Below are 267,500 nucleotides of genomic sequence, written 5' to 3'. Positions count from 1 at the left end.
TTTACTCTGGGACTTGGAAGAGAAAATCAATGTGGCCAATAGGATTGTGAAGGGTGTTTGAGAGGGTGCTTCAGTTCGGCTAGTGCCTATCTGAACTCGGCTAGCCCGAACCAAACGAGTGTGCTCTCATACTCTCTTAAAAATGAGAAATAACGGCAATAGTAATGTTTTTCCATTTTGAGATGCCATAGCCAGTATACATTTCCTCAAAATAGTCTGTTATGAACTTGAGTGAAGACCCAAAAGCGGTTTTAACAGAAAACAGAGTTCTTTAATGAAAATACAGGAATGGCATAAATCCTCTTCCAACGTTGTCAGCGGAACAAAAGAACGTTAGTATAGTGCAGGATGCTTCTGCCAGGCAGACTCCGACAGGACAGGACAAGGTGGAAGCAAACGAGACGACAGCTTGCTTCTGGCATCAAAAAACACAAACAAGAATCAGACACTGAAAGTAGCAGGAACAGAGAGAGAAATAGAGACCTAATCAGAGGGGGAAGAGAGAACAGGTGGGGAAAGAGAGAATGAGCTAGTTAGGGGAAATGTAGAACAGCTGAGGAATGAGAGACAGAGAAGGTAACCTAAAAAGACCAGCAGAGAGAGAGAATGAAGAGAAAGGACAGGAACAGACATAACAAGACATGACAGTACCCCCCCCCACTCACCGAGCGCCTCCTGGCGCACTCGAGGAGGAAACCTGGCGGCAACGGAGGAAATCATCGATCAGCGAACGGTCCAGCACGTCCCGAGAGGGAACCCAACTCCTCTCCTCAGGACCGTACCCCTCCCAATCCACTAGGTACTGATGACCACGGCCCCGAGGGCGCATGTCCAAAATCTTACGAACCCTGTAGATGGGTGCGCCCTCGACAAGGATGGGGGGAGGGACGAGCGGGGGCGCGAAGAACGGGCTTAACACAGGAGACATGGAAGACCGGGTGAACGCGACGAAGATAGCGCGGGAGAAGAAGTCGCACTGCGACAGGATTAATGACCTGGGAAATACGGAACGGACCAATGAACCGCGGGGCCAACTTGCGAGAAGCTGTCTTAAGGGGAAGGTTCTGAGTGGAGAGCCATACTCTCTGACCGCAACAATATCTAGGACTCTTGGTCCTACGCTTATTAGCGGCCCTCACAGTCTGCGCCCTATTACGGCAAAGTGCCGACCTGACCCCCTTCCAGGTGCGCTCGCAACGCTGGACAAAAGCCTGAGCGGAGGGGACGCAGGACTCGGCGAGCTGAGATGAGAACAGCGGAGGCTGGTACCCGAGGCTACACTGAAAAGGGGATAGACCGGTAGCAGACGAGGGAAGCGAGTTGTGGGCGTACTCTGCCCAGGGGAGCTGTTCTGACCAAGACGCAGGGTTACGAAAAGAAAGACTGCGTAAAATGCGACCAACAGTCTGATTGGCCCGTTCGGCTTGACCGTTAGACTGGGGATGAAAGCCGGACGAGAGACTGACGGAAGCCCCAATCAAACGGCAAAACTCCCTCCAAAATTGAGACGTGAACTGCGGACCTCTGTCGGAAACGACGTCAGACGGAAGGCCATGAATTCGGAAAACATTCTCGATAATGATCTGAGCCGTCTCCTTAGCAGAAGGGAGCTTATCGAGAGGAATGAAATGAGCCGCCTTAGAGAATCTATCGACAACCGTAAGAATAACTGTCTTCCCCGCTGATGAAGGCAGTCCGGTGATAAAATCTAAAGCGATGTGAGACCACGGTCGAGAGGGAATGGGAAGCGGTCTGAGACGGCCGGCAGGAGGAGAGTTCCCAGATTTAGTCTGCGCGCAGACCGAACAAGCGGCGACAAATCGACGCGCGTCACGTTCCCGAGTGGGCCACCAGAAACGCTGGCGAATGGAAGCGAGCGTACCCCGAACGCCGGGGTGGCCGGCTAACTTGGCAGAGTGGGCCCACTGAAGAACGGCCGGACGAGTAGGAACGGGAACGAACAGAAGGTTCCTAGGACAAGCTCGCGGCGACGGAGTGTGAGCGAGTGCTTGCTTTACCTGCCTCTCAATTCCCCAGACAGTCAACCCGACAACACGCCCCTCAGGGAGAATCCCATCGGGGTCGGTGGAGACCTCAGAAGAACTGAAGAGACGAGATAAAGCATCAGGCTTGGTGTTTTTGAGCCCGGACGATAAGAAATAACAAACTCGAAACGAGCGAAAAACAGAGCCCAACGAGCCTGACGCGCATTAAGTCGTTTGGCTGAACGGATGTACTCAAGGTTCCTATGGTCAGTCCAAACGACAAAAGGAACGGTCGCCCCCTCCAACCACTGTCGCCATTCGCCTAGGGCTAAGCGGATGGCGAGCAGTTCGCGATTACCAACATCATAGTTACGTTCTGACGGCGATAAGCGATGAGAGAAAAACGCGCAAGGATGGACCTTGCCGTCAGAGAGAGAGCGTTGAGAAAGAATGGCTCCCACGCCCACCTCTGACGCGTCAACCTCAACAACAAACTGTCTAGAGATGTCAGGTGTAACAAGAATAGGTGCGGATGTAAAACGATTCTTAAGAAGATCAAAAGCTCCCTGGGCGGAAACGGACCACTTAAAGCACGTCTTAACAGAAGTAAGGGCTGTGAGAGGAGCTGCCACCTGACCGAAATTACGGATGAAACGACGGTAGAAATTAGCGAAGCCCAGAAAGCGCTGCAGCTCGACGCGTGACTTAGGAACGGGCCAATCAATGACAGCCTGGACCTTAGCGGGATCCATCTTAATGCCCTCAGCGGAAATAACGGAACCGAGAAAAGGGACAGAGGCGGCATGAAAAGTGCACTTCTCAGCCTTCACATAAAGACAGTTCTCCAAAAGGCGCTGGAGGACGCGTCGCACGTGCTGAACATGAATCGAGAGAGATGGTGAAAAAATCAGGATATCATCCATGTAAACGAAAACAAAAATGTTCAGCATGTCTCTCAGGACGTCGTTAACTAGTGCCTGAAAGACAGCTGGAGCGTTAACGAGGCCGAAAGGAAGAACCCGGTATTCAAAGTGCCCTAACGGAGTGTTAAGCGCCGTCTTCCACTCGTCCCCCTCCCTGATGCGCACGAGATGGTAGGCGTTACGAAGGTCCAATTTGGTGAAAAACCTGGCTCCCTGCAGGATCTCGAAGGCTGAAGACATAAGAGGAAGCGGATAACGATTCTTAACTGTTATGTCATTCAGCCCTCGATAATCCACGCATGGGCGCAGGGACCCGTCCTTCTTCTGAACAAAAAGAACCCCGCGCCGGCGGGGGAGGAGGAGGAGACTATGGTACCGGCGTCGAGCGAAACCGACAAATAATCCTCGAGAGCCTTACGTTCGGGAGCCGACAGAGAGTATAATCTACCCCGGGGGAGTAGTTCCCGGAAGGAGATCAATACTACAGTCATACGACCGGTGTGGAGGGAGAGAAGTGGCCTTGGAACGACTGAACACCGTGCGCAGATCGTGATACTCCTCCGGCACCCCTGTCAAATCGCCAGGCTCCTCCTGTGAAGAAGAGACAGAGGAAACAGGAGGGATAGCAGACATTAAACAGGTTACATGACAAGAAACATTCCAGGATAGGATAGTATTACTAGACCAATTAATAGAAGGGTTATGGCGCACTAGCCAGGGATGACCCAAAACAACAGGTGTAAAAGGTGAACGAAAAATTAAAAAAGAAATGGTTTCGCTATGATTACCAGAGACAGTGAGGGTTAAAGGCAGCGTCTCACGCTGAATCTTGGGGAGAGAACTACCATCTAAAGCGAACAAGGCCCTGGGCTCCCCTAACTGTCTGAGAGGAATGTCATGTTCCCGAGCCCAGGTCTCGTCCATAAAACAGCCCTCCGCCCCAGAGTCTATCAAGGCACTGCAGGAAGCAGATGAACCGGGCCAGCGGAGATGGACCGGAAAGGTAGTGCGTGATCCAGAAGGAGAGGCCTGAGTAGTTGCGCTCACCAGTAGCCCTCCTCTTACTGATGAGCTCTGGCTTTTACTGGACATGAGGTGACAAAATGACCAGCGGAGCCGCAGTAGAGACAGAGGCGATTGGTGATTCTCCGTTCCCTCTCCTTGGCCGAGATGCGAATACCCCCCAGCTGCATAGGCTCAGCATCCGAGCCGGCGGAGGTGGGTGGCAGTGATGCGGCAGGTGGCAGTGATGTGGAGAGGGGAGCAACGGAGAACGTGAGCTCCTTTCCACGAGCTCGGCGACGAAGATCAAACCGTCGCTCTATGCGAATAGCGAGAGCTATTAAGGAGTCCAGACTGGAAGGAACCTCCCGGGAGAGGATCTCATCCTTAACCTCGACGTGGAGACCCTCCAGAAAACGAGCGAGCAAAGCCGGCTCGTTCCAGTCACTAGAGGCAGCGAGAGTGCGAAACTCAATAGAATAATCCGTTATGGATCTATTCCCCTGACATAGGGAAGACAGGGCCCTGGAAGCCTCCTCGCCAAAAACAGAACGGTCAAAAACCCGTATCATCTCCTCCTTAAAGTCCTGATACTGGTTAATACACTCAGCCCTCGCCTCCCAGACTGCCGTGCCCCACTCACGCGCCCGTCCGGTAAGGAGAGAAATGACGTAGGCGATGCGGGCTGCGCTCCTGGAGTAAGTGTTGGGCTGGAGAGAGAACACCACATCACACTGAGTGAGGAATGAGCGGCACTCAGTGGGCTCCCCAGAGTAACACGGCGGGTTGTTGATCCTGGGCTCCGGAGACTCGGAAACCCTGGAAGTGGGCGGTGGATCGAGGTGGAGTTGGTGAACCCGTCTTGTGAGGTCGGAGACTTGGACGGCCAGGGTCTCAACGGCATGTTGAGCAGCAGACAATTCCTCCTCGTGTCTGCCTAGCATCGCTCCCTGGATCTCGACGGCGGAGTGAAAAGGGTCCGGAGCCGCTGGGTCCATTCTTGGTCTGATTCTTCTGTTATGAACTTGAGTGAAGACCCAAAAGCGGTTTTAACAGAAAACAGAGTTCTTTAATGAAAATACAGGAATGGCATAAATCCTCTTCCAACGTTGTCAGCGGAACAAAAGAACGTTAGTATAGTGCAGGATGCTTCTGCCAGGCAGACTCCGACAGGACAGGACAAGGTGGAAGCAAACGAGACGACAGCTTGCTTCTGGCATCAAAAAACACAAACAAGAATCAGACACTGAAAGTAGCAGGAACAGAGAGAGAAATAGAGACCTAATCAGAGGGGGAAGAGAGAACAGGTGGGGAAAGAGAGAATGAGCTAGTTAGGGTAAATGTAGAACAGCTGAGGAATGAGAGACAGAGAAGGTAACCTAAAAAGACCAGCAGAGAGAGAGAATGAAGAGAAAGGACAGGAACAGACATAACAAGACATGACATAGTCTGAATTATTAGAGAAATATGTCATTCATTTAGACGTTTTTGCCAAAGAGGTCTTAGTTGCACAATTTTACATCTAACTAAGATGTTTGGTGCAGTATTTTTCAATGGAAAAATTTGCATGAAAACGAGTAATTTCTCTTTGAATGACAACAAAGACTTTATGAAAGAATATCTACTGTTAAACAATCACAGATGAAGGTGTTTAGATTCCGGCTCCGAACTTCGGCTTGCCTCCAGAAAAACTGTTCTGTGCCTGAACTGCCAAAAAAACCCTCACCGGAATCCAAAACGTCACCAAATGTCGCCATAATATATGCGTGTGTGTGTGTGTGTGTGTGTGTGTGTGTGTGTGTGTGTGTGTGTGTGTGTGTGTGTGTGTGTGTGTGTGTGTGTGTGTGTGTGTGTGTGTGTGTGTGTGTGTGTGTGTGTGTGTGTGTGTGTGTGTGTGTGTGTGTGTGTGCGCAGTCGATGCATTTGTTTATATTGACTGAGCCTTCAGGACCTTCAGTTGATATTTGAAGAGAGAGATAGCGAGAGAGAAACAGAGAGATTGAATCTACCCTGTGTTAGTCTAGTTTGGCCCTCGGGGTTAATAACAAAGGCTGATAGTATAGCTGAAATGCCACAAAGCTAACACATGAAATGTATTGGTAAATGCTCTTTCCAATGCACTGCCTTCAAACGCTTCATGGTCATTTGTAGATAAATGACAAAACAGAAAGGAGCAAATTCTCCATGTTAGCCTCAAATGAGAACAACCATTATTTTGATGTCACTTTTCACTCACAAATGTATTGCTTGCAATGCTACTTTTACAATCTGTTTCCCTAATCTATAAACACGTTCTGCAATATGAAGCGTTTGAAGTCAGTATATTGGAATGAGCATTTTCTTATTAATTTCATGAATTAGCATTTCAGCTATACTATCAGCATTTGTTTTTAACCCAAAGGGACAAACTAGATGTCTCTGAACATAATGTTTCCTGTGAGAGAATACAGTGGTATGTTTAAACCTCTCTGGGGTAGGGGGCAGTATTTTGACATCCGGATGAAAAGCGTACCCAAAGTAAACTGCCTGTAAACTGCTTGTATTCTGAAAACGAGGGAGTAAGATGGACCCTGGGAAGTGGACCCTGGGAAGTCCCAGAGCTGTTTTCTGCGCGCGACCAAGAGCGGCTGCCTTTCTTGTTTTTCTTTTATATAGACGAAGCTATTGTCCGGTTGAAATATTATTGATTATTATGACTAAAAACAACCTTAAGATTGATTATAAACATCGCTTGACATGTTTCTACGAACTTTACTGATACTTTTTGGATTTTTCGGCTGCATGTTGTGACTGCCTTTGAGCCAATGGATTACTGAACAAAACGTGCCAACAAAACAGAGGTTTTTGGATATGAAGAGGGACTTTACTAACATTTATTGTGTAACTGGGAGTCTTGCGAGTGCAACGATATGAAGATCATCAAAGGTAAGTGATTCATTTTATTGCTATTTCTGACTTTTGTTACTCCTCTACTTGGCTGGTAACTGTTTGTAATGTTTTGTGTGCTGGGCGCTGTCCTCAGATAATCGCATGGTATGCTTTCGCCGTAAAGCCTTTTTGAAATCTGACACAACGGTTGGATTAACAAGAAGTTAATCTTTAAGCCGATGTATCACACTTGTATGTTTTATTAATTTGTATTATGAGTATTTCTGTTTTTTAATTTTGCGCTCTGCAATTCCACCGGATGTTGAGGTTTTAAGTGAAGTGAAGTGGCCTATGGGTCACTGAACGTCATACTGCAGTGATCAACTGTAGACCTCGGTGGCTTTGTTCAGGCACTGAGCTCTTCACTCTTCCCTTACCACCCAGTGTAATGTTCAGTGACTGACCACTGCCTCCTCTCCTTCCTCTCCCCAGATCTGCTGCCTGCTGACCTGGAGCGGGTGGTGAATTGTGAGGCTGTGAAGCTGGGTGAGAGCCCTGGCAGCAGCAGCTCTGTGATGCTGACTCCTGTATCTGAGGTGTCCTCCATGGAGCTGGCCACCCTGTCCCCCAGGCCCCAGGGAGAGGTGTCCCCCTCCTCCCAGGCCTCAGAGAGCGGAGCCTCAGATACCAGTGGCCCAGAGGCCCCTGGAACAGCCCTGGAGTCAGGCAGCCAGCCGGACACCTCCAGAACAGAGGGGGGTGAGGAGGTCAAGGACCCCAAGAGGATCAAGCCACACCTCCACTGTCCCGTGTGCAAGGTCACTGTCAACTCTACATCCCAGCTGGAGGCACACAACAGTGGTACGAACACTACAGTCTCTGGCGGAGCACACCCTGCAACCCCCTCGGATAGCATAGGAACACGTCATATGCCATGATTAATTTATTTTTATTACAGGCCAATAGCTTTAAAACTGAGAAGAAAAAAAGTCTACAAAAAATGTGTAGAATAGCAGGAAATTAGCTATAAAATTTTCTCTCTCTGCCCCAATGGCAAATATATACAGTGGGGAGTACAAGTATTTGATATACTGCCGATTTTGCAGGTTTTTCTACTACTTTTCCTAATGTTTTATCATAGATACACTTCAACTGTGAGAGACTAAAACAAAAATCCAGAAAATCACATTGTATGATTTTAAAGTAATTAATTTGCATTTTATTGCATGACATAAGTATTTGATCACCTACCAACCAGTAAGAATTCCGGCTCTCACAGACCTGTTAGTTTTTCTTTAAGAAGCCCTCCTGTTCTCCACTCATTACCTGTGTTAACTGCACCTGTTTGAACTCGTAACCTGTATAAAAGACACCTGTCCACACACTCAATCAAACAGACTCCAACCTCTCCACAATGGCCAAAACCAGAGGTGTGTGTAAGGACATCAGGGATAAAATTGTAGACCTGCACAAGGCTGGGATGGGCTGCAGGACAATAGGCAAGCAGCTTGGTGAGAAGGAAACAACTGTTGGCGCAATTATAAGAAAATGGAAGAATTTCAAGATGACGATCAATCACCCTCGGTCTGGGGCTCCATGCAAGATCTCACCTCTTGGGGCATCAATGATCATGGGGAAGGTGAGGGATCAGCCCAGAACTAGACGGCAGGACCTGGTCAATGACCTGAAGAGAGCTGGGACCACAGTCCCAAAGAAAACCATTAGTAACACACTACGCCGTCATGGATTAAAATCCTGCAGCACACGCAAGGTCCCCCTGCTCAAGCCAGCGCATGTCCATTCCTGTCTGAAGTTTGCCAATGACCATCTGGATGATCCAGAAGAGGAATGGAAGAAGGTCATGTGGTCTGATGGGACAAAGATATAGCCTTTTGGTCTAAACTCCACTCGCCGTGTTTGGAGGAAGAAGAAAGATGAGTACAACCCCAAGAACACCATCCCAACCGTGAAGCATGGAGGTGGAAACATCATTCTTTGGGGATGCTTTTCTGCAAAGGGGAAAGGACGACTGCACCGTATTGAGGGAAGGATGGATGGGGCCATGTATCGCGAGATCTTGGCCAACAACCTCCTTCCCTCAGTAAGAGCATTGAAGATGGGTCGTGGCTGGGTCTTCCTGCATGACAACGACCCGAAACACACAGCCAGGGCAACTAAGGAGTGGCTCCGTAAGATGCATCTCAAGGTCCTGGAGTGGCCTAGCCAGTCTCCAGACCTGAACCCAATAGAACATTTTGGAGGAAGCTGAAAGTACGTATTGCCCAGCGACGGCCCCGAAACCTGAAGGATCTGGAGAAGGTCTGTATGGAGGAGTGGGCCAAAATCCCTGCTGCAGTGTGTGCAAACCTGGTCAAGAACTACAGGAAACGTATGATCTCTGTAATTGCAAACAAAGGTTTATGTACCAAATATTAAGTTCTGCTTTTCTGATGTATCAAATACTTATGTCATGCAAAAAATGCAAAATAATTACTTAAAAATCATACTATGTGATTTTCTGGATTTTTGTTTTAGATTGCTTCTCTCGCAGTTGAAGTGTACCTATGATAAAAATGACAGACATCTACATGCTTTGTAAGTAGGAAAACCTGCAAAATCGACAGTGTATCAAATACTTGATCTCCCCACTGTATATACTGTACCTGCTCCAGAGTGTGTCTGACATTCTCTTCCTCCCAATCCACTCCTCCAGGTACGAAGCACAAGCAGATGCTGGAGGGCCAGAGCATCCAGCCGCGGCGCCGGGGGAAGATGGCGGGGGCTGGGGGGCGCTCGGCCTGCAAGAGCAAGCGCCTGGGCACCAAGGGGAGCGTGGGGGTGCCCAGCAAGAACTTCCACTGCGAGGTGTGTGAGATCTATGTCAACTCGGAGACCCAGCTCAGCCAGGTGAGGAGGCTAGGGGTCGAGGGGATGGTGGCAGGGGAGGGCTGGGGGTTGCACAGGGTGTGGAGGGTTCAGCAATGGGGAGAGAAGTGAAACAGCTGGGGTATAATTTCGTATGTTGACTGGAGGTGATTGGACTGGACAAGATCTGGTTTCATGTTCTCTCACAGAGGCCATTGAGCCACTAGTCTATGTGGAGATCTGACACACTGGGTCTCTTTCCACCTCCACTAAACGTGTCCTAACAGTGTTCTGAATTGATGGAGCTCAAAATGACCCGAAATAAACTGGAAAGAGTAGAAGATATTGTGAATGTAACCATGGGGTATGGGAGATAGACAGGGATGACCGTCTGGGCTACTCAGGACTCCTGGCGCTGTTTGCGTGACATGAAAGGTGAGAAGAGGAAAGAGAGGGGGGTTGTGGGTAATATTGCACATCCTGAGAGGTGCTTGATAGAGAGTGCTAACCGAATAAGACTCTCATCCAAATGTCTCTGGTCCTGCAGTGTTTTTGGCTCTGTGTGGGGTTATTAGTTATTTTCATGTATCCTTTATTTAACCAGAGAAGGTCACATTGAGATTTAAATCTCTTTTTCAAGTGTATCCTGTCACATGATGAATACGTTTTTATTTGACATGAGCAGACAGATAGATGAGGTCACTCTACAATAGACTTTGAAGGGACAGACTATAGAACTACCTCTTCAAACAAACTTAACACTTGATTTCTTGGTTGGACTAATTATTTTCAGGGTCTTTTTCCACATTTTGTTACATTACAGCCTTATTTTAAAATGTATTCAATTGTTTTTTAGCAAATGTATAAAAAAAACAAATAAACTCAAATATTAAATTTACGTAAGTATTCAGACCTTTTACTCAGTACTTTGTTGAAGCACCTTTAGCAGTGATTACAGCCTTGAGTCTTCTTGTGTATGACGCTACAAGCTTGGAACATCTATATTTGGGGAGTTTCTCCCATTCTTCTCTGAAGATCCTCTCAAGCTCTGTCTGGTTGGGTGGGGAGCGTTGCATTTTCTGGTCTCTCCAGAGATGTTCGATCGGGTTCAAGTCCGGGCTCTCGCTGGGCCCCTCAAGGACATTCAGAGACTTGTTCCGAAGTCCTTTAGGTGCCTTTTGGCAAACTACAAGCGGGCTGTCATATGCATTTTACTGAGGAGTGGCCACTCTACCATCAAGGCCTGATTGGTGGAGTGCTGCAGAGATGGTTATCCTTCTAGAAGGTTCTTCCATCTACACAGAGGAACTCTGGAGCTCTGCCATCGAGTTCTTGGTCACCTCCCTTACCGAGGCCCTTCTCCTCCGATTTTCAATAAATTAGCAAACATTTCTAAAAACCTGTTTTTGCTTTGTCATTATGGGGTGTTGTGTGTAGATTGATCAGGGGAAAAAATATTTGATCCATTTTAGAATAAGGCTGTAATGTAACAAAATGTGGAAAAGGGGAAGGGGTCTGAATACTTTCCGACTGGACTGTACCCATGACATCACTACCTCAGCCCTCCCGTTTTTAAAGGTAGCACAGGACTCGTGATGTAATAACAAATGTATTAAATGCTCGTTGCACATGTTACAGTAGAAGGTTTACAACTCCTGGGGTGATGCTAGCAGTGGAAATGTGCGTTTGAATTCACCTGGCACAGCGGCAGCGACTGCATTTTTATTACAATAAAGCCATTTTGGAAAAAGCATCGTATGATCATTTTACAGTTTTATGCTGTGATTGTTTTCCCACACTAAGCAGATGTATATCAGATGGTATGGTGATTCACTCAGAACGGTCTATTTGAGCCTGTAAGAGCTGTTTGCGGTATGTTATTGCAGGATATTGACGTGTTTATGGTGTGGTAATCTCGCCTCATGGACCTCTTGAACCTCTTTTCTAGGCTGTTTCGGGTAATTGTTTCCCTGGTGATGTTTATTAAGTTGTACATGTAATCGTATGATGGGATGGTTCTGGAAGGTTTTGCAGCTCTCTCAGACCAGCTGGTCATGGAAAAGATACAGTATATATGTGGGCATGTGTAGCAACCTTGCCTACAACAAGCCTTAGTAGTGTATTCCAATGGCACTGTTAAAACCTCCTCTGATGAACTAGGATTAGCCAGTTGATAGTGGAATAGCGGAGAGAGAAATAGACATGCATACTGTAGATAGAGGGAAGTAGTGGTTCTCTTTGTGGTTTTTGTGTCCTCTAAATATTGTACACTGAGTGTACAAAACCTTAAGAATGCCTGCTCTTTCCATGACAGACTGACCAGGTGAAAGCTATGATCCCTTATTGATGTCACTTGTTAAATCCACATCCAATCGTTGTAGATGAAGGGGAGGAGACATGTTAAAAATAAAAGATTTTTAAGCCTTGAGACAATTGAGTATAGACTGTGTGTGTGCCATTCAGAGGGCGAATGGGCAAGACAAAAGATTGAAGTGCTTTTGAACGGGGTATGGTAGTAGGTGCCAGGCACACCGGTTTGAGTGTGTCAAGAACTTCAATGTTGCTGGGTTTTTCACGCTCAACAATTTCCTGTGTGTAACAAGAATGGTCCACCACCCAAAGGACATCCAGCCAACTTGACATAACTGTGGGAAGCATTGGAGTCAAAATGGGCTAACATCCCTGTGGAACGCTTTATACACATTCTAAAGTCCATGCCCTGACAAATAGAGTCTGTTCTGAGGGCAAGGGGGAGGGGGGGCTTAATATTAGGATGGTGTTCCTAATGTTTTGTTCACTCGGTGTAGATCAGGCATGGTCTATTAGATAAATCCAACCATATAAACTAGATTAGCAGACTAATGTTTCTCCTCTGATCTCCTCAGCACATGAACAGCAGGAGACACAAGGACCGTCTGGCAGGAAAGCCCCCCAAACCCAAGTTCAGCCCCCACAACAAGAGCCAGCCCACCTCCAGCTTATCGGTGAGACACGGGACACACACAGATACACACACACACACACACACACACACACGCTCCATTGCATGTGGTTGGAGGTTAATTAAAGTTTGAGACCCATAAATTTGGAAAATCGTCTTAGAAAATAATGGCCAATATTGTTCAATCTCTGAATAAAATGTATATTTATCTCCTGAATTGACTGAACTTTAATGAAATTGTCCCCAACCCTGCACACACACACGCACCTCATTGCTCCTTCCTATGTGGTTGTCTCTCCAGTGAAGCAGCATGCCTGCCTGTGTGCCCATGCTGTCAGAGAGGTTAAGGACATTGCTTTGTGGTAGTGAATGGGTCCCATGTTCCTGAGTCATCCAAGGCTGAAATACCCCCAGCACTGCCCTTACTGACAAAGCCTGCAGCCTGAATCAGCACTCTGTATTAATCACTTTTGTACTCCTGCTATGTGCGCCCCTCCCCTCGGACTTCTCCTTCTCCCCATCTCCTCCGCTCCACCCCACCTCCACATCGCTATTTCTCCCTCCTCTGCATCTCCTCCACCGCCCCCTCTTCCCATCCTCCCCCGCCCCCCTGCAGAATGTGAGATGGGCTGGGTATGCAGGCGGGGCCGTGTCTGCCATGAAGAAAATGTTCAGCCAGTACAACCTCACCTCTCTCTCTACTCAGGTGAGTGGCAGGGCCCAGGGCAGGCAGGGACAGGGGAGAAGGGGGCTGTCAGGGCTACAGTTGGCATAACCACTGGAACTGGCTAGGTGCGGAGGATTGAACAGCACCAGAAACGAATGCTCTAATGTAAACTTTGTAAAGGGTTTGGAGTTTAAGCATGTCTGTGTGTCGGTGGTTCTGTCTTTTGTCTTGACCGTGTGAGAGTGTTCATAAGGCAAGTCCCCAAGAGGGTAGTTGTGGTGAGGGAAAGGATATTAGTATGGAGAAATGTACGAGCATGTTAATCCAAGGTAACGATGTGTGCTAAAAGAGCAATGTTCCCTGTTTGCTGAGCAAATGTGTGCTCAACTTTGAGTGAATGTGTGCGCTTCAAGAAATGACATGCGCTCTCCGTCTCTGCTCCCCTCTCTACTTTCCTTCCCTCCTTCGCTCTCTCCTCCTCTCCTTCAGACCAAACTGGCCTTCCAGAAGCAGCTGACCAAGAGCCTGACCACTGGCTTCCTGCCTAGCCCCCTCACCCAGCCCACCTTGTGCACCATGGCAACCAATCCTCTGGCTCTGCGCCACCCGGTGGGCACCACCTTCTTTCAGACGCCCTTCCTGAGCCCCACCTTGTTCCGGCCCGCCCCGGGGCCCCTGAGGGCCACGCACCCCTCCATCATCTTCTCCCCTTATTAATGACACAGTACAGCCCCCCTGTCCCTCTGTCCCCCTCTACCAACCCTCTTGCCCCGCCTCCATTACTGTGACTCACATGACGAGGGCCATGCCACGCACAAACTATGCAGACCACAGGAGCCAGGATGGAGAGAACAGAGAGAACGAGGCTAACAACTGCTCCTGCCGGGGAGGACACACCCCCAAGACCCCGCCTCTCCACCACGCCCCATCTGTCTGCTCCTTCTCCTGTGGTTGGTGGCCTGAGGAACAGGACACATCTCCAGGGACATACTGGTGCAGTCAGGAGGCCTCTCTCTTTACACAGCCATTTCATTGGTCGATTTGGTTTGGATTCTTAATATTATTGTGTAATTTATTAGAGAACAAAAATAGATGTATCTGTTTAGTGTGGTTGCCACAAATAAGGTCCCTTTACGTCATTGTTTCTATTATTGGTTGGCTTGCTTTTTGTTGTTGTGAGTGGATATTGGGGATGCTAGCAGGTGAGCCCAATGCTCTCTGAGCTTGCGACTGTCTTCAGCCATATGTGGACCTGCAGCTCTGCAGACTTACGGACCCAAGTCTATGAGTGGGATCTGTCAGAACTATATGAACTCATATTTTTCCACCAACACCCTTCCACCAAGCCCCTATCTCCCAAACCCTGTTACTGGGCTCTTGTCATTGGAACCCAGAGCTCTAAATTGATGTGCAGAATAGATGCTGAAGCCCTTTCTCTCTCTCTCTCTCTCTCTCTCTCTCTCTCTCTCTCTCTCTCTCTCTCTCTCTCTCTCTCTTTTTTTTTTTCTCTTTCTCTCACTCTCTTTGAGTCACAGCCCAACATGGCCTTTCATAATTCATTTTTTACCCTGCATTCTCAGAATTAAGCACTCATTAAGGTCCTGAAAAGGTCAGCTTGTCAACTTGATTTTGTCTCAAGTTGCAGATCTGCCTCATTAAAGATCTTTGCTCCGTAGCAGTGCTGGTGCATTGGTTCTGACTATCTCTATTTCTCCCGTTGCGGAACGGGCAGCACAAAATCATTTTTAAAAGCCTGGCTGTCTTATATTGTAATCTGCCATGGTTCCCTGTATCCCAGTGATTTTATAGTGCTTGATCCCCCAATTGTACTCCCTGAGCCATAGTCCTTAATTTTCTCTTGAGCTATCTCAGCAGGAGCTGATGGGTAGCAGTGAATGACAATTTCCCCTTGCTAAAAAAAAAACACTAAGGGGTGGATATGACTTGATGGGTTTACAATCCTCAATTAAAGGTTTCCACTGTGCAGAGAGAGATGTGTGGATGATGGGGGTGTGAGAACACATTTCCCAGATCACTGATTGGATCATCAGGAATGGAGGGAAAGAAACAAAGCACAGTGCCATGGCAACCACATTAAAAGCACCTTAAACAGATTTACTTATGAAAGCAATGAAAATATGTTCTAGTTTTTTTGTTGTTATTCCTGGTGTGATTTTTCATGAACTCATGCCAGTTTGATTGAGCATTTTTCAAGCACACAAACAATCAACTTGTAACGATTCAATTGTATTGTTGTCATTATCCATGAGACAGGTCTGAATCTAAATCTCAGATCTAGTTACATTTTTAAAGCAATACGTTCAATCAATGTGTCTATGTTTCGAACGGTTATACAGTAGGAGAATATAGGATGTGGGGAGGTGGCTTTGTCTGATTCTGAACAATGTATCTGTGCCTCTACAGAGATGCTCTACAGCCTACCGGACTGTATTTGAAAGGCAAATTCCAAGTGGCCAGTGCTAAGAGTCATTTGAACTGATGGGTTGTTGTGATGCGATTTCCCTTGATGGTCAATCTCATGCTCATGTTGTGACTGTGGGTTGAGCTAAGCTATAAATAGCAGCTCTCATACTGTGGGGTGGATGTTTCAGCCCTCTCTCTGTGTTGACATTGCTGGGCTTTCACCTTACAGAGGAGCAGGACACAGCTATTATATGGATTACACAGAACAGCCAGTGTTATTGATGTCTCAAGCGCAGTAGAACACACAATCATATTCCCATGCCCATCTCTCCTAAACAAGTAGACCCACCTTGAAACGAACACTCAATAGCTCCCACCAGACCAGACCCAATACTTGGGGCTCCTGATTTATCCCAACACCAACTCTCTTTGCTGGTTTATTACCAAACCCAACACTTACACCCAACCAGTCTACTTTAGCAACAGCAAAATGGGGGAAATCCTATGCAGTTGTTGTTCCCTTCAGTTCAGTCAGTGCAATAGTATTTCCATGTGTGTGACGCAGCAGCGCCACCTGCAGTGAAGACCATGTTATTGCCCTTCTAGATCAAACCCAGCACTGTCTCTCCTCCATCTTTTCGAATCTCTTTGATTCTGTACATGTTTCTGAGGCCTTTGTCTTTGGGAATATGAAACCAAGCCGTCAGGGCTCTTTGCCATACCAATGTGATTCTCTCCAGTCACAGTAAGTTACTCAGTGAACCAGCCAGCCTATTGATCTCCAGTGTTCTGTCTGTCTGTCTGTCTGTCTGTCTGTCTGTCTGTCTGTCTTTACATGGGAACTCTATGGTATTCAGACATTTAAGGACATTTTTAATAAATAAATGCATATAGAGAAGGCAAATTATCTATGTAGAAAATATAGAGTAAATATAGACATTTTATCAAAGTTGCTATTGTTATCTTTATCTTGATGAAACGCTATCTTAGCTGAGGGTAGACTGTTGATGTAGGCTACAGCAGACACACGCTGTACATGGAGAGGAGAAATACTTTGCTTGTTTTTTCTGTTTGTTTTATTTACATGGTTTTACTGTGCTTGTTTTTTAACCTACAAAAGAGACAAATGTTGAATCAAAAGTTGGTTGAGTGATTTTTCTTTTTCTTGTTCAAATTTGAACTGAATTACGGAATTGAATTATTGACGTCACACAATAGATGTGGAACAAAAAATGCCTTTCAGTTGTAATTATCCAGTATATCCCAAGAGTGTCAACCGCTGGACAGTTTCTGGCTTTCTCAGGGCTTACAGTTTCAGCTACATTAATACCATACAATCATCCACACAATCAGAGCCTCTCAAACGTCATCGCCCTAGAGACGGGTCATACACTGTACTTGTGGGTGACGTGAAATAATAGCCATACAGAACAGGATTAAAGAAGTTTTGATGTGAGATGTCCACACACGGAATATGACGGTCATATAGGAGGACATTGTGGTGTGTCCTTGTCTCTCTTTTTCACTCCTCCGTCCCTGTGCACAGCCAGGGGAACCATGGATAGACCAGCCCAGATACAGAGCTCAGTCCTGGGTATAATAAGGGATCTGACACCATGGATAAAACAAAGCACTAGGATCACATTCTCTTCAATTGCAGTGTGGTGAAATGTCAATTATCTATCAGTCTACCAGTGACCTATTTAAAAGAACATATGCTGTATGTAATGGCAGGCTATGAAACTGCAAGGCAGCCATGTTGACTGAGGCTATTGCCAGTGAGGTGGGAGGAGCTGGCGTTTCTCAAAACTTGAGTTTCCTTGGTATAGGATCTGCATATCACTGATGTCAAAGCACAGCTTTCATTTCCCCCTATTTTAGAAATTAGTTTTCACAGCAGGCATTCTACACTGCAAAGATAATTGCATGAAGGTGAATGGAGGAAGGTGTCTGCCCCCATCCGAGTCCTGCCTGATTAGCTCTGTTTATACCTGGTTCCAACCTGCTGCCTTTGTCCTGATCTTGTTCACATTCTGATTGTGCCCACATTTTTAGACCAGTGTAGACAATTAAAAGACGCATTGTGATCCGATCTTATAAGTGTAAACAGACAAGATCAGGATGAAGGTTACATGTTAACAGCAGGTATAAACAGGGCTATTGACAGAGAAAGGAGTGGCAAGCTGAGGATCAACAGTCTGAATGATATTCGGGATTATCTGCATAGTATTCACACCCAGGTGGTTTCAGTGGGCAGAACATCATAACATCATACTCTGGAGCGGCTCGAGATAATGGAGAGAGATTAGGTTCTGAACAATATCATGGAACGGTACTGGATTCTGGACCACCACCACAGCTCAGCTCAGCTCAGCTCTGTTCTTCACAGCTTTTCTCTGTCCTTTGTGTACAGAGCGGGTCCTGTGTCATGTGCTCTTGTTGTCTGAACAGAAGCCAGAGTCAGTCTCTTGCGATAATGACGCCAATCATCAAACCCGCGTCTGTCCGGAAACTCTTCTGGACTGTAATGAACTGTAACAAGCATACCATAATGATGTGAATTTTGCTCAATCCGTTATTCATTTGTTAGCTTCCCACCCACGTCCTTTTTGGAAGTGGAGCCCGTTCTTATAATGTAGTTGGACAGCATTGTTGTTCTCACTACCACTGTAGGTCCTTATGCTAGCTCTCCCCGTGTGGAAACGTTAGGTAAGCAGAAACACAACTCTCCCAATGCCAAAACCAGGGAAGTTTAAGTCAAGTGATCACATCCATGTCTGAAGCCAGTCTCAGGATGACGGAAGAAGCATGGAACCTTGCAAGACCTCTCCACAAACCCCTACATATCCACAACACTGATATATTGATCTCTACCTGAATGCTGTGAAGTGACACCCGTTTCTTTTGCTGTGGCGGTCAGTCTGTCAGTCCCTGGTTCCTCCCTCTCTGTATCAACCCTACAAGGACACGGAGTCAGTTCAGTGTGTACGTCAAGTTGTACAGTGCATATCAATACCTGTGACTGCTTGGCTGCGGTTAGACAGGCAGCCCAATTCTGATATTCTTTTTCACAAATTGGTCTTTTAACCAATTAGATCAGCTCTGAAAAAGATCTGATGTAAAAAGATCTGATTGAAGAACTGAATTGGCCTGCCTGTGTAAATGCAGCCCTTTTGTTCCATTTAAAGCCTATGGTACATTACAAAACATGTACTATGATGTAGAAGATATTCTATGAGAGGACATGACCAGTATTTATTGTAGCACCTTTGTCACTGTGTTCACAGTACATTTGATTACAATGATCTTCATGATGTACAATAGGAATTGTAAGGTGGAGTAGAGAGTAAGATCATTTGACATGCTATTGAGTCTGCTTTAAATGTTTGTTTTTTTCCGTCTGTATAGATAATGCCAGGTTGGATATGACAGAGAAATAAATGGGGGAGAGAGAAATAGACAGAGGGAGAAGTTGGATAGTGAAATAAATTGATTAGATCTTTCACTTCCTCAGCCTCACTTTGTATTTTATTGACCTTTAAGTGTCCGGCGATTGACTGGAACCAGACGACTTGTCAACATGTCCCGCTTTCTAATGTCAAAGGTGTTAGATCCTCTCTACACACACACACACACGCACGCACGCACGCACGCACGCGCACACACACACACACACACACACACACGCGCACACACACACACACACACACACACACACACACACACACACACCACAGCATATTACTTTGCAGCATGATCAACTCATATTTTAAACATGATTCAAAATGACATGTCGTGTGTTTACATTCATTAAGTATTGTCCTATAGCAGATTATGTAAGCTCGCCCTCTGTGTATTCAGGTGGAATGAGCTGCACCAACTGCTTTGGGGCCCGGTTAATGTTGATCTGTCACAGAGCATCAAAATCATTATTTCATCAACATCTGACCTTTCCCTTTCCACCAAATCATGGGCATAAATTCATACCTCTCTTGTGAAGAGGAGGAGGAAATCATCTCTTCTGTGACAGTTTTAGCTTTGCAGCAGGCCACGGCAGCTGCAGCTTTCTGGAGGGATTTCATATCAAAAAAGATCTGGCCTTATAACAGGGAACCTGTTTGGAATCTGGGTTGTGTTTGGTCCAGAGGCTCGGGTCAAAAAACCATGCCAAATCACAAGTCCATTGTTCAACCTGTGTGCTGTCCTCTCTCTATCCAAACCCTTAAATCTCACACTACCTCTTGAAGACATAGTGTCGGGAGGGAAATGCTGCGATTAGAAGGTCACTATAGCAACTGCCAGGGTTGAGATAAATAATCTCCACTGTAAAAAGAAAGGGGGAGAAATCCCATTGGTCCTCTGTATGTCCCTGGGGGAAACTAGCTCGATGCTCAGTTGCAGCACTGAGGAAGGATCTGTTTTTTTTTTTTTGCTATGACAGTAAAACAGTATTGGAGTAGAGGTAAAAGGACATTACCTCTGTATTTTTTGTCTTAGTGTCATCCTTGGGGAAATGGATTTGGCGGTAGTCTAGTTGAAGAGGTGCGTTCATAAATCACAACGGGGACAAGTCACAAATCTACTGCTCCTCTCGCCCCCCTCCGCAGTATTCACAGTGTGTATTTCAAGCCGTGTGGTAAATGTCACATTTTAACAGGAGATCAATATAGAGAGTGAGATGTTTTATGGTTCATTGCCCTCTGTTAAACGTAGATAAGAAAACGTATGAGAGTGTGGCGGGTTATATAGGGTCCTGGAGGCTGTTTTGTGTTAAAGTTATTTTACCTTATGTACTGTGTAAGAAGAAAAATGTGGGTTGTAAATACTATGCTAGTTTATAATGATCCATACATGTGATTCAATAAATGCACAAGTTCTTAGTAAACATCATCAGCACACTGGCTCGTCATTAAAAACAACCTGCTTGTGCTCTGAAGGTGAGTATAGTATCTATTCAGAGACGTTCCACTTGAGGTTTTCTCATTAGCTTACATTAACCTTTCCAGTCAGCTGGCCTATGTGGAACTGTTGAAAGCTTCATTTGCTCTACATAAACATGTCTGACCTTGTCTCAGTTTATGTAGGGCAGAATTCTCATCACCACAGGGACTTATCCCTACTACAACACTGTTTCAATGTAAAAAGGACAACTTAAAATATGTTTTTTTTTGTGCCTGAACTATTTAGATGTATAGTTCCAACGGTATAGAATAGATCTTTCAGCAACCTATTCCTCAGAGCCAATGCCATTCATTACTGGGGAGAGGAATCTTACCTAACCTGACTGTTGTCAAAGTCAAGTTAAATATAGATTACAAAGCATCTCGCCTGAAGTATCTTACATCAAAGGCAGAGATGAAGCCTTTATTAAGGATTTGTACAGATGTACTCACAGCAAAATCACCACTAAAGAACAAAAGGCCAATTGCACACAAGGTCCAACCGAAATTTGACTTCCGCTTTTAACCCAACCCCTCCGAGGGACACACATACAGGTTTGTTGGAGAGGTGTTGGGGGCTGCCACACTGAGCAACCAGGGGGCTGTTGTTGTGTGGGGTTAAGGGCTTTGCTTATGGGCACAACAGAAGGAATCTAGGATTTGATACCAGAAACACACCAGTTGCCAGCTCACTTCCCGCACGATTTTTCCCTGTTGGACCCAGGATTTGAACTGGCAACCCTTCAGTTGCTGGCTCAAATCTCAAACCAATAGGCTACCTACCAACAGTGTGAAAAGAAGTTGAATCGTTGGTCATCCAAGCTGCTTTAAAATGTTGCCCTTTGAAAATGCATGAGTTATTTTGTGACACTACTCAGACTTCTCTCTCCTTCTCCACATTTCTGACATGTAGGCAGAGTTTGGATGGATTTGAGCAAAGTTCAGAGATCTCTGTAGATCTTTATCCTAGCTCACAGGGATGATCTGTGGCGATGGCAGCGCAATGTAGGAATATTTGAATAAAGACATTCAAATGTTTGTATTATGTTTAATTACTTCATAAATCATGCAAATAAAAGATATACACAACAGCCTCAACTTAGATGCAGAGTGAATCTTTTAATTTGTTTATACGGCATGCAAAAGATTATCCAGTCTCCAGAACATTTTAAAAGATAAATACTGTGCTCTATATTGCATCAGTATAAATGCCCCAATAAAAATGAAAATAATATGCACTTCTATTTTACAGACATAAAGATGCAAATTCACAACGTCAAAAACATAAAACAAATATAAAGATCTGTGAATAGTCACAAAGCAAAAAACTACATCCAAACTAGGCCACGGCATCTTTCTTGCTCAGCGACACACACATGAAATGTTGCACAATAACTATGGACCCTGATACGGAATTAAAGGGCTTCGGTCAGACAAACAATTTGAAAATGAAATACATTTGCATTTCGTCTGACCAACATAGTGTTTAACAGCTCAGTAACAAAGATCAAGGACGCCCCATGGTTTTCAAGGAGAGTAAGGAGTTTCTGATAAAGTACAGATAATTCAGCTTTGCTTAGGCTGTGGTCAAGAGCTCCATAGATATAAGAGTCAGGGCAAGCCTCTTTCTCTCAGTCACCACATCAGGGCCTGTCCAGCAGGCAGGAAGCTCATCAAACACCCTGCTCACCAAGGGAGATCACATAAGACTGCTAGTCTGTCACAACAATTTAAATCTTTAGACAATAATGTAATTTTAAAACTCAAAGCGATCTCAAAAGGAAGTAACATGTTTTCTGACATCTCTAAAAGAATAGAGGAATGTTTTTTTAATTCACCAAAATATGGATTTGTTTCATGTACTGTAACTTAAAATAAAATGCAGATCATCCATGCTAAAATAGTTGCCATATTTCATCTGAGTAGATGGCATGCCAGTAGTGTAACAAATCTCCTGATTAACTAACAGTAATATAATCCCTTATGTATCCTCCATGATACAAACAACCCTCTTGATTATCCATTTGTGTTACTTTTGATGTCATTTACTTGTCATCAAAGATCAGTCTAAATGGTCAAATATGAGTCTAAATATCAGTCCAAATCTCCAAGAAACCATTGGTTTCTGATTCAGTCGGTGTGCATTCATTCAGACCTAAAATTGCCTGTATTTGTAATAGGCTAATAATCGGCCTACTGTGTTTCTCCTCTCCTACTCTTTCACTCCCTGTCTCCTGAAATCTTTCTCATTCTTCATCAACCCTCGCTGCCTCCCGCGACCAACCCCCTTCTCCCTCAGCTATCGACAGAGCCACTCCCCTTGTTCTTATTGCGGCTGAGGGGGAAGGATGATTTGCTCTGGGGCTGGGTCATCTTGCTGGCCAGGTGGACAAAAGGCTCGATGAGGGTCCTCCGGTCTGCCACAGACACCTCCCACAGACGCACCTTTTCTGTCTTGGCCCAGTGCTGGGCCACCTCAAAGTCCACGTTCCTCTGCTCTTGCATGTCCAGCTTGTTGCCCAGCACAACTATGGTCACCTGTGGAAAGATCATCTCATCCATTTAGCACAGCCTCACATCACCTGGATATCAGCAAGTGAAGTGTGGTGGGTAGATAAGAACTTTAGGACATCTTTAAAAAAAATCAATGGTACTTTATTATTTTCCCCAAAGCCTACCACTGATGGCCTGCAGTCAGAGTTGATAGTACGGCCGTTCATCAGCAGGGTCTGTTTTGTCCTGAAGTCTGCGGTGTTATTTAACTAGCCTACACGACACTGTGTTTTACAACTACCATTGAAATCAATGAAAGTCCTTACCTCTTTCTTATCACGGAAGCGGTCAATGTCTTTCTTGAGGGCCTCCATGCGTTTGAAGGACTCCTTACTGTCGATGCTGTAGACCAGAACAAAACCGTCTGCAAAGGAGAAGTAGTGGCGAGGGAACTCCAGACCATCACGAAGACCCCGGGTGTCGTAGAAGCGCACTTGCTCTCGAGTGCCACGGTCCGTTTCTATGGAGCCAATATAGATATCCTCCAGGGTCTCCATGGGCTCTGAGCCTAGGGGGGGAAAAGAGGGGAGCACTTTGAGATATCAATGGGACCAGATGATCGGTGTAGTCAAAACATCAATATTGTCCTCGATCTACCTAGGTCCTACAAATAAATTGTTTACCCGCAATATGATTGGCATACAGCAGTTGCTCCAGGACAGCAGTCTTGCCAACGGCAGCCAGACCACACACCACCACTTTACAACTCTTGCCCATGATGATGATCAGTCTCTTGGCAACTCTGTAATTGAATAACAAGTCAGGTGACAGTCTTCTCTCTGCAGCTAGCATGAAAAAAAGAGACAGGCACACAGACACACACAAAACATGATATTATCATGACCGTAGCAAAAGTTTGCTAGCTAGCTACATGCTAACGTTTAGCATCTATTTTAGTTAGCTAAACGATTCTATTTAACTGATAATGGCCGTTGTTATGTTTTTCCAGATAACAACTCAATTCAACATTTGATTTCCTTGCAAACTTTTGACCTTTAAAATGTAACTACACCGCTCCCGTAAATTCCATACGCCACTATCCAAAAATACTTCCTGTTTACAATGCTTACGTAACGTTTCCCTCACTACTTAAAGTAACTGCGACCTCTAGCGTCCGATGGGTGAAATACTTGTTTGAGTCACAACCGCAGAGAGTGTAAGACATGAACATGTTTTATTTTAATAGAGCGAGATAGGTTGAATGTTACTCTATTTTTACTGACAAAAATAGTCTGTCCGACCATTACATTGTTTTACCCTGGCTGGGTGTCTGTTTCTGCTCTCTTGCCAATGCCAACTCCTGGTGGGCCAAAAACTATGGGGGAATAAAGGTGAGACTGTACGGCCGATCTGCCAACTTCTGTCTGTAGCTTCCGAAGAGTTTGGGCAACACACTGATATGATGAAGGTGAGTCTCTCACGAACTCATACGTGTCGGTTGTTTTGATTTAGGACGTACGCCTCACGGTAGCCTGGTGCCAGTTAATTCAAACATTTTATGGCAGAATGTACGGAAGTCGTATAGTGCCTAAAAAAGTTTCCTGATCTTTCTTATATCTTAAGGACAAACACTTCAAAACAAACTTCATTTTTGCCTATGTTTTTCCATGTATACATCTGTAATCCATTATGTTTATATTGACTAATAGCAGAAAGGCCAAATTCAATGTTATCAAAAAACATTTTTAGATAGATTTTTGATACCTAAATTGGTCCTAAAATTCCAAATCAAATATCTAAATTATCCTTGGTATGACCATCTTGAAACAACTCCATATGTTAGCTTAGTAGAAGCTGGTAGAACAAAAAGGTTTTGTTCAGGACTAACTTTCAGTGATCGATCGTCTTGTCTGGCTGTCAATCAACCCCCCCCCCCCTTCTCAGTCCCAGCAAAATGGCGACGGTTGATGACTGCGATGTGACCATGGATCCTGAAATGGAAATACTAAGCGACGAAGAATTGGAGAGGTATTTTGCGGAAAATGTACAACAAATGTTACACATTAGATATACGATTGTTCTCGTGCCATTGTCATAATCTTGGTCTGGCTAGTGTTGGTTTGCTTTTGCTTTGTGTCACACGGGAAGTAGGCCTTGCTAACCGGTTAGCTAACTAACGTTAGCCATTTTTCTCTTTTTCAAAAACCCATACCAACAAAGATAAAAGTGGACTTTATCTGTTGTGTTAGTGTTACCTAACCAACAAAGTTAGTCACAGTTTGCATCAACGTGTGTTATGGCTAGCTAACGTTAGCTTGCTATTGTACTAGCTAGTTGGCTAACGTTAGTAGCTAGCTATGACGGTCGTAAAGCCTATGGTTAATGTTTTTGTTCTATAATTTTTACCAAATGTATTTCGCTAACTAGTTACTTAGCTAGCTGACGTAGATAACTGTTGTTAGTACTGCCATATTGCCATGTACCCACGCACGAGCCAGAAAAGTCCCCCAAATCTTGCCCCACTCTGCCCACTCGTCCTCGCTGAGTGACGTCATTCCAGAACATTCTCAGGTCTTGATGACCTCAACGAGACAGCTATAAGTTAGGCTTTGCATGAGGTAACATACTATTGACTGACATGGTCTTCTTGGTATGCCTGAAGTGTGATCATTTTTTTACTGTAATGTTTTCCGAGGTTGTCAACTAGGCCTAGTCAGATCCATATATAAATGACGTTGGGCCGAGCTAATATATTTCCACCCCTAGTAATTGTCATAACTTTTACCTTAGCAAAAGTGGGGGCCACAAGTTCAACAACCAACCAATTTGTTATGATCAGGATAGTGGTAACAGTCCTGTTTCCTCAATAACATGAAACATTACAAGGGCAAGGCATTGTCTCGGGAAATTGCCTTTTTTTTCAGTTTCGCTTCATTGTCTGCTTTCTTGCTCCGATTGTGATCTGAACTGAAGCATGACGAGATTCCAAGAAAAAGCTATGGCAGTTGCCCTCTCCCTGGCTTGTCTTGCCATGTGGTTCCTGGTGATCTGCCTCTGTATTTCCCACTGAGATCAGATAGCTGCTCTGTTTGTGAGCTGTACCCAGAAAATACCCACGTGGCCACTACCTCTCAGGTCCTATATTTCCATTGGATGAGACCCCTCACTGCCTGCTGGTATGGCTCTTTCTATGTTTAGATGATTTTGCGCAGCACCTTCCCCGTCCTCTCCCACCCCCACACCAAGGTTAACTCGTCCAGCCTACATGTTTGGAAACAGCAATAGCTGTGTTCAGGAAGCAATCTGATAGTCTATCATAGACTTAGATTAGCCCTGGTCTACAACCAGAGTGAATTATGATTTTAAAGAAGACCTTTCATCCTAGTATTGTCCCTTGTCTGTTGTTTTGCTAGTCAGCGGTTACGTATAATATGCAGTATCATGTGATATCCTACCTCCTTGCAGTCTGCGACACGGGCTAGGATGAAGTCATTGATTACTCGCAAATGCACCTCGAGGTGTTCCTCTAAGTCCCTTTTCACATTTACTTGGTCTATTTTGTGAATCTGTGGATGATACAGTACGACCTGTTAGGGATGGGCATTTGACCTTTTTTGACCGAGCACTCACGGTATATTTTTTTCCCCCGAGTACGCTAATCCTAACCGCACAATTTGCCTCATTGTTGTGATTATTATTCAGTCAAAATAGTGACATTTATGATTTATTTCTTGAATCTGTAATATCAACTGGTTATATTATATCGTGGAACTCCATCTTTATAAAGGTAGTATCCTCAGCGGTGTGGCGCTTGCGTGTAGAAGCCTATGGCTGTGCAATGGCATAGCCTTGTTTTGATCATTTAGAAGACAAGACACTTTCCTGAGCCCTAATCACAGTCAAGACACCTATTTTTATAGTAAAAAAACATGATGTAATAGAACAGAATAAAATGGAACAGAATAATGCAAAGTGGAACCGTTATTCTCAGTGATAATTTGAAACGGGGCTCAATTTGGCATGTTGAGAAACAGTAATTCAGGGTTAGAAACCAAAATATGTCTACTTTTTAGTTTATTATGCCTGTTCCTTGGAATTTTCTAAATGGATGAACAATTCTACATTGAACCCTGCATGTGGATGGATTATGGCCAGGGCATCTGTTTGCTGAGTAGGCCTAGGCTTAATGATTATGATTTAAAAAAATATGCTCTTTGTCTTAATCAAATTAATGTTTTTGCATATTTTCAGTGTGGAACCTGTCTATGTTTAAGGGGGGCTGTAATAGCCTAACCACTTCTGATTGCAAAGTAGGGTCATTACTAATGTTCGTCCCTAAAGGGACATTAGGGAGCAGAACTGTGATGCTTGGTTTCTTTTTTGTTGTGTCTCGCAAATGCACATGTACAAATGGAACACCAGAGTCAAAGCAAATTTAATGTTATCTTCAAGATGAAATTGACCGAATAGTTTAACAGTATTTGAAAAAAATGTGATCTCTGGTTAAAAATTGAGTTTTGACATCGGTTTGAGTACTCAATTAGTCATGCACATCCCGTCATTATGCAGTTTTACTCAGAACTCTCTCTTGGGTAATGTCAATAAATAGCCTCGTTCTCAAATACTTTCTGTCTTTTTTTATTTCTGTGTCATTCAGGGAAGCGGAGAGCTTCAAGGAGCAAGGTAATGCATACTACATCAAGAAGGATTACTCTGAAGCATTCAACTACTACACCAAGGCCATAGGTAAGAATTCCATCAGTGATATCAACTGCAAAGGATATCCTCTTTATAGAGGGGGAACATCTTTGTTTTCTGTGGGTGAGAGGATCACCTATTCTTGTTAATGACGGTGAGTGACTTCTTCTTTTTACTGTGTTCTCGACAGACATGTGTCCTAAAAATGCCAGTTACTATGGAAACCGTGCGGCCACACTGATGATGCTGAGCCGGCACAGAGAGGCGCTGGAGGACTCCCAGCAGGCAGTGCGGCTCGACGATACTTTCATGAAGGTAGGGTCCGCCACCAGGCGTAGCAAGCCTTGAATACCCAGCTACCTCCTAGGCAGACAAGTTAGTCAGACCTTCCTGTTTGTCTCATCTCATAATACGTAAATATGTCTGGCAGTTGGATGAGTACAACGGTAAGGTAATGGCAAGATGAGTTGTGGGTTGGTCTCCTCCCTGTCTGTGGCAGTGTTTCTGCCTGTTAACTGTGAGTCAACTTTCCCACAGGGTCATCTACGGGAGGGGAAGTGCCACTTGTCCCTGGGCAACGCCATGGCAGCCAGCCGCTGTTTCCACAGGGTTCTAGAACTGGAGCCTGACAACAGCCAGGCACAGCAGGAGGTGGGTCAGACAGACAGTCTGTTTGGCAGACTAGGTCCTAACAGCAATGCATTGTAAAGAGCTAATTGCTCTTCAGTAATTGAAATCCTTTGTTAACTGTGACAGATATTCCATGAGTTTTGTTTTCCTCGATCTAAGCATCAGGCAGTGTAGCGGCTTCCTTACATAAAAGCATATGTTTGAATCTACTTTCAGGTAAAGAATGCAGATTCTGTCCTGGAGTATGAAAAGATGGCTGAACTAGGATTTGAAAAGCATGACTTCAGGATGGTAGGCTGTTGGCTGCATGTTGTCTTTTTATCAAGCAAATTGTTATTCTTATTTGAGGGAATGGGCAGATTGGTGCTAGATTTGATTTTGACAATGTTTCTCTCTCTGGACTGTGCAGGTTGTGTTCTGCATGGACCGTGCCTTGGAGTCGGCCACAGCCTGCCATCGGTTCAAGGTGCTGAAAGCAGAGTGTCTGGCCATGCTGGGGCGTTACCCAGAGGCCCAGTCAGTAGCCAGGTAAACAAGACATTGTTGGAGCCTGGAAAACCATAACATAAAGGCAATTTCCCTTGCTGATGCACACCATTGGAAATGTATCTTGCCATGTAAGACTTGATTCTTTGTCTTCCTCTCTCAGTGATATCCTGCGGATGGACGCTACTAATGGCGATGCCCTGTACGTCCGTGGTCTCTGTCTGTACTATGAGGACTGTATTGACAAGGCCGTCCAGTTCTTTGTCCAGGCCCTGCGCATGGCCCCTGACCATGAGAAGGCTCGCCTGGCCTGCAGAGTGAGTCCTCCATCCACCTTCCACCAGGACTCTAGCCCTGCAATTAGGCTCAACTAACCTGCCTAATAATTATGTTAATGTGGACAAATTGCCTCCAACCTTTTGTAAGAGTTAGCCACAGAACACTATAGCCAGTTCTGTCTCCACTATTAGCTTGCTGGCGACACACCTTAAGTTTGCAGAGGTTGCTAAGTGCTCTCTCTTTTCCATCCAGAATGCCAAAGCACTCAAAGCCAAGAAGGAGGATGGGAACAAGGCCTTCAAGGACGGGAACTATGATGCGGCCTACGAGCTGTACTCTGAGGCCCTGACCATAGACCCCAACAACATCAAAACCAATGCTAAGCTCTTCTGTAACAGGGGCACCGTGGGATCTAAGGTGAGGCTCAAACACACAGCACCAGGAGGAGAACCCCTCATCTGCCATACCATGTTATCTCGTCTTGTGCAGCCGTGGCATTTCTACCATTTGGGTCCCCAGTTTGATTCGGCCTGTTATTATTATCATCTTAGTCTTCATTGGAAGGCTCTCCGTTTGCTTGCAAATGAGGTATTGCTGTTTTCAATTACACAGTTGTTGTTTTGCCTTTTCAGCCAGGCAGCTGATATTTGATACCTGTAGGTCCCTATAAAATCTGTGCATTTTTTGTTGTCTGAACCTGTTTCAGGTTTTTGCTCTCCAAATCACACTTTTGATATAACATCCACGTTTTAATTTATTTTTGTCCACAAGCACAGCAGGAGACCACTTTTGAGGTCTGTGAAAAATGTAAGAAATGTGGGTTTTTAGGTGTACTTACCCTTTTAATTCAACTGTGCACAAGCTTGGGACCTTTTTTGGTTCTGATGTTTCTGTAGTGCTCATGTCATTTCAGAGTTTGTAAAACAAATGGCCACTGGATTGATAATCCATGATCTCATTCTGCCAGGTAGGCAGGCATAGGCTACTTTGTGTTTAATATATCATTGTATGTTTTTGGGAAAGCCTTTCCATCTCGCAGAAGACAGTTGTCATGACATTAGCATCATCACTAACGGCTACACAGAGTGGTAGACAAGCATGCACACCCACGGGCATTCCTGAGCCGTCGCCTCTTCAGAAAGTTCAAGGAAAATGTGAATCACTGATGCATGTCTTGTAATCTTGGACAAATGAATGCAGTTTCTAATAAGTTCAAAACATTTAGTTGATTTCCTACTAAGTAAAATATATTTTTTAATGTTGAATTTCTTTTATGTCTGGATCCTGTGATTTCCATCCCAATTCCCTGCAAAACAGATTTTAAAGGGCCATATACCAGTTTAACTCTGCTCAAAATGTCTCCTGGCAGCATGTAGCTGTTAGATTGTAAATCCTCCAGGAAGTCACTCATATGGACCAATGTAGCGCTACTGTACTGGCTGCGGAGGTGGCCTTCTGCATGGGCACCCACATACTCTCTCGCTCACACGTGCGCTCACACTCACCCGTGCACAGATGCGTGCCACAAACTCTCACACACCTCTCATACAGCGAGGCCCCTCTTACCGTGTGTATTTTTAGCTGTGCTCCGCACTTTGCTTCATTTTCTCTATCTAGAACTAGGCCAGCATTTCTTCTCTTTTTCTTCTTCTGTCGCACGCTTCCTTGCACATTCCCCAGTCCCCTTACTCTTTTTCTTTTTTATTTCCCCCATTTCAAAGCTGAAGAAAATAGACCAGGCCATTGAAGACTGCACAAAGGCAGTTAAACTGGATGAGACCTACATCAAGGCCTATTTACGGAGAGCACAGTGGTACGTCAATCAACCTTAGTTTCCTAGCAATATGTCCGTGGTAGTGGTTCGAGAGCATGCAAGAATATGGATATTCATCGGTTATGGTTATGATCTTTCAAGCTTGTTTCTATACATCTGTGTTCAGTTACATGGACAAGGAGGAGTACGATGAGGCTGTGAGGGATTATGAGAAGGTCTACCAGACAGAGAAAACAAAAGGTATGTCTGTGTCTCATTGGTATGACTCAACCACCCTTCTCTCCATCCCAGCCTACCACGCTACACCTCTATCTGGGTTCTGTTGCTTCACACTCCTGTTCCCCCTCCCTGTTATGACGTAATGTCTCAGGTGTCGGTCTCTGAGGGGTGGAATTACTGTATAGCTCCTCCTGCTGTTATGGTGCCCTAACTGCTCTTTGCTATTAATACTATCTTTGTTTTCTCACTCTTAACTCCTTTCCTTAGAACACAAGCACCTCCTGAAGAATGCACAGTTGGAGCTGAAGAAGAGCAAGCGGAAAGATTACTACAAGGTGCTGGGAGTGGACAAGAACGCCACAGAGGACGAGATCAAGAAGGCTTACCGTAAACGGGCCCTCATGCACCATCCAGGTAGCTAAGAGAGGCCATTTCTCAGTTCAACTATCCAGTCTATTTTACTGACATAAAAAAAGCAGTGTCAGAAGACGTATTTCAATGCAAAGGGGAAAACAAAACATTTAACTTAGCTGCTCTTGTACCTCCTCATTTCCCCCTGACTGACGGCCCTGGTTTCTCTCTCTCAGACCGTCACAGCTCGGCCAGTGCTGAGGTTCAGAAGGAAGAGGAGAAGAAGTTTAAGGAGGTGGGCGAGGCGTTCACTGTGCTGTCTGACCCTAAGAAGAAATCCCGCTACGACAGTGGTCACGATATGGAGGACGACACAGGCAACATGGGAGGTGAGGGCTGGAGATCAGCAGGGGAACCCATTTCAAGGGAGGATGAGCGGGGTAGGGGGTGAAACTGCCATGTCTGTTTGCGAAAAATAACAAATGGTCTCTCATACCCTCGGGACATTTCACACACAATAGAATAGCAGAATATCTACTGGCATTATTTTTTTTACTATGATGCTGGCTGCTCCTCTGCTCTGTTTCATCAACAAAACAATAAAGGTGCTGGGGCGAAAAGTGCCCCCCCCCCTTTACGTATTTCAGCTTTAACAGGGACTAAATGACTGTTACTTGACTTGATTTAAACACCAACTGGGTTCAGCCATTTGTATTTCAGAGCTGTAAATGGGTGTTTACCACGTTAATTTTTACACGGTTCCACAATGAATTTGTGGTGAGATTGTACTGGCTGCTTCCCTCAGCTGTGATGTTGATCCTCGTAATGTGTTTCTGTCCCCAGCAGATTTTGACGCCAACAACATTTTCAAGGCATTCTTTGGTGGCGGAGGCGGCCAGGGCTATAGTTTCGAAGCTAATCAATGTATGTATACAAACAGCTGTAGGAAACACTGTTTAAAAAATATATATAATTTTAAAAAATTAATCGATTCACAATTCACCATATTTCAGATTCTGTTGAATAATTTACACTTTTGTTTTGTAGCATCCGGACCAGGAAATTTCTTCTTCCAGTTTGGTTAATTGGAGGATCCTAGTACTTATACAGTAGCTCAATCATGGACTCTATTCAAATGGATTCACCCCCCCCCCAACTCCACCCTCATTTTTAATTTGTCTGGCTGTTCCTCAGTTGGACTCAGTCATATCACATCATGCAACAAACGAATGATGCAAGCATCCATTGAAGACTAATACTATTTTGATATTTGGTTTCATTTGGTCAAACAATAAAAACATTGAAATTCAATTTGTATAAAAACAATGTTGGCCCAAAAAAGTATGACTCATAATGAAACTTTTAAACGGGACTGTGCAGATATCTGTGGCCTTCTGAAGGCTCGGGCCAAGGTGTGACTTCAAGATGGGGAAATCTGAGACAAACCTCCTTAAACCGCCTACACTTGACCTACTGTCCAAGCAGTATTCAAAGCATGCATATCTTGCCCAGTATTTAATGGTGCAAAATACCATGGGCAACTAAACAACTTGCATGTTGTGTGGCAGCCTACTTTATACCCAACAACCAAAAGATGACTTGGCAGCTGTGGATGATTGCTTAATGAAAGTGGTCTCCATTTCATCATGTTATATGAACAGTTAATTATTTTCCATAACAGCCTGGGGTAAATAGAGTTAAATCCATAAACTACTGCTTAAGTACAGTCAGAAGATGGCTGTGCTGGTGTACTATGCCAGGCCTGTTGCCATGTTGTGGTCAGCTTCCTCACCACAGGTTTTATGTTTGATGTTGCCATTCACCGGTTGCTACATTGTACATTTTACTGGAATGTAAAGTGTTTATTTGTGTTGATAGTTTGACTGTTTTCTTATTTTTTTTTAATGTATATTTATTGTAAATTGGCTGTCTCTGAGCCACTACCAGGAGATGAGGATGCTCCTCTATTGTGGAAAAGACTGAAAAGGGGCACCAACGAACAACATCCTTTTGGCACAAACTCAGGAAATGAATTTGGTTGTACTTGCCATTTTATAAGATACTGTGTAGACGTCTATATATTTAACTGGCTGTGTATGCTGAATGTGAGCAAACGCTCAGTCAACACCATCTCACTTACAGCACACTATGTATACAGTCTATGATTGGGGTTATCTAGAACGTGTCTAGGCAAACTGTCAAATGAGTTAACATCTTATTTTGCCCATGCTGTTTAAAAGTATACCCTAGTATAATGTAGGTTGCCTATGGGCTATGCCCCAAGCAGTATTAAACTATTCAGGCCCGGGTTCCTCTGCCCTGTGCAAATTATGCAGCTAATATAAAAGAGCTTATACAATTGCTATGACAGAGGTTCAGTAGAGGTTCTTTTTTAAATTTGATTTAAGATCTCTTGGTGCACTTTTAAGAGGAAGGCATCCCCATCCTGGACTTGCTCTCAAAGAAGCCCTCAACAGTCTTGACTATGGAGTCTTTATCCAACAGCCATGTAAATAAAGTAGGCCTCTTGTTTCCCCCTTCAAATGTGCCGTTTGTCAATGTTTGTATTTGGTATTTATTTGATTTCCTTTGGCCTTATTCTTTTCAGGGTGTACCCCAAGCTCAAAAAACTAAATATTTTAGGATCCAAGACAGACTAATTGTTTGGTGTTTTGGGGAGATGGCTGGTGGTGAATGAGTAAAAAAAATGAATATATTTAACTGTTCGGAGGTAATTTCTTTAATCTTATTAACATTCACCACCTTTCATCTGTTTCTAGTCCAGACAGGGCCGCTCTAAATTACCGGACAGTTTCCACTAAATACCACAGCCACAAAGTCAAAATTGTTTATCGTAAAAATTCATAAACACCTGTTTAAAAAAAAAAACGTTTTTATATAAATGAGCGGGGGGGTTTATGCCTTTGTGGCTGTGGTAACTAGGGACGATATAGAACGACTCCTCTCGAGACTTGTTAGGCTGTTTGCTGGGATACCACTGAATTGTCTGACAATGAAGGAGACCAAGGACCCAAAAGCACATTTTGTACTTACATGGCCGTGGGGGACCAGTTGTACCACAAAGGAGAGTATGTCAAAGCCATTGAAAGCTACTCTACGGTATGGCTTTAACTCTTGTGTTTTGGTAACTAGCAGCTACAGTACAGTAGCTAGTAAAGTTAGCTAGCTAACGTTAGTGGGAGAGGATTGGCAGGGAGGGACATAAGGATAGGGCAGCCGTGCTTCCAGCCCCTTGGAAACTTTGCAATATTTTTTTTTTTTTTTGTGTTATTTCTTACATTATTAGCCCTAATTTTTTTGTTTGTTATTACGTACAGCCAGGAAGAACTTTTGGATATCAGAGCGGCGGTAACTCACCAGCATTAAAACCAGGTCTATGACTCACCTGAATCGGATCCTTTGCCCCTCCAGGGCAATTGAACTGATTGTTTTGGTCACGCGGACTGGGATATTTTCCGGGGAGCCACTGACAATAACATCGAATACATGGACACGGTGACTGAGTTTATCATTGAAGTGTATAGGAGATTTTGTACCTACTGTGACTAACCTACCCTAACCAGAAACCGTGGATAGATGGCAGCATTTGCACGAACCACCGCATTTAACCATGGCAAGGTGACTGGGAATATGGCCGGATACAAACGGTGGAGTTATCCCCTCCGTAAGGTAATCAAACAGGCAAAATTCCAGTATACAGATAAAGGCTCAGACACTAGACGTATGTGGCATGGTCTACAGACAATCACGGATTACAAAGGGAAAACCAGCCACATCACGGACACGGACGTCTTGCTTCCAGACAAGTTAAACACCTTCACCCGCTTTGTGGATAACACAGTGCCTCCGATGCGGCCCGCTACCAAGGACTGTGCTCTCCGTGGCCGACGTAAGACATTTAAGCGTGTTAACCTTCGCAGGCTGCCGGCCCAGACAGCATCCCTAGCAAAAAGTCCTCAGAGCATGTGCAGACCAACTGCCTGGAGTGTTTGAATATGTTCGGAATCTCTCCCTATCCCAGTCTGCTATCCCCACATGGTTCAAGATGGCCACCATTGTTCCTGTACCCAAGAAAGCAAAGGTAACTAAACTAAATGACTATCGCCCCGTAGCACTCACTTCTGCCATCATGAACTGCTTTGAGAGACGTAGAAGTGATATGATCCTTGACTACTTACCTGACACCCTAGACCCACTTCAATTTGCTTACTGCCCCAATAGATCCACAGACGATACAATCACCTTCGCACTGCACTCTGCTCTATTCCATCTGGACAAGAGGAATACCTATGTAAGAATGTGGTTCATTGACTGTAACTCAGCATTCAACACCATAGTACCCTTCAAGCTCATGAATCTCGAGGCCCTGGGTCTGAACCCTGCCCTGTGCAACTGGGTCCTGGACTTCCTGACGGGCCGCCCCCCCCCAGGTGGTGAAGGTAGGAAACAACACCTCCACTTCGCTGATCCTCAACACTGGGGCCCCACAAGGGTGCGTGCTCAGCCCCCTCCTGTACTCCCTGTTCACCCATGACTGCGTGGCCACGCCTGCCTCTAATCATCATGTTTGCAGACGACACAACAGTAGTAGGTCAGTAGACAGCCCATAGGGAGGAGGTTAGGGCCCTGGGAATGTGGTGCCTGGAAAATAACCTCTAACTCAACATCAACAAAACGAAGGAGCTGATCGTGAACTAAAGGAAACAGCAGAAGGAACACCCCCCCCCCCTATCCACATCGACGGGACCGCAGTGGAGAAGGTGGAACGTTCCCCGGTGTACACATCACTGACACACTGAAATGGTCCACCCACACAGACAGTGTGGTGAAGAAGGCGTAACAGCGCCTCTTCAACCTGAGGAGGCTGAAGAAATTTGGCTTGGCACCTAATTCCCTCACAAACTTTTACAGATGCACAATTGAGAGCATCCTGTCAGGCTGTATCACCACCGGGGACGTCAACTCTCCTGCCCGCAACCGCAGGACTCTCCAGAGGGTGGTGCGGTCTGCGCAACACATCACCGGTGGGCAAACTACCTTCCCTCCAGGACCCAATGTCACAGGAAAGCCGAAAAGATAATCAAGGACAACAACCATCTGAGCCACTGCCTGTTCACCCCGCTATCATCCAGAAAGCGAGGTCAGTACAGGTGCATCAAAGCTGGGACCGAGAGACTGAAAAACAGCTTCTATCTCAAGGCCATCAGACTGTTAAATAGCCATCACTAGCCCATTTGAGGCTGCTTCCCTATATACATAGACTTCAAATCATTGGCCACTTTAATAATGGAACACGAGTCACTTTAATAATATTGACATAGTTTGCATTACTCATCTCATATGTAAACTCAGCAAAAAAAAGAAACGTCCCTATTTCAGGACCCCGTTTTTCAAAGTAATTCGTAAAAATCCAAATAACTTCACAGATTTTCATTGTAAATGGTTTATGCTTGTTCAATGAACCATAAACAATTAATGAACATGCACCTGAGGAACGGTCATTAAGACACTAACAGCTTACAGACGGTAGGCAATTAAGGTCACAGTTATGAACACTTAGGACATTAAAGAGGCCTTTCTATTGACTCTGAAAAACACCAAAAGAAAGATTCCCAGGGTCCCTGCTCATCTGTGTGATGCTGCAAGGAGGCATGAGGACTACAGATGTGGCCAGGGCAATAAATTGCAATGTCCGTACTGTGAGACGCCTAAGACAGAGCTACAGGAAGACAGGACGGACAGCTGATCGTCCTCGGAGTGGCAGACCACGTGTAACAACACCTGCACAGGATCGGTACATCTAAACATCACACCTGCGGGACAGGTACAGGATGGCAGCAACAACTGCCCGAGTTACACCAGAAATGCACAATCCCTCCATCAGTGCTCAGACTGTCCGCAATAGGCTGAGAGAGGCTGGACTGGTGGCTTGTAGGCAGGTTCTCATCAAACATCACCTTCAACAACGTCGCCTATGGACACAAACCCACCGTCGCTGTAACAGACAGGATAGGCAAAAAGTGCTCTTCACTGATGAGTTGCGGTTTTGTCTCACCAGGGGTGATGGTCGGATTTGCATTTATCGTCGAAGGAATGAGCGTTACACCGAGGCCTGTACACTGGAGCGGCATCAATTTGGAGGTGGAGGGCCCATCATGTTCTGGGGCAGTGTGTCACAGCATCATCGGACTGAGCTTGTTGTCATTGCAGACAATCTCAAACCAGGTAGATCAGTTGAGAACAAGTTCTCATTTACAACTGCGACCTGGCCAAGATAAAGCAAAGCAGTGCGACACAAACACATAGTTACACATGGGATAAACAAACGTACAGTCAATAACACAATTGAAAAATCTATATACAGTGTGTGCAAATGTAGTAAAATTAGGGAGGTAAGGCAATAAATAGGCCATAGTGGCGAAATAATTACAATTTAGCAATTAAACACTGGAGCGATAGATGTGCAGAAGATGAATGTGCTGGGGTACAAAGGAGCAAAAAAATGAATAACAATATGGGGATGAGGTAGTTGGATGGGCTATGTACAGGTGTAATGATCAGTAAGCTGCTCTGACAACTGACGCTGAGGGAGATATAAAGACTCCAGATTCAGTGATTTTGGGGGGGGGGGGGGTGACCAGTGAAATATACCTGCTGGAGCTTGTGCTACGGGTGGGTGCTGCTATGGAGACCAGTGAACTGAGATAAGGTGGGGCTTTACCTAGCAAATAATTATAGATGACCTGGAGCCAGTGGGTTTGGCGACGAATATGAAGCAAGGGCCAGCCAATGAGAGCATTCAGGTCGCAGTGGTGGGTAGAATATGGGGCTTTGGTGACAAAACGGATGGCACTGTGATAGACTGCATCCAATTTGCTGAGGAGAGTGTTGGAGGCTATTTTGTAAATGACATCGCCGAAGTCAAGGATCGGTAGGATAGTCAGTTTTACGAGGGTATGTTTGGCAGCATGAAGGATGCTTTGTTGCGAAACAGGAAGCCAATTCTAGATTTAATTTTGGATTGGAGATGCTTAATGTGAGTCTGGAAGGAGAGTTTACAGTCTAACCAGGCACGTAGGTATTTGTTCTAAGTCAGAACCGTCCAGAGTAGAGGTTGACTGATTATGATTTTTCAACGCCGATACCGATTATTGGAGGACAAAACAATGCCGAAACCGATTAATCCAACGATTTTTTACATTTATTTATTTGTAATAATGACAATTACAACAATACTGAATGAACACTTATTTTAACTTAACATAATACATCAATAAAAATCAATTTAGCCTCAAATAAATAATGAAACATGTTCAATTTTGTTTAAATAATGCAAAAACAAAGTGTTGGAGAAGTAAAAGTGCAATATGTGCCATGTAAAAAAGCTAACGTTTGAGTTCCTTGCTAAGAACACCAGAACATATGAAAGTTGGTGGTTCCTTTTAAGATGAGACTTCAATATTCCAAGGTAAGAGGTATTAGGTTGTAGTTAATATAGTATTTATAGGACTATTTCTTTCTATACCATTTGTATTTAATATACCTTTGACTATTGTTCTTATAGGCACTATAGTATTGCCAGTGTAACAGTATAGTTTCCGTCCCTCTCCTCGCCCCTACCTGGGCTCAAACCAGAAACACATCGACAACAGCCACGCTCGAAGCAGCGTTACCCATCGCTCCACAAAAGCCGCGGCCCTTGCAGAGCAAGGGGAATAACTACTCCAAGTCTCAGAGAGAGTGACGTTTGAAACGCTATTAGCGCGCACCCCGCTAACAAGCTAGCCATTTCACATGGTTACACCAGCCATTAGGCTGATAGGCTTGAAGTCATAAACAGCTCTGTGCTTGCAAAGAGCTGCTGGCAAAACGCACTAAAGTGCAGTTTGAATGAATGAGCTTCCTACCACCGCTCAGTCAGACTGCTCTATCAAATTATAGACTTAATTATAACATAACACACAGAAATACGAGCCTTTGGTCATTAATATGGTCGAATCCGGAAACTATCATTTCGAAAACAAAACATTTATTATTTCAGTGAAATACGGAACCGTTCAGTATTTATCTAACGGGTGGCATCCCTAAGTCTAAATATTCTTGTTACATTGCACAACCTTCGATGTTATGTCATAATTATACATTTCTGGCAAATTAGTTCACAATGAGCCAGGCTGCCCAAACTGTTGCATATACCCTAACTCTGCGTGCAATGAACGCAAGAGACGTGACACAATTTCACCTGGTTAATATTGCCTGCTAACCTAGATTTCTTTTAGCTAAATATGCAAAATATAAACTTCTGTGTATTGATTTTAAGAAAGGCATTGGTGTTTATGGTTAGGTACAGTCGTCCAACGATTGGGCTTTTTTCGCAAATGCACTTTTGTTAAATCATCCCCCTGCGTTGCATTGATTATATGCAACGCAGGACACGCTAGATAAACTAGTAATATCATCAACCATGTGTAGTTATAACTAGTGATTATGATTAATTTTAGTTTTTTGTAAGATAAGTTTAATGCTAGCTACCAACTTACCTCGGCTTCAACTGCATTCGCGTAACAGGCAGTCTCCTTGTGGAATGCAACGAGAGGCAGGTGGTTATAGCGTTGGACTAGTTAACCTTAAGGTTGCAAGATTGGATCCCCCGAGCTGACAAGGTGAAAATCTGTCGTTCTGCCCCTGAACGAGGCAGTTAACCCACCGCTCCTAGGCCGTCATTGAAAATAAGAATGTGTTCTTAACTGACTTGCCTAGTTAAATAAAGGTATAAAAAAAAAAATTAAATCGGCGCCCAAAAATTCCTATTGTTATGAAAACTTGAAATCGGTCCTAATTAAGCGGCAATTCCGATTACTCGGTGGACCTCTAGTCCAGAGTAGTGATGCTAGACAGATGGGCGTTTGCGGGCAGCGATCGGTTGAAGAGCACGCATTTCGTTTTACTTGCATTTAAGAGCAGTTGGAGGCCACAGAAGGAATGTGGTATGGCATGTGGATGGAGTGTGGATCAGATAATCACCAGCAGCAAGAGCGACATCACTGATGTATACTGAGAAAAGAGTCGGCCTGAGAATTGAACCCTGTGGCACCCCCATAGAGACTGCCAGAGGTCTGGACAACAGGCCTTCCGATTTGACACACTGAACTCTATCTGAGAAGTAGTTGGTGAACCAGGCGAGGCAGTCATTTGAGAAACCAAGGCTTTTGAGTCTGCGGTGATTGACAGAGTCGATAGCCTTGGCCAGGTCAATGAAGACGGCTGCACAGTATTGTCTTTTATCGGTGGCGGTTATGATATCGTTTAGGACCTTGAGCGTGGCTGAGGTGCCCCCATGACCAGCTCAGAAACCAGATTGCATAGCGGTGAAGGTACGGTGGGATTCAAAATGGTTGGTGATCTGTTTGTTAACTTGGCTTTCGAAAACCTTAGAAAGGCAGGGTAGGATAGATATAGGTTTGTAACAGTTTGGGTCTAGAGTGTCTCCCCCTTTGAAGAGGGGGATGACTGCGGCAGCTTTCCAATCTTTAGGGATCTCAGACGATACAAAAGAGGTTGAAAATGCTAGTAGTAATAGGTGTTGCAACAATTGCAGCGGATCGTTTTAGAAAGAGAGGGTCCAGATTGTCTAGCCCAGCTGATTTGTAGGGGTCCAGATTTTGCAGCTCTTTCAGAACATCAGCTACAGTGGAGAGAACAAGTATTTGACACACTGCCGATTTTGCAGGTTTTCCTACTTACAAAGAATGTAAAGGTCTGTAATTTTTATCATAGGTACACTTCAACTGTGAGAGACGGAATCTAAAACAAAAATCCAGAAAATCACATTGTATGATTTTTAAGTAATTAATTAGCATTTTATTGCATGACGTAAGTATTTGATCACTTACCAACCAGTAAGAATTCCAGCTCTCACAGACCTGTTAGTTTTTCTTTAAGAATCCCTCCTGTTCTCCACTCATTACCTGTATTAACTGCATCTGTTTGAACTCGTTACCTGTATAAAAGACACCTGTTCACACACTCAATCAAACAGACTCCAACCTCTCCACAATGGCCAAGACCAGAGAGCTGTGTAAGGACATCAGGGATAAAATTGTAGACCTGCACAAGGCTGGGGTGGGCTACAGGACAATAGGCAAGCAGCTTGGTGAGAAGGAAACAACTGTTGGCGCAATTATAAGAAAATGGAAGAAGTTCAAGATGACAGTCAATCACCCTCAGTCTGGGGCTCCATGCAAGATCTCACCTCGTGGGGCATCAATGATCATGAGGAAGGTGAGGGATCAGTCCAGAACTGCATGGCAGGACCTGGTCAATGACCTGAAGAGAGCTGGGACCACAGTCTCAAAGAAAACCATTAGTAACACACTACGCCGTCCTCGATTAAAATCCTGCAGCGCACGCAAGGTCCCCCTGCTCAAGCCAGCGCATGTCCAGGCCCGTCTGAAGTTTGCCAATAACCATCTGGATGATCCAGAAGAGGAATGGGAGAAGGTCATGTGGTCTGATGGGACAAAAATAGAGCTTTTTGGTCTGAACTCCACTTGCCGTGTTTGGAGGAAGAAGAAGGATGAGTACAACCCCAAGAACACCATCCCAACCGTGAAGCATGGAGGTGGAAACATCATTCTTTGGGGATGCTTTTCTGCAAAGGGGACAGGACAACTGCACCGTATTGAGGGGAGGATGGATGGGGCCATGTATTGCAAGATCTTGGCCAACAACCTCCTTCCCTCAGTAAGAGCATTGAAGCTGGGTCGTGGCTGGGTCTTCCAAGCATGACAACGACCCGAAACACACAGCCAGGGCAACTAAGGAGTGGCTCCGTAAAAAGCATCTCAAGGTTCTTGAGTGGCCTAGCCAGTCTCCAGACCTGAACCCAATAGAAAATCTTTGTAGGTAGCTGAAAGTCCGTATTGCCCAGCGACAGCCCCGAAATCTGAAGGATCTGGAGAAGGTCTGTATGGAGGAGTGGGCCAAAATCCCTGCTGCAGTATGTGCAAACCTGGTCAAGAACTACAGGAAACGTATGATCTCTGTAATTGCAAACAGAGGTTTCTGTACCAAATATTAAGTTCTGCTATTCTGATGTATCAAATACCTATGTCATGCAATAAAATGCTAATTAATTACTTAAAAATCATACAATATGATCTTCTGGATTTTTGTTTTAGATTCCGTCTCTCACAGTTGAAGTGTACCTATGATAAAATGGCAGACCTCTACATGCTTTGTAAGTAGGAAACACTGCCGATTTTGCAGGTTATCAAATACTTGTTCTCCCCACTGTATATGGATTTGGGTGAAGGAGAAGCGGAGGGGGCTTTTCGATGCTAATGCAGTATGCCATGGGATGTTTTTGTGCTGGTCAAGGGCATTCAAGTCTGGAGTGAACCAAGGGCTATATCTGTTCTAGTTCTACATGTTTTGCATGGGGCTTGCTTATTTAAGATGGTGAGGAAAGCACTTTTAAAGAATAACCAGGCATCCTCTATTGACGGAATGAGGTCAATATCCTTCCAGGATACCCGGGCCAGGTCGATTAGAAAGGCCTGCTTGCTGAAGTGTTTTAGGGAGAGTTTGACAGTGATGAGGGGCGGACCCATTACGGACCCATTACGGACGCAGGCAATGAGGCAGTGATCGCTGAGTTCCTGGTTGAAGACAGCAGAGGTGTATTTAGAGGGCAGGTTGGTCAGGATGATATCTATGAGGGTGCCTGTGTAATGGAAGTGAAACGGCTAGCTTAGTTAGCGGTGCATGCTAAATAGCGTTTCAATCGGTGACATCACTTGCTCTGAGACCTTGAAGTAGTAGTTCCCCTTGCTCTTCAAGGGCCGCGGCTTTTGTGGAGCGATGGGTAACGATGCTTCGTGGGTGACTGTTGTTGATGTGTGCAAAGGGTCCCTGGTTCACGCCCGGGTAGGGACGAGGGACGGTCTAAAGTTATTCTGTTACACCCGTATTTACGGATTTAGAGTTGTACCTTGTAGGTTCTTTGATAATTTGTGTGAGATTCAGGGTATCTAGTTTAGATTGTAGGACGGCCGGGGTGTTAAGCATATCCCAGTTTGGGACACTTAACAGTACAAACTCTGAAGATAAATGGGGGGCAATTAATTCACATATGGTGTTTAGGGCACAGCTGGGGGCTGAGGGGGGGTCTATAGCGGCAACAGTGGGAGACTTATTTCTGGAAAGGTGTATTTTTAAAAGTATAAGCTCAAACTGTTTGGGCACAGACCTGGATAGCATTACAGAACTCTGCAGGCTAATTCCACCCCCTTTGGCAGTTCTATCTTGGCGGAAAATGTTGTCATTGGGGATGGAAGTTTCAGAAATGTTGGTGGCCTTCCTAAGCCAGGATTCAGACACGGCTAGGACATCAGGGTTGGCGGAGTGTGCTAAAGCAGTGAATAAAACAAACTTAGGGAGGAGGCTTCTGATGTTAACATGCATGAAACCAAGGCTTTTACGGTTACAGAAGTCAACAAATAAGAGCGCCTGTGGAATAGGAGTGGAACTGGGGGCTACAGGGCCTGGGTCAGACCCTAGGTCAGACCCTACATCACCAGACGAACAGAGGAGGAGTAGGATATGGGTACGACTAAAGGCTATAAGGACTTGTCGTCTAGTGCATTGGGAACAGAATAGATTCAGTGCATAATAGATTCAGGGCACAATGTACAGACAATGGTATGGTAGGATGTGAGTACAGTGGAGATAAACCTAGGCGTTGAGTGACGATGAGAGAGGTTTCGTCTCTGGAGGCACCAGTTAAGCCAGGTGAGGTCTCCGCATTTGTGTGGGGTGGGACAAAAGAACGAATGAATTTTGAGTGGGACTGAGGGCTATAGAGTGAAATAAAATAGTAAGAACTAGCCAAGACAGCACTAGACAAGGCATATTGACATAGAGAGAGGCATAAAGCAATCACAGGTGTTGATCTGGAGACCTAAGACAACAATGGGTAAATGGCGATGAATGGGCAGAGCGGGTCAGCTAGGTACATACAGGACCTGAGTTCGAGGCTGGGGCCGATAGGTAAAGAAAATGAGGTACCGTGTTATTGAAACAGTCCAGGGGAAATCGGCTGTGTAGCCGCGTGATCATAGGATCAAAAGAGCAGTAATAGGTCAGGGTCCCGTTGGGTAGTCACTACTACGCTAGGCGAGCAGGGGACACAGTGTTCAGAAAAGCTAGTGGGCCGGGGCTAGTAGATGGTTCTTCGGCGACATCGTAACAGAATAGCCTGTTGAGACCACATCGGGCGATCACATTTACATTTAAGTCATTTAGCAGACGCTCTTATCCAGAGCGACTTACAAATTGGTGAATTCACCTTCTGACATCCAGTGGAACAGATCACATCGGCAGTCCAGTTGTGATGGATCGGCGGGGCTCCGTGTCGACAATAAAGGGGTCCAGGCCAATTTGCCAATTGGCAAAGGAGGTATTGTAGTCCTAGAATTAGCTGGTATATGGGCCTAGCTCGAGGCCAGCTCAAGGCTCGCTGGTGCTAGCTTTGGGACAGAGGCGTTAGCTAACAGTAGCCACTCGTTTGCAGCTAGCTAGCTGTGATGATCCGGTGTAATGATCCAGAGCGGCAGGAATCTGGTGATGTGATAGAGAGAAGTAGTCCGATATGCTCTGGGTTGATATCGCGCTGTGCAGACTGGCAGGTGTTGTCTGAGCTAAGGCTGGCTGGTGACCGAGAAAAAGGTGAAGACCGCTAGCCGTGGCTAACAAAGACTAGTAGCTAGTGAACTGGGACTTCCATCAGGAGCTAGCCAGCTTTCAGGAATAAAAATAGCAGATCCTTATCACATTGGGTGAGGCATAACAATGCAACCAGCCATACTGCTCATTCTGTGCGTGATTTCCTGCTATACAGGAATGTCAGTGTTCTCCCACGGCCAGCAAAGAACCCGGATCTCAATCCCATTGAGCACGTCTGGGACCTGTTGGATCGGAGGGTGAGGGCTAGGGCCATTCCCCTCAGAAATGTCCGGAAACTTGCAGATGCCTTGGTGGAAGAGTGGGGTAACATCTCACAGCAAGAACTGGCAAATCTGGTGCAGTCCTTGAGGAGGAGATGCACTGCAGTACTTAATGCAGCTGGTGGCCACATCAGATACAGACTTACTTTTGATTTTGACCCCCCGCTTTGTTCAGGGACACATTATTCAATTTCTGTTAGTCACATGTCTGTGGAACTTGTTCAGTTTATGTCTCTGTTGTTGAATCTTGTTATGTTCATACAAATATTTACACATGTTAAGTTTGCTGAAAATAAATGCAGTTGACAGTGAGAGGACGTTTCTTTTTTTGCTGAGTTTATATACTGTATTCTATTCTACTGTATCTTTGTCTATGCCGCTCTGACATTTTATTTTCTTAATTCCATTCCTTTATTTTAGATTTATGTGTATTGTGTGTGTGTTGTAAAAATGTTAGATATTACTGCACTGTTGGAGCTAAACACAAGCATTTCGCTACACCTGCAATAACAGCTGCTAAACAGTGTATGTGACCAATAAAATTTTATTTCAAAATGTTTTTCCAATTCGTAACATATTGTAATGACCTGACTAGATCATAAAGGAACAATTGTCCAGACAGAGGCTTGAGTTTGCGAATTGACGGTTTATTAAACCAACTTTACACAGGCTACTGTTTGGGCCGTAGCACACGCCAAAAAGATAACAGATAACCCATAAGCCAATCGTGACCTTCTCTTGGGCAGCCCAGACGTAAGAGAGAGAGAATAAAGGCTGAACCTGGTCTTAACTTCCAATGCTCACCCCCCTGCCCAACCCCCCTCCACGCCACTCCGCCAACCACCAGGATGCCCGGCATCAGAACATTCCAGGCATTCCCGTGATTGGCAGATAGCAGGTTGACTGATATGTCGGACCCCGCGAACACCGGGTACTGGTCAGTACAACACAACCACATCCTAGCCTAAGACATAACACACAGCTGTCTGTGCGGGTCGCTACACAGCCCCCCACCACAAAGTCCCTCGTCCCCGAGGGAACAAACAAAGTCTCTGAAGCGACCCGGAGGTCTCCTTTGCCTGCGTGGCCGTGATGGTCGCAGAGTGCCCCCTGGGAACCAGGGGATGAAGGCAGGGATATGGGGGACAAGGAAGCGGGAACGGGTAATACAGTCCGTGGCTCTGGGGAACCACGCGGTGACACAGGGGGGAGACAGGGGGAGTGGGCTGTCTGGAGCCTTGTCTGCGGCACCTGAGGGTGGGTGCCTGGAGAATGTCATTGCCAGAGAGGGGAATTGTGGGGGTTCCTGGGGTTTGGGGAAAAGAGGCCCCTCTGTATGGGGCTAACCTGTCCCGGTGCAGTGCCACCTTTCTCCCCCTGGGAGGAAGCTGCACCCGGTACACAACCTCCCCTACCCTCTCCAGGACACTGCAGGGTCCCACCCAGTGACTGTCCAACTTGGGGCATCTGCCTTTTTTTCTTAGGGGGCTGTAGACCCAGACCAGCTCCCCAGCCACAAAGTGCCTTCCCCGGGTGTGCACGTCATAGTTCCTTTTCTGCCTCACACCTGCATTCACCAGCTGCTCTCTGGCGAAGGTGTGGGCTGTCTCCAGGCGGTCCTGGAGTCTCCGGGCATACTCCGGCCCCGGAGGAACATGAGGGCTATCCAGGGGCCGACCAAACGCCATCTCCGCAGGGGTGCGGATCTCTCTCCCCAGCATGAGGAGGGCAGGCGTGCAGGAGGTGGAGTCTTGGACAGCGGAGCGGCATGCCATGAGGACCATAGGCAGGTGCTTGTCCCAGTCACGCTGGTGTTTGGAAGAGACGATGGCCAGCTGCTGTCCAAGCGTTTTGTTGAAGCGCTCCACAAGGCCATCACTTTGAGGATGGAGAGGAGTAGTGCGGGTCTTGTGCATACCCAGCCTCTCACACATGGTGGCGAACACACGGGACTCAAAGTTTCTGCCTTGGTCGCTGTGGATGGACTCTGCAGCTCCAAACCTGCTGAACATCCCCGCTGTCAGGGCGTCGACGATGGTCTCTGCCTCCTGGTCAGGCAGAGCATAGGCCTCGGGCCATTTTGTGAAATAGTCCATGGCCGTGAGCACCCAGCGGTTTCCACTGTCTGTGGTGGGGAACGGCCCAACTACATCCACTCCCACCCTCTCCATGGGAGCCCCCACTGGGAACTGTTGGAGCTGAGCATGAGAGCGGCCTGGGGGCCCTTTCTCGCTGTGCAGTTGTCACAGCGGCGACAAAAGTCCTCCACATCCCTCTTGTGCTGCCCCCAGTAGAAGCCCTGACGGAGACGGCGCAGTGTTTTTGTGACCCCAAAGTGTCCAGTCCCCACCCCCATGAGTACTCTGGAGCACAGCCTCCCGCAATGCTTTTGGGACCACCACCTGCCACCTCTCCTCTCCCGTAGCTGACTCCTTCCATGCCCGCTGTAGCACGCCATCAGCCAGCCGCAGTCTCTCAAACTTCGACCACAACCCTTTGGTCGCGAGTGAGAGCGCTGTCACCTCTTCCCATGGTGGCCTCACCTGCGCCTCTACCCACTGTAGCACTGGCTGTAGGTCTGTGTCCCGTCCCTGCTGCTGCCGCCATTCAGCCACGTCGACAGTCTGCAGCTCGCAGCAGACAGGCCCGCTCGCCCGACACACTGTGGCACAGACACCCTCCTCTGCCCGCAGCTCTCTCTCCCGTCCCTCTCTCCGTTCACAGTGGCGGCAGCCGTCTGCAGTACAGGGCCGACGGGACATGGCGTCGGCGTTGGAGTGGCGTGCCCCTGCCCTGTGCACCACCGTGAAGTCATACGGCTGAAGCTCCTCCAACCAGCGTGCCACCTGCCCCTCTGGCTCTCTGAAAGACATGAGCCACTGGAGAGCAGAGTGGTCAGTCCTTACAGTAAAGGGCAGACCACCCAGGTAGTACTTGAAGTGTTTGACGGAAGCCACAACAGCCAAGAGCTCCCGCCGGGTGACACAGTAGCGGCGCTCATGTTTGTCAAATGTTTTGCTGAAGTACGCCACCACTCTCTCCCCTCTGGCCCCACCTGGGCCAGCACCCCACCCATGCCCACATTGCTCGCGTCTGTGTCCAGGATAAAGGGCAAGGTGAGGTCAGGGGGCGAGCACGGGGCCTCGATCAGTGCACGTTTGAGGGTGTTGAACGCCTCCTCACACTCCACTGTCCAAGTGAAAGCCTTGTCCTTCGGCAGCAGGCGGTTCAGTGGAGCAGCAACGCTTGAGAAGCCCCGTACAAACCTCCTGTAGTACGAGGCCAGGCCCAGGAAGCTCTTCAGCTGACGCTGGTCGGTGGGGGTGGGCCAGTCTCTGACAGCCCCTACCTTGTCCTCCATGGTGCTGATCCCCTCCTTCCCCACTTGGTGGCCCAAGAAGGACACCTCTCTCCTCATGAAGTGGCACTTCTCGGGGTGGAGCTTCAGACCTGCGGCAGCCACCCTCTCCAGCACACGCCGTAGCGCCTCCAGGGCTGACTGGAAGGAGCTGCCATGGGCCAGGATGTCATCGAGGTATACCAGACACTGCTGTCGGGGATGCCATCCAGCACCCTGTCCATCAAACGCTCAAAAGTAGCTGGAGCGTTGCACAGGCCAAAGCACAGGACCTTGAACTGCCAGTGTCCTCTGTTAGTGGAGAACGCAGTTTTGGCTCTGGCCTCTGGGGAGAGGGGCACCTGCCAGTAGCCACTTCGGAGGTCTAGTGAGGAGAACCAGGAGGACCCCTAACCAGGTCCAGCGACTCATCGATACGTGGTATGGGGTATGAGTCCTTCCTGGTTACCTCATTCAGCCGCCTGTAGTCCGCACAGAACCTCAGCTTGCCCCCTTCTTCGGAACCATGACGACTGGCGCCGCCCAGGGGCTGTCTGAGGGCTCAATGAAGTCTGCCCGCTGCATCTCCAACACAGCCTTGTCTGCCGCCTCCTGGCGTGCCAGCGGGATACGGCGGGGACGCATCTTGATGGGTCGAGCATCACCTGTGTCGATCTCATGCTGCACCAGATGAGTCTGACCCACCTCTCCCTCACTCAACGCAAAACTGTCTCTGAATTCAAACAGCAACTGCCACAACCGTTCCTGCTGCTCGGGGTCAAGACCAACACAGTTCCTCCCCCATATCTCCCTCACTGCAGACAGTGTCCTCTCCTCTCCCATCTGGGGTAGCTGGGCTGGGGGTTGCGGCCCGGGCTCACAGAGGGCTGTGTCATGGAGGTAGCTGGGGGAATGTAACACACCGCCGTAGGTGACAGGGGGACTGGGGAAAAGTCACACACAGCTGTGGGGGAGGGGGCGCAGCCATGAGTCTCTGCTGCTTTAACTGTTGGAGTAAAGGGTTTGTTGGGTTGAGTGAATGTGACATTAGGGGGGCCATGGTGACTTCCGTCCCTCCCTGGAAGCTCAGTGTGCCCCTATTTAGGTCTAACTGGCAGCCTGTGCTCCTAAGAAAGTCCAACCCCAGGATACAAGGGTCCTGCACAGCCGCCACCCACACAGGATGACGCACAGTCCTGCCCCCTACTGTCAGAGTCATTATTCCCTTCCCTTTCATGGGTGCCAGCTCACCTGTGACTGTGCGGAGCTGCACAGTTGTAGGCTCACACTGAGTCCAACCTGGCACAATATCTGGCCTCACCAGGGTTACTGTGGACCCAGTGTCCACCAGGGCGGAGCAGGGCACCCCCTCCACAGTGACAGGGACATGACAAAAGTCCCCAACACAGGTCCGGCCCACCACAACAACAGGCTCCATCCGCTTGCCCTCGTCTGCTTCTGGGGGAAGTGGAGCCTTGCTTCCCCGTCTGTGCAGGTGGGCTCCTCCTGAAGATGATGGTGGTTGGGATAGAAAGCCAGGGGTCCGCACTACCCGGTCTATGCGGACCCCGAGCCGTTTCCCTGAGCTCTGGGGGACATGGGGCAATCTCGGCGCAGATGGCCTGGCTGGCCACAACCCCAGCAGACCCTGGGACCAGGGCTTGTGTTTCGTGCCGCCTGTAGCGACACAGCCCGAATGAGTTTTGTCATTTCGGCCACCCAAGCAGGCTTTTCCGGCTCCGGGCTGCTCTGCCCCCAGCTCGCACAGAGGGTGTGTCTCCCTGCACCCCCACCAAAGCCCCAGCTGAAGCCCCAGCCCACACCAGCTCCCTCTCCAAAGCCATCTCCAAGGCTGTCTGCAATGACTCAGGATGAGCCAGCTGGGTCTGTATGCGCAGCTCCGTAGGAGAGAGCGCCCGTATGAACTGGTCCCGTGCTAGCTCGCTCTGCACGGAGGGGGCATGTGAGCATATGCCCGCCGAGAGAGGCTCTCAATGTCATTAGCTAGCACCCGTAGAGGCTCTCCAGGCTGCCTGCGTCTATTACTCAGTTCGGAGCGCAGTAGCCCGGGCTGTACACACTGTCCATAGCGCCTCCTCAGTGCTCCCACTAAAGCACCATAATCATGCCTGTCCTCGGGGCTAATCAATATCAAACAGGCCAGAGCTTCATCCGTGAGGCATAAAGCCAACTGCAGTGCCCTTTCTTCATCCGACCACCCCTAAAATGAGCTAACAGTTCAAACTGAGCATGAAAAGCTTCCCAATCCGCCTTACCGGAATACTTCGGGGTCTTAACAGATACGGACGCAGCCGGGAACTGGGCGCCGCCATGTTTGTTTACATCCTGAGCCCCAGATTCCTCGTCACGCCGCGTCGACGTCGCCACTTCGGTGCGCCCACCAGAATCCGCGCGAAATACAGTCGACGAAGCACTCATGCCTGCTTCAGCCGCCATCGCTCTAACGTCCTCCCTCAAGCGGCCTCTGCGCTCCGACGCCCTGGCGATCTCCTCAGACAGAACCCCGACGTCCATTCACACGCACCTCCTTGGCCATAATCGTCCCCTACCTCCACCTTCACTTTCGGATTCCCTCGACGCATTTTCAACCCCCCGTTCTCACCTACGGTAGCTAGCCACATAAGTCAGCTAGCTAGCTGGCTAACTTGTATCAACGTTTTTACTTCTGACACCAATGTAATGACCTGACTAGATCATAAAGGAACAATTGTCCAGACAGAGGCTTGAGTTTGCGAATTGACGGTTTATTAAACCAACTTTACACAGGCTACTGTTTGGGCCGTAGCACACGCCAAAAAGATAACAGATAACCCATAAGCCAATCGTGACCTTCTCTTGGGCAGCCCAGACGTAAGAGAGAGAGAATAAAGGCTGAACCTGGTCTTAACTTCCAATGCTCACCCCCCTGCCCAACCCCCCTCCACGCCACTCCGCCAACCACCAGGATGCCCGGCATCAGAACATTCCAGGCATTCCCGTGATTGGCAGATAGCAGGTTGACTGATATGTCGGACCCCGCGAACACCGGGTACTGGTCAGTACAACACAACCACATCCTAGCCTAAGACATAACACACAGCTGTCTGTGCGGGTCGCTACAATATTGTAGTGACCCGCACAGACAGCCGTGTGTTATGTGTTAGGCTAGTAGGTGGTTGTGTTGTACTTACCAGTACCCAGTGCTTGCGGGTCCGACAAGCCAATCAACCTGCTATCTGCCAATCACGGGAATGCCTGGAATGTTCTGATGCCGGGCATCCAGGTGGTTGGCAGAGTGGCGTGCGTGGGGGGGGAGCATTGGAAGCTAAGACCAGGTTTAGCCTTTGTTCTCCCTCTTATGTCTGGCCCTCACAAGAGAAGGTCACGGTTGGCTTGTGGGTTAATCTTTCATTTATTTGGCGTGGGCTACGACCAAACAGTAGCCTGTGTAAAGTTGGGTTAATAAACCATCAATTCTTAAACTCATTCCTCTGCCTGGACAATTGTTCCTTTATGATCTAGTCAGGTCATTACAATATCATACCAATTCGAAGATGGACATCCACAAAATAATACATACCATACGAAAACATAACATATCATACTAAATGAAGTGTCTTGGATTGACACCCCTCCCCCTCCATCGGTTCCTGAATGGACACCCCACCCCTGCTGTGCTAGCTGTAGAAGACAGTGTCCTTCGCCCCCAGCATGCGGGAGCGACATCATGTGCAAACACACAGTGTCGCCTCATGTACCAGAGAAAACCATGCCCGACAGGCTTGGCAAAACACACGGCCTAGCCCCCATCCCACTAGCACATCTAGCTTGCTAGTTAGATAGCACACGGTCTCACCCAAGCCTCCCACCTGCTGCGTAATGGACAAGCTGGAAAAAATAACAGACAGTGTACTTCGCTCCCACCTGCCCTCACCGTCGTTAACAGAACTGCGAGAAAACAGAGACGAAGGACACAGTCTACTGGTGTATGGCCAGCTAGCTACCGTTGCCGCCCCTTCTTCTGTGGGGTTTATCGCCAGCTGGCATCCAATGGTACTGTGCATTAATGCACCTTCCGCCTTTCCTATCTTAAAAGTTGACATATATAATAACAAAGAGGGGTTCCTGCATATGCAGGAACGCCCTGAATTGCAGGCCGCAATTATCTTGGTCCCGACAGAGATCATTGCGTCAAGGTTGACATGTTCAGGGTGGGACCCGGCATTCAAATAGACGATTCTGAGATTAAACTATTTTTGTTGACACTCAGATTATTTGAAAATGTTCTGTTTGTCTACCTGTTGTATTAAAAGCACACATTTGTGGCATTATTTACACACTCTCAGAATGAGCTGCTTCAACTTCAGTGGCCTTCCTCTACTGGTCGGGCGTGTGAGTTCAAGTGTGACAAGTTTTTGTGTGGTCTCGTTGAAATAGAGTAGCCGGACAATCACGTGGCAGTTATCTTTCCAAAGAAATGTACTTAAATATGATTAGACTGTAATTCACAGGAGAATGTCACAAGGAGTTCACATTTGCTTAGCATTAACACAATGTCCTCATGATGGGGATATCATGGAGATATCTTGTTTTTGGTTAGCAAATGTGAACTGATAGGCCATCAGTACGGAATAGGGTAGACTAGAATGGTATAGAACAGAATATCATTGACTAGAATAGATTAGAGAAGGATTAGCCAGTGTGTTCATCATTTGTCTTTCATTTAACAATTAATACTGGATATCTTAAATAGTCTGGCTTTCATTTAAAAAAGGATCTTCCCTGGAGGCACATTAACTTGTGGTGAGTTGCACATACTACTTGTGCAGTAGGCACTCAATTCTCTTACAATACATGTCTATTATTCATTAGTGAGAAACACATGTATAGACTGACATCTCGTGAACTGTTGAGGAACTGCAGTGTGGCCGATAGACTGAAATGTCGACTGAATAAGGTTGAACCGGATGCTGTTTCATTTGTGTTGAAATTTGAATCATTAACGGTTTTTGATCATTTTAATCAATACAAATAATGGTTTCACTATTAGTGTGTTGTGTGTGTGCGTTCTGGACAGGTCTCCGCGCCTCTCGAACGCTCTGGAATAACGAGAACGTTCATTTGCATACGCCTCGCAGCCTGCGTCATTGCACAGGATTGCTGCGCTCTCTTGAGCAATGTCGTCGGAGTGTTCGAGAAATGGCTAGAAATCATGAGTGCTATTTTTTAGGCACTGGGGGTGGTATATATTCTGGTGAAGTACATTCAGATTCAAACATCGACTCAACGAGAATACTAAAGGGAAAAGAAAGCAAGAAAAGAGAAGAGACACGTTCAACAGACCTCTACATTCATAAACTGTAAGTAAAGGGGAATTAATACAGGACCCTATTTTCATAATGGCTGTGACAGTTATAAACTTGATAGAATAAACAATGACGCTGTGGTGGTTGCGTGGACATAGCTGATTTAGCTATAACATTATGCCAGAATATTTGGTTAACTAATAAAGAAATAATATTATAAAAATATAATATTATAATAACATTCATTGGACAGACTATGCCTACATTTCTTTTGTAGCATATTATTATTTTATTATAATTAGTTATTTGTTCATTTTAAGAAAATCTGCTCTAATTCTGTTAAGATAACACAATATTATTCAGGAGTGTTCATAGAAAAAATGTAGACCTGTTGTGAAAATAGTTTCTCTGTAATGGATTAGCAGAAATGATTGTGTCTAACACTAATATATAACACAAACATTGACAACAGTGTTGTTTTCAGACCTGGGTTCAAATGCTTATTATTGTTTTTCAAGGACTTTAAAATACCAGTACATTTTGAAATATAAGTAGTTGAATATTGGAATGAGTTTGGAAATACATTTGGAAAGTATTACCATGTATTTGAAAATACTCAAATACACAGACAAGTGTATTTTAAAATAAAAATATTTCATGCATTTGAACCCAAGATTGTTTGTTCCTAGGTGCACTTGAAATGTATTTGGAGACAAGTATTTGAAAATAGTTTAAAATAGTATTTAAATAAAATGATTTGATAATACTTTAAATAGAAGTGGCCACATTATTTGAAAATACTCAAATACACAGAAAATAAGAATTAGAAATACTTAAATACGCATGTATTTGAACCCAGGTCTGGTTGTTATTCAAGTATATTTAGGCTAACATCTCTGTTGGTGGAGATTGACATTACTTGCACCTAGGCTTTCGTAGAATAATATCAATTTCTAAAATATTATTTCATTCGTTTGTAGGCAACTAACTCCAAACCATCAAGATGTCATCAGCTAAAGGCCCGTCTATCGGCATTGACCTGGGCACCACCTACTCCTGTGTGGGGGTGTTCCAGCATGGTAAAGTGGAGATCATCGCCAACGACCAGGGCAACAGGACCACACCCAGCTATGTGGCCTTCACAGACACCGAGAGACTTATCGGAGACGCAGCAAAGAACCAGGTGGCCATGAACCCCAACAACACCGTTTTCGACGCCAAACGCCTGATTGGCCGGAAGTTCAACGATCAGGTCGTGCAAGCCGACATGAAGCACTGGCCCTTCAAGGTGGTCAGCGACGGAGGAAAGCCTAAAGTTCAGGTCGATTACAAAGGTGAGAACAAATCCTTCAACCCAGAGGAGATCTCCTCCATGGTCCTGGTGAAGATGAGGGAGATCGCTGAGGCTTACCTGGGCCAGAAGGTGTCCAATGCAGTCATCACAGTCCCTGCCTACTTCAACGATTCACAGAGACAGGCCACTAAGGACGCTGGAGTGATCGCTGGGCTGAATGTGCTGAGGATCATCAACGAGCCCACGGCGGCAGCCATCGCCTACGGCATGGACAAAGGCATGTCCAGGGAACGCAACGTCCTGATTTTTGACCTGGGTGGGGGCACCTTTGACGTCTCCATCCTGACCATCGAGGATGGGATCTTTGAGGTGAAGGCCACGGCTGGAGACACTCACCTGGGAGGGGAGGACTTTGACAACCGCCTGGTCAGTCACTTTGTGGAGGAGTTCAAGAGGAAACACAAGAAGGACATCAGCCAGAACAAGCGGGCTCTGAGGAGGCTGAGGACAGCCTGCGAGAGGGCCAAGAGAACACTGTCCTCCAGCTCCCAGGCCAGCATTGAGATTGACTCCCTTTTTGAGGGCATCGACTTCTACACCTCCATCACCAGGGCTCGTTTTGAGGAGATGTGTTCCGACCTCTTCAGGGGAACCCTGGAGCCTGTGGAGAAAGCCCTCGGGGATGCCAAGATGGACAAGGCCCAAATCCACGACGTCGTCCTGGTCGGAGGCTCCACCCGGATCCCCAAGGTCCAGAAGCTCCTGCAGGACTTTTTCAACGGCCGAGAGCTAAACAAGAGCATCAACCCAGACGAGGCGGTGGCCTACGGCGCTGCCATCCAGGCGGCCATCTTGTCTGGCGACAAGTCTGAGAACGTCCAGGACCTGCTGCTGCTGGATGTGGCTCCCCTGTCCCTGGGCATCGAAACCGCCGGAGGGGTCATGACCGCCCTGATCAAACGCAACACCACCATCCCATCCAAACAGACCCAGACCTTCACCACTTACTCCGACAACCAGCCCGGGGTCATGATCCAGGTCTACGAGGGAGAGAGAGCCATGACAAAGGACAACAACCTCCTGGGGAAGTTTGAGCTTTCTGGGATCCCCCCTGCCCCACGAGGAGTCCCTCAGATCGAGGTGACCTTTGACATCGACGCCAACGGCATTCTGAACGTATCAGCGGTGGACAAGAGCACGGGCAAAGAGAACAAGATCACCATCACCAACGACAAGGGCCGGCTCAGCAAAGAGGATATTGAGAGGATGGTGCAGGACGCTGACAAATACAAAGCTGAGGATGACGCACAGAGGGAGAAGGTAGCTGCCAAGAACTCCCTGGAGTCGTACGCCTTCAATATGAAGAGCAGCGTGGAGGACGACAACATGAAAGGCAAGATCAGCCAGGAGGACAAAAAGAAAGTGGTGGACAGGTGCGACCAGACCATTTCCTGGTTGGAGAACAACCAGCTGGGCGACAAAGAGGAGTATGAGCATCAGCTAAAGGAGCTGGAGAAAGTATGCCAGCCTATCATTACCAAGCTGTACCAGCAGGGAGGGATGCCCACAGGTTGCTGTGGAGATCAGGCACGGACCAGCTCTGGTGACAGCTCCCAAGGCCCAACCATTGAAGAGATTGACTAAAGTGAGGGATTTTTATAAAGGACTTTTCAAAATGCATTAGTATCACTGCATACAATTTACTATTCAGGAAATACTTTGTACTTGTAAAAACACACTGTACATCTGTTGATTCATACCATATTGCATTGCTGGACATTGCAGATAAAATGTATATAAATATGTTTCTAGGTCTGTTGGCTGTTTTCTTGATTTCCTTCTCATCATAACACATTGATTATTCACATTTTTTACACAATACCATGAAATATTGTAAACAAAACTTTGATAGACGGCTAAACCACCAGAGAGAACAAGTGAAGACACCCTAATGGCCACAATGTTTAGCTTATCAACTCTTTATTCTGCCATAACATCTGATACAATCACTATGGTCCTTCTTGGGAAAAGAGGCACAAATACATTTCTGGCACATATTAAAAAAACAATTACAGGTCACATTTTTCCTTACTTTGTGCTTATTGGTGTCAAGCTCAAAGAACCAAATACTGTATATTTAACTGATTTTGAAGTATTTAAAGTGGAACTGACAGCATTTGAACTACTTTGTTTCATATCTGCAACAGACAATCATAATATCAGTAAAACATATCAAATTCCCAGTTTATGCTTCAAAACCAACTTTGTAAGAGGTTTTAAAAAAAGAGGTTCTATTTGACTCAAAATTCCATGTTGTACAGTAAGGGAATGTCAATACAATGAAACTGTAAGGTGTTCATCCATACAATTATTATTTAATTCAATGAAAAACATGTTTTAAGTTCAAATGTTACAACAACCTATAGCTAAGTTGTTGTTATTTGGTGATAAATACTTTTTGATTAGGGTCGCAGCATATTATGGACATCTGCAAGCGTAGCAGCAAAGGCTGGACAAATGATTTATCTATTTTGTTTTAAAACGTTAAGATGCTATATACAGTATATGAACATAAGTGGATATTATAGAGGGCCAATATTATAAAGGGCCATATTCTTTCGAATAAAACAATGGCCAGTTGTTTTGTAAAAGAAATAGCCTTTGTCTGGCGAATTCGTTGGGTACATTGACTTCAATAATTCAAAACCTAGGAGCCTCGTGGTTCTCACCACATTCCATAGACTTACACAATAATTATGACTACACCTGGAGGACATCCTCCAACCTATCAGAGCTCTTGCAGTATGAACTAACAAGTTTTCCATCCAAAGGATCTGATAATTAATTTAGTACTGAAAGCATAAGCTACAGCTAGCTAGCACTGCAGTGAGTAGTTGACTCAAAGAGAGAAAGGCAATAGTTGAAGCAGCATAGAGAGAGAGAGCTAGCTATATTTCATTAGATTTTTTTTTCTTCTTAGTCTACCTTTCACTTAGCTATTGCAGCTAATTTATTATACCCAAAGAACCTGACTCAAACAGAGAGAAATGCTATTTATGTTAGCTAGCTGGCTAAGTCTATTCAACACTGCAACTCTTCCAAGTCAATGTAAGCTTTTGGTTTTATAAATGTATGGACACCGGGGCCCGCCGGTTTAACTGCTAAACTACTTGCTGTACACTGTAATGCGTGATTGTACACTTGGGATTGGATTGTGGGTTTACTAATGTGTTGGTTCTATTTTGGTTTGTTTTACTATAACCTTGATATGGTGACGATGTAGGTTGTGTAGCGGTTAGTGGTTATGTATGGTGTGACGGTTTGGTAAGGAGAGGTTTTTGTGCCTGGTCACAGATAGCTGTTGTGTTGTGTACTGAAGTCCACAAGTGAAGGGAAAAGCTGAGAGGAGGAAAGCTTGTAGATGCGAGAATGAATTTTACAACAAGTAAAGTGATAATGCTCTATGTGGCTGCTATGAAATTTAACTGTGTGTGTGTGATCAGGGGTGTATTCATTCTGCCGATTCTGTTGCAAAATGTTTCTTAAACAGTACGAAATGGGGCGGGACCAACCTGAATTTATTTGTCCAATAGAAACTTTCGAAACGTTTTGCAACTGTTTGGACTAAAGGTTACACCCCAGATCAGCTAGATGCAGGCAAGAGTGTGCAAGGTGGGATTGAATGTGTCTCTGCCTGTCACCTTGATCACTCCAATTTGTCTCTCGACCTGTGCACCTACGGTATAAACTTTCATTTCTAGGCTATAGGTTGTAGCAATCTCTTGATTGGTTTAGGGAAAATTTGAGTATCATGGAGTAGCCTAAACCTATTGATGTGACATTGAGCTGGGTGAATGGGAATATGAATGACAGTCATCCAATATGCTGTAATCGAAATAAGGCCATGGTAATAAAACAAAATCCTCCATAATCTTGAACGACACCAACCGGCACTGCTGTGTATATAGTGTGAAGTGTGTCCTCATCTAGTAGGTATGTGGTATTGTGGTATGGTAAGGCAACTTAATTTGCGAGAAGTCATAGTATTTTACTGTCAGCCATTGTTGCCATTAATCCTCAATCAGACCACCAGAGAGCATCTTTGAGCACATCTACACTCAAGTATCCAGGGCTGAATACTTATGTAAATTTTGTATTTATTTTTTATTTATCTGTTATTTTACCAGGTAAGTTGACTGAGATCCCATTCTCATTTGCAGCAACGGCCTTGGGAATAGTTACAGGGGAGAGGAGGGAGATTAATGAGCCAATTGTCAACTGGGGATTATTAGGTGACCGTGATGGTTTGAAGGTCAAATTGGGAATTTAGCCAGGACACCGGGGTTAACACCCCTACTCTTACGATAAGTGCCATGGGATCTTTAATGACCTCAGAGAGTCAGGACACCCGTTTATTGTCCCATCCGAAAGACGGCACTCTCCACAGGGCAATGTCCCCAATCACTGCCCTGGGGCATTGAGATATATTTTTTTAGACCAGAGGAAAGAGTGCCTCCTACTGGCCCTCCAACACTTCTTCCAGCAGCATCTGGTCTCCCATCTAGGGACTGACCAGGACCAACCCTGCTTTGCTTCAGAAGCAAGTCAGCAGTGGTATGCAGGGTGGTAAACTGCTGGCGAAATAAGGTATTTCTGTTTTTATTTTTAATAAATATGAGACCATTTAAAAAAAAATGTTTTTGCTTTGTCATTATGAGGTATTGTGTGTTGACTGATGATGAAAACAATTATTTCATCCATTTTTAGAATAAGGCTGTAACGTAACAAATTGTGGAAAAAGTCAAGGGGTCTGAATACTTTACCAATGCAATGCATATTAGCAAATACTTTAGCTACCATTTGTGTTTTTGTCATTAAAATTCACAGGAGAATGTCACAAGGAGTTCACATTTGCTTAGCATTAACACGATATCCTCATGATGGGGATGTCATGGAGATATCTTGTTTTTGGTTAGCAAATGTGAACTGATAGGCCATCAGTACGGAATAGGGTAGACTAGAATGGTATAGAACAGAATATCATTGACTAGAATAGATTAGAGAAGGATTAGCCAGTGTGTTCATCATTTGTCTTTCATTTAACAATTAATACTGGATATCTTAAATAGTCTGGCTTTCATTTAAAAAAGGATCTTCCCTGGAGGCACATTAACTTGTGGTGAGTTGCACATACTACTTGTGCAGTAGGCACTCAATTCTCTTACAATACATGTCTATTATTCATTAGTGAGAAACACATGTATAGACTGACATCTCGTGAACTGTTGAGGAACTGCAGTGTGGCCGATAGACTGAAATGTCGACTGAATAAGGTTGAACCGGATGCTGTTTCATTTGTGTTGAAATTTGAATCATTAACGGTTTTTGATCATTTTAATCAATACAAATAATGGTTTCACTATTAGTGTGCTGTGTGTGTGCGTTCTGGACAGGTTTCCGCGCCTCTCGAACGCTCTGGAATAACGAGAACGTTCATTTGCATACGCCTCGCAGCCTGCGTCATTGCACAGGATTGCTGCGCTCTCTTGAGCAATGTCGTCGGAGAGTTCGAGAAATGGCTAGAAATCATGAGTGCTATTTTTTAGGCACTGGGGGTGGTATATATTCTGGTGAAGTACATTCAGATTCAAACATCGACTCAACGAGAATACTAAAGGGAAAAGAAAGCAAGAAAAGAGAAGAGACACGTTCAACAGACCTCTACATTCATAAACTGTAAGTAAAGGGGAATTAATACAGGACCCTATTTTCATAATGGCTGTGACAGTTATAAACTTGATAGAATAAACAATGACGCTGTGGTGGTTGCGTGGACATAGCTGATTTAGCTATAACATTATGCCAGAATATTTGGTTAACTAATAAAGAAATAATATTATAATCATATAATATTATAATAACATTCATTGGACAGACTATGCCTACATTTTTTTTGTAGCATATTATTATTTTATTAGAATTAGTTATTTGTTCATTTTAAGAAAATCTGCTCTAATTCTGTTAAGATAACACAATATTATTCAGGAGTGTTCATAGAAAAAATGTAGGCCTGTTGTGAAAATAGTTTCTCTGTAATGGATTAGCAGAAATGATTGTGTCTAACACTAATATATAACACAAACATTGACAACAGTGTTGTTTTCAGACCTGGGTTCAAATGCTTATTATTGTTTTTCAAGGACTTTAAAATACCAGTACATTTTGAAATATAAGTAGTTGAATATTGGAATGTGTTTGGAAAAACATTTGGAAAGTATTACCATGTATTTGAAAATACTCAAATGCACAGACAAATGTATTTTAAAATTAAAATATAAAAATATTTCATGCATTTGAACCCAGGATTGTTTGTTCCTAGGTGCATTTGAAATGTATTTGGAGACAAGTATTTGAAAATAGTTTTAAATAGTATTTAAATAAAATGATTTGAAAATACTTTAAATAGAAGTGGCCACATTATTTGAAAATACTCAAATACACAGAAAATAAGAATTAGAAATACTTAAATACGCATGTATTTGAACCCAGGTCTGGTTGTTATTCAAGTATATTTAGGCTAACATCTCTGTTGGTGGAGATTGACATTACTTGCACCTATGCTTTCGTAGAATAATATCAATTTCTAAAATATTATTTCATTCGTTTGAAGGCAACTAACTCCAAACCATCAAGATGTCATCAGCTAAAGGCCCGTCTATCGGCATTGACCTGGGCACCACCTACTCCTGTGTGGGGGTGTTCCAGCATGGTAAAGTGGAGATCATCGCCAACGACCAGGGCAACAGGACCACACCCAGCTATGTGGCCTTCACAGACACTGAGAGACTTATCGGAGACGCAGCAAAGAACCAGGTGGCCATGAACCCCAACAACACCGTTTTCGACGCCAAACGCCTGATTGGCCGAAAGTTCAACGATCAGGTCGTGCAAGCCGACATGAAGCACTGGCCCTTCAAGGTGGTTAGCGACGGAGGAAAGCCTAAAGTTCAGGTCGATTACAAAGGTGAGAACAAATCCTTCAACCCAGAGGAGATCTCCTCCATGGTCCTGGTGAAGATGAGGGAGATCGCTGAGGCTTACCTGGGCCAGAAGGTGTCCAATGCAGTCATCACAGTCCCTGCCTACTTCAACGATTCACAGAGACAGGCCACTAAGGACGCTGGAGTGATCGCTGGGCTGAATGTGCTGAGGATCATCAACGAGCCCACGGCGGCAGCCATCGCCTACGGCATGGACAAAGGCATGTCCAGGGAACGCAACGTCCTGATTTTTGACCTGGGTGGGGGCACCTTTGACGTCTCCATCCTGACCATCGAGGATGGGATCTTTGAGGTGAAGGCCACGGCTGGAGACACTCACCTGGGAGGGGAGGACTTTGACAACCGCCTGGTCAGTCACTTTGTGGAGGAGTTCAAGAGGAAACACAAGAAGGACATCAGCCAGAACAAGCGGGCTCTGAGGAGGCTGAGGACAGCCTGCGAGAGGGCCAAGAGAACACTGTCCTCCAGCTCCCAGGCCAGCATTGAGATTGACTCCCTTTTTGAGGGCATCGACTTCTACACCTCCATCACCAGGGCTCGTTTTGAGGAGATGTGTTCCGACCTCTTCAGGGGAACCCTGGAGCCTGTGGAGAAAGCCCTCGGGGATGCCAAGATGGACAAGGCCCAAATCCACGACGTCGTCCTGGTCGGAGGCTCCACCCGGATCCCCAAGGTCCAGAAGCTCCTGCAGGACTTTTTCAACGGCCGAGAGCTAAACAAGAGCATCAACCCAGACGAGGCGGTGGCCTACGGCGCTGCCATCCAGGCGGCCATCTTGTCTGGCGACAAGTCTGAGAACGTCCAGGACCTGCTGCTGCTGGATGTGGCTCCCCTGTCCCTGGGCATCGAAACCGCCGGAGGGGTCATGACCGCCCTGATCAAACGCAACACCACCATCCCATCCAAACAGACCCAGACCTTCACCACTTACTCCGACAACCAGCCCGGGGTCATGATCCAGGTCTACGAGGGAGAGAGAGCCATGACAAAGGACAACAACCTCCTGGGGAAGTTTGAGCTTTCTGGGATCCCCCCTGCCCCACGAGGAGTCCCTCAGATCGAGGTGACCTTTGACATCGACGCCAACGGCATTCTGAACGTATCAGCGGTGGACAAGAGCACGGGCAAAGAGAACAAGATCACCATCACCAACGACAAGGGCCGGCTCAGCAAAGAGGATATTGAGAGGATGGTGCAGGACGCTGACAAATACAAAGCTGAGGATGACGCACAGAGGGAGAAGGTAGCTGCCAAGAACTCCCTGGAGTCGTACGCCTTCAATATGAAGAGCAGCGTGGAGGACGACAACATGAAAGGCAAGATCAGCCAGGAGGACAAAAAGAAAGTGGTGGACAGGTGCGACCAGACCATTTCCTGGTTGGAGAACAACCAGCTGGGCGACAAAGAGGAGTATGAGCATCAGCTAAAGGAGCTGGAGAAAGTATGCCAGCCTATCATTACCAAGCTGTACCAGCAGGGAGGGATGCCCACAGGTTGCTGTGGAGATCAGGCACGGACCAGCTCTGGTGACAGCTCCCAAGGCCCAACCATTGAAGAGATTGACTAAAGTGAGGGATTTTTATAAAGGACTTTTCAAAATGCATTAGTATCACTGCATACAATTTACTATTCAGGAAATACTTTGTACTTGTAAAAACACACTGTACATCTGTTGATTCATACCATATTGCATTGCTGGACATTGCAGATAAAATGTATTTAAATATGTTTCTAGGTCTTTTGGCTGTTTTCTTGAATTCCTTCTCATCATAACACATTGATTATTCACATTTTTTACACAATACCATGAAATATTGTAAACAAAACTTTGAGAGACGGCTAAACCACCAGAGAGAACAGGTGAAGACACCCTAATGGCCACAATGTTTAGCTTATCAACTCATTATTCTGCCATAACATCTGATACAATCACTATGGTCCTTCTTGGGAAAAGAGGCACAAATACATTTCTGGCACATATTAAAAAAACAATTACAGGTCACATTTTTCCTTACTTTGTGCTTATTGGTGTCAAGCTCAAAGAACCAAATACTGTATATTTAACTGATTTTGAAGTATTTAAAGTGGAACTGACAGCATTTGAACTACTTTGTTTCATATCTGCAAACGGACAATCATAATATCAGTAAAACATATCAAATTCCCAGTTTATGCTTCAAAACCAACTTTGTAAGAGGTTTTAAAAAAAGAGGTTCTATTTGACTCAAAATTCCATGTTGTACAGTAAGGGAATGTCAATACAATGAAACTGTAAGGTGTTCATCCATACAATTATTATTTAATTCAATGAAAAACATGTTTTAAGTTCAAATGTTACAACAACCTGTAGCTAAGTTGTTGTTATTTGGTGATAAATACTTTTTGATTAGGGTCGCAGCATATTATGGACATCTGCAAGCGTAGCAGCAAAGGCTGGACAAATGATTTATCTATTTTGTTTTAAAACGTTAAGATGCTATATACAGTATATGAACATAAGTGGATATTATAAAGGGCCATATTCTTTCGAATAAAACAATGGCCAGTTGTTTTGTAAAAGAAATAGCCTTTGTCTGGCGAATTCGTTGGGTACATTGACTTCAATAATTCAAAACCTAGGAGCCTCGTGGTTCTCACCACATTCCATAGACTTACACAATAATTATGACTACACCTGGAGGACATCCTCCAACCTATCAGAGCTCTTGCAGTATGAACTAACAAGTTTTCCATCCAAAGGATCTGATAATTAATTTAGTACTGAAAGCATAAGCTACAGCTAGCTAGCACTGCAGTGAGTAGTTGACTCAAAGAGAGAAAGGCAATAGTTGAAGCAGCATAGAGAGAGAGAGCTAGCTATATTTCATTAGATTTTTTTTTCTTCTTAGTCTACCTTTCACTTAGCTATTGCAGCTAATTTATTCTACCCAAAGAACCTGACTCAAACAGAGAGAAATGCTATTTATGTTAGCTAGCTGGCTAAGTCTATTCAACACTGCAACTCTTCCAAGTCAATGTAAGCTTTTGGTTTTATAAATGTATGGACACCGGGGCCCGCCGGTTTAACTGCTAAACTACTTGCTGTACACTGTAATGCGTGATGGTACACTTGGGATTGGATTGTGGGTTTACTAATGTGTTGGTTCTATTTTGGTTTGTTTTACTATAACCTTGATATGGTGACGATGTAGGTTGTGTAGCGGTTAGTGGTTATGTATGGTGTGACGGTTTGGTAAGGAGAGGTTTTTGTGCCTGGTCACAGATAGCTGTTGTGTTGTGTACTGAAGTCCACAAGTGAAGGGAAAAGCTGAGAGGAGGAAAGCTTGTAGATGCGAGAATTTTACAACAAGTAAAGTGATAATGCTCTATGTGGCTGCTATGAAATTTAACTGTGTGTGTGTGATCAGGGGTGTATTCATTCTGCCGATTCTGTTGCAAAATGTTTCTTAAACAGTACGAAATGGGGCGGGACCAACCTGAATTTATTTGTCCAATAGAAACTTTCGAAACGTTTTGCAACTGTTTGGACTAAAGGTTACACCCCAGATCAGCTAGATGCAGGCAAGAGTGTGCAAGGTGGGATTGAATGTGTCTCTGCCTGTCACCTTGATCACTCCAATTTGTCTCTCGACCTGTGCACCTACGGTATAAACCTTCATTTCTAGGCTATAGGTTGTAGCAATCTCTTGATTGGTTTAGGGAAAATTTGAGTATCATGGAGTAGCCTTAACCTATTGATGTGACATTGAGCTGGGTGAATGGGAATATGAATGACAGTCATCCAATATGCTGCAATCGAAATAAGGCCATGGTAATAATACAAAATCCTCCATAATCTTGAACGACACCAACCGGCACTGCTGTGTATATAGTGTGAAGTGTGTCCTCATCTAGTAGGTATGTGGTATTGTGGTATGGTAAAGCAACTTAATTTGCGTGAAGTCATAGTATTTTACTGTCAGCCATTGTTGCCATTAATCCTCAATCAGACCACCAGAGAGCATCTTTGAGCACATCTGCACTCATAAGTATCCAGGGCTGAATACTTATGTAAATTTTGTATTTATTTTGTATTTATCTGTTATTTTACCAGGTAAGTTGACTGAGATCCCATTCTCATTTGCAGCAACGACCTTGGGAATAGTTACAGGGGAGAGGAGGGAGATTAATGAGCCAATTGTCAACTTGGGATTATTAGGTGACCGTGATGGTTTGAAGGTCAAATTGGGAATTTAGCCAGGACACCGGGGTTAACAGGTTGTGTAGCCTAGAGCGATTTTCTAGGTTAGCTAGCCAGCTATTGTCGTTCTTTTAAAGTAACGTAACGCAATCAACCTGCTAGCTAGCCAGCTAGCCCCCGAATAGCAGCACTGTAGAAACTATTACACTCGACGGAACGACTTGATTAGTGTAGTGTCAACATCGCAGCCACTACCAGCTAGCCTACTCCAGCAGTACTGTATCATTTCAATCATTTTAGTCAATAAGATTCTTGCTACGTAAGCTTAACTTTCTGAACATTCGAGACGTGTAGTCCACTTGTCATTCCAATCTCCTTTGCATTAGCGTAGCCTCTTCTGTACCCTGTTAACTATGTGTCTATCTATCCCTGTTCTCTCCTCTCTGCACAGACCATACAAACGCTCCACACCGCGTGGCCGCGGCCACCCTAATCTGGTGGTCCCAGCGCGCACGACCCACGTGGAGTTCCTGGTCTCCGGTAGCCTCTGGAACTGCCGATCTGCGGCCAACAAGGCAGAGTTCATCTCAGCCTATGCCTCCCTCCAGTCCCTCGACTTCCTGGCACTGACGGAAACATGGATCACCACAGATAACACTGCTACTCCTACTGCTCTCTCTTCGTCCGCCCACGTGTTCTCGCACACCCCGAGAGCTTCTGGTCAGCGGGGTGGTGGCACCGGGATCCTCATCTCTCCCATGTGGTCATTCTCTCTCTCTCCCCTTACCCATCTATCTATCGCCTCCTTTGAATTCCATGCTGTCACAGTTACCAGCCCTTTCAAGCTTAACATCCTTATCATTTATCGCCCTCCAGGTTCCCTCGGAGAGTTCATCAATGAGCTTGATGCCTTGATAAGCTCCTTTCCTGAGGACGGCTCACCTCTCACAGTCCTGGGCGACTTTAACCTCCCCACGTCTACCTTTGACTCATTCCTCTCTGCCTCCTTCTTTCCACTCCTCTCTTTTGACCTCACCCTCTCACCTTCCCCCCCTACTCACAAGGCAGGCAATACGCTCGACCTCATCTTTACTAGATGCTGTTCTTCCACTAACCTCACTGCAACTCCCCTCCAAGTCTCCGACCACTACCTTGTATCCTTTTCCCTCTCGCTCTCATCCAACACTTCCCACACTGCCCCTACTCGGATGGTATCGCGCCGTCCCAACCTTCGCTCTCTCTCCCCCGCTACTCTTTCCTCTTCCATCCTATCATCTCTTCCCTCTGCTCATACATTACATTTACATTTAAGTCATTTAGCAGACGCTCTTATCCAGAGCGACTTACAAATTGGTGAATTCACCTTCTGACATCCAGTGGAACAGCCACTTTACAATAGTGCATCTAAGTCATTAAGGGGGGGGGGGTGGTGAGAAGGATTACTTATCCTATCCTAGGTATTCCTTGAAGAGGTGGGGTTTCAGGTGTCTCCGGAAGGTGGTGATTGACTCCGCTGTCCTGGCGTCGTGAGGGAGTTTGTTCCACCATTGGGGGCCAGAGCAGCGAACAGTTTTGACTGGGCTGAGCGGGAACTGTACTTCCTCAATGGTAGGGAGGCGAGCAGGCCAGAGGTGGATGAACGCAGTGCCCTTGCTTGGGTGTAGGGCCTGATCAGAGCCTGGAGGTACTGCGGTGCCGTTCCCCTCACAGCTCCGTAGGCAAGCACCATGGTCTTGTAGCGGATGCGAGCTTCAACTGGAAGCCAGTGGAGAGAGCGGAGGAGCGGGGTGACGTGAGAGAACTTGGGAAGGTTGAACACCAGACGGGCTGCGGCGTTCTGGATGAGTTGTAGGGGTTTAATGGCACAGGCAGGGAGCCCAGCCAACAGCGAGTTGCAGTAATCCAGACGGGAGATGACAAGTGCCTGGATTAGGACCTGCGCCGCTTCCTGTGTGAGGCAGGGTCGTACTCTGCGGATGTTGTAGAGCATGAACCTACAGGAACGGGCCACCGCCATGATGTTGGTTGAGAACGACAGGGTGTTGTCCAGGATCACGCCAAGGTTCTTAGCGCTCTGGGAGGAGGACACAATGGAGTTGTCAACCGTGATGGCGAGATCATGGAACGGGCAGTCCTTCCCCGGGAGGAAGAGCAGCTCCGTCTTGCCGAGGTTCAGCTTGAGGTGGTGATCCGTCATCCACACTGATATGTCTGCCAGACATGCAGAGATGCGATTCGCCACCTGGTCATCAGAAGGGGGAAAGGAGAAGATTAATTGTGTGTCGTCTGCATAGCAATGATAGGAGAGACCATGTGAGGTTATGACAGAGCCAAGTGACTTGGTGTATAGCGAGAATAGGAGAGGGCCTAGAACAGAGCCCTGGGGGACACCAGTGGTGAGAGCGCGTGGCGAGGAGACAGATTCTCGCCACGCCACCTGGTAGGAGCGACCTGTCAGGTAGGACACAATCCAAGCGTGGGCCGCGCCGGAGATGCCCAACTCGGAGAGGGTGGAGAGGAGGATCTGATGGTTCACAGTATCGAAGGCAGCCGATAGGTCTAGAAGGATGAGAGCAGAGGAGAGAGAGTTAGCTTTAGCAGTGCGGAGCGCCTCCGTGATGCAGAGAAGAGCAGTCTCAGTTGAATGACTAGTCTTGAAACCTGACTGATTTGGATCAAGAAGGTCATTCTGAGAGAGATAGAGGGAGAGCTGGCCAAGGACGGCACGTTCAAGAGTTTTGGAGAGAAAAGAAAGAAGGGATACTGGTCTGTAGTTGTTGACATCGGAGGGATCGAGTGTAGGTTTCTTCAGAAGGGGTGCAACTCTCGCTCTCTTGAAGACGGAAGGGACGTAGCCAGCGGTCAGGGATGAGTTGATGAGCGAGGTGAGGTAAGGGAGAAGGTCCCCGGAAATGGTCTGGAGGAGAGAGGAGGGGATAGGGTCGAGCGGGCAGGTTGTTGGGCGGCCGGCCGTCACAAGAAGCGAGATTTCATCTGGAGAGAGAGGGGAGAAAGAGGTCAGAGCACAGGGTAGGGCAGTGTGAGCAGAACCAGCGGTGTCGTTTGACTTAGAAAACGAGGATCGGATGTCGTCGACCTTCTTTTCAAAATGGTTGACGAAGTCATCTGCAGAGAGGGAGGAGGGGGGAGGGGGAGGAGGATTCAGGAGGGAGGAGAAGGTGGCAAAGAGCTTCCTAGGGTTAGAGGCAGATGCTTGGAATTTAGAGTGGTAGAAAGTGGCTTTAGCAGCAGAGACAGAGGAGGAAAATGTAGAGAGGAGGGAGTGAAAGGATGCCAGGTCCGCAGGGAGGCGAGTTTTCCTCCATTTCCGCTCGGCTGCCCGGAGCTCTGTTCTGTGAGCTCGCAATGAGTCATCGAGTCACGGAGCGGGAGGGGAGGACCGAGCCGGCCTGGAGGATAGGGGACATAGAGAGTCAAAGGATGCAGAAAGGGAAGAGAGGAGGGTTGAGGAGGCAGAGTCAGGAGAAAGGTTGGAGAAGGTATGAGCAGAGGGAAGAGATGAAAGGATGGAAGAGGAAAGAGTAGCGGGGGAGAGAGAGCGAAGGTTGGGACGGCGCGATACCATCCGAGTAGGGGCAGTGTGGAAGTGTTGGATGAGAGCGAGAGGGAAAAGGATACAAGGTAGTGGTCGGAGACTTGGAGGGGAGTTGCAGTGAGGTTAGTGGAAGAACAGCATCTAGTAAAGATGAGGTCGAGCGTATTGCCTGCCTTGTGAGTAGGGGGGAAGGTGAGAGGGTGAGGTCAAAAGAGGAGAGGAGTGGAAAGAAGGAGGCAGAGAGGAATGAGTCAAAGGTAGACGTGGGGAGGTTAAAGTCGCCCAGGACTGTGAGAGGTGAGCCGTCCTCAGGAAAGGAGCTTATCAAGGCATCAAGCTCATTGATGAACTCTCCGAGGGAACCTGGAGGGCGATAAATGATAAGAATGTTAAGCTTGAAAGGGCTGGTAACTGTGACAGCATGGAATTCAAAGGAGGCGATAGATAGGTGGGTAAGGGAGAGAGAGAGAATGACCACTTGGGAGAGATGAGGATCCCGGTGCCACCACCCCGCTGACCAGAAGCTCTCGGGGTGTGCGAGAACACGTGGGCGGACGAAGAGAGAGCAGTAGGAGTAGCAGTGTTATCTGTGGTGATCCATGTTTCCGTCAGTGCCAGGAAGTCGAGGGACTGGAGGGAGGCATAGGCTGAGATGAACTCTGCCTTGTTGGCCGCAGATCGGCAGTTCCAGAGGCTACCGGAGACCAGGAACTCCACGTGGGTCGTGCGCGCTGGGACCACCAGATTAGGGTGGCCGCGGCCACGCGGTGTGGAGCGTTTGTATGGTCTGTGCAGAGAGGAGAGAACAGGGATAGATAGACACATAGTTAACAGGGTACAGAAGAGGCTACGCTAATGCAAAGGAGATTGGAATGACAAGTGGACTACACGTCTCGAATGTTCAGAAAGTTAAGCTTACGTAGCAAGAATCTTATTGACTAAAATGATTGAAATGAAAGAGTACTGCTGGAGTAGGCTAGCTGGTAGTGGCTGCGATGTTGACACTACACTAATCAAGTCGTTCCGTCGAGTGTAATAGTTTCTACAGTGCTGCTATTCGGGGCTAGCTGGCTAGCTAGCAAGGTTGATTGCGTTCCGTTACTTAAAAGAACGACAATAGCTGGCTGGCTAACCTAGAAAATCGCTCTAGGCTACACAATTGTCTTAGATACAAAGACGGCTATGTAGCTAGCTAGCTACGATCAAACAAAACAAACCGTTGTACTGTAATAGTTACTACAGTGCTGCTATTCGGGGCTAGCTGGCTAGCTACATTAGAAGAACGACAATAGCTGGCCAGCTAACCTAGAAAATCGCTCTAGACTACACAATTGTCTTAGATACAAAGACGGCTATGTAGCTGGCTAGCTACGATCAAACAAATCAAACCGTTGTACTGTAATGAAGTGAAATGAAAATGTGATACTACCTGTGGAACGACGCGGAATGTTGACCGGGTAGTTGGAGTTCAATTCGGTAGAGGTTGGCTAGCTGTTGGCTAGCTAGCTAGCAGCATTTCCTACGTTAAGGACGACAAATAGCTGGCTAGCTAACCTCGGTAAATTAAGATAATCACTCTAAGTCTACACACTCTAAACTGCACAATTATCTTGGATACGAAGACAACTATGTAGCTAGCTGACACTACGCTAATCGAGTCGTTCAGTTGAGTGTAATAGTTTCTACAGTGCTAGTGGACAGTGGATGTTAGCTAGCTGCTTAGCTGCTTAGCTAGCTGCTTAGCTAGCTGCTGGGCAGATACGTTAGGACGACGAAATACGATAATTATGCAATTGTCGTTGATACAAAGACGGCTATGTAGCTGGCTAAGAAGAAATTGCTAAGATTAGACAAATCAAACCGTTGTACTATAACGAAATGTAATGAAAAGTTATAAAAAGTTATACTACCTGCGGACCGAAGTGTAGATGCGGCCGCTCGCTCCAACCGGAATATATATACCTTCTCCAACCTTTCTCCTGATTCTGCCTCCTCAACCCTCCTCTCTTCCCTTTCTGCATCCTTTGACTCTCTATGTCCCCTATCCTCCAGGCCGGCTCGGTCCTCCCCTCCCGCTCCGTGGCTCGATGACTCATTGCGAGCTCACAGAACAGAGCTCCGGGCAGCCGAGCGGAAATGGAGGAAAACTCGCCTCCCTGCGGACCTGGCATCCTTTCACTCCCTCCTCTCTACATTTTCCTCCTCTGTCTCTGCTGCTAAAGCCACTTTCTACCACTCTAAATTCCAAGCATCTGCCTCTAACCCTAGGAAGCTCTTTGCCACCTTCTCCTCCCTCCTGAATCCTCCTCCCCCCCCTCCTCCCTCTCTGCAGATGACTTCGTCAACCATTTTGAAAAGAAGGTCGACGACATCCGATCCTCGTTTGCTAAGTCAAACGACACCGCTGGTTCTGCTCACACTGCCCTACCCTGTGCTCTGACCTCTTTCTCCCTCTCTCTCCAGATGAAATCTCGCTTCTTGTGACGGCCGGCCGCCCAACAACCTGCCCGCTCGACCCTATCCCCTCCTCTCTTCTCCAGACCATTTCCGGGGACCTTCTCCCTTACCTCACCTCGCTCATCAACTCATCCCTGACCGCTGGCTACGTCCCTTCCGTCTTCAAGAGAGCGAGAGTTGCACCCCTTCTGAAAAAACCTACACTCGATCCCTCCGATGTCAACAACTACAGACCAGTATCCCTTCTTTCTTTTCTCTCCAAAACTCTTGAACGTGCCGTCCTTGGCCAGCTCTCCCGCTATCTCTCTCAGAATGACCTTCTTGATCCAAATCAGTCAGGTTTCAAGACTAGTCATTCAACTGAGACTGCTCTTCTCTGCATCACGGAGGCGCTCCGCACTGCTAAAGCTAACTCTCTCTCCTCTGCTCTCATCCTTCTAGACCTATCGGCTGCCTTCGATACTGTGAACCATCAGATCCTCCTCTCCACCCTCTCCGAGTTGGGCATCTCCGGCGCGGCCCACGCTTGGATTGCGTCCTACCTGACAGGTCGCTCCTACCAGGTGGCGTGGCGAGAATTTGTCTCCTCGCCACGCGCTCTCACCACTGGTGTCCCCCAGGGCTCTGTTCTAGGCCCTCTCCTATTCTCACTATACACCAAGTCACTTGGCTCTGTCATAACCTCACATGGTCTCTCCTATCATTGCTATGCAGACGACACACAATTAATCTTCTCCTTTCCCCCTTCTGATGACCAGGTGGCGAATCGCATCTCTGCATGTCTGGCAGACATATCAGTGTGGATGACGGATCACCACCTCAAGCTGAACCTCGGCAAGACGGAGCTGCTCTTCCTCCCGGGGAAGGACTGCCCGTTCCATGATCTCGCCATCACGGTTGACAACTCCATTGTGTCCTCCTCCCAGAGCGCTAAGAACCTTGGCGTGATCCTGGACAACACCCTGTCGTTCTCAACCAACATCATGGCGGTGGCCCGTTCCTGTAGGTTCATGCTCTACAACATCCGCAGAGTACGACCCTGCCTCACACAGGAAGCGGCGCAGGTCCTAATCCAGGCACTTGTCATCTCCCGTCTGGATTACTGCAACTCGCTGTTGGCTGGGCTCCCTGCCTGTGCCATTAAACCCCTACAACTCATCCAGAACGCCGCAGCCCGTCTGGTGTTCAACCTTCCCAAGTTCTCTCACGTCACCCCGCTCCTCCGCTCTCTCCACTGGCTTCCAGTTGAAGCTCGCATCCGCTACAAGACCATGGTGCTTGCCTACGGAGCTGTGAGGGGAACGGCACCGCAGTACCTCCAGGCTCTGATCAGGCCCTACACCCAAGCAAGGGCACTGCGTTCATCCACCTCTGGCCTGCTCGCCTCCCTACCATTGAGGAAGTACAGTTCCCGCTCAGCCCAGTCAAAACTGTTCGCTGCTCTGGCCCCCCAATGGTGGAACAAACTCCCTCACGACGCCAGGACAGCGGAGTCAATCACCACCTTCCGGAGACACCTGAAACCCCACCTCTTCAAGGAATAACTAGGATAGGATAAGTAATCCTTCTCACCCCCCCTTAATGATTTAGATGCACTATTGTAAAGTGGCTGTTCCACTGGATGTCAGAAGGTGAATTCACCAATTTGTAAGTCGCTCTGGATAAGAGCGTCTGCTAAATGACTTAAATGTAATGTAAAAACACCCCTACTCTTACGATAAGTGCCATGGGATCTTTAATGACCTCAGAAAGTCAGGACACCCGTTTAACGTCCCATCCGAAAGACGGCACTCTACACAGGGCAATGTCCCCAATCACTGCCCTGGGGCATTGAGGTATATTTTTTTAGACCAGAGGAAAGAGTGCCTCCTACTGGCCCTCCAACACTTCTTCCAGCAGCATCTGGTCAACCATCTAGGGACTGACCAGAACCAACCCTGCTTAGCTTCAGAATCAAGATGCAAGTCAGCAGTGGTATGCAGGGTGGTAAACTGCTGGCGAAATAAGGTATTTCTGTTTTTATTTTTAATAAATATGAGACCATTTCAAAAAAAATGTTTTTGCTTTGTCATTATGAGGTATTGTGTGTTGACTGATGATGAAAACAATTATTTCATCCATTTTTAGAATAAGGCTGTAACGTAACAAATTGTGGAAAAAGTCAAGGGGTCTGAATACTTTACCAATGCAATGCATATTAGCAAATACTTTAGCTACCATTTGTGTTTTTTGTCATTAAAATTCACAGGAGAATGTCACAAGGAGTTCACATTTGCTTAGCATTAACACAATGTCCTCATGATGGGGATGTCATGGAGATATCTTGTTTTTGGTTAGCAAATGTGAACTGATAGGCCATCAGTAAGGAATAGGGTAGACTAGAATGGTTTAGAACAGAATATCATTGACTAGAATAGATTAGAGAAGGATTAGCCAGTGTGTTCATCATTTGTCTTTCATTTAACAATTAATACTGGATATCTTAAATAGTCTGGCTTTCATTTAAAAAAGGATCTTCCCTGGAGGCACATTAACTTGTGGTGATTTGCACATACTACTTGTGCAGTAGGCACTCAATTCTCTTACAATACATGTCTATTATTCATTAGTGAGAAACACATGTATAGACTGACATCTCGTGAACTGTTGAGGAACTGCAGTGTGGCCGATAGACTGAAATGTCGACTGAATAAGGTTGAACCGGATGCTGTTTCATTTGTGTTGAAATTTGAATCATTAACGGTTTTTGATCATTTTAATCAATACAAATAATGGTTTCACTATTAGTGTGCTGTGTGTGTGCGTTCTGGACAGGTCTCCGCGCCTCTCGAACGCTCTGGAATAACGAGAACGTTCATTTGCATACGCCTCGCAGCCTGCGTCATTGCACAGGATTGCTGCGCTCTCTTGAGCAATGTCGTCGGAGAGTTCGAGAAATGGCTAGAAATCATGAGTGCTATTTTTTAGGCACTGGGGGTGGTATATATTCTGGTAAAGTACATTCAGATTCAAACATCGACTCAACGAGAATACTAAAGGGAAAAGAAAGCAAGAAAAGAGAAGAGACACGTTCAACAGACCTCTACATTCATAAACTGTAAGTAAAGGGGAATTAATACAGGACCCTATTTTCATAATGGCTGTGACAGTTATAAACTTGATAGAATAAACAATGACGCTGTGGTGGTTGCGTGGACATAGCTGATTTAGCTATAACATTATGCCAGAATATTTGGTTAACTAATAAAGAAATAATATTATAATCATATAATATTATAATAACATTCATTGGACAGACTATGCCTACATTTTTTTTTGTAGCATATTATTATTTTATTATAATTAGTTATTTGTTCATTTTAAGAAAATCTGCTCTAATTCTGTTAAGATAACACAATATTATTCAGGAGTGTTCATAGAAAAAATGTAGGCCTGTTGTGAAAATAGTTTCTCTGTAATGGATTAGCAGAAATGATTGTGTCTAACACTAATATATAACACAAACATTGACAACAGTGTTGTTTTCAGACCTGGGTTCAAATGCTTATTATTGTTTTTCAAGGACTTTAAAATACCAGTACATTTTGAAATATAAGTAGTTGAATATTGGAATGAGTTTGGAAATACATTTGGAAAGTATTACCATGTATTTGAAAATACTCAAATACACAGACAAATGTATTTTAAAATTAAAATATTAAAATATTTCATGCATTTGAACCCAGGATGGTTTGTTCCTAGGTGCACTTGAAATGTATTTGGAGACAAGTATTTGAAAATAGTTTTAAATAGTATTTAAATAAAATGATTTGAAAATACTTTAAATAGAAGTGGCCACATTATTTGAAAATACTCAAATACACAGACAAGTGTATTTTAAAATTAAAATATTTCATGCATTTGAACCCAGGATTGTTTGTTCCTAGGTGCATTTGAAATGTATTTGGAGACAAGTATTTGAAAATAGTTTAAAATAGTATTTAAATAAAATGATTTGAAAATACTTTAAATAGAAGTGGCCACATTATTTGAAAATACTCAAATACACAGAAAATAAGAATTAGAAATACTTAAATGCGCATTTATTTGAACCCAGGTCTGGTTGTTATTCAAGTATATTTAGGCTAACATCTCTGTTGGTGGAGATTGACATTACTTGCACCTAGGCTTTCGTAGAATAATATCAATTTCTAAAATATTATTTCATTCGTTTGAAGGCAACTAACTCCAAACCATCAAGATGTCATCAGCTAAAGGCCCGTCTATCGGCATTGACCTGGGCACCACCTACTCCTGTGTGGGGGTGTTCCAGCATGGTAAAGTGGAGATCATCGCCAACGACCAGGGCAACAGGACCACACCCAGCTATGTGGCCTTCACAGACACCGAGAGACTTATCGGAGACGCAGCAAAGAACCAGGTGGCCATGAACCCCAACAACACCGTTTTCGACGCCAAACGCCTGATTGGCCGAAAGTTCAACGATCAGGTCGTGCAAGCCGACATGAAGCACTGGCCCTTCAAGGTGGTTAGCGACGGAGGAAAGCCTAAAGTTCAGGTCGATTACAAAGGTGAGAACAAATCCTTCAACCCAGAGGAGATCTCCTCCATGGTCCTGGTGAAGATGAGGGAGATCGCTGAGGCTTACCTGGGCCAGAAGGTGTCCAATGCAGTCATCACAGTCCCTGCCTACTTCAACGATTCACAGAGACAGGCCACTAAGGACGCTGGAGTGATCGCTGGGCTGAATGTGCTGAGGATCATCAACGAGCCCACGGCGGCAGCCATCGCCTACGGCATGGACAAAGGCATGTCCAGGGAACGCAACGTCCTGATTTTTGACCTGGGTGGGGGCACTTTTGACGTCTCCATCCTGACCATCGAGGATGGGATCTTTGAGGTGAAGGCCACGGCTGGAGACACTCACCTGGGAGGGGAGGACTTTGACAACCGCCTGGTCAGTCACTTTGTGGAGGAGTTCAAGAGGAAACACAAGAAGGACATCAGCCAGAACAAGCGGGCTCTGAGGAGGCTGAGGACAGCCTGCGAGAGGGCCAAGAGAACACTGTCCTCCAGCTCCCAGGCCAGCATTGAGATTGACTCCCTTTTTGAGGGCATCGACTTCTACACCTCCATCACCAGGGCTCGTTTTGAGGAGATGTGTTCCGACCTCTTCAGGGGAACCCTGGAGCCTGTGGAGAAAGCCCTCGGGGATGCCAAGATGGACAAGGCCCAAATCCACGACGTCGTCCTGGTCGGAGGCTCCACCCGGATCCCCAAGGTCCAGAAGCTCCTGCAGGACTTTTTCAACGGCCGAGAGCTAAACAAGAGCATCAACCCAGACGAGGCGGTGGCCTACGGCGCTGCCATCCAGGCGGCCATCTTGTCTGGCGACAAGTCTGAGAACGTCCAGGACCTGCTGCTGCTGGATGTGGCTCCCCTGTCCCTGGGCATCGAAACCGCCGGAGGGGTCATGACCGCCCTGATCAAACGCAACACCACCATCCCATCCAAACAGACCCAGACCTTCACCACTTACTCCGACAACCAGCCCGGGGTCATGATCCAGGTCTACGAGGGAGAGAGAGCCATGACAAAGGACAACAACCTCCTGGGGAAGTTTGAGCTTTCTGGGATCCCCTTGCCCCACGAGGAGTCCCTCAGATCGAGGTGACCTTTGACATCGACGCCAACGGCATTCTGAACGTATCAGCGGTGGACAAGAGCACGGGCAAAGAGAACAAGATCACCATCACCAACGACAAGGGCCGGCTCAGCAAAGAGGATATTGAGAGGATGGTGCAGGACGCTGACAAATACAAAGCTGAGGATGACGCACAGAGGGAGAAGGTAGCTGCCAAGAACTCCCTGGAGTCGTACGCCTTCAATATGAAGAGCAGCGTGGAGGACGACAACATGAAAGGCAAGATCAGCCAGGAGGACAAAAAGAAAGTGGTGGACAGGTGCGACCAGACCATTTCCTGGTTGGAGAACAACCAGCTGGGCGACAAAGAGGAGTATGAGCATCAGCTAAAGGAGCTGGAGAAAGTATGCCAGCCTATCATTACCAAGCTGTACCAGCAGGGAGGGATGCCCACAGGTTGCTGTGGAGATCAGGCACGGACCAGCTCTGGTGACAGCTCCCAAGGCCCAACCATTGAAGAGATTGACTAAAGTGAGGGATTTTTATAAAGGACTTTTCAAAATGCATTAGTATCACTGCATACAATTTACTATTCAGGAAATACTTTGTACTTGTAAAAACACACTGTACATCTGTTGATTCATACCATATTGCATTGCTGGACATTGCAGATAAAATGTATTTAAATATGTTTCTAGGTCTTTTGGCTGTTTTCTTGAATTCCTTCTCATCATAACACATTGATTATTCACATTTTTTACACAATACCATGAAATATTGTAAACAAAACTTTGATAGACGGCTAAACCACCAGAGAGAACAAGTGAAGACACCCTAATGGCCACAATGTTTAGCTTATCAACTCTTTATTCTGCCATAACATCTGATACAATCACTATGGTCCTTCTTGGGAAAAGAGGCACAAATACATTTCTGGCACATATTAAAAAAACAATTACCTGTCACATTTTTCCTTACTTTGTGCTTATTGGTGTCAAGCTCAAAGAACCAAATACTGTATATTTAACTGATTTTGAAGTATTTAAAGTGGAACTGACAGCATTTGAACTACTTTGTTTCATATCTGCAAACGGACAATCATAATATCAGTAAAACATATCAAATTCCCAGTTTATGCTTCAAAACCAACTTTGTAAGAGGTTTTAAAAAAAGAGGTTCTATTTGACTCAAAATTCCATGTTGTACAGTAAGGGAATGTCAATAAAATGAAACTGTAAGGTGTTCATCCATACAATTATTATTTAATTCAATGAAAAACATGTTTTAAGTTCAAATGTTACAACAACCTATAGCTAAGTTGTTGTTATTTGGTGATAAATACTTTTTGATTAGGGTCGCAGCATATTATGGACATCTGCAAGCGTAGCAGCAAAGGCTGGACAAATGATTTATCTATTTTGTTTTAAAACGTTAAGATGCTATATACAGTATATGAACATAAGTGGATATTATAAAGGGCCATATTCTTTCGAATAAAACAATGGCCAGTTGTTTTGTAAAAGAAATAGCCTTTGTCTGGCGAATTCGTTGGGTACATTGACTTCAATAATTCAAAACCTAGGAGCCTCGTGGTTCTCACCACATTCCATAGACTTTCACAATAATTATGACTACACCTGGAGGACATCCTCCAACCTATCAGAGTTCTTGCAGTATGAACTAACAAGTTTTCCATCCAAAGGATCTGATAATTAATTTAGTACTGAAAGCATAAGCTACAGCTAGCTAGCACTGCAGTGAGTAGTTGACTCAAAGAGAGAAAGGCAATAGTTGAAGCAGCATAGAGAGAGAGAGCTAGCTATATTTCATTAGATTTTTTCTTCTTCTTAGTCTACCTTTCACTTAGCTATTGCAGCTAATTTATTCTACCCAAAGAACCTGACTCAAACAGAGAGAAATGCTATTTATGTTAGCTAGCTGGCTAAGGCTATTCAACACTGCAACTCTTCCAAGTCAATGTAAGCTTTTGGTTTTATAAATGTATGGACACCGGGGCCCGCCGGTTTAACTGCTAAACTACTTGCTGTACACTGTAATGCGTGATTGTACACTTGGGATTGGATTGTGAAGAGAAAAGCTGAGAGGAGGAAAGCTTGTAGATGCGAGAATGAATTTTACAACAAGTAAAGTGATAATGCTCTATGTGGCTGCTATGAAATTTAACTGTGTGTGTGTGATCAGGGGTGTATTCATTCTGCCGATTCTGTTGCAAAATGTTTCTTAAACAGTACGAAATGGGGCGGGACCAACCTGAATTTATTTGTCCAATAGAAACTTTCGAAACGTTTTGCAACTGTTTGGACTAAAGGTTACACCCCAGATCAGCTAGATGCAGGCAAGAGTGTGCAAGGTGGGATTGAATGTGTCTCTGCCTGTCACCTTGATCACTCCAATTTGTCTCTCGACCTGTGCACCTACGGTATAAACTTTCATTTCTAGGCTATAGGTTGTAGCAATCTCTTGATTGGTTTAGGGAAAATTTGAGTATCATGGAGTAGCCTAAACCTATTGATGTGACATTGAGCTGGGTGAATGGGAATATGAATGACAGTCATCCAATATGCTGTAATCGAAATAAGGCCATGGTAATAAAACAAAATCCTCCATAATCTTGAACGGCACAAACCGGCACTGCTGTGTATATCGTGTGAAGTGTGTCCTCATCTAGTAGTTGCATTGTGCTTCAGTGCGGTATGGTAAGGAACCTTGAAGTGCGTGAGATCATAGTATTTTACTGTCAACCGTTGTTGCCCTTAATGCTCATTCAGACCACCAGAGGGCATCTTTGAGCACATCTACTCCAGCCTGAAAGAAATACTGCTGGCCTGCAGTTGGACCACAAGACAGTTTTATGGGTTTAACTGAATGAATAATTATATTGAAGAAATTAGTCGCCTTCTTTTCTTTCTAATGGGTCGAAAACTGCATTTTCTTTTTAAACTCAAGTTTCACACTGTGGTAAATAAACATGTTAAGCCATATTTTCACCTAAACTAATTTCTACTTGATAGGGTGCCATTTAGGTAGTTTATGATATCGTTTATTTTGTTATAAGATCACAGTTTGTTATGTGGCATGTGTGTTTCTATACAATCATTCAAATAAGTTTCCATCACCAATTAGCTATTATGAGCCTTTCGGCTAGCTATTGTCCATATTAATTTCTTATCGAGGTGTGAACTGTGACTCACATCCATTACTACTGTCAGCCCAGTATTCTAAACATGAAAACACAGCATCTACAATACTTTTTAAACAACATTCTTTGTGTTTTTGTTAATAAAATATATTATAATTCGATTTTAAAAATATGATTTCAAAATGCAGATGTTTATTCGGTTACTGTACAGCAGCTGTTACCAAACTAGGGGTCGGGACCAAAGCTCCCACTGGATAACTGACACTTCCTAACTTGACATTGTCTGGTAAAGACTGCATCAAAACTCAGCAGGACAGACAGTATCTTCTCTGTTTCACCACGCTCTCCACCGGGTCTGCGTCACACCAAACGGCAGGCGTCAAAGACACCGGGAATCTTCCATTTCAGTTGGTTCTCAACATTTAACACCACACCAGTTATCACTCCTTTCAACAGCACTCAGCTCCGGAGAGCATAGCAAATCAAAGTTCTTGTCCCAAGACGCATGGTGCGGAAGAAAACAATAACAGATTCAACAGGCCCCAACCTCTTCTCCACCCATCCTGACACCACATATGGATGAGCCAGAAGGCAAGGATCCATTCTCTCCAGACATCCTTGTCATCATCGGGAAGAGGCCCGAACTCAGCAGGTTAAATGTTGGATCTACCGGAGAGCATTTTTGCCATTTTTGTATTTGACGCCCATCTTCCTCACCACATCGCTTCCCTCTACACTCCTTTACGTCTTCCCCACTGTCCATTCCCACATCTCCATGCTCCTTCATCCGCTGTCGTAGCAAACTGTTCAAATGGTTCTTGTATCTTGAATTTTCCGCCATGTAGGTGTAACAGTATAGACTTTACGTCCGTCCCTCGCCCCGACCTGGGCCGGAACCAGGGACGCTCTGCACACGGTCACCCTCCAAGCATCGTTACCCATCGCTGCACAAAAGCTGCGGCCCTTGCAGAGCAAGAGGAACCACTACTTCCCTAACTTCTACCACACCCTCCCCCCCTCCCCAAAAAACCTCTCCCAAACCCCATTAAACTTGATTTATAGCCTGCTGAAACACTCCACCCTTAGGTTTGTTCAGCATGTCAACAACCATTTCAACAGTGACATCTGTTACCCTCAATATCTTTTGCCATCTCCACAATAACCTTTAACCTGGCATTTCTGCTTTCCACTACCAGAGTTGTATTATTAACCTTACCAGTAAAAGCTATGAAGTCAACTTTATTCATTATCAAAGTGTCCTTTGACACCACACTTTCAAGGTTTCTGAACAGGCCTCAAAACCATGCCAGGACCATCAGATTAACCATTTTTAATGAAGCCAGCAATGCAAATCATTCATCTCAGTGATTGACAGTATACAAGTATTATTGCATGTATACTAACCAATCGCAATGAAATGAAATCTGGTCATGATCAGTTTCATATATTTCATATCGTATTGTCTTGATAACGGCATTGACGTTGTTGGTTGGCTAGCAAGCAAAACTTGACGTTAATTTACACACCTTTCACTTTTGGGAAAACTGGTCCACCCACTTGATAGCTAGCAGTGGAGGCTGGTGGGAGGAGCTATAGGAGGACGGGCTCTGTGTAATGGCTGGATTGGAATAAGTGGAACGGAGTCAAACGTGGTTTCCGTATGTTTGATGTGTTTGATACCGTTTAATTTATTCCATTCCAGCCATTACAATGAGCCCATCCTCCAATAGCTCCTCCCACCAGCCTCCACTGGTAGCTAGCTATCATTAGTTCAAATAAAGCAAAATGATGTACTGATATGAAAGTGCAATTGTAAACCCAATGGGTGCACATTTTTGTTTTTGCCTTAGCGCTACACAGCTGATTCAAATAATCAAAGCTTAAAGGATTAGTTGATTATTTAAATCAGCTGTGTAGTGCTACGTTAAAAAGCATAACGTGCACCTTTTGGGTCCCGAGGGTCGAGTCCACACAGCCAAAAGTCAGAGACTAATGTGGTTTTCCAACAGCAAGGCTCAGATCAACATGGCAGTGTTGCCATTGTTTATAAAATGTTTTCATTATCCTGTTGAGAAAAAAAAAACATGTCTCCAAACCCCATGTCACACACTCACAAACTGAAATCATAACCTAACAATGCAAGCGATGGCTGCAGGATGAAGTTATGAAGATGAACTGCAGAAACGTGCAGTTGACTGCAGTCAAAACGTCATGACCTTTTGATCACATGATTTTTGTAGTGTTCATGCTGTTGACATGTTGGCGCAAGTCGGAGAATTATTATCCCCATAATGCAACACACTTTGAAAGGGCGACAAAAGTGATCAGTGGCTTTTTTGCTACCTCAAGTCTACACTACATGTATGTCAAGTTTGTATTTGTAGCTAATGACAGTTTATACATTACTTTCAGACATTGATTCTTCAGCCAGATGTCTGGTTGCCAGATCCAAATGTTATGTAAAGATGGGAGATTCGGATAATGCATTGAGGGACGCAGAGGCCTCTCTCTATGAGGACAAATAATTCTTAAAGGTGCAGTTTAAACATTGGACATTATTCAGCCCTGTTCTATTTTCAGCCTTTGGCTTTATTGTGTTGCAGTCATTGTATTATCTCTCAGCCAGTGTTTGCCGTTATTGAGGAAAGCTTTGTATTGTCTGTTTTGTTTGGAACGGAACAGATCCCCCTGTTGGCCAGCTACTGTACTGAAATTCAAAGCTTTTTTTATTTTCAATGACCACTAGGGCACACTGTTGTTTCTGATTTGTCATCATTTCCCAAGCAAAATCCATTGATTTATTTTGTATTCCTCATTTCCCAGGGTTTGTATCAGAAAGCGGAAGCTTTATACACCATGGGAAACTTGGAGTTTGCCTTGGTGTTTTACCAGAGGGGGCATAAACGGTGGCCAGAGCTGCAGGAATTTAGACTGGGAATCCAGAAGGCCCAAGAGGCTATCAACAACTCTGTGGGCTGTAAGTACTGGGTCAAAAAATATTTTTGTAGAAGACCAACAGATTGAGTACCTCATTGTTCTCATAATGCAGTTTTTGTGAGTTTTCCATCTGGTTTTCTAAATATCTTACCTTTCTACCACCTCTGACCCCTCATCTGTGAACCTGGAAAACAAGGGCGACCTGTCCTTCTTCCACAAGGCCGATGAGGTGAGTCAATGGTAAAGCCTCGAGACGACGAGCTGCATCTTTTTCAGAATTCCTCCCACCTCTGCATGCGTGTCATCCTCGGGATGAGTTCTGTGTGTGGGATTGATTGGCAGGGGAAGAAGGGACGGCCCGAAGGGGCTGATTCACCCCCTGAGAAGGAAGATGAGGTAGCAGAACAAGAAGATGCCTAAGAGTGAGAAGACAGCCAAACAGCTTCTGGGAGAGCTCTACAGCGATAAGGAGAAGCTACAGGAAGATGAAGGTAGGGCAGCCAGAAATCTTTTACTTAGCCTGTTCCTGCACGTTCACTCTTTTGTCTTAGTTTCAGTACACAATCGATACACTGTCACACTTGGGAAGATGCTCTTTTATCACGTACCCTATCTGGAGAATTGGCCTCTACGTGTCCTTTGATTCCCTTTACAGATTTATTATTATCAGCATGAATTACAGAGCCCAGTGTGTGGTAAAGGGCAAGTCATAAATGGCCTCCAAACTTGGTGAAAGGTAAGATGTGGGGAGGGGAGGGACTGCAGGACCTATCTGAACACAGGCACTGATTTCTGGCGCCAGCAGAAGCCCATCTATGCGCGGGAGAGAGACCGCAAGCTCATGCAGCAGAAGTGGAACAATCCCCGGCAGAACCCTCCCTCTGATCCCACCCGTTTTGTACTCAAGAGCCTGGAAGAGATTGATGCTGATAAGACAGAACAGACCCAAGGATGAATATGGTAGTTTGATGCTTATCAATACATCCTGGCCAACGGTAAACTATTATAAGCATGTATTGGGGGCATGATCTTTGGTACATCTTTCTCACTCATCATTATTCACGATTCATTCATGATAATCCTTCATCGTGGTAGCATTCATATTAATGTAGAAGTGTTCAGAAACATTTGGTTCTTATTTACAATCAGTGACTCCAAAATGACACAATACATTATTTACCATTCATTTCTATTGGGCACAACATAACCAAAACAAACAGCAAATGCATCCAACAAGTTTGTAGAGTCACAAGCTTGGTGTCGTCATTGCGTTCCTAGGAATATGGGACCAAATACTACGCTTTTGACTCCATTTAATACACTAAGTGAATTTGTCCAAATACTTGACACCTTCAAAGGAGGGGACGAGATACATAAAGTGCATTTATAACTAAAATGTAAAACAGATATGTATCAAAATAACCTGAAATAAAAAGGTGACATTCTGTACTGTCGGCTCATAAAACATTTGATCTCAGGTCCAAAATGCTGGAGTACAGAGCCAAATGAAGAGTTTTAGCTTCACTATCCAAATAAACACGTAGGGGAGCGTATGTGATTTTTCTAACGTCCCACATTTCAAATCAAGTGCTTTTCACACACTGCATCTTATTGTTTTTAACAGTGGGTTTTTTCCCGCTTTCTTTGTTGTCCAACAGCAAACTCCCAGACGCAAAGTCAAGGGCACTTGATAATGTTGGCCGGGTGTACGCCAGAATAGGAACGTTCCCACAGGCTATTGATGCGTCGGTGGAAACTCAAAGTGTATGGCACATCTGTGTTTTTATGTTTGGGTTGTGTGATGAAGCAAATAGTTTAATACAAAGGACTCCTGATGTATGTATTCTATTCACTGTTGTTTGTGTATTTCCTTCTCCATTCTCAGCTGGGAGGAAAGATCCCGCTGGCCAGTGGCCGGCCCGGGACTACGGCGTTCGCTCACTCGCCGTGGCCGATGAAATCGCTGATGAGAAGTGGCAACTGAACGCCTGTGTGTTGGTGGCACAGTCAGAGAGTAAGTGCAGGTCGAAGTGTGGAGAAACCCCTTGTTTGAGTCGTTGATAAGTTGTGATGTGCATAGCAATAGCAATGGCCCCCTGGCCTGTATTTTAAGTTCATCTTTACAGACTCTTAAAGAAAATGCCATTATCTCATGTCTGAGCTTGATCTAATTAATATAATGTATTTTTTTATGTATTGTGGTTCCATTGAGGGGCGGCAGGTAGCCTAGAGGTTAGAGTGTTGGAACAGTGTTGTTCGAATCCCCGAGCTGGCAAGGTGGAAAAATCTGCTGTTCTGCACTTGAGCAAGGCAGTAAACCCCCACAACTGCTCACCTGGCGCCGATGCCATGGACATCGATTAAGGCAGCCCCCCGCACCTCTCTGATTCAGAGGGGTTGGCTTAAATGCGGAAGACACATTTCGGTTGAATGCTTTCAGTTGTGCAACTGACTAGGTATCCCTTTTCCATTGACGTTTATGGGATTAAATGGGAACATGTCCATACAATTCTGATCTGATGTGGACAGCATATCAATGCTGATTCTTTTGAATTACAACCTGGGGACACAAGTGATGATTTCATGGAAACTGTGATTAGTCTGTCTACTTGATCTTGGTCAAAGCATTGAACTGGTCCTCACAGTCTTTTCATTCTGTGTCCCCTCCCAGTGAAGCTTGTCAACTTTAAATCCGGTGTTGCCCACTTTGAAAAAGCTTTGGACAGGGCTACGGTTCTCCAGGATGACCCTGCTCGGGATGCCACCCAGAAGGTTACCTGAGCATCCTTGTCAATTCAGGTCACTTCTTTCCTATTGTCAAATCACAATGGCTCACTGATACAATATTTGATGCCCTTATTTAGGCTCTCCGTGAGGCAAGGCAATGTTTATGAGCGCTCATCAGGAGATGACTGAAGAGGGGCCACAGACAGATGTTCAAAGACAATGTAATAAAAACGGTCTTTTAAACATGCTTCTCCGACCTCCACTTGACTTTTTGTTGTATACTTTTATTTTCTTTGCTTATTTATGTATAGACAAATTGCACACATACAAAATGTACATACCCCTTACAGAATAAACTTAGGAGATACAGCTGAGGAAAGGACTTCGCTTGGGTGGGAACAAAATTGAACTATGCTATGATGTATTACTTTGAAAATGTATTATTCATTTACACAGGAATTCAATCCTTACAGCTGTGTAGTATAAGTTGATGTCTTCCTTTTCATTGATGTGTTTCCTGTAGTACTGCAACACATGCGCGTTTCCAATGTAATGTTTTGTAGTGTCTCATTAATAAAGCGTTTTGTTAAGCCTTGCCTAGTTGTTTTGGAGTCCTCTTTGTTTGCAGTGTAACGTGCCACCGACTAATGAGCCATTAAGCAATTATTGTGTGTTGAGTCGTTGGCACTCGGCACGCATGGTATTGGTAATCTAATTAAAACTATCAGAGAGAGAGAGAGAATGACCCAGAAGCTTTATATAAGGAAATATGGGTTAGAAAGATGGTTAAGATGTGTTTGGATTGCCTTATGAAACTTGTGAAATCTTGCTGATCTGGCACATTTTCCAGCAGAGCCTGTTAGCAGGTGTTGGGTAACTTGGGTTTAATTGCCTGTGCCAATGTGCATGTAAGCAGGCCATTGGAGACGCACACAACAGACGTGTACTGACTGGCACAATGCACCCAGTCAAAAATCATCTACTGTGTACACGTTTCCCTGTAGTGCTTTTCTACCTGGTTACAAGGCTCGTTCCCTTTACTTCTGCACTCTGATATCATTGTTTAAAACTGGCATGCTGACAATGCTGTGATTCACTAAGCAGCTGATTCCCTTTATATGGGTGTTATCAGATCAGACATTGATCAGACACATCTGATCTCATAGAGTCCACAGACTGTTGAGCAAAGTTCCTTTACAGAACATGCATTTCTGGGGGGGAAATGTACACAGAGTTTTGTTTTTCAAGGAGTTTGTGTTGTGGATGAGGACCTAAAATCATAAACTGCCAAAATACAAAATGAATCATTGTCACTTATGCCATGAATTATTAGACTCCCTGGCATTATTGCTATGGTTTATGGAATCGAAATTCAACTAAACTCATATGTAATTTTCTTCTCAGCCAGGAGCCAGGTCTACGTTGTCATTGATGGGACGTTCGCGTTGATAAGAGCGGGGGCGCGCAAACAATAGAAAACACCCCACCCTCAAGAGCACTAAACCTTGCGCGTGCTCAAGAGCCCGTAGTTTCCGTTTTCTTTCCTAGTGTTGGGGGCAGATTTCTGCGCGGAGCGCCGACTGTCCTCTGCTTTCCAGCTTTGAAAACGCCTAAATTGCAGAGTCAGCGGCATACTGCTGACACAACAGGCACGGTAAGAAACCTCCGTCGGTAATCTCGGGCCATTCATATCAATATGATACGTTAGCCCGATTAGAAGCTGCTCGTCATATAGTACGATCTTGGAACTTGACCGAAGTGATCAAAATCTCGCTTTTCAGACAAATCAAATTTCTTTCGCTTTGAAATAGGGTATCGCTGTTGTTCAAACGTGGCATCTGAGTTTGGACATGACATTGCCACGCTGATTTTGTTTTGTCTGTTAGCGTGGTGATTGCATTGCAGCCACTCCCCGTTTCATCATTTCATTGTTACACGGCGTTTACACCGTCGCACTAAAAACGTTCTCATCTGATCTTTTACAGAAGATTCACTCACCATAAATATTGGCCTTCGATGTGCTGTTTCGAATGTCGTTTGTTTCTTGGTGAACTTGTCTAGCCTGTAACGGGGATGACCATGCTTTTTTAAATATATATTAATCTTATTTCACGAACATTGTAGGCTATTGCGTTACTGACCGTCTGTTACTCCAAAAAATGTATGACTTCTACATACTTTCCTTGGCGATTTTTAAAAATGTATTTTTATTCAAGTGCTTTTTTAAAAGCGGATATACGAGCCCTTGTCCACACAAAAGGCTGGTATAATCAGTCGCAGGTGTTAATTTCTCACCCCGGCCTAGTCGCCGGAGACTGAGCGCACGCCGCTACTTTTTGTTCGGCGATTTTGCATAACCTATATCTGAACCTCGCTCATTAATCGAACCTAATTCAGTACCAAATTGCTGATGCATTTTTTATTATTGGTTTTATGGATGAATATTAATGCATGCTAATTGACGTTTGTTTCCCAATTACGTGTTTCCCACCTACACGTATAATGCAAGACGGGCAGTAGTTCAAGCCTATTATGTGAATGTTTTGAGAATTCAGAGCCCATGAAGGCATGCATTACACACACATCCACGTCTCACATACCACTCCAAAGATGCCAGCTGTACTTAAACCATTTAGTAATCAAGGTCGATAGAGCCAAGCCAACCACCCAATGCCTTTATCACTTTGATTTATTACTCCGAATAATCTGATGTCCAGGACGCAAACCGGTCAGAGGCCTAGCCCACAACGAGCTCTGATTCGGCAGGATTCCACAGAGAAACCGCTGCAGTACAGTAATTATATAAGGAGAGTCTGCTGCTCCCTATAACTCTTATTAGAAATACCAAAAGAGATCATTTGACTCCCTCAGAAAGTGATAGTGTGGTATCCCAAATCTTTGCACAAGGGAAGATTTATTTGTGTGTATGTGTATATATATATTACTTTTTTACAGCTTGTAAGTTTAAAGGAATTCCAGCACCATTTCATTGTTTATGCTGTACAGTTTCAAATATAAAGTTCCTGTTTTCCAAATATTGAATTTGTATGAGTTTCATTTGTATCGTTATTATTGCATGTATTTTCAGGGTGCAAATCTTTTGTCTAAACCCGTGTTTATCATTAGGTCCATTGAGGAACCCAGATATGGATGCTGAGCAGAACCAGGTGTTGGACACCGCGTCAGAGACTCGTGAGCAACAGGAGATTGGAGCAGGAGACTGCCCCCAGTCACAACTCGACTCTCCAATACATCCTGCAGAATCTCCAGTGAACGGGCAAGAAGTGGAGCGTTTGCCAGATATGCTGACAGAGTCAGGAATGTCAGAAGAAATGCAAGAGACGGTGCCTAAAGCAGAAAAATCACCAAAGAAAATGTCTCTGGAACCTTCTCAGGAGATTCAGACATCTCCAGAAGTCGTGACTAAAGCAGAGAAGTACCCAGAAAAACAACCAGAACTAGAGAGCTCAGAGGTCTCTGAGTCAGCTACAGCATTGTACTTCGAACCAGACAAAAAACAGACCACAGTGCCTGAAAAGCAGCCAATGCCAGAGAAAACACCAGAGCCTCTGCCTTTAGATGAGCCTCTAGCAGAGAATAACATTGAAACTGCGCCAGAGAAAATGGCTGAACCCGCCCCAGAGGCTGTTAAACTGTCTGTGCAGGCAGCGCCCGAGCCTGTCACACAGCCAGAATCTGAGGACGTGAAACTGTTCGAAGAGAAAGAGCCTGGGGAATCTGAGAAGCGGACAGAATCTGGTGTTGTGTTGGCCGTGGTGCCAGAGATGCCAGCGGAGCCTGAAACTGTACAGGAAGTGGAGGCAGACAAACAGACCAAAGCTGAAATTGTACCTGAAACAAAGAAACCAGTCGAGGCTGAGGCTGTGAAGAAAGTGGAAGCAGAGAAACCAGTAGAGGCTGAGGCTGTGAAGAAAGTGGAAGCAGAGAAACCAGTAGAGGCTGAGGCTGTGAAGAAAGTGGAAGCAGAGAAACCAGTAGAGGCTGAGGCTGTGAAGAAAGTGGAAGCAGAGAAACCAGTAGAGGCTGAGGCTGTGAAGAAAGTGGAAGCAGAGAAACCAGTGGAGGCTGAGGCTGTGAAGAAAGTGGAAGCAGAGAAACCAGTAGAGGCTGAGGCTGTGAAGAAAGTGGAAGCAGAGAAACCAGTAGAGGCTGAGGCTGTGAAGAAAGTGGAAGCAGAGAAACCAGTAGAGGCTGAGGCTGTGAAGAAAGTGGAAGCAGAGAAACCAGTAGAGGCTGAGGCTGTGAAGAAAGTGGAAGCGGAGAAACCAGTCGAGGCTGAGGCTGTGAAGAAAGTGGAAGCAGAGAAACCAGTGGAGGCTGAGATTGTGATGGAAGAGAAACTGGTAGAAGCAGAAATTGTTAAAGAAGTAGAGTCCGAGAAACGGGCAGCAGGTGAAGCAGATGCAGTGGAGCAGCAGAAGGCCGAAGTTGTTGAGCAGATTCCCGCTCCTGGTACCCTGTCTTTTGCCTTCCTGGAGCATGAGCAGACCAAAGCCACACTTCGCACCTCTCGCACTCTAATCATCCTCAGAGGCCTCCCCGGCAGCGGCAAGAGCCTCTTGGCACGTGCTATTGCAGATAGCTACCAGGGTCTCTGCACTGTCTGCTGTGCTGATGACCATGGTGTGAAACCGGAGAGTCCAGAAGCATCGGCAGATGGGTACAAGGCTTTTGAAGATGCTGTGGTAGCCTGCTGCAGTGTAGGAACATCTGCTCAAGTGATAGTGGTGGATGACACCAACCATACCCATGATCGGCTGGCCCGTCTTGGGGAGGTGGCAGAGCAGCACCGGCTGGTGGCCATGTTTCTGGAGCCCCGCACTGAGTGGAGCAGAGACTTGCCACAGCTGGCCAAGAGAACTCAGCGGGGGCTAGAGGAGGCCCAGATCCAGGCCATGAAAGTTCCTCTTGAGGAGACGTCGCTGCCCCTTTTCTTTGGCTGGTTCCTTCTCCCTGGCATCCAGGACAAGGTCAGGTGCACGTCCATGGATTTCCTGAAGACGCTGGACACGCTTGAGGCCTTCAAGAAGCACTTGCCTGACTGTGAGTACAGCACAACGGTCTTGTGATACAGACTCCTATTGTTTATCTGACTCTGATTTTAGTCTCTTGAGCTTGACTGCGACAACTGAGCTTGCTTTGTTTTTTTGTTTTTTTCAGTCACTGTTGAGGCTGAGAAAGAGGTGGACCTGGAGCAGTATTTCCAAGCCAATGGGGTTCTTCATTGCACTACCAAATTCTGTGACTATGGCAAGGCTGAGGGAGCCAAGGAATATGCAGACAAACCAGTAAGTCTGAAAGTATATTGAACAAAAATATAAGTCAAATGCAACAATTTCAATTATGTTATTGAGTTACAGTTCCTATAAGATAATCACTCAATTGAAATATATTAATTTAAGCCCTAATCTATTGATTTCACATGACTGGGCAGGGGTGCAGCGGTGGGCCCACCCATTTGGGAGGCATGCCAATTGCATGCTCCCTCAAAACATTTGACATTGTTGTGACACAACTGCAAATTATAGTGGCCTTTTGTCTCCAGCACAAGGTGCACCTGTGTAATGATCATCCTGTTTAATCAGCTTCTTCATATGCCACACCTGTCAGGTGGATGGATTGTCTTGGCAAAGGAGACATGCTCATGAACAGGGATATAAAGATATTTGTGCAAAATGCATATGGATCTTTTATTTCAACTCGTGAAACATGGGACAGATTTTGCATTTATTTTTGTTTTGTGTATATTGGTGATGTGAATTATTTGTCAAATGCAACCTCATCCTATTTACCACTGCTCATATTGGCCTTGTTTTATTTATTTAAAATCTGATGACCAGTGCATTGTTTAAATGATGTATTTTAATTTTTCGGGGGATCCATTTTGAAATAACCCCTCTTTTCCCACTCAAGGCTGTTAGAGAGTTGTATGGCTCTGCGTTCGAGCTGTCCCTTAGTGCCCTCTTCGTCACACCTCGCACTGTTGGTGCCCGGGTTTCACTCTCTGAGGATCAGTTGACCCTGTGGCCTGCAGATGCTGAGGAGGTGGTGTCTGTAGTTCCGGCCGCCGCCACCCTGACCGCTGGTAGCCGTGCCCACATCACCCTGGGCTGTGCGGAGGGCGTTGAGCCACAGCAGACGGGCTTCGACCTGCTGGAGATCCTAGCGCTGCAGCAAGAGGGTCAGGAGGGAGAGCTGGTGGAGGAGATGGAGCTCGGCTCCCTGGCCTACTACGGCAAGGGGAGGTGGCTGCTCAGTCTGAGGGAGCCCATCTCCGTCCAGGCCTGCTTCTCCAGCCTCTACGGGCCCAAGAAGGCCGACTCGACCAAGAAAGACGGGGACAAAAAGAAGAAGCAAAAGTGCACCATACTGTAAAGGAGAGGGGGAAGGTGGAAATGGATGGCTCGGGATGAGTGGCGTACTAGTGTTCTGATTGGTCTGTGGGGAAGTTTGTGTGTTTGTGCTACTTTTGGGGTTTGGGAGGCGTCTTGGATATCCCACCCCAAATTCACAAGCTGTGTGCCTTTCTCTATTGCTTTGCTGCACAACCCAAGAGGCCTTTATACCACAGTTTAGGTCAAGCTTAGCATCTTGTTCAGTGTCTTGTCATGCGTTTTTAGTGCCATAGTTGCAATTGGATAGGATTTCTGAAGACGAGGCCTGATTTCATGGCTCAGCTGCAGTTTTGACAGATGTAGTACTGCTTCTCCTAGTACCGCTTCTCACCGTTTGACCACTATTTTCCCTACTCAATTCATATGTAACACTATATTAAAAAAACCTTCCGCATATGTCAGTGTTAAGCATTTAGATATTTTCATGTTTTGTGTGAGTGGCTCATAGTGTTTTCATTGCATGCCAGGTTTAGCAGATGTAGTTCTAGTCATGATTTAGCTTGTTCGCAAAAGAAGTTGCACATCTCTTTCACTCATTTCCTGTGGTTTGGTCAGTTTAGCCATGTGTTTGTGCATTTGTATGTTTGGTACGAAGGAAAGAGTTGGGTGATTTCACAAGTAGCTCATGGGCCAAAAAGGGTGTCTGTATGCTTGATTTGATGTGCTGAACTGTGAATGTCCTTCATAGAGGCCATTCCTAATTAACTCTTTTTGCACGATGCTGCAGAAATCAAAGGGAGAATGCTGATGAATGTGCAGTTTGTTTCATTAGCTGCCACTTACTTGGTACTTATCAAATGCTGTGAAACCAAGGCCACAATTCTGTCTCTGTCAACCTCAGTTAGGTTTTGCATGTCAACTTGTATGTATCCACTGTATGTTCATGACTGATGTGTAGGTTTCTTAGGGCAAAGCCATGCTTGTTTAGTTCTTCCAATGAGTCACTGTTTTTGCACATGTTTTGTACACTTAATAAAATAATTTGCTTTGCGCCAAATATTGTCTTAATGCAATGTGTACTGTTACACCCGGTTCAAGACTGTTCCCTTGTCTGTACACCAGTCGTGATTTTTGTCATGTAAATCTTGGTGGGGCAAGTGGGATCCATGCCAGCAAAGCCACAGCACTAAACAATACATTCTTTGCACTTTACCACTGCTACACCTGGCTGTCAGCGGAGCCTTGTCTGGCAGCCTAAACAGTTCATTCACCCTCATTTACTGCCTTTAAAAAAAAAACACAAACCGCTGTAATGAGTGACTTAATAAACAAATGTGGTTTCTACTGATAATTGAGATGTACAAACTATGGCATTAGAGGCAAGCTGTAATTTCGATAAAGACATGAGCATGCCAGGACCGACGTCAACTATATGTTCCGCACTTTTGAAATATACAGTGACAGAATTCAGAACATGGGCCGTTCTTAGAGTGCTCTCCCTGTACACCAAGTCAGAACTGTAGCATAAAGATGGCATATAAGCAGACCATGAAAGCTCTTACAATATTTGCTAGGTGCTCACTTGAACAGGAATTTGGAGCAGCAGTCCTTCATGGGCAAATTTTGTCATCAAAGTTTGGCGTTCTCTGGATTTTTGATGCTTTCAAGACAACTGGGAACTCGGGGGGAGGAAGAAAAAAAAGTTGAATCATGATGTCAGTGGTATTCAGGTCGTAGCTCTAGAAAGAGGCCCGAGTTCCCGCTTTACAATTCCAAGTTGGATGAAGATTCAAAACATGTTTTCCCAGTCGTAGCTAGTTTTTCCAGAGTTCCCAATTGTCTTCAACTCACCAAAGTCTGATTTTGCACTTTTGAACATGGCATAAATCATGCTTCATTGACAGCATGGCCAATGTTGAATGTTTATAATTTTGAACTCGGAAGAGACCCTTAATCTTAGACTTGGGACCACACAACTACAGCCACTCCAATGAATAGTAGGCAAATGATTGCTTTGCAATACTTGCAGTTAGCCACTGATTCCTTCCAAACCACTCATTGTTGAATTTGCGATTTCCATCGGCCATTTATGTCCAATGGCCGATGAACACAGATACGTTGTATCTATAATTTCTCTTCACTATTTCTCTTCATATGACAACGATTAAAAGGATATGCCAGTAGATTGTTGACTTGATTCATGATGACTGCCAGCTAAGATTTTGAAAGTATGATGTTGAATGATGATCAGTCCAATCAAAGCTACTGTAGATATAACAGGATTTGACATAATTTTATCTGTGGCCAATGAGCTTGAGCCTTCTTGGATGGGCACTTCTAATGTAACTCTTTGGCAGCATCCAAGGGGCTAGAATTTTAGAGCTAAACCCTTAGACATGGCGGTGACGTAGTGTCCACATGAGTGACAGAATACTGAGCCAATCACGGCGCAACGCTCTGTATTTTCTGCTGGCTTGCCCCACCACCAGAGAAAGCACTGAGCAAGGCTGAAACACCTGCATTTTAGAGCTGCCTTACTCAAGGAAACTAAAAAGAGACCATGTTTGTATGCGGCTTTATTAACTCAATGATATATATATATATATATATTTGTTACATTGTTTGCAAACTGATATGTGACATGTATTAATGCCAAAATAACATGCTAAACAGGCAAGCACTGCCCCAAAAAATACATATTTTTTGGTGCTAGGTGCTAAAAATGTAGGGCTGCCCTGAATGTGTCGCCAATGCTGCACACCCATTTTAACAGTTAGGAAGCTATTGATTATTGACACTGTACAGTGAAACTCAGCCATTTTGTTTGTAGCTGGAGAAGTTGACCAGCAGATGGCACTCAGCCTCCGGATACTATTAGTACAATGTATGAAGAGAACATGACCTGAAGTATATTTCTCATCAGGCCAGTCAATGTTTGAATCTCCCAAAACTGAAGTGGCATACTGGTTGCATCCACTTTTGAGGAAGTGTATCCAAGGCCAAAGGCTCTCGAACACCCCCACTACAACACACACAATCCTACCTTCGTTACATTTTATTCTGGAGAGGCTCTGAGTTGAATGACCCAATTGTCAGACTGTCTAGTGGTGCGCCATCACCTCCCATTGCACCATATTGCACCACAACTGTGCAAGTTTTGATATCAATCATTTACACACCGGTGGTGTGTATGAGAGAAAGAATTTGCAACTCTTACCAAGGTCTGTACTGCCAGCTGCACTAGACTGAGGATTACACACACTGACTGTACAGGGCACTTGGCTCATCTGACTAATATGATGCAAACGAGTCTTGCTCCTTCCAAATGAAATTGCTCCACCTTGAAATGGTCTGATTTTATTACACATTTGAATGTATCACCCTGGTTCTGTTCGTCATACTATAATGTACTATCTATCCTAGAAAATATATTGCATTGGTTAGACAGCCATTCTGCTGGTGTTTACAAAAAAACGTTGTTAGTGTTATTTTATTTGGAATTTCTTTATTTGTGCACAAGACAATACAAAACAATGTGACGAGAGTTAAAAGGGCAAGTGATAAGTGCATGTGCAGGATAGGTAAAAAATGATTATGACCTAGGATCCTTTGGACTTCCCCACCCTAAACTCTAACATTAACCCCTTAACCTTACCCTAACCACAACCCTTACCTAACCTTAATCCTTAACCATTTTCAAATTCAACTAAAATCGGGTTTATATATACAGTAGATGATTGATTTGGGCGTTGTGTTGAAGCCACCCTGAATCCATCTTGACACCCCCACAGTTGTAAAATATATTTTGGAAGCTATAAAATGCATTTATTAATGTCTACACTTGTTTTGTCACATTTATTATATTAAAGACACCTTAATGCATACTTTTAAATTATATTATGTGAGGTAAACATTAATATATATATATATATATATATATATATATATATATTAATGTTTAGCTCACATAATATAATTTAAAAGTATGCATTAAGGTGTCTTTAATATAATACATGTGGCAAAACAAGTGTATATATATGTAACGGATGTGAAACGGCTAGCTTAGTGTAATAAAGGTAAAATAAAAAATTAGTTAGCGGTGTGCGCTAAATAGCTTTTCAATCGGTGACGTCACTTGCTCTGAGACCTTGAAGTAGTTGTTCTGCAAGGGCCGCGGCTTTTGTGGAGCGATGGGTAACGATGCTTCGAGGGTGACTGTTGTTGATGTGTGCAGAGGGTCCCTGATGGGCGCCCGGATATGGGCGAGAGGGGACTGTCTAAAATTATACTGTTACATTGATGCTGTTGACCCGGATCACTGGTTTAAAATTATACTGTTATATATATATATATATATACTTTAAGGAAATGTATACATATATATATATAAACATGTCCTTAAAGTATACTTTTTTTAGATGACTAATGTTACTGTCCCCACTACAACTAAAATATACTTAAATACATTCTATTTTCTTTAAAACACTTCCTATGGAGGACTGCTCCTACTGGGGAGTGCCAATATGGCCGACCGCCGGCTTCAAAACCGCTCAATGGCCAAAGACAGAGCATCAGCAATCCTTGGTTTGGTTTAAATGCATCATTGGACGTCTCAAGGATCTCAGATTCCACGGAACCCCAAAAGACTCTGAGGTGCATAAGGCACCTCCCCCTTTCAAATATTACTCGAACAAAATAAACAAACAAAATGGTATCCTGATTAATCAAACTCAAAAGCAAATCGTTTGGGATTCACACAAATAAAAATACCAGGGGTAAAAAAAGCACACTACTGCAGTTTGTACAATTTATTTGAAGGCCACTGAATGAAAATGCCTTTGGTGAATCATTGGCTACATGTTTATGTATGTATCTATATATGGTCAAGGCCAAGAGCAACGGGAAAATATAAATAGCCTTAATGTAGATGTATTCAGTTCACTGGTGCCAGAATGTTATAAACCTTTAGTCTAATTGAAAAATGGAGACAATTTTTCTGTTTTTTTTATTTTATATGATGATGTTATTCCATTCTGATTGGCTACAGTACTAAGCAAACAATGCCAGCCAATCAGTGTCCTACAGTTGAACAGCGTAGTCGTTTCTTTCAACGACAGGTGGGCGTGAGCGTTATGAAGCAACGGCCATGGGGTGGTGTGACCCAATCAGAGAGCAGGGATATCAGCCAAGTCTATCGTCAGATAGGAAGAGGGGAGAAAACTGAGAACCCAGAAGTGAAATCAGTGGTCCACGCCGACAGCGAAGACACAGATAGAAGGAGCAGTTAGCGGGATCATTGCCGGTCCATATCGTTTCTCAACCGAAACGATCCAAATCTTCTCAACAGAAAACCTGGGAGATCTTTTCCACAACTCTCAAGATATAAAGGTGAGATACGTAGATATGTAGATTTATTTGGATGTTTACAGATTGCAAAGAGTAATTGAAAGCTGACTTGAAAGTTACATCAAGTAGTGTAACATGCGCAGTAAATAAAATTAAAAAGCTAACATAAATAACGTGTGTGTGTGTGTGTGTGTGTGTGTGTGTGTGTGTGTGTGTGTGTGTGTGTGTGTGTGTGTGTGTGTGTGTGTGTGTGTGTGTGTGTGTGTGTGTGTGTGTGTGTGTGTGTGTGTGAGAGAGAGAGAGACTGAGTAAGGGAAAGAAAGAGAGACACAAGACGAGTTGAACTGGTCAGTCAACAGTACCAGTCTTGACTTCATACAGAATGAAGACATGATGAAAGCGTTATTGTGGCCACGGCGTAACTTACTATAGTTTTTTTTTTAAATGTGTCAACTCATGGCCTGTGGCATGTTTATTTGTTTAGAAAATGTCCGTTTTACCCTTAATGTAGTTTTTTATTACTATTTAATCATTTTCACCTATTTCATTCTGTTAGAATGGAAGTCATAATGAATGAATTATTTATTTATATTTAACCTTTATTTAACTAGGTAAGTTATGTCTTTGACTAAATCAAATCAAATTTTATTGGTCACATACATATGGTTAGCAGATGTTATTGCGAGAGTAGCGAAATGCTTGTGCTTCTCGTTCCAACAGTGCAGCAATATCTAAAATGTAATCGAACAATTCCAGAACAAAACCTAATACACACAAAGCTAAGTAAAGGAATGGAATAAGAATATATACATATAAATATATGGATGAGCAATGCCCGAGCGGCATCGGCAAGATGCAATAGATGGTATAAAATACAGTATATACATATGAGATGAGTAATGCAAGATATTTAAACATTATTAAAGTGACTAGTGATAATTTATTGAAGTGGCCAATGATTTCAAGTCTATGTAGGCAGCAGCCTCTCTGTGTTAGTGATGGCTGTTTAACAGTCCGATGGCCTGGAGATATAATCTGTTTTTCAGTCTCTCGGTCCCAGCTTTGATGTACCTGTACTGACCTCGACTTCTGGATGATAACGGGGTGAACAGGCAGTGGCTCCGGTGGTTGTTGTCCTTGATGATATTTTTGGCCTTCCTGTGACATCGGGTGCTGTAGGTGTCCTGGAGGGCAGGTAGTTTGCCCACCGGTGATGTGTTGTGCAGACCGCACCACCCTCTGGACAGCCCTGCGGTTATGGGCTGTGCAGTTGCCTTACCAGGCGGTGATGTCACCCGACAGGATGATCTCAATTGTGCATTGGTAAAAGTTTGTGAGAGTTTTAGGTGGCAAGCCACATTTCTTCAGCCTCCTGAGGTTGAAGAGGCGCTGTTGCAACTTATACACCACACTGTCAATGTGGGTGGACCATTTCAGTTTGTCCGTGATGTGTACCCTAAGGAACTTAACTTTCCACCTTCTCCACTGCTGTCCCGTCCATGTGGATCGGGGGGTGCTCCCTCTGCTGTTTCCTGAAGTCCACAATCATCTCCTTTGTTTTGTTGACGTTGTGTGAGAAGTTGTTTTCCTGACACCACACTCCGAGTGCCCTCACCTCCTCCCTGTAGGCTGTCTCATCGTTGTTGGTAATCAAGTCTACTACTGTTGTGTCATCTGCAAACTTGATGATTGAGTTGGAGGTGTGCATGGCCACGCAGTCATGGGTGAACAGGGAGTACAAGAGGTGGCTGAGCACGCACCCTTGTGGGGCCCCAGTGTTGAGGATCAGCGAAGTGGAGATGTTGTTTCCTACCTTCACCACCCGGGGGCCGCCCATCAGGAAGTCCAGGACCCAATTGCACAGGGCGGGGTTGAGACCCAGGGACTCAAGCTTAATGATGAGTTTAGAGGCTATTATGGTGGAGGCTATTATGGTGTTGAATGCTGAGCTGTAGTCAATGACAATCATTCTTACATTAGGTATTCTTCTTGTCCAGATGGGGCAGGGCAGTGTGATGTCGATTGCATCATCTGTGTACCTATTGGGGTAGTATGCAAATTGAAGTGGGTCTAGGGTGTCAGGTAGGGTGGAGGTGATATGATCCTTGACTAGTCTCTCAAAGCACTTCATGATGACAGAAGTGAGTGCCACGGGGCGATAGTCATTTAGTTCAGCTACCTTTGCCTTAGGTTTTCCTTTTAAGTCAGAATGTTCAAGTGATCATGCATTTTAATAAACTTGGAATCCGAAAGAATTTGAAAGCACTTCCTTGCTTTCCCCAAGTTCATTAATCCAGAACAGATATATTCTCTAGCAGGCAGACAGATGCTTCTTTAAATTTTTGAAGCACTGAAGTATTTTTGTCATTTCTACCTGTCAGACCCAGGTGCAGATGTTTCGGTGTTATTGTAGTATAAGGGAAGGCAATCTGGAGGTGTAGGGGACCAGGCCAGGTTAAGGTTAATTGCATTCTGATTTCAGTGCTGTGAAAGACAGTGCTTTTTTAAAATCAGATTTTTATCAAAAGAAGCCTGTGTTTCTGCTGTATGTGTCAGTGGTTTTGATAAGTGTGTGTGATATGCATATTTTCTGGTGCGTGTGTGTGTGCCTTCATCCGTGTGTGTTTGCGTGCTTCAACCACTCTTGATCAATGTTATCCGTGCTGGATCATTTATGTTGGCGAGGAGGGGTGATATTTCATAGCGCTGACAAGCCGCCAGCAGAGAGGAAATAGACAGATCTACTATAGTAAGTCTCTCTCCTCCCATCCAGTGTTATATTGGCCTCGGACCAGAGCTATAGTGACTCAGGAAGAATAGGAGAAGAGGGATCGATACTGAAGATGCTCCAACACCACCTCCATTCATTTATCGAATCAAAGGCTAGCCAGGGCAGCAGCCCAGAGCAAAGCCTTCTCTGGTCGATAGCAGGCTCTTTATCTGAATTCTGTCCCCTTTTTCGTGACTTCCAAATGCTCTCCAATTACCACCTTGTCTTATTGCTGCAACTCCCCTACGGGCTCTGGAGAGGCGACGGTCGGGTCATGTGTCCGCCGAAACATGACCCGCCCAAGCTACGCTTCTTATATCCCATTTAGCAGACGCTTTTGTCCAAAGCGACTTACAAGTCGGCTGGGGCCACTACTTTTTTTTACATATGGGTGGTCCCAGCGGGAATCGAACACACGACGCTTGGCGTTGCAAGCGCCATGCTCTACCGACTGAGCCACACAGGACCCACTTGGGATTGGACCCCAGCCTGTAGTGACGCTGCAACACTGCGCCACTCAGGAGTCCACAGGGCTCTTTATCTGATGAAGGACACAAAGGGCAAGTTGACTGGGTGGTCCATAACTGCAAGAATACTGAAGAGCAACTTGTTGTTTTATTGTCAATTTCTTAGTAGTGATATTACGGAGACTAGTGACCTGAGTGGGTTTGTATCAGCACAGTAATGGGACACATTTGTCATCATTGATATCCATCTGGTCTGTTGTAAAAGCAATGATAACGCTCTGCCTAGTGAGTGTATCAGGAAACCAAGTCCAGATCAATAACAACAGAATTGCCACATTGTGCTGGCGGAATGAAAGGGAGGGGGGGCTGGGGGATAACGAGGGGGCAGGGGGTGTGGTGGAGGATGGGGGTTGGTCACGTTAGGTACTGTGAGTCTGGACATTCAAGTACCACATTCTGCTGTATAATGAATAATAATTAAATGTTTATTTTAAGAATGATCAAATCCTTTATCCTGACCCTCTCCAAATATCTAATTTATGATTTTTCTACTTGTGTGTTGACAGACAGCTGCCTTTGATAGTCTCTTGGGAATATCTCCAATATCCCAAGGATGGAGTTCCGGGTCACCACGTCATACAGGGATGACCCTTCACCCGTTACAGGGTTTATACACGCGGCCATGACATCACCGTAGTCTGACAATCGGGCCATCAGGCTTATCTTGTTTGTGTATGAGGCTGCACGTCTGACACTGGCACGTCTCATAATGTGTAGTTCATAGTAGAGAGTCCTCTCCTTCTGGTGTGATGTCCTTTACCAACTGTTTATCCCTTAGCACTACAAACACTGACTACACCCTTTATTCAATGGCAGTAGGTTCAAGGTGTGTCTATGTGTGGGTAATTGTTTCTCTGTGTTTGTTTTGAGACACCAATGCATCAGGCTCTCTGAAGGTTGTTTTATTGTGTGTGTGGGTGTTTGTCTGGTTATTGTCCTCTACACAAACTCCAGTCCCCCTCTCTGTGCTGTCTCTGGTGATTAAAGCTGTGTGTCTGTCTAGGAGTTCACCTGATTTTGTTTGACTGGCAGCCAGATGAGGGTCCATTACTCCATTAGAGTGCAGATCCTAGACCTGGGCTAATCAACTTAGCCTCAGCATCACTGCCTGCCTGGACAAGGTTTTTTATATTTTTTATAGCTGGGCCAATAAAGGATAGCATACTGAAGAGATGACGGGGCAGATCCTACAACCTAGATAGAGGTCCTCCGATCTGCAGTTTGTGTGTAAATGAATAGCTCACTATATACCATAAGTATCATGTAAGAGGCTGCTGTTGTTAAAGGCTGGCCTATCCTCTCTTATGTGTCATATTTGGGAACATAACTAGAATATCTTCTCCTTAAGCTAGTCACCCTGTCCTGGTATGCACTCGTTGTTATAATCGGGTTTACCTAATCTCTCGCTTTTGACCTGTCTCTCTCTCTCCTCTCAGACCACTGTTCTCTGATCTACCATGTCAGCCAAAGCCATCTCGGAGCAGACAGGGAAGGAGTTCCTCTATAAGTATATCTGTACATCTGCAGCTGTCCAGAACCGGTTCCGCTATGCCAACGTGACGACTGAGACCGACTTTGACCGGCTGGCACAGGACCACCCCTGGCTGCTCACTGAGGTAAGGAATAACTGGCCCATCGAAGGCCCATTTTTTAAAAAAAATTTTTTTTTTTAGAACCAAATACCAACCTAGTACTTATGTCTTAACAGCAGCTCTTATGTCATTCAATCACCAACGGTCAATGGCACGACTGTCTTTTCAGACATCAACTATTTCTTCATAAGGATGACTGACCCACGCAAGGTTAAATGTTTGCTCAAAACAAGGATTACATTACATTGCAGTCAGTAGATTCAGTTTGGCTACATTTATAGTCATAAATCTGTCTCCATGACTATCACAGCAGCCACCTTCCCCGACTGCAGCCTGTGTGAAATGCTACATTTTGTTTGCGGACACAATCACTTAGGCTAATGGAAGAGAGAGTAGAGTGGTTTCCTGGCTCTCGTTAGGACCCTAACGTGCTGGCTAGCAGGCCCATCTTCATTCCAGCCAGTCTTCGGGCTGTAAAAACGTACATGAAGCAAGGTCAATGTAGAGGAGAATGAATGTCTGCATTGTCATTGGAATGCATCAGGAGGAATAAAAAAAATGACATCCACAATGGGCAGTCATAATTACCTCAGAGATGGAGGAGTCTTGGAGAAAGAGGGTTCTAATGGAATTACAGTATGACTCATCTCCCAGGGTAAAATATATAGCTCTCTCTCTCCTCCAGTGTCTGTCTGTCCCACACTCGCTCACTCGCTCACTCGCTCACTCGCTCACTCGCTCACTCACTCACTCACTCACTCACTCACTCACTCACTCACTCACTCACTCACTCACTCACTCACTCACTCACTCACTCACTCACTCATCACTCAGCTGGGAGGCTGTTTTAGGGCGTGGAGGAGGATGAGGAGAAGGATAGAGGAGGGCGGGTGTAGGCCCAGATACACATGAACCGGCGTGACAGGATTGATTAGGAAATGACATTAACTTTCTCCCTGGGCCCTCTGCCTGGTTTTACTGGCTGCACTCCAGATGATAATGGCTCAAGTCTCCATAAAGTCACTTCTCTCTCCATCTCTGATTAACCCAAGAGAGGTAGCAGCCAGGGGGAGGATGGAGGAATGGAAGGAGGGACCCGAGAGACTTTTGATAAACAGCTTCTATCTCCAGGCCAACAGTGTTGAACAGTCACCACCACCTTAGTCACTGTTACTAGCCGGTTACCACCCAGTACTCTACCCTGCAACTTAGTGACTCCTGCCCTATGTACATAGATTGATTGAACACTGGTCACTTCAATAATGTTTACATACTGTTTTACCTACATCATATGTATATACTGTTTTCTAGTCATGGCTCATCTTCTATAACTACTGCTGTACACACCTTTTCTATTCATATACTGTCTATATAGTGGGCTCCCGAGTGGCGCAGCGGTCTAAGTCACTGCATCTCAGTGCTAGAGGCGTCACTACAGACCCTGGTTCAATTCCAAACTGTATCACAACCGGCTGTGATTGGGAGTCCCATAGGGTGGCGCACAATTGGCCCAATGTTGTTAGGGTTTGACCAGGTTAGGCCGTCATTGTAAATGAGAATTTGTTCTTAACTGACTTGCCTAGTTAAATAAAAATATATACAGTACCAGTCAAAAGTTTGGACACACCTATTCGTTCAGGGGTTTTTCTTCAATTTTACTATTTTATAGGTGGTAGAATAATAGTGAAGACATCAAAACTATGAAATAACATATATGGAATGATGTAGTAACCAGAAAAGTGTTAAACAAATCTAAATATATTTATATTTCAGATTCTTCAAAGTAGCCACCCCTTGCCTTGATGACAGCTTTGCACACTCTTGGCTACTTTGAAGAATCTCAAATAGATTTTGATTTGTTTTTTTGGTTACTACCGAGTTGTGGTTTTGTCTCACCGGAGGTGATGGTCGGATTTGCGTTTATCGTCGAAGGATTGATTGTTACACCGAGGCCTGTACTCTGGAGCGGGATCGATTTGGAGGTGGATGGGCCGTCATGGTCTGGGGCGGTGTGTCACAGCATCATCGGACTGAGCTTGTTGTCATTGCAGGCAATCTCAAAGCTGTGCGTTACAGGGAAGACATCCTCCTCCCTCATGTGGTACCCTTCCTGCAGGCTCATCCTGACATGACCCTCCAGCATGACAATGCCACCAGCTATTCTGCTCATTCTGTGTGTGATTACCTGCAAGACAGAACTGTCAGTGTTCTGCCATGGCAATTGAAGAGCCCGGATCTCAATCCCATTGAGCACGTCTGGGACCTGTTGGATCGGAGTGTGAGGGCTAAGGCAATTCCCCCCAGAAATGTCAGGGAACTTGCAGGTGTCTCGGTGAAAGAGTGAGGTAACATCTCATAGCAAGAACTGGCAAATCTGGTGCAGTCCATGAGGAAGAGATGCACTGCAGTACTTAATGCAGCTGGTGGCCACAATTGATGTTGCCCCCCCTTTGTTCAGGGACACATTATTCCATTTCTGTTAGTCACATGTCTGTGGAACTTGTTCAGTTTTATATCTCAGTTGTTGAATCTCGTTATGTTCATACAAATATTTACACATGTTAAGTTTGCTGAAAATAAACGCAGTTGACAGTGAGAGGACGTTTCTTTTTTTATATATATATATATATATATATAAATATATTAGGTGTGTTCCTTTCCAAATCATGTCCAATCAATTGAATTTACCACATGCACTCCAATCAAGCTTTAGAAACATCCCAAGGACGATCAATAGAAACAGGATGCACCTGAGCAAAATTTAGAGTCTCATTGCAAAGTCTGAATACTTATGTAAATAAGGTATTTGTGTGTGTTAAAATGTTTTAAAATTATACATTTGTAAAAATGTTAAAATACCTGTTTTCACTTTGTCATTAAGGGTTATTGTATGTTGATTTAGGAAATGTTTTTATTTGATCAATTTTAGAATAAGGCTGTAACGTAACAAAATGTGGAAGAGGTCAAGGGGTCTGAATACTTTCCCGGATGCACTATATGTAATATTCCAGACTTCTGATATTTATTTATTTGTACTTTTTTGCAATATGTTTTTGTTACTGCACTGCTGGAGCTACAAACACAAGCATTTTCGCTGCGACAACATCTGCAAATCTGTGTACGCTACCAATAAACTTTGATTTGAGGGAGGACCCGGAAACCTACCTCCTGATCTACAGATCTGGTTCTGATCAAGATGGGCTTCAAATGCTGAGGATTTGACGTGTATAATGATACCTGAAGTGAACTCGCCTGTTTGCGCCGCACATAAACGTCATCGTCGGCATATAACCTGTTATCATAAACAACAAATGAGCAATGTGTTAATGTGAGGCGAACTACGTTATCCTGTCATGGGTAGTCTAGTCTAAGGATGATCACTAAATCACAGTCACTTTATGTCCATTATCCTGGTGTTGTGATGCTAACAGTTCGACCCGTGTTGTCTGGTCCCTAGCGGCTGGTAGTGAAGCCGGACCAGCTGATCAAGCGGCGGGGGAAGCTGGGACTGGTAGGTGTCAACCTGGACCTGAAAGGTGTCCGAGAGTGGCTGAAGACCCACCTCATGAGAGAGACCATGGTAGGTCATTGTACACACACACACACACACACACACACACACACACACACACACACACACACACACACACACACACACACATTCCTGGTCATGCACATTGAAACCCACCTCCCACACGGCTCTTCAGTCTGCACTGTAGTGAACTCTTTCACTCTGCTCACTGTTTACTCTTGTCTCCTGCAGAGCATTTGGTTCCACTCAGCCCTCTCTTTTTTTCTCTTGTTTCTCTATTCATCCCCTCTTTCCCATGCCCACTAGTACTACCCATCCAAGTTAAGTGTGTTTTGTTTTGATGCATGTTAAACGCTGCCTCCAGAGCTGCACAGGTTGCTAATCGGCTCTCGGTCAGGTGCTAGTCAATCAAGCCAGTCAGCCGAGAACGGAGAGTCCTGCCTGTGAGTAAACAGGTTTCGGTGTAAGCCGAGCACGCTACAGTAGGTCCATCACTCTGTGTGCCACGTACATGTTTGTGTGCTTCATAAACCATGGGCTATGCGAGGGAGTGAGTGTGCGCGGGCTTGCGTTAGAGGTAGGCAGCTGTGGGCTGCTGGATATATCACTGGCCAGACATTTTAGATGGAAACGGCAGTCGCTGCTGGAGACCATCAATAAGAAATAAATGAATTCATCGTTGTTAAGATGGTGTCGATCTGGATTAATCCTTTTGTTTCGATTGGCTTGAACAGCCGTTGCTGTTAATTTAGAATCTAGTTAACTTGTTACAGTTATAGAACATGTTTCACAATATGTTGTGTTTTTTCATTGCTTAGATGTGTTTTTGGGTAGCTGTATATGGGATAGTTAGTGTATTTGTATTTATTACGGATCCTTCTTAGCAGCAGCTACTCTTCCTGGGGTCCAGCGAAATGAAGGCAGTTATACAATTAAAAAAACAACAACAGTACAATACATTCACAACAGATTTCACAACACATTAAGTGTGTTCTTTCAGACCCCTAATCTACTACCACATATCTACAACACAGAATCTGTGTGTGTGTGTGTGTGTGTAGGTAGGTGCTTGTGCAGTAGCTGGATATTGAGATTAGAGGTTGGTACTGGGTATTATTCTACAGTTTGTGTGTGTGTGTGTGTGTGTGGGTGGGTGTCTGAAAGAGACAGGGTGTTGTGTCCGGACGAGAGAGAAGAGGTGGAGTAGAGTTCAGTAACTGTGAACAATTTAGTCTGTCAGCTCGACTTTTTGTTTTCGCTCTCCTCTCACAACCCATCACTCTGTTTCTCCCCAGCTTATCAAATCACTATTCCCAGAGGTTGACTCCTCGACTGGCTATTTCCCCCACAATTTGTCTACATAGCGTCCCTCAGTGATTAGGGTGTAACTAGGATAGTTCATGTGTTACCAGGCGAATGGGTGTGAAACTGTCAGTGGTTATTATGCATCATATCAGTTGAATTGACCCCTTTTTTGGTCACTACTTTAAGTTTGTGTAAAACTTCAATTATGCTTCACCTTCCTACTTTTTAAAAATGTTGTACTTTTTGAGCTCCTTAATCAATATATTCCTCCAACCTTTTTGCCCCTCTCTTCCGCCGTCTCCTCCCTCGTTCTCTAGGGAGCAGTGAGAGAATCAGTATGGAGATTATTTCAGTTTGGCCTCAGCTCGTCTTTAATCAGATGGCCTCTTTTCTCCCTTCATCGTCCATCCTTTTTATTCCATCTCTCGGAAATGTCAACCTTCTCCCTTTTTCTTTTTTTTTCTTCTGTCGGCCGACTGCTCTCCCTGGTTGTTTTATGCGTGGGGACCTTTTTAGCACAGGCATTGTGACAGCCAGCTAAATGAGCTCTCGTTTCACCTAGGACTATACTAGACCCGCTGCTCTGTGTGGACGTCATCCTCTGTCAGTTTGGGCCTCCTTTTTTCAGGCTTTATTCAACTACACTTTCTTGTCCCGTGGCCTGACTATTTAGTTTGTGTCTGCTCTGTGGCCACTTTGTGTTCACTTTGGGGCCTTGCGGTGTGTTCATTCATACTGCTTTTTATAGCCTCCCTCTCTCGTTTTCTCTCTCTCTCTCTCTGCTTCTCTCCCTCTATTAGTCCTGAGGGCGTACCTGTAAACAAGTGCAGTGTTGCGTTATGATGGATCCTCCTCACTTGCTACAGCTGGCTCACTTCAACTGCTCAGAGTAATAGTCATTATAGCATTGTAGTCTCCTGTGGGAATCAATGATGGTTTTGCCAAATTTAAATGCTGCCTTTTTTGCTCCATCAATTCTCTATTTCTCCCCAACACAATGTCTGTCTGTCTGAGCTTCTAAATAAGTGCTGTGTGTGTTTCTCAGGTGGGAAAAGCAAAGGGGATCCTGAAGAACTTCCTCATCGAGCCATTCGTAGCCCACAAGCAGGTGAACTATCTACGTGACGCCATTTCTCTAGTCTAGCTACCTCACAGAGGACTGCAGCCGAACAGCTTTTCCAACTCACTTTAATTTTATTCATGAGTTGTGTGAGATACTTTTTTTTTTAAAGGGATAGTTCACCAAAGAAACGATACTATAGTATTTTCTTCATTTGTCCGCTGTTGATGCCATCCCAAACGGTGATGCATGTCTGCAGTCAAGTTGTCAGGATTGAGCACTTTAAGTACAGAACCAAAAACGTGTGATGAAGATAGTTTTGGAGTGAATTATCCAAATGGCTTCTATGACGTACACGTCTCTGGTTGTCTATAACTGACCGGCGTGTGTCTCTCTATCCCTCAGGAAGAGGAGTTCTATGTGTGTATCTATGCCACACGGGAGGGAGACTACGTGTTGTTCCACCATGAAGGAGGGGTAGACGTGGGGGATGTGGACGCTAAGGCCAGTAAGCTTCTGGTAGGAGTGGACGAGAAGCTGACTGAAGACGCAGTGAGGAAACAGCTCCTGACCCATGTCGCTGCGGACAAAAGAGCGTGAGTGGCGCGAAGACGGTGCATTCATTTCAAAACAGATTTCTACTTTGTAAGGGAGAGAATTTGCACGCTGAAATAACAGGATACTAGATTAATAAAATGTGTGTTTATGGGAGAGAACCTCGTTCATTCTGAGGTAGTGAAGTGGAGGGTTAGAGAACCTGTTGTTGTAGCGTAAAACTAAAGCTGGCTGGCAAGCAATGGCAGCACCACTCACTACAAAACAGACAGGGGAAAGCAATGGGGAGGTACTCTGTGATAATGCAGTAATGCTGGAGGGAGAAGGAGGAGGAGGGTGAGTTCCATTAGGGAAATGACAAACTCCCTCCACTTCGAGCTCGCCTTTCTTCGATCGTCCCCCTCCTTTCATCCCCCTTAGCCTTATTCTGAGCCCGTTCCCAGAGCCTGACGTTTATTTTGATGGGCGTGATACAGTGCCCCCCCCCCTTCGCTCCAAAATGCTCTCTGTGAAGGCAGGCAGGGCCTGAGGCTGGGCTCACCACAGTCTCGGCTGACATTGAGGAAGATGGCTCTGCACTGTTCACCCCCCCTCACCCTCTCCCCTCCTTTGGATCCCCGAACGGAGTGGTGGGCCCATCAGAACCTGTCAGTAGGAGATGAGCTTAGTCACTGTGGGTGCAATGTGTCGGTCCTGACCCCCTCACTCCCTGAGGCCAGGGTTCTCCTGGTAGCTAGAGTAGCCCTCCTGACAGACAGGAGACTGACGTGGTCACAAGGCCGCAGAGCTGCCTGCACAGCTGACAGACAGGCAGGCAGGGAGAGAGGAAGAAATACTGCCCCCACCACAGCCACCCATCTGTTTGGACAGGAGGAGGCGGGAGTAAATGAGATGTTTCCTTCATTGAAGCGACGCTCACCGGCTAATTTACAGGTGCAGTGGAAAAGAGCCGGCTCCTCCTCCAACACTGCCTCCACCCCTCCCTCTTTCCCTCACTTCTTCCTTATTAATGTTGGCTCATGTTTTTATGGATTTAGTGTTATATAAAGGGTGTGACTCACTGTTTGAAAGGAAAGTTCTATCATTAAGGGAAATGAATTAGAATGAACAGTCAGTTGGCAGATCTTCCACTGAACCATAGTTATTTATTTCCCTGCACATACTAAGGGCGAGAAAGGGTCTGTCTGCGTTTTAGGGAAAGTTAAAAGGTCAAGGTGTAGCTATAAAACAGTTTTTGTTGGCTGGTTATTTCTTCCTGCAGGGTTCTGGCCAGTTTCATCGTTGGACTGTTCAACCTGTATGAAGACCTGTACTTCACCTACCTTGAGATCAACCCACTGGGTAGGTCCTGTCATACAATCCCTACCACATCCAACACTCCTACCAACCTCCTACCACAGCCTAAACATGATGCTCTGAACAACTCTCTCATCCAGACAAGCACTCACAGCCTCATCATTTTGTCATCGAATTAAGACATGGGGGGGGGGGGGAATAAAGATCTGACGGAATCTAAAAACATCTCCTTGTAGGAAAACATATAGAGGAGCAGAAGTTCATTGCAACATTCTAATTCTGAGGGGGGAAACTGGTTCAATAATTCATGTTCCTGCTGTTGGATGACTGCAGTGTGTTTTATCGGGGTGTAATTGGTCATCAGTACCAGGCTATATGCCCCGTGGCAGCTGTTCCTGTGGAGGGGAGAGGACTGGGGCTGCTGAGACCTCCCCTCCTGCTTTGATGTCTCCCCCACACCCCCTGCCTCTCCAATCTCCCCCTCCTGCAGTGTGAGTAGGGACTAGGGAGGTTAGGACGCCCCCTGGGGGTGGACATGGTCCTCTCTCATTTCCCCTGCGTTCTATTTTAGAGATCACCCCCACAGTGGCACCGCTAGAGACCAGCAGGTCTCTGTGGAAACTACACAAACAAAACACACACCGTGTCAGTGTTTTATCTAAACAAAACCGTGCCGTTTCCAACCATACCTGACCCCAGAACAAATCCACTTAGGTAGGATAGAAGCAGTGAGGTACAGATGGAGAACAGTACTCTGATTCAATCAGAGTGGAAGAAGCCAAGTGAATGTCAATAAGAGGATGTGGTTCTTTGCCTTCTGTATTTAACCCTACAATGCCCCTTGCTTCTATTTGCCTTCCATGTCGTGTCTCTCTCTCTGTTTCCTTCTCTCAGTGGTCACGAAGGATGGCGTGTATGTGCTGGACATGGCGGCTAAGATCGATGCCACGGCGGACTACCTCTGTAAGGCCAAGTGGGGCGACGTGGAGTTCCCTCCACCCTTTGGCAGGGAGGCCTACCCTGAGGTGAGGACAATCACCTGACTGCTAGCCAGAGGCTGCTATGTCCATTTTGTTACATAGAAGGAACTAGAAGGATAAGGGCAGTTTCAAGGAAGTCCTAACATATTATACAATCGCTTTACAAGTAATTGTGTATCATGTAAAGACCAGAGTTTGGGTCAATTCAGAAAGTAAATCCAATTCAACATTTTCCTCATTGAAAATCATGGCAGAGAATTTGAATTTCGAGTGTACTTCTGGAATTGAAATGGATTTGACCCCAACCCAACCCTGATAAAGACTTGAAATATCTTTTCAAATAAGCCTCCACCTAAGTTAATCTGCAGAAGAATCACAGATCTACATGCTGTATCAGGTTCCTCATTAGCTATTTTTGCTGACTAGATGCACACCTGTACAGTGACCACGGTTTCTGTTTCTTCCATGACTATTTTATGAGTCCTCTGGCTGTCCCAGCTACGGAGAGGGATGTTGATCAGGAAAGGGACTGGGGGAGTGACTAGCACAGAGAATAATCAGCCTTGACTCATTACTGAGTTAGTACCTTATCTCCATGGCGATACCATAACACACCCCAGTAGCGACGGTTGTCAGGGTGGAGGGCTACAGGGACAACAGGGATGTAAGTGACCTCATTTAGACGTTATGATTCTATACCTAGATATTGTGTAATTTGTCTCCGTTTCTGTGGCCCAGTCTAGATTTTAAAATGTTAGACCAGTGTTTTGTGTCTTTATTGATGATATAATTGGCTTGTGCTTTGATAGTTGTTTTTGGCAGTATGGTTAATGGTCTGTGTGTGTGTGTGTGTGTGGCTCTGGCGGGTCTGAGCTGCTTTGAGACAGAGGGTCTGTCTGGATGCTGTCGGCACCAGACGGGCCCGTTTTAATTGGGCTGCTGTCAGTCTGGGGTGGAGCCACGGTACCAGCGGTTGCCTTTGATTGGGTGTGTCCCCAGCTGTGTCCCTCGCTGTCACAAACAACCAGCTCTGATTGGCAGCAGGCTGTTTTTACTGCCTGGAAATGTCCATGTATCTTATTTTCCCAATAGTATCAGAAATGAGTGTTTCACCACACAGGAACATCCCACATGAGCAGGTGCACATAAAAAAATATATATATCTGAGGAGAAACACTCATATTTGAAAGTGTGGACCTGGGCTACCAGAGCTGTTTATCCTCTGTCGTTGAACCAGGATAAAATGAGTTTGAAAAGGAAACGACGTGAGTGGAGTAATGAAGTGGTGCTCACAAACTGACGGCCTGATCCCTGCTGTAGTCAGGAAACCGTGCGTTCCCACTACCCCCACTACCCCCACTGAACCTTCAGCTAACCTCCCCTTTGGCTCTTGCAGGAGGCCTATATTGCAGACCTGGATGCCAAGAGTGGTGCCAGTCTCAAACTCACCCTGCTCAACCCCCGTGGAAGAATCTGGACCATGGTGGCAGGAGGAGGGGCTTCCGTCGTCTACAGGTAGAGTCACCAATCACAATGTCTCCATCTCAGCCATGCATCTTCACCTCAGCGTGCCAAACAATGCTACCAATAACATGTTTGGAGTTTCTCTCAACACTTCCATATTCTTTCATTGTGGTGTTGCTAATGGCCCTGTTAGCTTAGTGTCTGGCTGGCTCCTAGGCTACGCTACCTCGGTTGTAATTGGGTTTGGCACTAGGCGAGTGCACCAGCTAGTGATGCAACAATCAGATTGATGGCGCAGCCGAAACCAGACGCTGCTGCTTGTTCTGCAGAGAGCTAAATGAGATCCTCTTAACGAGAGTCTGGAGGAATGAGGAGCCTTCCGTCAGTCAGGGGCATGAGGCGTAACGTACACAGACACGCCTACTGTGACTGAATGCTGCTGTGGATTGGACTAGTGTCTGTATAGATTGTTTTAACAGTGTTGACAGACTGGGAGAGAGAGAGAGAGACTTGGTTGATGTAATTCAACTTTCACAATGCACTACTCTACTGAATGTACAGTATACTGTAGGTTTTCTTGAGGTGATTGTGTGTATTGTCCCCTGCACCCCTGTGTTTGTGTGTTTTTATCCAATGGGATCCCTCCTACACAGTGACACCATCTGTGACCTGGGTGGAGTTGACGAGCTGGCCAATTACGGGGAGTATTCAGGAGCGCCCAGCGAACAGCAGACCTATGACTATGCCAAGACCATCCTGTCCCTGATGACCCGCGAGAAACACCCCGATGGAAAAGTGCTGATCATCGGAGGAAGCATTGCAAACTTCACTAACGTTGCAGCCACATTTAAGGTAGATATAAACATGTATCCATAGAGCTGAACACACCATCTGAAGCAATTGTGATTTAGATTCCCCTAGCGTTAGGCTACTCTGAGATCCACTCTCGTCTGGGTTCCAGGGCATTGTCCGAGCCATTCGGGACTACCAGGGCCCCATAAAGGAGCATGAGATCACCATATTTGTCCGCCGTGGGGGCCCCAACTACCAGGAAGGCCTCAGGGTCATGGGCGAAGTGGGTGAGTAGCTCCACGATAAATAAAAGTACCTTTAGCAAGAGATGTTCATGGTCTTGTATTTCTCTTAATTTCCTCTGTGATAAATGTCAAGCCAATGCTATTTTTTAGCTTTGATTGACACACTCGACCTTCTGAAGACGTGTGTGTGTGTGTGTGTGTGCCATGTTTCCATAGGTAAGACTACTGGCATCCCCATCCATGTCTTCGGCACAGAGACTCACATGACTGCCATTGTCGGCATGGCGCTGGGCCACCGACCAATACCCAAAGAGCCTCCCGTCGCCGCCCACACCGCCAACTTCCTGCTCAACTCCAGTGCCAGTTCATCAGTAGGTTACACTAGGCCTGTAATTAGCTACAGGGCAATTCTATCATTTTTCAATGCGGTCAAAAATGTGATGTTGCTGTTTTTTAGGATATTACCAAAATAACACTGTTCAGGTGGGATAATCTGATCTGATTATTCTGACCAATGACCAGTCACCATTTATTTGCATATATGTATCCTCCCACTTTGAAGGGGTAATCGGGGTGGGCTCTAGAGTCTAGATGATCCTGTCTGCTAATCAGGACTGTATGTAAATATATGAACATTTGTTTCAGCACGCCCACACGATCAGACAGCGCATTTCAATGGCAAAAGGAGGCTCAGGGAAATAAATTATAATTTTAAATTCTAGTTCTTTTCATGAAATAAACACACACACACACACACACACAGTGATTTATTAGACAAACAGTGATGATATGAAAATCAGACTGTTACACCCGATGATCTCAAAAAATGTAAACATTTTAAAAACAGTGATTTTCAAACACTGAGATTCACGGTGACGTGTTTCCCATGCTGGCACGTTGGGGTAATCTGGGGTGCGTCTTTGTGTGTAGAGCATTGCCTGGCTTTGTATGCTGCTGTGGTTTTTAAATAGCAGCCAGGAGACAAAACACTAGGCCTGTGCTGAAGCCTGCAGGGCTCCAGTAATAATGTGCTGCACCGGGGAGATCAGAGAGATGCGTCCGTGGTCATGCGTGTGTTTTGGGAAGGGGGCCCACTTCCATTTGATGATGGCTGATGGCAGGGCAAAAGGGGGGAAAATATGAAAGCAGCAAATACACCTGCACAGGTTCGCTAAAGTGCCAATGGTGCATTCCCCTGGAAGCCCAAATCTCACTCTAAGCACAGCTCAACTGAATGTCGTTTAGTGAATTTGAATGAATTTAAACTGTGGTAGGCCCAGCATGTAGATTGTTTTTAAAGCAGGTTCAACACGAGTCCACTGTGCCACAGACGTAGTCTGTACATGGGGCTCTACTGTGCAGCTGGCATCACTGCAGGTTTATCACACAAGGCTTCATTGTAAAGCTCGCACCATGCTACTCTCTCGCGCTCTCTCTCTCTCTCTCTCTCTGAAGGTAATGTGGTGCTGTCGCAAATAAAACATGACCGTTTTTAGGCAAGTCGTTCAAATCAAGGCTGTTCTAGGAAGGTATGTGTGCATCAGAGCTGGTGTTAACATGATTAGCTCTTCGACGGAATGTAACTCTTCCTTCTTCTGTCTTCCCTCTCTCCTCTGTCCTCTCCAGACCCCAGCCTCCAGCAGGACAGCCTCCTTCTCTGAGAACAAGGCTGGCACCGGGGCCTCTGCTGCCAAGAAGGCCAAGTCAGGGGCCCCTCCAGGTGAGTTCCTTGATGAGACCACACACACACACACACACACACACATGAAGCGTAAGAATGATGCTTCTCATGTATTTATGTAAAAGTCTTGCCACATTTTAATGGAATGCAGTTTTCCAAGCCGGGTTGGGGTCAATTCCATTTAAATTCCAGTCAGTGTACTTCCTGAATTGACATTTAAATTATCTTCAATGCTTTTTAATTAGGAAAATGTGGAATTTTGTTTATTTTCCTGAATTGAAATGGAATTGACCCCAACCCTGGTAGCAAGAGGCTTCCTTGACAGCCCCTGCTCTCATAAAATGTGAGTTTCTGTGTCCCAGCTCCCCCTGGTGGCCATCAGCCCAGCATCTGTTGTGAAAAACCTTCCCTTTCGGAGGGCATTATCTACGCAAATTCTGAATGTAATAACATTGATTATATTGTTTCTGTTTTTATTTTATTTATTTTATTGTTGTGGCGCCACAGAGCGACAGGTGTCGTCAGACAGTCCAGGAGGTAGGACATTCCCCTGTCAGACAGACTGACTAGGGGGGGCCTGGGACATGGCTCTCCTCCTAGCCCACTTGTGAAGCCCTCGAGCTGGGTCATGTGCTCCTGTCCTCTCCTCTCTCTCACGTGCCTGTGCTAGGAGTGGCTTTTATTTCTATGGTGTTGTAATGGTTCATCCATGGGGAACAACTAACACAGTGTTGACGTATAGACGACTACATTTCTGATCACATTTGTAGAGGGGAGTTTCTCCCTTAGAGGGGAGTTTCTGACATCCAGAAACATACAGTGTTAACATGTTGTTTTGGATGGTTGCGGGTTCAGCTTCTGTCTCACTAACCACTGTGGTTTCCTGTCGGTTGTGATGTCTCAGTCAGCGGCTGGCTGTCAGTGTTTGGTTCCTTCACTGTCTAGTAACTGTTTGCCCTGCCATGTGTCTTCTGTTGATGTTGTGTGCCCTGCTCTATCACACCTCTTAGCAGAGCAAGAGACTTCTTTAAAGCTCGTACCTCTCTGTAGTGAGTTAAAAGCCCATTCTCTCCTGGTGCGGTAATAAGGAGATCAAGCTATTTTTCTCCCTCTGAGTAAAGTGTGTGTGTGTGCACGCCAAACCTCTCTTCATTGTCTGAGTGACTTTGCATTTTGTAGTTAACCTTCCCCTCCATCTCTCTCTCTCCCTCCATCTTTCCTCCTTTCCCTCTCCCTTCCTCGTCCCCTGTGTGTTCCTGTCCCTGCAGTCAAGGCGTCAACTCTCTTCAGCAAGCAGACCAAGTCCATCGTGTGGGGCATGCAGACTCGGGCCGTGCAGGGCATGCTGGACTTTGACTACACCTGCTCCAGGGATGAGCCCTCTGTGTCTGCCATGGTCTACCCATTCACGTAGGTGTCTTTCTTTACTTCCCGTCTCTCGACTTCCTGTATACCACTCTAACTGCCGTGCCCCGAGACCACAGAGAGGTGTTGAAAATGACAAGCAGCGTGTGTGTGTGTGTGTGTGTGTGTGTGTGTGTGTGGTTGTGCGTTCACACGTGCTTATCTATTTGTCTGGTTCATCTTTCGATACTCAACGTTGTGACTGTCTGTGTGTTCCAGTGGGGACCACAAGCAGAAGTTCTACTGGGGCCATAAGGAGATCCTGTTGCCTGTCTATAAGAACATGGGCGATGCCATGAAGAAACACCCGGAGGTGGACGTGCTCATCAGCTTCGCCTCGCTCCGCTCTGCCTTCGACAGCACCATGGAGACCATGCAGTACCCGCAGGTTGGTAGTGCCATCCAGAGGGTGTCATCTAATGGTGAGAGAGCAGTAGATCTGACCCACTGTAATGCTTCATATCCCCACCCCTTCAGATCCACACCATCGCCATCATAGCCGAGGGCATCCCTGAAGCGCAGACCAGGAAGATCATTAAGAGGGCGGACGAGAAGGGTATCACTATCATCGGCCCGGCAACGGTAGACCCTTCTTACTCTACACCCCTCACGTACAGTATGTGAGGCCTGCTTTTAAAGGTGTAGAGTGTCTTATCTAACTCTGTGTGTGCGCCCTTGGCCAGGTTGGAGGGATCAAGCCTGGCTGTTTTAAGATCGGCAACACCGGGGGCATGCTGGATAACATCCTGGCCTCTAAGCTGTACCGTCCAGGCAGTGTGGCCTACGTGTCCCGCTCTGGAGGCATGTCCAACGAGCTTAACAACATCATCTCCCGCACCACCGACGGAGTCTACGAGGGAGTGGCCATTGGAGGAGACCGGTAAGAGTGTGGCTGTGTGTGTGTGAATGGGGTGGATAAGATTACTGATGTATGTCTGTGTGTGTATAATTAATGCTTATTCTTTTCATTAGATACCCAGGCTCAATCTACACAGACCATGTGCTGAGGTACCAGGACACCCCAGGGGTAGAGATGATCGTAATGCTGGGAGAGGTGAGGATTTGAAAGACACACACACACACACACACGTCTACATCATTGCTGCTAATGGCCCCCTCCACTGAGTATAAACTAACCATAGAAAAATAAAGCTGATCCTTTTAACACAATTAATTTATTTTCATCAAGCATAGCTAATTATTGTTGACATCTATGACCAGACTAATTCCATGCTTGGATACTCGCCTCTGCAAGTGTGTGTGTGGACTTCCTTTTAAAAGCACTGTTGGTCTCCCTTCTAGATTGGCGGCACAGAGGAGTATACGATCTGCCAGGGCATCAAGTCAGGCAGGATCACCAAGCCTGTGGTGAGCTGGTGCATCGGGACCTGTGCCACCATGTTCTCCTCAGAGGTGAGTGTGATGTGCAGCGGGAAGCTTTTGGGATGGAGGAGTTAAAGGTCAATGGATTGATATCACAGAGACTTACAGGGTAGTCATACTGGAAGAAAGGGTCTGGTTATGGGATTGATGACGGTTTCCTATGATGTCACCTGTCTGTCTCCTGTAGGTCCAGTTTGGTCATGCTGGAGCGTGTGCCAACCAGGCCTCGGAGACAGCCGTGGCCAAGAACCTGGCTCTGAAGGAGGCCGGAGCCTTCGTACCCAAGAGCTTTGACGAGCTGGGAGATGTCATCAAGTCAGTGCAGAAAATCACATACTTATATGATTTCGAAAATCATACATCCAGGCCACAACGTAAAATTTACCTTTTTAATAAATGTACAAAAGCACTGTTGTGAAATTGAAGTTTCCCACCTTCATGTACAGATCAGTGTATGACGACCTCGTTGGCAAAGGAGTCATCATTCCAGCTATGGAGGTGCCCCCTCCCACGGTGCCAATGGACTACTCTTGGGCCCGGGTGAGTAATCACAACCAGTCAGTGCCACGCTGGCTCATGTCTCCTCAATCAATCCCATCAATCAAATGTATTTATGAAGGCCTGTTAACATCAGCCGATGTCACAACGTGCTGTACAGAAACCCAGCCAAAAACCCCAAATTGCAAGCAATGCCGATGTAGAAGTACGGTGGCTAGAAAAAACTCCCTAGAAAGGCAGGAGCCGAGGAAGAAACCTAGAGAGGAACCAGGCTCTGAGGGGTGGCCAGTCCTCTTCTGGCTGTGCCGGGTGGAGATTATAATAGAACATGACCAGGATGTTCAAACGTTCATAGATGACCAGCAAAATCAAATACAATTTTATTAGTCACGTGCGCCAAATACAACAGGTGTAGTCGACCTTACAGTGAAATGCTGAATACAACAGGTGTAGTCGACCTTACAGTGATATGCTGAATACAACAGGTGTAGTCGACCTTACAGTGAAATGCTGAATACAACAGGTGTAGTAGACCTTTACAGTGTAATGCTGAATACAACAGGTGTAGTAGACCTTACAGTGAAATGCTGAATACAACAGGTGTAGTAGACCTTACAGTGAAATGCTGAATACAACAGGTGTAGTAGACCTTACAGTGAAATGCTGAATACAACAGGTGTAGTAGACCTTACAGTGAGGTGCTGAATACAACAGGTGTTGTCGACCTTACAGTAAAATGCTGAGTACAACAGGTGTAGTAGACCTTACAGTGAAATGCTGAGTACAACAGGTGTAGTAGACCTTACAGTGAAATGCTGAGTACAACAGGTGTAGTAGACCTTACAGTGAAATGCTGAATACAACAGGTGTAGTAGACCTTACAGTGAAATGTTTACTACAACAGGTGTAGTCGACCTTACAGTGAAATGCTGAATACAACAGGTGTAGTAGACCTTACAGTGAAATGCTGAATACAACAGGTGTAGTCGACCTTACAGTGAAATGCTGAATACAACAGGTGTAGTCGACCTTACAGTGAAATGCTGAATACAACAGGTGTAGTCGACCTTACAGTGAAATGCTGAATACAACAGGTGTAGTCGACCTTACAGTGAAATGCTGAATACAACAGGTGTAGTCGACCTTACAGTGAAATGCTGAATACAACAGGTGTAGTCGACCTTACAGTGAAATGCTGAATACAACAGGTGTAGTCGACCTTACAGTGAAATGCTGAAGACAACAGGTGTAGTCGACCTTACAGTGAAATGCTGAATACAACAGGTGTAGTCGACCTTACAGTGAAATGCTTACTTACGAGCACCTAACCAACAGTGCAGTTTCAAGAGTAGGAGATAAAAGCAACAAGTAATTAAAGAGCAGCAGTAAAAGCTAACAATATATACAGGGGGGTGCCGGTACAGAGTCAATGTGTAGGGGCACCGGTTCGTTGAGGTAGTATGTATGTACATGTAGGTAGAGTTAATTAAAGTGACTATGCATAGAGTGGCAGTGGTGTGGGGAGGGGGGGGGGGCAAATGCAAATAGTCTGGTTAGCCATTTGACTAGATGTTCAGGAGTCTTATGGCTTGGGGGTTGAAGATGTTTAGAAGCCCCTTGGACCTAGATTTGGCACTCCGGTACCGCTTGCCGTGTGGTAGCAGAGAGAACAGTCTATGACTAGGGTGGCTGGAGTCTTTGACAATTCTTAGGGCCTTCCTCTGACACCGCCCTGGTTTGGAAGTCCGGGATGGCAGGAAGCTTGGCCACAGTGATGTACTGGGCCGTTCGCACTTCCCTCTGTAGTACCTTGCGGTCGGAGGCGGCTCAGTTGCCGTACAAGGAAGTGATGCAACCAGTCAGAATGCTTTCGATGGTGCAGCTGTAGAACCTTTTGAGGATTTGAGGACCCATGCCAAATCTGGGTCAGATAATAATAATCACAGTGGTTGTAGAGAGTGCAACAGGTCAGCACCTCGGGAGTAAATTGTCAGTTGGCTTTTCATAGCCGATCATTCAGAGTTAGAGAGAGAGATCAATTTATTCACTTCACACAGGCAAAATACTCCAGATATAACATACTGACACTAGCAAACTATTGCAGCATAAATACTGGAGGCTGAGACAGGAGGGGTCAGGAGACACTGTGGCCCCATCCGACGATACCCCCGGACAGGGCCAAACAGGCAGGGTATAACCACACCCACTTTGCCAAAGCACAGCCCCATACCACTAGATGGATATCTTCAACCACCAGCCTGCTACCCTGAGACAAGGCCGAGTATAGCCCACAAAGATCTCCCCCACGGCACAAACCAGCACCGGAAGATCACGTCAGTGACTCAGGTGACACACCCCGCCTAAGGATGGCATGGAAGAGCACCAGTAAGCCAGAGACTCAGCCCCCGTAATAGGGTTAGAGGCAGAGAATCCCAGTGGAGAGAGGGTAACCGGCCAGGCAGAGATGGTGGTTCGTCGCTCCAGTGCCTTTCCGTTCACCTTCATACCCCTGGGCCTGACTACACTCAATCATAGGGCCTACTGAAGAGATGAGTCCTCAATAAAGACTTAACGGTCAAGACCGTGTCTGCGTCTCTCACATGGGTAGGCAGACCATTCCATAAAAATGGAGCTCTATAGGAGAACCCTGCCTCCAGCTATTTGCTTAGAAATTCTAGGGACAGTAAGGAGGCCTGCGTCTTGTGACCATAGCGTACGTGTAGGTATGTACGGCAGGACCAAATCAGTGAGATAGGTAGGAGCAAGCCCATGTAATGCTTTGTAGGTTAGCAGTAAAACCTTGAAATCAGCAATAGCCTTAACAGGAAGCCAGTGTAGAGAGCCAAGCACTGGAGTAATATGATCACATTTTTTCTAGTCAGGATTCTAGCAGCCGTGTTTAGCACTAACTGAAGTTTATTTAGTGCTTTATCCAGGTAGCCGGAAAGTAGAGCATTGCAGAAGTCTAATTTAGAAGTGACAAAAGCATGGATACATTTTTCTGCTTCATTTTTGGACAAAGTTTATGATATTTGCAATGTTACGTAGATGGAAAAAAGCTGTCCTTGAAATATTCTTGATATGTTCGTCAAAAGAGAGATCAGGCTCCAGAGTAACGCAGAGGTCTTTCAATTTTATTTGAGATGACTGTACATCCATCAAGATTAATTGTCAGATCCAACAGAAGATCTCTTTGTTTCTTGGGACCAAGAACAAGCATCTCTGTTTTGTCCAAGTTTAAAAGTAAAACATTTGCCGCCATCCACTTAGTCGAAGTTTACATACACCTTAGCCAAATTGTTGCCCATTTCTCTTGACAGAGCTGATGTAACTGAGTCAGGTTTGTAGGCCTCCTTGCTCGCACATGCTTTTTCAGTTCTGCCCACAGATTTTCTATAGGATTGAGGTCAGGGCTTTGTGATGGCCACTCCAATACCTTGACTTTGTTGTCCTTAAGCCATTTTGCCACAACTTTGGAAGTATGCTAGGGGTCATTGTCTATTTGGAAGACCCATTTGCGACCAAGCTTTAACTTCCTGACTGATGTCTTGATGTTGCTTCAATATATCCACATCATTTTCCATCCTCATGATGCCATCTATTTTGTGATGTGCAACAGTCCCACCTGCAGCAAAGCACCCCCACAACATGATGCTGTCACCTCCGTACTTCACAGTTGGGATTATGTTCTTCGGCTTGCAAGCCTCCCCCTTTTTCCTTCAAACATAACGATGGTAATTATTGCCAAACAGTTCTATGATTGTTTCATCTGACCAGAGGACATTTCTCCAAAAAGTACGATATTTGTCCCCATGTGCAGTTGCAAACCGTAGTCTGGCTTTTTTATGGTGGTTTTAGAGCAGTGGTTTCTTCCTTCCTGAGCGGCCTTTCAGGTTATGTCGATATAGGACTTGTTTTACTGTGGATATAGATACTTTTGTACCTGTTTCCTCCAGCATCTTCACAAGGTCCTTTGCTGTTGTTCTGGGATTGATTTGCACTTTTTGCACCAAAGTACGTTAATCTCCAGGAGACAGAACGTGTCTCCTTCCTGAGCGATATGATGGCTGCGTGGTCCCATGGTGTTTATACTTGCGTACTATTGTTTGTACAGATGAGCGTGGTACCTTCAGGCGTTTGGAAATTGCTCCCAAGGATGAATCAGACTTGTGGAGGTCTATGATTTTTTTTTTTGAGGTCTTGGCTGATTTCTTTTGATTTTCCCATGATGTCAAGCAAAGAGGCACTGAGTTTGAAGGTAGGCCTTGAAGTATATCCACAGGTACACCTCCAATTAACTCAAATGATGTCAATTAGCCTATCAGAAGCTTCTAAAGCCATGACATCATTTTCTGGAATTTTCCAAGCTGTTTAATGGCACCGTCAACTTAGTGTATGTAAACTTCTGACCCACTGGAATTGTGATACAGGGAATTATAAGTGAAATAATCTGTCTGTAAACAATTGTTGGGAAAATTACTTGTGTCATGCACAAAGTAGATGTCCTAATCAACTTGCTAAAAGTATAGATTGTTAACAAGAAATTTGTGGAGTTGTTAAAAAACAAGTTTTAATGACTCCAACTTAAGTGTATGTAATCTTTCGACTTCAAATGTATGTCTGAAACAAAGGCTTCCAGGGTGGCAATTTTGGGGCTTCGCCATGTTTCATCAAAATATACAGCTGTGTATAGTCCACATAGCAGTGAAAGTTAACATTGTTTCCGAATGACATCACCAAGAGGTAAAATATATAGTGAAACAATCAGTGGTCCTAAAACGGAACCTTGAGGAACACCGACATGTACAGTTGATTTGTCAGAAGACAAACCCTTCACAGAGACAAACTAATATCTTTCCGACAGATAAGATTTAAACCAGGCCAGAACTTGTCCGTGTAGACCAATTTGGGTTTCCAATCTCTCCAAAAGAATGTGGTGATCGATAGGGTCCAGTATGCAGCTTGAAGGTTTAGAGGCCGAGACTATTTTCATCAATGTGTCAAGTGATATAGTATTAACTAACTTGAGTGTCTCCCTTTGATCTGAGGTCCTGGCAGTGTTGTGCAGACTCAGGACAACTGCACTATGGATAAATACACAGATTTAAAAAGTCTGTAATTTGCTTTCTAATGATCATGAACTTTTTGTCAAAGAAGTTAATTAATTTATCACTGCTGAAGTGAAAGCCATCCTCTCTTGTAGAATGCTGCCTTTTAGTTCTCTTTGCGATTGTATCAAAAATAAATTTGGGATTGTTCTTATTCTTCTCAATTAAGTTGGAAAAATAGGATGATCGAGCAGCAGTGCGGGCTCTTCGATACTGCACGGTACTGTCTTTCCAGGCTTGTCAGAAGACTTCCAGTTTGGTGTAGAGCCAATTCTGTTCCAATTTTCTGGAAGCTTTCTTCAGAGCTCGAGTATTTTCTGAAAACCAGGGAGCTAGTTCCTTATGATGAATGTTTTTTGTTTTTAGGGGTGCGACTGCATCTAGGGTATTACGCAAGGTTACATTTAGTTCCTCAGTTAGTTGGTTAACCAATTTTTGTACTCTGACATCCTTGGGTAGGAGGAGGTAGTCTGGAAGGGTATCTAGGAATCTTTGGGTTGTCCAAGAATTTATAGCATGACTTTTGATGATCCTTGTTTGGGGTCTGAGCAGATTGTTTTTTGCGATTGCAACCATAATAAAATGATGGTCTGATAGTCCAGGATTATGAGGAAAAACATTAAGATTCACAATATTTATTCCACGGGACAAAACTAGGTCCAGAGTATGACTGTGGCAGTGAGTAGGTCCGGAGACATGTTGGACAAAAACCACTGTGCTGATGATGGCCCCGAAAGCCCTTTTGGAGTGGTTCTGTGGACTTTGCCATGTGAATATAAAGTCACCAAAAATTAGAATCTTATCTGCCATGACTACAATGTCTGATAGGAACTCAGTGAGGAGCACTCTATATGGCCTAGGAGGCCTGTAAAAAGTAGCTATGAGTTAGTGCTGAATCAGGATCTCTTATTGGCTCTGGACAATGCTATTTACTTCCATATAAGGCAAACTTCACGAACCGCATCAGACTGTGTTAAACTGAAACAGATGGAGAGCAATGGGAGGGTGTGGTGACTCTATCTCCCTCCCTTTCCCCCTCTCTCTATCCCTCTGTGCTGTAGGAGCTGGGTCTGATCCGTAAGCCAGCCTCCTTTATGACCAGTATCTGTGATGAGAGGGGCCAGGAGCTCATCTACGCTGGAATGCCCATCACTGAGGTGTTCAAGTCGGAGATGGGCCTGGGAGGAACCCTGGGACTGCTCTGGTTCCAGAGGAGGTACGCTTCTGTCTCCCAAAACATGAAACCGGGAAACAGTCAATAATACAAATACTGCCATTGTTCACATAAAACATTAAACATACACTGTCATAATTGAATTTGATTCCAATTCTGTGTCCTCCCTCCTCCTTGCCCCAAGGCTGCCCAGTTATGCTGCCAAGTTCATTGAGATGTGTCTGATGGTGACTGCTGACCATGGTCCTGCCGTCTCCGGTGCCCACAACACCATCGTCTGTGCCCGTGCTGGCAAAGACCTCATCTCTAGCCTCACCTCTGGCCTGCTCACCATCGTACGACCATAGTCAAGTCAACCTCGACATTCTTAGAGGCCCACTCAAACCAGCAGAGTAGCCTCTTCTGAAGACAATGCCTCTGTTTCAATAATTAATTAATTGAGCTTTGGTAGTGTCTCTTTGAGTGTTTCTTTTTGTGTGTGTGATTTCCAGGGGGACCGGTTCGGAGGGGCCCTGGACGCTGCAGCCAAGCAGTTCAGCAAGGCGTTTGACAGCGGCATGCTGCCCATGGAGTTTGTCAATAAGATGAAGAAGGAGGGCAACCTGATCATGGGCATCGGACACCGGGTCAAGTCGGTGAGCACCGTCCCTGTGTCTGTTTGGATGTCATGTGTCTTTCATATTTTTTACTGTGTGTGTGTGTGTGTGTGTGCGTGCGCTTCAGATCAACAACCCAGACATGCGGGTGCAGATCCTGAAGGACTTTGTGAAGAAGAACTTCCCCTCCACCCAGCTGTTGGACTACGCCATGGATGTAGAGAAGATCACCACCGCCAAGGTACTAACCCTGTCATCCTCTCCTGCACCCTGGATCACCCCACGGGGATCATCTGTTCTAAACCATGTCTTCTCCTCTCTCTGCTGCGGTTTCAGAAACCCAACCTGATCCTGAATGTGGACGGTTTCATCGGAGTAGCCTTTGTGGACCTGCTCAGGAACTGTGGTGGATTTACACGGTAAATCCTATGCTATTTAACTCCAGTCAATGACATTCTACACAATGCAACTATACTACTGTGTCTGGGTCATCCGGCTGTCCTTTTTGTTGGCCTTCGCCTACATTCAGTGTTGCATCAACTCATCATTGCCCTCTGGTGTTTTGTCTTCTCCCTCAGGGACGAGGCTGATGAGTTTGTGGAGATCGGAGCGCTGAATGGAATCTTCGTCCTGGGGCGGAGCATGGGCTTCATCGGTGAGTTGGGGGTCAGGGGTCATGACCCTGATGAGTTTGACCCTTAGAAATGGTCATGGGAAAGGGGCTATGGTGTAAGGAGCGGAGGATACGCAATATGATATTGCTAAAATTGGAACCTGATTCTACTTCTCCCTCAGGACACTACCTGGATCAGAAGAGGCTGAAACAGGGTCTGTACCGTCACCCTTGGGACGACATCTCCTACGTTCTCCCCGAACACATGTCCATGTAACCACGGAAACCAGGCCATGGACCCCCCCTCCCTCCCCCCAGTTACCCCACCACTGTACCCTAACCTCCACCCCCACCTGTGCTGTGTTCGGTCAGCCCCAAGTGGTGGGAGAGCAACAATGTGGACTGATATTATTATAGATGTGTCTTTGCAACAGTAATAAGGACAACCCTTTTTAAATGAATACAGTTTCAGTTTTTAACAATCAGTTGGCTGATCAAACATGCTGCAACCCCGTTAATAATAGCAAGGCCTGCAAAACTGTGAAGCCGCTCTCAGACTGTGTGTGTGTCTGCTAGAGAGATCAAGCAAGCTGCAGAGAGTGTGAAAAGAGGCTCATTCGTTGGTTGACCCTTAATAGTGTGGGAGTGCAGTTAATGCAATTCTCTTCCCAAGATTACCAGTAGGGATACAGATGATTGTCTTCCTATTTACTGCCAATACTACTACTACTACTACTACTACAACTTCTATACTACACCTATGCCTACAGTGAAGTACGTTGATGAGACGATATCCCACTATCACCTCCTCTCCGTGAACCAAGCATGTGTCTGTGTATCACAGACTTCCTGTGTGTCGCTGTGCAGTTCTCTTAAGTGTGTCGGTGCCATATTAAAATCATACGCTTTCTATCCGGGGTGAGCCGTAGTGCAATAATACTAGCTACTGCTTTACAGTTATATAGATTATAACTTTATTTATGTATAGATGTTTTAACAGCCGAGTAAATAAATGTAATAGATAGTATTAGCATACATTTTTGATGTACTGTAAATGCCCACGAAACTGTTGTGTTTAGACCGTAAGATATGCAGCTGACCGAGCACATTGGGCTGTAAATACAGTGAAAAGCTCCTCCTGTGTCCCAAACAGGACGTGTCCAGTATGGCAAAGGTACCATAGAATGCAGCATTATTTATCTGAACGTTACTAGCTAGACTAGCTCCATTGTGACCGGCTATTTCTCGTAAGATGTGTCTATCTGCCTGTACTATTTGTGTTGTCATGTCAACACAATTTGTTTGATTTAATGCGATTAGTGAACTGAACGTGCCTCTGTAGAGATGTTGTAATATATTTTCAAAACGTTGTGACTGAGTATATTAAAGGTGACCCATTGGAACACAGCTCTGTCTGGTTTTTCCGGTGTCGCGGATCATAAAATAAATGTGCTGTAATTGTTTCACTGTGTCATGCTCCATCCATCAGTTTATGAAAACATTGGTTTTAAAACAGATACATTTATGATATAATATCCAATAACAACAGAGGATGTAGTGGCCTACTAGGAGCTATCTTCGTTTTCTCAAACAGCCAGTGCATATGAGGGTCTACGAGACGACTTTAGAGCTCATTCTTCAGTCCACCTGTTCTATGCTCCGGGGGTGTCATTTCTGTACATTCATGGCAAAGTGATTCTATTCACTTATGTAACGGAGCGGGACTATGTATTGACCGTGCCCTTGTATGAAACAACATCCATGTGTAGCTTCCATTCAGGTCATTCAAAGACACCCACTCAGAGAAAGTTAATTGATGATACCCTGCTTCTGCAGAGAAAGCGGAGGTTGAAGAAGCACAAAAGCTTCTCCTGTCAGCCACAAGTGAGTGGGAGGGGCTTTACGTCACACGCCGAGCAGTCACGCCTTGCGTCCACTGCGCATGTCAGTAATTCCATCTGTGTTTTGAGTTTATGTATGTGTGTCTGCGTGTGTGTTCTTTCCCACACGAGTTTACTACAATTCCGAATTCTCACAACCACCGCCAGAATGGCAGCTGCACCCCCGAACCCAGACGACTCGAGTCGGGGTAGTAGCGGTAGCAGCACGCCCAGCGTCCTTGTCGGGGACGGGGACACGGAAGAAGCCGAGGATTTCACCTCCTCTTCCCACTGCACAGAGCTGTCTCGGCGGCAGAACGAACAGAGGAAGCAGGGATTGTTCTGCGACGTGACGCTGGCCTTCAGCAGTGGGGCGGCAACCGGGAATGTTCAGAGCTGTGAGTTTTCCGCTCACCGTTCTGTACTGGCCGCGGCTACGGACTATTTCACGCCGTTGCTGGGAGGGCAGTTCTCCGAGTCGCTGTCGGGTCGGTTTGAGATGAAGGAATGGAGCGCTGAATTGGGACCAGACCCGGAGACCGTGGAGAGTGTCATTCAGTACATGTACACGGGAGAAATACGTGTGAGCACCTGCAATGTGCATGAAGTGTTAGAGCTTGCTGACAGGTTTGTTTACAATTTAATTAGTGTTCCTTTTAATGTACATAATCCATTTAATTGCCACCTGCTAGTACTTGATTATTTTTTTATGTAGTTCAGTGACATAACAATGTTGTTTTGGCTTACTGGAAGTGTCACTGAAGCATATTGCCAAGGTTAGGGTTTAGGGTCGGAACGTCCCATGGATCCCGGATAGCACTGACCATCCTGTAACCTGTCAAACCTGAATTTGAGTGTGGTGAGTTCATGTGTGTCATAAATGGCCTTGCCCATGTTTGTTTCTCATGTTCTGTTATTGATTGTGTGTGTCGCCTGCAGGTTCCTACTGCTGCACCTGAAGGAGTTCTGTGGGGAGTTCTTGAAGAAGAAGCTGAGCCTGGCCAACTGTGTGGCGGTGCACAGCCTGGCCCACATGTACACCCTGGACCAGCTGGCTCTGCGGGCCGCAGACATGATCCGACGCAATTTCCACAAGGTCATCCAGGACGAGGAGTTCTACACCCTGCCCTTCCACCTGGTGAGGGATTGGCTGTCTGACGCAGAGATCACCGTGGACGCGGAAGAGGTGCTGTTTGAGGCTGTGGTGAAGTGGGTCCAGAGGAACACAGAACAGCGGGGGAGGTACTTTGAGGAGTTGTTCCGTCTGCTCCGGCTACCCCAGATTAAGCCCACCTATCTGACGCGCGTGGTGAAGAACGAGGCACTGGTGGCGGCCAACGAGGCCTGTCTCCGCCTGGTGTCCGATGCCGTGGAGGGCCACGCCATCCGCTGTGAGAACCTCAAGTCAGCTGACCTGGAGTTCTGGTCGTCCTACATGGCCTCCTTCCAGCCGCGCTTCGGCCAGAACATGGACGTGATCATGGTGGTGGGCGGGGTGTCGGAGGGGGGTGACTACCTGAGTGAATGTGTGGGTTACTTCATCTACGAGGACCGCTGGGTTAACCTGCCCCACATCCACAACCACCTGGATGGCCACGCCATCGCCACCACAGAGTCCCACATCTACGTAGCGGGATCCATGGAACCGGGCTTCGCCAAGACCGTGGAGCGCTATAACCCCAACCGCAACACCTGGGAACAGGTGAGCAACCTGACCACACGTAAACACTCCTTTGGTCTCACCTGTATCAAAGACATCCTGTATAGCATCGGTGGCCACGGCAACTTCAGCCCCGGCTTCAAGGACGTGAGCGTGTACGAGCCTGAGCCGGACAAGTGGCACAACCTGGAGTCAGCGCCCAAGATCCTGCGGGACGTGAAGGCGGTGAGCGTGGAGGACCGCTACGTATACGTGACGGCGCGCACGCCGGTGGACACGGACAACGAGGACGGGCTGAAGACGGTCACCACACGTTACGACACAGAGAGCCGCCAGTGGCAGGACGTGGACTCCCTGCCGCTCATAGACAACTACTGTGTGTTCCAGATGGCTGTGGCCTCCACCAACTTCTACCACACAGCCTCCTGCTGCCCTAAGAGCTACACGGTGCGGGACGAGGCCGCTAAGCAGAAGATCAGCGCCCACATATCAGACGAGATCCTGGAGAGCTTGCCGCCCGAGGTCACCAGCATCGAGGGCGCCGCCATCTGCCACTTTGACGAGGACGTGTTTGTGATCGGCGGCTGGAAGAACAGCGACGACGTGGACAAGCAGTACCGCAAAGAGGCCTACCGCTACTGTGGTGAAAAGAAGCGCTGGATGCTGCTGCCGCCCATGCCCCAGCCGCGCTGCCGCGCCACCGCCTGCCACGTGCGAATCCCCTACCGCTTCCTGTACGGCTGCCAGCGCTACCCCATGCCCCAGAACCTGGCCCGCCAGCGGGACCGTATGCAGCAGATGCAGCAGCTACACCGGCGCACCCTCACCCTGCGCAGGCAGCTGCAGTCTCAGATCGAGTGCTGAGCTGTCGCAACCCCTGTCTGTCCATTACACCCACCCCAGTGGGGGAGCAGCCCAGTCCAGCTCCAAGCCCCAAACATCCCCTGGCAGCCATCGTCATCAACCCCCACCCATAACCTGCTGGAGCAGCTGCTCCTATGTTGCTCTCATGTTGGTTCATTTTCAAGAGAACTCTGTGCCAGATCATCAGGTTGACATATTGGTGTAAGTAGTGACTGTGGTGTTCAAGGCTGGGAGATGTGGGAGTGATGTGACTGTGCTGGCCAGGTGTTTGTCTATGTGGGGAGGACAGGCTGAATGTTACAAATGTGAATAGAGTGTTGTACAGTGACCAACATCAGACTACACTACGTATGTACGTCAGGCACAGGTGATGTTTATCTTTTTATACATGCATATAGTATATAGTTGTATATGTATACTTTTATTATATATAAATATTTTGTGTCCCCCTTTTATGCTTATATGATGTAGGCAATGTGACACTTAAGTACGGCAGAATCTACATTCCTCCAATCCAATGTGCTTAGTGAAGTCAGTCGTTCTCTATGACATTCCACACTGACAGTCTCTCCATGCAAATATCACACACACACACACTTACATACACACACACACTGTGCAGCTGTAGGGGTGGGACAACACCAGTATCGCGATGCTCGTTAGTGTTGTGGCAAGTGAACGTAACACAAAGCAGATTTGACTTCTTTAGGAAAACAAACATTTCATGTTTTCATCCAGAGTCGCATTTATTTTTCCACAAATATTTTACATTTTACATGGGAAAAGTATTACGATACTGGTGTCATGATGGCCCTACCAGTCAGTTGGACCAAACCCTTACCAATGCCCGATGGCTCTGCTTTATATTAGCTTCATCTAAATGGCTCTGCTTCTTGTTATTATAGCTTTGATACAGTAGCTCAACATGAATGGAAGGAGAATAGTCTCATTCATATTTATTATCAGATCTCCTGTCCAAGTGTGGACAACTTGTGACAGAGCCTGGACTCGAACCCAGAATCTTAGACCACAGCACCACTTGGGAGGCCCCTTAAGGAAACAGGTCTTAGCATGGTAACATTCCATCAACCATTCCGTTGAATTATTCTTCAGTCTTCTGCTCGTCACGTTCCTGTTGGTAGGAAACATTGTGTGGAAGGCCCGAGGTGGGAGTTTGTGAGTGAATGTTTCTCTTTTTATTTTTGTCTGCATTGGTTTTATTGAGTTTAATGGCTGGAGGGTGTAGTTCCCATGGAGGACTTGATAACGTGTGTTTCTTGAGTACGGTAAGAATGCTTGGCAAAGCTGGTGAAAAGCATGCTTAGTAGTACACTTCTACCCTTAATCAAATAGTCATATTTATGTCCGAGTGGGTTTACCTGTCATTTTTGGCCAATTTTTATTTTTTTATTTATCATTTAATCCAACTCCAGACGATAATCTATTCTGTTCCCATGTGAGAAAATATGTACACTACAGTGATTTGCCTAGTAATCCAAAATGAATGTGATGTGAAGTTTGAGGCAGCCCTGTTGCTGTACCTCAGGGCTTATTCAGGGGTTAATCTGAGGGATCTGGCCACATTGTTGCATGTTCTCCTCACCCTCCAAAGACAATCAGGGGGAGGGGGAGGGTACTTCAGGGGTACTCTGGGCAGAGCAAAATTCTGTTGGTGGTACGGTAACCAAAAAAGGTTGTGAACCACTGGTATAGACTAGAGGGTATCCTTATGTTACTGAGCGGAATGACCATATCAAGGTGAATGTGTTGAGTTCAAGAGTTCATTGATTGTTATAAGCACTATCCTTGAAGCTAATTTATAACATAAAGCACTATGATTTTGAGAATGCAATGCAAGTGTATTTCCTCAGTTTTGTTTCTCTTGCATAGCATTTGAAATAATTGTATTGACATATGTTGGCAATATATATTTTGCTTTGCATGTGGCAGTCTGGCATTGTGTCAATATATTGGATGTAAAAAAAAAAATGCTGATGTCCTCACTTGCAATTAAAATGTACAATTTTTTTATACGACCTTGGTTTACCATCTATCTTGTGTAAGAGGTTATCTAAATTCTGAATGTCATTTTGGCCAATATTATTGGGCAGTTTTCAAGACTAGCTCTATAAACATCTCTCTTTTTCTTGGGTGGAATTTTCTCCTCCAATGTGACAACCTCCTTTTTTATTTATTTTTTATTTTTTACAAAGCATAGAGAATGATAGAGAAAGCATCCCTATATAGTTCTGATTATGGCATCTGTGAGAGCATGGGCAGTGTCATTGAGGCATCCATTTTTAAGTATTCAATTGGCTGATGACCAGTTGACAACATTAACATGTTGGAAGCCCTCTGTTGCTGCCAATGCTAAAACAGTCTTTTGGCCACTAGAGGCCTCTCATTTTCTATGGAACTAAGCTACATACATACACGTGGCCATCAAACAATGCTGAGTACTATGCACAGAGTCATTGGGCATGAGCCAATTACAGTAACACATTCAGTACAGTCAATCTTCCCTTCTAACACAGTAGGAAAATAATAGTACAACCACCCTTGCAGATAAGAAATCTATAAGAAATATAGAAATGTATATATGCATATGGGATTTTTTCTGGGACATACAGTAAGTGGATTTATTTGTGCATGGTAAATGCCAGTGGTAGGTGGGATACGGTGGGCAGGAAAGGGTAATAGTGGGGGATAGGGATGAGGGGGTGTCACACAGACAGGATGCTGTTGGAAGCGGAGAGCTTCAGCTCTTCCCGGGGGGACTGGAGGGAGTCCCGGGGGGCTGCATACTGGGCCACGTTGGGAAGCCCGTGCACCACGCAGCAGCTGAGGGCACTGCGGAAGATGCCCATGTCGTGGGCGTCGTACCACTCCTCTGTTTTCTCGTCATAGCACTCCACGTTGAAGGTAGTGGTGAAGCCGTTGAAGCCCCCCACCACAAACAGGAGGTCGTCCACCACCTCGATGCCAAAGTTGCTGCGCGGGTTGAACATGGTGGGCACCGTGCGCCATGTGTTGGTCAGCGGGTTGTAGGCCTCAGCGTTACGCAGGCGGTTAGCCCCATCGAAGCCGCCCACCTGGGAGAGGACAGGAAAATTGAGTCAAATATTTCTTAACTTTCAGCTCTTACTGAATAAGGCGTTGAAGTGCATTGTGCATATGGATGTTCTGCTCACCGCATAGACCTGCTCCGCATAAGCGATGACCCCCACACCACTGCGCCGGCTTCTCATGGGGGCGGTCAGAGTCCACTGGTTGGTCTGGGGGCTGTAGCTCTCTGCTGTGAACAAGCACTCGTTCCCATTGAAGCCACCACAGATGTACACCTAGAGAAAAGATCATGCCAACATTTTATAATCAAAAGTCATCCATCATGAAGTTCTCTCCCAGGTCCCTCTGTTCCACTCACCTTGCCATGTAGTGTGGTAGCACTGGCATCACTCCTCTGCTCATGCATGGGTGCAATCAGGGTCCACTGGTTAGTCTCAGGCTCATAGCACTCAGCAGTGTTCAGTCGTACGTAGCCGTCAAAGCCACCCATAGCATAGATACAGCCATCCAGCACCGCCACACTGACGTAGCAGCGCCGAGAGTGCATGGGAGCCACCTGGTGCCAGGTCCGTGTGACAGGGTTGAACTTACGTACACTGTTAAAGTAGTCAACGCTGTCAAAGCCACCCACACAGTAGACAAAGCCATTGAGGTAAGCAGCTCCATGGTAGGCTCGAGGGCTCTCCTCCTGGGTCACATTCACCCACCGGTCAGCCCGCGCATCATACGCCTCAATGCCATTGGTGGGGCTGCCACCACTCCAGCCACCTATGGCCAATAGGATGGCATAAGGCAGGCGTGGGCGGGTCAGAGGGTTGCGGAAGTCAGTGTTGGAGGGCCCGTTCATGTTCAGGTCGTACATGGCCTTCAGGGCACTGATGATGATAGGCTTGCAGTCATCATTGTCCTTCACCAAGGTATTGTTCTTCACGTTGTTCATGAAGTAGTCGGCTGTCATCAAGGCCATGCGGACCTAAGCACACAGACACAGACAGACAGACGTGTGGCTAGCAGTTGACAAGCGCAACATCTTAACTTACAAATGTTATCCAACAGTAAACATTGACACTATTGTTCACCTCTCACCTTGGGCAGCAGCACAGACATGTGGGCCTTGCGGTCCTGAGGCGAGTGGTTGATCCAGCGTAGGACCGCCTCAAACACAACATCCTCCTGCTTCACATTCAGGTCGTCCTTCTCGATGATGTCACAGAGCTGTGCCAGAGAGAGCTCCATGAACTCTTCCGAGAAACGCACCATCTCAAAGTGGTGCAGGATGAAGAGGTAGGCCCGGCGGCGCAGATCAGGGCAGGAGTAGAAGTCTGCAAACTTGCAGATGCCGATGCAGTTCTGCAGACAGAGCTGGGCCTCCAGATAGTCGCAGCAGGCCCTCACAATCCCCAGGATGCAGAACTGGTCTGCAGCCGCCAGGAGCGGTTCCACATTCTCCGCAGTCACAGGCACGGAACGTGTGTAGGCATACTCGATGATCAGGCGCATCATGTCTGGGTTCACACCAGGAATGCTGTAGACCCGCTTCTCAACGTTGTTCCAGCCACTTGTGAAGAGAGCACTGTGGGTCAAGGGTCAGAGGTAGAATAGCACAGAGAGAAAGCAACATCATCAAGGTCTCAATATTCTTCTCACTACAGCATTGCAATTGAACAAAGTTCCTCAGGACTCCCCAAAAGTAACTAATAATTACAGAGAGTTGGACCAAGCCAGAGATACCATAAATCTACAATGTTCTCGCATTCTCATTCAAAGTCAAGGGATGCCAGAATGGGAATGTCCTCTGGCCAGCACATCCCAACCTAACCTATCCCAACCAAGGGAAGCTACTCACCGGAAGTATGAGCTGCATCCACACAGGATGTTCTTGTGGGCATTGAACTCGATGCCATTGACTTTGATGACCACATCACAGAGTTTTCCCTCCAGGCGTAACTCGTTAAAGATTGTACAGGTCATAGCACTCATTTTCCTCTCCATGTTGCATCTTTGAAATTTGGTGGAGGTGGCTGTCTCTTCCAGTTCATTCATTCCTTGCTATATTTAATGGGGTTTTGCTAGCTCTTCAGCTTAGACATTTGGCTGGTTTACTAAAGCAGCTGTGTTCATCTAAGGATTGTGAATTGTGAATGTTCCACTTATATTATGTTCCAGAATTGTTCATTATTACATCACAGCGATGAGCAAATGGAATCAGAGCATCACCCTCACCTGTCATAAAAAGTTTGTGTTTAATTTAATATATCTGACTGTTATGCCTACTGATCGTACAGTGAATGTGTAACAGTCATTTAACACTAATATTTGACACTACGTAATACATTTGATTAAATACAGTCCATTTCAGACGTAGTTAGAGGGAAATCGTAAATTAAGAATACATAGAAGCACACAATTTGCCATAATACTTTCTTCTGCTCTATCAGAACATAAATCATATTAGGAACATTTTAATACTGCTTTTGTGGTACTGGGGAAGATGTTAAACGCACACACTTACTTCCTCAATTTATGCAAGTAAATGCGCGCCCTCAGTATAGACTGGTTATTGCAGCGTAGCTGACTAGCTTGCTATATAACTTATTGATTGCATTTCTAGCTAGGTCCATCGTTTGGCTCTTTGATCTTTTCTTGAATTAAACAACATCTCTATAGAAAAATGGTACGTGTACTTAATTTTCCTGGTTGCCACTGAACGAATGACTGATGGCTAGCTAGCTATCAAACGTAACGTTAACGTTAGTTATTACAAACTAAGTTAGCTGCCTAATTTCTCAGAGTAGAATGGCTATGCCTATTGTTAGCTATGTGACAGTGACATAACATTACAACCCCAAAAATAAAAATGCTTGTTAAGTATGTGATTGGGATGTTAGTTTACCCTAGTGTAAGATTCCATGAATTAAAGTCCTAACTGTGACGACAGCTGCAAATGAGGCGATGATATGCAATAGATATGTGAATAGGTTTGTAGGCTACAGCTCCACAGTACAGTCCAACCAATACACAAGACTCCCGATGTTGTGTCCCAAAGCTAGGCTGCTGGCAAATCACTTTGTTCTGTGGTCTGTATATGGTAAATGCTGTAAACAGTAGCAAGCACAGTGTCCTTTAGGGTTTATCGTCACAGAAATGTTTAGGGGCGGCAGGTAGCCTAGTGGTTAAGAGCGTCGGGTCAGTAATCTAAAGGTTGCTGGTTCAATTCACAGAGCCGTGTTTCTCTGTAGTAAATCTGAAAAAATGTGCCCTTGAGCAAGGTGCTTAATTGCTCCTGTATGTCACCCTGGACAGGAGTGTCTGCTAAAATGTTTAAAAAAATATAGTGCTGTAATATTGAGTTATTCTGTTTTTCTCTCTCCTCACTACTTGTCTCCCTCCTCCATAGATCCCAGAGCTGTCCAGTCCCTCAGTGTGTATGAGGGACCCTCCCAGGGTGGAGGAGATCATCAAGACCATGCAGAAGGCTGGCACCAGCAAGATTCAGGTACCACCACAGAGATCCTATTCAATTGGGATTGTATTTGTCATCCTATGGGTACCACACCCACATGTTTCGATGTATTCTCCTAGTTCCATCCGGAGAGGTTTGCTTGATAATATGCTGACAATGTCTCTTGCTTCTTCAGGTCATTTCAGACTTTGACATGACCCTCACACGGTTTGCCTACAATGGGAAGCGGTGCCCTACCAGTCACAGTAAGTACAAAAGCTGGGATAGATTGTACGGAGAAGATACCAATGTGTACGCAGAGTTAAGGGGTCCATATCTTGTCACTGATGTTTTTTTCGACAAGCCCATGAGAATGATGATGATTGCATCAGCATTATTTTTATAGATATCCTGGACAACAGCAAGCTCATCAGTGAGGAGTGCAAAGCACAGGTATGTTTCAAATGTCATCAGAAAAACAACTAGACCACAGAACTTCTTCTGATTTGGCAGATACAATTGTGTAGATTAGAAAAACGATGACACAAGATTCATTGCTTACATATAACTGTGTCTTTTCTAGATACGTACTAGCCAGTTTTTCCCTTTCTGAGTGTTGTCCATTCTCCCTCCGTTCAGCTGAAGGACCTGCTCAACACATATTACCCCATAGAGATTGATTCCAAACGGACAGCGGAGGAGAAGCTGCCCCTCATGGTGGAGTGGTGAGTCACAGCTCTCTCTGAGCCAATCACTGCCCTTCTAGACGAGGAACGCATCACTTTGCTGTCAAACTGACCAATACCCTCTGTTCTACATCAGACATAGGCACCTCCCTGCAGTCCCATTTACCCAATGAGTCCCACTGTCATCCTGCCGCGTTTTTTGACTTCTGGGTTTGACTTCAGGGTTGTACCAATCGGATTTGTCTTATTCTTCTGCATCCAACCATCCACACACACGTTTTGCTCTATGGCGCGAATGTAAGGGGTTCTTCTACACAGAAGGTCATAGGAAATCCTAGGACATAGTGTATATAATACTGTAATAAGCTCACATAGCTCACAACTCCAAACAGTTGTCATATTGGATATTCATTCCCCACTGACGAACAGCATTCATATACATTCATTTTGATCAGTTTTTTTTTGCTTCAGCAGACCTTCTTTTCTTTTTGACATGTGTCAACAAACTCATGAACGGAACTGTTTATGTCAAGTTGTTCTGTGTTCTACTTGTAGCCCTGGTTGTCCTGAAAATAAAATGGAAAAGCACTTCATTGTGAGGCTAAATATAAGGGCTGGACATGCAGATACATGAAAGTCAGATAAATGAAAAGACGATTTTTGCTGGGGTCTCGGGACTGATCGGGTTAACCAATCCCCTTGTGCCGTTCATCCCGTAGGTGGACTAAAGCCCATACTCTTCTGGTGCAGCAGCGCATCAGGAAAGACCTGCTGCAGGATGTGGTGAAGGAGTCCGATGCTATGCTCAGGTGAGAAGACCCTGCTACTGTTGCCAAGCCACAATTATGGCTGTTTAGTAGCGTAAAGTCATCGATAGCACAGTATGGTACCACATGATGAAGCCTTATCAAGTCAATAATGTTAATGACGACCAGGATGATGACTGTAACGGTATTGATTACAGCGCTATCTATGCCGCTGTCTCCCCAGGGAGGGCTACCAGCTGTTCTTTGACCACCTGCAGGAGCACAGCATCCCTCTGCTCATCTTCTCTGCTGGGCTAGGAGACGTGCTGGAGGAGGTGATCCGCCAGGCCGGGGTCTTTCACCCCAACGTCAAGGTCTTCTCCAACTACATGGACTTTGATGAGACTGTGAGTAGGCTCTCGCTGACACACAAACCACAGTATAAACGATACAGGTAGCCTCTATGGAATTGAGTGAGGAGAGGGAGTTGTCATGAAAACGCTTAGTTTCATTGCATTAAATGCGCTTTTCCTATGCGAGTGACCACGCAAAGACTGGGTGAAAGGTTAGTGGTTTGAATGAGGATTTAACCCATTGGTGTCCCTCATTCTCAGGGAGTGCTGAAGGCCTTCAAAGGGGAGCTGATCCACATCTATAACAAGAGGGAGGGAGCTCTGCTGAACACGGGCCACTTCCAGGAGCTCAAGTCACGCCACAACGTCCTGCTGTTGGGAGACTCTCTGGGGGACCTGACCATGGCTGATGGGGTGCACAGCATGGAGAACATCCTCAAGATCGGCTTCCTCAACGACAAGGTACGGTAGTACTGGCTACACGTTCACCAAAGCTCTCTCTTTCACACCCTAATAAACCCTCAACCACGCAAAAAAATAAATGTTTTTGTTTTTACTCTGAAGTTTTATTGTTTTAAGGCAATTGAGTGCTTGTTTTAATGCACAGTCAGCTTATTCAAGCACTGTTTAAATGTCGTTGGACATTGGCCGCTTGCTAACCGTTCCCCCTCTGCATGATCTTTCTCAGGTGGAGGAGAGGAAGACGTCCTACCTGAATGCTTATGACATCGTGCTGGTGAAGGATGAGACCATGGAAGTGCTGAACGCCCTGCTGCTCCACCTCACCAGCACCAAGTGACCTGGCCATGAAATTCATCTCACTGGCCAATCAGTAACGAGCCTTCCGACGCTACAGGAAGTATGTCGTACTGGTTTAGGAAGCTCTTGCTCAGGAAGTGCCGGGTAGTCAGATACCATGAGTCAAGTCAGAATGGTATTGTTTTTGCTTTGTCTTTTACTAAAGCTCCAATGGCTGTTTGTGTGGGCCGCTGGGATGGATCCCAGACTGTGTTTTGGAGTCTCCCTTCCACGCTCCTCCAGTTGAATCCTTGTTGAACACTTACAACTTGAGAGCAACATCCTTTACAGTCCTACAATTTGATTTGATTTACTCGACAACCCTACTGTCACATTCTGAATTGTTTAGGAACCGTCAATAGTCCCAACTGAAATGGGACAGGAAAACTAGGTGACTTCCCCATCTGGTAAATGTGTATTGGGTTCGTGGGGAGAGAAATGTTACTGGTGATATGTCTACATATGAGGAATATGCAGTAGCAGTCAAAAGTTTGGACACACCTACACATTCATGGGTTTTTCTTTATTTTTACTATTTTCTACATTTTAGAATAATAGTGAAGACATCCAAACTATGAAATGACACATTTGGAATCCTGTAGTAACCAAAAAAGTGTTAAACAAATCCAAATAGATTTGAGATTCTTCTAAGTAGCCACCCTTTGCCTTGATGACAGCTTTGCACACTCTTGGCATTCTCTCAACCAGCTTCACCTGGAATGCTTTTCCAACAGTCTTAAAGGAGTTCCACATATGCTGAGCACTTGTTGGCTGCTTTTCCCTTACTCTGCGGTCCAACTCATCCCAAATCATCTCAATGGAGTTGAGGTTGGGTGATTGTGGAGGCCAGGTCATCTGATGCAGCACTCCGTCACTCTCCTTTTTGGTCAAATAGTCCTTAGACAGCCTGGAGGTGTGTTGGGTTATTTTCCTGTTGAAAAATACATGATAGTCCCACTAAGCGCAAACCAGATGGGATGACGTATCGCTGCAGAATGCTGTGGTAGCCATGCTGGTTAAGTGTCCCTTGAATTCTAAATAAATCACAGACAGCAAAACACCATCACACCACCTCCTCCATGCTTCACGGTGGGAACCACACATACAGAGATCACCTGTTCTCACAAAGACACAGTGGTTGGAACAAAAATCTCAACTTTGGACTCATCAAACCAAAGGAGATTTCCACCAGTCTAATGTCCATTGCTCGTGTTTTTGGTCCAAAGCAAATCTCTTCTTATTGGTGTCCTTTAGTAGTGTATCTTTGCAGTAATTCGACCATGCAGTCTCCTCCTCCTGATTCATGCAGTTGATGTTGAGACGTGTGTTACTTGAACTCTGGGAAGTATTTATTTGGGCTGCAATTTCTGAGGCTGGTAACTCTAAAGAACTTATCCTCTGCAGCAGAGGTAACGCTTGGTTTTCCTCTTCTGTGGCGGTCCTCATGAGAGCCAGTTTCATCATAGTGCTTGATGCTTTTTGCGATTGCACTTGAAGAAACTTTCAAAGTTCTTGATATTTTCCGCATTGACTGACCTTCATAATTTAAAACAATAATGGATTGTCATTTCTCTTTGCTTATTTGAGCTGTTCTTGCCATAATATGGACTTGGTCTTTTACCAAATAGGTCTATATTCTGTATACCACCCCTACCTTGTCACAACACAATTGATTGGCTCAAACGCATTAAGAAGGAAAGAAATACCACAAATGAACTTTTAACAAAGCACATCTGTTAATTGAAATGCATTCCAGGTGACTACCTCATGAAGCTGGTTGAGAGAATGCCAAGAGCGTGCAAAGCTGTCATCAAGGCAAAAGGTGGCTACTTTGAAGAATCTCAAATATAAAATATATTTTGATTTGGTTAATACATGATTCCATGTGTTATTTCATAGTTTTGATGTCTTCACGATTATTCTACAATGTAGAAAATAGTTGTTTTTTTAAATAAAGAAACACACTGGAATGAGTAGGTGTGTCCAAACTGTTGTATGGATCTAGATGCTGTTGTCTTCTCTTTATAGATGAAAGGTGAAGGAGTTACGGTTTGTTTGTCATGTGGGACATATCTTTGTCATATAAAGGGAAAGAAGACAGGATAAAGGTCAAATCTAACTGTACTTTTACTTTGTCAGTTTGAAACGCGAGTGTCTTATCTTAGTGTTCTATACACACTGTCTTTTTTTGTTTCGTAAGACTTTGTTCTCCCTTTTTTTCTTGAAAAGTGTCTATTCTACGAGAGTGACTACAGTAAATTATGTTCATGTTAGACGCTTATTTACATTCAGATCTTAATAACAGACTACTGTTTTATGTGGATGTCATCAGTATGGAATCTGATGATACTGTGCCTCGGTATTATGGCATAGGTTTGTGTGTGTGGCTACGTTTTATACAATGGACTTTTTTGGCGCCACAGTGCCACCGTGTGGTCAAAGTAATAGTAATTTGAGCCATGTGTATATATTGACATTTACAGTATCACTCCATGCTGGTCTCAAAGAATCCATCCACCTTCAGCCTTAATACATTGAAAGTACATGAGTCCTTGAATATTTGGCGTGTTTGTATTTTCTCTGAAATGCCATCACTTTCTGTAAAACAGTGTAGTTTTGATTATGTTTGATCTTTTAGAGGCCAATAGTTGCGTTTTTTTTCGAGTCCTGTGAAAGTAATGATTGACCTATTTGGTCTATGGTGAAGAACATCTGAATATTTAGTACAGATGGCAAAACATTTCATTGCCACATAACAGAGGTTTTTAGTTCTTGGTAAAGCCATGGCATCTGATTCTATTGCTATTATTAGTATGTTTTGCCAAATTATAGTTTCACCCAGTTACATGTTTAAAGATTTGAAGTGGAACTCCATTCATATTAAATGGTGATGTCACTGGTACAGTGCGCAAGAATCGGGTCATACATTTCTCTTGTGACGTGTGTTACTGAGGGGACAGTGTGTCCACTACATCCTCTACTGAGTGTCACTAGATTGTATTTTTTCGCCTGTATGAGATATGTAGGCATAACAGGATAACCTCTCCACAACTGTAAATAAAACGTGGCCACAGAACCCTCGTTTCATTTAATCTATTTCCTTTTTGTAAAACATGACAAAATCCAATTCTGTAATCACCACTGATGCCATTCCCAGGGAACTCTATGCTAATGTTATTCCCAGCCTACACAATCCCTAGACAATGGACATGGATCCCAAACACAGGAAACAATGCATTTTTTAATATTTTTTTTTATTAGAAAACAGATGTTTTTTTGTGATGTATGTTTTACAATGCAAGGCACTTTCAAAATCCTGTATTGCACAAAATATCCACTCTTAAAATATACAACCTACAGTCTTAAAATCATTTTCATGTCTGGGAAGAAGGGGAGGAGTGGGAGACAGCTGTTTATTCCTATCAGCCATTTTGAAGCCAACTGCATTGCATCCTGGGAGGAGGGACCATCCCAAATGGCTGACAAGGTAGTTCAATGAAAGTGCTTTTAGCAAAATGTGTCTCAGAGTCAAACACAATAAGGCTGATGAGAATAAGTTATTTATAAAAAAGTACAGATGAATCACATTTTCATAAGGCAATTTACAACACATGGAAGCAGTCCTTCGTTTAAATAAGTATGGACCATTTTGGGTTATATTCAACCAGTGGAGGCTGCTGAGAGGAGAAAGGCTCATAATAACGGCTGGAACGGGTGCGAATGGAATGGCATCAAACCATGTGTTTGATACCATTGAACTTAGTCCGTTCCAGCCGTAACCACGAGCCTGTCCTCCCCAATTAAGGTGCCACCAACCTCCTGTGTTTTCTACATAATAAAATGTATTTAAGAGCTCCACTAGTTAGCAACCCCCTAATTGCATAGATTCTGTCTGTCAGTCTGTTGTGTCTCTCTCCGCCCCCAGCACCCCTCTGCCCGGCTCGACAGTACCCCCTCACAACTCCTCATGTCTGGCCTTGTCAGAATCCTCCTCCACCTTCAGTTTGAGCTCCTCAGCCACTATCTTGCCATCCCTGTTGCGGTCCTGGTTGTTGAACATGTCCTTGATGATGCCGCCGGCATCCATCCCTGGCCTCAGGCGACCTGTGCCCTCTGCCACCTGGATGTTTATGAAGGCTGTGAACTAGAGAGAGGGAGAGCAGAGAGAAATATGAAGAGTTGTCCTTTCAAGAGCGACACCACTTAAAGAATATTTGCAGGTTTAGATGGTCGCCTGACTTGTTGTCCTGACCTACACAAGGATGCTACCAGCACCAGCGCCTTACCAAGCAAAGGGCAGAATGTATCAGGTGAATCCTGACTTTGATTGATGGATCAGGCTAAATGTCTGGCGTGTGTTATCTTACCTCCTCCAGAGGGACAGATAGATCTTTGTTGAGGTCCATGGCAGGGAACAGGGGATCTGGGCTGTCCCCCAGCCACACAAACATGTAGCCGTCAGGCACTCCCTTCTGCAGGTCCAACAGCTCCAGCTCAAAGTGCAGCACGGCACTGCTGGGAACGCCCTTGGCTGCAGGGACATGGAGGGGAGAGCACGATGAGAGACATTGAGACAGTGTCCGAATAATGTCATGTCCAAATGCAAGATATCTCCATGTAGGATTTGGTTCTGGGGTTTCAAGATGAAAGTGATCCATGACTAGTCCGTTCACTCACCTCCATTTTCTCCATGTCCCAGGTGGGGTGGGACGATCACCACCCTCTTCTCTCCCACACACATGCCCCTCAGGCCCTCGTCCAGACCCTCAATCACTTTGTTGGCTCCCAGGGTGGTGATGGGGGCTTTCTCATAGTGGTCCCTGGAAGAGGAGGGAGATATTGATCAAGGCCCTGGGCGATGCTCCAAAGTGCGATCAGTCAGTAGGAATTAAGTATGTAGCCCTATACTTTCTACATTAAGATGTATATAATATGTAAGATACAGTATATAGTTATGGCTGGTTACTATATCTTGGTTATATTTGAATTTCTACACAACATACGTAGCCGATAAGTCTTCATGTCTGTTGGCGTGGAGGTCTAGTGATATCAGTCAGACAAGTAGCCAGGGGTGATTAGATTACATGACTGGATCAGGCGTTGCAGTGTGGCGTTGCAGTATGGCGGTGCGATGGACAGGAGGCGCTCCTACTCACGAGGAGTAGAGCAGGGTGCCGTCCATCAGGGAGCAGTTGTAACGGTACTGGATCAGGTCGTCCACCTCACTGGTCAGGTTGCACTTCTCGGGCTTGCTGGTCACCTTGATCTCAATGAGGTCCTTAGGGTTGTGGAAGTCGATAACGTGGATGTCGAAGACCAGCACGGCCGAGCCAGGGATGATGTCTCCTAGAGAGAGGGGGGGGGGAGAAGAAGAAACTAATTTGAATAGGAGTAGGGACATGACTTATCGTGGGCACTGGACAGTAATGTGTAAATGCAACTCTGACTCCTCCCACCCCCAAAACCTTTGGCCAATGCCACAGAGCCACATACTCACCAGTTCCCTTCTCCCCATAGGCCATGTGAGGAGGAAGGATGACACGCCTCTTCTCTCCAATACACAACCCCTGGAGGGCCTTGTCCATACCCTGGATCACATAGCCCATGCCAATGTAGGTGTTGTATGTGCTGTTGCGCTGGTAGCTGCAGGAAGAGGAAACATAGCAAATGCAAATTAGAGTCGGTCTCCACACTCACTATTGACTCACACAAGTCTTGGTTTGACAGACAGTAGATGTACCTAACACGTTCCTACCTGGTGTCAAAGCCAGAGCCGTCCTGGAAGGTGCCGTTGTAGTGGTAACGGATGTAGTCTCCCACCACGGTTTTACGGGTGCAGGTCTTAGGCACCTCCTTGACCACCACGGCGATGTCATCCTTAGGGTTGAACAGGTCAATCATGAAGACCTCAAACACCAGGGTGGCCTGGGATGGAATCACGGTGCCTGGAAGAGGAGGATGGGTGTTTGGAGTCCATTATATTATCTGTACACAGGCCAATGCAAATCTTACTTCCTCAGAGGGGTTGGTCCACAACATCTGTAATATGTCTCGACAACTCTTGTTGTGGAGTGACACTTGAATAAACATTTCTAGACTCTAAACTCTATGTAGCCTACTCTACACTTCCTGTGTTTATAAACAGTGGTTACTAGTAGTTATCATAGGCTAGGGATTATAAACAGTGGTTACTAGTAGTTACCATATCCCTTCTCATCATAGGCTAGGTTAAAAAAGACAATGTAACAATTCCATGCGGAAGCTTTCGAAAATAAACTAATTCATGGGACCAGCAATTGATAACTACTAGAGCTGTTGCTAACTAGCAATGCTGGTCCCATTAATTGCAAAGAGTTATGGGAAATTAGAATCCTGTTGTCTTGACCTTGTAATCTTCAACATAGTTTATAGGCTAGGGGTTATAAACAGAGGTTACTAGTAGTTACCATATCCCTTCTCCTCATAGGCCAAGAAGGGTGGGATGATGATGGTGCGTGTCTCTCCCACACACATGCCGATCAGACCCTCGTCCATGCCCTTAATGAGGTAGCCCATGCCCACGTACGTGTCATAGGTGCCGTTCCTAGAGTGGCTGAAACAGACATGTACAGAACGGTTAACACACACACACACACACACACAGCATGACTGGTCTTCCAGAGTAGATATGGACCCCACCTGGAGTCAAAGGGCACGCCGTTCAGCAGTGTGCCGTTGTAGTGATAACGGATGAAGTCAGTAGCCTCCACGAGGCGCTTGCAGCTCTCAGGTTTGCTGAGGCTGCGTGTCTGGACCTTGTCTTCTGTGTTCCAGATGTCGAGCAGAACCACGTCAAACACCAACACAGTGTCAGCAGGGATCACATCACCTAGGAGAGAGAGACAGGTTGGGAAATCATTGTGTGCCACTGGAATATACCAACATCCGAGGATAACTATTTGTTTAGTTTGTACAGGGCACACTACCTGTCTTCAGGCCCTATGTAAAGGTCATATACGTGAATGAAATGAGTTGTTACCTGCTCCTATGCTTCCATAGGCAAGGTGTGGGGGGACGGTAACTTTTCTGCGCTCGTTGACACACATGCCCTGAACTCCCCTGTCCAGACCAGTGATGAGACGCCCCAGTCCCACCTGGCCACTGAAGGCTGCACCACGTTCATGACTGAAGAGGGGGGGATGGGTAGAAGAGAGGAGGAGAGAGAAAAGAAGTGACATTCCTCAAGAGTACACATATTATACTTATTTCAATGGTAGGCTTGGTCTACTAAAGTTATTCTATTCCTATTATTTTATTAATGTTAACTGGTTGTAAACCATGTATCTAACCATATCTGAATGGGTTATGTGCAATGAATGAAATAAGTCATGATCAAAATACAAAAGTAGGCCATCATAAAATAACTGAATAGGCCTAAATAATGCATTTTAAGATGTCGCCGAGGCCTAGCCTGTCAACGAACTGAATGCAGCTGTTCGCCTGCATTGAGTGTGCGTGGCATGTCCGCAATAGTAAACCCCATATTGAACGATATTGTGGAGAGCGCCACATAGGCCTCGTTCGGGGAGGCACTAACGCACACGGCAGCTGCAAAGTATCTGTGCAGAAATGCACAGAGCAGGGGCAAAGTTGCAATGTATATGTGAATCACAGGGTCTTCAAAGTTTCAAAATGGTTGCTTAGAGGTGCTGCAAATTTCGAGCCCGGACACGTCTGCAACAGGCAAACTGCGTGAGACCATATAGTCAAACGAGCCGACACAGAATGTATTTGCGCAGGAATCAGATAGCTTTGATGCTCTTCTGCTCTATGTCAATAGACCTATACAAGCGAGTCGTGCGTCGTAGCTTACCTTGAATCGAACTTCTTGCCGTCGGTGAAGGTACCGTTGTAATGATAACGCACGAAATCTCCCGTTTGCACTTCTCTGGGACAAACTCTTGGAATGTCATACCGATCAATAACCACGTCTTCTAACGGGCCCGGGCTACAGCTTACATGGGTTCCCGTTACACAGAGAAAAAATAACGCAAATATTGACTCCATTATAAACCTATTCTTTGGTGTTTTGTTAAAGTATGAGAAATGGACAGATGACTTCTCCGTTGGTTACCGTCTATGGATGGAGAGAGAGAGAAGTGCGGACGTAGCTTCAGCTCATTCAGAAAGGGGAGGTGTGGATCCAATTCACCCCCTCCTTTTTTGAGGAATTCTGTAAACGTGTAAAGTCGCCCTCCGCCATATATAACAGGCCTCGGTATATGACTCGAGCCCAAGCCGGAGGAAAGGATTTAAAGCATAGCCTACGCCTATAATAAAGCGTTATTTAGCGTAGGCCTACTATGTAATAACGTTTGTGATATACTGTTTACAAAGCCTTATTATTTGTATGCCTATCGAACATAGACAGTGAGTGAAAGTTATTTGCCCTGTGTGGGAATACCCCACCCGTTTCTATAGAGAAGCTCATTTAACCGGGAGGCGCCCATCTGGCTGAGTCGGAAAAAGAAAGGCCCAGAATGACGCTCTCGCAGGTCCTAAATTCCAACCTTTGGACACCTTCTCTATTTAAATATGAACTGTTATGTATCTAACGTTTACAAATAGGCCTATGTTAATTTGCTGCTCATATTTTCACTGTTTAAAATAAAATAAAATAAATCACACCCCTCTCCGTGACCATCTCATCTGGCATTCCATGTTCCAACATGCTCGCTGGAATGTTCGTTAGATCCAACAAACCTACCCATGCAAAGACAACATTGAAGAGTTGTCGAATCTGTGAAAAAGTATTTGCTTTAGATGTTTAAATATGGCAATAATAGCATATTCCTTATTAGACCACCACACAGTCTTAATTTACATATTTTATGCACTTTTTTCCAGTGTGTTATTTTGCTCCATATATATACATGATATATATATATAATGTAGGGCCTACCATCGGCCAATCAATAAAGTTTTTTGTTGTATTCTACTGTAACTTGGTCAATGTTAATTCCACAAATCTTGAGGGCGTTATGACCCAGGGACTAACCTAACCCCGAAATCACTGCCTCCGACTGACTCCTTGTGAAACTCCTGCAGGGGAACCCTGACTTGTCTGTCCCCTCCTCTCCGTCTCTCCAAGCCGTGCCAAGGCTCTGTACGTGGAAACAGACATGACCATTCACTGGTGAAGAAAACCCTGGAGAAATTATCCCGAAATCGTATTTGGTTGGAGAAACGGAGGGCATAATAAAGAATAAGCACAATGGCCCCTACAAACGTTAAAGATACCTGGCTTTCATTTTGTTTTTGTGTAGTTTTGGTCGCTCCGGTTCTGGTCGAAGCCCAGTATGAGAAATATAGCTTTAAGAGTTTCCCACAGAATGACCTAATGCCACTTGAATCTGCGTATGGACATGCTCTGGACCAGTATGCAGCGCAGAACTGGAGGGACAGCATCAAGTACCTGGAATTGAGTTTGCGTCTTCACCGGCTACTGAAAGACAGCGAAGCATTTTGCAGCCAGAACTGTAGCACTGTCAGTCGGGACAATGATACCCTCTTCGCGGACAGCAGTCTCCGCATCATGCAGCATTTCTTACTCCGGGCTTCATGCCTTAAAAAGTGCAAAACAACATTTCCAGTGTTTACAGTAGCCTACCCAAAGAGAGATGTTCTGGAAGCCTTTGAGAAGAGGGTACCCTACCGGTACATACAATATGCTTACTACCAGGTGAGATCAAATAGTTATTCTGCTGGATGGGTAGATATTAAATACATTCACGGTAAGATACCCAAATAACGGTTTACAAATGTCTACATGTCTATAATACTGATGGTCACCGTGGGTTTCCACTTTAGTAGATAATAGGCATAATTGTAAGAAACTTAGGATATGTGGAATACATTTTTCATTATAATATTATCATCAAATTGTAACAACCTGTCCTGACACACCTATTACACCGTTATGCGTAAAACGAATACGTAATAGTCCGATATTTACATAGGCTAACTTCGAATGAAATATCAACTATTAAGTAGCTTGTTTTCCAGGAGCAAGACTGTGACACAAGCGTGAAACAATCAAGTTTTTCCTAGACTTTCCTCAGCCCACCTGTTTAAGAATGCTGCAAACTCAGGAGTTGAACACACATGCCACGTCTTTCTAACAGCGCCCCGTTAAACAGTCCCCCAGTAAGAACAATCGCCTTATTATTTTCTACCAAAGCAAACACCACATGAGGTAGAATACCAAGCAGGCAAATCAACAGCGTCCCCCCTGCAAAAATAAAGAGAATTTACTTTTAAAGTGAAAGTAAGCCAAACGCGAGCCATTGGAATGTGCGTAAAATATACGTGTACAACCATTTCTACGGCCTGTACGCACAGGTGAGTGTTATAATCGGAATGTTTCCTCAGGCAAGCCCACTCCTCCATAGGAGAGCATCTTCTCAGATCAGCATCTGCCTCTATTCACATCCAGACGTTCTCATAGGTGTTCCAGGTGTGTGTGTCAGCCAAACTGGTGATCTCATGGCTCTGTTTCTTCACTTGTTCAGATTTATGGCAGTATTCCAAAATCCCTCCTCCATAAAACAGACCAAGAACACTGTTTCAATCTACACAGCATGGGCTCTTGACAATTGCCAGGCTTAGCTACCACATAGTAATCTTTGAATGTAGGCATACAGTGTTCTCCTTACTGCCAAAAGTGTTGATTGACAGTTGATCATTTCAGCACATGCCTTAAAGCCATATTGAGTCAGTGGCTGAAGCACACCTCCTAGCAGTTGGTGAGGTGAGGACTAACTAGTGTTAGCAAGACCTGCTGCATGTAGAGAACCCCTTGCTTCAGCTAGGCATTCATTAGAACGAGAGATAGTGTCTGTAGAAGTCATCCAACGATGACACTAAGTACCTGGGAGCCAAGACCGACCAATCAGACAACTGGACCCTATATGACCCATAACAATAATGATGATACATTCTGTATCCCCTCTCTCCCACAGTTAAACAACATAGAGAGGGCCGTGTCAGCGGCTCACACGTTCCTCCAGAAGAACCCAGAAGACCCCTTCATCTCCAAGAACATGAACTACTACAAGACCCTGTTTGAGCTGGACGAGTACCTCATCGACCACGAGGAGCGTCCCTACGAGGTCAGTGTGAGGTCAGCTCACAACCAGCCCCCATACACATCACAACTAGCTCTGGTACCCGTCACCTGGCACGGTACTAGAACTAATGGCTGTCCAAGAAAAACTTCCAAAAGGACTAATTCGAGATAAAAAGGAGTACTTTACAAAAAAGGCTGTACAATGGATTGAAGTCAGCAAAACGAAATCAATCTCTGCCTTTTCTTCCGAGTGCTTCAACTCCCGTTTTGTACCTCGAATTCGTCCTTTTGGACGTTTTTCTTGGTAAGCCATTCTCATGATTTTTGTCATTGTTGTTGAACAGCCCTCCTTTCCTTTCTTTGCTGAAGCGCGAAGGTCCACCTGGACACAGTACTCAAACTATTCATTGAAAATATGTGTTGGTTAGTATGTTATCGATGGCTTTCTCAATCTAAACAAGAATGGCTGAGAAATACTACTTTGCATCCCTCCTATCCTGTCCTTTCAGCACATATCTACTGTCTCTAACTGTGCTGTCCTTTCTGACCCCTGGCTGTTGTCCTTTCAGCCCATGTCTAGTGTTTCTAACACTTTGATTTGTCCTTTCTGTACTCCAGCCTGTGTTCCTGAAGGCTGTGAAACTGTATAACTCTGGAGATTTCAGCGCCAGTACTCGGGACATGGAGCAGGCCACTACGGAGTACCTCAGAATGTACGACCTCTGCCTGGCAGGCTGCGAAGGGTCATATGAGGTCACAGAGTACAAAGACTTCTACCCTACACTGGCAGGTGAGTGTCTGACAAACCCCCATCTACTCATGGTCCCAATTGAGAGGGCAGAGACTCGAGTCATAGCAGTATAATCTCTCTCTCTCTCTCTCCCTCCCTCCCTCCCTCCCTCCCTCTCTCTCTCTCTCTCTCTCTCTCTCTCTCAGATCTCTACACGGAAGTTCTGAAGTGTAAAGTGAAGTGTGAGGGGAACCTGAAGCCCAACATCGGTGGTTTCTTTGTGGAAAAGTTTGTGGCTACCATGTACCACTACCTTCAGTTTGCCTACTATAAACGTAAGGGCATGAAAGTGTCACACCTCGATAGAGCTCCGAACTCTACTGCACTTGCATTTCATGACCCAAATTAGTACAGCAACTATTCAGTGTAATAACACTGTGTAGTTACATTACTTGAGTATAAAGTTGTTATGCAGTTGTCAGATGACCCTCCCTCCCTGTGTGCAGTGAACGACGTGCGTAACGCGGCTCCGTGTGCGGCCAGCTACATGCTGTTTGACGCTAACGACCAGGTGATGCAGCAGAACATGGTGTACTACCGCTTCTACCGAGAACAGTGGGGCCTGGAGGAGGCGCACTTCCTGCCTCGCCCGGTGAGTAACCCGTTAGCTTTATATAAGCTTCGCGCCTAACTCAGCATCCCAATGTGCCCTGTCAAGACTGAACATGTCATTTCTGATTAATATGAACCATCATCTAGAACAGTGGTATTCAAAGTCAGGGTCGCGACCCTGAGAACCGTAGTGGGATGGGCATTTTTTGTTGTTGTTGTATGGGACAGTACACAAACGTTTTGGCGAAAGATCATCTGAAGGGACCCCAGAAAAATACTGAGTAAATGTATTTATTGGTTTCTTTTCATTTTGATGAGAGATGAAAATGCAATGAATTAAAAGGTTATTTGTTCATGTAAAAATAAAAATGTATCGATTTTGGGGTGGGATCCCCATAAATTCTGCTGGGACAAAATGGGGCTCTGGCTGAAAAAGTTTGAATACCACTGATTTAGAATTATGGTAATAAACTTTACCCAGATTAACCTCATTCCTGAACCTGATTCCAAACAAGGTGTGTAATAGTTTCAGATATGGGGTATGGCCTAGCTGTTGTTTCCTTACTAAAATATGCTTTGGAGCACCACAGCTCCATACAAACCAAGAAAAGGAAAGCTGTGGTGTGAACACCAACTCCCTACAAAGGTGGCAATTCAAATATTTTATATTCAAATTGAAAAGGTTTAGGTCCTATGATTTCTTGGTTATGCCCTACCAGTACAGCACTTACAGCAGCTGCAACGCCATCAATTAAATAAAACCAACAAAGCTCCCTGAATCATATTGGCCTTTTTTAAACTGTGATCATTCAAATGGAGTTAGTGGTGCTGCAGATACTTCATGGTATCTTAACGGGAGGGATAAGGGGCATTCAAATAAAGGGAAACAACTAGCGCAAATATTATTATTTTTTGGGGGGGGGGGACTGTAGCTTTGTGTTCTCCTTGCTTCTTGTGTCAACCAATGATATTGACGCACCACGTTTGTTGCGCAGGAGGCACGGAGGTACTTTAACCAAACGACCAAGCAGAGGGAAATGCTGGAGTTTGCACTGAACTACCTACAGACAGATGATGAGGTAAGGCTTGCCTGCAAAGGAGTGGAGATGGAAGTAACAGAGGAAACCAGTTTTCATGTGCAGGACATATTCTGGACAGAAGCACTAAACTCAGAAGTAATCAACTGTAATAAATTGTCTGGTTCGTTTCAAATCTGCCAAGATTTTGATTTTGGGTTGCCGAGAATATTTCCAAAGTGCAGAACAATTTTCGGGAATAATAGCTAGTATGCTACTTTGTTTTGTGCGAGGTGACTGAAAAATGGCCGGCAAAGTGTTTGAATCCACTTCATGGAAAGAAGTGGGGGAAAGGGACCAGTCAATCACAGTGTTTACTTTGATTCTGATTCTGACTACAGGGGATCTATGAGGGAGACTACTGTAGAGAGAGTGGGATGGATAGAGGTTGAAAGAGGGTCAGTATCTGGAAGAGAGAGAAATGGAGAGAGAGATTGAGATTGATAGGGAGAGAGAGGGGCGTTGTATTGTCCGACAGTGGAGTGTGGTATGTAGCTGGGAGGTGTCAGACACTGCCACATGTGTTTTTCTCTGGTCAGCCCCTCCCAGCTAACTACACAGCCTCAGCTTAGACCTGAGAGGGGAGAGGAGGACCGAGAAGGAGAACGGGAGGGAGGGAGAGGAAATTACAGCATGCACTAGTAGTGAGAGATTCATAGGGAAATTCAATAAGAGCCAAGAGAAAGGCAAAGAAAGTGTGAGAACGATGACAACATGTGTTAGCATTACGTCCCTGAGATGTCTGCCAAATGAAATCAAGCCTCATCTTGAGGTGTAGATGTGTTGTTGTATGTTTGTAAATCAGTGTTGTGTTCCTTGGCAGGATGTGGTGAGTCCAGAGGAGGTGGCTGCTCCCTCGGCCCCCCCTGACGCTGAGTTTGAGGGGATAGGAGATTACGAGGAGTCCTTCGTAGCAGACTGGTGGCAGGAACCCAAAACCAAGGGGGACGCTGGGGAACCTGCAGCCTGACCCCAAACACCAACTCCACCATGAACTCAACCCCTCCCTCAAACAGAACACTTCTCAAATCCCCACTCAAAGAATATGGACAGCCCTACAGAGCCAGACCCATCCAGAAATGCCAGGGTACTATATTTAGTACACCCCACACATTAAATTGTTCCATGGTATATATACAAACACACACAGACACATCATTTCACAGCTTAAGGAACGCAAAAGGGAGAATTTACATTGACAGTTGCACACAGTTCCACCATTAGCAAGATCACACAAACACCCACACAGGATTTATTGAAGGTCAGAGCTGTCCATGTCAGAACTGAAAGCAAATGGTGCATCTGTTTTTGGCATAAGGAGAGGGAAAAGAAAGGGAAAGGGGGGGGATGCCTAGTCAGTTGTACAACTGAATGCCTTCAACTGAAATGTGTCTCTTCCGCGTTTAACCCAACCCCTCGAAAGGTGTATTATAAATGTTAATACTGTATGACTGTTATTGTTGTTGTTGCCTTTCTTATTTCATGAAATGATTTGCCTTTGTGCCTTAGCCCTGGTAGTATGGCACTGATCTGTGCCTTCTGTCAATATCTAGGATGTTTGATGTTGAATTCTGACCTATTGGAGGCGTATTTTGTGTGTCCAGCGGTAAGTTGAAAATCCACACAAAATGCTAAGCGAACAACAGCAGAAAGTGTGGAATAAAGTGACGTATTATTTTCGTACATCTCTGTTATTGTCTCTTTCAGCACATCCCATTGCAGTACAGACATACAGTATAGTGGAAACGTACTTGTGACATCCTTAGGATGTGTTTACACAAGAAGCCCAATGCTGATTTTATGCCCAATTATTGGTGGGATTATCTGAGATACTCTAAGGAGGTAGGGTTTGAAACGTTGTGTTCAGACCTCAACTCGGTTTTGGGGTGTAGGGTTTGAGCGTAGCCTGACGGTAGGGAGGGGCAGTTCCTCTTGCTGCTCCGTAGGCAAGTACCATGGTCTTGCAGTGGATGCAACCTTTGACTGAAAGCCAGTGGAGTGTGCGGAGGAGCGGGTGATATGGGAGAATTTGGGACAGTTGAACACCAGGCTGGGTGCAGCGTTCTGGATAAGTTGCAGGGGTTTGATGGCACAAGCTGGGAGCTGTGAACCGTGATGGAGAGGTCTTGGGAGTGTGCAGGCTTGCAGAGAGGAGTGTGGACCACTGCCAGTCCTCACCTTAATTTAAGAGAACATTCAATGAGGTGCAATGAAGTCGGAAACTAGAAATACATCTACGGAAAAGAAAAAGGTGTCAGTCAAAAAATGTAAATGCACAGTATTATCGTTGGCCAAGAACATAGAGAAGAACATAGAATACAAGGACATAGAATACAAGGCAAAGTACACTTTTTCCTAGTCTCTTGAAGAGTCCCTTTAAGCGTCTTATATAGTGAATCACATTTAGGAAGTAGTTACTGAACAACTAAACAATAATTAAACACATTGAGCAAAGTACATAAATCTTGGCCACAAGTAATGACACCATTGTCATAGCAACCCAGATATATTCACACAATGGAACCAGAGGGAAGAAATACTTTTGACTGTAATATTTTATTTCCCCTTCACTTCAATTCATCTACATTGTTTATTTCAATAGTCTACTTAAAAAGATAGTGTTTAAAAATATGGGATATGATGCGTTTTCTCTGCTTCCTAAATTCAAAACGCAAGCAAACTGGCCACCATCTAAAGATTGTACATATTCTGTACATATGGTGAGGAACTATAGTGCATCTGCCATAGTGCAGACACTCAGCTGAATCAAACAGACCTCTCAATACACCTAGTGTACCAGACCCCAGGTTGTGTCTCAAATGGTACCTAATTACCTTATAGTGCACTACTTTTCACCAGCAGAGCACTACGGGCCCTGGTCAATAGCAATGCACCTCATCTCATCACATTTCCACAGAGGAAGAGTCCTGGGGTCGTTTCAAACTCACTGTGTTGAAGCATCATCAGCGTAAGGCTCAGAGCCTATCAATAAGTGTCCAATATTTACATGGCATTTAGATTGACAGCTGCAATAATAGATAGATGGCCAGATTGCTAGCTTACTAGGCAGTGTGCTGGGTAGACAGATAGATGGACAGCTAGGAATGGCTTAAAGGAGATGGACAGTTGTATGGCAGGAGACAGATAGATACTTAGTTGAAACAGATCAAATGAATCAATATTAGCATTGCATTTTAAAACAATTTCATACATTGTATTCAACATTCAGTATTATCTTCTTGTACATACTGTAAATACAAATAGATGTGCATATGTGTTCCCACATTCTGTAGGGCTAGTGCTCGTTTAAGTTGGTTGTTACATATTCAAAACAAACCATTTGTTTGTTAGTGTGCTGCCATTGGCTCCCGAGCACAAAGCCAGGCAGAAACATAACTTTTTCTAGAAGTAAAAATCTATAAACTATCTACCAGTGTTGTTGGCAGGAGTGTCACGGTGAACAAGGGCATAACTGTCCCAAACACAACACGTACCTTTCTCATTCACCTGCTCTCTCTCTTCCTCGCATAATCTCTCTCACACACGCACACACAAAATTCCAGTAACTTTCTTAACATTCCCTGGTTTTCCAGGAATCCTAGTTGGAGGATTCCATATTTCCCTACTTATTCCTTCACAATTCCGAGAATCTTCCAACCAGGATTTCCAGAAAACTTGGAAATATTGGGATAGTAACCAGAATTTTGGTACCACACACACACACACACACACACACACACACACACACACACACACACACACACACACACACACACACACACACACACACACACACACACACACACACACACACACACACACACACACACACACACACCTCCTTTACCATACACACTTTGGGCCTCTTAAGAAGGTGGCGAATAGAATACAGACACATACAGACAGGCTCTGTTAACTAACACTATGTGGAATGTTGTGTTGGTAGATCTACAGTTGAAAACACTGAGTTACGGTCTCTGCTGCATTTTATATATGATCCCAAAACCATAGGGTCTAACTCCCCCTTCCTACATTTCAACACATCTCAACAGACAGGAACAAAGAATTAACAATCTACATAAACCCTACATCAGTCCATGATGTTTTGAACGGTCTACTGCTTTTGTTTCATAGTCATTCTCACAATAAGTTGCTCTTCCTTCTTTGGAAATGGCCTGTACACAACACGTTCACTACAGGACTCTTCTTGGATCACATCCGTGTTGTTGTAACTAGATAATGTCTGAATCTGGGTTGTCATCCAGTCACCTGACATGGCCTCTCTGAAAGAGGCAGTTCAACTGATCCAATGGCCACTTGAGTCTTTGATCAATGTTTGTTTTTCTGTGTTTCCTTGACAACATCCTATGATTTAAATCGTTTTTCAGATGGCAGGTCTGGGCCAGTCCAGCATTCTCAAACAGTGGCCAGAAGTGTGTTTCCAGACAAGCATTGGAAAGACATGTCTCATACTGAATTTGTCCACTGTTGACATGTTCTTCATTGGACTGTCGTAAGCGGAAGGACAGGGAACTACAGTACGCAGACACCGAAGTGCATAATACTTAGTGGCTGGAAAGGAGGAAGACCCTGACGCCCCCCTAGGGACCAACAACAACCTTCTCATTCTGTCCATGGCAAAGACTTTATCCTGATTGGATAATAGAATTGGCTGGTATGCAATGTGGGAGGTGCTACACTGGCCAGAGGGGCCGGAGATGGACAGACAGGAAGTGGACAGGAGAGGAGATGTTAACAGAAGAGGTCTGGAGAGGTTCGGGACAGGAGTGGAAGACTTGTTCTTTTTCCCTCTTCTCCGACTTGGAAACATCACAGAGTGAGAGAAAGACAGGAGCAGACAGACAAAGACAGACAGACAGACGGACAGACATCTTATCCTCCACCAGATCTGGAAAGAAAGGAAACAGAGTAAGAGACTAAAAGTTGTAAGGTTGTAAACAAGTTGAGCAGTTGATAGAAGGTGATTGTAGGACTTGGTGTGAGGAGAGTAAACAAGTCATGAAATGGAACTGAAAGAAAACTGCATTCTGGGTGGAATAGATTCATGAGGTGGAGAAGACAAAGGCTGAGACTGACGCTGGAGTTTTGCTGTGCTATATGGGATTAGGTCAGAGGATGAAATCAGCTGTGAAATTAGGTCAGTGGAGGAATGAGGTTTAAGGTCAGAGGTGGGATGATGTCAGAGGTCAACTGTGAATGAGATGGGGTCTGAGGTCATGCTGTGAAGAGCTATGGGATGAGGAGGGGGAGGGGGGTGAAGGATGTCACCCTGCAGTGTCAGGGGCTAGGCCATACCTTCCTCTTCGGATATTCCTTCAATCAGAAAGATGAGGAGCAACACATTGGGAGAAGAGACACGAGGAGAGGAGAAACATCAGTGACAGTAGGAGACTTAAAAAGTAAGTAGGCTTAAAGTAGGCTTAACAACAGTAAATACAGTGTAGTGATGACAAAGGCATTTCAAAATCATGGTACAGTGCCTTGCAAAAGTATTCATCAACCCTTAAAATGGATTTAACTGTAATTTTTTTGGTCAACAATCTATACAAAATATGCCGTAATGTCAAAGTGCAAAAAATAGTTCACATTGTAAAAGGTTCATAGAAAATGTAATAACTAAAATATGGTCGATGTGTAAGTATTCAGCTCCCTGGGCAATACATGTTAGAAACACCTTTGGCAGAGATTACAGCTGTGAGTCTTTACACACCTGGATTGTGAAAGATCAGCCCATTTATTCTTTTCATATTTCTTCAAGCTCTGTCAAGGTGTTGGGGATCATGGCTAGACAGCAATTGTCAAGATTCCTGGCCACTCGGGAAAATTCACTGTCTTCTTCGTAATCAACTCCAGTATATTTGGCCTTGTGCTGTAGGTTATTGTCCTGCTGAAAGGTGGATTCCTCTTCTGGTGTAAAGCAGACTGAATCTGGTTTTCCTCTAGGATTTTGTCTGTGCATAGCTCCATCCCGTTTCTTTTTATCCTGAAAAACTCACCAGTATCCATACCATGATGCAGCCACCACCATGCTTGAAAAAAGTGCATTCCTTTGTCGTGTTTCTTTGCAGTATTACTTTAGTGCCTTGTTGCATACACGATGCATGTTTTGGAATATATTTATTCAGAATATTTGTATTCTTCTTTTCACTCTGTCGTTTAGGTTAGTATTGCGGAGTCACTACAATGTTGTTGACCCCATCTTCAGTTTTCTCCCATCACTGGCATTGAACTCTGTAACTGTTTTAAAATCACCAATGGCCTCATGGTAACATCCCTGAGCTGTTTCATTCCTGTACGGCTGCTCAGTTTAGAAGGACGACTGTATCTTTGACGTGTTTGGGTGGTTTAATACATCATCTACAGCACAATGATTAACTTGGCCATGCTTAAAGAGATATATTCAATGTCTGATTTGTTATTGTTACCCATCTACCAATCACTGCCCTTCTTTATGAGGCGTTTGAAAAGCTCCCTTGTCTTTGTAGTTGAATCTGCTTGAAATTCAGTTCTTGACTGAGGGACCTTACGTATGTGGTATGTATGGGGGACAGAGGAAGGGTTCGTCATTTAAAAATCATATCAACACCTATTATTTCACACAGAGTGAGTCCATATAACTTATGTGATTTGTTAAGTCACAGTTTACTCCTGAACTCATTTAGGCTTGTCTAAACAAAGGGGGAGAATACTTAGGCAACGACTATATTTTATCACATTTCTATAAATCATGTTTTTTATTTGTTTTATTCTTCCACTTTGACATTAGAGTATTTTGAGGAGATTGATGACCAAAAATGACAATCAAATCCATTTTAAAAACACTTTGTAACACAATAACATTTGAAGAAATTCAAGGGGTCTGTATAAAGCCTATTCAGAGTGATGTGTAGTAGACAGTGTTCTTCCACTGCTCACTCCAAGACTACAAGAAGTCCAGATTTTTGACACTTTTTTTCATACTCAAATGAATTGTGTTGTAATTAGGGCTGGCACAATTACCGTATAATCGTGTAACTGGCGATTATGGATGACGGCCACCATGAAATGAAATAACCGTCATAACAAAAATGTTTTGTGTGTATGTGTGTGTGGAACGAACAGCCGACTGAAGACGGGATGGCCGGGAATTCGTGCGGTAGAGTCCGTTTCCGCAGTATCGTGGACTCTTACAACGTAATGAAACTTTGTTGCGTCTTGATGAAACAAGCAAGGTCTTGTAGCAAACAAGTCTTTGGTTGCCTAGGCAACTCCCGCTTCCCTGCAGCTGCACATGCAGTCAGGAGCGGAGGAGAAAATGTGCGTCTTAAAAAACGCTATTCAAACGATTATAACGGTGTCCCCGGTCATTTGGCTGACTAATAACCGTCACAGCCGTAGTAGTAATAAACAATGTTCTTGTTGGTTCAAATGAGCATAAGGCTTACTACTACAAGAAGATATTGTAGAAGATATTTAACCTACCTACATTAATATTGACACAGATCATGCACACATGCACACACAGTTACCCCTGCCCCCAAAAGGATTACTCATTATTCCCAGCAAAATATGAACGATTTGGAGAAATTAAGTTTGATGAACCAGACAAAGAAATGTAACACAAATTTGATCATTCTTGATGCAAGTGATGACAGGGAAGTGATGTAATCCTTTTGGCTCAGAGACTAAGGAGTGAACAGGCATTAGCAGGCCAGGCATGCACACAGCTAGGGCTCTACAGAGACAGCAGCGAGGGCACTTTGGTTAGGGCACTACTGAGTGGTCACTACTTTAAAGACACTCCCAACTGAAGAGCTGCACCAAGGAGAGGTATCATAGAATGGACACTACACAAGGAGCCTTCAAAGAGAAACACAACAGTTTGGGACCTTCACAGGAGACTACAGGGGAACTGGCCACTCCTGTAACCTGGCAGGAGAGCTGGGTTGGAGCCAGTCTGAAGGTGTGAAGGGGAGGCATCTCTTTCTCTTGCTGGAGAGATGTATGGAGGAGGTCAGGGTTCAATTCTACCAGATCTTACAAAGTGAAGTATCGGAGGTACCAGGCCGATACACATACTAAATATGTCCATATGTTTCCAAGCAAATTGGATGGGGAACTCGACCCATGGGTCCCCACCGTCGGTGGGGCAATAAGTTGCAAAGTGGGTGAAGTCGGGTTTTATGGAGGGTTGTGAGTGGGGGCCTTGGGGAGAAGCAGACAGATACACAGAGGCATGCCAGAACTCTTACTTAAATCCCCATCCTGTCCCCCCTAGGACTATAGCTGCCAGAAGAATAGCACCTGCGATGGACCCTATTATGATATTGGTGCCACTGGGACCTGCGCAGAGGAAGGAGTGGGGAGGAGGGGTGCGGAGGGGAACAAAACAACACCACCAAAAACACACGTCAGAGGACAGCATCGACACTGTACATCAACAACATCCGGAAAGAGAGAGCGAACGAGAGAGAAGGAGAGAGAGAGAGAAAGGGTACCCAAAGAAAGAGAGAGTAAGAAAGGAAGTGGGGTGGAGGAAGGGGGAGCGCGTGGGAGAGCGAGGGGAGATCAGGGAGACGACAGTTGAAAAAAAGGAGGGTGTTTTCATTACTTCTTTCTCATCCCCCTCTCCTTGCTCTTTCAGCTGGACACCCTCTTGCTTAGGGTAGATGTGGTTTTTGTGGCCTATGAGAGCCCTATGAGCCCTGTGTCAATGGAAAGGGAAAGGGGGATACCTAGTCAGTTGTACAACTGAATGCATTCAACCGAAATGTGCCTTCTGCATTTAACCCAACCCCTCTGAATCAGATACAGACTGTAAGGTAGGAAGGAAGACACTTGAAGATAGAAGCCAGGTGCCTGTACCTTATAGAAACACCCACACAAACACGCAGACACACGCATACAGTATACGCACACATGTAGAGACAAAGTCAGTCAGTTCCCCTTACTTTACTCCACTGCCCTTTCATCCAAAACATGACTAAGGCAATAGCTATCTGAAAAGCTAGACTATAGCTACCCTACACTCCATTTATGTACACAAAGAGATAACATGGTGGTAGACAGACAATGAGAGGGATACGATGAGAACAGACAGACAGAGGAGCTTTGGACCTTTCTTCTCCGTGCTGGCAGGCGGCGTGGGGTCAGGGATGGGGTCAAAGACACTGCAGTCCTTCCCGGTGTAGTCCCTGTCACAGATACACTTCACCTCGTTACTGCATGTCTGAGAGAGAGAGAGAGAGAGAGAGAGAGAGAGAGAGAGAGAGAGAGAGAGAGAGACAGAGACAGAGAGAGAGAGAGAGGGAAACAGAAATATTAAAACTAAGGAGAACAGTAATTGGAACAGTAATCAAAGTTTACTTTTGAAAGCACAAACCCATATCCCTTTATTTAAATGCAAGCATGTGCGGTGGGGTGGTCCCTGTCTGTCTCCTCACCCCGTGGTCAGAGCAGGTGCGTCCCAGCGTGGAGCCGGAGCAGGTGCTGAGGTTGAAGGCTGCCACGGGGAGACAGCGGCGCTCCAGACACATCATGTTGGGGCCGCACGGCGTCCCATCCTCTACATAGCCCAGGTCTGACCCATCCTCCAGCAGGACATGCCCCCCTCTGGACACACAGACACACAGATGGGAGGGGAGGAAGAGTAGAGAGGAGATGATAAAACAAGAGAGGAGAAAAGAGGAGGAGGGAGAGGAGGAGGAGGAGGGAGAGGAGAAAGAGGAGGAGAAAGAGGAGTAGTGGAGAGGAGGGGGAGAGGCGACGAGGGATAAAATATCAACCGATAAGAGTCTCCCGAACATAAAACATTAAAGGGGTAGAAAGGTACAACTCACCGGCAGTCCAGGTACTTGTTCTGGTGGTATATTGTATGGCTGGTCACTTCCCCCTCCAGATCCCCAAACTTTGGCTTCACCGTCATATTGGCACAGAACAGGAAACCACACAGCACATCCCTGAGAGAACGAGAGAGAGTGAGAGAGAGAGAGAGAGAGAAAGAGAGAGAGAGAGAGAGAGAGAGAGAAAGATGGAGAAGGGGAGAGAAAGAGAGAGAAGGGGAGAGAGAAAGAGAGGGGAGTGAAAAAGAGAGGGGAGAGAATGGGAGAGAGGAAGAGGGGGGAGAGAGAGGGAGAGGAAAGAAGATGGGGGAGAAAACCAATCAGAATAATACAACTCTGGTCATGTCTATTGTGTAATAATGACTCACGGCTTGTTGCACTGCAGCCATCCCTGGCCCTCAGGACTCGGCCCACAGTTGCCCTTCTCTGTGCCCTCTGCATTCAGCTTCTCATAGCAGAAGCGGTCTGCTGAATCTGAGACAGCACACACAACACAACACACATTAGATCCATATCACCGCCATCTGTAACTCAGATGAAGTTCCATATCAGTCCACAAGATGGCATAGGAATGCCATGGGCATAGCCATAGAAACAGTACCAAGACATTACTACTGTCAAGTTAATAAATCAGGGGTGTGAAAGACATTCAAGAAATAAATGAATCATTAGTACTTACTGTAGCCCCACAGTCCCTTACACTGGCCATCGAGAGTCCTGCACCGACCACTATAACAACGACCCTGAGAGAGAGAGAGAGAGAGAGAGAGAGAGAGAGAGAGAGAGAGAGAGAGAGAGAGAGAGAGAGAGGTAGATGAAAACAAAGGATAACAGCCAGACAGGCATATCTCAACAACACACTGACTGCAGAGCAAAACCCCATTCAAACAAAGGTGTGCCTTACCTGACTACTGTCACACATGTATCCATCCAGTTTGTGCACATTATGTGGGCACTGCAACAGGAGAAAATGACATACAGTATGGTTTACCTCAGACCAACTCATGCTCCCAAAGACTCCATCTCCCAGCATGCACCAGGGAGATCGTGTAGCGTCGTACCTGGCTGGAGTCTCCTGTGCAGCTCTCTGGGATGTCACAGTCATTCACAGCCTGTCTGCACACCGCTCCTCTCAGCTCATACTGACACACAAGAACAACATCAGACACACATGACCTCTTACTGTCACGAGAGGTGCGCCACGTAGTAGCACCAACAGACCCGTAATACTCAAGATCGGATGCTTTTATCATTAAAACTTCTTAATAAAAAGGTTTGGTAGTGAAATGTTTGGTAATGAACGAGTTAAATACTGAAGAGGCACCCGCCTCCATAGAGTGGACTAGCTAGTGTGATGAGTAATATGTAAATGAGGCGGTGGTGGGAGTGGAGTAGAGGGACTCACCCTGCACCCACTGCAGCACAGTCCACTACTGCACATGGCATCGTGGGTCAGGGTACACTTCTTACAGCACGCTCCTCCACTACGGGCACACTCCTACAGACAAACACACACAGTCACTGAGACTGTTCCTCGTACCAACATTAACCCTCTCGTGTCACCGTGACAGTGTCTGTCTCAAACGGAAACCTAGTACCTTTATAGTGCCCTACTTTTAACCAGGGCCCATAGGGCTGTGGCAGTAGTCCCATCCATGCTGGAGGGTTCTGGTCCCTCATCATGTATGGGTTACAGTTCCTTAAAGAGACCCTCACCAGCTGAGACCCACAGTCACACTCCTCCCCTGTCTCCACGAAGCCGTTCCCACACTCAGGAGGGTCCAACAGCTGACAGAGACGGAGGGATAGAGGCAGGCGAGAACAGACGGAGGGAGAGACAGTAGACAAGTAGGATGGGAGGAAGAAAAGAGGGGAAGAAGGGAAAAGGGAAGGTCGTAAAGAAGAGGATGAGAGAGATAATCAAGGATGGGCACAGAGCTGTATGTAAATATCTAATATAGAGAAATGAGGACATTGGGATAATTAATTAGGCTATATATATAACGGCACTCCTGGGACCTTCAGCTTACACGCCACTCCCCACTAGACCATCAGGCTAGGCCAGCCTCCCACATCCCTCACCCACACCAGCCTCACCTTGTTGGGCTTGTTGAAGAGGCAGCTCCCGCCCCCCTGGAGCAAGAACTGGATGTACTCGTCAACACTGCAGCGAGAGAACTTTCTGGGCAGGTAATATCTGTACACACAAAACAGGCACACACACACACACACACACACACACACACACACACATGGTCAAAGCCAATGATAGTGTTTTTTCCAAAATTAAGTGCCAAATCAAATGTGACAATTTTTTTCTGCAATTTCGCAATATGACTGAAATGTTACTATCTGTGGTAAAAAACCTGCTAATTGTAGTAGATGGATTTGACCATAGCCTATCAAATCACCATTGTACCATCTGATATTAAATAAGCCGAAGCCAAAAGCTTGTGAGAACCTTGTGTTCTGTCGACTGATATACTGTATGTACAGTATATGTAGTCCTAAAGTCAATCTTTACCCAGTGTCTTCCATGATACAACCAAGCCAAGAATCAGGACATCTGCAGTCTCCTGAGAGAGATGGAGAGAGGGAGGGAAAGGGAAAAAAGGAGGGTGAAAGAGGGAGTGAAAAGTCATGCAAAAAACATTAGATGTTTAATGACATTAATCTTGACTAGAAGGAACTTGCGTTTATTTAATGAGGTAAATCCTTGAGAAGAAAATTAAATAATTTCACAAGTAAAGTTTGAAATAAACTCAATCCATCGCTGCCTGTGCCACTCTTTCCATCCATCCCTTCCTCCCTCCTTTTACTGAATCCATGGGCTCCGGTCTCCTGTCCCTACCTCTCGCCTTAGTCTTTACACTATCTGTACCTGTTCCATCTCTCTCTCCCTCTCTCTCGCCCGCTCTCTCTCCACCCATCCATTCCTTCCTTCTTTCTTTCTTTCTCTCCTTCCTTCCTTTCTTCCTTCCTTCCTTCCTTCCTTCCTTCCTTCCTTCCTTCCTTCCTTCCTTCCTTCCTTCCTTCCTTCCATCCTTACCCGCAGAGCTGCGTATGTTATTCCACCTCATCCCAATGTTCTGACCCAGACTCTGGCACAGAGTGATGGCCATAGGACCCACGTTACCATACTGGAACACAAACACACACATCCACCCTGTATCAATGGCGTTCTCTTTGACTGAAGTTACGATCCTCACATTCTTCACTGAAGAAACAAAGAAGTCAAAGAAGAGTCATTCTTAAATGTAGCAGTTGTGTCAGTTCCTAAACCATGAGCATGGACTATGAGCCCATTGTTGTGAGTCACAGTCCTTTGAAGCTGAGTAGGAAACACACAGGTCTTACCTCGTTGATGCCCCCTCCTCTGGTGAGAGAGCACACCCCTCCGGTGTAGGCCGCCCCACTGCGACTGCTCTGGAACGTACGCCCCCTGGAGCAGATGGAGGAGAACAGGGGTCAAACCTGGACTAAAGGACCAGGACATATTGTAGTACATATAAACCGGCTGCAACCAGTCAACAATACTGATCTCGTCCAAAATGGCACCCTATTCCTTTTATAGTGCACTCCGTTTCACCAGAGCCCTCTGGTCAAACATAGTGCACTATTGAGGGAATGGTGTGGCATTTGGGACGCAAGCCACAGACTGCCCCAGGTTAGATACAGCAGCATATCAACCTCCTCTATTTTTAATTTCAGGGGGACATAGACAGGGAGGCGCTCACGAGAAGAGGTGCACGGTGTCACTTTGCTCCTTAATACTGTCCTTCCTGTACTTCATGAAGTTCTGCAGCGTCGTCAACGGGTCGGTCACCACGGGAACCATGTTGGCCGACGACCAGGTCTCCATGGCAACCAGCACAATGCGGGTGTTCAGCTGTTCCCTGTAAATCTGCAGGCCAAACATACACTGCTGGTATATCCAAATTCATATCTTGGAGCATGGACATAATAAGTAAGATAAACTCAGCGAAAAAGAAACGTCCCCTTTTCAGGACCCTGTCTTTCAAAGATAATTCGTAAATATCCAAATAACTCCACAGATCTTCATTGTAAAGGGTTTAAACACTGTTTCCCATGCTTGTTCAATGAACCATAAACAATTAATGAACATGCATCTGTGGAATGGTCGTTAAGACACTAACAGCTTACAAACGGTAGGTAATTAAGGTCAAAAACCTAGGACACTAAAGAGGCCTTCCTACTGACTCTGAAAATCACTAAAAGAAAGATGCCCAGGGTCCATGCTCATCTGCGTGAATGTGCCTTAGGCATGCTGCAAGGAGGCATGAGGACTGCAGATGTGACCAGGGCAATAAATTGCAATGTCCGTACTGTGAGACGCCTAAGACAGCGCTACAGGGAGACAGGAAGGACAGCTGATCGTCCTCGCAGTAGCAGACCACGTGTAACAACATCTGCACAGGATCGGTACATCCGAACATCACACCTGCGGGACAGGTACAGGATGGCAACAACAACTGCCTGAGTTACACCAGGAACACACAATCCCTCTATCAGTGCTCAGACTGTCCGCAATAGGCTGGACTGAGGGCTTGTAGACCTGTTGTAAGGCAGGTCCTCACCAGACATCACCGGCAACAACGTCGCCTATGGGCACAAACCCACAGTTGTTGGACCAGACAGGACTGGCAAAAAGTACTCTTCTCTGCCGAGTAACATCTTACAGAAAGTACTGGCAAATCTGGTGCAGTCCATGAGGAAGAGATGCACTGCAGTACTTAATGCAGCTGGTGGCCACACCAGATACTGACTGTTACTTTTGATTTTGACCCCCCCCCCCCCGCTTTGTTCAGGGACACATTATTCCATTTTTGTTAGTCACATGTCTGTGGAACTTGTTCAGTTTATGTCTCAGTTGTTGAATCTTGTTATGTTCATACAAATATTTACACGTTAAATTTCCTGAAAATAAACAATGTTGACAGTTGAGATGACGTTTATTTATTTTTTGCTGAGTTTATGTGCGATTGTTCTTATAGGCTACAACTTAGCCTATGATTATTGATATGGCTTTAACTTCAACATAACAACATCATCATAAATGACGATGGGTATCAGTACAAAAGGTAAGTATGGAGTGACAGAGCTCTTACTGCATCAGCCATATTGACCACTGCTTTGGCAAAGTTCCTGGCCTGGGTAGTGGAGCGTCGCAGCTGCACAAACTGCAGACAGACAGCAAACGTTAGGTACAGTGTGTGTGTGCGTCACACACACGCACGGACTCACACACATCAGTTATTTTCAGAAAAGTCTAAATCACCATTTCGTAGTCGTTGACCACCATCAGCTCGATGTATTTGGTCTCTGACTGAACGGTGGGCCTGCGCGGCAGCTGTCTCTTCGAACGCCTCAGCACCTCACTGACCCGGGGATCCTTCATCTGCTCATCACCATTACCTCTGGCTCCACCCCCCCCACTGTCGTCTGTGCAGCCTGGACACAATACGACACGGAGGACTGAGAAATGACATCAAAGAGCATGGATCGACCAATATCAATGGTAAGTATGACCATCTCATTGGTAGGTATGAACATGAATGATTGTATAAAGGAGAGAGGATGTAGGATGTTGCCAGTACCTTGACAGTCAGAGGATAGTCTGACATCAGGCATCCTACGCACTAGGTGGGCCCCCTCAGTCTGGAGAGGAGTCAATGAGACACCAGGAGAAAACAATACCAGCTTTACTACGTTGTTCCATATTCCTCATCTGCATCCATGTTACTATGAATGAATGAATCAATAACATCAACACTACTCAAAAATCTAAATCAAATCCAATTTTATTTGTCACATGCACATGGTTAGCAGATGTTAATGCGAGTGTAGCGAAATGCTTGTGCTTCTAGTTCCGACAATGCAGTAATAACCAACAAGTAATCTAGCTAACAATTCCAAAACTACTACCTTATAGACACAAGTGTAATGGGATAAAGAATATGTACATAAAGATATATGAATGAGTGATGGTACAGAGCGGCATAGGTAAGATACAGTAGATGGTATTGAGTACAGTATATACATATGAGATGAGTATGTAAACAAAGTGGCATAATTAAAATGGCTAGTGATACATGTGTATTACATAAAGATGCAGTAGATGATATAGAGTACAGTATATACGTATACATATGAGATGAATGATGTAGGGTATGAAAACATTATATTAGGTAGCATTGTTTAAAGTGGCTAGTGATATATTTTACATAATTTCCCATCAATTCCCATTATTAAAGTGGCTGGAGTTGAGTCAGTGTGTTGGCAGCAGCCACTCAATGTTAGTGGTGGCTGTTTAACAGTCTGATGGCCTTGAGATAGAAGCTGTTTTTTAGTCTCTCGGTCCCAGCTTTGATGCACCTGTACTGACCTCGCCTTCTGGATGATAGCGGGGTGAACAGGCAGTGGCTCGGGTGGTTGTTGTCCTTGATGATCTTTATGGCCTTCCTGTGACATCGGGTGGTGTAGGTGTCCTGGAGGGCAGGTAGTTTGCCCCCGGTGATGCGTTGTGCAGACCTCACTACCCTCTGGAGAGCCTTACGGTTGTGGGCGGAGCAGTTGCCGTACCAGGCGGTGATACAGCCCGCCAGGATGTTCTCGATTGTGCATCTGTAGAAGTTTGTGAGTTCTTTTGGTGACAAGCCGAATTTCTTCAGCCTCCTGAGGTTGAAGAGGCGCTGCTGCGCCTTCTTCACGATGCTGTCTGTGTGGGTGGACCAATTCAGTTTGTCTGTGATGTGTACGCTGAGGAACTTAAAACTTACTACCCTCTCCACTACTGTTCCATCGATGTGGATAGGGGGGTGTTCCCACTGCTGTTTCCTGAAGTCCACAATCATCTCCTTAGTTTTGTTGACGTTGAGTGTGAGGTTATTTTCCTGACACCACACTCCGAGGGCCCTCACCTCCTCCCTGTAGGCTGTCTCTTTGTTGTTGGTAATCAAGCCTACCACTGTTGTGTCGTCCGCAAACTTGATGATTGAGTTGGAGGCGTGCGTGGCCACGCAGTTGTGTGTGAACAGGGAGTACAGGAGAGGGCTCAGAACGCAACCTTGTGGGGCCCCAGTGTTGAGGATCAGCGGGGTGGAGATGTTGTTGCCTACCCTCACCACCTGGGGGCGGCCCGTCAGGAAGTCCAGTACCCAGTTGCACAGGGCGGGGTCGAGACCCAGGGTCTCGAGCTTGATGATGAGCTTGGAGGGTACTATGGTGTTAAATGCCGAGCTGTAGTCGATGAACAGCATTCTCACATAGGTATTCCTCTTGTCCAGATGGGTTAGGGCAGTGTGCAGTGTGGTTGAGATTGCATTGTCTGTGGACCTATTTGGGCGGTAAGCAAATTAGAGTGGGTCTAGGGTGTCAGGTAGGGTGGAGGTGATATGGTCCTTGACTAGTCTCTCAAAGCACTTCATGATGACGGAAGTGAGTGCTACGGGGCGGTAGTCGTTTAGCTCAGTTACCTTAGCTTTCTTGGGAACAGGAACAATGGTGGCCCTCTTGAAGCATGTGGGAACAGCAGACTTGGATAGGGATTGATTGAATATGTCCGTAAACACACCAGCCAGCTGGTCTGCGCATGCTCTGAGGGCGCGGCTGGGGATGCCGTCTGGGCCTGCAGCCTTGCGAGGGTTAACACGTTTAAATGTTTTCCTCACGTCGGCTGCAGTGAAGGAGAGTCCACATGTTTTGGTTGCAGGCCGTGTCAGTGGCACTGTATTGTCCTCAAAGCGGGCAAAACAGTTATTTAGTCTGCCTGGGAGCAAGACATCCTGGTCCGTGACGGGGCTGGTTTTCTTTTTGTAATCCGTGATTGACTGTAGACCCTGCCACATACCTCTTGTGTCTGAGCTGTTGAATTGAGATTCTACTATGTCTCTATACTGACGCTTAGCTTGTTTGATTGCCTTGCGGAGGGAATAGCTACACTGTTTGTATTCAGTCATGTTTCCGGTCACCTTGCCCCGATTAAAAGCAGTGGTTCGCGCTTTCAGTTTCACGCGAATGCCGCCATCAATCCACGGTTTCTGTTTTGGGAATGTTTTAATCGTTGCTATGGGAACGACATCTTCAACGCACGTTCTAATGAACTCGCACACCGAATCAGTGTATTCGTCAATGTTGTTGTTTGACGCAATACGAAACATATCCCAGTCCACGTGATGGAAGCAGTCTTGGAGTGTGGAATCAGATTGGTCGAACCAGCGTTGAACAGACCTCAGCGCGGGAGCTTCTTGTTTTAGTTTCTGTCTGTACGCAGGGAGCAACAAAATGGAGTCGTGGTCAGCTTTTCCGAAAGGAGAGCGGGGCAGGGCCTTATATGCGTCGTCGAAGTTAGAATAGCAATGCTCCAAGGTTTTTCCAGCCCTGGTTGTGCAATCGATATGCTGATACAATTTAGGGAGTCTTGTTTTCAGGGCTACCTATACTGCTGTCTCCCAGCCACCACACACTCACCTGATTGGTCCCGTCGAAAAGAGGCTCAATCCCATAAGAGAACATCCCATCAGAAAACATACCACTGAGAGAACGAGAGAGAGAGAGCGCGAGAAAGAGAGAGAGAGGGAGGGAACACATTCATTATATATCTGTAAGACTCCCATTGTATAGCAATAATATTAGTACATGAAGATCAAAGATACCATATAGCTTATCAAAGCCATAGTGCCAGTAATGTCCCGAGTCAGTGTGGTGAGGCAAGGCCATTGACAGACAGTTTATAGCTATGGGGAGAATCTCACCATAGTCCAAGACAGGTGGAGAGAGCTGCCCAGGACTCTGGTAAGCCCCTCAACCTCCCTTGGTAGTAGCAGTGCTCCCCTCCCTGTGGACACAAAGATCATACCATTGTTAATATACAGTCACATGCTCAAGTAAGTTGACTGTGTAGTGGTACATTGGATTGCAGGTTTCCACACACTGATTGAGGAGGACGGTGATGCTCTTTTCACAGTCCCCTAAAAAAACAACATTGAGTCCCCAGGAGTTGTGCTTTAAAAAGTTTCTACTTCTATTCCCTCCCTCCCTCCCTCCCTCCCTCCCTCCCTCCCTCCCTCCCTCCCTCCCTCCATTATACTGCTAGCTGTTCCACTCCACTATATTCCACTCCACTATAATCCACTCCGCTCTATTCCAATACGCTCTATTCCACTCTACGCTCTATTCCACTCTACGCTCTATTCCACTCTACTCTATTCCACTACACTCTATTCCACTACACTCTATTCCACTACACTCTATTCCACTACACTCTATTCCACTCTACTCTATTCCACTCTACTCTATTCCACTCTACTCTATTCCACTCTACTCTATTCCACTCTACTTTAGCTACCGCTCTGACAATGGAGGGGTCCTCTGTGCAGGGAGTTTATAAATAAATCCAACATTATGTTTCCCCACAGTGGGAACAGCTTGGAAGGAACAACATGGAGCGAGAATGCATTGGGCTGGCTAAGAATAAACCTGTATCCCAACCGGCCGTGATTGGGAGTCCCATAGGGCGGCGAAACAATTGGCCCAGCGTCGTCTGGCCGGTGTAGGCCGTCATTGTAAATAAGAATTTGTTCTTAAGTGACTTGCCTAGTTAAAGGTTCAACTTAAAATGCAAAATTGAGCAGTGGATGTCAAAGTGTGGAAGAGGAGGACCACACAGTCGAGACCTCAACACAGATGAAGAAGAGGACATCCAGCTACAACACTAATGCTCATTCTGAGTAAAACATCTACCTTGCCTGCAACCATCTGAGCCCCATCCTTCATTGGTGTGAAAGAGCTGGCCGAGTGTAACACTTAAAATGTTTAAAACAATTACTTTTAAAACTGCAGAGCAAATAAAACTATTGGCAGTGAAAACATCCCCTTGGTTGGAGAACTCCCCAAACACTTATTACACATGGTTAGAAAGCACAGTAACAATTAAACACAGTAACAATTAACAAGACAATTAGCAGTTGGGGTGTGTGCAGCCAGTAATCAGGACACGCTATGGAATGTTTGAATTGAATGGCAAATAAACAGCAACACAATGACAAGCATATTAGGCTACATGCTTGGACAGTTATACACTCGGTGGTCTGTTTATTAGGTACACCCATCTAGTAATAGGTCGGACCACCCTTTGCCCTCCAGAACAGCCCGGATTCTTCGGGGCATGGAAACGTTGCTCAATTGGTATCAAGGGACCTAACGTGTGCCAGGAAAACATTCCCCACACCATTACACCACCGCCACCAGCCTGTACTGTTGACACCTGGCACTATGCGGCCATGGACACTGCTTACACCAAATCCTGACTCTGTCATCAGCATAACGTCACAGGAACTGGGATTCATCGGCCCAGGTCATGTTTTTCCACTCCGCAGTTGTCCGTTCTGCACACCACTGTTGTACTCAGCTGTTATTTGCCTGTTTGTGACCCATCTGTTAGCTCGTCATTCTTCTTCAACCTCTCATCAACGAGCTGATTTCGCCCACAGCACTGACGCTGACTGGATGTTTTTTGTTTGTCGCACCATTCTCGGTAAACCCTAGACACTGTCGTGCCTTAAAAGCCCAGGAGGTCGGACGTCTCTGAGATACTGGAACTGGCATGCCTGGCACCGGCGATCATACCACTCAAAGTAGCTTAGGTCTCTCATTTTGCTCATTCTAACTTTCAATTGAACAGTAACTGAATGACTTGATGCCTGTCTGCCTGCTTTATATAGCAAGGACGGCCACGCGACTCACTGTCTGTAGGAGCGAACCGTTTTCATGAACGGAGTGGCCACTGAGTATAAGTCTCAAGCCCAGGGGAAGGCCTTTCCTTCACAATTAGTCAAAAGATTAGAAAACCTTTCCCGTAATGGCTGATCTAAAGTAGTCATTGAGCCACTACTGAGTATGAGATTGGGATAGCAGGAATACAAAACCACTCTAATAGAAGCAGAGATAGAGACACAGCAACCACAGCTGGCATAGAGTCAAGCGCTCTGCCTGGTCTGGCTGGTCTGGGAGTGTGAGTATTTGGCTCCATCCCTGCAGGCGTACTGTACTGTACCTCCCACCCACACCACTGCTCTCTGAAGGAACCAACTGTCTGCAAACACACACACACACACACAGAAGGACTCTCTCTGATACCATCACCCATCCTGCCATTGTATTCACTGGCCTTGAACTCAAATTTTTCCTCTTCCTTCTTCTCCACTTTCCCTCTCCCTCTCTCTCTCTCTCTCTCTCTCTCTCTCTCTCTCTCTCTCTCTCTCTCTGTCTCTCTGTCTCTCTGTCTTCTTTCATTCTCCTCTCTGCCAAGAACTTAATGACACTGCAGAGCTGACTTGTTGCCATGGGAACAAGCTCCTGATTGGCTAGTGAGGGCAGAAGGAGAGTTGGGAATGAGAGTGGGTGGGGATGAGAGGGAGGCTCTTGCTGAGGCTGGGGGGGCGAGGGTCAGTTAGTAACGTGTGTAGTACAATGAACCAAATAGAAAAAATACTACTTTTCCTCAATGGTTTTCTAGAGGCACTGACATTCCTGTAGTAGTCTACAAGCCACTCAATCACACTGTAGCATTCATTCATTTTGGTGAGACGGTGGTCAATACTAATGTCATTTCAATCTGATATGTGCCGCCAACAGGATGGACGAATCTGATTTCAGTAAGACACCCAACAGATCTCTGTAGCCTACTGGACAATAGCATACAATGTCAAAATTATGTCAACAGGATGTCTACAGTATGTCAACAGTACGTCTACAGTACGTCAACCGTATGTCTACAGTATGTCAACCGTACGTCTACAGTATGTCAACAGTATGTTAACAGTATGTCTATAGTATGTCAACCGTACGTCTACAGTATGTCAACAGTATGTTAACAGTATGTCTATAGTATGTCAACCGTACGTCTACAGTATGTCTACAGTACGTCTACAGTATGTCAACATTATGTCAACCGTATGTCAACCGTATGTCTACAGTATGTCAACAGTATGTCAACAGTATGTCTACAGTATGTCAACAGTATGTCTACGGTATGTCTACAGTATGTCTACAGTATGTCAACAGTATGTCTATGGTATGTCTACGGTATGTCTACAGTATGTCTACAGTATGTCTACAGTATGTCAACGGTATGCCTACGGTATGTCTACGGTATGTCTACGGTATGTCTACAGTATGTCTACAGTATGTCAACAGTATGTCTACAGTATGTCAACGGTATGTCTACGGTATGTCTACAGTATGTCAACGGTATGTCTACGGTTTGTCTACAGTATGTCTACAGTATGTCTACAGTATGTCTACAGTATGTCAACAGTATGTCAACGGTATGTCTACGGTATGTCAACAGTATGTCAACAGTATGTCAACAGTATGTTAACAGTATGTCTACAGTATGTCTACAGTATGTCAACAGTATGTCTACAGTATGTCAACAGTATGTCTACGGTATGTCTACAGTATGTCAACAGTATGTCAACAGTATGTCTACGGTATGTCTACAGTATGTCTACAGTATGTCTACAGTATGTCAACAGTAGGTCAACAGTACATCTCATCAACAAGCTGATTTTGCCCACAGCACTGATGCTGACTGTACGTCTACAGTATGCAGAAAACACAGTAGCTTTTTCAGAGGCATGGTTAGAACTTCTATTATAACTAGGGCCATGTGTTTTGCGCAATCATGTGACATAGCAATAATTTATCCTGTATTTTAAGCCTTATCCAAAAATGATTCATACCAAAAATTAAAGCAGTTGTCTGAGGATGGATTTGACATAAAAAGAAAATGGTACAGTTTGTTGAAAAATCTTTAAACAACGGTTTAAATCCAGGCATATCAAATGATTGTGCAAAATACAGTTCCCTAATTATAACATACAAACACACACACACACAAACTACCATAGACTGCGAGGGTTTGCCGTCTTGGTGGAAGTGCCGCTCCACGTAGTCTGAGGACAGGAGGTTGCTGCAGAGAGAAAACACAGAGACACCTCTGTTATTATGAACAGACACCTCTCTCACAAACTATACCGCAAGCCGAGCTCTACGCTACGTCTAAGACAACCAGGCGCATCCATCGTGTTTAGGATTTATCCTCGTTCTCTGCATATCTATTCTGCTTGGGAATAGATACGCAGTCTGTACGAATATGGTCCGTTCTTAAACGTAATTCCATTTCAGAGTTCATGCATGAGGGCGTTGTGTAATGCATGGCTGTAGCGTACAGCATATGGATGTGATTTATGACATTATCGTAGCTAGGCAGTAGCCGTAACAGAGTAGCGGTGGTCTGGCTGCTGTGTTGACTCCTTTACTGTGCTGTAGGGGAGTTACAGTACATTAAGCACATTAATAATAAAGTCATGACAATCCGGGCCACTCTCTCTCTCTCTCTGTCCCCCCCATCCCCCTCTTTCTCGCTTTCTGTCTCCTGTCTCCTCTCTCTGTCCCCCCATCCCCCTCTGTCTGTCTCCTGTCTCTCTCTCTGTCCCCCCCATCCCCCTCTTTCTCGCTTTCTGTCTCCTGTCTCCTCTCTCTGTCCCCCCATCCCCCTCTTTCTGTCTCCTGTCTCCTCTCTCTCTCTCTGTCCCCCCATCCTCCTCTTTCTCTCTTTCTGTCTCCCATCTCTCTTTCTTCTCTCTCTGTCCCCCCATCCCCCTCTTTCTGTCTCCTGTCTCCTCTCTCTCTCTCTCTGTCCCCCCATCCTCCTCTTTCACTTTCTGTCTCCTGTCTCCTCTCTCTGTCCCCCCATCCCCCTCTTTCTGTCTCCTGTCTCCTCTCTCTCTGTCCCCCCATCCTCCTCTTTCTCTCTTTCTGTCTCCCGTCTCTCTCTCTTCTCTCTCTCTAGGGTGGGTAGCTCTATTGACGGAGCTCTCGGGTCTCTGTGTCCCTGACGCTCCACTAAGCATTTGATCATGTGTCATACATGGAAGGAGAAAAGTGTATTTGCTAACGGTAGCGGTTATGGAAATGCCAACGTTGATGATTGTGGCGATTAAGAAAATATGGACTGATGGAAATGGGGTGTGGCGAATACGTCAATCAAGTTGACAAATCAAATGTACTCACTGGTTTAACTCCAGGTCTAGGGTGAAGGTGTGTCCGAAGGTTTCCACCTGGAAACAACTCTGGGCCAAATGGACTGGCTTAAATAGGGAGGAGGTGAGATGAGGATCGAAAGAGAGAGAGAGAGAGAGAGAGAGAGAGAGAGAGAGAGAGAGAGAGAGAGACATTACAGGAAGAACCACTTAAAAGTAAACCACTCTAATAGCGGTTCGCCCATTTGGTGAGTCACAATGAAAGCTTTCATTCTGTAAGAAGTATCACAAACCAACATATGTACTGTACAAATGCATTTCTGCCAGCGCAATACTGCGTACGTATCAAACGCACTTTAGCAGCTAACATAGTTGGATTGATAAAGTGTCCATTGATTTGGCTGGACTGAATCCATTCCAACAGGCAGTACTGAAGCCATCCAGGAAGTGCATTAGTATTCAGCGATAGAGATGGACGGGAAGAGGGTTTACGGGAAAGGAGAAAACTTTACATTTCCATCTACATTAAGCTGGTGTGAAGTCAATGTGTTCCTACTGTCGGCTGCCCCAAAAAATGGAGAGGTAAGGAGAAGGCAATGAGGAGCTTTACTGTCTGCCAGAGATTTATAGCAGTCAAAACACAGTGTCGCCAAAAGCACAAACAGTGCCAGCATTCCATCCCAGCCCACTGTAATTATGTCTGCAGGATACAGGCTGCAGTGAATCGTTGGACTTTCACTGAAACAAGACTCCCATTCGGAAATCATTCCCTCCAATGATTCCACACAACTCAACTTCAGCTGGAGCAGGGCGAGGGCAGTTCTGCTTGGCTACAGGAAGGATTCAAATGTGGTGTCATGGATATCAATCCAAGGAGTTCTGTAACGTTTTTATGTGTGAAGAAATCAAGACGGTTTATTTTGGTCAATCAATAGATCAGTAGATTTGTTTGAATCGATCAGGATTTACCAGCCCTGAATCATAACATCCCTCGGGATATTTAGGTGGCAACCAACAACACCCCTTTCTGTAACATCAAGGCATCTTGATACTGTTCTAATGCCAAAGTCAGTCCTCTGGGAACCTTGTGATAGCAGGTTCATTACTCAGTAACAACCAGTGATTGTAAATAAATCTGAAACAAATAAATCTGAAACATGCTGTAGAAACAGATGTATCTTCACTTCCAGTCCATTGATTAAAAAAAGACATCTGAGGAAACAGTAGGCTGTACAGGTGAATTCACCAATTTGTAAGTCGCTCTGGATAAGAGCGTCTGCTAAATGACTTAAATGTAATGTAATGTACAACTTGGAATCAAAGTTTACCTATGGAATAGTTGATCAATTCATGAGTCAGAATGACAGCTAGGAATATTCCATCTAAACTTATTTAGAATCCTCTATAAAAAAAAGAAGAAAAAGAGAACTACAAAAAAAGAGAACTAAGACAAAAAAAATGATGACATGTAACCAACAGAACCCTTCTAATTAAGTAAAAATATCACCCTTTACCAATTAAACCACTTCACAAAAACATCTCCAAAAACAACAGCACCGGGATTTTACACGATCCCCATCCAAATACCCATGAGCCTCTTTAAATATTTCAATCACATCCCACGGTAGGTTAAACCAAGCAGCGTAATCAGCGCCAGATTTATCTCCAGATGAGTGTAATGATTCTCTCAACCAACTTAACTCAACACTCAACCCACCAGAAGGGTATATTACAAAGCAGGATCAATAAGTTAGCCAGGTAACATTGATAAACAACCAGAAATAGCTATTGATTTTCTGATTCTTTAAGAGCTTAACTTAGAAATGTGTTTTTGGTTGTTGAATCACTTCAACCATACTCATTTCAAGCTTATCCTTAAAACAAATGAAGTTATTTCCGAATATTTAGGTGAGTTATCTTGTTAACTCATTGATCTCTGGTGTCCCACTGATAGACGTAGACCTACATAGAACCACACCATCAATCCCACTTACAACTTCCTCTTCAGAGAAAGAGAGCGGGTGTATGATTTTTTTCTTTAAAGAAAGGGGTTGGAGGGTGAGGTAGAGATAAAAGGGGGGAAAAAGAGGGGGATTTTGTACCAGTGGAGATTTTAGCCCAAGTAGCACTTCTCACACAGGCCTGTTGAATCACTGATGGGGACATAAACTCAGTGAAAAAATAAAAGTCCCTTTTTCAGGACCCTGTCTTTCAAAGATAATTCATAGAAATCCAAATAACTTCACAGATCTTCATTGCAAAGGGTTTAAACACTGTTTCCCATGCTTGTTCAATGAACCATAAACAATTAATGAACATGCACCTGTGGAGCGGTTGTTAAGACAAGCAATTAAGGTCAAAGTTATGAAAGCTTAGGACACGAAAGAGGCCTTTCTACTGACTCTGAAAAACACCAAAAGAAAGATGCCTAGGGTCCATGCTCATCTGAGTGAACTTGCCTTAGGCATGCTGCAAGGAGGCATGAGGACTGTAGATGTGGCCAGGACAATAAATTGCAATGTCTGTACTGTGAGACGCCTAAGTCAGCGATACAGATAGACAGGACAGACAGTTGATCGTCCTCGCAGCGGCAGAACACGTATAACAACACCTGCACAGGATCGGTACATCCGAACATCACACCTGCGGGACAGGTACAAGATGGCAACAACAACTGCCCGAGTTACACCAGGAACGCACAATCCCTCCATCAGTGCTCAGACTGTCCGAAATAGGCTGAGAGAGGCTGGACTGAGGGCTTGTAAGACATCCTTCTCCCTTATTTGGTACCCTTCCTGCAGGCTCATCCTGACATGACCCTCCGGCATGACAATGCCACCAGCCATACTGCTCGTTCTGTGTGTGATTTCTTGCAAGACAGGAATGTCAGTTTTCTGCCATGGCCAGCGAAGAGCCCAGATCTCAATCCCATTGAGTAAGTCTGGGACCTGTTGGATCGGAGGGTGGCGGCAAGGGTCATTCCCCCCAGAAATGTCAGGGAACTTGCAGGTGCCTTGGTGGAAGAGTGGGGTGACATCTTACAGCAAGAACTGGCAAATCTGGTGCAGTCCTTGAGGAGGAGATGCACTGCAGTACTTAATGCAGCTGGTGGCCACACCAGAAACAGACTGTTACTTTTGATTTTGACCCCGCTTTGTTCAGGGACACATTATTCAATTTCTGTTAGTCACACGTCTGTGGAACTTGTTCAGTTGATGTATCAGTTGTTGAATATTGTTATGTTCATACAAATATTTACACATGTTAAGTTTGCTGAAAATAAACGCAGTTGACAGCGAGAGGACGTTTCTTTTTTTCTGAGTTTACTTCAACACACCATTGAATAATAGAGGAATGGAGGAGATAGGAGCCCTCCATGAGAGATCTGAATATTTCACCCCACAGAGCCTTTTATCATCAGGCCAAGCAGATAGAATCACATTCACATAACAGGCTTCGGTTTCAGATCTCTGTCGGATACTCTTCTCTCCGGTGGACTGTAATTCTGAATCTGTGGCTTGGGGTGACATAGTGGGTGAGTACAGTTGGTCAGAAGGTTTTGGGTTCAAGTCCCAGATATTGTGCCCCAACATAGGGTGTAATGCCATTGGTTATAGTTAAATATATACAGTGGGGCAAAAAAGTATTTAGTCAGCCACCAATTGTTCAAGTTCTACCACTTAAACAGATGAGAGAGACCTGTAATTTTCATCATAGGTACACTTCATCCATGACAGACAAAATGAGAAAAAAAATCCAGAAAATCACATTGTAGGATTTTTAATGAATTTATTTGCAAATTATGGTGGAAAATAAGTATTTGGTCACCTACAAACAAGCAAGATTTCTGGCTCTCACAGACCTGTAACTTCTTCTTTAAGAGGCTCCTCTGTCCTCCACTCGTTACCTGTATTAATGGCACCTGTTTGAACTTGTTATCAGTATAAAAGACACCTGTCCGCAACCTCAAACAGTCACACTCCAAACTCCACTATGGCCAAGACCAAAGAGCTGTCAAGGGACACCAGAAACAAAATTGTAGACCTGCACCATGCTGGGAAGACTGGATCTTCAATAGGTAAGCAGCTTGGTATGAAGAAATAAACTGTGGGAGCAATTATTAGGAAATGGAAGACATACAAGACCACTGATAATCTCCCTTGATCTGGGGCTCCACGCAAGATCTCACCCCGTGGGGTCAAAATTATCACAAGAACGGCGAGAAAAAATCCCAGAACCACACGGGGGACCTAGTGAATGACCTGCAGAGAGCTGGGACCAAAGTAACAAAGCCTACCATCAGCAAGGGCATTGAAGATGAAACGTGGCTGGGTCTTTCAGCATGACAATGATCCCAAACACACCGCCCGGGCAACGAAGGAGTGGCTTCGTAAGAAGCATTTCAAGGTCCTGGAGTGGCCTAGCCAGTCTCCAGATCTCAACCCCATAGAAAATCTTTGGAAGGAGTTGAAAGTCCGTGTTGCCCAGCAACAGCCCCAAAACATCACTGCTCTAGAGGAGATCGGCATGGAGGAATGGGCCAAAATACCAGCAACAGTGTGTGAAAACCTTGTGAAGACTTACAGAAAACATTTGACTTCTGTCATTGCCAACAAAGGGTATATAACAAAGTATTGAGATAAACTTTTGTTATTGACCAAATACTTATTTTCCACCATAATTTGCAAATAAATTCATTAAAAATCCTACAATGTGTTTTTCTGGATTTTTTTTCTAATTTTGTCTGTCATAGTTGAAGTGTACCTATGATGAAAATTACAGGTCTCTCTCATCTTTTTAAGTGGGGGAACGTGCACAATTGGTGGCTGACTAAATACTTTTTTGCCCCACTGTATACAAAATAAAAATATAAACGCACTATGGAACAATTTCAAAGATTTACTGAGTTACAGTTCATATAAGGAAATCAGTCAATTGAAATAAATTCATTAGGCCCTAATCTATGGCTTTCACATGACTGGGAATACAGATATGCATCTGTTGGCCACAGATATATATAAAAAAAGATAGAGGCGTGGATCAGAAAACCAGCCAGTACCATTTGCCTCATGCAGTGCAAAACATCTCATTCACATAGAGTTGATCAGGCTATTGACTGTGGCTTGTGGAATGTAGTCCCACTCCTCTTCAATGCCTGTGTGAAGTTGCTGGATATTGGCGGGAACTTTAACACGCTGTTGTACACGTTGATCCAGACACCAGAGCATCCCAAACATGCTCAATGGGTGACATGTCTGGTGAGTATGTTGGCCATGAAAGTACTGGGACATTTTCAGCTTCCAGAAGCAGATGAATGTCACGACAATGGGCATCAGGATCTCATTGCGGTATCTCTGTGCATTCCAATTGCCATCGATAAAACGCAATTGTGTTCGTTGCCTGTACGTTACTTATACCTGCCCATACCATCACCCCACCACCACCATGGTGCACTCTGTTCATAACAGCAAACCACTCACCCACACAATGCAAATACTGCGGTTGTGAAGCCAGTTGAACGTACAACCAAATTCTCTAAAAATGACATTGGCTTATGGTAGAGAAATTAACATTAAATTATCTGGCGACAGCTCTGGTGGACATTCCTGAAGTCCGCATGTGAATTGCACGCTCCCTCTAAACTTAAGACATCTGTGGCATTGTGTTGTGTGACAAAACTGCACATTTTAGAGTGGCCTTTCTTGTACCCAGCACAAGGTGTAATGATCATGCTGTTTAATCAGCTTCTTGATATGCCACACCTGTCAAGTGGATAGATTATCTTGGCAAAGGAGAAATGCTCACTAACAGGGATGTAAAACAAATGTGTGCACAAATTGTGAGAGAAAAAAACTATTTGTGCATATGGAACATTTCTGGGTTCTTTTTTTCAGCTCATGAAACATGGGACCAACACACATGTTGCACTTACATTTTTGTTCAGTGTATAAAGAAGCAAGCTGAAGACACCTGGAGGTTCAGAGTAAGAACAGCACACCTGCCAGTCACAGAGTGTCAGTCACAGAGTGTCAGTCACAGAGTGGAAGTCACAGAGTGGAAGTCACAGAGTGGAAGTCACAGAGTGGAAGTCACAGAGTGGAAGTTAGGGCATTATGGGCCTGATGACAGACTTGTGCAGTTTGGGATGGATTTTATGATACACTTGAACACAAGAGACAGGCCAAAACAGGCAAGACAGGGTTCGCACAAGTAATTTGGGTGGGGAGAAACCATGACAGTGTCAACAATGAACTGGGAATTTAATGCAAGAGAGAACGAAAACGAATAAATAACACCCCAATAAGAACGGGTTGCCACACCCCCTTCTCCATTGCAGACAGTGGTCTATACTTACGGGGGTACCTCCCGTGGTATTCTTCATGCGAGTATCCAAATGGCCGTGGGACATTTCTTCCTCCGACTCCATCTGCTGCACCAGACGCTTTGGATAGGCGACTTCGACCGCAATGTCGCTACTGTCTCTCCGCTCCTCTGGCGAGAACCAATCCCACAAACTCGCATCCCGCAGCAAAGTCGACCTGCCGTCGCCTGTAACGCAGGAGACCTGATAACTGCCAACTTTAAACCACACACGGTTTATCACACAGAAAAAAAGATACTTATTGTTTAAAAAAAATATATTTGACATAAATAGGCTGATATGGCACCGCGTCAGGCGCTGGTTCTACAGTACGTGCAAGACCTTGATATAAAAGGCGACAGCGCTGCGGTGAAAATGTGTTGATGCAGCAAATCTACCGCATCCGTAGAGCTGAAGGAGAGGGATCTTATTAAAAACACTACGTTCTTGGCACAGGGGCAACTATCTCCAGCTGCGCGCTACCCCCACACACACTATTGTAGACTAGTCTACAGAGGAAGAAGTGATTGCAGATGCAAAAATTGGGGAAAGCCTACATTGGGCAGGGGTAAACTTGGAAATGAAAAGGGTGATTCCTCCCTCTCCCGTCATCCCTCTTACCTGACACCGCAAGCCTCTCGCCCACTGCAGCAAAGACCAAGCACCACACCGCCAGCATGATGTTCACATATTCCCCCAAATTAACATCGAGTGCGTTACAATGTAACAGGCGCAGATAAAAAGAAAACCGATGCTCAAACGATTATGGCGAGAGAGAAAAAACACCGAATGAATCTGGTTGACAGCTGACGCTCGTCCTCTCATCTCCCCATTCAACTCGTAGCATACAGTCTCACCGATATCAGGCAATTGAATTAAATAGCCTATCACCAAATGAAAAAAGAAACAGGCCTAATAGCCTATGCCAGAGCCGATCAATATTGGAATTGGCAAATTAGCCTAGATTATGTAGAATAGGTCAAATGGGGAGATTTGAGTGCACGTATGCATACATCCTACATGATTGTGCGTGTGTAAGCTGTATGTATGCATGAGTGTATGCGAATCTGCGGTATGTGGAAATGGTAGATAGAAAATGAACAGAATTGCGTTGGGTCTGCGGTGATGAGGACACGTGGGACCATTGTACCCTCCCCTCATTCTATCTCCAAGCGTCCTTCCGTTGCCATGCAGTTCTCTATCTGCACAAGAGCGGATGCGACAACCCGGGTACCAAGGTGCCAATTGAGGTAAAAAATAGTAGGGTTTTGTGTGTTCATTCATTTTTCTATGAGGACTTATGGATTTCATCGAGTCAACACGAGTAATTCATGAAGATCCTGAATAGATAGGTTCATCCATGGATGGATGAGGTGGGGAAAATTTTCTTCAGAGAAAACACAATAGTCTGCAGTATCCTATAGAAATGGACTTTCATTGTCCAGGGGCCTACATATTGGTCATTATTCTGGTGCAGCTAAACTCACTAACAGAATGTATTGTAGTGAACAAAATGGAGATCCACACAGCAATTGAAAAGTGGTATCTAATAGCAGGACATGGTGCAACCATTGTGCCCAGAGGTGTGTATGGTAAATACAGACGCCATTCTACCTCCCTATCTCCAGCTGTCCACTACCACGAGGAGACACAGAAGCTGCAGGCACACATCGGGAAATGGGACAGTGAAGAGCGATGACAAGCTATTGTTGGAAGAAGTGGGCTTGACTAGCAGGCTGTGTGTGTGTTGGAGCTGATAAGAAGTGCCCTGAGGTGACTCCATGTAAAGCTGGATGTCTTAGATGGTCATACAGATAAAGCTGAATGTGCAGAACGGAGGGCTATTGTTGTGCACAGAATAATAATCATGCCATAATGTGCCATTTCATTAAAGGAGAATTTTGCTTTTTTTACAACCAAATCAACATTTTTGATTTAAATGGAATGTTATAGAAGGGTCCAGACTATAGGTCTTCACTATTCTGACTGAACCCGAATACCAGAGACCTGGCCCGGGTACCGAGTGGGTCTGGGTCCAAAATTCTATCTTCTCCCTCGGGTATGGGTCGGGTCCTGGTAGCTGATAGACCTGAGTGGACCCGAATGGGCCTGACCACAGCTTTGTATAGCCTATAGCATATTTATTTTACGCTAATATGGTGAATTTATTTACATATTTATTAACATATAAATACATATTTATTAACAAAAAGAGCAACTTGGCTGATTTTTGGGTCACTCGGTTCCAATCGGTTCTGGTCTAGACCCGGAACCAGTTAGATACAGGTCGAGTCTAGGTCTGGTTGTCGTCGGGTCTATTCGGGTTCAGGTCTGATTTTCTCCGGTCAACGTCCTCCTTTTTGTTTTTGATGATCGGGTCTGTTTGGGTCCAGGTCCAACTTTTTGGACCCAAGAAGACCACTTTTTTGGTGATTTCACTTATTTTTGAGACACTTACCCCAATCGGCAATTCCCTTCCTCATCTTCATCGTGCAGTACGGGGGCTCTGAAAAAACATGTACAAATACTCCAAAAATACCCAAATATGTCATTTTAAAAATGGAAACACTCTCAGTATAGTGATGTTGGTTCCTCAGATTTGTGTGCTAAAAATGAGAACTCGAAAGTGAATATCTCCTCCTCAGCTACCCAGGCCATGGGCCACCCAGACCATCCTTCTACTTCAGGAGAGCCCGTATAGCTGGAGTGCACTAAGGCCATGACTGAGATACACTTGCCAACTTTGCGTTCTGCCTAATGCTGCATTCATATTCATAACCAAGTGGGAAGTTAGTCATTTCCAGTTGTGGAGTAGTAAATATGAGTTGAATGCATTCATGCGCTTTGAACTTGTTGAGAAACGCTGACTAGCTCATGGCAAACAAGCTGTGTCAACAATAAACAACAATTACAGCTATCATGCTCACAAATTATAGTGCTCAAAAACCATAATTAATAGATTGCTTTTTATAAATCAAGTTTTGTTGCATTTAATTCATAGGGTAATTTTTTCAACCTTGATCATATCATAATCAACTTTTACCAGTTGAATGTAGACACAAATATAAGACTATTTTATATTACACATTCAAGTAAACACTTTATTAAAATATGCAAATGAGGTGAAATCTCATTAAATATATGCATATCGTGCAAATCCATTTTTCTGGACACTGAATGAAGTCAGCCTAAATATTTTGATTTAATTTTGTTGAGACACTCCAGGACCGGACTTGTCCAGAGCAGATTGTGCAAACACTGACACCTGACTTTAGCAATTAATTCGGCTCACGTGCAACCTGGGTCAATTCACCTCAATGCACTCTTAGAGGCTACAAGAGTTGTTGGCGTGGGGAACACTCTCCTCTTGATTGACAGTGTGTAACCGAATAGACGACTGTTTTCAGGAGGCAATGAAACTATAATTTATTGCCCTATTGGTTTTCGTTTCTCAGCAACCTTTTCAATGCGAAGTGGCTGAATGTGGCCGTCGTTTCTCACGGAAATCTCACCTGAGCCGCCACGCACTTTGCCACAACGGGGTGAAAAAAATTCAGGTGTTAATTTCAGTTTACGTTTCATTTCGTACCCATGGGTTAGGCTATAGTTTGAGATTTAATTCACACTAGTTAATGTTTCACCCAAAAGATGCACATTTGTGAGTTTGCACAACTGCTTTCTTCAACGGGGACAAGTTGAAGAGACATGCCCATTATGCCCACGGCGAAAAGGACAAGTACTTTAAGGTTCTAGTCCACTAGATGGCGCCAAATAACCACGTTGCTATTTGGAGCTTGCCCACTTTCAGTATCCTCTATTCCCCTTTTAACGGATCCCTTTGGCCCTGGCATGTGTATGTTATGAAATGTGTTCTTGCCATTTAAGAAACCATTTCCTTTTATTTACCATCTTAATGTGCTGAATGTTATATTGACTTGCTTAATTTTCCCCATGTGCAGTGCAGTTTCCCAAATTGCTTATTGACATTCAAGAAACGGAGGGTGTATAAATTACATTTGAGGGAGCATGGAATATCTTCTGGTTTCAAGTAAATCACAATCTTTAATTGATCCTGTAGGCCTTATAGCCTTTGAAAATTGCACAAGGCCTAAGCTGTTGACGCATACTCTCTATTTAAAACACAAGTGTGTGTTTTAGTAGATTAAAGGTTAAATTATTTGGTCCCTGGTTTTCTCTTCAGATGTTCAAAGAGAGGATGTGGAGTCAGGTTTGACACGCTTGTCGCTCGCGAAGCCCATGAGAAGAAACATGCAGGTTTGTCCCTTCGCCTGTTTGTCGGTCTTCTATTGCTGTCCTGTCTTGCGTCAATCAATTCAAAGATCTCACATTTTGTATCACGATCAAATTTTATTAGTCACTTGCGCCAAATACAACGGTGAAATGCTTACTTACGAGCCCCTAACCAACAATGCAGTTTAAAAAAAAATATGTCTGAGATAAGTAAGAAGTAATTAATTAAAGGGGGGGGGGGGCGCAATACAAATAGTCTGGGTAGCTATTTGATTAGCTGTTCAGGAGTCTTATGGCTTGGGGGAAGAAGCTGTTTAGAAGCCTCTCGGACCTAGACTTGGCGCTCCGGTACCGCTTGCTGTGTGGTAGCAGAGGACAGTCTATGACTAGGGTGGCTGGAGTCTTTGACAATTTTTAGGGCCTTCCTCTGACACCGCCTGGTATAGAGGTCCTGAATGGCAGGAAGCTCGGCCCTGGGGATATACTGGGCCGTTCGCACTTCCATCTGTAGCTCCGCTCAGTTGCCATACCAGGCAGTGATGCATCCAATCAGGATGCTCTCGATGGTGCAGCTGTAGAAACTTTTGAGGATCTGGGGACCCATGCCAAGTCTTTTCAGTCCCCTAGGGGGGAATAGGTTTCATCGTGCCCTCTTCACGACTGTCTTGGTGTGCTTGGACCATGTTAGTTTGTTGGTGATGTGGACACCAAGGAACTTGAAGCTCTCAACCTGCTCCACTACAGCCCCATTGATGAGAATGGGGGTGTGCTCGGTCCTCTTTTTCCTGTAGTCCACAATCTCCTTTGTCTTGATCACGTTGAGGAAGATGACGGTAGCAGTTGTCATTGACTCTTAACCTAACACTGCCCATACATCATTCCCACTCTGCAGGTTACCGTTGCCCACAGCCTGAATGCAATCATTTTGAGCAAACCTGGGGTAAAATGCACAAGCACATGGCCAAACACCCAGGTAAGCACCCCGCCAAACCCCCTGAACTGGCATTGTTACTGAAGGACTACAAAAAGCACAAATTACTGTACCAGTCCAGGCCAACCTGCCTTTACTGTTCGACTGTCATTGTTTTCACACTTTTGAATATTTTTCCTCTGTCTTCTACCACTTCTGTAAATGTCCTGCCTTCTACCCTGCTCGTTCTATTGTGACAGTGTTTAGGGGAAACGGCCTAAGATGTGTTGGCTGACTATTAATGCAATTAAGGGGAAGTTTACTTTATTGTTAACCTTCCGTGTCGAACATTCATATCCTTTACTCTGCCACCAGCTGCCTGCTCATACCATCTGTTTTGACTAATGGACAACTTGTTGGGCAGGAATCCAGTAGTGACATTTGCCTCTCTCCTGTCCCTGCAGCCACATTCACCTGTAAGCTGTGCCAGAAGGTGTTTAAGCATGTGGACTCTCTGCATAGACACAAGCAGACCCACGTCCTGCAGAAGCCTGTCCTGCTGGGCCTACTTCTCCACTACCTTCAACCTGCAGCAACACATCCGCAAGGCCCACCTGCAGATCCTCAAGTACCATTGCTACTTCCGCGACTGCCACAGGACCTTTGCCATGCGGGTATGTACTGTGGGGCCTGTGTTCCGACGGAGGGAGACTGGTGTTCTAGGATCAGGTCCTGCAGTTCAATATGCTCTAAGGTGAAACTGATCCTCTATCAACACTCCTACTGAGACTTTCACTCTTTTGGAGTACAGACCCTAGTTGTCAAACTTCCCTTGCTCCCCTGGTTAAGGGTTCCTTTTATCTGACCAGGTAAGCGTTTGCAGTTAAATTATACAAATGTGTGAACTTTCCAGAGGGCATTGAGTCATTCAAGGCCCTAGGTATAGTGGAACTGTTTGCCCTTTCCATTGTCTTAGGCATATTATTTGTTTAGATGAGGGTTGGGCAACTCCAGTCTCAGGGAGGGGGGGGGGGGGCTGATTGGTGTCCCACTTTTGCCTAAGTTAACACACCACTCCAACAATTATGTGTTTGGAATGCAATTAATCAGCTGTTTGCTAGGGGGGGGTGACACCGCTCCGGTCCCTGACGACTGGAGATGCCCATTCCTGATGTTAGGCGGTCTAGTTTGCTGTTCTCTATTGAACACACTTGTAGCTTTCTGCCCTAAGCTGCCTCTTCAGCCTGCCTGTCAGCTGTCTTACTAAGAACACGCATCCATAACTGTCTCATCTTCTACAGTGACGACATGCAGTTGGGTTTCAATCGCTGCATGCGAAGCAGCCTCATGAAATTCTAAGTCGTCACTGAATGTCTTGTCAATTAACTACTAGTGGATTATTTTCTATCACCTCCCCGTGGACAAAATGTCATTTTAATCGCAAGAAATTTGTCCATGTAGTGGATGGAGATGTTTGTCATTGTGGCGCTGGAACGGTATAAATGTTTAGAATAGATTCGATGTTCATACTTTGCTGCTGTCATAATGTTTGTACTCCATCGTTGTCGTGATGAACATCTCTGTTCAATCTTCCAGGAGAGCCTAAGCAGACACCTGGCTCACCACGACCCAGATGCCAACCCAGAGAAGGTGAGCATGGTTTTAGTCCAACTATCCTCCGTGGGTAAGATGACGTGGGTCTACTGTTTGGAGTGCTGAGTGTCTGGCTCTGGCCAGGTGATCATTGGTCTGTATGTGTGCCCTGAACCATGTCTTTGAACCAGTTGAAAGTGGAGTCCCTTAGATGTCTGGTAGATTGATGGGAATCTATAGCAGCTTTGGGCATAGTGGGGCTCGACGGAGGGGTGGTGTTGATTCACACAATGTCGGTCTTGTCTCAATTTGTCTGGCTCTGAAGCCTCTACAGGAACTGAAGTCCTTCTACACAGGCTTCCTGTCTACTGGGCAGTTAAAGTTAATGACCGTTCTGAACAGTTGTAGTGGTGAATTGTTCCACTAAACATTTTATACCTCCGAAATCCATTTTCCTCTGTCGCGTCTTGTTTTTCTCTCTGTAGCAGAAGCGCAAGCGACCCAAGAAGGACTGGCAGAAGCGTCTGGAAGGCCACCAGCTGCCCCTGATGGAGGACGACCTGCGGCGCCTCTTCGCATTGCGCATGAGGGTGTCACAACGGGCCACGGTGGAGGTTGGCCTCTTCAACGGGCGCAAAATCCCTCACTTTGTGGAATCGGAGGTCAACCTGTGTGACTTCTTCAGCATCAAGCCTCAATCCTCCTTCCCTGCAGAGCGAGGCCCTGTGGAGGTCACACAGCCAGAGGTCACTGTGGTCAAGGGTTTATCTTGTAGTCTGAAAGTGCCGTAGTACTATATTGAAGTTAAGTTGTAAATACTAGTGAAGTACCATTGCTCTTTTAGTTGCACTAAACTGAGATCTTGAATGATTTAAAACATTTTTTTATGGTACATATAAAGCTATTTGTCTCATTGTTTTCCTGTATAGAAGCACTTGAGTTTTGTTTGCATCCTTTGCCTGATCAGACCTGACCCAATATATATAAATAAATCATTTGAAGTTGTTTGTCTAAATGTTCAGGGACGATGGGATTGTGCCACCTAGTTTCTCCAACTAAATCAGTAATGACCTGTCAGGGTGATCAATCACCCTGCATCAGTCCTTAGTGTAAATACGGCTTGGGTCGTGTCTCTTGATCAGAGGGAGGTAATGACTCGGTTGCATTTTAATGATGCCAAAGAATGCAACCGGAACCAGTGACGCACATTTTGGCATAAACCATTTTGTGTGATGTCAGTTTACAGACCTAGTGCCACAACGGGTGTGCAGGTTGACTTGCATTGACGTGAACTTTTCCTGACCTGTGAGTGACAAGTCCCCCACCATTGATTCTTCAAAGCGCAGGGCTCTGCTCAGGCACCAGGTCCACGTCACTAGATGACTCCTCAATCCAAACCCCCGGTAGAGGGGGAGAGCTGAGAACTGGCAGTACAAAATTGTCAGCTTCACAATTGGTGTGCCTTTTGAAAGACTGCAGAATAATTTAAGTCTGACCAGTGACGGATTGTATCATACATTTCTTCCATCAGTCTCTGCCCCTATCTGCCACTTAAACTGAATTGCTCTGTAATGTGGCTAGCTTTCTAGTGTTTGTTCCATCAGAACCCTGTATGACTTCAGCTGACTGCTAATGGCTAGTCTGCTGTGTTGCTGCCTACAGAGTGCGCTCCGTGATTAAATCACAGTTTCCACCTGAACTTGTCCAATAGAGCTATACTGAATAAAAATGCAACAATTTCAAAGATCTTACTGGGTTACAGTTCAGATATGGAAATCAGTTAAATTGGGCCCTAATCTATGGATTTCACAGAACCCTACTGCCACCATGGGTCACTCTGTTCACAATGTTGACATCAGCAAACTGCTCAACCACACTAAGCCATACACTATCTGCCCGGAACAATTGAAACCGGGATTCTTTTGTGGAGAGTGCACTTCTCCAGTGGCCAACAAAGGTGAACATTTCCCCACTGATGTCTGTTACGACTCTGAACTGCAGTCAGGTCAACACCCTGGTGAGGACGATGAGCTTCCCTGAGACTGTTTCTGACAGTTTGTGCAGAAATTCTTCGGTTGAGCAAACCCAGTTTCATCCTCTGTCTGACTGGCTGGTCTCGGATGATCCCGCAGGTGAAAGCAGGATGTGGAGGTCCTGGGCTGGCATGGTTACATGTGAGGCTGGTTGGACGTACTGCCAAACTCTCTGAAATGACATTGGCGGCTGTTTATGGTAGAGACATGAACACAATTATTTGGCAACACCTCTGGTGGATTGCACGCTCCCTCGACCTCAGACATCTGTGGCGTTGTTACAAAACTACTTTTTAGAGTGGCCTTCTATTGTCCCCAGCACAAGGTGGACCTGTGTAATGATTATTCTGTTGAATCATCTTATTGAAATGCCACACCTGTCAGGTGGATGGATTATCTTGGCGGAGTATAAATGCTCACTAACTGGGATGTAAACAAAATTTGAGGGAAATGGGCTTTTCATGCATTTGGAAAATCTCTGCGATCTTTTATTTCAGCTCATGTAACATGGGACCAACACTTTACATGACGCGTTTATACTTTTGTTCAGTGTAATTTTAGTTTTCCATTTTGTGCCTACTGAACAATTTACGGCTCTATTCAAACTGTATCACGGAAGTTTAGTTTTGCAGCGTGATTGAAATTTAACGGCAATGTTCCCGCTTTAGGGGAGACTGCATTCACTGTAAACGCTGCATATGTCGGCTCAATCCTGAATGACCTTATTTCTACCGCGGAATCTGTAACTCCTCAGCTTCACCTCAACAGTTTGAGTCACTTTTTACCCTGTCAACTCACCAGTTGGGGAACATGGAGAGTGTAGGAAGACTAACTTGTGATCATACACCTACAGTGTAGACACAATCGTACACATGAGGTAATGTGTACTCTATACAAAATGAATGGTTTGTACGCAGATCCTCTTCTACACACTGGTGTACCAACATATTCTAGTTGTCCAAGGCCTGTGCTGTGGCTGTAATTTGGCTGGGTCCATTTTGACATTTCAAAGCCTTTGCTAAGCCCACTTCCAGCCTGTCATGGAAGCTCTATTGGAGTCATTACTTTTGATGTGTTTTTCTGCTGCTGTTGTGGTGCTCATTCTCCAGGGCTGCTCAGGCCGTGGCAACTCGTAATCCTTCACATAAACCTGACCTATATGTCTGCTGCTCTGCTGGGTAACAGCCCAAACCATGGAGAGGGAACACGTGCGCTCCCCATCTCTCCACTGTGTGTTTATGTGGTGCTAATGTACAAGTGTTCATAATTACTTTGCATTTGGTGCTTTGTGTGAAATGTGTTTTTACAACAGATTAGACCATAACAGAAAGTCTTTGTTGCCCTCGTGTCCAAAGCGTAATTGAAATGTCAATGATTCACAAGTGTTCAGGGTGAGACAGGGTTAATTATACATGGTGTGAGTCTGTGTTTGAGGGCTTTCAAAACAATGTGTTGCTTTGATGATTTATGATTTATTGTAATGGGACATCAGGGGGTCTCTTTACAGTTGAGATTCAGCAGACTAGCTGTTTGGAAGATTGGCCCTGGCTGACTCCATGGTGATAAAATGTTTAAAATTCAGCAAATATGCATAGACCACCTTCCTTTGCTCTTCATTTCCCCAGATTCATAAACATTTAATTTCCCAGAACTATTCATAGAAGGCCAAATCTTTTTACATAGAATGCTGAATATATTTCAGCAATAAGGCCCAAGTGGGTGTGGTATAATGTAGGGCCAAAATACCACGTCTATGGGCTGGACACAGCCCTCAGCTGTGGTATATTGGCCATAAATCACAAACACCCGAGGTGCCTCATTGCTATTATAAACTTGTTAGCAACGTAATTAGAGCAGTAAAAATAAATGTTTTGTCATACCCGTGGTATATAGTCTGATATACCATGGTTGTCAGCCAATCAGCATTCAGGGCTCAAACCAGCCAGTTTATAAATATATATACATTTGAAGTCGGAAGTTTACATACACTTAGGTTGGAGTCATTAAAACTCGTTTTTCAACCACTCCACAAATTTCTTGTTAATTAACAAACTATAGTTTTGGCAAGTCGGTTAGGACATCTACTTTGTGCATGATACAAGTAATTTTTCCAACCATTGTTTCCAGATAGATTATTTAACTTATAATTAACTGTATTACAATTCCAGTGGGTCAGAAGTTCACATACACTAAGTTGACTGTGCCATTAAACAGCTTGGAAAATTCCAAAAATGATGTCATGGCTTTAGAAGCTTCTGATAGGCTAATTGACATCATTTGTGTCAATTGGAGGTGTACCTGTGGATATACTTCAAGACCTACCTTCAAACTCAGTGCCTCTTTGCTTGACATCATGGGAAAACAAAATAAATCAGCTAAGACCTCAGAAAAATAATTGTAGACCTCCACAAGTCTGGTTCATCCTTGGGAGCAATTTCCAAACACCTGAAGGTACCGTCATACCGCTCAGGAAGGAGATGCGTTCTGCCTCCTAGAGATGATTGTACTTTGGTGCGAAAAGTGCAAATCATTCTCAGAACAACAGCAAAGGACCTTGTGAAGATGCTGGAGAAAACAGGTAAAACGAGTCCTATATCGACATAACCTGAAAGGCCGCTCAGCAAGGAAGAAGTCACTGCTCTAAAACCGCCATAAAAAAGCCAGACTACGGTTTGCAACTGCACATGGGGACAAAGATCATACTTTTTTGGAGAAATGTCCTCTGGTCTGATGAAACAAAAATTGAACTGTTTGGCCATAATGACCATTGTTATGTTTGGGGGAAAAAGGGGGAGGCTTGCAAGCCGAAGAACACCATCCCAACCGTGAATCACGGGGGTGGCAGCATCATGTTGTGGGGGTGCTTTGCTGCAGGAGGGATTGGTGCACTTAACAAAATAGATGGCATCATGAGGGAGGAAAATTATGTGGATATATTGAAGCAACATCTCAAGACATCAGTCAGGAAGTTAAAGCTTGGTCGCAAATGGGTCTTCCAAATGGACAATGCCCCCAAGCATACTTTCAAAGTTGTGGTAAAATCGCTTAAGAACAACAAAGTCAAAAATATTGGAATGGCCATCACAAAGCCCTGTCCTCAATCCTATAGAAAATTTGTGAGCAGAACTGAAAAAGCATGTGCAAGCAAGGAGGCCTATAAACCTGACTCAGTTACACCAGCTCTGTCAGGAGGAATGGGCCAAAATTCACCCAACTTATTGTGGGAAGCTTGTGGAAGGCTACCTGAAACATTTGACCCAAGTTAAACAATTTAAAGGCAATGCTGCCAAATAATAATTGAGTGTATGTAAACTTCAGACTTCAACTGTATATAGTACCAGTCAAAAGTTTGGATACACCTACTCATTCAAGGGCTTTCATTTTTACTATAAGTTCTTGACATTTTCCATATTGACTGACCTTCATGTCTTAAAATAATGATGGGCTATCATTTCTCTTTGCTTATTTAAGCTGTTCTTGGCATAATAAAGACTTGGTCTTTTACCAAATAGGGCTATCATCTGTATACCACCCCTACCTTGTCAAAACACAATTGATTGGCTCAAACACATAAATTCCACAAATGGACGTTTAATAAGGCACAGCTGTTTATTGAAATGCATTCCAGATGACTGCCTCATGAAGCCCGTTGAGAGAATGCCAAGAGTGTGCAAAGCTGTCATCAAGTCAAAGGGTGGCTACTTTGAAGAATCTCAAATGTAAAATACATTTTGATTTGTTTAACACTTTTTTTGGTTACTAAGTGATTCCATACGTCTCACCATCAACAGTGAAAAGGCAACTCCGGGATGCTGGCCTTCTAGGCAGAGTTTATAAGAAAAATGCCATATCTCAGACTGGACAATAAAAATAAAAGATTAAGTTGGGCAAAAGAACACAGACACTGGACAGAGGAACTATTCATAGAAGGCCAGCATCCTGGAGTTGCCTCTTCACCATTGATGTTGAGACTGGTGTTTTGCGGGAACTATTTTATTAAGCTGCCAGTTGAGGACTTGTGAATCATCTGTTTCTCAAACTAGACACTAATGTAATTGTCCTCTTGCTCAGTTGTCCACCAGGGCCTCCCACTCCTTTTTCTATTCTGGGTAGAGCCAGTTTGCGCTGTTCTGTGAAGGGAGTAGTACACAGCGTTGTACGAGATCTTCAGTTTCTTGGCAATTTCTCGCATGGAATAGCCTTCATTTCTCAGGACAATAATAGACTGACAAGTTTCAGAAGAAAGTTCTTTGTTTCTGGCCATTTTGAGCCTGTAATCGAACCCACAAATGCTGACGCTCCAAATACTCAACTAGTCTAAAGAAGGCCAGTTTTATTGCTTCTTTAATCAGGACAACAGTTTTCAGCTCTGCTAACATAATTGCAAAAGGATTTTCTAATGATCAATTAGCCTTTTAAAATGATAAACTTGGATTAGCTAACACAACATGCCATTGGAACACAGGAGTGATGGTTGCTGATAATGGGCCTCTGTACGCCTATGCAGATATTTCATTTAAAAAATCTGCCATTTCCAGCTTCAATAGTCATTTACAACATTAACAATGTCTACACATTTCGGATCAATTTGATGTTATTTTAATGGACATTTCTAAGTGAAGAAATATAGAATTAGAAATATATACTGAACAAAAATATAAACTCAACATGTAAAGTGTTGGTCCTATGTTTCATGAGCTAAAAAACATTTTCCATACTCACGGAAATAGTATTTCTCTAAATCTTTTTGCACAAATTAGTCACCTGTTGGTGAGCTTTTCTCCTTTGCAAAGATAATCCATCCACTTGACAGGTGTGGCATACCGAGAAGCTGATTAAACAGCATGATCATTACACAGGTGCACCTTGTGCTGGGGGCAGTAGAAGCCCCATCTAAAATGTGCAGTTTTGTCACACAACACATTGCCACAGATGTATCAAGTTTTGAGGGAGCATGCAATTGGCATGCTGACTGCAGGAATGTCCACTTGAGCTGTAGCCAGATAATTTAATGTTCCTTTCTCTACCATAAACCTCCTCCAACATAATTTTAGAGAATTGGCAGTGTATCCAACCGACCTCATAACCACAGACCACGTATAACCACGCCAGCCCAGGACCTCCACATGCGGCTTCTTCACCTGTGGGATCGTCTGAGACCAGCCACCCAGACAGCTGATGAAACTGTGGGTTTGCACAACCTAATATTTTTTCCAGATACCTTCTCAGGGAAGCTTATCTGCATACTCATCGTCCTCACCAGGGTCTTGACCTGACTACAGTTCAGCGTCGTAACCAACTTCAGTGGGCAAATGCTCACCTTTAATGGCCTCTGGCACACTAGAGAAGTGTGCTCTTCACGGATGAATCCCGGTTTCAACAGTACCAGGCAGATGGCAGACAGCGTGTATGGCGTTGTGTGGGCAAGCGGTTTGCTGATGTCAATGTTGTGAACAGAGTGCCCCATGGTGGCGATGAGGTTCTGGTATGGGCAGGCATAAGCTAAGGACGGTGAACACAATTTTGTCAAATGGCAATTAGAATGCACAGAGATATCGTGACAAGATCCCAAGGCCCATTGTCGTGCCCTTCATTCACCACCATCACCTCTTGTTTCAGCATGATATTACACGGCCCCATGCGACAAGGATTTGTACACAATTCCTGGAAGTTGACATTTTCCCAGTTCTTCCATGGTCTGCATACTCACCAGACATGACACCCATTGAACATGTTTGGGATGCTCTAGATTGTCATGTACAACAGCGTGTTCCAATTCCCACCAACGTCCAGCAATTTTGCACAGTCATTGAAGATGACTGGGACAACACTCCACAAGCCACAATCAACAGCTGCTGGAGGAAAATGCTAGTCACACCAGATACTGATTGGTTTTCTGACCCACGCCCCTACCTTTAAAAAAAAGTATCTGTGACAAACAGCTGTATATCTGTATTCTCAGTCATGTGAATCCATAGATCCTTTGGCCACCTTTCCTTCCAGTTCTCTGCTGCCAATGACTGGAACGAACTGCAAAAATCACTGAAGTTGGAGACTCATATCTCCCTCACCAACTTTAAGCACCAGCTTTCAGAGCAGCTCACAGATCACTGCACCTATACATAGCTCCTCTGTAAGTAGCCCATCCAACTACCTCACCCCCATACTGTATACATTTATTTATTTTGCTCCTTTGCACCCCAGTATCTCTAATTACACGGTCATCTTCTGCACATCTATCACTCCAGTGTTTAATAGCTATATTGTAATTACTTCGCCACTTTGGCCTATTTATTGCCTTACCTCCCTTATCTTACCTCATTTGCACACACTGTACATAGACTTTTTCTACTGTATTATTGACTGTATGTTTGTTTATTCCATGTGTAACTCTGTGTTGTTGTATGTGTCGAACTGCTTTGCTTTATCTTGGCCAGGTTGCAGTTGTAAATGAGAACTTGTTCTCAACTAGCCTACCTGGTTAAATAAAGGTTAAATAAAAAAAAATATATAGATTAGGGCCTAATGCGTCTATTTCAATTGACTGATTTCCTTATATGAACTGTAGCTCAGTAAAATCTTTCAAATTGTTGCAGTTGCGTGTATATCTTTGTTCAGTGTATTTTTGTTCAATATATTTGAAATGGTAAGCTTTTCTCTGTTGCCCCAGGCTGTGGCGCTCGCTGTTTCCACTAGCGTCATCGTATTGGCACAGCAGCATCATCTCCCACGAGAATTAGACTAGCCAAGAAGCTTTGTTTCAAGCGCAGGACACAGCTGGCTGGTTCGACCTGCACGTTTGGTTTTGCAGCGCCGACAAGAGCAACAGCGCAGATCAGAATCACACGCACCGTTAGTCGCAGCCAGCCCTTCTCCCATCAGACCAGGCTAAAATGCCACGCTAATTGTTCCAGCCAGTGATGACCTTTGAAATAACATGCTGGACCTCATTACTTCCCTATTTACCTCACACAGTGCAGTGGAGGAACAGAGTTTTATACTCTGCTCTGGAACGATCTCAGCATCGAAGAATAGAATGGTGGGGTTAAATTCATTTAAAAAATATATATATATCGTCTCCCTGCTAATTAAAGTTTTGCCAATTATATGAAATGAAATGAATTGCGTTGAATAGCTAAGTGTTGGAGTGGAGATTAGAGCAATTTGTGGGCTCACACATGGGAACGTGTAAGCAGTGCTGTTTCTGTACGAGATGTAGAGAGAGATACAGACACAGTAGATGGAAGGAGCTGAATCCTGATTTGTGGTCGGCTCAATATACTGAATGAATTGCTGCTGGCTTGTCATCATGGTTCCATCCCTCACTCACACTAGCTTCTTTGTAGAGATGTCCAGCAGGCAGGACAGCTGTCGTTGCACTAGATGAGTAGCTAGCTTGGCTTACAGAATGGCTGAGTGAGAGTGCTGAAGTAGTGGTCGGTTTAATATCCTGGTTGGATGTAAGGATCCCTGAGTGAATAGATTGTCCATTGACTAGTTGGTGAATTGACTGATTGGGTTATTTGGTACCACTAGGACTGACCTGAGAGCTGTAACAGAGGTGAGGAGGAGAGAGTGGGTTAGTGGGTAGCCTATAGTCAAATCCTCGACCCTCTTTGCTCAATTACACCAAACAGGTCATCTACATTATGTAACAAGACTCTACTGAACCAGCTATCCACTGCAGTGGTGGTGCAGCACTACGATATGATGTGAAGGTTTAAATAACTTTGTCCCACATCCTTCTGTCTCAGTTGGAGGTTGATTAAGGAGAAATAGGACAACAAGAGGAGGGTAGCGGCTACGGTAGAGCCGAGCATAAATTTGGAGAACCCTGTGAAACGGACAGGGACTTAAAGTGAAGTAGGTTAGCCGTCAGTCCTCCTCACCCTGATATAGCCCTACTGCCTCCAGAATAGATGACCCACAACTGTGAGAGACCTCTTCTCCCACTCCCTTTCTCCTTCCATCCCTGGCCTAGTTTGAGAATATAGCAGCTGTAGCTGTCGTGAGTAATAACATGGCTTCCTAACTAGAACCCAGCTTTAGTACTATTTAAACCGATTACCCCCCCCAAAAAAAGGTATCCTACTTAGTTCCCCCTGCATTACGATGCTGTCGTTTTCTGGTCCTATATACCATAATGGAAACACACACACACACACACACAGTTTGTTTGCTGTTGCATTTGTGCTGTTGCCCGTGTCTTCTGTCTGTGTTGTCGTACAATGTTTTTCAATTTGCATTATCCCAGCCCCCATCCCCGCAGGGGGCCTTTTGCCATGCCGTCATTGTAAATAGCAATTTGTTCTTAATTGATAATAACAAAGCGGCCTCCCCACCCCTGTTTTTGCTGAGGGATGGGGCTGGAGGAATGTAACCATTCTCAAATTTGTAGACAGAACTATGTATGAAAAGACTGACCATCCATCATATCAAAATGATAGCTTTAACCATGTGTTGAGGCTACATAGAATTTTCAGGAATTGCTTTTAACTATTCACATGTTCAATCCATAAGTTTAAGATGGAATAGTTCATACTTCTGTCACATTCCATGACGCTCAGTTAGGAAGTTAGGCAGCCAAACAGTTCAGAGTAACCCCTCATATCAACAAGCTATGAAAGACAGTGATGTAAACCAATGGAGAGGGAGAGTAGCAGACGCTTCATGTTGGCATTCAGAGTCAATATAAACCCTACTTCCTTCCTGTATGTGAAATTGGCTTAGATGATTGGATATCTAGGCAGGGGGGCTGGGTTCCTAGGAAACAGGAATCACAGCAGGGGTCAGGAAACTGAAACCCACCAAGAAGGGGCAGAGGTGCAGGGTGATGGTTTACTGGGGAACAGCCAATCACTTCCCTTGGAGGGGTAAATAGTGAATTTGAAAAAAAATCATGTCCCAATGAATTTTTTGTCGATGAAGTTGTTTTTGTCTTGTCTGTGCTGACTCACCACTCACTTCAATTTTCCAATGTCACTTTTCTGTGTTTTCCTGTGGTTGTCTAGTGGTTCTGGATCCTGGATGGTACTCACATTGTTCAGCTGTATTCCTGTTATAACAAACAAACAAACAAACTCTCTTTGGCTCTCTGTCTCTGTCTACACTATCTTTCTCTCTGTGTCGTACTCTCCCGGTCTACTCATTTACCTCCGGCAAGATCATAGCAAGGACAATCTCTTCTCTTCTTCGCTCTTCTTCTCTCACATCATATCACATCTTACACTTCACGGTCACAGCCTTGTCTCTACCCCTCTCTCTCTCCTTGTTATGTTGCCAATATTTCTCTACTTGCACTTTTGCTTTCTCTGTTTGTCTCCTCTTCCATTCCTCCTGTGCCAGAGTTTATCCTTACAGTTCCCCCTCAGTCTGCATCCAGTTTACTCGTTCTCCTTCCTGCCCCCAACTTTTCATCCCCCTCTCATTGAAGTACTGTCAAATGCTTCATGAATATATGAAAAGGGCATCATAGTCTCAGTTCCTCCCTCTCGCTCTCTCTACTTCTCTCTCTCTGCCCCCCTCTCTCTCTCTGACTATCTCTGCCTCTCTATCTCTGCCCCTCTCTCTTTTTCTCTGACCCTCTCTCTCTCTGCCCCGCTCTCTCAATATTTTTTTGAAATTTCAATTTAAGGGGATTTAATGTCATAGGAAACATATGTTGACATTGCCAAAGTAAGTGAAATAGATAATAAACAAAAGTGAAATAAACAATAAAAAATGAACTCTCTCTCTCCAGCTTAAAGCAAATATATCATATTTCTATTCATCTTGTGAGATGGCTCAACGAGCGGAGGGAGACTATGATAATATATATATATCAGTGGTGGGCCGTCAGGGCCAGCAAGGCCTTCTCTGCTGGCCTAAACATCATCAGAATATCATTTTTTTTTAAATATATTTTCCCACAAATATGTATTAAATTATTCCCCAGAGTAAGAATTACACTCTTCATTTCATAGCGTTCCTCTTGGTTGCACTGCCTCCAGCCCCAGGTTGAGATTTGGAGGGCTGGTCTTTATGTTAGATATTTTATCCAATCATATTCAGCCATCATGTGTTGCCAGGGGTCTAAAATCTGCTCTCAGGCCTTCAGAATCAACAGTGCGGGCGCTTGTAGCTTAAAGTGAATGGAAATTTAAATTTAGTGTCAACCAATCAGCTTTAGAGTTGGCTATTGTACGCCTGCTGGCTGGCTCCAGTGTTACACAGGAGCCAGCTAGCAGGCGTAGTGCCTGCACGTATTTTGATTGGATTACCAATATTGAGAGGCAGGTCCTATATGAGCTGGTCTCAGAACTAGGAAACTGAAATTAATTTGCGTACTACTAAGCTGTTTTTTCAACCCACAATGGCGGAAGGAGAAGATATCGATTTGGTCGAGGATATAATTATAACGCCATTCTCAAGACAAACTTTTCAAGAAAAGTTAGACATTGTCAGGAGAGGTAGATGCCAACGCTACAAAGCCTGTCACAGGCGGGAAAGGGGTTCGTTCGCCACTTTCAATTATGGGCGCTATCAATGACTCACAGGCTCCGAGAAGCACTGCAAACTGTACTGCTGGGAATGCCTATTATTTGCAAGTGATCGATTTGGTGTTTGGAGCCACACTGGCTTTGCAAACCTGAGTTGTCTAACCAAGGCAGCAACGAGACACCAAAGTACAGCTGGGCACTTACAAACAATGGTGCTTTTGAAAACTTTTGGGGACACCCAAGTGGATCTACAGCTCAATGAAAAAGCGCGCAGGGCAACGAAGCTGCACAATGAAAAAGGTATTGTACTCTTCCCCTGCAATTCTCTGAATAAAAATGTCAATTTCAAGGTGACGCAATGCCTGGTTATACTGCGTTTCTGTCTAAATGTATAGTGTCTAGAGCCATGGCATCATAATGATGGTAATAAGAGGTGGATTAATTCGGGTGGGACTGTGTAGGACTTCACTGAAGGCCCAGGCCCCAGAACCACGGCACGCTACTGATATATACACATTTATTTATTTGATTGTCTGGTTAATTGTGTGGTGTTGCCACTTCAGTTCACAGCATGGGTCAGATATCACAGGTAGCAATGAAATCCCTGATTAAATTGTGAGTGAATAGCAATGAGTTTTGACGTCTCCAAACTCCATGCATTGACAAGGGATTGATGGCGTAGGTTGAGGTACCATATTATGCATTCTCTGTGGCCCAGGATTTGCATAATATAGTCATGAATGTGAAACTAGATTTTATGAAAGGACACGGTGACATTATTGATCTCGGCAGTGTATCGGGTTAATTTATGTATGATTAGACTTGAGTTACTCTGCCATGGATGACTGTTACCTGTGCTGCAACTGACATCTTTGTTGTGATTAAAAAGTGGGAGCAATTTTGGTTTGATTACCTTTAGTTTGAATACATTAACTTTGGTCGTGATCCAGTGAATAGTTTCCAAATAATATTTTTGCTACTCAATCAACGTCTGCCTCCTTATTCTCTCTGTTGTTCTGAATAGGAAACAAGAAACGGACAAATTTCAGTCTGTTGCAGTCAGTTATGCATAGCCTATCATCGTCTACCAAATGCTCTCTGTCTCAGCTTCCTCCTTTCCTATGCTTTATCTGCTGGGGTGTCTGTGGTAGTGCTATCCGCTGGGGTGTCTGTGGTAGTGCTATCCGCTGGGGTGTCTGTGGTAGTGCTGATGTATTTGTGGTAGTGCTATCCGCTGGGGTGTCTGTGGTAGTGCTATCCGCTGGGGTGTCTGTGGTAGTGCTATCCGCTGGGGTGTCTGTGGTAGTGCTGATGTATTTGTGGTAGTGCTATCCGCTGGGGTGTCTGTGGTAGTGCTATCCGCTGGGGTGTCTGTGGTAGTGCTATCCGCTGGGGTGTCTGTGGTAGTGCTATCCGCTGGGGTGTCTGTGGTAGTGCTATCCGCTGGGGTGTCTGTGGTAGTGCTATCCGCTGGGGTGTCTGTGGTAGTGCTATCCGCTGGGGTGTCTGTGGTAGTGCTATCCGCTGGGGTGTCTGTGGTAGTTCTATCCGCTGGGGTGTCTGTGGTAGTTCTATCCGCTGGGGTGTCTGTGGTAGTTCTATCCGCTGGGGTGTCTGTGGTAGTGCTATCTGCTGGGGTGTCTGTGGTAGTGCTGATGTATTTGTGGTAGTGCTATCCGCTGGGGTGTCTGTGGTAGTGCTCTCCGCTGGGGTGTCTGTGGTAGTGCTATCCGCTGGGGTGTCTGTGGTAGTGCTATCTGCTGAGGTGTCTGTTGTAGTGCTATCTGCTGGGGTGTCTGTGGTAGTGCTGATGTATTTGTGGTAGTGCTATCCGCTGGGGTGTCTGTGGTAGTGCTATCCGCTGGGGTGTCTGTGGTAGTGCTGATGTATTTGTGGTAGTGCTATCCGCTGGGGTGTCTGTGGTAGTGCTCTCCGCTGGGGTGTCTGTGGTAGTGCTATCCGCTGGGGTGTCTGTGGTAGTGCTATCCGCTGGGGTGTCTGTGGTAGTGCTATCCGCTGGGGTGTCTGTGGTAGTGCTGATGTATTTGTGGTAGTGCTATCCGCTGGGGTGTCTGTGGTAGTGCTCTCCGCTGGGGTGTCTGTGGTAGTGCTATCCGCTGGGGTGTCTGTGGTAGTGGTATCCGCTGGGGTGCCTGTGGTAGTGCTATCCGCTGGGGTGTCTGTGGTAGTGCTATCCGCTGGGGTGTCTGTGGTAGTGCTATCCGCTGGGGTGTCTGTTGTAGTGCTATCCGCTGGGGTGTCTGTGGTAGTGCTATCCGCTGGGGTGTCTGTGGTAGTGCTATCCGCTGGGGTGCCTGTGGTAGTGCTATCCGCTGGGGTGCCTGTGGTAGTGCTATCCGCTGGGGTGCCTGTGGTAGTGCTATCCGCTGGGGTGCCTGTGGTAGTTCTATCCGCTGGGGTGTCTGTGGTAGTGCTATCCGCTGGGGTGTCTGTGGTAGTGCTATCCGCTGGGGTGTCTGTGGTAGTGCTATCCGCTGGGGTGTCTGTGGTAGTGCTATCCGCTGGGGTGTCTGTGGTAGTGCTATCCGCTGGGGTGTCTGTGGTAGTGCTATCCGCTGGGGTGTCTGTGGTAGTGCTATCCGCTGGGGTGTCTGTGGTAGTGCTATCCGCTGGGGTGTCTGTGGTAGTGCTATCCGCTGGGGTGTCTGTGGTAGTGCTATCCGCTGGGGTGTCTGTGGTAGTGCTGGTATATATGTGGTAGTGCTATCTGCTGGGGTGTCTGTGGTAGTGCTATCTGCTGGGGTGTCTGTGGTAGTGCTATCTGCTGGGGTGTCTGTGGTAGTGCTGGTATATATGTGGTAGTTCTATCTGCTGAGGTGTCTGTGGTAGTGCTGGTATATATGTGGTAGTGCTATCTGCTGGGGTGTCTGTGGTAGTGCTATCTGCTGGGGTGTCTGTGGTAGTGCTATCTGCTGGGGTGTCTGTGCTAGTGCTATCGTCTGGGGTGTCTGTGCTAGTGCTATCGTCTGGGGTGTCTGTGCTAGTGCTATCGTCTGGGGTGTCTGTGCTAGTGCTATCGTCTGGGGTGTCTGTGCTAGTGCTATCGTCTGGGGTGTCTGTGCTAGTGCTATCGTCTGGGGTGTCTGTGCTAGTGCTATCGTCTGGGGTGTCTGTGCTAGTGCTATCCGCTGGGGTGTCTGTGGTAGTGCTATCCGCTGGGGTGTCTGTGGTAGTGCTATCCGCTGGGGTGTCTGTGGTAGTGCTGATGTATTTGTGGTAGTGCTATCCGCTGGGGTGTCTGTGGTAGTGCTATCCGCTGGGGTGTCTGTGGTAGTGCTGATGTATTTGTGGTAGTGCTATCCGCTGGGGTGTCTGTGGTAGTGCTCTCCGCTGGGGTGTCTGTGGTAGTGCTATCCGCTGGGGTGTCTGTGGTAGTGCTATCCGCTGGGGTGTCTGTGGTAGTGCTATCCGCTGGGGTGTCTGTGGTAGTGCTGATGTATTTGTGGTAGTGCTATCCGCTGGGGTGTCTGTGGTAGTGCTCTCCGCTGGGGTGTCTGTGGTAGTGCTATCCGCTGGGGTGTCTGTGGTAGTGCTATCCGCTGGGGTGTCTGTGGTAGTGCTATCCGCTGGGGTGTCTGTGGTAGTGCTATCCGCGGGGGTGTCTGTGGTAGTGCTATCCGCTGGGGTGTCTGTGGTAGTGCTATCCGCTGGGGTGTCTGTGGTAGTTCTATCCGCTGAGGTGTCTGTGGTAGTGCTGAGGTGTCTGTGGTAGTGCTGGGGTGTCTGTGGTAGTGCTATCCGCTGGGGTGTCTGTGGTAGTGCTATCCGCTGGGGTGTCTGTTGTAGTGCTATCCGCTGGGGTGTCTGTGGTAGTGCTATCCGCTGGGGTGTCTGTGGTAGTGCTATCGTATTTGTGGTAGTGCTATCCGCTGGGGTGTCTGTGGTAGTTCTATCCGCTGGGGTGTCTGTGGTAGTGCTATCCGCTGGGGTGTCTGTGGTAGTGCTATCCGCTGGGGTGTCTGTGGTAGTGCTATCCGCTGGGGTGTCTGTGGTAGTGCTATCCGCTGGGGTGTCTGTGGTAGTGCTATCCGCTGGGGTGTCTGTGGTAGTGCTATCCGCTGGGGTGTCTGTGGTAGTGCTATCCGCTGGGGTGTCTGTGGTAGTGCTATCCGCTGGGGTGTCTGTGGTAGTGCTATCCGCTGGGGTGTCTGTGGTAGTGCTATCCGCTGGGGTGTCTGTGGTAGTGCTATCCGCTGGGGTGTCTGTGGTAGTGCTATCCGCTGGGGTGTCTGTGGTAGTGCTATCTGCTGGGGTGTCTGTGGTAGTGCTGGTATATATGTGGTAGTGCTATCTGCTGGGGTGTCTGTGGTAGTGCTATCTGCTGGGGTGTCTGTGGTAGTGCTATCTGCTGGGGTGTCTGTGGTAGTGCTATCTGCTGGGGTGTCTGTGCTAGTGCTATCGTCTGGGGTGTCTGTGCTAGTGCTATCGTCTGGGGTGTCTGTGCTAGTGCTATCTGCTGGTGTATTTGTGGTAGTGCAATCTGCTGGGGTGTCTGTGCTAGTGCTGGTATATATGTGGTAGTGCTATCTGCTGGGGTGTCTGTGGTAGTGCTATCTGCTGGGGTGTCTGTGGTAGTGCTATCTGCTGGGGTGTCTGTGGTAGTGCTGGTATATATGTGGTAGTTCTATCTGCTGAGGTGTCTGTGGTAGTGCTGGTATATATGTGGTAGTGCTATCTGCTGGGGTGTCTGTGGTAGTGCTATCGTCTGGGGTGTCTGTGCTAGTGCTATCGTCTGGGGTGTCTGTGCTAGTGCTATCGTCTGGGGTGTCTGTGCTAGTGCTATCGTCTGGGGTGTCTGTGCTAGTGCTATCGTCTGGGGTGTCTGTGCTAGTGCTATCGTCTGGGGTGTCTGTGCTAGTGCTATCTGCTGGAGTGTCTGTGGTAGTGCTATCTGCTGGGATGTCTGTGGTAGTGCTGGTGTATTTGTGGTAGTGCTATCTTCTGGGGTGTCTGTGGTAGTGCTATCGTATTTGTGGTAGTGCTATCCGCTGGGGTGTCTGTGGTAGTTCTATCCGCTGGGGTGTCTGTGGTAGTGCTATCCGCTGGGGTGTCTGTGGTAGTGCTATCCGCTGGGGTGTCTGTGGTAGTGCTATCCGCTGGGGTGTCTGTGGTAGTGCTATCCGCTGGGGTGTCTGTGGTAGTGCTATCCGCTGGGGTGTCTGTGGTAGTGCTATCCGCTGGGGTGTCTGTGGTAGTGCTATCCGCTGGGGTGTCTGTGGTAGTGCTATCCGCTGGGGTGTCTGTGGTAGTGCTATCCGCTGGGGTGTCTGTGGTAGTGCTATCCGCTGGGGTGTCTGTGGTAGTGCTATCCGCTGGGGTGTCTGTGGTAGTGCTATCCGCTGGGGTGTCTGTGGTAGTGCTATCTGCTGGGGTGTCTGTGGTAGTGCTGGTATATATGTGGTAGTGCTATCTGCTGGGGTGTCTGTGGTAGTGCTATCTGCTGGGGTGTCTGTGGTAGTGCTATCTGCTGGGGTGTCTGTGGTAGTGCTATCTGCTGGGGTGTCTGTGCTAGTGCTATCGTCTGGGGTGTCTGTGCTAGTGCTATCGTCTGGGGTGTCTGTGCTAGTGCTATCTGCTGGTGTATTTGTGGTAGTGCAATCTGCTGGGGTGTCTGTGCTAGTGCTGGTATATATGTGGTAGTGCTATCTGCTGGGGTGTCTGTGGTAGTGCTATCTGCTGGGGTGTCTGTGGTAGTGCTATCTGCTGGGGTGTCTGTGGTAGTGCTGGTATATATGTGGTAGTTCTATCTGCTGAGGTGTCTGTGGTAGTGCTGGTATATATGTGGTAGTGCTATCTGCTGGGGTGTCTGTGGTAGTGCTATCGTCTGGGGTGTCTGTGCTAGTGCTATCGTCTGGGGTGTCTGTGCTAGTGCTATCGTCTGGGGTGTCTGTGCTAGTGCTATCGTCTGGGGTGTCTGTGCTAGTGCTATCGTCTGGGGTGTCTGTGCTAGTGCTATCGTCTGGGGTGTCTGTGCTAGTGCTATCTGCTGGAGTGTCTGTGGTAGTGCTATCTGCTGGGATGTCTGTGGTAGTGCTGGTGTATTTGTGGTAGTGCTATCTTCTGGGGTGTCTGTGGTAGTGCTATCTGCTGGGGTGTCTGTGGTAGTGCTGGTGTATTTGTGGTAGTGCTATCGTCTGGGGTGTCTGTGCTAGTGCTATCGTCTGGGGTGTCTGTGCTAGTGCTATCTGCTGGTGTATTTGTGGTAGTGCAATCTGCTGGGGTGTCTGTGGTAGTGCTGATGTATTTGTGGTAGTGCTATCTTCTGGGGTGTCTGTGGTAGTGCTATCTTCTGGGGTGTCTGTGCTAGTGCTATCTGCTGGAGTGTCTGTGCTAGTGCTCTCTTCTGGGGTGTCTGTGGTAGTGTTATCTGAAGGAGTGTCTGTGGTAGTGCTATCTGCTGGGGTGTCTGTGGTAGTGCTGGTATATTTGTGGTAGTGCCATCTGCCGGGGTGTCTGTGGTAGTGCTGGTATATATGTGGTAGTGCTATCTGCTGGGGTGTCTGTGGTAGTGCTACCTTCTGGGGTGTCTGTGGTAGTGCTACCTGCCGGGGTGTCTGTGCTAGTGTTATCTGCCGGAGTGTCTGTGGTAGTGCTACCTGCCGGGGTGTCTGTGCTAGTGTTATCTGCCGGGGTGTCTGTGGTAGTGCTACCTGCCGGGGTGTCTGTGCTAGTGTTATCTGCCGGGCTGTCTGTGGTAGTGCTGTCTGTGGTAGTGCTATCTGCCGGGCTGTCTGTGGTAGTGCTATCTGCCGGGCTGTCTGTGGTAGTGCTATCGGCCGGGCTGTCTGTAGTAGTGCTATCGGCCGGGGTGTCTGTGGTAGTGCTATCGGCCGGGGTGTCTGTGGTAGTGCTATCGGCCGGGGTGTCTGTGGTAGTGCTATCGGCCGGGGTGTCTGTGGTAGTGCTATCGGCCGGGGTGTCTGTGGTAGTGCTATCGGCCGGGGTGTCTGTGGTAGTGCTATCTGCCGGGCTGTCTGTGGTAGTGCTATCGGCCGGGCTGTCTGTGGTAGTGCTATCGGCCGGGCTGTCTGTGGTAGTGCTATCTGCCGGGGTGTCTGTGGTTGTGCTGGTATATTTGTGGTAGTGCTATCTGCCGGGGTGTCTGTGGTAGTGCTGGTATATTTGTGGTAGTGCTATCTGCCGGGGTGTCTGTGGTAGTGCTATCTGCCGGGGTGTCTGTGGTTGTGCTGGTATATTTGTGGTAGTGCTATCTGCCGGGGTGTCTGTGGTAGTGCTATCCGCTGGGGTGTCTGTGGTAGTGCTATCCGCTGGGGTGTCTGTGGTAGTGCTATCCGCTGGGGTGTCTGTGGTAGTGCTATCCGCTGGGGTGTCTGTGGTAGTGCTATCCGCTGGGGTGTCTGTGGTAGTGCTATCCGCTGGGGTGTCTGTGGTAGTGCTGGTATATATGTGGTAGTGCTATCTGCTGGGGTGTCTGTGGTAGTGCTATCTGCTGGGGTGTCTGTGGTAGTGCTATCTGCTGGGGTGTCTGTGGTAGTGCTGGTATATATGTGGTAGTTCTATCTGCTGAGGTGTCTGTGGTAGTGCTGGTATATATGTGGTAGTGCTATCTGCTGGGGTGTCTGTGGTAGTGCTATCTGCTGGGGTGTCTGTGGTAGTGCTATCTGCTGGGGTGTCTGTGCTAGTGCTATCGTCTGGGGTGTCTGTGCTAGTGCTATCGTCTGGGGTGTCTGTGCTAGTGCTATCGTCTGGGGTGTCTGTGCTAGTGCTATCGTCTGGGGTGTCTGTGCTAGTGCTATCGTCTGGGGTGTCTGTGCTAGTGCTATCGTCTGGGGTGTCTGTGCTAGTGCTATCGTCTGGGGTGTCTGTGCTAGTGCTATCGTCTGGGGTGTCTGTGCTAGTGCTATCCGCTGGGGTGTCTGTGGTAGTGCTATCCGCTGGGGTGTCTGTGGTAGTGCTGGTATATATGTGGTAGTGCTATCTGCTGGGGTGTCTGTGGTAGTGCTATCTGCTGGGGTGTCTGTGGTATTGCTATCTGCTGGGGTGTCTGTGCTAGTGCTATCGTCTGGGGTGTCTGTGCTAGTGCTATCGTCTGGGGTGTCTGTGCTACTGCTATCGTCTGGGGTGTCTGTGCTAGTGCTATCGTCTGGGGTGTCTGTGCTAGTGCTATCGTCTGGGGTGTCTGTGCTAGTGCTATCGTCTGGGGTGTCTGTGCTAGTGCTATCGTCTGGGGTGTCTGTGCTAGTGCTATCCGCTGGGGTGTCTGTGGTAGTGCTATCCGCTGGGGTGTCTGTGGTAGTGCTATCCGCTGGGGTGTCTGTGGTAGTGCTGATGTATTTGTGGTAGTGCTATCCGCTGGGGTGTCTGTGGTAGTGCTATCCGCTGGGGTGTCTGTGGTAGTGCTGATGTATTTGTGGTAGTGCTATCCGCTGGGGTGTCTGTGGTAGTGCTCTCCGCTGGGGTGTCTGTGGTAGTGCTATCCGCTGGGGTGTCTGTGGTAGTGCTATCCGCTGGGGTGTCTGTGGTAGTGCTATCCGCTGGGGTGTCTGTGGTAGTGCTGATGTATTTGTGGTAGTGCTATCCGCTGGGGTGTCTGTGGTAGTGCTCTCCGCTGGGGTGTCTGTGGTAGTGCTATCCGCTGGGGTGTCTGTGGTAGTGCTATCCGCTGGGGTGTCTGTGGTAGTGCTATCCGCTGGGGTGTCTGTGGTAGTGCTATCCGCGGGGGTGTCTGTGGTAGTGCTATCCGCTGGGGTGTCTGTGGTAGCGCTATCCGCTGGGGTGTCTGTGGTAGTTCTATCCGCTGATGTGTCTGTGGTAGTGCTGAGGTGTCTGTGGTAGTGCTGGGGTGTCTGTGGTAGTGCTATCCGCTGGGGTGTCTGTGGTAGTGCTATCCGCTGGGGTGTCTGTGGTAGTGCTATCCGCTGGGGTGTCTGTTGTAGTGCTATCCGCTGGGGTGTCTGTGGTAGTGCTATCCGCTGGGGTGTCTGTGGTAGTGCTATCGTATTTGTGGTAGTGCTATCCGCTGGGGTGTCTGTGGTAGTTCTATCCGCTGGGGTGTCTGTGGTAGTGCTATCCGCTGGGGTGTCTGTGGTAGTGCTATCCGCTGGGGTGTCTGTGGTAGTGCTATCCGCTGGGGTGTCTGTGGTAGTGCTATCCGCTGGGGTGTCTGTGGTAGTGCTATCCGCTGGGGTGTCTGTGGTAGTGCTATCCGCTGGGGTGTCTGTGGTAGTGCTATCCGCTGGGGTGTCTGTGGTAGTGCTATCCGCTGGGGTGTCTGTGGTAGTGCTATCCGCTGGGGTGTCTGTGGTAGTGCTATCCGCTGGGGTGTCTGTGGTAGTGCTATCCGCTGGGGTGTCTGTGGTAGTGCTATCCGCTGGGGTGTCTGTGGTAGTGCTATCTGCTGGGGTGTCTGTGGTAGTGCTGGTATATATGTGGTAGTGCTATCTGCTGGGGTGTCTGTGGTAGTGCTATCTGCTGGGGTGTCTGTGGTAGTGCTATCTGCTGGGGTGTCTGTGGTAGTGCTATCTGCTGGGGTGTCTGTGCTAGTGCTATCGTCTGGGGTGTCTGTGCTAGTGCTATCGTCTGGGGTGTCTGTGCTAGTGCTATCTGCTGGTGTATTTGTGGTAGTGCAATCTGCTGGGGTGTCTGTGGTAGTGCTGGTATATATGTGGTAGTGCTATCTGCTGGGGTGTCTGTGGTAGTGCTATCTGCTGGGGTGTCTGTGGTAGTGCTATCTGCTGGGGTGTCTGTGGTAGTGCTGGTATATATGTGGTAGTTCTATCTGCTGAGGTGTCTGTGGTAGTGCTGGTATATATGTGGTAGTGCTATCTGCTGGGGTGTCTGTGGTAGTGCTATCGTCTGGGGTGTCTGTGCTAGTGCTATCGTCTGGGGTGTCTGTGCTAGTGCTATCGTCTGGGGTGTCTGTGCTAGTGCTATCGTCTGGGGTGTCTGTGCTAGTGCTATCGTCTGGGGTGTCTGTGCTAGTGCTATCGTCTGGGGTGTCTGTGCTAGTGCTATCGTCTGGGGTGTCTGTGCTAGTGCTATCTGCTGGAGTGTCTGTGGTAGTGCTATCTGCTGGGATGTCTGTGGTAGTGCTGGTGTATTTGTGGTAGTGCTATCTTCTGGGGTGTCTGTGGTAGTGCTATCTGCTGGGGTGTCTGTGGTAGTGCTGGTGTATTTGTGGTAGTGCTATCGTCTGGGGTGTCTGTGCTAGTGCTATCGTCTGGGGTGTCTGTGCTAGTGCTATCTGCTGGTGTATTTGTGGTAGTGCAATCTGCTGGGGTGTCTGTGGTAGTGCTGATGTATTTGTGGTAGTGCTATCTTCTGGGGTGTCTGTGGTAGTGCTATCTTCTGGGGTGTCTGTGCTAGTGCTATCTGCTGGAGTGTCTGTGCTAGTGCTCTCTTCTGGGGTGTCTGTGCTAGTGCTATCGTCTGGGGTGTCTGTGCTAGTGCTATCGTCTGGGGTGTCTGTGCTAGTGCTATCGTCTGGGGTGTCTGTGCTAGTGCTATCGTCTGGGGTGTCTGTGCTAGTGCTATCGTCTGGGGTGTCTGTGCTAGTGCTATCGTCTGGGGTGTCTGTGCTAGTGCTATCGTCTGGGGTGTCTGTGCTAGTGCTATCCGCTGGGGTGTCTGTGGTAGTGCTATCCGCTGGGGTGTCTGTGGTAGTGCTATCCGCTGGGGTGTCTGTGGTAGTGCTGATGTATTTGTGGTAGTGCTATCCGCTGGGGTGTCTGTGGTAGTGCTATCCGCTGGGGTGTCTGTGGTAGTGCTGATGTATTTGTGGTAGTGCTATCCGCTGGGGTGTCTGTGGTAGTGCTCTCCGCTGGGGTGTCTGTGGTAGTGCTATCCGCTGGGGTGTCTGTGGTAGTGCTATCCGCTGGGGTGTCTGTGGTAGTGCTATCCGCTGGGGTGTCTGTGGTAGTGCTGATGTATTTGTGGTAGTGCTATCCGCTGGGGTGTCTGTGGTAGTGCTCTCCGCTGGGGTGTCTGTGGTAGTGCTATCCGCTGGGGTGTCTGTGGTAGTGCTATCCGCTGGGGTGTCTGTGGTAGTGCTATCCGCTGGGGTGTCTGTGGTAGTGCTATCCGCGGGGGTGTCTGTGGTAGTGCTATCCGCTGGGGTGTCTGTGGTAGTGCTATCCGCTGGGGTGTCTGTGGTAGTTCTATCCGCTGAGGTGTCTGTGGTAGTGCTGAGGTGTCTGTGGTAGTGCTGGGGTGTCTGTGGTAGTGCTATCCGCTGGGGTGTCTGTGGTAGTGCTATCCGCTGGGGTGTCTGTGGTAGTGCTATCCGCTGGGGTGTCTGTTGTAGTGCTATCCGCTGGGGTGTCTGTGGTAGTGCTATCCGCTGGGGTGTCTGTGGTAGTGCTATTGTATTTGTGGTAGTGCTATCCGCTGGGGTGTCTGTGGTAGTTCTATCCGCTGGGGTGTCTGTGGTAGTGCTATCCGCTGGGGTGTCTGTGGTAGTGCTATCCGCTGGGGTGTCTGTGGTAGTGCTATCCGCTGGGGTGTCTGTGGTAGTGCTATCCGCTGGGGTGTCTGTGGTAGTGCTATCCGCTGGGGTGTCTGTGGTAGTGCTATCCGCTGGGGTGTCTGTGGTAGTGCTATCCGCTGGGGTGTCTGTGGTAGTGCTATCCGCTGGGGTGTCTGTGGTAGTGCTATCCGCTGGGGTGTCTGTGGTAGTGCTATCCGCTGGGGTGTCTGTGGTAGTGCTATCCGCTGGGGTGTCTGTGGTAGTGCTATCCGCTGGGGTGTCTGTGGTAGTGCTATCCGCTGGGGTGTCTGTGGTAGTGCTATCTGCTGGGGTGTCTGTGGTAGTGCTGGTATATATGTGGTAGTGCTATCTGCTGGGGTGTCTGTGGTAGTGCTATCTGCTGGGGTGTCTGTGGTAGTGCTATCTGCTGGGGTGTCTGTGGTAGTGCTATCTGCTGGGGTGTCTGTGCTAGTGCTATCGTCTGGGGTGTCTGTGCTAGTGCTATCGTCTGGGGTGTCTGTGCTAGTGCTATCTGCTGGTGTATTTGTGGTAGTGCAATCTGCTGGGGTGTCTGTGGTAGTGCTGGTATATATGTGGTAGTGCTATCTGCTGGGGTGTCTGTGGTAGTGCTATCTGCTGGGGTGTCTGTGGTAGTGCTATCTGCTGGGGTGTCTGTGGTAGTGCTGGTATATATGTGGTAGTTCTATCTGCTGAGGTGTCTGTGGTAGTGCTGGTATATATGTGGTAGTGCTATCTGCTGGGGTGTCTGTGGTAGTGCTATCGTCTGGGGTGTCTGTGCTAGTGCTATCGTCTGGGGTGTCTGTGCTAGTGCTATCGTCTGGGGTGTCTGTGCTAGTGCTATCGTCTGGGGTGTCTGTGCTAGTGCTATCGTCTGGGGTGTCTGTGCTAGTGCTATCGTCTGGGGTGTCTGTGCTAGTGCTATCGTCTGGGGTGTCTGTGCTAGTGCTATCTGCTGGAGTGTCTGTGGTAGTGCTATCTGCTGGGATGTCTGTGGTAGTGCTGGTGTATTTGTGGTAGTGCTATCTTCTGGGGTGTCTGTGGTAGTGCTATCTGCTGGGGTGTCTGTGGTAGTGCTGGTGTATTTGTGGTAGTGCTATCGTCTGGGGTGTCTGTGCTAGTGCTATCGTCTGGGGTGTCTGTGCTAGTGCTATCTGCTGGTGTATTTGTGGTAGTGCAATCTGCTGGGGTGTCTGTGGTAGTGCTGATGTATTTGTGGTAGTGCTATCTTCTGGGGTGTCTGTGGTAGTGCTATCTTCTGGGGTGTCTGTGCTAGTGCTATCTGCTGGAGTGTCTGTGCTAGTGCTCTCTTCTGGGGTGTCTGTGGTAGTGTTATCTGAAGGAGTGTCTGTGGTAGTGCTATCTGCTGGGGTGTCTGTGGTAGTGCTGGTATATTTGTGGTAGTGCCATCTGCCGGGGTGTCTGTGGTAGTGCTGGTATATATGTGGTAGTGCTATCTGCTGGGGTGTCTGTGGTAGTGCTATCTGCTGGGGTGTCTGTGGTAGTGCTATCTGCTGGGGTGTCTGTGCTAGTGCTATCGTCTGGGGTGTCTGTGCTAGTGCTATCGTCTGGGGTGTCTGTGCTAGTGCTATCTGCTGGTGTATTTGTGGTAGTGCAATCTGCTGGGGTGTCTGTGGTAGTGCTGGTATATATGTGGTAGTGCTATCTGCTGGGGTGTCTGTGGTAGTGCTATCTGCTGGGGTGTCTGTGGTAGTGCTATCTGCTGGGGTGTCTGTGGTAGTGCTGGTATATATGTGGTAGTTCTATCTGCTGAGGTGTCTGTGGTAGTGCTGGTATATATGTGGTAGTGCTATCTGCTGGGGTGTCTGTGGTAGTGCTATCGTCTGGGGTGTCTGTGCTAGTGCTATCGTCTGGGGTGTCTGTGCTAGTGCTATCGTCTGGGGTGTCTGTGCTAGTGCTATCGTCTGGGGTGTCTGTGCTAGTGCTATCGTCTGGGGTGTCTGTGCTAGTGCTATCGTCTGGGGTGTCTGTGCTAGTGCTATCGTCTGGGGTGTCTGTGCTAGTGCTATCTGCTGGAGTGTCTGTGGTAGTGCTATCTGCTGGGATGTCTGTGGTAGTGCTGGTGTATTTGTGGTAGTGCTATCTTCTGGGGTGTCTGTGGTAGTGCTATCTGCTGGGGTGTCTGTGGTAGTGCTGGTGTATTTGTGGTAGTGCTATCGTCTGGGGTGTCTGTGCTAGTGCTATCGTCTGGGGTGTCTGTGCTAGTGCTATCTGCTGGTGTATTTGTGGTAGTGCAATCTGCTGGGGTGTCTGTGGTAGTGCTGATGTATTTGTGGTAGTGCTATCTTCTGGGGTGTCTGTGGTAGTGCTATCTTCTGGGGTGTCTGTAATAGTGCTATCTGCTGGAGTGTCTGTGCTAGTGCTCTCTTCTGGGGTGTCTGTGGTAGTGTTATCTGAAGGAGTGTCTGTGGTAGTGCTATCTGCTGGGGTGTCTGTGGTAGTGCTGGTATATTTGTGGTAGTGCCATCTGCCGGGGTGTCTGTGGTAGTGCTGGTATATATGTGGTAGTGCTATCTGCTGGGGTGTCTGTGGTAGTGCTACCTTCTGGGGTGTCTGTGGTAGTGCTACCTGCCGGGGTGTCTGTGCTAGTGTTATCTGCCGGAGTGTCTGTGGTAGTGCTACCTGCCGGGGTGTCTGTGCTAGTGTTATCTGCCGGGGTGTCTGTGGTAGTGCTACCTGCCGGGGTGTCTGTGCTAGTGTTATCTGCCGGGCTGTCTGTGGTAGTGCTGTCTGTGGTAGTGCTATCTGCCGGGCTGTCTGTGGTAGTGCTATCTGCCGGGCTGTCTGTGGTAGTGCTATCGGCCGGGCTGTCTGTAGTAGTGCTATCGGCCGGGGTGTCTGTGGTAGTGCTATCGGCCGGGGTGTCTGTGGTAGTGCTATCGGCCGGGGTGTCTGTGGTAGTGCTATCGGCCGGGGTGTCTGTGGTAGTGCTATCGGCCGGGGTGTCTGTGGTAGTGCTATCTGCCGGGCTGTCTGTGGTAGTGCTATCGGCCGGGCTGTCTGTGGTAGTGCTATCGGCCGGGCTGTCTGTGGTAGTGCTATCTGCCGGGGTGTCTGTGGTTGTGCTGGTATATTTGTGGTAGTGCTATCTGCCGGGGTGTCTGTGGTAGTGCTGGTATATTTGTGGTAGTGCTATCTGCCGGGGTGTCTGTGGTAGTGCTATCTGCCGGGGTGTCTGTGGTTGTGCTGGTATATTTGTGGTAGTGCTATCTGCCGGGGTGTCTGTGGTAGTTCTATCTGCCGGGGTGTCTGTGGTAGTGCTGGTATATTTGTGGTAGTGCTATCTGCCGGGGTGTCTGTGGTAGTGCTATCTGCCGGGGTGTCTGTGGTAGTGCTATCTGCCGGGGTGTCTGTGGTAGTGCTATCTGCCGGGGTGTCTGTGGTAGTGCTGGTATGTCTGTGGTAGTGCTGGTATGTCTGTGGTAGTGCTGGTATATATGTGGTAGTGCTATCTGCTGGGGTGTCTGTGGTAGTGCTACATTCTGGGGTGTCTGTGCTAGTGCTACATTCTGGGGTGTCTGTGCTAGTGCTATCTGCTGGAGTGTCTGTGGTAGTGCTATCTGCCGGGGTGTCTGTGGTAGTGCTATCTGCCGGGGTGTCTGTGGTAGTGCTATCTGCCGGGGTGTCTGTGGTAGTGCTATCTGCCGGGGTGTCTGTGGTAGTGCTATCTGCTGGGGTGTCTGTGGTAGTGCTGGTATGTCTGTGGTAGTGCTATCTGCTGGGGTGTCTGTGGTAGTGCTACCTAACGGGGTGTCTGTGGTAGTGCTACCGGCCGGGGTGTCTGTGGTGGTGCTACCGGCCGGGGTGTCTGTGGTGGTGCTACCGGCCGGTGTGTCTGTGGTGGTGCTACCGGCCGGGGTGTCTGTGGTGGTGCTACCGGCCGGGGTGTCTGTGGTAGTGCTACATTCTGGGGTGTCTGTGGTAGTGCTACATTCTGGGGTGTCTGTGCTAGTGCTATCTGCCGGGGTGTCTGTGGTAGTGCTGGTATATTTGTGGTAGTGCTATCTGCCGGGATGTCTGTGGTAGTGCTATCTGCCGGGGTGTCTGTGGTAGTGCTATCTGCCGGGGTGTCTGTGGTTGTGCTGGTATATTTGTGGTAGTGCTATCTGCCGGGGTGTCTGTGGTAGTGCTATCTGCCGGGGTGTCTGTGGTAGTGCTATCTGCCGGGGTGTCTGTGGTAGTGCTATCTGCCGGGGTGTCTGTGGTAGTGCTATCTGCCGGGGTGTCTGTGGTAGTGCTATCTGCCGGGGTGTCTGTGGTAGTGCTATCTGCCGGGGTGTCTGTGGTAGTGCTATCTGCCGTGGTGTCTGTGGTAGTGCTGGTATGTCTGTGGTAGTGCTATCTGCCGTGGTGTCTGTGGTAGTGCTGGTATATATGTGGTAGTGCTATCTGCCGGGGTGTCTGTGGTAGTGCTACCGGCCGGGGTGTCTGTGGTGGTGCTACCGGCCGGGGTGTCTGTGGTAGTGCTACATTCTGGGGTGTCTATGGTAGTGCTACATTCTGGGGTGTCTGTGCTAGTGCTACATTCTGGGGTGTCTGTGCTAGTGCTATCTGCCGGGGTGTCTGTGGTAGTTCTATCTGCCGGGGTGTCTTTGGTAGTGCTGGTATATTTGTGGTAGTGCTATCTGCCGGGATGTCTGTGGTAGTGCTATCTGCCGGGGTGTCTGTGGTAGTGCTATCTGCCGGGGTGTCTGTGGTTGTGCTGGTATATTTGTGGTAGTTCTATCTGCCGTGGTGTCTGTGGTAGTGCTGGTATATATGTGGTGGTGCTACCGGCCGGGGTGTCTGTGGTGGTGCTACCGGCCGGGGTGTCTGTGGTGGTGCTACCGGCCGGGGTGTCTGTGGTGGTGCTACCGGCCGGGGTGTCTGTGGTGGTGCTACCGGCCGGGGTGTCTGTGGTGGTGCTACCGGCCGGGGTGTCTGTGGTGGTGCTACCGGCCGGGGTGTCTGTGGTGGTGCTACCGGCCGGGGTGTCTGTGGTGGTGCTACCGGCCGGGGTGTCTGTGGTGGTGCTACCGGCCGGGGTGTCTGTGGTAGTGCTACCGGCCGGGGTGTCTGTGGTAGTGCTATCGGCCGGGGTGTCTGTGGTAGTGCTGATGTATTTATATAATAATAATATAATAATATATCCCATTTAGCAGACGCTTTTGTCCAAAGCGACTTACAAGTTGGCTGGGGCCACTACTTTTACATATGGGTGACCCTAGCGGGAAACGAACCCACGACGCTTGGCGTTGCAAGCGCCATGCTCTACCGACTGAGCCACACAGGTAGAGCATGGCTCTTGCAACGCCAAGCGTCGTGGGTTCGTTTCCCGCTAGGGCCACCCATATGTAAAAGTAGTGGCCCCAGCCAACTTGTAAGTCGCTTTGGACAAAAGCGTCTGCTAAATGGGATATATTATTATATTATTTTGTGGTAGTTCTGATGTATTTGTGGTAGTTCTATCTGCTGGGGTGTGTGTGGTAGTTCTATCCGCTGGGGTTTCTGTGGTAGTGGTATCTGCTGGGGTGTCTGTGGTAGTGCTGGTATATTTGTGGTAGTTCTATCCACTGGGGTGTGTGGGGTAGTTCTATCCGCTGCGGTGTCTGTGGTAGTGCTATCCGCCGGGGTGTGTGTGGTAGTGCTATCTGCCGGGCTGTCTGTGGTGGTTATTACTGCCGGGGTGTCTGTGGTGGTAGTGCTATCTGCCGGGCTGTCTGTGGTAGTGCTATCTGCCGGGCTGTCTGTGGTAGTGCTATCTGCCGGGCTGTCTGTGGTAGTGCTATCTGCCGGGCTGTCTGTGGTAGTGCTATCTGCCGGGCTGTCTGTGGTAGTGCTATCTGCCGGGCTGTCTGTGGTAGTGTTATCTGCCGGGGTGTCTGTGGTAGTGCTATCTGCCGGGGTGTCTGTGGTCGTGCTGGTATATTTGTGGTAGTGCTATCTGCCGGGGTGTCTGTGGTAGTGCTATCTTGCCGGGGTGTCTGTGGTAGTGCTATCTTGCCGGGGTGTCTGTGGTAGTGCTATCTGCCGGGGTGTCTGTGGTAGTGCTGGTATATTTGTGGTAGTGCTATCTGCTGGGCTGTCTGTGGTAGTGCTGGTATATTTGTGGTAGTGCTATCTGCCGGGGTGTCTGTGGTAGTGCTATCTTGCCGGGGTGTCTGTGGTAGTGCTATCTTGCCGGGGTGTCTGTGGTAGTGCTATCTGCCGGGGTGTCTGTGGTAGTGCTGGTATATTTGTGTTAGTGCTATCTGCTGGGCTGTCTGTGGTAGTGCTGGTATATTTGTGGTAGTGCTATCTGCCCGGGGTGTCTGTGGTAGTGCTATCTGCCCGGGGTGTCTGTGGTAGTGCTATCTGCCCGGGGTGTCTGTGGTAGTGCTATCTGCCCGGGGTGTCTGTGGTAGTGCTATCTGCCCGGGGTGTCTGTGGTAATGCTATCTGCCGGGGTGTCTGTGGTAGTGCTATCTGCCGGGGTGTCTGTGGTAATGCTATCTGCCGGGTTGTCTGTGGTAGTGCTATCTGCCGGGGTGTCTGTGGTAATGCTATCTGCTGGGGTGTCTGTGGTAATGCTATCTGCTGGGTTGTCTGTGGTAGTGCTATCTGCTGGGTTGTCTGTGGTAGTGCTATCTGCTGGGTTGTCTGTGGTAGTGCTATCTGTTGGGGTATCTGTGGTGGTTATTTCTGCTGGGCTGTCTGTGGTAGTGCCGGTATATTTGTGGTAGTGCTATCTGCCCGGGGTGTCTGTGGTAGTGCTATCTGCTGGGTTGTCTGTGGTAGTGCTATCTGCTGGGTTGTCTGTGGTAGTGCTATCTGTTGGGGTATCTGTGGTGGTTATTTCTGCTGGGGTGTCTGTGGTAGTGCTATCTGCGGTGGTTATTTCTGCTGGGTTGTCTGTGGTAGTGCTATCTGCTGGGTTGTCTGTGGTAGTGCTATCTGCTGGGTTGTCTGTGGTAGTGCTATCTGCTGGGTTGTCTGTGGTAGTGCTATCTGCTGGGTTGTCTGTGGTAGTGCTATCTGTTGGGGTATCTGTGGTGGTTATTTCTGCTGGGCTGTCTGTGGTAGTGCCGGTATATTTGTGGTAGTGCTATCTGCCCGGGGTGTCTGTGGTAGTGCTATCTGCTGGGTTGTCTGTGGTAGTGCTATCTGCTGGGTTGTCTGTGGTAGTGCTATCTGTTGGGGTATCTGTGGTGGTTATTTCTGCTGGGGTGTCTGTGGTAGTGCTATCTGCGGTGGTTATTTCTGCTGGGTTGTCTGTGGTAGTGCTATCTGCTGGGTTGTCTGTGGTAGTGCTATCTGCTGGGTTGTCTGTGGTAGTGCTATCTGCTGGGTTGTCTGTGGTAGTGCTATCTGTTGGGGTATCTGTGGTGGTTATTTCTGCTGGGCTGTCTGTGGTAGTGCCGGTATATTTGTGGTAATGCTATCTGCTGGGTTGTCTGTGGTAGTGCTATCTGCTGGGTTGTCTGTGGTAGTGCTATCTGCTGGGTTGTCTGTGGTAGTGCTATCTGTTGGGGTATCTGCGGCGGTTATTTCTGCTGGGGTGTCTGTGGCGGTTATTTCTGCTGGGGTGTCTGTGGCGGTTATTTCTGCTGGGGTGTCTGTGGCAGTGCTATCTGCTGGGGTGTCTGTGGCAGTGCTATCTGCTGGGGTGTCTGTGGCAGTGCTATCTGCTGGGGTGTCTGTGGCAGTGCTATCTGCTGGGGTGTCTGTGGCAGTGCTATCTGCTGGGGTGTCTGTGGCAGTGCTATCTGCTGGGGTGTCTGTGGCAGTGCTATCTGCTGGGGTGTCTGTGGCAGTGCTATCTGCTGGGTTGTCTGTGGCAGTGCTATCTGCTGGGTTGTCTGTGGCAGTGCTATCTGCTGGGTTGTCTGTGGCAGTGCTATCTGCTGGGTTGTCTGTGGCAGTGCTATCTGCTGGGGTGTCTGTGGCAGTGCTATCTGCTGGGGTGTCTGTGGCAGTGCTATCTGCTGGGGTGTCTGTGGCAGTGCTATCTGCTGGGGTGTCTGTGGCAGTGCTATCTGCTGGGGTGTCTGTGGCAGTGCTATCTGCTGGGGTGTCTGTGGCAGTGCTATCTGCTGGGGTGTCTGTGGCAGTGCTATCTGCTGGGGTGTCTGTGGCAGTGCTATCTGCTGGGGTGTCTGTGGCAATGCCTTCTGCTGGGGTGTCTGTGGCAATGCCTTCTGCTGGGGTGTCTGTGGTAGTTCTATTTGCTGGGTTGTCTGTGGTAGTGCTATCTGCTGGGTTGTCTGTGGTAGTGCTATCTGCTGGGTTGTCTGTGGTAGTGCTATCTGCTGGGTTGTCTGTGGTAGTGCTATCTGTTGGGGTATCTGTGGTGGTTATTTCTACTGGGGTGTCTGTGGTAGTGCTATCTGCGGTGGTTATTTCTGCTGGGTTGTCTGTGGTAGTGCTATCTGCTGGGTTGTCTGTGGTAGTGCTATCTGCTGGGTTGTCTGTGGTAGTGCTATCTGCTGGGTTGTCTGTGGTAGTGCTATCTGTTGGGGTATCTGTGGTGGTTATTTCTGCTGGGCTGTCTGTGGTAGTGCCGGTATATTTGTGGTAGTGCTATCTGCCCGGGGTGTCTGTGGTAGTGCTATCTGCTGGGTTGTCTGTGGTAGTGCTATCTGCTGGGTTGTCTGTGGTAGTGCTATCTGCTGGGGTGTCTGTGGTAGTGCTATCTGCTGGGGTGTCTGTGGTAGTGCTATCTGCTGGGGTGTCTGTGGTAGTGCTATCTGCTGGGGTGTCTGTGGCAGTGCTATCTGCTGGGGTGTCTGTGGCAGTGCTATCTGCTGGGGTGTCTGTGGCAGTGCTATCTGCTGGGGTGTCTGTGGCAGTGCTATCTGCTGGGGTGTCTGTGGCAGTGCTATCTGCTGGGGTGTCTGTGGTAGTGCTATCTGCTGGGGTGTCTGTGGCAATGCCTTCTGCTGGGGTGTCTGTGGTAGTTCTATTTGCTGGGGTGTCTGGTAATGCCTTCTGCTGGGGTGTCTGTGGTAGTGCTATCTACTGGGGTGTCTGTGGCAATGCCTTCTGCTGGGGTGTCTGTGGCAATGCCTTCTGCTGGGGTGTCTGTGGTAATGCCTTCTGCTGGGGTGTCTGTGGTAGTTCTATTTGCTGGGGTGTCTGTGGTAATGCCTTCTGCTGGGGTGTCTGTGGTAGTGCTATCTACTGGGGTGTCTGTGGCAATGCCTTCTGCTGGGGTGTCTGTGGCAATGCCTTCTGCTGGGGTGTCTGTGGTAATGCCTTCTGCTGGGGTGTACGTGGTAACTGGAGACATGTCTCGTTATCTCCCAGTGGTGAGTGTGTAGAGGGGAACCCTAGAGGTGTGTGTTTGACAAGACCACCAAGGTGAGAGAAAGGAGAGGAGACAGGTATACAGGAGGCTGGTGAACTGGATCTGAAAATAACATTGTGAGAAATGTAGTAAGGATGACAAAAATGGCAGACAGCAAACAAGCTCACATTACAGCCAGTCTGTCTGCATGTCCTCCTCTTGAGAAATGATTGCTGCATTTATGTTTGCAGTTGCATTAAATCTCTCTGGTGTTCTGTCACTATGTCAGTGAGGTGGTCAGGAGAAAGAAAACATGAGGAAAGGAGAGAGACAAATGTAGTGTTGAGGTGCATCATTAATCTGAAACGAGGTGAGGAGGAGGGAGCGATGGAGATGGATAGAAATGGTCTTTGTAAACAGAAGGAAAGAAGAGTGTAATTAATGGACAGAAGGAGAGGGTGAGAGGCAGAGAGATAGCCTGGAGTATTTGAAGAGTAAGACTGATAAATTATTAGTGGAGGACCGAGAGGGACTCTGTGAGAGAAAGGTCATTTACAGCGAGACAGAAAAGGGCTTGATGTGTATTGTTCACTCAGACAGTTCCGCAGTATAGCAGACTTTAGAGTGTTTCTGACACCCTGGGTTGACTCCTCCTGCTCCGTATCGTTCCGTTTCTCTAAACATCAAATTTGAAATTGCTCCAAATGTAAAATGCAGAAGGTTAAGGGTTAAGGTTTTGGATCGGGTTAAAACATTATGTTTCAGCACTCATTTCAAATGGTTACGGTAAGGGTTAAAGGTTTGGGACCGGGTTAAAACAAACATTTTTTGAAACAATGGTCCACCACTGGGATTAAACACACAACCATGTGATCCAGAGTCATAGGATCACACCGTCCGCCACCGACATCCACAACTGCCATAGCAAAAACCCAAGCCTACCTGATGGTAAGTGCTCACTGTTTCCCCTAAAGGCCCGTTTTGAAGTCATTTCCTGACATCCTCAGGACATTTAAAATATATATTTTTTAATTGAACTTCTATTTAACTAGGCATGTCGGTTAAGAACAAATTCTGATTTACAACGACGACCTACGTGGATAGACGTCCAATTTCGAAGTCACTCTTCAGTGATCTGCGTGGTACGCTACAGCCTCATGTTTCATTAATACAGGGCAGCACGCAGGGAGAGAGGAGGCCGGGTCACCTCAGCTTAATTTGAGGAAATGTGTTAAACAAATTCTACGCAGGGTAATAATGACACACCTAAAAAAATACTGCCCCTGAACACCACCACTACTGATCCTGAACCAGTCTGTATCAGACCTACAACACCTAACACGTTCCCTGGACACCACTGCTACTGATCCTGTAACAGTTTGTATCAGACCTACAACACCTAACACGCTCCCTGGACACCACTGCTACTGATCATGGACCAGTCTGTATCAGACCTACACAGTGGCGACCCATCATATAAATATACTGTATATATTTTGGGGGGTTTGCCTGTTTTGTATGTTATTTTGACATTAATATGTGTCACATATCAGTTTGCAAACAATGTAAAAATATATATATATATATATATATCATTGAGTTAATTAAGCCACATACTCAAGGAAACTAAAAAGAGACCATGTGAGTAAGGCAGCTCTAAAATGCAGGTGATTCAGCCTTGCTCAGTGCTTTCTGTGTTGGTGGGGGGAGACAGCTAAAAATAGGAGCATTGTGCCATGATTGGCTCAGTGTTCTGTCACTCATGGGGACACTATGTCATCGCAAATTTTATGTTCTTAGTATGTGTAGACATCCAAAATGTCAGCCCTTTAAGTCCTGCCATAGAGTTATATTGCAAGTGCCCTTCCAAGAAGGCTCAAGGTCATTGGCCACAGATAAAATGCCTCCAAATCATGCAATACACTACCGTGTAGCTGGAAACGTCAGATTTTTTATGGAATATCTTTATAGGCGCACAGAGGCCCATTATCAGCAACCATCACTCCTGTGTTCCAATGGCACGTTGTGTTAGCTAATCCAAGTTGATCATTTTAAAAGGCTAATTGATCATTAGAAAACTCTTTTACAATTATGTTAGCATAGCTGAAAACTGTTGTCCTGATTAAAGAAGCAATAAAACTGGCCTTCTTTAGACTAGTTGAGTATCTGGAGCGTCAGCATTTGTGGGTTTGATTACAGGCTCAAAATGGCCAGAATCAAATACCTTTCTTCTGTACTCATCAGTCTATTCCTGTTCTGAGAAATGAAGGTTATTCCATGAGAAAAATTGCCAAGAAACTGAAGATCTCATACAACTCCCTTCACAGAACAGCGCAAACGGTCTCTAACCAGAATAGAAAGAGGAGTGGGAGGCCCCGGTGCACAACTGAGCAAGAAGACAAGTACATCAGAGTGTATAGTTTGAGAAACAGTACGTAAGAAGTGCCCATCAAGCCAATCCAACTTGTGGGATGTGCTTCAGGAAGCCTGGGGTGAAATCTCTTCAGATAACCTCAACAAATTGACAACTAGAATGCCAAAGGTCTGCAATGCTGTAATTGCTGCAAATGGAGGATTCTTTTACGAAAGCAAAGTTTGAAGGACACAATTATTATTTCAATTAAAAATCATTATTTATAACCTTGTCAACATCTTGACTATATTTCCTATTCATTTTGCAACCCATTTCATGTATGTTTTCATGGAAAACAAGGACATTTCTAAGTGACCGAAAAAACTTGGACTGATCACATCAACGTCTTACTTTCAAAGTCTTAGCTAGCAATCAGTATCATGAATCAAGTCGGCAATCTACTGGAAAGCCTTTTTAATCCTTGTCATATGAAGAGAAATTAAAGATAAAACGTATCGGTGCTCATTGGCCATTGGACATAAAGATTACACAACAAGTTGGAAATTGCAAATTGCAAATTGCAACAATGAGTCGTTTGGAAGGAATCAGTGGCTAACTGCATGCAGTGCAAAGCAACCAGTAGCCTGCTATTCAATGGAGTGGCTGTGTGGTTTTTTCAGAACTCCCACCATAAATCCAGAGAATGCCAGACCGCCTCGCCACCTTCATGTATAAGTGAGCACATCACAAGCCAAGGTGAGTCCAAAAATGTATTGTATGCTGCTGCATAAATGATGTAATATGCCAGGGAGATATGTATACTGTAGCAAAGAAAGTAATACTAAGTGTATGTTGTGTAGTAAGCTGTTAGTAGCCCATGTGCCTCACCCTAACAATTTTGTGTATTTTCACCTCTTAATTTCACCTACTGTTACTGTTCTGACTCAGTGGTGGTGCACATGTAGCTTATAACCTGTTTTTTGAGAAATGTCATCATCTACTATTGTAAGAGGTTTCATTGTCTGCTTATATGCCCCCTTTATTTATCCTACGGTTCTGACTTGGTGTACAGGGAAAATACTGTAAGAGCAGCCCGTGTTCTGCATTCTGTCGCTGAACATTTCAAAAGTGCTGAACACATAGTTATATTGACTATGTCCGCCGTCGCTCGCTCATTAATGACTTAATCTAAATGACGGAATGCCTCTTATCCGCTCATCGTTCCCTTATGCCACAGTTTGTACATCTCAATAGTCAGTAGAAACCACATTTGTTTAAGTAAGTCAGCTACATCTGCTAAGTTTTTTAAAAAGGCAGTAAATGAGGCTGAATGAACTGTTTTGCTGCCAGACAAGGCTCTGCTGATAGCCAGGTGTAGCGGTGGATTCAATTCATTTCAAATTGCTGAAAAGAAAGCTTTGCCTTTGGGACATATAGGCACTAACATTTTGTGGCAACTGCTTGTCGCCGTTATAGTGCAATTCATGTAATGTTTAGTGCTGTGTTGTGTCTTTGCTGGCATCCATCAAACATTTTTTTGTGGAGTTTGCCCCACCAAGATTTAAATGCTAAAATCACCACGGGACCTACAACACCCAACACTGTCCCTGGACACCACCACTACTGATCCTGGGCCAGTCTGTATTAGACCTACAACACCCAACACTGTCCCTGGACACCACCACTACTGATCCTGGGCCAGTCTGTATTAGACCTACAACACCCAACACTGTCCCTGGACACCACCACTACTGATCCTGGGCCAGTCTGTATTAGACCTACAACACCCAACACTGTCCCTGGACACCACCACTACTGATCCTGGGCCAGTCTGTATTAGACCTACAACACCCAACACTGTCCCTGGACACCACCACTACTGATCCTGGGCCAGTCTGTATTAGACCTACAACACCCAACACTCTCCCTGGACACCACCACTACTGATCCTGGGCCAGTCTGTATTAGACCTACAACACCCAACACTGTCCCTGGACACCACCACTACTGATCCTGGGCCAGTCTGTATTAGACCTACAACACCCAACACTGTCCCTGGACACCACCACTACTGATCCTGGGCCAGTCTGTATTAGACCTACAACACCCAACACTGTCCCTGGACACCACCACTACTGATCCTGGGCCAGTCTGTATTAGACCTACAACACCCAACACTGTCCCTGGACACCACCACTACTGATCCTGGGTCAGTCTGTATTAGACATACAACACCCAACACTGTCCCTGGACACCACCACTACTGATCCTGGGCCAGTCTGTATTAGACCTACAACACCCAACACTGTCCCTGGACACCACCACTACTGATCCTGGGCCAGTCTGTATTAGACCTACAACACCCAACACACCACCACTACTGATCCTGGGCCAGTCTGTATTAGACCTACAACACCCAACACACCACCACTACTGATCCTGGGCCAGTCTGTATTAGACCTACAACACCCAACACACCACCACTACTGATCCTGGGCCAGTCTGTATTAGACCTACAACACCCAACACACCACCACTACTGATCCTGGGCCAGTCTGTATTAGACCTACAACACCCAACACTGTCCCTGGACACCACCACTACTGATCCTGGACCAGGGACAAACCTGAAGGAACTAGGGCTAGGGTTATGGCTATGGTTAGGGTCGAGCCGGGATGTGGACGAAAAAAAACCCTCACTGATCTGATCTGTAGCCTTACACTGAAAACTATTGCCATAGATTTACACTTCGCTCTTTTCTGTTGTAATTTGATTGTCAGTGGATCAATACAGTAGGTAGGTTGATGTGGAACTTAACAAAGGTTGTGACAGACCCAAAAGACAGCCACCAAACTGAAACTACAGCACACCAAGCCCAGTTACATCCAGTCAGGATGTCTGATATAACCTGTGTCCATCCAAGGTATGACTTCTCCCCTGGCTACTGGCCTTGGCGTGACTCCTGCTGTTCACAGCTGCAGTGGGAGTCAAAGTCAAAAGGGACAGTCTGCCGTGAGACATTCGTGTTTCTGTCACACAATACTACCACCACCACATACTCTACCATAGCATTGTTAGACTGCCAGATATATCTACTGTCTACAGAGTATAGGGGGTCTGTGTGGCTGGTACAGAAATAGACAAAATAACGTATGTACTATAATCTGATCTGTTTGTGATACAGTTTCAGTGTTGCTGTGTAGCTGAGCTGTGCTGTGCCTCCTCCTGTGTGACACTGAAACTGGTCCCTGCGGCGTGTGCTTGCAAGTCCGGTGTCGCGGCCATTTCATTCCGTTTGTCCCCTGCGGCTTGTCTCTCCTCCATAAAGTTAATATATCCTGGTAATATTTGTCTTTGATCAAAAAGAGATGTGCGACAGGACCAGAGGAGAGGGGAGGCAGAGCCACGATCAAAAGATACAACTATCCATTTCTTCCACTGACTGAGATGAGATTGATTACTTTGACAGATTCACTTATTGGAGAATTAAATTATGGATGTGTGTGTGCATGTATTTGTGTATGTGTGTGTGTGTGCGTGTGAGCATGTATTTGTGTATGATGTGTGTGTGAGAGAGAGTTACAGGATTGTGAGAAGTACACATACTGCATTGCATGAGAGCACTGCATTGCATGTGTTACTGTGTGGGTGAAATACGGGGATAGCCTAATGGTATGTTATACAGGAAGAACTCTTTATGCTCCTGTCAGCAGGTGTCAGCCATACAAGCCTGTGCGTGTATGTGAGTATGTGTGTGTGTGTGTGTGTGTGTATGCCAGTATTTGTATGTGTACGTATGTGTGTGTGTGCGTGTGTGAGTATATGCCAGTATTTGTGTGTGTGTGTGTGTGTGTGTGTATGCCAGAATTTGTGTGTGTACGTGTGTGTGTGTGTGTGTGTCTGTGTGTCTGTGTGTGTTTGTGTTTTTATGCCCGGGTGTGCCTATGTGTGTAACCTCCGATTACCTGCTATATTTAGAATATAAACTAATTTAACCAGCATTTAATTGTTGCGTGTGCTTTGAATCTCTGACAAGTTGTTGTTTGCATTGTCTATTGATTGTGCTTCCTCCTATTCAGAGAATGGAAACAGAGAAAATTACATCAAGGGCTATTAGCAGCACCATGCAGGACTGTAGTTGGTCATTTCCCATTTTAAATTACCCATGAGCACCAACATGTGAAGTTGATAGGAGCATGTCAAATCTGGTATCAAATGAAAGATAAGAGTCTGTATCTGTATTTTTGAGAAATTAAAGGCATATATGCATTAAACGCCCTAAGGTCGAATAATCTAATTAGCATAATACAAAAATCCCCATGTATTTTCCCCATTCTCAATCCTCTGCATCCACCTATATCACACTCCCGCATCTGCGGTGAAAGGGGACAGAGCTAGAGCAGTGTTGGTCAGACCATGAGGCATCCCGAAAATCGGTCTTCTCACAAAGCATCTGAATGGAGGCCTACAAACAATTATGACGCCTCTGTGCAAAGGTGAGACTCTCACGAACATGTTGGTTGGTTTGCTCTTGGACCCCCACAGGCCTCACAAAGCTTGTTTGAAGTTCCCCCAGGACCAGTTTAAAAAATGAATGGAAGTACATATGGAGACTGTTCAATGATAAAAAAATATGGGATTAAATACATGTCAAAAAACAAAACAAACGTTTCCTGATCTTTCTTATACACCGCATGACCAAAAGTATGTGGACATCTGCCCATTGAACAACATCTCATTCCAAAATCATTGGCATTAATATGGAGCTGCTATAAAAGGCTTTCCACTAGATTTTGGAACATTACTGCGGGGACGTGCTTCCATTCAGTCTCAAGAGCATTAGTGAGGTCGGGCACTGATGTTAGGTGATTAGGGCAGGCTCGCAGTCGGCGCTCCAATTCATCCCAAAGAGGTTCGGTGGGGTTGAGGTCAGGGCTCTGTGCAGGCCAGTTAAGTTCTTCCACACTGATCTCAACAAACCATTTCTGTATAGATCTCGCTTTATGCACGGAGACATTGTCATGCTGAAACAGGAAAGTGCCTTCCCCAAACTGTTGCCACAAAGTTGGAAGCACAGAATAGTCTAGAATGTTTTTGTATGCTGTAGCGTTAAGATTTCCCTTCACTGGAGCTAAGGGGCCTAGCCCGAACCATTGGAAAACATCCCCAGACAATTATTCATTCTCCACCAAACTTTACAGTTGGCACTATGCATTGGGGAAGATAGCATTCTCCTGGCGTCCGCCAAACCCAGATTCGTCCGTCGGACTGCCAGTTGGGGAAGCGTGATTCATCTCATCCGAAGTTCGCGTTTCCACTGCTCCAGAGTCCAATGGTGGCGAGCTTTACACCACTCCAGCTGACGCTTGGCGTTGCGCATGGTTATCTTAGGCTTGTGTGCGTCTGATCGGCCATGGAAACCCATTTCATGAAGCTCCCGATGAACAGTTATTGTGCTGAAGTTGCTTCCAGAGGCAATTTGGAACTCGGTAGTGAGTGTTGCAACCGAGGGACAGGTGGTCGGTTGCAACAGTGGTCCTGTTCTGTGAGCTTGTGTGGCCTACTACTTCAAAACTGAGCTGTTGTTGCTTCTAAACGTTTCCACTTCACAATAACAGCACTTACAGTTGACAGGGGCAGCTTGAGCAGGGCAGAAATTTGAAGAACTGACTTGTTGGAAAGATGGCATCCTATGATGGTGCCACTTTGAAAGTCACTGAGCTCTTCAGTAAGGTGTCAAGTTCTGACCTTAGTTTGAGTAGTGTGGGTTGTCTATGTTAGTTTTACAATGATTTCCTATTTCTGTGTTTGGCCTGGTATGGTTCTCAATCGATTTTTATACAGCTGTCAGCAACGGGTGTGGCTGAAATAGCCGAATTAGACGGGTTAAAAGGTTTTAGAAATACATCAAAACACAACAATATTGAAGTAAAGACCCCTGCCAACTAATACCAACACATTTCATTTTTGGATACACGTTTTCTAATTTCTCCCCCTCATCACAAGTAACGGTAGACCTATCATTTAGTAATAGTGTTTTTACTGATATCAATTTTGTTAATAAATTAGTAAGTGATTAAAACTAGAAATTGCATTACCAAATCAGTAACGGAATTGAAAAAAAAATCTGTTATGGAATTTCTGCAGTTGAATTGGCTACAATGGGAAATCATAGTAGTCACAAACCACAATTGGGTTCACAAGTTTGGACAGCACAGTACAGCATAGTAGGGTACAGTAGAGTAGAGAAAAGTAAAGTATAGTTCAGTACAGTACCAAACTATCACAATTCCATTACTGCGGAATTGCCCAGTTGTATTGAGTTGAATGGCTCTGTGTTGCACACTCAATTCCATTTCACCCTGAGAGAGAGAGAGGGAGGGAGGGAGAGCGATATGGAGATGGAGAGTGGAAGATATATATATATATATATATATATATATATATATAGAGAGAGAGAGAGATGGGGCACTGTTTTTTTGTCTCTAATCACTCACTGTAATGAACGAGAGATAAGGAGAGAGGAAATGTACTACACTGTGTAAGCACAAGCTAATAACAATGACACAACACTCCTAAAGTCCCAGAGAGATGGACACTGAGTGTGTTGCGTGTCCGTGTACATGTGCTTGCAGTTCTGTGTCTCCGTATGTGTGAGTGTGTATTGGAGAAAGTCGTGTCAGTTAATAACCTTCTCCTCCCTTTTAGCGTTCTCCTCTCACTCCTCTCATTCCTTCTTGTCCTCTGGCGTTTGATCTGCTCTCCCTCCTCCTCTGTTCCATTTTCACGGCCCCCTTTCTTTGGTGATGAAACGCTTCTTCTCGTGAATGCGGAGCCCTGTGATCAAGTCTGTGTCCTCCAGTCATCCACAAATGTGCGCGCCCGTGCACACACACACCCACCCGACAAACCCACCCACACACACACACACACACTCTCTCTCTCTGATGGAACAATGTGGAGGCTGAGAGAACAGGAGAAAGGGGGAATGTACAAAAAGGTGAAAAGAGAGTGTAGAAGACAAACATGCCGCACTACACCCGATGATGTGCCATCCGTCAATTTGTCCAGGCTCTCCAGCATCTAGGACAGAACAGACACAAGCACACAAACAAGCTATTCGTCTGTCCAGCCATCCGCTGCTTTCAAATCAGTGCCAAAAGGTTGTCAGACAGTGATGGTAATGACTGCATGAGGCCTTTTGAATAGCGATTTCAGACATTTCTTTCAGGGGCCACAAACAATCTGTCTGTGTGGGGGCTGACCAGCACTGACACCACCGTGCAATCTATCAGACACAACCAGAGTCATAAAGCCCGATAATTGCCACTCGCTGTCTGTTGTAGTACCTTTAGAGTCAGGAGATGAGCCATTATTAATGAATCATTTCATATTCAGTGCCCTCTCCTCTCCTTCCCTCGCCTCTCACACCCTCCTCTCCTCTTGCTCCCCCTTCCCCTCCCCCTCGTCTCATCACCTAATGTGTCGGGGTGAATATAGATGAAGGCTTAACGGAGAACTCCTTTCAATAACTCCGATCATAAGTCCCATCAAGAGAAGGACCATATTACAGTTTTTCTCAATTGCTAAAACACAATTTCTGAAACCTTGCTCCATTTCCTGAAAACATTAAACACAAAACCTCATCTTCAAGCACTATTTACATAACCTCTGACTCCTCTCGCAAAATGAAACATTCGCCTCAAAACAGTTTTACCTGTGTTCAAAATCAAACACTGCTCTCAAATCATAAACAAAGTTATCAAAATTATATACACTCTCAAGCAGTCAGTTAACAATACACCGAAAAATAGAAAACACATTGTTCAAAACATACAATTCTCAGGGAGAAGTACATTTTTAATCCAAAAAAATATTCCTATTTTTCCATCATTGTCTTTTGATGAACGAAAACATGTTCTATCATAGTAGCTCAAAATTGATCAGAAATTACTACTCTGCTTTGCTCTTTGCAATGTTGTTTTTTGTTCTTCCTCCTCCTTGTACCCCTATTTTTACAGTACTGTACCCTGCATCTCACAAACGTGTCCTTTGTCTCTGTGATACTGTAATTATTGTTCTTTGTTGATAAGAACCTGCAACCAGTCAAAATCTATTGAGCAGTCAGTACTGTTACAGTTTCTCAGTCGCTTTGCTGCATTTCTTAGATCAAAAGTGCAATTCTTGATACTACTTGTACAAATTCCAAATCATCTAGTCACTTGTGCACATCATTAAAGCAATTTCTTATTCCTTTGAACAAATTGCAATTGATAATGTACAAGTGTCAGCTTTTTTCCACATTATCAATTGCTCATGTCATGTTGATCAAAATATAGTAGATGGTTCTCTGTTGAATAGTCTTACCCCTCAAAACATCTAGGCATTAGTTCCTTGCATAAGCCATTACATGCAAAATTGTTGAACTATTTGTCATAAACTGTCAAGCATAGTTTTACACATTTCTATTAGACCTTTTGTACAAAAACGTGAATTGATGAATCGTGCAGGTGAAATTGACCCTCACTCATGAAGGAATGTAAAGTGTTAGTTCAACCAACAATCAACCAGTTGTCTAAATTGCTCAAATGAGCATCTCATGAAGAATCAATTGGCAAGCATATATAGACAGACCACAACACAGAGTTGCAATTTTCCAATAATGGATGGACCAGGAAACGAACAGGGTCAACAGCCAAGAGGAGGAAGAAGAGGAGCAAGGATGCGTGGTGGAAGGCAAAACAGAGGAAGAGGCAGAAGAGGACATAGGCGCATATCTGATGACATAAGGGCCACTATTGTAGACCATGTTGTCAATCATGGCCTTACAATGGCTGAGGTGGGTCGAAGGGTGCAGCCAAATATTGGGAGATCAACCGTGTCCTCAATAGTTCAAACGTTTCGAAGAGAGAACAGGTATGTCCACCAATGTACAGTGCACTGTTACTGTATATAAGCAGTATACTGTATACTTCCTACAATGCTTCATATTAGAATAGTCCACTTGTATTTCACAGCATACAGAAATATACTCTACACAGATACATACTGCACCTTACATGCACCCACCTGTATGATTTACAGTAAAATGTGTGTTCGCATAGTTTGTCTATGTGAAAGTGTGCCATGCATCACTGCATTTTTCCCCACATAGGACTGCAAGATTACCTCAAACCGGTGGCAGAGGACACCTTTTCACACCTCAACAGGAGGAGGCTATTTGCACCATGGACCGAGCAAACAATGCCATGAGACTCAGGGACCATTATAGAAGACAACGATGTCTTTGAGAACATCCATACTATTACGGCTTTCTAGGTGTGAAGGAGAGTCGGACCAAAATGCGGCGTGTAGATTACGTTTGTTTATTAAACATGGATCGCAAAACACGAATCAATTACAAACACTACAAAACGAAAACCGAAACAGCCTATACTGGTGTAAATAAACACAGAACAAGGACATCAGGACACTAAGGACAATCACCCACGAAACACTCAAAGAATATGGCTACCTAAATATGGTTCCCAATCAGAGACAACGATAAACACCTGCCTCTGATTGAGAACCACTTCAGACAGCCATAGACTTAACTAGAACACCCCACTAAGCTACAATCCCAATACAAACACACCACATACAAAAACCCATGCCACATCCTGACCAAATAAATGAAGACAAACACAAAATACTTCGACCATGGCGTGACACATACGGTTAGCATCTCAACCATCGACAGGGTGCTGCATAGAAACCAGATGAGTATGAAACAGCTGTACCGTGTACCATTCCAAAGGAATGAGGACAGAGTTAAGGAGCTACGGTACCAGTATGTACAGGTAAAACATATATCTATGTAACTACTTTACAGCAACATTTTATAGTGATACGTAGTACAGTAAGCATAAACTGCACACATTTCCATTGCTGTGGAAGGAACATGCAATATATGTACATTTTATGTTACTCTTCCTTCCCAAAACAAATTCAACTGTGTGTTCTGGGATATAGCGTATAATGGAGTTGGAATCAAGTGAACCCTCTCACAACTTTGTATACGTGGATGAGGCTGGCTTCAACCTGACCAAATGCAGAAGGCGGGGTCGGAATATCATCGGTCACAGAGCTACTGTGGATTTGCCAGGCCAACGGGGAGGAAATATCACCACTATTTCGGAACATGGTGTCCTAACCCATATCCCACTTATAGGGCCATACAACACCCAGCATCTACTCAACTTTTTAGAGACTCTCTACAGGGCTCTCATCCCTGATGATGAGAGGGGTTTGGTTAGAGAGGTTTTGCCAAAGTATGTGGTCATTTGTGATAATGTGAGTTTCCATCGATCAAAAATCATAAGGCAATGGTTTGTGACCCACCCGATGGATGCTCATAGAATTCCTCCCACCTTATTCACCATTCCTTAACCCAATTGAGGAGTTATTTTCAGCATGGAGGTGGAAGGTGTACAATCGTCAGCCACACACAGAGATGACCCTGCTGGCTGCAATGGATGCAGCATGTGAGGACATCATTGTAGACGCCTGTAGAGGATGGATAAGGCATTCCAAAAGATTCTTTCCACGTTGCATTGGAAGGGAAAATATCCGGTGTGATGTGGATGAGAATATGTGGGCCGACAGACAGGAACGTCTGGATGTGTAGAGGCAGCACAACAGTGCTGCGGGCAAAGTTGTGCCTTAGGGTGGTTTCCTGTGTTTCTTTCTAAAAAAAATGTTTTTCCTTTGTGCCCCTTGGGTTGTCCAGTCTCTTTCAATCAATAACCCACATACAGTAATGTGTAAATAGTACTGTTGAAATTGATATATGCCATAGAAATTTTCAATACAGTAACTGTCATCCAAACTGTAGCCTAATGTTAAAATCAGGTAATACTGTCAAAGTACACAGTTACATTGACAACATGCCTAAACATTTTGACGACCTTGTTCGTGAACAATGACTCAATGACTTATCATTCTGATGACACTGACATGATCATTGGCATTAATATTTACTTTTGAGAGATGTACTAAGGATTTTTAGTGACTGACGAGCTTTAGAAACATATCTATTGTATATTGCAGTTTGTACAAATTGTTCTGAGAAATGCACTTATTATTTTGCACATGTTATGGTGATGTGAAAAATGCACCAAAGTGACTGAGAAAAACTAATAAATGGAAAGCACAATGTTCAGGGCCATACAATGTGTCCATTGTACAGTATACAGCCTACAATGCACTGTACTACAGTATCCATTCTCAGACTTTCTCCTTCCCACCTTCGACAACCTGTTTTCTCTCTGAACTGGCTTATATTGGTTGTGTCGAATCATTTGAAACAGGTTAAATCAATTTTGAGTGGTGGTGTTCAATCAATGACAAGTCTTCTCTATTTGTATTTGATTGTTGCCACTTGTGTTTACCAGTATGGATGACATGTACATTAGAGTGCCGAATGTGTTTTGAGAATGAGAATGTGTTTAGAGTTTTGCTGACAAGTCTAAGCGAGATCTGCAAATGGTGTTTTACCATGTGAAATGGTTTAAGGTATTGACAACAGACTGTGTTTTACCATGTGAAATGGTTTAAGGTATTGACAACAGACTGTGTTTACCATGTGAAATGGTTTAAGGTATTGACAACAGACTGTGTTTTACCATGTGAAATGGTTTAAGGTATTGACAACAGACTGGGTTTTACCATGTGAAATGGTTTAAGGTATTGACAACAGACTGTGTTTTACCATGTGAAATGGTTTAAGGTATTGACAACAGACTGGGTTTTACCATGTGAAATGGTTTAAGGTATTGACAACAGACTGGGTTTTACCATGTGAAATGGTTTAAGGTATTGACAACAGACTGTGTTTTACCATGTGAAATGGTTTAAGGTATTGACAACAGACTGCATAATTAGCTAAATGAGTCCAGGCAACTGAGAACTTTGTTCAGCCAAATGGGTTTTAGTGTTTTAGCAATTGAGAACCTGTAACTATGAACAAGAGAGTGAGTCAGTCGTTCCCAGTCAGCAGTGATGAATCACAGGACGAGAGGGGGAAGGGAAGAGAGAGAGAGAGAGAGAGAGAGAGAGGAAGGGAGAAAGAAGGAGACTGATGTGAAGGAGAGAAACAGACATTGAGAGAGATGATGAATTACTACCGTAGTGGTGGCTCTTCTGGGTCAGGACAGAAACTTACACTGAGTGTATTAAAGGAAAACTCCACCCAAAAACTATATTTTGGTATTCGTTTCATTAGTCCATAGTCCCAAAATGTTTTGCTTGTCAGCAGTCAAGTTTTCAAAATATACAACTTTCAAAATACAGAAATCAACCCAACATCATGTATTTTGGGGACGATTTCTGTATTTATATATTTTTTTTGTATTTTAATCCACTTTTCTCCTCAATTTCGTGATATCCAATTGTGATCCCATTAGAATCTTGTCTCATCGCTGCAACTCCTCAACAGGCTCGGGAGAGGCGAAGGTCAAGTCATGCGTTCTCCAAAACATGACTCACCAAACTAGGCTTCATAACACCCGCTGGCTTAACCCAAAAGCACCAATGTGTCGGGTGGAGACAATGTTCAACTGACGACCAAAGTCAGCCTGCAGTCGCCCGGCCCGCCATAAGGAGTCGGTAGAGCGTGATGAGCCAAGTAAAGCCCTCCCCTAACCCGGACAACTGTGCACCGCCCTATGAGACTCCCGGTCACAGCCAGTTGTGACACAGCCTGGGATCGAACCCAGGTCTGTAGTGACACCTTAGACCACTGTGCCACCCGGGCTGCCGAGTTCTGTATTTTGAAAGTTACATATCTTGAAAACTTGATTGCTGACAAGCCAAACAGTTTGGACTAATGAAACAAATACCAAAATATCAGTTTTGGGTGTAATTTTCCTTTAAGAACAACTGCTCTTTCCATGACATACACTGACCAGGTGAATCCAGGTGAAAGCTATGGTCTCTCCCTCCCCTCCCGGAGGACCTGAACCCTGGGACCATGCCTCAGGACTACCTGGCCTGATGACTCCTTGCTGTCCCCAGTCCACCTGGTCGTGCTGCTGCTCCAGTTTCAACTGTTCTACCTGCGGCTATGGAACCCTGACCTGTTCACCGGACGTACTACCTTGTCCCGGACCCACACTCTTTCCGACTCTCTCTCTAACGCACCTGCTTTCTCAAACTCTTGAGTGCTCGGCTATGAAAAGCCAACTGACATTTACTCCTCAGGTGCTGACCTGTTGCATCCTCTACAGCCACTGTGATTATTATTATTTGACCCTGCTGGTCATCTATGAACATTTGAACATCTTGGCCATGTACTGTTATAAATCTCCACCCGGCACAGCCAGAAGAGGACTGGCCACCCCTCAGAGCCTGGTTCTTCTCTAGGTTTCTTCCTAGGTTCCTGCTTTTCTAGGGAGTTTTTCCTATCCACTGCATTGCTTGCTGTTTGGGGTTTTAGGCTGAGATTCTGTATAGCACTTTGTGACATCTACTGATGTGAAAAAGGGCTTTATAAATACATTTGATTGATTGATTATTAATGTCACTTGTTAAATCCACTTCAATCAGTGTAGATGAATGGGAGACAGGTTAAATAAGGATTTTTAAGCTTGAGACATGGATTGTGTATGTGTGTCAGAGGGTGAATGGGCAAGACAAAAGATTTAAGTGCCTTTGAAGGGGGTATGGTAGTAGGTTTCTCACGCTCAACAATTTCCTGTGTGTATCAAGAATGGTCCACCACCCAAAGGACATCCAGCCAACTTGACACAACTGTGGGAAGCAGTGGAGTCAACATGGGCCAGCATCCCTCTGGAAGTCTTTCCACACCTTGTAGAGTCCATGCCCCGACAAATTGAGACTGTTCTGAGGCAAAAAAAACCAAAAAAACAATTCTTAATGTTTTGTACACTCAGTTTACTACACCTAAGGTGAAAACATACACTATCTTGGCCTTAAGATCAGGCTTTGCACAGGGAAGCAAACTTTCTTCAGAAAGCCTTCTATCTACCTTAGTAGGGTTCCCAGGCTAGCTTTGCCCTATCACGCTCACAGAAATCCGAAGATCAATTGGTACAGCGGACAGCCTGTTTATTCCCCCCGGGAGACGTGTCCTGCATACATGTCATTCATTCATTTTGCTTTGTAAAGTTATGAACAAACATGGACCCATCAGGACTCCCAAAAACCAGGGGATGTTTGACAGTCGGTGACAGAACATAGAGCTTGTGATTAATTTATTTTCACTCGTTCACACTTTATTTGGATTGTCTGGAATCTTATACTATCGACTAACTATCTGTTGATAAGCAACTGCTTGCTAAGGTTACGGTTAGAATGAAGGTTAGGGTAAGGCTTAAGGTTAGGATAAGGGTGAAGGTTAGGGTTAGTTGAAATGTTACTGATAGTCTGTAGAGCATCTACAGATGGACAATCCAAATAAAGTGTTACCTTTCACTCTGATATGGAGCTTCCTCTGGCACCTCTCCCCCCCCCCCCCCACTCTCTTCCTCCCTCTCTCTTTACCTCCGCTTCGCTCTCTCTGGCTTGTCAGAGCTCTTCCTTTCAGCAGCCTCGTTGTAAACTAGGAAACGACACAACAACCCCTTACGATTTGTGTTCCTTGCATAAGCATCAACATATTTAGTCCCTATATTTGCGTTTGTGACTGACTGTGTGTGGGTGGGTGCCATTAAGTAGTGTTTCACTCAGCATGCCTCCCTCCATGCTCTGCTGCTTATACACCAATTAGACAGATGATGGTTACTACAGGCAGACAAGAGGACACCAAAATACCCCTGCTGCTACACACACAGGCATACACACATACTGTGCACACACACACACCCTCTCTCTCTCTAATGTAACAGTGGAGGCTGAGAGAATAGGAGAAAACACACACACTCATACTAAGGCACACACACTAGAGAAAGGCCAGATTGCAGTCATTGGTAGTTATAAAAGTAGGCCCCATTTCAGTAAAGTGTTTGTTATCCTTGTACTTAAACAAGGAGTCTGGAATACCATTGTCTTTTCCAAACCTACTGGATTTCTGCACACTATCCTACCCTGCAAAATGAAGTGTGGAGGTTCTTTCACAAAATAAATAGGTGTGTTGGAGGAGAATGCAATGCATGAAATGTTGTACCTGATTTTCCCTTGTGAAAAATGCATCAAAACATTTAACAACGTCCATTTATTATAAGCCACATAATAAATCACATTTCCTGTTGCTGCGGGATTATTTTCCTGCTGTAGCGAACTGTCTCAAATTAAGGTCCGACGTCTGTAGAGCGGAAGTGAGTGAGAACGACTGAGTGAGAGCGAAGAGAGAGCAAGGTGGTGCTGGTATGGTGCTGGTATCACAGAGTAATGTGGCTAGACGAGGGAGAATGAGAGCAGAGGCAGTTACTCACACAACACCAGAGTTTCATTCAAGGTTAAAGAGTTTTTAATTTTTTATTATTGAGGCATGTGTTCTTCCAGTGATATTAACTAAGGCTATATCCCGCACACACACACACACACTAAAACATACACTTACTGTGCAGAGCCTTGTTTCCCAGAGCCTTCATCTTGACAGATCAGATCGTTAGAACTTTCTAGACGATGTGTCTTTAGTAGCCGAGGTGTTTTGCCAGAGCCTTCGTTAGTAATGTGGCTCTTAAAAACCTTTTGCAGACCACTCGTGCCCAAAGTGCCCTTCTGCGTCACGTTATTCACAGATCTCCTGCTAAACATCTGGATTCTATCTGTCTGACTGTGACTGCTGATAACTTCAAAACGAAGTTGACTACAAATACAAAGTTACCAAAGTATTTGTTACAAACAAGTCAAGGATACAATTGTGTTTCAAATGAAAAGCGAGATGACTGCTTTAAAAGACACATAGGTTACATGGCTATTTCAATTATACTGAAATGCATTTAATGTTCATTCAATTCAGTTCTATTTTGCTACTAGGCTACTATCTGTAATTTTTTGCCTCAATGTGTTTAATAATGAGTGACAACACTTGTGCAGTGATTTAGTGCATTATTATTGGGGAAGCATAATAAGCCGCATCAATAGCTTAGCCAATCAATAGCCAAACTGTAGGTGGTAATATCTCATAGGAAGTGATCCATCATCAGGATTGTGGGATAATTATAATTCTAATGTTAAGGTAAGATTTGAATAAAGAAAGATGATTTGAGGGTGCTGCTTTTCTTTTGATCCAATCAGTATCGACACATGGTCTAATGACGCGAGCGGTATGCCTCTCGACATGCTTGTTTGGGAAACACTCTTAAAAGGAGACTGCACTTCCTAATTTGGCCTTGTTCTGGATTTGGTTCATTAGCAAATGCTAGCGGCCATGACTGAATTCAAACGTGAGGTGGTTTAATGTGGGTGTCTTGTGTGTTCGCAGGTGGGAATAGTTAGCCAAATTATTTAGCCAATCAGCTTCAGCTAATCGGGGAAAAAAATGGTTTGACTTTGGACAGCCTATCTCTGGGGATAGTTACGGATATCAATAAATCACACAAATGTAAATGGGACAATATTTTCATGTTGCATATTATTATTTTGTCTCAGTAGCTCTTTCATGCAGTCAAATTACCTAGTGGCCTCATGAGTGGAATGTTATTCATATTTTTTCATAATTTCACAATAAATCAACATTATTTTGAAAAAACTTCTGAAAATTCTGTTTCTATATCAAAAAGTGTTGTTACATTTCAGTATTCTGTGATGTATATAGCGTGTAATATTGGGATGCAAACTCAAAATGGAATACATTTCAACTCTATATCTGACAAGGTAAAAGCGTCTTCTTATTTTTAAGCCCATAACCATGTGTGTGAGGTGTATACTTTGTTTCTACGCAGATTTGTTTAAGACGACCAAGAAACACTCTGTGTGACCCTGATTTAGCCCACTGCAGTAAAAGGTTAAATGCTTGCAATATTTGTATATTAATTTTTACAATTGGTTTGAGTTTTTTAAGTCATTGAAATTTGGAGCTATTAAAGTTTTAAAATATTGTCCCAAAATTGTGTAATTTACTGACGGTCCCTAACTTGCCCCATAGGGATATTGACTGTCAAACCAAATTGACCATGGGCATTATGATCAGGTCGCGTGCAGCGTCGCTTTGAATAGATGATTACTTGTGTGCTGCTATCTATGGGCAAGATATAAAAAATAAAACATGAAAAACTGTTCCTGTACCCTTCATTCGGTGACATACCATTTATGACCAACATTTCAGAGGAAGTAGCTCTTTAAAAAGTTGGTCAAATCATCGTAATGCTTAAGTTACATCGCAACTGGGAAACGAGGTCAGGGCCTGTACACAGAAATGCTACACGAAGAGTGACTCAAACAGGGTCCACAAAGGGTGACAGACTCTTAAGTCTACATGAACACACCGATAATGTACATCTTATGTGAAAATTCGGTAGAGAATAAGCTAACGAACAATTAATCCAGTTATACACCCAGTGACTATACTGTGGTCTTGTTAGCTCCTGGTCTGGGACTGTGAGGACCAGAGAAGTCCTTGCTACACATAGGAACACATGGACCCAATGGAAGGAAAATACAATATTCATCACAGTCTGTGAAACTTCATCCATCCACACACACAGAGGATATAGACGCAAAGATGATCATATTATCATGCACAATGTGAGGAACAAAACATGAAATAATGGGTGCGTTCGTAAGTTCGCTCTGCCTATCTACACTGATTTCAGAGCACTCTCGTCAGTGTGCCAGAGCATAAATGATGAATTTACGAACACGCAACACCCGTTGAATATGGCCGGCGTCAGTAAACGTCGGCAAAGAAAGCGTAATTAAATTGTTGCCGGCAGAACAGTTACAGTCACCAACACTCTGGATAACATGAAAACAGCCTAACCAGCTCTGCTAGGGCGAGTAAACTGGTCAGAGTGAGGTGTTCTCTCATTCGTGTCTGTAAGTAGCTAGCAAGTTAGCTTGGGTGCTTGACTGTCAATCTGACAACAATCTGAATTTACGAACGCCCAGAGCGCACTCTGGCACTCCAGATTGAATTTACGAACGCACCCAATATGTTCATCATCGTACTTATTTTACACTTCCGATGACTTACTGTATATACTGCATTCTTATACTACAGGAAGAGGGAGGGGACATGTTATTGGCCGTTAATGCCAACAGTGTGACCGCTACGTGCTGCAACTCAGCAAGTAGATATCTGTCTAAATCAATAAATGATCAGTACATTATGGAAACGTTGAAATCCAACCCATTATCCTATCATTAAACATGCTTACATCTACAAAGAACAATCCAGCCACCCTTCCCACTAGCAGCAAAAATGCCCAATAGTGTCAGAGACAGAGGGAAAGCGAGTGGGGAATGGAGAGAGAGAGAGATGGACTGACATTTGATCAATGTTGAATTGGTCATCCATAGACAAAGAAACCTGCATACAGACACATTGATTCATGATGGTTCAACACCTGGGTCAACCCCTTTTGTCTACATCCCTCCCTGTCCCTCCATATCCCTCGCTCCCTGTCCCTCCATATCTCTCGCTCCCTGTCCCTCCATATCCCTCGCTCCCTGTCCCTCAGACCAGCGGGACCATGTCCGGTGGTCACACTTACAAGGTCTGTTTATGTGGTTTTCCAGCCGACTGGCTCTTGGCTGTTGTTTGTTTACCAGCGGTGAACCAAACAGACGAGTCAAAAGACACGAAAACACTTCCCAAGTCTTCCACGGCTCCTCAGTGCCCGTCTGCTAAATTGGCCAGAAAATTGAAACAAATTTAGAGCAGTTAAAAAAAATGTGTTGTTGCTCCATTTGTTTCTTCTTTTTTTTTAAAAACAATGTCTCTATTCATAGATGTTTTCTACAGTCTAGGCTATTCAAACACTACTGAGGGAGAGAACAAAAAACACTGAAGTATTTATGTAAGTATTCACCGCCCCAATCTAATGTTGTCTCTTGTATTTTTCATAAATAGGACATAGAAAAACACATTCTCTGAAGTGTGCGACTGGTTGACCTGTACAATAGAATGACGTGGCTTACATCCATGACCTACTGGAACCTGCCAAGTGCGAGGTCAAATGTCAGTGAGTCAGCCAGTGAGTCAGGATCTGAGAGAGTGTGTGTCGAAATAGACCTAGTTTGTCCTGTCCTCTGCTGGCTGTCTGGTCGGTCTGAGCAGGGTGTACTCTGCCCAGTGTCACCCACCCACCTGCCCGTCCATCCGTCCTTGCAGAGCAGTTAAGTTCTGTGCCAGTCTAAATTAAGCTGAAGTCAAATCCCAGCCAAGGGACCAATGTGATAGCTGAGAAAGATGGGAGAGGGAAGGAGAGATAGAGAGACCGAGAGCGTCAGAGAGAGACCGAGAGCGTCAGAGAGAGACCGAGAGCGTCAGAGAGAGACCGAGAGAGAAAGAGAGAGAGCGACAGAGAGAGAGAGAGAGAGAGACCGAGAGCGACAGAGAGAGAGAGAAGGTGGACCAAAGGAACAGGGGAGAGAAAACGCGAGCACCGAAACCTACAACCATCGGCGGTATCTTGAACATCTCACTGAGACCGACATTGAAACAAGTGCCTCCTTCAGCATGCAATTATCTCCTTCACGGTCACCTCTTTAATGAATGACTGTGATCATAGTGGGCGTCCATCTGTGATGCTGCCATCAGGAGTGTGACACTTGTTCTAGTTCATCAGAGAAAGAACAAATGTTTTCTTCCATGCAGTGACCAGGAACATTACCCCCACACACAACACAAGTACATCCTCCTGATTAAGGCAACATATACTAATACTAGGTTCTGTTTGCTCCTGGCAGAACTCGGCTTGGTGTCCGCGCACGACTGTGCTCTCATACGCCCTTAAAGGACCTTCATTTGAAAACACTACAGTTGACCAATGACAGACGAAAGGGCGTAGACGTCGGCTACTGAACTTCAACTTGCCCCAATAAAAAATGTTGTGTGAGCGAACAGACAAAAAAAAAAAAAAACCTGCCAAACACCAAAACGAACAAAAACGGCACACCTTTGAGTCATTATATATGCGCGAAACAGAACGTGCCACGTTTCGACTGTATAGTGTGCGACGGCCTTAATCCTGCATTCTTCAGCCTCGTGATATCCAGCCATAGAGGACAGTGAAAAAGAACTGGTCAAATCACACACAGAGAGACCAGACTCATCAGACAGAAAATAGTCTCCTTCCATCCTGAGGGAAGTTACTGGAGTCCACAGCAGCCAGTCCTTCAGTCCTAAAACTCTTACCCCTGTGGTGTGGACTACAGACCAACCCAGCTCACTAATAGACTAAGGTACATTACAGCAGGAAAACATGGGGTACTGGGGTCTTAGATAGTCCTCCACAACACCTAGGCCAACCCACTGTGGAAGGGAAGCCAACCCTTTCAAGTCTGGGTTGTCAGCTACATTGGGGTGGAGGAGACAAGGTCAGCAAGGATAAAGCTGAGGCATCCTCCACAACACCTGGAATTCACAAGCTGAACTATCACGGCTCCCCACTCAGTTTAGTAGGGTGGTGTGCCTCACGATGGTGGTGTTGGGGGACCCCCGGACTGGCTGGTCCTCCTCAGGGGTGTGTGGGGAGGTTACAGGTAAGAGAGAGAGAGAGACGGGGGGCTGGTGTTGAGACAGAGGTTAGATCTCCTCAATGGATTTAGCAGGGACCAGTCCTCTCTTCTTCCCACTGCTCAGCTTCAGGAAACCCTCACTGTCCTCACTCTTCCCCACACAGATCTGAGAGAGAGAGAGGGAGAGAGAGAGAGAGAGAGAGAGAAGGGTGTTTAGGAAGGTTCAAATAGAAAGGCAGTGGAAGCAGACAAGAAATAGATCGTTTTGGCACAACTACAGGGCAAAGGAAGAAAGACAAGACAAAATGAATGTCTCACCTGATCCTCCTTCACTGGCATGTGGCCCATCCCTCGGCTGGCAGGGACAGGCTGGGTGACCCTCCACACCCTCTCCCCTGGGCGCACCCTCTGAACGAAGTTAGCAGGGAAGAAGCCCACCTTGTCTCCACTCTTTCCCTGCCACACAGATGACACGTAGAGTAAATGTGACATATATTCAAATAAATACAAATAAATACTCATTACCGAGTCAATAAAAAGCTCTTTCGGGTCGCAACGCTAGTTTAATTCATTATGTTTCTCTCTTAAAGTGATTTTCTGATGAAATTATACTTCTATTTCTGACTGCCTGGATGTTTAGGAGAGGCAAACAATATGGCAGGGGATATAGTTCATACTCACACGCCTAACTAACTCACTCACACACACACATTTACAGTGGTGTAGATTATTCATTGCCCACCTTCCACCACTCTTCATTAGAATCATCAGTGACCAGCACCCGATCACCAGGCCTGAGAGAGAGAGAAAGAAAGACAGAGAGGAAGATAAGGGAAGGGGGTGAGGAGGGAAGAGGAAAAGCAGGGAGGGAGAGAGGACATGAAAAGCCAGCATTGAAAAAAAGTGAAGAGAACCATACAGGGAGAGTGTGTCCATGATTTCAAACAAACGTGACCAGAGTATACTGTAGACTGAGTGAGTACTGTACTCTGTGGTGTATCTTTGCACACAGCATGCTACCCTCCCATGACTCAGAGGTGTCAGCTGGTATCCTAGAGGTTAAGCGCGTCGGCCCATAAACCCGAAAGGTCGTTGGTTCAATTCCCCGCGCCGACTAGGTGAAAAATCTGTTGTTGTGCCCTTGATCAAGGCACTTAACCCTAATTGCTGTGGATAAGAGCATCTGCTAAATTAATCAAACGTAGGTAAGGAACAGGTGACTTTGATTCCTACACAGAATAATGACGTTGAAAATATCATTGGCTGTTTAACAGACGTAATAGCACCAATCAGTGGCAAGCACAGTGTCTGACAAACAGTGACTGTCTTTCTCCCACTCTATGTTTCTCTTACTCACAGACACACGCACCCACGTATGTATGCACGCAATTTACACATACACAATAACTCACAACTCACAGACCCCCCCCCCCAAAAGGAAACACACGCACACATGCATGTACAGCATAGATCTGTCACAACGACCGTAGAAGCGCGTAACAGACAGTTATGGATGAAGGCTGACATGAAAATAAAACAAGCGCTTAAAGAAAACACATTATTAAGGTGATTTCGTTTTTTTTGCGGAGCGAACAGCTGACTGGAGACGGGGCGGCAGGGCAGTGGTGCGGTTGACTCTTAACAACGCAATGAGACTTTGTTTCTCCTTGCCGAAGCAAGCAAGGTGTTGTAGCAAACGAGTCTTCAGTTGCCTAGGCTGTTTGATACTGTGACAGAAGACCTTCCATGGCGATGTAGATGTTGACTGACGTGGCTCATGCGATGTAATGCATTTTTTTGTAATGTCAGTTGAGTTGAATCAACAAATCACAGCACAAATTGACGGGTACTTCCTGCTTTTACCTCCACCCATTATGCCCCCATTGACTTGAACGGGGACGCCCACTCTATCAATTATATTTCTATGGCAGCATATGCAGCCAGAGAGCAGAGGAAAGGAGAAAATGTGTATATATATATATTTTTCCCCAGGCTACTTGAACAGTTAATACGGTGACCGCGGTCATTTGGCTGGCCAATTACCATCACCCAAAATTCCATGACGTCACAGCCCACAAGCACACAGCACTTAAAAACACGAATCAGACTCATGTACACAGACTATCTAGTATCCACTGTCCTAAATACCGAGCTAGTGTACTGTACTGTCCTATATACACAGAGCTACATTACACAAATTCTCTTTATGGAGTCCCTTGGGTGTCTGCTCTGCTCTCCCTGCTGCCCTATTTGATCGTCCTGGCCTGTCACACACACACACACCCGTGAGACACCAGGTGGCTGTGAGCCATCTCCATGGCGATGCACCTCTTTATTACCTGCACCCACAGCTCCCCTCTCTCCCTAACACACACCCTGACCTTTATACTCTTCTATCTTTCCTTCCTCCTCCTCTTCCTCTCACTCCCTTCTACCCTCTCTCTGTTTTTTCTCCTCTCCCTCTGTGTCTGTTTCAAGCTGTTCTCTCCATCTAGTCCCTCCATATTTCTCCTCATCCTTTCATCTCTAATTCATTTTCAGTCTTTATCACTCAGCCCCTCCCTAAAGCTGACTGTGTGTATTTTCTGGGCGGTAATTGTCGTTGTGTTTGATATTTAGCAGGCTGCACCTCCTTTTTTTTCTCCCCAATTTCGTGGTATCCAATTGGTAGTTACAGTCTTGTCTCATCGCTGCAACACCCACACGGACTCGGGAGAGGCGAAGGTCGAGCGCCATGCGTCCTCCGAAACGCAACCCAACCTAGCCGCACTGCTTCTTGACACAACACACATCTAATCAGCCGCACCAATGTGTCGGAGGAAACACCGCGCACACCTGGCGACCTGGTCAGCACCCACTGCGCCCGGCCCGACACAGCAGTCGCTAGTGCGCGATGAGACAAGGATATCCCTGCCGGCCCTGGGCCAATTGTGCGCCGCCCCATGGGCCTCCCGGTCGCGGCCGGCTGCGACAGAGCCTGGGCTCGAACCCAGAATCTCTGGTGGCACAGCCTTAGACCACTGCGCCACCCAGGAGGCCCCATGCTGCACCTCCTTAAGGGTTCCTTCACATTGTCCCTTCTACAGATGGCGTTCAAAGGACGTTTGAATCTCGAAGAAATGACAGCTGGGACGGACACACAGAGGCACACAACAAACCCACACAAACAGACCCCATTCCACCCCTCACTCTAGTCCGAGGTCGTTGTGCTCCTGAGGCAGGAACTTGAAGAGCGCTACATACGTGTGGATGGAGTGAACCTCAATACGCCTGGGAACCTGGATGGACACAGACAGGGAGAAGGAATACAGACGGAAAAACGTTTTAGTTAAATATAGTGTCTCTGAACATAAGGTCAGCTAGCAGGAAAAGGACTGTGTGTGTGTGTGTGTGTGTGTGTGTGTGTACCTTCACACTGGTTTCCTCTACAGGCTCCTGGAGCTGCTCGCTGCCCCCACCCTCTGGTTCAGCCTTCTCGTTTTCACACGGAGGCAGATCTGACAGACAAGGAGATGGGTCACTCAGCCTGAACAATCAGGTCAGACAGCAAGCAAGGATGTACATACTCAAGATACACACACATAAATACATTAGGGCACACACACGCAAACAGACACACACACACACACACACACTCGTGTTCTTACCCCCTGTCTCCTGTGGCATCTCCTCCTCCATGCTGTACTGCCTCTGCTCCCCCTCCTCTCCTCCTTCACCCTGAGAAAAGAAATGGAAAAAGAGGGATTCAAGACAACAAATCATAGAGGAAGTGAGAGACAGAGTGAGAGAGGACAAACTCGGGACACATCGAGACACTAAATGTGTTTCTGTGGTTTTCTATGTCAAAACTTTTCCCGCCAACCAGTAATCCCAGCAATTCTCCCTTACTTCAACTAGCATTCTTACCTACAATATATCTCTATGACTCAGAGCCTGAGAATCTGCTCTCAGTCAACTTACCTGCTAAAATAAGGTTTCATTTGTATTATTTTTTTAAACAGTCTCCCTGTTGTACAGAAACACAACAGGACAAGAGAAATAGGCTCACATGAAGGATTAGGAACATGTGACGATTGAATACAGGGTCACATGAAGGTGAAGGAACATGTGACGATTGAATACAGGGTCACATGAAGGTGAAGAAACATGTGAAGATTGAATACAGGCTCACATGAAGGTGAAGGAACATGTGAAGATTGAATACAGGGTCACATGAAGGTGAAGGAACATGTGAAGATTCAATACAGGGTCACATGAAGGTGAAGGAACATGTGAAGATTGAATACAGGGTCACATGAATGTGAAGGAACATGTGAAGATTCAATACAGGGTCGCACGAAGGTGAAAGAACATGTGAAGATTGAATACAGGGTCACACGAAGGTGAAGACACCATCTATAGAGTCACTAATTAACAGACTGCGTGTCCCCATGGTACAGGTGGCGAGGTCATACCTGGCTGTGCGTGGGTGACTCGGACACGCTCCCAAAACTGGAGTGGCTCATCTGTGCCAGGGACGTCCCATAGCGCAGGGCTGCGTAAATAGGGTCCACCCCACGCCCCCGGCCTGCCCCTGAAAACACACACAGATATTTAAACCTTTACAGGGACACACACACAGACACGCACACGTGCAAGAAGACAAACACATGCGCGCGCGCACACACACACACACACACACACACACACACAAACACACACAACCTTGTAGAAGCAGCATCACAGATCGGGATCATGTATAACTGCCATCATAACTACCATTAAGGGAGACCCAGCCCAGAGCTCTAAATATAGGTGTAATGACCCAGTCCCAGACAGACAGTGACCTGCTGAAGATCTGACAGAGGGCACCAGTGAAGTCCAAGGCTCTTTACAAGTTTGCACATTGTATTTTCAGGAAGTACATTGTCGTTTCAGAGTTCTGTGAGATGAAAGTCAAGCATTAGTGGTTGAAGCTGTGTTTTCAGAGTTTCAGTCAGAATGAGAATCAGACTGGTTCTCTATTCCAGGTAGACTGGCAGACAGACTGGTTCTCTATTCCAGGTAGAGCCCCATCAATTTCAACCTAGATTTAACTAAACCTAGATTTAACTAAAACTGAACCAGTCGTTTCCACGTCACTGTAATGGCAGCCAGATGGACTGCCCTGTATTACCTGATGTGTGTGATGACAGGTGATAATCCTAGCCTGCCCTGGCTCAGACCCAATGTGAGTCCCAAACAGCACCCCATTCCCTTTATAGTGCACTATTTTTGACAAGGCCAAGGGGATAGATAGGGTCCCATTTTGGAACACAAGCCCAGAGGTCAAAGCGACAGACCTGGAGTTATGGTGGTGGGAGGGAGGGGGGCAGGTTAACGGAACACTGATGGATGGAAGGAGGAAGGAAACAGGGAAGAAGGAAAGGACAGCAGGTGGAATGAGAGCTGACCCTTATTCACAAGGATCTATTCTATAGGGTGAAGGACATGAATCACGTCCACTTCCTCGCAGGGCTAGGATAGGACACACACAAGCAGATGGACACGTGGAGAATACACACGTCTTCATGCACGACACCCCACACATGGCTGCAGATACACACACACACACACACACACACACACACACACACACACACACACACACACACACACACACACACACACTTTCTTTACTGAGAATGTTCACCTTGGGTGGGCTGCACCTCCTTGACGACAGCCAGTTGTTCGTTGACCAGCATGGGAGAGCTGAAGTTCCGCTTGAACACCCCGACCCCAGACTAACACACACAGAGGAGGGGGAATCATATGGATTTTCTGTTTACATGCATTCATTTTTATAGCCTGTGGTAGTGGGTATTTATTCAGAAAATGTATAGAATTACATTACAGTAATTGAAGTAGAGAGAGAGGACGGAATTGGTAGCAACAGTCTGACCAACAGTTGCCAAAAGTCAATACATGAGTATCTTGCGATAAGTAAGATTGCTAACATCACTGTGTTTTCCCTGGCTTAATTGTAAATCAATTAAACCTACTGCCGGGGTCTCGACACGCGCAACCGTGAGCGCGCACACTCACACACATAATGAAACACTCACACCAGCACATAGCCTACCTACACTTTCACAACTGCACACAGAACACAACAAACAATTTCACACTGAATTAGGCACCGTTTCAATGGAGATATTGATTTCCATGTGCGCTGACATTGAGATGAGCTATCAGCACTGTTATAATACAGAGGCAGAGTAACAGGGATGAATGGTCTTCCTTTGTTCCTTCCAGAGATATTCTGGCTCATCGTAGAAAATCCTATCCCTCCCTCCCTCTCTTCCCTCTCCCTCCCTCCCTCCCCCTCTCTTTCTCTCTCTCTCTCCCTCCCTCTATCACTCCCTCCCTTATTCCCTCCCTCTCTCTTTCTCCCTCCCTCCATCCCCCTCTCTCTCTCTCGCTCTCCCTCCCTCTCCCTCCCCCTCAACTTCTCAGTACAGTATTTTATCTACATCCAACAGCTCCCGAGTTTCTCAGGGAATCTCAAACAGAGTTGTTCAGGGACCTGACTTCCCCTACCTACCAATGGCATCTATCTGGCGTCTTTGAAGGGATCCAGAGAGATCATGTGTGGTTTGAAACAGATAGGGAATATTTAAACAGAGTTCAGACAGAGGAGCCTCTGCCTTCTACCAGAGGGACTCTGACCACTGATTAACGGGCCGGTTTCAACAGCATCAGCAGTATCTATGCACGCACAGCTGTACACAAATGTATACACACACCCACAAACACTGCTGCATACTCACCTCTCATTCCATGTGTGTGCCCATACGGTGAGCACTTTTTCACTGCATACATGGACAGGACATTGAGAAGCACTTATTCAGCCTTGGGGTCAGTACAGCGGGGGGGGGTGTGTGTGTGTGTGTGTGTGTGTGTGTGTGTGTGTGTGTGTGTGTGTGTGTGTGTGTGTGTGTGTGTGTGTGTGTGTGTGTGTGTGTGTGTGTGTGTGTGTGTGTGTGTCCAGATCTGTAGACCAGGGCAGGGGACATACCTTTCCATTGCAGGGCTGCTGGGACAATTCTGAGGTGCACCACAGGTGAGCACCCATCTTACAGGTTCTACACCGAAGACCCTGTTTAGAGTTACCTACAGACAGACAGAGAGACAGAGAGAGAGAGAGAGAGAGAGAAGAGGGGTTAAGAGAGAGGAGAGAGGGAGGCGGGAGTGAGAAGAGGGGTTAAGAGAGAGGAGAGATGGGGAGAGAGAGAGAGACAGATAGAGAGTGAGAGGAGAGAGGTGGGGGAGAGAGAAGAGGGGTTAAGAGAGAGAGGGGGAGAGACAGGAGGGGTTAAGAGAGAGAAGAGAGAGAGGGGGGTGAGAGAGAGGGAGCAAAAAGAGAGAGGGGGGGGGTTGAGGGAGAGAGGGAGAGAGAGACAGAATGTAGTAATATATAAGGCATGTGATCAGAGCAGGCTCCTGTTTGATGTAAATCTCATCTCTGTCATCCAGGGAGGGTTGATCAAGCCTCTATTGTGCTGCACTGCCTGTTGAGCTAAGCATCATCAACGGTCCCTCTCAAAACATGGAGAGACTGAGGCATTTGGGTTCAATTTGGTTTTTAGTCACACCAATTCTCATCAAGCATTGTCTTAGGAACAAGCCTAGTAAGAGTGGAGACACGTTCTTTGTCCTTTTTCTTGACATAATTAGTTTTGTTTTTCTTTGATATGTTGGAGAGTGACAAGATAATCCCTATGTCATTCAGCTGCATTGTTTTGACTCATTATTTCCAATTCAAGGTTTACTTACTCACCGTGCCAAAAATATTGTTTAGAAGGATTTAGTCTAGAGATCTATGAATACCAATCCACGACAAAGACATGGAAACACAAACAAAAAATACATGAACTGAATCTTCTATTTGCTCAAGCTCAGTTCTGTTACAAACTGGGAGGAGAGACGGGAAGAGAGAGGGGAGACGGGAAGAGAGAGGGGAGACGGTAAGAGAGAGAAGAGACGGTAAGAGAAAGGAGAGACGAGAAGAGAGAGGGGAGACGAGAGGAGAGACGAGAAGAGAGAGGAGAGACGAGAGAGGAGAGACGAGAAGAGAGAGGAGAGACGGGAAGAGAGAGGAGAGACGGGAAGAGAGAGGAGAGACGGGAAGAGAGAGGAGAGACGGTAAGAGAGAGGAGAGACGGTAAGAGAGAGGAGAGACGGTAAGAGAGAGGAGAGACGGGAAGAGAGAGGAGAGACGGGAAGAGAGAGGAGAGACGGGAAGAGAGAGGAGAGACGGTAAGAGAGAGGAGAGACGGTAAGAGAGAGAGACGGTAAGAGAGAGGAGAGACGGTAAGAGAGAGGAGAGACGGTAAGAGAGAGGAGAGACGGGAAGAGAGAGGAGAGACGGGAAGAGAGAGGAGAGACGGGAAGAGAGAGGAGAGACGGTAAGAGAGAGGAGAGATGGGAAGAGAGAGGAGAGACGGTAAGAGAGAGAGAAGAGACTGGGAAAGAGAGGAGAGACGGTAAGAGAGAGAGACGGTAAGAGAGAGGAGAGACGGTAAGAGAGAGGAGAGACGGTAAGAGAGAGGAGAGACGGTAAGAGAGAGAGAGAGACGGTAAGAGAGAGAGAGAGACGGTAAGAGAGAGGAGAGACGGGAAGAGAGAGGAGAGACGGGAAGAGAGAGGAGAGACGGGAAGAGAGAGGAGAGACGGTAAGAGAGAGAGAGACGGGAAGAGAGAGGAGAGACGGTAAGAGAGGAGAGACGGTAAGAGAGAGAGTGACGGTAAGAGAGAGGAGAGACGGTAAGAGAGAGGAGAGACGGTAAGAGAGAGAGAGAGACGGTAAGAGAGAGGAGAGACGGGAAGAGAGAGGAGAGACGGGAAGAGAGAGAGAGAGACGGTAAGAGAGAGAGAGAGACGGTAAGAGAGAGGAGAGACGGTAAGAGAGAGGAGAGACGGGAAGAGAGAGAGAGTGACGGTAAGAGAGGAGAGACGGTAAGAGAGAGGAGAGACGGGAAGAGAGAGAGAGAGACGGTAAGAGAGGAGAGACGGGAAGAGAGAGAGAGTGACGGTAAGAGAGAGGAGAGACGGTAAGAGAGAGGAGAGACGGTAAGAGAGGAGAGACTGGAAGAGAGAGGAGAGACGGTAAGAGAGGAGAGACTGGAAGAGAGAGAGAGAAGAGACTGGGGGAGAGAGAGAGAGAGAGAGAGGGTAAGAGAGAGGAGAGACGGGAAGAGAGAGAGAAGAGACTGGGAGAGAGAGAGAAAAAAGAGACTGGAAGAGAGAGAGAGAGAAAAGAGACTGGAAGAGAGAGAGAGAGAGAGAGAGAGAGTTGACTGGGAGCGATGAGGCAGGCTACAGGACAGCTGGTGCGGTGAAGAAAAAAAATGACGAGGTAAGCAAAACACAAGCAAAAACAAAGAGTAAGACATCTTCTGCAATCAATCATGGCGACAGGAAGTAGATTTAGCAAAGAGGAAAAGAGTATGAGAATGTTAAGGGACCTGTACACACGCAGCAGCATATCAAACCAAGGGCATGTCAAAACGCTAACTGGACAGCTTCTCATTCCAATCAAACCGTATGCTTTATGTCCGAAAACCAAGAATACCACGAGGGGAGTCCACCCTTTGTGGTACCTCTGCTATTCTCCTGCATAAACAATTATAGTCCACCTAATGTTTGCTTCACTGTTATCAATATTACATTGTTATTGCTACTGAATAGGAATTAAATGATGTGAGCCATTTCAACTTACTATTCCAGTCATGAGCTACCTAGTCAAGTGCTGCCTTTGAAGTCAAGTGGATTCTAGTATAATGGATAGTGGCTGTGACCTAATAAAGTAAGGACAATGACCAGCTAGCAATACAACATCAAGTAACCAGGAGAAATGGCTGAATGAAGCCACTCGTCCTACATAGACACTGAGGCCTAAGCAGGCTGGTAGTGTCGAGAGGCCTGGGAGTAAAGTAGGCACCTTACCCACGATCAGGTGCTTGCAGAGCTGGCAGTGGGTGGGCTTGCGGAACACGTGTTCCTGGAAGCAGTGGGTCACCTGCGTCAGGTGGGGTGGGGGCGGGGCCTTGGAAGACAGCGAGGGGGAGGAGCTTAGAGACGGGGAGTGGGAGCAGAGGGAGGGGTTGGGGCTGAGTGACGGAGAGAGGGAGGGTGAGCGTTCACTGGCGAGGGGAGAGCCAGGGGGCGGGGAGGGGGGTGGCGGGTCGGTGATGAAGTCAGGGGGGAGACGGGCGTCACTGTAGGACCTCTGGAAGAAGTTCTCCACACTCTTACTGCGCATCAGGGTCTTAAAGGAGAGGGAGCGCTTCAGACGCTGGAGCTGCAGGGAGGGAGAGAGGAGAGCCTCAGGAGAACATTCACAACAGGTATCAACACGTCAGGGACTTAACGGGTACAATAACAGGTTGTTCGTACCAGTTGTTCCCCCGAGACGATGAACAAGCAATTTTCCATTGCCAAGTCGTTTCCATAGTAGTTCCATTAAACACGCAATGCTGACTTACCATTTCATGAAAAATAACGACAGCACAAAAAGACGTTACCACTCACATGGGAAAGAATCATTTGGGTCCCATTTAGTTGGGTTTCATTTATGGTTGCTAGCCGTAACCCACTGGGCATGGACGTCATTTCAAAGTCATTTTGTTGAAATGCCTTGGTAACAACGTTGACTCAACCAGTGTGTGCCCAGTGGGAAAGCTTTACAAACAGTGTGTGCCCAGTGGGAAAGCTTTACAACCAGTGTGTGCCAAGTGGGAAAGCTTTACAACCAGTGTGTGCCCAGTGGGAAAGCTTTACAACCAGTGTGTGCCAAGTGGGAAAGCTTTACAACCAGTGTGTGCCAAGTGGGAAAGCTTTACAACCAGTGTGTGCCAAGTGGGAAAGCTTTACAACCAGTGTGTGCCAAGTGGGAAAGCTTTACAACCAGTGTGTGCCCAGTGGGAAAGCTTTACAACCAGTGTGTGCCAAGTGGGAAAGCTTTACAACCAGTGTGTGCCAAGTGGGAAAGCTTTACAACCAGTGTGTGCCCAGTGGGAAAGCTTTACAACCAGTGTGTGCCCAGTGGGAAAGCTTTACAACCAGTGTGTGCCCAGTGGGAAAGCTTTTACAACCAGTGTGTGCCCAGTGGGAAAGCTTTACAACCAGTGTGTGCCCAGTGGGAAAGCTTTACAACCAGTGTGTGCCCAGTGGGAAAGCTTTACAACCAGTGTGTGCCCAGTGGGAAAGCTTTACAACCAGTGTGTGCCCAGTGGGAAAGCTTTACAACCAGTGTGTGCCAAGTGGGAAAGCTTTACAACCAGTGTGAGCCAAGTGGGAAAGCTTTACAACCAGTGTGTGCCCAGTGGGAAAGCTTTACAACCAGTGTGTGCCAAGTGGGAAAGCTTTACAACCAGTGTGTGCCAAGTGGGAAAGCTTAACAACCAGTGTGTGCCCAGTGGGAAGGCTTTACAACCAGTGTGTGCCCAGTGGGAAAGCTTTACAACCAGTGTGTGCCCAGTGGGAAAGCTTTACAACCAGTGTGTGCCAAGTGGGAAAGCTTTACAACCAGTGTGTGCCCAGTGGGAAAGCTTTACAACCAGTGTGTGCCCAGTGGGAAAGCTTTACAACCAGTGTGTGCCAAGTGGGAAAGCTTTACAACCAGTGTGTGCCAAGTGGGAAAGCTTTACAACCAGTGTGTGCCAAGTGGGAAAGCTTTACAACCAGTGTGTGCCCAGTGGGAAAGCTTTACAACCAGTGTGTGCCAAGTGGGAAAGCTTTACAACCAGTGTGTGCCCAGTGGGAAAGCTTTACAACCAGTGTGTGCCAAGTGGGAAAGCTTTACAACCAGTGTGTGCCAAGTGGGAAAGCTTTACAACCAGTGTGTGCCCAGTGGGAAGGCTTTACAACCAGTGTGTGCCCAGTGGGAAAGCTTTACAACCAGTGTGTGCCAAGTGGGAAAGCTTTACAACCAGTGTGTGCCCAGTGGGAAAGCTTTACAACCAGTGTGTGCCCAGTGGGAAAGCTTTACAACCAGTGTGTGCCCAGTGGGAAAGCTTTACAACCAGTGTGTGCCCAGTGGGAAAGCTTTACAACCAGTGTGTGCCCAGTGGGAAAGCTTTACAACCAGTGTGTGCCCAGTGGGAAAGCTTTACAACCAGTGTGTGCCCAGTGGGAAAGCTTTACAACCAGTGTGTGCCCAGTGGGAAAGCTTTACAACCAGTGTGTGCCCAGTGGGAAAGCTTTACAACCAGTGTGTGCCCAGTGGGAAAGCTTTACAACCAGTGTGTGCCCAGTGGGAAAGCTTTACAACCAGTGTGTGCCCAGTGGGAAAGCTTTACAACCAGTGTGTGCCCAGTGGGAAAGCTTTACAACCAGTGTGTGCCCAGTGGGAAAGCTTTACAACCAGTGTGTGCCCAGTGGGAAAGCTTTACAACCAGTGTGTGCCCAGTGGGAAAGCTTTACAACCAGTGTGTGCCCAGTGGGAAAGCTTTACAACCAGTGTGTGCCCAGTGGGAAAGCTTTACAACCAGTGTGTGCCCAGTGGGAAAGCTTTACAACCAGTGTGTGCCCAGTGGGAAAGCTTTACAACCAGTGTGTGCCCAGTGGGAAAGCTTTACAACCAGTGTGTGCCCAGTGGGAAAGCTTTACAACCAGTGTGTGCCCAGTGGGAAAGCTTTACAACCAGTGTGTGCCCAGTGGGAAAGCTTTACAACCAGTGTGTGCCCAGTGGGAAAGCTTTACAACCAGTGTGTGCCCAGTGGGAAAGCTTTTACAACCAGTGTGTGCCCAGTGGGAAAGCTTTACAACCAGTGTGTGCCCAGTGGGAAAGCTTTACAACCAGTGTGTGCCCAGTGGGAAAGCTTTACAACCAGTGTGTGCCCAGTGGGAAAGCTTTACAACCAGTGTGTGCCCAGTGGGAAAGCTTTACAACCAGTGTGTGCCCAGTGGGAAAGCTTTACAACCAGTGTGTGCCCAGTGGGAAATCTTTACAACCATTGTGTGCCCAGTGGGAAAGCTTTACAACCAGTGTGTGCCCAGTGGGAAATCTTTACAACCAGTGTGTGCCCAGTGGGAAATCTTTACAACCAGTGTGTGCCCAGTGGGAAATCTTTACAACCAGTGTGTGCCCAGTGGGAAATCTTTACAACCAGTGTGTGCCCAGTGGGAAATCTTTAAAACCAGTGTGTGCCCAGTGGGAAAGCTTTACAACCAGTGTGTGCCCAGTGGGAAATCTTTACTACCAGTGTGTGCCCAGTGGGAAAGCTTTACAACCAGTGTGTGCCCAGTGGGAAAGCTTTACAACCAGTGTGTGCCCAGTGGGAAATCTTTACAACCAGTGTGTGCCCAGTGGGAAATCTTTACAACCAGTGTGTGCCCAGTGGGAGATCTTTACAACCAGTGTGTGCCCAGTGGGAAAGCTTTACAACCAGTGTGTGCCCAGTGGGAAATCTTTACAACCAGTGTGTGCCCAGTGGGAAATCTTTAAAACCAGTGTGTGCCCAGTGGGAAAGCTTTACAACCAGTGTGTGCCCAGTGGGAAATCTTTACTACCAGTGTGTGCCCAGTGGGAAAGCTTTACAACCAGTGTGTGCCCAGTGGGAAAGCTTTACAACCAGTGTGTGCCCAGTGGGAAATCTTTACAACCAGTGTGTGCCCAGTGGAAAATCTTTAAAACCAGTGTGTGCCCAGTGGGAAAGCTTTACAACCAGTGTGTGCCCAGTGGGAAATCTTTACTACCAGTGTGTGCCCAGTGGGAAATCTTTAAAACCAGTGTGTGCCAAGTGGGAAAGCTTTACAACCAGTGTGTGCCCAGTGGGAAATCTTTACTACCAGTGTGTGCCCAGTGGGAAAGCTTTACAACCAGTGTGTGCCCAGTGGGAAAGCTTTACAACCAGTGTGTGCCCAGTGGGAAAGCTTTACAACCAGTGTGTGCCCAGTGGGAAAGCTTTACAACCAGTGTGTGCCCAGTGGGAAATCTTTACAACCAGTGTGTGCCCAGTGGGAAAGCTTTACAACCAGTGTGTGCCCAGTGGGAAATCTTTACAACCAGTGTGTGCCCCGTGGGAAAGCTTTACAACCAGTGTGTGCCCAGTGGGAAAGCTTTACAACCAGTGTGTGCCCAGTGGGAAATCTTTACAACCAGTGTGTGCCCAGTGGGAAAGCTTTACAACCAGTGTGTGCCCAGTGGGAAATCTTTACAACCAGTGTGTGCCCAGTGGGAAATCTTTACAACCAGTGTGTGCCCAGTGGGAAATCTTTACAACCAGTGTGTGCCCAGTGGGAAATCTTTAAAACCAGTGTGTGCCCAGTGGGAAAGCTTTACAACCAGTGTGTGCCCAGTGGGAAATCTTTACTACCAGTGTGTGCCCAGTGGGAAAGCTTTACAACCAGTGTGTGCCCAGTGGGAAAGCTTTACAACCAGTGTGTGCCCAGTGGGAAATCTTTACAACCAGTGTGTGCCCAGTGGGAAATCTTTACAACCAGTGTGTGCCCAGTGGGAAATCTTTACAACCAGTGTGTGCCCAGTGGGAAAGCTTTACAACCAGTGTGTGCCCAGTGGGAAATCTTTACAACCAGTGTGTGCCCAGTGGGAAATCTTTACAACCAGTGTGTGCCCAGTGGGAAATCTTTACAACCAGTGTGTGCCCAGTGGGAAATCTTTAAAACCAGTGTGTGCCCAGTGGGAAAGCTTTACAACCAGTGTGTGCCCAGTGGGAAATCTTTACTACCAGTGTGTGCCCAGTGGGAAAGCTTTACAACCAGTGTGTGCCCAGTGGGAAAGCTTTACAACCAGTGTGTGCCCAGTGGGAAATCTTTACAACCAGTGTGTGCCCAGTGGGAAATCTTTACAACCAGTGTGTGCCCAGTGGGAGATCTTTACAACCAGTGTGTGCCCAGTGGGAAAGCTTTACAACCAGTGTGTGCCCAGTGGGAAATCTTTACAACCAGTGTGTGCCCAGTGGGAAATCTTTAAAACCAGTGTGTGCCCAGTGGGAAAGCTTTACAACCAGTGTGTGCCCAGTGGGAAATCTTTACTACCAGTGTGTGCCCAGTGGGAAAGCTTTACAACCAGTGTGTGCCCAGTGGGAAAGCTTTACAACCAGTGTGTGCCCAGTGGGAAATCTTTACAACCAGTGTGTGCCCAGTGGAAAATCTTTAAAACCAGTGTGTGCCCAGTGGGAAAGCTTTACAACCAGTGTGTGCCCAGTGGGAAATCTTTACTACCAGTGTGTGCCCAGTGGGAAATCTTTACTACCAGTGTGTGCCCAGTGGGAAATCTTTACGTTGAGGTTTGGATGTGTATAAATAACATTTCCCTGGTTCAGAGGGAGAAAGGCTGATGAAAAGGGCCGAGACAGATTACCCAGCAGCCTTATCAGCAGCCAATCTCCTGGCTCCTTATCGGATTCAGTACCTTTATCAAATCAAATCAAACTTTATTTGTCATATGCGCCGAATACAACAAGTGTAGACTTTAAGGTGAAATGCTTACAAGCCCTTAACCAACAGTGCAGTTCAAGAAGAGTTAAGAAAATATTTACCAACTTGACTAAAATAACACAATAAGAATAACAATAACGAGGCTATATACAGGGGGCACCAGTGCCGAGTCAGTGTGCAGGGGTACAGGTTAGTTGAGGGCCTATTGACGATGTCATCACACCAGCCTACCTCTGGCCCATTGTCAGTGCGAGTGCTGAGCTTAAATGGTAAACGTACACACATATCACACACACCTACTGTATACATGCAATGCACACACACACACACACACACACACACACACACACACACACACACACACACACACACACACACACACACACACACACACACACACACACACACACACACACACACACATCTTTACCCCACGTATTGTACATGACGTGACTATAATTCACTCCTTATCAGCTCTATTGACCGAGCTGTTCCTGCATGACTGATTAATGAACACATGTCAAAGCCATCACTCCTGTATCCTGTCTCTCCACCTAAATAAATACATGTCCCTCAACTGACTGATGTTCTGCCCAGGCGCAGGTTGACATTTATTGTTATGAATCTTTCCCTGGTGGCAGAACTGAATATTTTCTGCTAGATGGGTCAGCTGCAAAGTCAAAATGGTCTATTATCTTAAAAATGTATGAAAACAAAAATGTGATCTTTAAAACTTGTAATTTAAGGTTAGGGTAAGGCATTAAGATTAGCGGTGTGGTTAAGTTGTGGGTTAGGTTTAAAACCAGATTTTATGACTTTGACTGTGCTAGCTAGTGACCACCGCAGAGCTGCTTCCGGGGCAAGATTGATGACAATAAATGCCAACCTGCTCCTCAGGCCAGAGATATTGATGATCATACATCATGTGGAGTTCGATGTTATGGATGGTGCTGTGGTGAAGTGTCTGTCACAGAGACACCATGGAGGTGAGGAGCTAGCGGAGAGAGGAGGGCGTTGTCCTCTCCTCTGTCGGAAACTAAAAGAACGGACCAGGGTAGGCAGACACACCCTGGATCCACCACAGACACAGCTCCCTGTGCTGTGTGTGCGAATGCACATACACACACACACACACACACACACGTACACACTCCCTCTCTCTCTCTGTCCGTCTGTCTGCTGCTAGCGGAGGCTTACGCCTCTGTTTCTCAGGGAATAGGAGATGAAGACAGTTTGTCCAAGAGAGCGTGTGAGTCAGAAAGACTGATAGCTGTCCCTGTGTACGTGTTGATGAGCATAGAAGTGTTGTGTGCGTGCACGCGGGTGCCTGTTTGTGTCGAGTGTGTTTCTCCCCGTGTCAAATCATTTGATTACAGCTGCTCATCTGAGCCTATGACGATTGGGAATTGAAGCGGAGAGGCGGTTTGGTTTGACACACCTGTCAGCGCGGCGCTCCCTACGCAGCGACCATGAGGTGCGGCGCATCGCGTCAGAGGCGTTTGTCCAGAGCGTGTTAAGTCAGAGGAAAGAAGCCTGGGCGTCATAGTAACCGAATCTAGATTCTATTTCTATGGTCGGTCGTAGCCTGCCACCCGCGCCGTGCTAGAACACACGTCTCAATTAGAGCGTATCTAATCAAGCCTCTGTGCTGATCTTCCCAAATAGCACTCGATTCCCTTTCTAGCGCATATGGGCCGTGGTCAAAAGCAGCTCACTACAGATAGAATAGGGTGCCATTTGGGACTCGGCCAGAGAGAAACCCTCGTCAAACTCTTTTATTTTAGTTGAGACGGCCGCAGCTTATCATCTGAAGTAACGTCAACATTAACCTTCAGTACTGCCAGTTAGCTTCATGCATAGTAATCCACAAGGCTCCAGTTCATAATGACTGTTTGTTGTCATTTACATGTGTATTATGTCCTTTGTATACAATACCTTAGGTGACCTAGCAACTGTACAATCCAACCCTGGCATACGTATGTGTGAACTAGTCGCTTAACTGCCATATTCAATGCCTATCCCCTGCAATTTCGTGATAATACTGCCAGAAAGTCTAGGATCGTTTACCTAACACCAGCCTCTCCACGTCCTGTGTAGAGTCACGTGGGTCCTGCATCAGAGGAAGGGCTGAGAAGAGAAGGGCTGCCTCATTGGAAAAGCTTTCTCTATCTCGCTATCTTTTCATTTCTCTCTCTCTCTCATCCCTCCCTCTCTCTCTCTCTCTCTCTCCCATCCCTCCCTCTCCTTTTTTGTAACTGTTTCCCCCCTCTCTCTCCCTGCCATATATCATGGGCATCCAACCCACCACCTCAAGAAGAATCCCTCTCCAATGTCTAACTGTTCAACTCCCAGGTCAAAGCTGTGCTGAGCAGCAAACCCTGGCAGAGACAAAGGGTTGTTTATGGACAGCTCTCAAAATGAAAAACAAGGGAACAAACAGAACACACAAAAACATCCCTTGGGTTTTTCTCTGTCTAGAGATGTAGGAGAAACGATTGGCAGATGATACAGTATAAATAACCTACTAAGAAACTTCCCTAAGTCTAAATGAATAATGTCGGAAGAGACACCGTCCGCACGCCACCCACACACACACGCGCAAGCATTCATGCACACACACACACACATTTTCTATTTCTTCTTGCTGCGGTTCACTTGTAAATCGGATGCAAACAGCACGGGGGGAGGGGGCATTGGGGAATGTTGTGCTGTCTGTCTTTTAGAACATTATTCCAGCGAAGCAAAGGTCTCTGTGAGAACTTTGATCCAAAGCTGCAGTGACTGATGCTTTGTGGTCTTTGAGTTGTTGTTGAATTCATCCCCCTCCAACATTTCTCCTCTCCTCAGAACCAGCCCTTCCTTACCTCTCTGACTCTTGGGTGTGTTACGTAAAGATATGACACTCACTCACTCATCCCCATTACCCTGGCAGGTGCAAAAGGGCAAAGAAGATATGACACTCACTCACTCATCCCCATTACCCTGGCTGGTGCAAAAGGGCAAAGAAGATATGACACAAAAAGGTAAATATATGACACTCACTCATCCCCATTACCCTGGCTGGTGCAAAAGGGCAAAGAAGATATGACACTCACTCACTCATCCCCATTACCCTGGCAGGTGCAAAAGGGCAAAGAAGATATGACACAAAAAGGTAAATATATGACACTCACTCATCCCCATTACCCTGGCTGGTGCAAAAGGGCAAAGAAGATATGACACTCACTCACTCATCCCCATTACCCTGGCTGGTGCAAAAGGGCAAAGAAGATATGACACTCACTCACTCATCCCCATTACCCTGGCAGGTGCAAAAGGGCAAAGAAGATATGACACTCACTCACTCATCCCCATTACCCTGGCAGGTGCAAAAGGGCAAAGAAGATATGACACTCACTCACTCATCCCCATTACCCTGGCAGGTGCAAAAGGGCAAAGAAGATATGACACTCACTCATCCCCATTACCCTGGCTGGTGCAAAAGGGCAAAGAAGATATGACACTCACTCACTCATCCCCATTACCCTGGCAGGTGCAAAAGGGCAAAGAAGATATGACACTCACTCACTCATCCCCATTACCCTGGCAGGTGCAAAAGGGCAAAGAAGATATGACACTCACTCATCCCCATTACCCTGGCTGGTGCAAAAGGGCAAAGAAGATATGACACAAAAAGGTAAATATATGACACAGCTCATTTCTACTCCAGTATTGGTTTTCTGTGTACCCGGTTATCTATTTTAACTTGTTTTACCTGTCTGATATTCATTGCTAAGGAACTATTGTATCGGAAAGGCAAATTTCAGGGCAAGCAAACAATCAAGTATAATCTTATTTTACCATCACCCAGCAATCCTCTCCCTGACTGGACCAGATTATTGTTCAGACTGCAGGTTGACTGCAGCAGGTTGACTGCAGCAGGTTGACTGCAACAGGTTGACTGCAGCAGGTTGACTGCAGCAGGTTGACTGCAGCAGGTTGACTGCAGCAGGTTGACTGCAGCAGGTTGACTGCAGCAGGTTGACTGCAGCAGGTTGACTGCAGCAGGTTGACTGAAGCTGGTTGACTGCAGCAGGTTGACTGCAGCAGGTTGACTGCAGCAGGTTGACTGCAGCAGGTTGACTGAAGCTGGTTGACTGAAGCTGGTTGACTGCAGCAGGTTGACTGCAGCAGGTTGACTGCAGCAGGTTGACTGCAGCAGGTTGACTGCAGCAGGTTGACTGCAGCAGGTTGACTGCAGCAGGTTGACTGCAGCTGGTTGACTGCAGCAGGTTGACTAGCTGGCCCTGGGGACACACAGGTGTCTTC

At 45.9% G+C, this 267,500-nt stretch overlaps 13 protein-coding genes and 3 pseudogenes across 20 annotated transcripts in view; 11 read left to right on the top strand and 5 right to left on the bottom strand.

Annotated features, from left to right (window-relative positions):
* LOC135554034 (zinc finger protein 385C-like) overlaps positions 1-20,554 on the top strand; it is a 136,618-nt gene extending 116,064 nt beyond the window's left edge. The window contains exons 5-9 of the mRNA XM_064986033.1: positions 7,271-7,639; positions 9,492-9,685; positions 12,529-12,627; positions 13,201-13,290; positions 13,741-20,554. Coding sequence (XP_064842105.1) covers positions 7,271-7,639; positions 9,492-9,685; positions 12,529-12,627; positions 13,201-13,290; positions 13,741-13,968 — 980 coding nt within the window. The 3' untranslated portion in view covers positions 13,969-20,554. The remainder of the gene's footprint in view (positions 1-7,270; positions 7,640-9,491; positions 9,686-12,528; positions 12,628-13,200; positions 13,291-13,740) is intronic.
* A 1,093-nt stretch (positions 20,555-21,647) lies between these two features.
* LOC135554032 (NF-kappa-B inhibitor-interacting Ras-like protein 2) lies at positions 21,648-25,620 on the bottom strand. Of its 3 annotated transcripts, none has more exons than XM_064986032.1 (4): positions 25,596-25,620; positions 23,792-23,910; positions 23,435-23,676; positions 21,648-23,153 (listed from the first exon to the last, which is right to left on the bottom strand). In XM_064986032.1, the coding sequence occupies exons 2-4, from the start codon at positions 23,883-23,885 to the stop codon at positions 22,911-22,913; spliced, it is 579 nt and encodes a 192-aa protein (XP_064842104.1). In that variant the 5' UTR covers positions 23,886-23,910; positions 25,596-25,620; the 3' UTR covers positions 21,648-22,910. The 3 variants fall into 3 exon arrangements, with proteins under 3 accessions (XP_064842104.1, XP_064842103.1, XP_064842102.1); XM_064986031.1 differs by having other exon boundaries at positions 25,592-25,616; XM_064986030.1 differs by lacking the exon at positions 25,596-25,620 and adding an exon at positions 24,162-24,269.
* On the top strand, positions 24,295-34,104 carry LOC135554031 (dnaJ homolog subfamily C member 7-like). Of its 3 annotated transcripts, none has more exons than XM_064986028.1 (15): positions 24,295-24,576; positions 25,053-25,136; positions 27,766-27,854; positions 27,997-28,121; positions 28,344-28,457; positions 28,653-28,727; positions 28,846-28,964; positions 29,086-29,239; positions 29,454-29,618; positions 30,923-31,014; positions 31,142-31,215; positions 31,462-31,608; positions 31,782-31,934; positions 32,392-32,469; positions 32,593-34,104. In XM_064986028.1, exons 2-15 carry the CDS (start codon positions 25,063-25,065, stop codon positions 32,628-32,630), a joined length of 1,497 nt encoding a protein of 498 aa, XP_064842100.1. In that variant the 5' UTR covers positions 24,295-24,576; positions 25,053-25,062; the 3' UTR covers positions 32,631-34,104. The 3 variants fall into 3 exon arrangements, with proteins under 3 accessions (XP_064842100.1, XP_064842099.1, XP_064842101.1); XM_064986027.1 differs by having other exon boundaries at positions 32,389-32,469; XM_064986029.1 differs by lacking the exon at positions 25,053-25,136 and having other exon boundaries at positions 32,389-32,469.
* Positions 34,105-53,976: 19,872 nt separating this feature from the next.
* On the top strand, positions 53,977-57,588 carry LOC135554029 (heat shock 70 kDa protein). Its single transcript, XM_064986026.1, has 2 exons — positions 53,977-54,269; positions 55,196-57,588. The coding sequence occupies exon 2, from the start codon at positions 55,219-55,221 to the stop codon at positions 57,151-57,153; it is 1,935 nt and encodes a 644-aa protein (XP_064842098.1). The 5' UTR covers positions 53,977-54,269; positions 55,196-55,218; the 3' UTR covers positions 57,154-57,588.
* A 3,541-nt stretch (positions 57,589-61,129) lies between these two features.
* LOC135554028 (heat shock 70 kDa protein) lies at positions 61,130-64,298 on the top strand. The gene is made up of 2 exons (XM_064986025.1): positions 61,130-61,245; positions 62,180-64,298. The coding sequence occupies exon 2, from the start codon at positions 62,203-62,205 to the stop codon at positions 64,135-64,137; it is 1,935 nt and encodes a 644-aa protein (XP_064842097.1). The 5' UTR covers positions 61,130-61,245; positions 62,180-62,202; the 3' UTR covers positions 64,138-64,298.
* A 10,925-nt stretch (positions 64,299-75,223) lies between these two features.
* Positions 75,224-79,098, top strand: LOC135554030 (heat shock 70 kDa protein-like; annotated as a pseudogene).
* Positions 79,099-82,142: 3,044 nt separating this feature from the next.
* On the top strand, positions 82,143-87,827 carry LOC135554866 (outer dynein arm-docking complex subunit 4-like; annotated as a pseudogene).
* Positions 87,828-98,811: 10,984 nt separating this feature from the next.
* LOC135554027 (ATP-citrate synthase-like) lies at positions 98,812-128,915 on the top strand. 2 transcript variants are annotated; one of them, XM_064986023.1, is made up of 28 exons: positions 98,812-98,975; positions 103,667-103,846; positions 107,280-107,402; positions 109,705-109,767; positions 110,125-110,315; positions 111,536-111,615; positions 112,465-112,595; positions 113,947-114,065; positions 114,668-114,866; positions 114,976-115,093; positions 115,268-115,422; positions 116,678-116,771; positions 117,240-117,269; positions 118,001-118,142; positions 118,356-118,524; positions 118,614-118,718; positions 118,820-119,016; positions 119,109-119,190; positions 119,439-119,549; positions 119,707-119,834; positions 119,966-120,059; positions 126,187-126,341; positions 126,484-126,634; positions 126,791-126,934; positions 127,023-127,136; positions 127,232-127,314; positions 127,474-127,550; positions 127,691-128,915. In XM_064986023.1, exons 2-28 carry the CDS (start codon positions 103,688-103,690, stop codon positions 127,783-127,785), a joined length of 3,309 nt encoding a protein of 1,102 aa, XP_064842095.1. In that variant the 5' UTR covers positions 98,812-98,975; positions 103,667-103,687; the 3' UTR covers positions 127,786-128,915. The 2 variants fall into 2 exon arrangements, with proteins under 2 accessions (XP_064842095.1, XP_064842096.1); XM_064986024.1 differs by lacking the exon at positions 117,240-117,269.
* A 562-nt stretch (positions 128,916-129,477) lies between these two features.
* Positions 129,478-133,948, top strand: LOC135554025 (kelch-like protein 11). The gene is made up of 2 exons (XM_064986022.1): positions 129,478-130,015; positions 130,328-133,948. Exons 1-2 carry the CDS (start codon positions 129,486-129,488, stop codon positions 131,910-131,912), a joined length of 2,115 nt encoding a protein of 704 aa, XP_064842094.1. The 5' UTR covers positions 129,478-129,485; the 3' UTR covers positions 131,913-133,948.
* A 687-nt stretch (positions 133,949-134,635) lies between these two features.
* Positions 134,636-137,021, bottom strand: LOC135553684 (kelch-like protein 10). The gene is made up of 5 exons (XM_064985636.1): positions 136,825-137,021; positions 136,065-136,551; positions 135,337-135,951; positions 135,104-135,253; positions 134,636-135,004 (listed from the first exon to the last, which is right to left on the bottom strand). The coding sequence occupies exons 1-5, from the start codon at positions 137,019-137,021 to the stop codon at positions 134,636-134,638; spliced, it is 1,818 nt and encodes a 605-aa protein (XP_064841708.1).
* A 477-nt stretch (positions 137,022-137,498) lies between these two features.
* Positions 137,499-144,079, top strand: LOC135554024 (cytosolic 5'-nucleotidase 3-like). Its single transcript, XM_064986021.1, has 9 exons — positions 137,499-137,652; positions 138,376-138,474; positions 138,617-138,686; positions 138,827-138,873; positions 139,060-139,145; positions 139,826-139,915; positions 140,097-140,259; positions 140,467-140,667; positions 140,894-144,079. Exons 1-9 carry the CDS (start codon positions 137,650-137,652, stop codon positions 141,002-141,004), a joined length of 870 nt encoding a protein of 289 aa, XP_064842093.1. The 5' UTR covers positions 137,499-137,649; the 3' UTR covers positions 141,005-144,079.
* A 159-nt stretch (positions 144,080-144,238) lies between these two features.
* LOC135554023 (peptidyl-prolyl cis-trans isomerase FKBP10-like) lies at positions 144,239-149,230 on the bottom strand. The gene is made up of 10 exons (XM_064986020.1): positions 148,856-149,230; positions 148,022-148,167; positions 147,682-147,871; positions 147,450-147,595; positions 146,759-146,948; positions 146,501-146,646; positions 146,160-146,349; positions 145,681-145,823; positions 145,371-145,534; positions 144,239-145,147 (listed from the first exon to the last, which is right to left on the bottom strand). Exons 1-10 carry the CDS (start codon positions 149,047-149,049, stop codon positions 144,959-144,961), a joined length of 1,698 nt encoding a protein of 565 aa, XP_064842092.1. The 5' UTR covers positions 149,050-149,230; the 3' UTR covers positions 144,239-144,958.
* An 840-nt stretch (positions 149,231-150,070) lies between these two features.
* LOC135554022 (endoplasmic reticulum protein SC65-like) lies at positions 150,071-156,213 on the top strand. Its single transcript, XM_064986019.1, has 7 exons — positions 150,071-150,724; positions 152,004-152,153; positions 152,729-152,900; positions 153,047-153,175; positions 153,347-153,492; positions 154,448-154,531; positions 155,352-156,213. Exons 1-7 carry the CDS (start codon positions 150,257-150,259, stop codon positions 155,496-155,498), a joined length of 1,296 nt encoding a protein of 431 aa, XP_064842091.1. The 5' UTR covers positions 150,071-150,256; the 3' UTR covers positions 155,499-156,213.
* An 852-nt stretch (positions 156,214-157,065) lies between these two features.
* LOC135554021 (disintegrin and metalloproteinase domain-containing protein 11-like) lies at positions 157,066-185,863 on the bottom strand. Of its 3 annotated transcripts, none has more exons than XM_064986018.1 (26): positions 185,419-185,863; positions 184,792-185,015; positions 178,468-178,544; positions 177,298-177,364; positions 173,145-173,227; positions 172,861-172,924; positions 169,989-170,049; positions 169,670-169,842; positions 169,500-169,571; positions 168,108-168,274; positions 167,728-167,812; positions 167,420-167,510; positions 166,895-166,946; positions 166,468-166,567; positions 166,087-166,158; positions 165,776-165,868; positions 165,432-165,512; positions 165,275-165,325; positions 165,050-165,113; positions 164,739-164,844; positions 164,368-164,487; positions 163,972-164,140; positions 163,646-163,757; positions 162,781-162,871; positions 159,845-159,862; positions 157,066-159,437 (listed from the first exon to the last, which is right to left on the bottom strand). In XM_064986018.1, the coding sequence occupies exons 1-26, from the start codon at positions 185,474-185,476 to the stop codon at positions 159,422-159,424; spliced, it is 2,367 nt and encodes a 788-aa protein (XP_064842090.1). In that variant the 5' UTR covers positions 185,477-185,863; the 3' UTR covers positions 157,066-159,421. The 3 variants fall into 3 exon arrangements, with proteins under 3 accessions (XP_064842090.1, XP_064842089.1, XP_064842088.1); XM_064986017.1 differs by having other exon boundaries at positions 184,792-184,985; XM_064986016.1 differs by lacking the exon at positions 185,419-185,863 and having other exon boundaries at positions 184,792-185,160.
* On the top strand, positions 185,857-192,342 carry LOC135554865 (P43 5S RNA-binding protein-like; annotated as a pseudogene).
* A 50,245-nt stretch (positions 192,343-242,587) lies between these two features.
* The window catches only part of LOC135554020 (SH3 and cysteine-rich domain-containing protein 2-like), a 42,938-nt gene continuing 18,025 nt past the window's right edge, over positions 242,588-267,500 (bottom strand). Inside the window, exons 2-11 of the mRNA XM_064986014.1 lie at positions 257,736-258,090; positions 254,806-254,900; positions 253,441-253,531; positions 252,224-252,342; positions 251,417-251,486; positions 251,178-251,266; positions 250,959-251,047; positions 248,512-248,563; positions 248,088-248,225; positions 242,588-247,935 (exon numbers count right to left, since the gene is read on the bottom strand). Coding sequence (XP_064842086.1) covers positions 247,837-247,935; positions 248,088-248,225; positions 248,512-248,563; positions 250,959-251,047; positions 251,178-251,266; positions 251,417-251,486; positions 252,224-252,342; positions 253,441-253,531; positions 254,806-254,900; positions 257,736-258,090 — 1,197 coding nt within the window. The 3' untranslated portion in view covers positions 242,588-247,836. The remainder of the gene's footprint in view (positions 247,936-248,087; positions 248,226-248,511; positions 248,564-250,958; positions 251,048-251,177; positions 251,267-251,416; positions 251,487-252,223; positions 252,343-253,440; positions 253,532-254,805; positions 254,901-257,735; positions 258,091-267,500) is intronic.

Source organism: Oncorhynchus masou, chromosome 14, assembly GCF_036934945.1.
Source record: "Oncorhynchus masou masou isolate Uvic2021 chromosome 14, UVic_Omas_1.1, whole genome shotgun sequence".
NCBI classification, from domain to species: Eukaryota; Metazoa; Chordata; class Actinopteri; order Salmoniformes; family Salmonidae; genus Oncorhynchus; species Oncorhynchus masou.
This window is presented reverse-complemented; position numbering and strand designations above follow the sequence as displayed.

What these genes read in the sequence shown, in the direction of transcription:
- LOC135554032 (XM_064986032.1), bottom strand. Translation starts at nt 23,885, where the DNA reads ATGGGCAAGAGTTGTAAAGTGGTGGTGTGTGGTCTGGCTGCCGTTGGC. An exon ending in GTATGCCAATCATATTGCGG is followed by an intron (nt 23,677 to 23,791) that starts GTAAACAATTTA and finishes TTCCCCCCCTAG; the next exon opens with GCTCAGAGCCCATGGAGACC. An exon ending in GCTTCCGTGATAAGAAAGAG is followed by an intron (nt 23,154 to 23,434) that starts GTAAGGACTTTC and finishes ATCTTTCCACAG; the next exon opens with GTGACCATAGTTGTGCTGGG.
- LOC135554031 (XM_064986027.1), top strand. Translation starts at nt 25,063, where the DNA reads ATGGCGACGGTTGATGACTGCGATGTGACCATGGATCCTGAAATGGAA. An exon ending in AAAAGCATGACTTCAGGATG is followed by an intron (nt 28,728 to 28,845) that starts GTAGGCTGTTGG and finishes TGGACTGTGCAG; the next exon opens with GTTGTGTTCTGCATGGACCG. An exon ending in TATTTACGGAGAGCACAGTG is followed by an intron (nt 31,015 to 31,141) that starts GTACGTCAATCA and finishes ATCTGTGTTCAG; the next exon opens with TTACATGGACAAGGAGGAGT.
- LOC135554029 (XM_064986026.1), top strand. Translation starts at nt 55,219, where the DNA reads ATGTCATCAGCTAAAGGCCCGTCTATCGGCATTGACCTGGGCACCACC.
- LOC135554028 (XM_064986025.1), top strand. Translation starts at nt 62,203, where the DNA reads ATGTCATCAGCTAAAGGCCCGTCTATCGGCATTGACCTGGGCACCACC.
- LOC135554027 (XM_064986023.1), top strand. Translation starts at nt 103,688, where the DNA reads ATGTCAGCCAAAGCCATCTCGGAGCAGACAGGGAAGGAGTTCCTCTAT. An exon ending in GTCGTCAGACAGTCCAGGAG is followed by an intron (nt 117,270 to 118,000) that starts GTAGGACATTCC and finishes CTGTCCCTGCAG; the next exon opens with TCAAGGCGTCAACTCTCTTC. An exon ending in CCACCATGTTCTCCTCAGAG is followed by an intron (nt 119,550 to 119,706) that starts GTGAGTGTGATG and finishes TGTCTCCTGTAG; the next exon opens with GTCCAGTTTGGTCATGCTGG.
- LOC135554025 (XM_064986022.1), top strand. Translation starts at nt 129,486, where the DNA reads ATGTGTGTCTGCGTGTGTGTTCTTTCCCACACGAGTTTACTACAATTC. An exon ending in GTGTTAGAGCTTGCTGACAG is followed by an intron (nt 130,016 to 130,327) that starts GTTTGTTTACAA and finishes TGTCGCCTGCAG; the next exon opens with GTTCCTACTGCTGCACCTGA.
- LOC135553684 (XM_064985636.1), bottom strand. Translation starts at nt 137,021, where the DNA reads ATGAATGAACTGGAAGAGACAGCCACCTCCACCAAATTTCAAAGATGC. An exon ending in GGATGCAGCTCATACTTCCG is followed by an intron (nt 136,552 to 136,824) that starts GTGAGTAGCTTC and finishes CTTGACCCACAG; the next exon opens with TGCTCTCTTCACAAGTGGCT. An exon ending in TGTCTGTGCTGCTGCCCAAG is followed by an intron (nt 135,952 to 136,064) that starts GTGAGAGGTGAA and finishes CTGTGTGCTTAG; the next exon opens with GTCCGCATGGCCTTGATGAC.
- LOC135554024 (XM_064986021.1), top strand. An exon ending in GCGGTGCCCTACCAGTCACA is followed by an intron (nt 138,687 to 138,826) that starts GTAAGTACAAAA and finishes TTATTTTTATAG; the next exon opens with ATATCCTGGACAACAGCAAG. An exon ending in GTGAGGAGTGCAAAGCACAG is followed by an intron (nt 138,874 to 139,059) that starts GTATGTTTCAAA and finishes CCCTCCGTTCAG; the next exon opens with CTGAAGGACCTGCTCAACAC.
- LOC135554023 (XM_064986020.1), bottom strand. Translation starts at nt 149,049, where the DNA reads ATGGAGTCAATATTTGCGTTATTTTTTCTCTGTGTAACGGGAACCCAT. An exon ending in CTATGGAAGCATAGGAGCAG is followed by an intron (nt 147,872 to 148,021) that starts GTAACAACTCAT and finishes TCTCTCTCCTAG; the next exon opens with GTGATGTGATCCCTGCTGAC. An exon ending in CTATGGGGAGAAGGGAACTG is followed by an intron (nt 146,350 to 146,500) that starts GTGAGTATGTGG and finishes CCCTCTCTCTAG; the next exon opens with GAGACATCATCCCTGGCTCG.
- LOC135554022 (XM_064986019.1), top strand. Translation starts at nt 150,257, where the DNA reads ATGGCCCCTACAAACGTTAAAGATACCTGGCTTTCATTTTGTTTTTGT. An exon ending in ACGAGGAGCGTCCCTACGAG is followed by an intron (nt 152,154 to 152,728) that starts GTCAGTGTGAGG and finishes TCTGTACTCCAG; the next exon opens with CCTGTGTTCCTGAAGGCTGT. An exon ending in CGCACTTCCTGCCTCGCCCG is followed by an intron (nt 153,493 to 154,447) that starts GTGAGTAACCCG and finishes TTTGTTGCGCAG; the next exon opens with GAGGCACGGAGGTACTTTAA.
- LOC135554021 (XM_064986016.1), bottom strand. Translation starts at nt 185,085, where the DNA reads ATGTCAAATATATTTTTTTTAAACAATAAGTATCTTTTTTTCTGTGTG. An exon ending in ATACCACGGGAGGTACCCCC is followed by an intron (nt 178,545 to 184,791) that starts GTAAGTATAGAC and finishes TCCCTATTTAAG; the next exon opens with CCAGTCCATTTGGCCCAGAG. An exon ending in CTAGACCTGGAGTTAAACCA is followed by an intron (nt 177,365 to 178,467) that starts GTGAGTACATTT and finishes TTCTCTCTGCAG; the next exon opens with CAACCTCCTGTCCTCAGACT.